The sequence below is a fragment of the Dermacentor variabilis genome, chromosome 3, assembly GCF_050947875.1.
Source record: "Dermacentor variabilis isolate Ectoservices chromosome 3, ASM5094787v1, whole genome shotgun sequence".
NCBI classification, from domain to species: Eukaryota; Metazoa; Arthropoda; class Arachnida; order Ixodida; family Ixodidae; genus Dermacentor; species Dermacentor variabilis.
In genome coordinates, this window is record NC_134570.1 from 55,456,798 (window position 1) to 55,695,786 (window position 238,989).

At 45.1% G+C, this 238,989-nt stretch overlaps 9 protein-coding genes and 1 non-coding gene across 16 annotated transcripts in view; 6 read left to right on the forward strand and 4 right to left on the reverse strand.

Moving 5' to 3' along the window:
• The window catches only part of LOC142575651 (tetratricopeptide repeat protein 28-like), a 106,808-nt gene extending 79,851 nt beyond the window's left edge, over nucleotides 1-26,957 (forward strand). The window contains 26 exon segments of the mRNA XM_075685180.1: nucleotides 789-936; nucleotides 1,343-1,615; nucleotides 2,462-2,727; nucleotides 3,934-4,275; nucleotides 5,096-5,320; nucleotides 5,867-5,967; nucleotides 6,686-6,902; nucleotides 7,847-8,026; nucleotides 9,239-9,442; nucleotides 11,027-11,287; nucleotides 11,818-12,033; nucleotides 12,645-12,860; nucleotides 13,464-13,689; nucleotides 14,404-14,693; nucleotides 15,275-15,512; nucleotides 16,349-16,548; nucleotides 17,545-18,042; nucleotides 18,911-19,096; nucleotides 19,629-19,955; nucleotides 21,530-21,739; nucleotides 22,577-22,808; nucleotides 23,541-23,617; nucleotides 23,906-24,017; nucleotides 24,909-25,016; nucleotides 25,680-26,738; nucleotides 26,741-26,957. Of these exon segments, the coding sequence (XP_075541295.1) occupies nucleotides 789-936; nucleotides 1,343-1,615; nucleotides 2,462-2,727; nucleotides 3,934-4,275; nucleotides 5,096-5,320; nucleotides 5,867-5,967; nucleotides 6,686-6,902; nucleotides 7,847-8,026; nucleotides 9,239-9,442; nucleotides 11,027-11,287; nucleotides 11,818-12,033; nucleotides 12,645-12,860; nucleotides 13,464-13,689; nucleotides 14,404-14,693; nucleotides 15,275-15,512; nucleotides 16,349-16,548; nucleotides 17,545-18,042; nucleotides 18,911-19,096; nucleotides 19,629-19,955; nucleotides 21,530-21,739; nucleotides 22,577-22,808; nucleotides 23,541-23,617; nucleotides 23,906-24,017; nucleotides 24,909-25,016; nucleotides 25,680-26,738; nucleotides 26,741-26,817 (6,489 nt within the window). The 3' untranslated portion in view covers nucleotides 26,818-26,957.
• Nucleotides 26,958-29,498: 2,541 nt separating this feature from the next.
• On the reverse strand, nucleotides 29,499-45,808 carry LOC142575648 (lysophospholipase D GDPD1-like). Of its 3 annotated transcripts, none has more exons than XM_075685177.1 (11): nucleotides 45,675-45,808; nucleotides 44,423-44,548; nucleotides 43,809-43,851; nucleotides 43,600-43,735; nucleotides 41,914-41,959; nucleotides 37,691-37,812; nucleotides 37,479-37,568; nucleotides 35,347-35,480; nucleotides 32,622-32,687; nucleotides 30,987-31,038; nucleotides 29,499-30,096 (listed from the first exon to the last, which is right to left on the reverse strand). In XM_075685177.1, the coding sequence occupies exons 2-11, from the start codon at nucleotides 44,544-44,546 to the stop codon at nucleotides 29,965-29,967; spliced, it is 945 nt and encodes a 314-aa protein (XP_075541292.1). In that variant the 5' UTR covers nucleotides 44,547-44,548; nucleotides 45,675-45,808; the 3' UTR covers nucleotides 29,499-29,964. The 3 variants fall into 3 exon arrangements, with proteins under 3 accessions (XP_075541292.1, XP_075541290.1, XP_075541291.1); XM_075685175.1 differs by lacking the exon at nucleotides 45,675-45,808 and adding an exon at nucleotides 44,786-45,193; XM_075685176.1 differs by lacking the exon at nucleotides 45,675-45,808 and adding an exon at nucleotides 44,885-45,189.
• On the forward strand, nucleotides 45,380-51,345 carry Plekhm1 (Pleckstrin homology and RUN domain containing M1). The gene is made up of 2 exons (XM_075685171.1): nucleotides 45,380-46,951; nucleotides 47,933-51,345. The coding sequence occupies exons 1-2, from the start codon at nucleotides 45,563-45,565 to the stop codon at nucleotides 48,848-48,850; spliced, it is 2,307 nt and encodes a 768-aa protein (XP_075541286.1). The 5' UTR covers nucleotides 45,380-45,562; the 3' UTR covers nucleotides 48,851-51,345.
• On the reverse strand, nucleotides 50,151-60,666 carry LOC142575649 (uncharacterized). Its single transcript, XM_075685178.1, has 7 exons — nucleotides 60,555-60,666; nucleotides 58,515-58,616; nucleotides 54,743-54,857; nucleotides 53,666-53,738; nucleotides 52,078-52,137; nucleotides 51,913-51,988; nucleotides 50,151-50,288 (listed from the first exon to the last, which is right to left on the reverse strand). The coding sequence occupies exons 1-7, from the start codon at nucleotides 60,648-60,650 to the stop codon at nucleotides 50,160-50,162; spliced, it is 651 nt and encodes a 216-aa protein (XP_075541293.1). The 5' UTR covers nucleotides 60,651-60,666; the 3' UTR covers nucleotides 50,151-50,159.
• LOC142575646 (vacuolar protein sorting-associated protein 33B-like) lies at nucleotides 53,594-116,455 on the forward strand. 2 transcript variants are annotated; one of them, XM_075685173.1, is made up of 19 exons: nucleotides 53,594-53,724; nucleotides 93,207-93,287; nucleotides 93,904-93,968; nucleotides 95,445-95,562; nucleotides 95,907-96,047; nucleotides 96,456-96,560; nucleotides 98,414-98,510; nucleotides 98,616-98,693; nucleotides 98,934-99,007; nucleotides 100,116-100,202; nucleotides 101,120-101,210; nucleotides 104,252-104,320; nucleotides 104,780-104,844; nucleotides 106,730-106,831; nucleotides 110,256-110,450; nucleotides 111,211-111,315; nucleotides 112,240-112,330; nucleotides 112,924-113,016; nucleotides 113,845-116,455. In XM_075685173.1, the coding sequence occupies exons 4-19, from the start codon at nucleotides 95,479-95,481 to the stop codon at nucleotides 113,922-113,924; spliced, it is 1,557 nt and encodes a 518-aa protein (XP_075541288.1). In that variant the 5' UTR covers nucleotides 53,594-53,724; nucleotides 93,207-93,287; nucleotides 93,904-93,968; nucleotides 95,445-95,478; the 3' UTR covers nucleotides 113,925-116,455. The 2 variants fall into 2 exon arrangements, with proteins under 2 accessions (XP_075541288.1, XP_075541287.1); XM_075685172.1 differs by lacking the exon at nucleotides 53,594-53,724 and adding an exon at nucleotides 92,641-92,893.
• TRNAD-GUC (transfer RNA aspartic acid (anticodon GUC)) lies at nucleotides 54,951-55,022 on the forward strand. Its single transcript has one exon. It is a non-coding gene; the product is annotated as a tRNA-Asp (tRNA).
• LOC142574523 (uncharacterized) lies at nucleotides 61,608-83,806 on the reverse strand. Its single transcript, XM_075683585.1, has 12 exons — nucleotides 83,656-83,806; nucleotides 82,765-82,863; nucleotides 81,831-81,945; nucleotides 79,449-79,521; nucleotides 78,662-78,724; nucleotides 76,082-76,157; nucleotides 74,661-74,872; nucleotides 73,767-74,105; nucleotides 72,660-72,720; nucleotides 68,752-68,885; nucleotides 63,195-63,311; nucleotides 61,608-61,650 (listed from the first exon to the last, which is right to left on the reverse strand). Exons 1-12 carry the CDS (start codon nucleotides 83,803-83,805, stop codon nucleotides 61,608-61,610), a joined length of 1,482 nt encoding a protein of 493 aa, XP_075539700.1. The 5' UTR covers nucleotide 83,806.
• A 4,546-nt stretch (nucleotides 116,456-121,001) lies between the features above and the next one.
• LOC142575647 (cyclin-L1) lies at nucleotides 121,002-150,179 on the forward strand. Its single transcript, XM_075685174.1, has 12 exons — nucleotides 121,002-121,263; nucleotides 121,885-121,959; nucleotides 122,074-122,183; nucleotides 123,053-123,173; nucleotides 128,390-128,454; nucleotides 133,026-133,125; nucleotides 133,226-133,327; nucleotides 135,408-135,549; nucleotides 137,380-137,461; nucleotides 146,121-146,348; nucleotides 148,766-149,048; nucleotides 149,795-150,179. The coding sequence occupies exons 1-11, from the start codon at nucleotides 121,033-121,035 to the stop codon at nucleotides 149,043-149,045; spliced, it is 1,536 nt and encodes a 511-aa protein (XP_075541289.1). The 5' UTR covers nucleotides 121,002-121,032; the 3' UTR covers nucleotides 149,046-149,048; nucleotides 149,795-150,179.
• LOC142575644 (uncharacterized) lies at nucleotides 143,561-166,816 on the reverse strand. Of its 3 annotated transcripts, XM_075685167.1 has the most exons (11): nucleotides 166,280-166,815; nucleotides 163,757-163,963; nucleotides 162,916-162,996; nucleotides 161,334-161,688; nucleotides 159,296-159,375; nucleotides 158,837-158,894; nucleotides 158,062-158,178; nucleotides 154,466-154,586; nucleotides 152,253-154,232; nucleotides 149,739-150,371; nucleotides 143,561-144,064 (listed from the first exon to the last, which is right to left on the reverse strand). In XM_075685167.1, exons 1-10 carry the CDS (start codon nucleotides 166,759-166,761, stop codon nucleotides 150,268-150,270), a joined length of 3,585 nt encoding a protein of 1,194 aa, XP_075541282.1. In that variant the 5' UTR covers nucleotides 166,762-166,815; the 3' UTR covers nucleotides 143,561-144,064; nucleotides 149,739-150,267. The 3 variants fall into 3 exon arrangements, with proteins under 3 accessions (XP_075541282.1, XP_075541283.1, XP_075541284.1); XM_075685168.1 differs by lacking the exon at nucleotides 143,561-144,064 and having other exon boundaries at nucleotides 150,184-150,371; nucleotides 161,337-161,688; nucleotides 166,280-166,816; XM_075685169.1 differs by lacking the exon at nucleotides 143,561-144,064 and having other exon boundaries at nucleotides 150,184-150,371; nucleotides 152,253-154,229; nucleotides 166,280-166,816.
• Nucleotides 166,781-223,721, forward strand: Cap-D2 (CAP-D2 condensin subunit). Of its 2 annotated transcripts, none has more exons than XM_075685165.1 (33): nucleotides 166,781-167,069; nucleotides 167,290-167,422; nucleotides 167,520-167,595; nucleotides 167,681-167,739; nucleotides 167,821-168,008; nucleotides 171,224-171,369; nucleotides 172,675-172,796; nucleotides 173,761-173,884; nucleotides 175,838-175,985; nucleotides 181,661-181,783; nucleotides 185,023-185,232; nucleotides 187,025-187,103; nucleotides 191,002-191,140; nucleotides 192,074-192,205; nucleotides 192,390-192,472; nucleotides 192,815-192,951; nucleotides 194,301-194,554; nucleotides 195,878-195,962; nucleotides 196,218-196,354; nucleotides 199,992-200,124; nucleotides 201,494-201,569; nucleotides 204,387-204,560; nucleotides 206,981-207,261; nucleotides 207,721-207,826; nucleotides 208,493-208,616; nucleotides 209,468-209,623; nucleotides 210,257-210,434; nucleotides 211,657-211,751; nucleotides 212,787-212,867; nucleotides 213,574-213,725; nucleotides 213,815-213,852; nucleotides 215,547-215,685; nucleotides 220,367-223,721. In XM_075685165.1, exons 2-33 carry the CDS (start codon nucleotides 167,302-167,304, stop codon nucleotides 220,567-220,569), a joined length of 4,299 nt encoding a protein of 1,432 aa, XP_075541280.1. In that variant the 5' UTR covers nucleotides 166,781-167,069; nucleotides 167,290-167,301; the 3' UTR covers nucleotides 220,570-223,721. The 2 variants fall into 2 exon arrangements, with proteins under 2 accessions (XP_075541280.1, XP_075541281.1); XM_075685166.1 differs by having other exon boundaries at nucleotides 191,005-191,140.
• Nucleotides 223,722-238,989: the final 15,268 nt, after the last annotated feature.

Below are 238,989 nucleotides of genomic sequence, written 5' to 3' on the forward strand. Positions count from 1 at the left end.
GCACCGGTGGCGCGCCGGTGCATGTTAACGTCGTTAATGGAGAGCTTTAGGTTAGAGGATGCAAGCGGCTTGCGTATGGAAGTACTAGGGGCAATGGTACTACGCATGCACAGATCCAGACGTAGGGGTCTGTGCATGCGCAGTACCGTGGCTCCTAGTTCTTGTGTATGCAAGTCGCTTGTGACCCCTAACCTAAAGCTCTCTAATAATTAATATAAGTGATCCATAACTAAACCACTGGTCATTGGCCTGCGTGACCACATGACCGAACAGGTGAAGACCAGTTTGGTCATAGACTGGCTACAACCCAACTGCATTGATGATGTTGAACATCTCCAGTGCCCAATTCAAAGGGACGCAGAGCAGGCGTAGACAAAAGTACAAACGCATGTTGTGGCACACTACACGAGCACTGCACTCTCAGCAGACTTGTGCTTCTTTGTTGATTTGTTGACCGGTGTGTGTTTTCTATTTTTCTGCTCTCTAATGGTGCTTTTGTTTGGGCGAGTAGGTGAACACTTTGAATTGCTCTAGGAGGGCTTCTGCTTGCACCTTGGCCCACATCAGCCTAGGTAGGTCCAGCTAAGACCAGTGCTGGTTTGCGCCAGAGCACTTCCAAAGCAGCAGTAAATGCTCCGGTTTGCTTACCAGAAAGCAGCATAAGGTGGCAGTTTGGGCGAGCTGGTTGACATTCTTTCCCTCGAAGAAGAATGAAAAGATGTAATGAGGAATTTGTTCTTTATGCACAGCTTTGAAATTGTAAATTCCTATTCTTTGTCCCTGCACAGGCCTACTATCGACAAGGAGTTGCACTCCAGTGTTTGGGCAGGCATGCTGATGCCCTGGCTGCATTTGCCTCGGGGCTCAATCAAGATTCAAAATCAGTCCAGCTACTAGCTGGATTGGTTGAAGCAGCGATGAAGTCACCCCTTAGAGGTGAGCAACGACTCCATGTCATATTTACTGGCTGAAAGTATGTGTGTTGCCTCTACAGCTTATTGTAGTTTGCCATATTTAATCTTTTAAACATGACAAATAGTGAAACTGTGCACAATGGTCACTGGTGTCTGATGTGGCTGAATATACCTTGACAAGAGAGGACACCTCTGCCAAAAATGTTATATTGAAGTTAAGTTCGTTATAAACCACATATTAAGTAGTTAAATGTTGTTGGCTGTGCAGCTACTGCGATGATGCATTTGCTTTACTTTGTAATTTCTTGTAATTTGCTTTACTTTGTGAATTCTGATCAAAGACTTGCATTGTTGTTCAGAATTGTCTGGTTGTTTGCCTGGACTGTGAAAAGCATTGGCATCAATCTTCGATTCGATGCCCGGTGCAGCCACCCTGGAGCCCACGTATCGGCAGCTGCAGTCGATGCGCCTGGACAAGTCGCCCTTTGTGATGACGTCGGTGATCGGGCAGGAACTGTTGGCCACGGGGCAGCACGCTGCTGCTGTGGTGCTGCTGGAGACGGCCCTTCACATAGGCACATGCAGTCTCAAGCTGCGAGGTTCCGTTTTCTCTGCCCTTAGCTCGGCCTACTGGGCACTGAACAGCATTGACCGTGCCATCGCCTACATGCAGCAGGACCTGGCAGTTGCCAAGTCTCTCAGTAAGTCAGCCAGTGTGCACTTTGACATGATATGGCTCCTGATATGTCTAAAAATGTAATTCTGCCTAGGATGTTGCAACATTATAGAGATGGGTTGTGTGTGTCCTTCAACCTATCTTCGCCGAGCCTCTTTTATTAGTGAGAAAAAGCATATTATAGGTTCATTTAGGCCCTTTATTTGTTTCCTTTTGTGGCAGTATGCCTCACACTGAGTCACATTTTACTACATTAAGTGTTTTATGCGCTCGATACCAAGTTGCCATACCCTTCAGTGCACATTTAAATATACAGACTGCCTGTTTCACTCTTGAGACTGGGAGGAATGTTAATGCAAGCATTTGGACAATAAAGCTAAGTTTTTTGTTATGCAAAAAAAAAATAAAGTGAATGCTACACTCATCAACGTGAACATATTATTCATCATCTCACCTTCACCAGGCATAATTGAATTTGCTCTCTCATCCACTGCACTTAGACTGCCATTGATTGCTGTTCTTTATTTGTTGAATAGTGAAATACCACATTGCACCAAGAACATTGCACCAAGAAGACCGAGTCCTTATTTGATTGTTGGCAAACAGCCTTGAAAGATGTCCTTGCAATCGTTGTTGCAACGGTGCCACACTCCGCATTGCGTAACAGTACCAGGCATGCTCGTACTAACTGCAGTCACTTCTTCCTTCTCAAATATACTACTACCCATTCTTGCCATTATTTATTTCTCCAAAAGTAAACTTCTATGTACATGTCTCTCAACAATAAAGGCAGCCGTCTTACTGAACAGTCACAAGCTCCAAGTGTGAGAACGTTGTTGAGAATATCAACGCAAATGTGCCTGTTCTGCAGATGACCAGGCAGGGGAGTGCCGCGCCCATGGCAACTTGGGGTCGGCGCACTTCTCCAAGGGCAACCTGAAGGAGGCCCTGTCCAGCCACCGCTACCAGCTAGTCTTGGCCATGAAGTGCAAAGACAGTCAGGCGGCCGCACTGGCCCTCACCAGCCTGGGCCATGTGTACACGGCCATAGGCGACTACCCGAATGCACTGGCCAGCCACAAGCAGTGTGTCCAGCTGGTGCGCCAGATGGGTGACCGGCTTCAGGAGGCACGTGAGGTACGTGTGCAACAGTTGTCGTCTTGCGTTTTCCTGTTTCCTCCGTGCGCCCATTCTCTGCAGCTTGGCCGGGCACTTTTCGAGGTGTATTGCGGTTGGAAACCACCACACAGTTAGCCAGATCCTTCCTAGCCACAACAGTTTGTAGCTTCTGTGGTCATTCTTTCATTGCAATGCTCAATGAGTAATTTGCTGGTGTGAAAAAGTGTGGTTAAAAGTTCTTTTGAAAGGAACTGTAGGCAGGAAGTCCTATGTTTCATTATCAGTGTAGCGCAGCAGTGATTGGTGAAGTTGTGTACGCAGGATGCGAAGCTTTCTGGCTTTTTTTTTTCTTTTCCATTCCTCTACTTGCTTAGGTGATGCCTTCAGTGCTTCATGCTTGATTCTTCTTTGAATAATAATGTGACTGGTAAAAAGTCAACAAGCTATGCGGAATGCTTGAAGACAAGGATCATGTTATTCAGCCAAGGATGGCTGAATAGTTAGTCGAGTATAAATGGTAGAGACAAAAGAGGAAAAGAGGTGGCTTCATCGTCTGGTTTTGAGTTGGTTTTTTTATATTGGTGATGGCATCCTTTATTTCTGACCCCATAGCTACCTCTTTTTCTATGGAAACATAGCCAGACAGATGGTATTTGCCTACGAGGTGCTGAAAAGCATTGTTCTGCTTGCAAATCTGTGCTAGCTAGGCAACATGTGTGTGTGCGATTTGTCACACTACAGTGGTCACTTAACACTGCAATCAGTGTGCTGTAAGTTGTTGGTAGCACTCATATTGTCAGTGCGACTGACAGTGAGACAGAGATTCAGTAGACAGTAGAGAGATTTAGCATGTCTGAGTTCACATTGCATGTTACAAAATATTGAAGTACTGGAGAAACGAATGGGCAGCAACAGAGCTGGCAGGGACACCTTATGGCAGTCTTTTCAACCAAAAAGCATTGGAAACGTTTGTTTTCTTTCATGCTATTGTCGTTCACGAAAAATTTTAAAAAGGCTGCTCATACTCAGCTGCTTATATGCTTTTACACCAGTAGCACATAGCCCATCATTGGAATAACAATTTTGTACACTCTGGTTGAATTCAACATCACGAGATGGCGCAGTAGTAGTATGTGCAGAAACAAGCTAAAGCTCTATAATGAGTACCTAAATAGGTAAATAGCTGGGGCACGTTCTGATTTTTTGTGTTGTGAAACATTCCAGGTGGGCAACGTGGGAGCGGTGTACCTGGCCATGGGCGACTTTGAGAGTGCCGTGGAGTGCCACACCGAGCACCTGCGGCTCGCCAAGCAGCTGGGGAACAAGGTGGAAGAGGCTCGAGCTTACTCGAACCTGGGTTCCTCCCACCACTACCGACGCTGCTTCGACCAAGCTCGCTCCTACCACGAGCAAGTGCTGAGGATCGCGCGTGAGCTCGGTGATCGGGTCATCGAAGCACGGGCCTACGCCGGGCTGGGCCACGCCGCCCGCTGCATGGGCGACGGGCAGCAGGCTCGTCGTTGGCACGAGAAGCAGCTGGACATGGCACTTGCTGCCAGGGACAAGGTACGCGAAGCTTGCGCCACTTTAATCCGGCCCATCATAGTGCCTAAACAAGACGGGAGCAGAGCAAGGAATTCGAATGAATAAAAGGAGGCAACAGGAGAGGGTGCTAACTCTTTTACTCTTGCCACATTTTTGCGCTGCTTTCGTCAGGTCAGTTCACGAAATCACCCGGCAGAGAATTCTGATAGCACTTAGCTAAGCAAATCAGTGGTAGTCGGCAAGTGACTACTCCCTCACCCCATTGCCTCCCGACCCCTGAGCACTCTCATTGCTGCGAGTCCAGGTTAATGGTTTATTCATTTGTCTATACTAGTGCAATATCAATTAAATGATCTAAAGCTCGTTTGACTATATCTGTCCACCTACCCATCCTATCTGTCATGCTGTAATTATCGTGCTGTCAGCATCAATACATTTTCATATCATTTCATCGTAAAACCACCTCATCAATATTGAGGGTCCAACTCACGCCCCTGTGGCAGTCTGCATTGAAAGACAGGTGCACTGGCTAGGTGATTTGTGTGGCGTGCTGTGCATCACCAGACATTGAGAGTGGTGGCATCTGTGTGTGCATCTTGGAGGCCACAGCAGACAATATTGTAGCTGACGAGGATGACATTGTGTGCATCGCAAAAATACTCAGTTGTTCTTGTAAAGATGGCAGTGTCTGTTGCAAAAGCCTGCTGCTGTCACAGTGAAAGATCTCGGCGCAGGAGGAATCGGCGAAATCTGCAGGCATTTCTATTATTATTTTGCAGCCACCTTGGGAATTCGGTAGTGAGGTACCTCATGCCGGACTATCTTGACTTTCGGAATGCAGGTGGCTGAAGGGCGGGCCTGCTCCAACCTGGGCATTGTGTACCAGCTGGCAGGCCACTACGAGGCGGCCCTGAAGCTCCACCAAGCACACCTCAACATAGCGCGGTCCTTGGGAGACCGGGCAGGCATGGGCCGGGCCTATGGTAACATGGGCAATGCTCAGAGCGCCATGGGCAACTACGAGCAGGCCGTTCAGCTCCACAAGCAGGAACTCACCATCTCCAAGGTACAGAGGAGAGAAAGAGAGAGAGATGGTTATGAGGGGCTGTTTGAACCACATCTGCAGAACGTAATGGCATGCTAAAGTTGCTAGCAACTGGCGACAAGTCCTGAAGCGAATGGTTACCCAGTGTCCTTTTGGTGTCGACAAAACCTGGCGGGACATTGGAAGTTGAACCGGCTATCTAAAGTTATCATTTTAAGTCAGCTGCTACTGCTAAAAGATAGGAGATGTGATGCTTCATTGGGACACTTGATAAACAGTGCACTATGTGACCTGAAAACATTTTAGATGCTTCAGCACTTGTTAAATTAATTGCACCCTTGTTCATGAAAAATATAATCAAGACCGCAATAAAGCTTTAAACAAAATCTGGCTGTGATTTGGCTCTATCGAGCTTGTTGTACGAGTGATCCGTGCTTTTAAGCAAGCATGTAGCTCAGTATAACATGTTGCTTTTTATACTGCATAAAGTGGAAATTGTTACTTGTTTATTATTATTATTTTTTTTTGTTGGCAACTCACTTTTCGTTTCACAAATGCAATTTGCAGGAGGTCAACGACCGCAGTGCGGAGGCTTCAACGCATGGCAATTTGGCAGTGGCATACCAAGCCTTGGGGCGCCACGAAATGGCTCTCCTCCACTACCACAGGTTAGCTAAGTTTTTCTTTTCTTTCACATCAATGTTAGTAGTCCGTCGATGGTCATTTTACGCTGCTCATTCGCTTTGCCTAGTGTGTGTGGTTTACAAGGTAAAAATTGTTTGGCCCATAGGCATCTCAAAGGCATGCAGACCCCTTAATGAAATAGAGCGACGTCATACATTCGATGTCCTATTTGATTTACTTCATTTTCTATGATTTAGCCATTTGGCACTTTCCACTGGGTACGTAGGTCCATTATTGTCTAGTACTCCGAAATGGGTATGCGGCACCTAAGAATGGGTCCTATAGTGAGACACCAAATGGTAGCTGAATATATCCTCAATGCAGCATATCATACAAGAGCATAATTGTTTTGTTAAACCAAAGCCTTTCTGCACAGAGCAACATGGGCCAGTGCTGGAGATAGTGCAGTATTAAATTGGGCTGATCCCAGGGATGGAATGATGAAAAATGGGCCGATACCGGAGAAAGCGTATTCCATGGTTGCGTTGATCCCGTGAATCACATGGTGGGAGTTTCCGCATCTCGCCGATTTGCCGGGCAGGCATGTATAATTGCTATACTGCAAACCGTTTTGTGCAGAAGATTAACAGCTTTATATTATAGAAAGCTTCATGGAGATAGTATGAACTTGTGCATTGGATCTGTGTGATATTATTTGTCCATTTATTTAATAAATGTTTTCGTCTCCCTGTCCCTTCCCAGCCACTTGAACATAGCACGGGAGCTAAAGGATGCGGCAGGCGAGGCGTGTGCACTATGCAACTTGGGCAACTGCTACAGTTCTCGTGGGGAGTTTGGTCAGGCTGTGCCGTACTACGAGAACTATCTGCGCCTCTCTGAGGAGATGGGCGACACTGAGGCCCAGGCGCGGGCCTGCCACTTCCTGGGTTACGCCCACTATTGTCTGGGGAACTACAAGGTATGCGTTCATTTGCGGCAAGGGTGTTCACAACCCACGGTTTTAATGTGTGTGTGTGTATTATCCATGGACAAATGAAACACGAACAAATTAATTAGGGCTAAACAAATACATTCTTTTGCTTCCACTTTCGCCGCTTCGTGTGATGTCTACGTGATTTGTTTTTGAGCCTACATATTATAGTCACCTAAGAGTCTTTGGCGACTGGATACGTAACAGTTCTGAATCATGCACCTGAGTTATAAATAGATGAAGCCAAGAAAAGAATAGGGGAAATTACCTACTTGATGTTGTAATCGAAATCTAGAAATGCTAAGATAAAGGGAAATGAAAGTGGCAAAAACCTATCGCTGGCGGAAGCCAAACTTCCATCTTCCGCATTACAACTTCAATGCTCTACCAATTGAGCTGCGGTGACGACTGTTCTTCCATCCACATTAATGAGTATATGCGTGTTTACAAAATCTGACCCTGAAAGTTGTAGCCAGCGCTGCTCATGACCATGGAGGAAGATGTAGAACATTTTTCTGAACTGCAGGCGTCACATAGTATGTACTCTATTAAGAGCGGGCAAACTGGTCTGCAGTCACCAGTGTGAAGTTGTTTTTTTCGTCCTCTTCATTTTCATTTCCCTTTACTGTTTCTATGTTTAGAATAAAAATAATAAATGATTTTTTTTCTATGCTTTGCTTGGCTTCATCATCACTGACCTTCAAGTGGTTCATGTGCTTTGAAGAACTGGGCCCTTTGCTTCCCCATGTTCCCGTTCCCTCCCAAGTTATTTCAAATAAAAGGTGTAGCTTCACAGTGCTCAGAAATTGTTTTGTATAAGGGATAATTCATTTTAACCACATTCTATATAATCGAATTTGATCGTATAACTAGAGGGACAGCTGCAGCAAGCGGGATACACACATTGCAAATGTTGCTACTACTCTTTTTAGGACGCCATCGATTACTACGAGAAAGACCTCACCCTGGCCAAGAACCTGCATGATCGCATCAACATGGGACGAGCATACTGCAACTTGGGCCTCTCGCACCTCGCTCTGGGGAACCTGGACGCAGCGTACGAGTGCCAGAAGTACTTCCTCGCACTCTCCCAAGTCTCGCGGAACTTGCAGGTATGTACAGCTCCTCCACTGTGACAGTTGCCCAGCTGCGTAAGGGCGTCTCGCCTAATATGTGAGGACCATACTGGCTCTCAAATCTTGTAAGTTTGTGCACGGATGCGAGGTGAGACGGCCTTCGAGCACTGCACCATAGACGCAAGCGTAGAAAGTCACCAGCTATGCCCTCTATTGTCGCTAATAATCACTCGGAGCCTTCGGGTTTTGCATGTCACCTGTGTGCACACTCTCAGGCAATGCTGAATGTGAGGACCTTGATGAGGAAGTGCAACTTCATTGCCTTCACCTGTTGTGTCGCAGCTTGCCACTAGTTGCCAACATTTGCGTGCGCTGTTACAGTCTGCAACATATTCATACCTAGCTGCATGTGAACTCAAGTGAGTGTGGCAGAATTATCAGTGCAGATTGTGGCACACAGTTGCCAGCCAAGGCCTTGTTTAGCGTGACAGTTTTCATTATGGTTTCTTCAAGTTCTTGCTACTAGTCGTAAGATTTTATCTAAATATGAAGACGTAAACTGAGCTGATCAGCAATTTTTCAGCGTAATGCTTTTTTGTCTACCAAGGTGTTTGAGCATAGTAGACATTCCTTTCCTCGGCCACTTGACCTCGAAAGAGACGACATAATCAGTGTTTTGCGTAGGCACACCAGACAGCATTTGATTACTGGCTTCGTTAGTTCATTACCCTGCGGGACGGATGTGTTATTACAGGGACCTAAAATCTCATGGTCCCTGTAAGAATTCTGTACCTGGAGAATGCAGTGGCAAGTTCACCCCTGTTCAATTAAAAAAAATTGTACAGATGGGATTTATTCTGATGAATTGGAAATGTTAATATGCATAAATGGCATACCAGTTCTTCGGGGAGCCTGCCAGGTGGAGGAAGAGGAACCTGGCTCCATGCGACACTCTGGTGGATGGAAAATTTCCCTTTCATGATTTGAATAGATGCGCTAGCTCATTGTGTTCACTCATTTCCATATGATTTCATGATGGAAGTGAACTTCTTTCAATATCAGTATCTCCTGGGAACTAAGTTTTTTGAGCGGTGAGGTCTACAGACGGCTGGTGCAGTGTGGTTTTGTGGGCAGCGCTCGAACCAAATTCTTAGGTTGTTGTGGAGTAGCGTTACTATGTGGTAGCGCACCTCAACGTCTGTATCGTATTGTTCCACTTGTGTATATATCCTCCTTCCTTGCACACAGGGCAAGTTTCGTGCGCTGGGCAATATGGGTGACGTCCTGATGAAGATGGGAAAAAGCGAGGAAGCCGTGCAGATGTACCAGAAGCAGCTGATGTTGGTGCGACAGTCCAAGGAGCGTCACCTCGAGGCCGCAGCCTACGGTGCCCTGGGCCTCTGTCACCGACAGTTGAAGTGCTACGAAAAGGCCCTTGGCTATCACACGCAGGTATGCGCTTCTTGAAAGACATCCCGTCAAATCGTGGTAGCGGTTCCCAGATCGGAATGGGTAGAAGCAGTATGTTTGTTGGGTTAAGTGTACCTGGAAAGTAAAGTTTTGCTTAAGCAGCAAGAATGTGGTGATCGTAGTTGGCAGTTGTGGAATACGCAAACACTGCTCAAGCCCATGCGCTATTTATGGACATGTGTCATCATACATTTGGCAGCATACTCCAGCATTCGAAGACAGTGCTCATGTGATCTGATCATGGTGGGCCAGCCTTCTCATCAAAGAAGAGAGAACAGCATGAATGCTTGGATACAACATAGAGCATGGGGTTATGAAGCACGATAACAGTCTGACAAGGGGGAGTAGCTCACGCGAACAAAAGTTAAGAATGTGTGGTAATAGCATACAACCAGGAAACTGAAACAAGTTGCAGTGAGCCTAAGTTGTAGAAAGTGGCTGTTTGTGATCTAGAGTGTAAGGCCTGCACACACGAAGCCTAGTGTATAGCTTCGTGGAGGAAAAGTGCAAGGAAAAGCATTCATCATAAATGTTTTCCACTTTGTTTTGCCAGCTATGAGTGAAATGTGCATGTGGGCAGAAGATTTACTTCGAGGAAAAGTTCGTTGTTGAGGTCTTCTCTCATTTTCTATGTAAGCTGCATCATGTGAAAAACAGCACGAAAACACAAGGATGAGAAAGAAGGCAACGAAAACAGTGTTGACTCGCAACTGAAGGTTTGCTTCAGAATCAAACAAATTAAATAAGGAAAGCAGGAAAAAAAACAAACATATATAACTGTGCTGTTTCATAGTGCCGTTTTTCACGATATGGAACAACACTGACCAGTCCAGCTTGCCGTATGTACACTGCATTTTGAAACACTTGATGAGCGGAGCTCACTACCAGTTGTGTCGAAACTGCCGTGACAAGTGTTCTGGCTCATCTATGCGCAGCGACCTGCGTTTTTATTCTAACAACCTTGGAGGATTTAGCACACGCTGCTGCCTTGTTTTTACATGAGTTTTCCGAGTAAATTGCATGTCGGAATCTGCATTGTTCAATATAACAAATGGCATTGATGATTGCATAGCTTGTCTGGGCCTTTCCTTGCCGACAAGCAGCCTAAGCCACTGCACATACCTACAGCAGCTCACACCTTTGACAGCAAAGCGCACACACAACTGTGGTGTTTTTGATCTCTCGTGGACTAGCAGGCGTGCAAGAAAGCCAAGTGTTTTACTGAACGATGCAGACCAAAAAAAGTGTGATCTCATATTGCAATATTCGAGAAATAGCAAAACATTAACAAGTGCAAAATATTCTTACAAAGCTGTTAGAGTAGAAATGCAGGGTCACTGTACGGCACGAAAAAAATGTTAACGAGGCAATCTCAACAACTAAGTTGACCGTCCTAATTCATAATGAACCTTAGTGCAAACAGGACAATACAAGAAGGAGACAAGACAAGGTGTGTGTCGTCCTCTTTGCACTAAGGTACGTTATGAATATGCACCAATTAGCCCACGAATGCATTTTTGCCGACCACCCTAACGCTGCCTCTCTGCAATGCGGCCTCCTCCTCAGGAGCTGGCTCTGCAGCAGGAGCTGGGTGACGTGCGTGGCGAGTGCCTGGCCCAAGGTCGGCTGGGGGCGGTGCACCTCTCCCTGGGTCAGCTGGGCCTGGCCCTGCGCTGCTACCAGGCCCAGCTGGAGCGGGCGCGCCAGCTGCGCGACTGCCCGCTCGAGACGCAGGCCCTGGGCAACCTGGGCCTGGCCCGCCTCGGTCTGGCCCACTACGAGGACGCCATCGGGTACTTCGAGCAGCAGCTGGCACTCCTTGAACAGGTGAGTGCTCGCTGCTTGGCTGCGCCGCGTGGTGCAACAAGGCCACAGATATGTGGCGTTTCCGTCGTGTGAACATAAATTCGTCGGGTAACCGTTTTTTGTTAACCATTCCCCAGCTCGTGCAGGCAGTTTTACTGTTCGGGTCTTGTCAGCTGCTGACATACATACACAAAAATATGACTGGTTCTGGCTTATTAGTTGATTCCTTAGTGAGAATACTTGTTTCCACCTAAAATCTTAGGTGCTAAGCAGTGGCAGGTGGATGTTGACTAACAGTTCAGTTAATTAGCTGATTCTGCTGAGGAATACAGTCACTGTGGCTACAGTTGTTGTGACTTCCCATTTCCTTAAGGTGACAGCCCCTGTCTTGCCTTACTAAATATTATAGGTGGAAGTTGGTGTTTAAAATAGAGGTTCCTTTATTTAATGGTCTGCTTGTAGCAGTGCTGTTGTCCTTTTAGGACTGTGTGTTAATGTGCACATTGTACAGTGAACTGACCCCTCACCGCTACTCTTTTTTTCATTCTCAGCTTGGAAGCAGCAGCACCACTCTGCTGGACAAAGGCCGCGCATATGGTAGCCTTGGCGAGTGCTATGATGCCCTCGGTGACCCCGAGGAAGCGGTCAAGTGCCATGACCAGTACCTGAGCATCGCCATCAAGGCACAGTCTCCTCGCGACCAGGAGCGAGCCTACAGGGGCCTCGGAAGCTCCTACCGGAGCCTTGGGAACTTGCAACAGGCCCTGGTGAGCAGGTTCTGTTTGCTGGCAGCATGCATTATTTCTTGAGCATCCTTGTTGCACGACCATGGGACGTCTAAGTTGTGGGCCTTTTCCTTTTAATGGCCAAGAGTGAGCTTTCTAAGCCATGCACAGGGAGACTGTCATGTTTACAGAGCCCCGCCAAGAGCTAGTGAAAACTTCCAAGCAGCGCTTGTTGCCAGAGGTCAGGTTTCATAAGTCCCTGCACATTTAAGAGGCAAGTAACGCGAAGCGGGGTGAACATATCATGATGATGTCATCCATTGCCGTCTACGGCAATAGAAAAATGCTTGCTGTAGTAGTGGTGTGACTGGAACGTGTTGGTGCTGGCTGTGTGATGATAAGCTTGATTGCAAGCCTCAGTGTCGTCATTTTGGTGCTGTAATGCAAGTTTTAGTGCAAAATAAATATAATAGCAGCTGGTTACTACTGATTCAAGGTAGCCTTCCATTGCGTTGCCTGTTATAGCGTAGCCACAAACTTTGTGACATTGATAACAAAACCAGTCGATTGGCCTGATAGATGGTTTCTTCAACCATGGTGTACTCATGTATGTCCGCAAAAGTGCTAAGAGGCTGTTCTTACCTTTGATGCAGGTTTGCCTGGAGAAGCGGTTGGTCGTGGCTCACGAGCAGACGGCGGAAAGTGCGGTGCCGGGGAAGGCAGCAGCTTATGGTGAACTTGGGGCTCTACATCGACAGCTGGGCAACTACGAACAAGCCCTGGCCTGCCTTGAGCGACAGATGGCGCTCGCAGAAGATGACCCATCCCTTCGAGGAGATGCAGCCTGTGGCATGGGTGCTGTTTACCAGGTGAAACTCCTTGGCACTGCCTTATATCCATGCCACGAGGGCGACATCGGTGCCATTAAATATTTAGGACCTTAAGTTTCTTCTGTTATAGCCAAAGGGTCTTCACACACCTTTTTAATGACGTGAAATGCCATAATAGTGATAACTACACTGAATGTGACAAGTTCATTTGCAATCCTAATGTTATCAAAATTATTACTTTTTAGGTAAAAGTGCCAGAAATGCCACTAGAAACACAGACACATTTTATGTAGAAAAATTTTAGTATAGTACCTCAAAAATATGTTTTTGTGTAACTACTCACCACAAAGGCAACTATACTAACATTGTGAGTGAGAGTACATATAGTGTGCACATTCAGTGGCAAGATGAGTTGTGAGAGTGCACAATTTCATGCTGCCATCAATTTTTAATGCCATTAAGTATAGTACATTTGTGTGGAACTGTATGAATGGCAATAACCTTTGAGGCATTAAGCATTTGATGTTGTTCTTTGTGCCTTTGTTTGGCATGCACATAATTGTGCTCTACTGTAATTTTTCTAACAGAATTGAGGGTCATGTGGACTCTGATTTGATATTTGCGATCTCATAATTCTTGCAGGCCATGGGTGCTTATGACCGGGCTCTGCACTGGCACCAAGTTGACTTGGAGATTTCCGAAGAGACGAACAACATGGCTGCCCAGGGGCGAGCTTATGGAAACCTGGGCATGACGCACGAAGCACTGGGCAACTACGACAAGGCAGTCTCGTTACAAGAACAGCATCTGAGCATTGCTGCCCAACTGGGTGACAAAGCTGCGAAAGCAGAAGCCTACAGCAGCCTCGGTGAGTGAGCGCATCATAGCTGGCTAGCTCAGAGGGTTGCTCAAAAGTTAACTAGAACCTATGTCTCCTAGTTTGTATTGTATGCTTTTGCTTATATTTCTTGCCTGTCTGCTCTCAGCTCTGGTAGGTGGATCATGGTTTTCATATTACACTTGTCCTGTACAATTTTTTACTTGCAGTTCATCACTGTTCTGCCTTTGTATAAGGTACAACGAGTTGTGTATTATGCTAAGAGGACTAGGATCGAACGGGAGATTAAGTCGTGGCGCCCATCCAATGTATGTACATTCTTAAGTACATATAAATATTAAATTAGAAACACTTTTTTGCTCACAAAGAAACATACCTAAGTAGCACTGTATTTTAGTAGGCCAGTTCGCTGAAAACAAGTTGGAAAGTTCTATTGGCAAAGGCAAGCACTATGGCCTGCTAGGGGAGATATGGGTACGGAGGTGACTGTTGCCTCAAGTAAGGTGAGATACAGTGTGATGGAAGCCTGCATGTGTCACCAGCAGAAGATGCAACACTGTTTGTTGGAGTGAAGGCAGAATGCGTGACAGTGGTCATTAGCGTTCTTTCCAGCTTCTGTGCTACACTCTGAAAGTTTAGGCTTTATGAGGTTGTATTCACATAATCGGTTCACAATTACTGCTTGACAGTACTCTTGCCCACGTGCTCCGTAAACATGCTCTTCGCATATCTGCACATCTGCAGGTCGCGTCCACCATGCCCTGGGTCACGTGAGCCAGGCATGTAGCTACCTGCAGCAGGCCCTGCAGGCATGCGAGCAGCTTGGAGGCGGCAAGCGGGAGGAAGAGGCTCGTGTCCGGCACCGGCTCGGCTTGGTGCTGTGGCTCCAGGGTGACTTGGACGGCGCGCAGCAGCAGCTGGCTCGTGCTCACGACCTCCTGGAGGCGCTGATGGCTGCCGTCACCCTGGGAGAGCATCGCGGCACCGACCCGGTCGTCGCAGAATTCCTGGGCGACACGGCGCAGGCTCTGCAGGCGAGTTGACACCACTCTTGCATTTCATACTGGCCTTTGGTTTTCAGAGCAGGAGGAGCTGGCAGCATGTACTACTGTGAAAAGGAGCAAATGATAAGCAATGTGGATGCCTGACCTTTTGGTCTCAGGGGGACAGCTCTGCCAGCTTTCAAAGAGTGCTGACTAAGCGGACTGATTATGGATATTAGGAACATTTATAAATTTGTGTAATGATCACCTAAATATATCTTCAGTTGCTTACCACTGACGTGTGCTCTTAGTGGTAAAACTAGGACTTTATTTGCACGAGTGTTTTCTCTTGCTCACATTTTTAAAAGTTTCAGTAGCTTTTCCAATGGATCAAATGGTTCTATGCAAACATGCGGACTATTAACAGCAAGACACATCAGCGGTCAAAGCAGGTGCCTTTGGCATGGCATATTTGCCACGCAAGCTATGCAAGCCAGCAGACCATGCAAAGGGCACAACATCGTATCCGAAACGTGGCAGGCATGTCGTAATCTGCTGAGCTTCCCCTTATGTTCTGCGCCTGCATAATTTATAAGTAAAACTGTCAATTTTTTCGTCGTCTCCACATGCAGCGTGTGCTGGTGTCCCTGGGCAGGCAGGACGAGGCCCTGTTGGTGGCGGAGCGCAGCCGTACGCGCTCCTTTGCGGAGCACGCCCTCGAGACTCGCAGGAGTGCGCTGGCAGCCAGCGCCTGCGTGCCCAACAGCCTGGCCCTATTGCTGGAAGTGGTCAACCGGCAAAAGGCCACCATCCTCTACTTCAGCCTTGCCGCAGGGCACCTACTCGTCTGGCTCATGGTCCCGCACAAAGGTACACCCGTCGCGCACTGGCAGCCACTGTCCCAACTTGATTCGCTCGCTTGCTGTTTACGCTGTGCAGTTAATCGAGCGCCAATTGCGTGTCTGACGAAAGTGGAATGAAAATGCACCCTCTTATAAGGCTTAAAACTTGGGCAATTTCCAAGTGCTGAGGCTGGAACACCCCCATAAAAAACACTGCAATTTGAATGCACTATTAAGGACCGCCAGTGGTTCTCATAGTTCCCATGTGTGGCTTTTGGGCCATTAACTTAAGTAAAGCTGACAGGTTCCTTCTTTATCTGTGAACAGAGGAAGCCACTTCCTTGACAATGAACAGCTGTCTTTGCTGCACTTGGAGCCTTTCCTTCGTGTCCTTTCCTTGAAAATGCTGGCCTGTCATTGCTTCTCACCTCTCATGCAAGGCATCCTCAAGTGCCAGTGGGCAAAAACTTCTCTTCGTTTACTGACATTGACATAGTGAAAATAGAGGAGCAGCTGTTACCTTCTAAGTCTGGTGGCTTGTGTGCTCATGATGGTGTCCGATTTTCATGTGTAGAGGCTCTAAACCTTGTTAGCCTGACAGGACACGCTGCTAGACTTCCAGCCGTCGTGCCGTTTTTCACTAGAACGATGTTTGGTCTCGCACAGAAGCAACTAGCCTAGGCTTTTCACTCTTCCCACTGCTGGTTGTAATTGACTGTTTGTTCCTACTTTTCTTTTTATTGCATTCTGATGGCAGTCATGCTAAACGTAAGTAAAAGCTCACACCGTAGACGATACATGTTTGAGCATGACGGTGATGCCCTCCTACATTAATGCCTTACTTATTACGCATCTCCCTGACAGGTATTGTCAAGTTCACCGAGACACCCTTGAGTGAAAACCAGTCCGAACCCCTTTTGCCAGACAAAGATGGCAAGCTTCCGAAGAAAGCTTCTCTCTTAGAGCGCCACCTATCGGCACTCCGAGAATCACTCGGGGTTGATCCCGACACTGAGGACGCATGTCAGAGCCACTGGGACGAAGCTAGTGACCGCTTTGGCCAGGTGAGCAACCCTGTCTTTGCCTTTATGAAAAAAATTCTGGTGCATTGCTGTCATGAGATTCACGTTTGAATAGCAGCAGATCCACACCTGTGTAAATCAAGCTACATAGTTACTGCTTCTATAGCAATCACGGTTACTATCACGTAATGGCAGTTATGCAGAGACTAATTCAAATGTTAAAAATTCAGAAGCAGAGTTTTGCACTGATTTTGCACTGTGCATGTGACGTGGGTATGTTCGTGACATTCCAGCATACACTGAAAATTAATACTCCTGTGTGATCACTACATGACGCTGCACTCCTCTTTCCATTTGTTCTTTTTTCTCATCTAGTTTAGTAGTCTGCCCCATGGCAGAAGTTAGTGTTGCACAGCATACCTGCACATTCAGCTGCTTCTCATTAGTGAAGTCCAGCAGAGTTCTGTAGTGAAGTGCATCGCCATTTTCCTGTAGTCTTGTGTAAGTTGCACCTCGGAAAAATACAGCACACGTCAACATGCAGTGACTGACAAAGTAATGTAGCGCATGCTTTATGTATCCACAGCACTCTTTCTTGTCAGAAGGTTTATATGGTACTGGTACTATCTGTTAGCGTAGTAGCTGTCTGCAACGACTGGGTAAGTAGGGTGTGTTGTAGTAGCTTCTCAGATAGTATATAGCTCTCTGCAACTGCTGACATTCAGTTAGCCTGTCTTTAGATACGTGGCCACTATTGTATCAGAGAAACTGCCAGTGTTGTAACATATGAAAACGCAACATGATGCAAGAAACATGCTCTATATAACTTTTTTGAAAAAAAATAAAATAGTTTGTTTGAATCAGGTAAATGCAGTATGCAAGCTCACTTGTTTATGGTAACCGGTCATATTTAATATTTGCGTTGGTCATATTTTTAGCACCTGTCTTCCAACGACGATAACTGTCGCAATGAATTTTCATGGGCATTTGTCCCAACAAGAATCATTCACGGCTATCAACTTGCGAAAACGTGTGCAGGATCCGGAACGGCGGAGCAGTGCAGGCTTCAGCCGCCTGGGCAATCGCAACCACCTCCTCAACAGCTCCAACTACAGCCTGAGCAGCCTGTTTAGCGTCGGCAGCGTCAGTGTCACCTCCGGTCCCGCAAGCCGTGCAGGCAGCATGCGCGCTCCGCGACCCCACTGGCCTGGACCCCCATCCCTCCATGCGCTCTACGAGTTGCTCATTGGCCATGCGGAAGAGGAGCTGAGCCGGTTCGCGGGCCGAGACCTTCTCATCGTTCCCGATGGTGACCTCTACCTAGTGCCGTTTGCGATGTTGCGTGGAAACGGCTCGACCGAATACCTATGCGAGAGGTTCAGCCTGACAGTGCTGCCTTCGCTGTCGGTACTGCGGGCGGGCCAGCGGGCCAAGGCGGCAAGGCAGCAGCAGCAGCATGGACAGCAGCGAGCAGCGGCATTTTCGTCGACTGCGGCCGGGGAGCAGCTCATCTCCTTGATTGTCGGCAATCCCAAGGTAGGTACAGCAGCAGTTCTTTCGCATTCCTTCTTATTTTCGAAAAGAAACACAACTAGTCCCATTGCACTGGTTCCGTCCTACACCTAAGGAATTTAAAAGCAGTTGAACTTCGGTTCTACAAACAATACGCCTTACTAATATAACAAATGTGCAAATAATAAAGTATAGATCTAAGATGTTTCTCTCCATTATCGGCATGTAACCAATATATGCTTATAATGAATAGTTATTTTTGTGCCACATGTGACTTCATTTTAGTATAGGTTTTTCTGTAGCTAAGGACTGCATTGTGCTCATGCTTATCTCTAGATATCTGGCGTAATGAAACTCAAAAAGCACAGTGAGAATACCGTTTTGAGCTTGACAAAAGGTAATAAATTTTTCTTGCAGAAGCATTTCTTTTTGACATGCTATTTTCTATGCTTTGAGGCACTATCAGTGAGCACTCATGGCTGTCGTGCCACTGGGAAAAGCAGTTCCATAATGTGGCGAGGTGCAGCTACACACACCGCAGTTATATGCAAGAAACTTTTATGTTTTACTTGGTTTTCCTAGTAGCAGGTCTTGCATTTACAGCACCCGTTCATCTTGGCTGGCCGTGGCTGGCCGTGGCTGGCCATGACTGCTGGCAGTGGTGACACGGTGTCGCTTAATCAAATCTGTAGCTTTGAAATTACCTCTGAGATTGCGCTTTAAAGCCTGAGAACTCTAAGAGAGCTTAAAAATGGGCCTCTGTGTCGGTAATAGGTAATTGATGCTCTGTGGACACAATAGGGAAACAATTAAACCAGTGGGGTTTTGTCTTTTCCTCTGTTAATCGTTCGTTGTGTTCTAAGTTGCTAAACCACTCGATGAACAATCCCAGGTATCGCCCTGCACACTAGAATGGCTTGGCTGTGCGGAGATTCCACATGCTGAACAGGAAGCCGAGATGGTTGCTGAAATTTTGGGTGGCGAACCTCTGCTGGGTGCTGATGCGACGAAGGAGATGGTGCTTGGCAGGATAGGACAAGCAGAGTGCATTCACATCGCCAGCCACGTATCTTGGAAGGTGAGAACGTCTATTTACAGCAGTGGAATTGTTACCTGTGAACAGCTGGCTTACGCATGTCTGTGGTCATTGTAATGTGTTTAACTCAGAAATAGACTTTCTATCAATTTAGCCAATGCACAATGTGAACTCATCCATGTTCTTGTTAGTTTTCATTTCCTTCGTACTGTCCTAAATTTTTGGAAGCAAGTCGCAAACAAGCCGCTCTAAAATCGGTATAGCAGGAACGGGAGTGAACTACCGTGATGAAAGAACTACAGTGAAAGAGACGCATTGTCAGAGTTTTTCTGCTGTTTTCCACAATTGCCAAAAAATTGGCACCATCACATAACTAGTGTTTCAAATCGCCACTAGTGTCTGTGGTCATGAGCTTTGACAAACCACAATGCAATTGCATTTTTTTTTTTGTCATCCTCCTTCACTGCACACTGTAACCATTGCAAATAAATAAACTGAGTGACTGATTGATTAGCTTAAATAAAGCCATTACAAGGCACCCCAAGCGCAACTGTCTTTTCGTTATGCCCTCTAGGTTCCTGGAATAGTACTGGCATCGGGAGCAGAGTTTGCGGAGGACGAAGAAGCAAGTGGCGAAGAAGAAGGCGATGGGGCACGGCCGACGGCAGATGTCCTGCTGACGGCCTCTGACGTGTCCCAGATGCGGCTGGTAGCCCGCCTGGTGGTCCTCAGCATGTGCCACACGCGGTCGTCCCACGGACGAGTGGATGCCCAATCCCTGGAGACGCTAGCCGGCGCTTTCCTCGCAGCTGGCGCGCACTGCGTCCTCGTGTCACTGTGGCCCGTTCCAGACACCGCCCTCAAGATCTTGCTCAGGACCTTCTACTCATCACTCATGCAGGTAACGCTGCTGAATCACTGCGGTTATGGTGGTCGTAAATTTTGACTGCATTCCTCTTGTGTCCGTATTGAGGACGCGGACTTCAGTACCAGCTGAAGTAGCGTATATGAGTAAATGGTTGTTTACTTATTGTGAGAAACTAAAAGGCAGTGCATTGCTCCACATGAATGCGAATTATATTAGCGTTTAAGCCTGTCCATACATGTGGCGTGTTAAAATTGATGGAATACCGGAACACCAGATACACGGCACTACCTTGTGACGCTGAGCTCATCTGGACTGTGCAGAACTATTATTGCAACTAAAGAGTACGTTCTGCTTGACTGCTGACCTAAAGGTGCTGGTAGCAACATGATCAATCATGTGCTGTCCTTCCTTTCTACCCATTTGAACACCTACGAAAAAAAAAAAAAGTGTTGTAGCGCAATGTAGTTGAAAAAAGCACCACGAGGTATCCAGCATTGGGATGGCGCTGCTACTGCCATCCCAATTTCTGGTGTTCCAGTATTTTGTTAACCAGTGATACATATGGACAGCCTAAAAAACTCTTTTACGTTTCATTTAGAATGTGTATTATTCAAGACAGCTGCCTCTGAACTCCTCCTCAAGTTCCTAATAAGCGACGAGCAATGTATACTGGTCCCTGTGGCAAGGAGGGCAGCTCAAGATAAACCAAACAGCACACATGCTGCCTATCCCTCCTATCCCTTATCATTAATTGTTTTGTCCCCATTTTCTTTTCCTCGGTGCAAGGTAATCAGCCACACTCAGTCCTAGTTAACCACCTCCCCATCTTTTGCTTGTCCCTCCTCTTTCCTTCTCTCTGCTTTAAGCAGACCAGGGGTGCGATTGGAGATCATTGTCGGGAATGCGCATTCAGTTTTCGCCTCACACGATCGGCCTAGGCCATGCCAACATCGTCCGCTGTGGCGCACAATCACGTTTTTAGCAAAATCAAAATGACGACAAGCTCCTGTCAATCATTTTCAAACCGAACATGTTGTCTGCTAGGAGCAGAACACGATGAGAGGTGTTCCGTTGGATTGATCACACGCTCACTGCACTCACTACGAGACCGGCTTGCCGTGGCATGTCTGATGGATCGCATTGGATCCAAAAAGTGGCTGCGGCTACAGAATGGCACGTTCAGATTCACCTAGTGACCATGCAGAGAAACTAATTGTAATAAATTGTAGTAGTCGTACGTATCACTATTTGACAATGCGTTTAAGCTTGAGAAGAAAAAATACATTTTCTTCATATAAAAATTTATTCATTAGAAGGTGAGAAATATTTCGTTTTGTAGTATATTGTTCCCAAGCAGACAACAAATGAGGCACCTTAACTTCCGGGGAGTTTGCCACTTGCCACTTGGCTGCTCCCTCCCTCCCGTTCTCATAAATTTTGTGGACCCCCCACTTTGTGACGTTGCAGCGACCGAACGCGTTCTGTTCCGAATAAAGATCTCTGATACCCCCCCAGAGCTGTCATTCACTGCTTCTCGAGCATTCATATTTGCTGATTCAATCGAGCCTCTAATGTGTCTTTTTCTGTTCTGTACCTTTACGGAGCAGGGCTCAAGAGCCAGTGCTGCTCTGAGTGAAGCCCTGTGCACGATCCAGACAACCAAGCAATTTGGTCACCCGGCCAACTGGGCCAGTTTTGCACTGGTTGGTGGGGACGTGCACCTCTCCAACCAGGTGGTGCTCATGGGCCAGGCCCTGGTGGAACTGCTCAAAACACCCGACAAGTGCCGAGACGCCCTGCGTGTTGTCCTACACCTGGTGAGTGAGGAAATATACAGAAAGATTTACAAAGCAGATGGTGCTCACAGAAAGGTTCTCACTCTTTGTCACCCTCTTCACTGCCTTGATGCGTTAGACGAGTGCCGTCAGAAGGTCTGTAACATTGAGTGTTTGGGATGCTGGCTAGTCCAACAGTAACCACGTGTTAGCAGATGGAAGGGGTTGTGATTGTGACAGCAATGCTTCGCATGGCAGCCTGTGTGCATAGGTTAACATGCTTGGGCATAGCCACACCCTTTTTTTATGAATGTGCACATCTATACCCACAGAGAGATACAATTTTTCTACCAGTGCAGATTGAGACGCTTGTGAATACCTAAGATTCTCTCCCTGTCATAAGATTGATTGAAGTACTTGTGAGAACGTCTGTAATTTTTCAATCTGTGCACTCGTACAACCAGAGGGAGTGAGGGTGTGTGTGAATGCCCCCTTTACCATCAAGGAGTGACCATTGCCACAGGACAGGGTTTGAGGAGAGATAGTTACAAGAATTACAACACGACCATTTTTACAAACTGAACCACTAGAAAAACCACAAAGAATGGAGCAACAGACAGGCTGCAGCTTTCGTTCTTGGCAGCTTTCTGCACTGCAGGTCGAGACTCATGGCGTACCATTCTGTCATGTACGGCCATTGCATCGACATATCCGAGAAGTGCACATAGTTGATCAGTTCCAGTTCTTGTTCATGTACGTCGCGTACGTTTTTTGCGCTCTTTCTGCTTCTGACGTGCTAACCTGATTCCAACCTCACGAATGAAAGACAGACAATTGAAAAGCAACTGATGCCATTACTCTTGACATCAAATGTTCCAGGTGGAGAAATCCCTCCAGCGCATACAGAGAGGCCAGAAGAACGCCATGTATACGAGCCAGAAGTCCATTGAGAGCAAAGTGGGGCCCGTCTCGGGCTGGAAGGAGCTGCTCGTTGCGGTGGGCTTCCGCTTCGAGCCGGCTGCCAATGGACTGCCAGCCTCCGTCTTCTTCCCGCAAGCAGATCCCGGAGAGAGGCTGGTCCAGTGTAGCACTAGTCTGCAGGCACTTCTCGGTAAGCACTGTGTTTACATGTCTTCTTAGCTTCACAAAAAACATCTCTCTCTCTCTCTTTTCACTGCAAGGCAGAAGCTTTTGTTTTGGTTAAACAGGTGTAAACTGAATATTTCAAATTACCAAATGACTGCTATGGTTCTGTTGTAACAACTAGCGAGCTCAGCTAGTTCTTGGGATGTAGCTGTAATTCTTTTGTTCATCATTTGGGGGCAGAAAGATCTTGTTCGAGTTTCTTGAGGCAATATTTTTTTAGGCATGTGCACGTTTCCCGCAGCGAGTGTTTTAAGAACTCCTGACCAGATTGCATTGAGTTGAAAGTTCTAGTAAAATTTTGCTGGTATAGTACTCTACTTGAGTGGACATCATCACAGAGGTGCTCAGTAGGTGCTGTTTTTTATAAAGTGGTTGCGTTGCGTCTGTTGTTCTTTGTCTGTCATGTACGCCATAGATGCCATAAGAGTTCAGCTTCAGTTGTACAGTTTGACGTGATGGCTCCTAATTGCTTTTTCAGTGTTCATCTATCACTTTTGTTTGTCCCATTCTTTGTTTGGTGCTGCTGACTTAGGTGGACTTCTTCCATTTTGCCTCATCATTTCAGTTCTGTCTTTCTGGCAATGAATGTATGATTAGTCTAACTTGGTGACCGAACTTTGTAATATGTGGCCAACAAGCATGAGTCAGAATGGCAATCTTTTCTTTTTCTTTCTTTCTTTTTTTTTATTGCTTCAAGGCCTGTCCGTGATCTCCCTGAGTGCCATATCCAAGCTGCTGTCAAGCCCAGAGTATGCGGATGACATCATTGAACTGGTGGGTATTCATGGCTGTTGGTGAGCTGTCATGGTCGAGCTTGTGACCAAGAAGCTTTGTATCATGGGTCATTTTGTGAAGCACGCTTGAAAAGTGAAGCCCGGACTCACAAGGTTAGAGCAAAGACAGGATGGAATGGTACCGAGGGCTATAGGCTCCGTAGAACACTCACTCCATAAAGAATGCTCACTTAATAAAGAATAAACATGTGTTGCATCTGTGAAGGTGAAGCATCTTGAAATGAGCTTAGCTGGGCTTGTGCTCATGTGTCATTCATTCTTCTCCCAGATGCACCAGGTCGTTGGACAGTTGGGAAAGACTGAGCAGGACAGCGTCGAGTGCCATGTCAGCGTCAAGCTGTGGAGCGTGCCAGGATGCCACGAACTGCTTGCCTCTTTAGGTAAGCAGTTTTCGTCACAGCTGCAAGACCATCACATTGTGTTTACCAAACACGAAGCACTAGCCTTCATTTCTCAGATTAGATATTTAAAATCATGCCAGACCAATGGCCCAGCCAACATTTCCGTCTGTGTGTAGGTTGCCTTATGTCTCACTGTTTGGCAAATTGCCCAGGACAGATTTTGGACAGACATTGATTACTGTGTGTTCTCATTTTGAGTTGAAATTATGTGCCTTCTTCTAGAATTCGCTGTAGTCCAGAGAACAATGTATATTGCAACCTCACTCACATTGGTGGCAAAACGCCCATGTCGGATGACGTGGAATGACAATCTCGTATTGAAACGAGTTCATCTTTTATTGCCTCTTTGCCAGTGGCAGGCATAAGTATGATTGCCGCACTTGAAATTAATTATTTAGGGCTGCAAACATGCGAGTCAGCCCATGTTCAGGCCACCCTATCTGCGAGATGTTTGGCTAAACATACCGCATTATAAACACTACTGAGATTTACTGCTTTGAATGGAGACAGCTTCCTCCTCAGGTTGATTTCAGTGCTAAATGTTTATCTGCCATTTCTGTACAATTTTGCCACAACTTTCTTGTGATCGCCTGAAACATTCACATTAAAGAATCCATCATGGCACTGTAGTGTCGCTTCTTTTTTCGTAATTGGCATATGTTGCCAATTGAATGAACGTACTTCAACCGATTCAGACTTCTGTACCTGTCTCTAGAAGTGCTTCTTTTAGCATTGCCTGGACTGTGTGAACAGATGGAAACTGCCTAATGTGTGGCTCTGCCTTGATTGAATTTTGGTGGTTTTGTACCGAAAGGGCTGCGCTACTTCAAGCGGCATGAATAACGAAATGTTGTCTAACTTCCTTCGCAGGTTTCGACCTCATGGAAGTTGGCAAGGATGAAGTCACACTAAGAATGGGAAAGCAAGCAAATCGCAGGTCGATTCAGTTTGCTCTCCAAGCTCTCCTTGCCGTATTTGGTGAGTGAAACTGTTTTCCATGTCTAAATTATGCTTTGTGCCTGTGTGATGGCGAAAAATAGTATCAGCCACCAGATGACCTAAGTTATGCCTGAGCAGTTTGAGGTCATGTGTTCTGCCTTAAGGCAGAAGGCACATGGTATAACGCGACATCCTGTTTGACATGCAACATGTTGAAAAGATGGCTGCATCAACTGTTGAGAGCTGTGTCAGAACATGCCAGACCTGTTGGATCGGACTGTTGTATATGACAAATCATGCATCAGGTCAGTCACTGAACCACGCTGGCCATATGTCTCCTGCCTAATCCTTGGCTCTATAACTTTTCCTTGTTTCATCTGCATTGAGAAGCAACAACAAGTGCAGTCTGTTTTGAGACGTGCAACACGGGAAGCAAATTGTAGACTTGTACAGTGACTGTGCCATCGAAGTGCCATTGCTCAGACATAAGGACTCCCTTTAAGACAAATAAAAAGACCTTGCTTTCTCTGGAATTTAGCTTAACCCCAGTATTGAATTTGTTGAAAGCTAGACAAAAGTGATTGTATTTCAAGCTAGTGCATGCATGAATAGTAGCCAGCCCCAAGACAAATTGCGGCTCACAGAAATTTGTGTAGATATATAGTACTAAGCAGCAACACTTTTTCGCGTCTCTTCCACCAGATACTCAAGAAGCACCAAAGAACCTCAACTTTGACGACTCAAGTGACTTGGACAGCTTGGACAGTGACGCCCGCACAGACTCCTCGCCACCCCCAACATCGGCACTCGGGTTTTCCTCTGGACCCTTGACTAGGCCTCGCCTCGGCCAAGGCACGGGAGCCTTCTCCAATTACGTCAGGGCAAGGGGAGAACCTGATGGTCGCACTGCACCGGCATCGGACCAGAAGAACCGTGACAGTGACACCTTCACACCAAGCCCAGTCAACCCAGTGAGCGCTGCCTACACGAATCTTGTGGGACTCGTGGGATTTAAGCCAACCAATGCAGCATTAGTGCAGCAAGGAAAGATGCGAACTCTGTACAATAACGACAGTTCACCACTCGATGACTCTGGAAAACGGCCAGACAGTTCATCATCTGCCAGCTCCGACTGGGACGCTGGTCAGATGACAGTACGTCGTCAGAATGGCAACACTAGTAGCAGCAGCAGCAGCAGTGCTCGCGCAGCTGCCTCAAGCGAAAACGCGGAAGCGACGCCATCTGCTGTGTCGAGGAAAGCTCCATCATGTTTTGAATCCCAGAGCAGCGATTCCGACAGAAATGACTTCTCTCTTGACCGACCACGTTTCGGAGCGGGAATCTCCCGGCCGCCACCACCACCGCTCGCTACGCCGAGGACAAGCCTGGGCAGCCAGTCCAAGCAGAGCAGCAGACGGCTGAAGCAGACGATGAATGCCGAACAGCAAGAACCATGCATTGAGATGAACACGCTACTGAGTCCTACCTGTGGCAATGGTGAGGGACCAGCGCAGAGGGACAGAAGCATGCGGGACCACATTCTCTCCCACCAGATGCGGCACTTCTCGAGAGCACCGCCAATTTCGGACGTGTACCATGACCGAAACCTGGGGCTCGGTTTGGCGCCGTCCCTCTCCAAGATTCTGGCAGACGATGGCGGGAAGCTGCTCTCGGAGCGGGCTGAAGAAAATGGCACCGTCGAAGCGATCAGGTCAAGCTCTCCTCCGCCATTGGTGTCAAGGAGGTGCAAGCCACCACCACCGCCTCCAAAAATAGCGGCGAAGCCGCACAGGTTGCAGAAAGGCCGGATAGGAGACATCATTCGCGGTGCCGTTGGTGAAAGCAACGGCTTTGCCTTGACGCACGACGCTGAAAAGACAAACGTTGCCGAAGAACGAAAGCCTAGCAGTGAAAGCAGTGACGATGGTTCATCGCAAAACAGAGACGCTGTTTCGACAGTGCGGAGAAAACCGAAATCCATAGGTACTGATGACGGTTCACAGACTGCAGTGTCGGAATGCTGAGTGAGATATTGTTTATGTTTTGGACGGGCGAGCTCTGTGACGATGCACGAACAGATGAGAGCAATGCCCCATGTTTGCAAAAGACCGAGTACTTTGTGTGCGTGTGAGTGCTGTGTGGAGTAGCGAAGATGCACCACTGGTGGTGCCAACATTTGCCATACCCTGTGTACAGGTGATGAGAGTTACTATGTTATTATTTATGAGTCTGTTCAAACGTATGTGTGCAAGGCATGCTACCACGAGATGTGATGAATGTAGACTTATGCAGATGAGCTTGCGCCTTACTTTAAAGGAACACTAAACAGAAAGGCTACAGGTGTATTGGTATTTTACGCTTCTGGAGTACCAATTCATTGGCAAACAAGAAAAGTGTACAAAAGAAAAACATAGGTGGCGACACCACCTCAAAGTTTCTAGTTTCTATACTAGTTCCGCACGACGTCAGGAATTCTGACAGCATCTGTGCAGGGCTAGTAAAGTTTATAGAATAACGAAGTGTCATTGCAATTTAAAGGGACGAAAGACTTAACATAGCATTTTTAAAGAACATCTACACAAAAACAGCTCAAATATGTGAAAATATATATACTGAAATCAAGGACGTCATGCTGAAGTACTGGAGGTGTCATTTAGGCGCAACAGTGAATGAAGAGAACTTTGGTTTTTGTTTTCTGTTAGTCATCCACTTTTACATCAAATAGATGCTTCTAGAGCATCTAAACGCTATCACATCTTATGTGGTTTGTTGTTGCTTTTTAGTGTCTGTTTAACTGAGCTCCAACAACATGCCTTTCGAGACTCTTTGCCATGTGTGTTATAAGCTCTTCTCAATTTTTTCACCAAAGGTACTTTATGCTTTTTAACATAATGCATCATTTGCATTACTATCGGCAGTTGCTACATGGGCAAGAAAAATAAGTTGCCCCAGTAGCATGAGCTGGTGATAATTTAAGTGTGTATTTTGCCTTGCAATGCGAATGTGCAACGTATTGCCTTGAATAGCTTTGTCGCAGCATGGCGACGCTTAATGACTCATTGTAATGATTATTCCTGGAGCCTTGTTTTAAGCCGATAATTATGGGCGGTTGTTTTTGTGTGAAGCCATGAGTGTTATATGCGATTAATGTGTGCTTACTGTGGTGTTCATCCTCCCCACCCCTAGTTCTCAGTAGTAGTATTTGGGAGTGCAGGTTATGTGTAGGAGTGAGATAAACACATGAAAATACAGTACCCGCAGCAAGTCCCAATCACGTGAACACAGATAGGATCACAAACTCAATTAGTAAAAGGACAGTTAAAGCAAAGTGTTGTATCAATCTAGCATAGCAGCAGGTTAGTTCTTCAAAACTGTCTCAGCTTTCCTTTGATGGAAAAAGAGATTCCTTCTCAATGGTGAAACTGATGGCCACACTTCCATTTTTTTATCATGCTCAATAACGCCACAAACAGCATTGGTGAGGACACCGATTTTGGGCATTTTCACCTGTATGTGGGTGCTTCTTGTGTATGAATAGATAGAAGTTGCTATTTTTTTAATTTTTGCTAATGATTTTTAAACACGGTTTACCACTTATTAATAAAGATCTAGCCTAGACTTGGCCAAACAAAATTAGAATCGGGGAAATTGTAGAGGAGCTATTGCAGAAACCTCAACATGGTGCTTCTGCATTTCATTCTTACTTTCATTTTCCCTTCACATCAAGTGTACGATAAAACTCCCACTTGCAACTTTCATACTGTAATCTAACAATGCAACCCACTTTAATCTCTCTAGTGTCCCCGTAGCCAAAGTTAAAGGCACACATCATTCATCGTGTCTCGTGGTTACATGTCTCGCACATTGTTAGGAAAGAAATACAAGAGGTCATTAAGCAACCTTTTCTTTTATTTCAGAATCTCTTCATACTCTCTTTATGTTCTTGCACACACACAAACACACACACACACACGTATATATATATATATATACACACACACACACACAACAAACAGGAGGCACAGCCATTTCCATATGGAACAACAACAATAAAAAAAAAAGGACTTGTTCGAATACTCTTTGGTATGCGCATTCCGAGGTTAATCTCCCGAGTTTGTAAATATGTGTTACGTGTACATTTTCCCCTTTGGCTGTGTGGACTGTATTTTGTAAATGTGTCTCTTTTTTTCTTTCCCTGATGCAAAATGTGGGCGTGTAAATGTGATACAAAGCGTAGTGTATTAAAACGTCTGCCATGGTCCTAACGTGTGTGCATGCACATTGCTTCTGAGGGCCAACGTGCACACCGATTTGACGATTGGGAAGCCCGTGAGAAAGACGAGGTCGAGAAATTAATGGGAACTTCACGTTGGCATGGTTAACGAGAACAGCCACTAGACACCGGAACTTCCACACAAACATGTTACATAAGTAGCGCCTTGCTTTGCAACTGCAAATATATATATATATATATATATATATATATATATATATATATATATATATATATATATATATATATATATATATATATATATATATATATATATATATATATATATATATATATATATATATCACGTTTGTTCGATTGACTACACAATGACTTGATGAACATTACTGACTAATGAAAGCTGCACTAAGCTTCCCTAAAACTTCAGCTAAAATAAAGGTGATGGAAATGTTTCGGGTGCCCGAAGATGTTAAAAAACAAACGTGGTTTCACCGGGTAAAATGCAGCGAGAAGAGTTTAGCTAAAACCCTGCCTCTAAGACAGCGAAGCACCTGGGTTTCGTGTACTTTCGAATGTGAAAAAGTAGATGTGGCCGAGACTGGCTAGGTATCTCTGATATCTTTTTTTCTTGTTGTTGTGCATAAATACTTTCACTCTCATTTTCCCACCCTCGTGCGAAAACTTTTAAAAAATTGGCAGCGAAGTGTTCTCTTTGTCACAGTGAGAATCTTGCATGAGATTTTTTTCTGTCCCTCAACTCCCAACACGGGGGTTCTCTTCAAGGAACTCTCTGAGTAACGTGGGGCGATCTGTCATCACACCAGCAGCACCCATCGCGAATGCTCTCTCAAAGTCTTCTTTTTCGTTGAGCACCCACAAGTAAGTCTGCAAAAGGAAGGTAAAGACTTTGTTTACCCAATACGTTGACCGACGACAAGGCTTTCAAAGCAACTCGGAATTAAGAACATTGAAGCAGCAAACACTCAAGCCACAACTTCAAGCCGCATCATTTTATTTGACTAAACAGTCGAATTTGTATGATCATACTAGGTATCGTAACGATAGCTCACTACCGCGGTGTCTATAACGATGTACGCAAACCATCGACAAACTAATTTTAATTTCAGCTGTTGTATGGATGAGTTATTGTGCTTCATACTCGGAACATACAAAGCATTAGCAGCATTGAGTCTGTTTGTTGCAGTGCGATTCTGTGACTATTGTAAACATATAGAACCAAAGACATTTGCGATTTTATTCAATTGGCACTTTTCTTTTTCTCTTTAAGTGCAAGCAAACGCACGGCATCTGTCAGTGAAGGTTTACAGGGGCTCACTTTGTGACATAAGTACAGCGGCATCACATTTGACAGCCAATTCTGCACATTGTTTCATTTACAGCAGAGAAGTTACCTGAAATGTTTTAAGGAAGAAAAATAAAATAGCTAGCACCTAAACCTTTAAAGTTTATACTTTTAATTTCATTTTTTCCGTGGCTACAAGACACCACAGCACTGGAAAGTTAACAAAGATATGCAAATAATAATGGCTTTGCAAACAGTGCGTGGAAAAAGTAGCACCATTGGAAATAACAGAACACTCTAGTAAACAGTTTAGAAACACTGCGATTCACTGAAACATTATTAGGTGTTGCAGAAAAAGTTATGGGGTAGTACATCCCAGCCTTGTATCATTATCATAAAGGATTAGTATATTATTACGCAAACGTAATGCAGGAAGCCACACTGTACTCAAGAGACTATAGCATCAACTCACCGGAATGCCTCGTTTTCGAAGATGATCTATCACAAACTTTCTCACTACCAACCTGCCAGGAAAAAGAAACATGTATTTGCTTTATGACCCAAAAGGAACAACAGAAGGAGCTATGAAGACACGCGAGCATGAGACAAATGGAACCACGACCCTATCAACATGCATCCCATTCACAGACGTGCCAATCTAAAAATGAGGAATGCTGCACCAGAAGCAAAAAAATACTAAGATTGGTGAAATGTACTGAAAATTGTTTCATAGCTCAACATGTCGACTGTTTATTAAAGCTTCACAGATTTTGTCTATATGCAACGCTTCTAACACGCACTCTGCCCTATAGTCAAAGCAAGAATGATCTGTGCAACAGACAAAGCTAAATGTCTGTGACATTTATAAATGAAATATACAGGTAATGCCTGCTGAAATTCTGGTTCCCGTTATGTATTGGTTCTATAAGCCGCTGCTGCAGGGAGGTTTCGATAAGCAAAGGGTACCGAAAATGGGGTTCTGAAAAACTGGTTAGCGGGTGTGCTGGTACCATTCCAAAATTATTTATGCACTAAACTTGATGCAAATGAAGTCATTGACCTATTGGTGCCAATACGACAATTGTACGCAAGCTCTAAATATCTGGCACTTTATGATAAAAATAATAAAACTTGGCAGGTATGCATTTAGTTTAGATTACAACAACTATTTTTATGTCTTGGGGCAATGGACCTAAATGTAAGCTGATGATAATGATGACAATAACTGGTGCCATTTTGACAGCTACGCATACGCTTCTGATAGGTGAAACTGAAAATCGAGCTTGGCTTGTTACATAAACCAAATTACAAACAACTTTTTGTGACTTCACTCACAATGTTCTGGCTTCAAGAACATAGCCCTTCATCTACATAGGAGTAGAAGATCACGCTTTTACCGTAGAAAAACCTCAACAATGTCTTCATTGTGGATATCTGCTTTACAGCTTCAACAAATAACCTCGTAGTAAACATTTTCTAGCTATTTTGTCCACTCGCAACACAAACAGGACAGGCTTCGGTGAATTCCAGCATGGCATTTTTCTTTTTCATTAAGAAAAACAAACTAATAATAATAATAATTATATTTGGGGTTTTACGTGCCAAAACCACTTTCTGATTATGAGGCATGCCGTAGTGGAGGACTCCGGAAATTTCGACCACCTGGGGTTCTTTAACGTGCGCCTAAATCTAAGCACACGGGTGTTTTCGCATTTCGCCCCCATCGAAATGCGGCCGCCGTGGCCGGGATTCGATCCCGCGACCTCGTGCTCAGCAGCCCAACACCATAGCCACTGAGCAACCACGGTGGGTAAAAACAAACTACACACTGCACTCCACACTTACAGCAATGTCTAGTTTAGTTTAGCATTAGCTTTGCATTAGTTTAGTAGCATTAGTTTAGCATTTACTTGAGCAATAGGTACGGAAAAGATGCAGTAATACAATGATTGTTGGCAAGACGCCACCCAGCCGACCGCCTGAACTGCACGGTCTCGGAGGTAGCAACATTGCTGTTAAGTGTCTCGAAGCCTTAAAAACTATAACAGACTTCATGTGCCTACCACTGTACTTGAACTGCCAGCTATGACTGAAAGGTAATACCCACCAGTCAAGTAACCCGAAGATGAACCGTGACTTTGGTTGCTTCAGCTGTTCCATCATTGTGGGATTCCTGCAGGATGTGGATGGTTGCACTAACATCAGTTTTTCTCTCTCTTGTCCTCGGATGCCATGTACAAACACATCCACCAATCAGCTAAAATTACTTTCTGGCAATTAAAAAGAAGTGAAGAGATTATCCTCGCAGGACTACTCTTAGAAGAGCCCTAATGATCATGCATCATTTGCCACCACCCCCCCTCCCCCAAGGTAGCTTCCCTGCTCCACAAAAACACCTTCACAATGGTGGTGTGCGGGGCATCCGTGGAGTAAAAAAATTGTTGCAGAAACCACTTAAGAAGACGCTTTGCTCGGCCCCAACTCCGACGCGGCCTATTCGAATACATGTAAAATGCAAAAACGCTTTTCTGAGATAACCCCTGGACCGCTTTTAATGAAATTAGAGAGAGAAAGTAAAATTCTAGTGACTTTTGGAAGCGGAATTTCGATTTAGGGCCTGAATTTTGTGAAAATAATTTTCAAAAATTTGAAAGATTGAAAAACACAGATGCCTGAAGTTTATAAGTTAATAACTCTGCATCAAGAAAAGATATCATGGTTCTGTAAACGGCATCCATTAGATCATTCAAAGTGGGCAAATTTGATATGTCAATTTATATCTTATGTGCATTTTTACATTGTGTACAAGGGTTCTGCAAGAGCTGTATTTTGATATTACTGAATTTTTAAAAATTCATGTGTAACATATCAATTTTGTCCGCTTTAGATATGCTATCAGATGCAATTCACAGAATTGTGATATCATTTTTCCTTGCTGAGTGAACAGAGTTGTAAAGTTGATAGTTTCATTTCCTGAAAATTTTCAATTTTTGCTAATATTTAATAAAATATTGACAACCTAAATAAAAAACTTGAAACCAACATTTACCAGATTTTAAGTTTGTCATTTATATGCAACAAACTTCGTCAAATTTAGTGCAGTGCCTCCTTTTACATGTACTTAGATAAGGCCACCCGAGCTAAAGCTTCCTCTTAAGATGATTGTCAAAGGAAGTGAATACCTTAGGTGGACCGCAAAAATCAAATGGACACAATAGCAATACTTCTGATGTTTTGGTAGACGGTATGACACTGTGATGACAACAACGGGGGCAATACAATGATAATGGAGATGATGATAGCAGAAAGACCACGATTGCATGACGACAATGGAATCCCAACATGGAGACAACAGCAGCATGAGAACATCTGTGTGCTTTCTTCTCTGCTTGTAGTTAGTCCACGGAAGCCAGATGCTCCTCCAACGATTTGCTTTAAAGATCATGCAGATCCCATGCACTGTGGGAATTGCTCTAAGCAAAGCTGCAGCGAGCTGGCAAGATGAAATGGCACATCTTTGCAAGAGAGGTTTAGCGAATTTCGACCCCCGAACACACTTCGCAGCCCTCGACCCAGGTTGCAGACAAATACGACACAATGCCACCACCGACCGCAGTACCTAAACCTTCGGATGTCACGAAGCTCACACACAAAAGCTCTGTGCATCTCAAAAGAGCTAGTTGGCCTTGGGCGACAAATGCGTTAGACAGCTCTCGCACGAGGGTACGTGCCCTTCCACTTACTCGGGCAAGATGCCCAGGCAGCACCCAACACTGCACAGCAACCAAAGAAAGCTATTCACTTTAAAATGATGTGCAGCACTGCATCATCTAACATCTGGTCCCTGCTTGCAAACATCTTTGCCTCTCTGGATGAAGCGAGTGACATTGCCAGTACTCTTGAGGGGGAAGATTGGTGCGCACTGGCAAGTCACTGTGCTGCAGCAGGTATACATGCGGTGAACTTGCATGAACCTTAGTTACCCCAGTAACTTCCAGCGCTGCATTGAATTTCAGCCTCGAGTGCTTCCCTAAAGGTGGAAACAGACAGAACTTCTGGTACATATGCTGCAGGGAAGCTGAATTGAAAGTTTTGTAAAGGATTTATATACAAATTCAACTTTTTGTGGCGTCGACATTATTTGTAGTGAAATGCTGCTAAACAAGATGCCACGCCTTTCCGCTCAGAATAAAAATATTTGACAAAAATATTTCTCCTCGCCCCACCTATAGGAAAGTTCAAAGCTCATCCATATGGAAAGAAAAGGAACAAAAAAATCATAAGTGAATGTCTATGACAAGGCAGTAAGCAAGAGGGAGAAAAAAAAGTGGGGTACCTGTTAGAAAATAAACAAATGCTCTCAGTTCTGTGGTGTAGGCAGAGGTTGGGTTCCAGAGAGTCAGTTGCAGTCAAGGAAAATCAACAAAGTAACAGGACACACAAGTGTGTCGTGTTACTACTTTGCTTGTGCTCCACTGCAACAGACTTTGTGCATTCACTGCTTGTATGGATCACAAGTCCAAGTAGCTAAGTCAGTGAAATAAGATTTGTGGTCCTTGCTTCTTCACTCTGAGATTCCCAGGTCGCCACATGTATATTTGTGCAGTGGACTTAGCAAGCTGTAACACCTCTTCTGACATAAAATCCTGGCTATGCCACTGTCTTAGACCATCATTTCCGTCACACTGTCACTGCTAACTCTAACTTCTTATGCTAACTAAGCACTGCTAACTACTTATGTGATAGCATGACAACCTATGCAGTGAAAAATCAAGCAAATATGAATAGGAATGCAGTTTTAACCAGGCGATCTCAAAGGAAGAAGGGCTTGCCTTTTCGCCACTGCAGGCAGGAGAATCTCCAGACATGACTGTCTAAGTGGCACGAAGGGCAGTAGCCCACTGTAGGTCAGCAGGAGCAGGTAGACCACACATCGTGCCGAAAAGTAGAGCGGCACCCGTGGATTCTGCGAGCCACAGACGGACATGCAGTGCTGAATACACTCACATTTTTACCAAATAAAGCGGAGGATCAAAATTTTGTCACTTTTATGCAGGAGCAATTGGACATCCTTTGGTTCATATTGCACAAAAGCATCATTTGATAAGATCTATAAAGCTTATTAAAGTAATAAGTAACAAGTGCTCACAGAATAACAAGGTATGTGCTAACAGTATTGAAATTTTACAGCGAAGCTCTATACAGCTACGGTTCTGTGCATTTTTTTTCACCATCAACGAAAACTATTTATCAATGGCTCATACCCCCGTAAGCATTCGTGCTCCCGTAAGCAAGCAAAAAATGCAATGACTCGTAGACCCGTAAGGTTCATGGCTACTCACTTTGCGTAGGTCAGTTGCGATGATGCTAGCTTTGCGGTCATTGTCGGTGTTTACAATGTGTATGTGTCGGGACCGAAAAGGGAGTGGTTTACACGTTTCACGTGTGTACCATAGCGACCACAAGGCCATCATCAACCACCACCACGACCAAAAAATAAGGACCCACCAATAAACACAAAAAAAAAGACCACCGATCAAGACGATAAATGTGTGTGCGTACCTTTCTTCACCATGACCACCCATCAAGACATCAAATGAGGTCATACCTTTGTTCAAAATTCTGTGTTGTGCGCTAAACAGCTTTGCAGGCCATCCACCTTCGCAGAGTGGGTTGGCTCATGAATTTTTCTCATAAATTAATAATTTGGGCACTTGTTTTCTAATTCTCATGACCAGTGCTCAGTGAAAAAGTTAGATTCATAAGAGCTTTGAGTGCATCGATGCCAACCTCTCGCTAATGAATGAGAGACACGAAAAAAGATGAAAGACAAAAATTAAAGGCCGTGCCTGGTTGGGTTGAATTACACTCGGGGAAGGGGAAATGCCAGATAAGATAAAGGTAAGATAAGAAAATTAGTTATTAAAGAGGCAGTTGCTGTGAACCTAGTCGTAGAGAAAAGCTGACAAAAGCATGAGTAGTAAAGTTAAAAGCAGACAGAATGTGATGTGAATGTTCCTCAGGTCAAATATTGCACAGTGATGTTTGCCTCAGTTGCTGAGAGGGCTTGCACAACAGCTGCAAACATGTTCATAATACAGAAGTATGTGCTGATGCAATAGTTCTCGAACTCTTAGATGTCGGGGGCCCTTTCACTTTCTCATAGGTCTTGCAGGGGCTCTCTTGAATACGGGAGAGTATTATATGCCATGCACAGGAAACCAGACATCATGAGTTAATAAAAATAAAACATGTCGTATTTCAATCTTGTAAAGTTACACCTTAAGCAACTTTTGTTGCTCTCAGACAGCGGTCAAAGAGAAAGACGATTACGTGTGCTGAAATTGGGGGCACTGACATCACCTTCTTTTAAAGACAGTCTAAGCTTGCAGTGGGATTTTATGTGCACCCTGCACCTTGTGCTTTATTTTTGATCAAGAAGTCGACAACATGGCTTCATGAATACAGGCCACTGAATACAGGCCACATGAATACAGGCCACTGAATACAGGCCACTGAATACAGGCCACACAGGCCGTCGGATGTTTTGGTACCTGCTCTTTTGACAAACTGCACCCACCAATAGCATGTCACTAGGGCAGTATTTATGTACGCTCCTTGAGATGTCTTGACAGCCTTTGGAGGTTCCCAGACTGTGATATATATATATATATATATATATATAAAAAACACTACCACGGGCATTTTGACACCCTCTGCTGGAAATCTCCAAACCCTTGGGTTTTCATGGACTCTAGGTATCTTAAGAATGCACATATTCATGCTCATTTTTCTGAAGCTATAGCATGACTTCCTGGGCAATGCTTACATAAGTTTTAATGCAAGTGCATCAAAGAATTTAGCCCTTCGGGCACTGCCTAGAGCTGGCTGTAGCTCTTCCAGCAACAATGTGCCGATGAGTTTGTTCTTGACTTGCGTTAAGCTTTAGTAAACGTTTTCTCACCAGCTTGTAACACTTGGTGGCAACACTATGGTGGAAGCTTCCCCACACTGTGATGTCCTCTCTGTTGAACTCTTTGATGAGCTCATGCACCTGAAAGAAGCAGACCTGGTGTTAAAGATGGCTGCAGGCGCATCGCCTTACTAAGTCACAAAACTTCTTGTACGGATGACACCAGTTGTGCAAATTGTCCACAAGACCCCTTAGAGACTCACCTTGTGCACAAGCTTGTCATTGTTGGTCTTGATGTCGATGTTGACAGGCACACTTGGAAAAAGGGTAAAAATGTCGCTGAGCAGAGGTATCTTTCGATCCTCGCACACTGGACTTGGCGCACCTGCAACAAATGAGTTACAATGCCCGATGTTTAACACAGAGCATGTCCACAGAGATTATCCAAGAATTGAAGTTCAATGAACCCCAATGACTGGTTGTGTGAACATAGCAATAAGGCAGTGAGGCAGGGGTTCAATGAGCATTTGGTCGGGTGTTGCAAGGAGTGTGAACTCAAGTTTGGATGTTGCTCTATTGGTGGCAAGAATGGAAGCTGGCTTACAGAAGACATTATAGAAGTCACTGAAATCACACACTGCAACACATATGAACCCTCAGTCTCATTACAAACTATTAAGAATTTGAAATTATTTAGCATTACACGTGTAGGTCACATCACTTGACAAACGGTATCATGTTCCTCTCTTCATTCTTGTGTTTTGCTTGATTTCTTGTGTTTCTTGTAAGATCTTACCCTGTATATATTGTTGCCTGTACTGCATTTTTTTTGTGTCTGTTATATATCGTGTTCATCAGACAGAAATTAGGTAGTAGCTGGAAGTTAAGCATTGTTCCTGTTGCATCCTGCATATTCATCTTTCATTAGCCCCAATAATTTGTTACTGTGAGTTACCAATTATCCCAAACCCACACTCTCCTTCGCTAAAGCTCCCGCCACTCAACCACATGAGCAATAAAGCTGTGTAGTATATGCATGACCTTCCTGAGCACATTCACCATTAACTTTACATCTGTATTCGGTACGTGACCTAGAAGAAGCTTTTCCTTTATGGAATACAAAGCCCTAGCATAATCCGATGAAACAGACAAACAAGCAAACATGTTGGAGGACGCTTAAGCTTTGCCTTTAAACGGGCACTAAATGCAACGACTAAGTTGACTTAGACTGTTTAAATACCATTCCAGAGACCTCACAATTCTTGTTTCATACCAAGACCTAGTTTATGAGAAAATTGCGTCTGAAGGGGTTGAGTACCTTTTTTGGAATTCAAATCTCCCGCCACCCAACAGGGGGAGTGGTGACGTGGTGCAAAGGGTGGTGATGTTGTGTATGCCATCACCACCCTTTGCTGCTGTCGATGAGTAAAACGGCTCCTGACAGATGGCGGTACCGAGTCAAAACAGAGCGGTGGATTCGCCGCTGCAGCTGCTTTTTGGCCAAGTGGCATAGACCGTTCGGGCATCCCGCGACATCACACGAAAGTTGAATTCCCTGCTACTTGCGGCGTGTGCGAGTTTCACTAGCCAGCAAAACCAGCTCAGCACTATGCGATATCGAAACTACTGAAACGCGAAAGCTTGGGTGACATGGAGTCAAGCGAAAACAAAACCTTTCGACCACCTGCATCATTGTCAAGGGTAATTTTAATAAGTTCTTTTTTCTAAAGATGAAATAGAACTGGACAAGTAGCATTTAATTTGGTCTTATAATACAATACAAGGATGTTTTTTGCAGCGAGCGGTTCAGTACTGTAGTCGGATACAACTTAAGTCTGCAGTGAAGCCCTGCCCATTCCCTCATTACCGCCAGCCACTGTTCCTTCGTAAGGCTGCAAATAGTTAGTACTTTGAACTTTCCCTGTCACCTAAATAAGGCGACAACCACAAAAATATAATTATAAGCATGTAATTTTATACGTTTTCCCTCGTCTATTATAGTGGAATGGTGAAAGCCTAATTTTTTATTGAAGTGAAATAAAATGCTTGCTTCATTGCAACTATTTATTGTCAAGTTTCACTACAGTTGGTAGTGAAGTTTCGTGAGTAAAATGGGGTCAGCAGTGAAACGCTCAGACTCTAACACTTTGTCCATGTCTGTTGCACACCTCATCACTTCCGCTGATGAAAAGACTCTTCAAGAAGAGCAGATGCTCAGGAGGTATATCAAGTACAATGCCATTTTGAAATGGTCGCACGACGACGATTTTGTTTGCTTCTGTGATTGGATGGCAGAGTAACAAATCTGTGTGGTCCGTGTGCTTTGGTTGCCAATCACTGTTTTTTTAAGCTGTATCTGCTAGAGTGATAGAATTTAACTGAGGAATGCTTTTGTCATCGGGCAAGTACTTGAATGTCCCGGGGGAGTCTCTAATCATGTCCTGCATTTATACTGCATTTACCTTAATTTCTCGATTACTAAGGCTCTGTTCGCAATAATAGTGACACCTTAGAGATTCTCGAGCCCTAATCTATCACTTTAGCTTGACTTAATATTTGCCTTTAGTGTCCCTTTAAGAGTGGAACGCGATAGCATTCAAAGATCCCTGACTGCATCTCACCCTTCCGGGAAACTGCAGCTTATGTAACGGTAATGTTTACGGGGAAACACTGGCGGCGAAATCTATGCACAAAGGCGAGCTTTCCGGTAGAAATGCAGCTTCTTGCGTGCGCCGATCCTCTGTTATTCTTTCACACTTTTGATATTTCAGTCTGAGAAGATCTAACATAAAAGGCATGTGCTGTCGGTGTTTTGTTTTATGACATTTGTTTGTGGGCTGCCACTCTCAAAATTCCAAAGAATAACTTTGTAAAGAATGTAAGACGAGGTGTGAGCAACTTTAGTGATAGAAGAACAACTTTAGTGCCGTGCAGAATGTGCGTGGTTCAAGATGATTTCCTCGGCCATCGACGCCAGCGCCTACGCCGACACAGGATTTTCCGCAACGCAGAGCCATTCATGCTGTCTCATTAAAAAAAGAAAAGGTAACGGCAGATGGCAATAAGTAAGAATGATGCAGCACTGAGTAAACAAATCAGTTTCTGCAGAAATTCCTAAGGTTTTGAAGTTTGTTTTACCATACTGGTACATGCCAAAGTCATACCTGAATGGCAAGGATGGTGGGAGCATTGAAGGTAGAGCTAGTCAGTATGAATTCACTGTGCCTAAACAGTACAAGCATGTATACATGGAGGAAGGGACAAGACAAGGTGCCGACTTTCAGATAAAGTTTGTTGACACTAAGGGATAGTGGGGGAAAACCTGCATTACGGCAGCTTTACTGGCCCCACTGGCCCTTCAAAACACAAAGGCAGCAACAAGCAAAGAGAAACAACTAAAAAGTCTACAGATTCACATTACAAACAAGCATTTCTCGACGCTATACAGGAAAGTTATTAAACAGTACACTTAACGCAGCATTCTTAATGCTATAGCATTCTTTCATAGAGCATGTGAAGCTTTGTCCGTGAATTGAAACCTGTTTAGCATGCTTGGTGGGAAATATTGCAGTAGTTGCAAACTGTAATTTTTACAATGGGAAAAGTTTTGTGAAATGGAAAATTGTCATCCATCCTACAGTAACACGAAGCTACAAAGAAAACCAGTGTGCAACAAGAAACGGGGTTAAGGTATTTAGCTACTGAGTGCTTGTAAGCAGAATCAGGTGGACCTCTTCCAAGCTAGTGAAAGCTTTTAACGCTCCTGCAGTGCCTCATCATCCTCGGCAATCTCAAGATATCCATTATACAGAAGTTGCAGAGCCTTGCTGAACACCTTTGGTCATTGATCATAACATAACCAGGCAAAGGAACAAAGCCTGGGAATTGTACCCTCGACCTTGTACTCCGTAGTAAAACGTCAAGGCTACCGAGCCACTGTGGCAGGTGCTATGCACTTACACTGATTAAATGTACAAGCAATATTAAAATTAAGCTGAAACACTACTGCCCTTATTTGGCAGATTGCACAAGAACAGTCAATGGACTTCACAAAACAGACATTGTGCTGCAAGCTTAGAAGATCATTTTGAGCGAGTTAGTAGCTGATGTTCGCTGATACCTCGACGTGGCTGATGTATAAGTGCTTGTAGTACTGTCTATCTCTCAACCGAGGCATGCTGCTTGCACATGGAACGTAAAAAAATGAGAGTAAGTATAAAAAAAAGGTAAGGACATTGACATAAATACTCGAAAACATAACAGGATGCCCCGCGACACATCCTGCTCTGCCCGGGTGTCTCGTCCTTGCTTCAATGTACCTCACAATCTGCGAAGCACCTGTAGAATACCTCCCTTCCCCCCCCCAGCCCCCGTTTTTTGCTTCTAGCTGGCTGCTAACATTTACAACCACTAACATACTAGAATGTCACATTTTTGTGACTACAGCGCTGCTGGCATTTGCACAGAATAACTGTGGATATCTTACCATTGCAGAAATCAACCTGTAAGCTTGGCTTCAATGGTGGCAGTTCCTGGTAAAAAGAAGAAAATAAAAAGCAGATAGAAACATTATTTCTGTCAAACATTAAAAATATAACATTTAACATTTCAAGGCCAGATTGCAAAACAATGCTTGTGAAAGCCACTTTGCTACACGTGTGAGGCTTATGTAGAAACAAAAGATGTTTCAACATTGAACACATGAAGTTCTATGTGCTCATAGTTTTCAAGTGCGGTCAAATCTGTACTGCACCTGTGCGCTACATGCTCAGAAGTTGTGCTTTAAGTAACTAGCTTCAATAAATCATTTGGGGTAGAGCAGAAGGCAACAAAATAAAGTGTGCTGCATAAAAAGATAATTAGCAATAATTTACAAACAAGGGCTCTGTATAGCCTTCTTTAAGACTGCAGGTGCAGAGATGACCAAAGCTGATACCATAGTGTGCCACCGTTACAACTACACCTGCATGAAGTGAACACCAACAAATGCCCCATTGTGCCTATGGTTGGTCGAGAGCCTTACTGAAACGACTCCACATCGAACTTTAAAAGTGCAATCAAAAGGCAAACCATGATGCGAGTACTTTTGTATTGAGGCAAAGCATGCTTGAAAATGACTGTGCAACAGTGCTCTACCTGCACCAAACTTGCTGCACAAATGCATGCTCTAGAGTGTCCCTATGACAAATGCAGGGAAAACATGGGGAAGGCGGGAGATGCGAGTTCAAGATGATGAGCAAAATGAGAACAAGGTGAAAGCAGGAGCCAACGTTTCGACAAGTAGACTTGTCTTCTACAAGGCAACACATGCTTTACTCGATACAGTATATATATGTGGGGTTCTTCTGAAGGGGAGAGGGTGTAAGGCGGGTGGGTGCGGCAACGAGCGAAGGTGTGTTAGCGTGTCGAATTGAGAATAAAGGAATGCTGTGCACAAGGCCAGGGGCCCGGCCGTCTGTCAACCATGTGTCAACGCATGCGAGTTAGCCAGTGTGTCAACGGTGTCTGACAAGCTTACAGGTTGATTTCTGTAATGGTAAGATATCCACAGTTACTCTGTGCAAATGACAGCAGTGCTATAGTCACAAAAATGTAGCATTCTAGTATGTTAGTGGTTATACATGTTAGGAGCCAGCTAGAAGCATATGTTGCCTTGAAGAAGACAAGTCCACTTGTCAAAACGTTGGCTCCTGCTTTCACCTTGTTCTCGTTTTGCTCATCCCCTATGACAAATGTGATACCTCCCTTCTTGCATAATCATCATCACGCAAATTGACTCAAGCTGCTAGCCGACATTAATAATGAGTTTGTTAACCAAATCCTAAACTACCTGCTTCTGCTTAGGGGAGCTACGTCCTTGTGCAATTGCTCACCGAATTTTTCAGACCCTAAACACCATGACGAAGCTAAATATCCTCGCAGCTCTAAGCAGGAAGCAAAGAATCCAGACATTTACTTTGCGTGTGCAACCTAGGCTGTGCACATGTCAGCTGCAGGCTGTGCCCAGGCAATGAGAAAATTCGATTCTGTCATGAATTTTGTAGAAAATAACTTTAAGCAGCTGTGCTTACTCAAAAGGCTTCCAGAAATAGATGCAATGCTTGAGGTGGAGCACAGTGACAAAGACCAAATATGCCACAGAAACAGAACAAAAAATTAATGGGTTGCTTACATCATAGTTGAGTTCCGATATGCTCTTGTTTACACCTGCACACCGCAGCAGGATGGAGTCGTGACAGACGACCACTTTTTCATCTTTTGTCAGCTGGACGTCCAGTTCTATGAGCTCTGTGCCAACCTTCAACGCGCTGCACAGAGTGACTAAGTTAGAGTTATGTAGATTAAAGAAAAACTAGCACGTGATTTGTGTACTTTACTCACTGTCTGAAAGCTGAGATTGTGTTCTCCAAGTTCTCCGCCGATCCTGGACAATCGAGATATATATTTTGTTAGGGTGTGGTCAACAGAAGAGTGGTAATGTGCATGGCTATGACCAGGAGAGGTGTTGGCTGCTTTAGGAACGCACAGCACCAGCTACAACAAATCCTTTTTTTTCTCTCTTCTTACTGGGAACAAAGCTATTACAAATCGCCTGGTACACATAGCACACACAACTCCGTCGCATATCAGCTATAGCTGGATTACCTGAAGAGACAAGACATTACTTGCACGTCAAATCACAGACTGACGTTAGCTAATCAACAATGTTTCATCAATTAACCCTTAATTGTTCAGTTTAGAGCACACATCTCAATTGTGGACCTGCAGCCGAGGAATCATGAAATCGTATAACATTTAGCTGAAATTTTCCTAAGCTTAATTAGCAACCAAACACGAGAAAGACTTCTCAAAAACTGCGACAAACTTAATTGTTGTCGTAGTACTTCCTTTTTTTTTATTTAATAATTCCACTTAAATAAGTTCGTTCCCACTAAAACAACAAATAACGTGCTACATCGCGCGTCATACGATACAGTTTTGACGCCCCAACTCACCACCGCGATGGCTGATATGTCGACAGGGGAACTTCAACTGCTTTCTTCGATGCAAAAGGTGCGGGTATTTGAAGAGTATCAGCGACGTTACGATGTAGCCGCCCAAGAGCGTTACAGCAAACATCTCTGTGAAAGGAGAAGACGCGCACCACATATATTACACACGCACGACTGCCCACGTACAAAATGTGCGCGACGCTTGAGCGACTGTTCTGCCTCTCAGCGGTTGCAACACACGCGGTCCTTTCGGGTATATTGCATACGCGCACACGCAGCGATTATCTCGGATATGCCGATCGTACGGTTTCAGATAAGTGCGCACGGCGCATAAATAACAATGCGATTAATTAAGCTGCGATTTACCAGGCGTGCTTCCAGAGTATTGGTATTTGCTCAGAGGTAGCAGTCCGGCAGCGGCGTCGAAAAGGTTGGGCAGGAAGGATGGCATTGCGATGTGTTTACCTCGGCGAGTTGAATCAGCTGTGTTTGCCACTCAAGTCACCGGCGTCCGTTAAAGCGCGCGGTGACTCTTCGGTGCCCTCGGGCGAAATGCGACGTTTTCACCGCGACTTCCGCGGCGCAGCGCGATCGCATCACCGCCGCATGTGTTGGCGGTGGGGGCAAAACGACGGAGCACTCGGGAATTTTGATAAAACCGATGGGAATGTTCGGCGATAATTGCGCGGAACATCCAATGGATGATGCGGCTCGCTGACTTCACTACATGACACCACGGAGCCGACGAAGCGCTGTTGTCGTTGGTGCTAATGCGACCGTGCTGCAACTGTTGCAATTTCTGCACATTTTAACACAGTAATAGTTATTGCTTGCCTCAAATTGCTAAATAAGTGTCAACACTTTTGTTTAAAGAACTCAGGTAGATGTCTTGTGCGTTTACTTTTTTTTTAGGTATGCACTGAAAGAAAACGAAACATCAATGTTTTTAGAGGGCGCTGCATGCGCGAAAAAGTTTGGAAGATGGTTGGCCGATAATCAGAGATGGGCGCAGTGTAAATAGAACACGCTCGCGTCGTCGGCATGCGGGTTTTGATATCGTTAGGGGACGTTTAAGTGAAGCGCCGAACAGCCCTTGCACTTGGCTTCGCGTTCAACAAGTCGGACGTGGGCTTCGGTGTCAAAATGGTCCCGCTCTGGAAAAAGGCGACGTCCCCGACCATCGAGGAAGCGGCGCGGGACATTGTCATCAAGCGCTCGCTGACCAAACAACTCGCTGGCTGCGTGCGCGACTTACAGCAGGAACTCGTCACCGCTGATCCCGTCGTCACGGGTGGCGAGGCAGTCTCCAGGGTTTGCTTCTGCCTCGAGGCCATCTTCATCCACGGCCTCAAGGACAACATCGTCAAGAAGATGTCCAGCGTGTTCAGCAACAGCTCCACCGAGAAGCTGCCGACGCCCGACTTCTGGCCCGTGGCAATGGTCTACTCGCACAAGGACGTTTTAGCTCAAATCGCCGGTCTCAACCAGATCAGCACAGACATTGGGCGCTGCCGAGCATGGCTTCGCCTCGCGCTGAACGAGTCCCTGCTTGTCAGCTACGTCGAGGCCATGATACAGGACCCGAAGACACTGCGCTGCTACTATCGCCAAACTGCGTACATGGCCGACCGGGAGCAGCCGGACATCGTGAAACACTTCCTCGAGGGTCTCTCGGGTTACTCGTTCGGGCTACCCGTGAACTGCGCCGCTCTCAACTGCTGGAACACCATGCCGCTGCAGCTGGCCGGCCTGCTAAAGTCGGCCGAACGAATGGAGCCCGTGATGCCCGCGTACGACGTCGCCGACTTCTTCCAGCACGAAGCGGGCCAGTCGAGGCGTATGCGCAGCAAGCTGTCCGTGAGCTCGAGCCGCGCAATGACGTCCTCCATCGCGATCCAGGCGAGCGAGCCGCCACCCTCGGAGTCCCAGAAGCAGGCGCACGGCGTCGGCTGCGACAGCGGCGTCGACGTCGCGATGGCGGGCGCCTCGCTACCCGCTGCTGCGGAGACACCGTGCGCCGGCGCGTCTTCCTCGAGCGAGGCGAACCCCGATGCGCCGCCGGAGCAGACGAAAGTGATCGAAATCAAACCCCCGTCGTCGCCCAAACACGAGGGCGCCGTGGCGGCTTCGGCCGGAAGCAGCATCAGCGCGGCACAAGTGCGCGAACTCTTGCGAACCCTGAACCTCGACGCGAACGAAGGCAGCGCGGTGACGGCGGCCGACGTCTCCGGGTCGCCGGCGTCGGTGCCGGACTTCGACGTGCTCGACAAGTTCCCGCACGAGTCGCGGAGGTCCTTCGGGAACGTGCTGGACCCGACTCAGGGCTGGTCTTCTCCGTTCGAGGACGAGTACGAGGACGTGGGCTCGCCAGCTGCGACTGCCGACAAGTCGGACGGCTCGGATGACCTGGAACAGCAGAGCTACGACTCTCTGGTGCTGAGCTACACGCAGAACATCAACCAGCAGGTGTGCGGAACGCCAGAGATGAGGGACCTCATCACGTCGGCCATCAGACCGTGCACAGAAAGCCAGGCAAGGTCTACCATTGTCTATAGTTTATTTTTGGAAGGCGCTATGTTTTGAGTGTACCCACTGTGGGGTCCCACCTCTCGTGAACCCTACACACCATTCACGTGTGCGCAGGGCCTATCACTGGCATGGAGCAATGGGCCAGAAATAAATGTCTTGTCTAAAGTCTTCATTGACTTTCATGATCTTGAAAAAATGGTTTCCACGTTCCATTGAGCCTTCATAAATGTTTTTCACTTTAATGTGCAGTGCTCACGGATTGAAACGCAACACTGAGGGCGTTTTGAGCGTACGCTTACTGCTTCCGGCTGCCAGTGACTGTGGTTCCTGGTGCGCCGCTGACACCAGTCGCTCAGCGGTGCACGCCGCCACTTTTTTTGCGACATTCTCTGCTCAGGCACTCTTGTTACGCGTGCCCTTTCGATGCGGCAGATATTGTGTGCAAGGCACTGTTACGTTCATCTGAATAAAATGAACGTCTGCACGAAGGAATAGCAAACATTCTTTTTTTCTAGAAGTTTACGTTCTGGAATAAAGTGTGCTATTCTGTCGTGCAGACGTTCGTTTCATTCAGATGAACATAATGATGCCATACTTGCACAGCATATGCACCGCATCGGAAGGCCACGCCTAACAACAGCACGCGAGCAGACAATGTCGCGAAACTGTCAGCATGCAAGCGTGCCAGGCTTGCAGCGCCCTGCTGGCACTGCGGAGAACCACAGTCCCACTCACTGGCAGCCGGAAGCAGTAGCCGTACGCCCAAAATGCTCTCACTGTCGCGGTATACCACAATGCAACACCTTGCTTCCATGAGCGGCGCTGCATGTACCGGCGGCCACATGCTCACAGTGTCGCATTTCAATCCGTGAGCACTGTATACTTGACATGTAACATCACAGTAAAAGATTGCCATCAGTTGGCAATCATTTTACTGTGACAGTATGTGTTGATGGTACATACCTTTTTGTATTTACATTTTAGGCTGTACCAGGCAATGCAAATGTAAAGGCTGAAGACCAGCGTTCCAGTGCAGACTCCCTTGATGACCTGGCAGACTTCGAGGTGGTTCCAACAGAGAGGGCCCCTGACGTTCGGACAAATGAGCTACTCTCGTTGATGGGCCACATTCAGCAAGAAAAAGGCCTCGACCAGCAGGGATATGCCTGTCGAGGCTGTAACTGCCCTATTGGCATGATCTATGGCGCAAGCTCAGTGTGCTCTTACGATGGCTACTCGTACTGTCCGGAGTGTAGCGGCAATGAGGCGAATGTGATTCCAGCCCGCATAATTCACAACTGGGACTTCCGCAAGCACCCTGTCAGCCGTGAGGCTAAAGAGCTGCTGAAGAAGTACGAAGCCGAGCCTCTGTTAGACCTTAGGATACTGAACCCTTCGCTGTACGATGCTGTTCCCGAGCTGGCTGCAACGCAGGTTCTTCGCTCGCAGCTGGGTTTCCTGCGGCCTTACCTTCAGACTTGTTCTGAGGCGGCGTCCAGTGCACTTCGAAAGCTCATCTGGCCTAGGGAACACCTGTATGAGCACATTCACCTGTACTCCACCTTCGACCTCCTACAGGTGCCGTCAGGTACTCTGCAGCGGACTCTAGAGAAGGCGATCAAATTTGCCCGTGGCCACGTTCTAGACTGCAACTTGTGTGCAGCAAAGGGCTTCATTTGTGAAATCTGCCGGGACCCTGCTGTCATTTACGCCTTCGATACGGATGCGACCTATCACTGCAGTGCGTGCTTTGCAGTGCACCACCGCACCTGCATCGAAGACAGCGGTCGAGTCTGCCCGAAGTGCGAGCGAAGGCGTCAGCGGAAGGAGCAGGAGCAGGGAATGGTGCTTTGCTCCGGGGCAGACGTGACAGCCGACAGTGCCTCTGTCTTTGCCTCTTGAGCCATGGCACAACAGATCTTCGGACAGTAGTGGCAAGGCCATTTTTACTTGTGCCGAACAAGGGCTTAAATGAGCTGCAGACAAAGAGCTTTTAAACTTTAATGGTTTTGATCAATTTCTGACAAAGAGGGAGAAAGCCGTCGATATAGGCAGCAGCTTTACTGAACTGCTGAGCTATCTTTGCGCTTCTCAATGCAAATGACAAAAAATTTTTAACATGGCTTTTTATTTCGCACTGGTGCCTACATGAATAAATGCATGCATCTGACAAATGTATAGAGTGTAAAAATCTCGTAACATATTTTTATCTAATCGGTGCCGTCATTCTCAGTGCACCATGTCGACTTGCAAGATGCTTAACATGTGCAATGTGTAAAATATGAGAACAAAGGAAATATGCTTTAGTAGATTGGATTTTTGTACTGTGCACTTCATTGTGCTATCTCTTATTGCTTCTGTATTGCAAAGTGACAATGCTCCACACAGCTGGATATTTACATGCTTTCTCAAGATCTTATTTGGAGGCAGCTTTCTTTTTGTTTGTATGGTACCTGCGTAATCCTAAACCTTTCCGCTGATGCCAATCAGCAGTATTTGTGTGTGTGTGTATCCTTTTTGTTTAGAGTGTGTTTTTATTTCGACACGCTGTGTAGATCTACAGATATGTATCCTGTACAGTGTTGGTCCACTCTTGATAAGGCTCTGCACTCACCTAAGCAGTAGTAGCTTATCTGGTGCGATAGCGTTCCCCAAGTGGTGTGCTTGTTTATAGGACATGACTGCCCTGGGTTGATAAGGCAGATACCCTGTTAACTGCCAAATGCGCACATGCCCACTCTGGCCTTTGGAACATACGTCATATGCAAGACAACATTGTTTTTTGTTTATTGAGGCCTTGAAATCGTTATGAAATCATAGCTTAGCATTCTAGGACTTCAATTGAATAACAGGAGTCGTTAGTAGAGTGGTGCTGTGGTATACATGACGGAATAACAGAGTTTGCATAACAAACCAATGTTTTAAGTAGAGCTTTCAGCAAGAATGTGCGTGGAAAACATAGCTTGTTACACATGTTCTTGTTACGCCTATACATTGTCCACTCCTCCCCCACCCCCACCCCCAACTCCACAACGCGAAGCCTGTTGTGCATGTAAAATTTTTTTTAATCACTTTTATACACTTGACACTACAAGAAATCTTTTTAATCTCTGCTTCCTGGAAGTTTGGTGTCTCCAATGCACCCTCTGCCGGTCTCTTTGTGCGAGTGTATGTGCCCTCCCATTGCACTCGTCTGTATGTCGACTTCCATTCACTTGGTTGACAACAAGTGCTGCACAACTCTTTGGTGAAACTTGACGATGGCCGACGAGATGGCCAGTATGGAAAGCCCGAGCCACATGCCAATGTGGCCTTCAACATAGGTGATGAGGCCTGGTATCTAGTCAGATGGAAAATACGCGTCATAAGGTTCACCAATTCCACTTTTGAAATAGTTCACTTTGTTGCATCCAGCATCGACATTCATGTATGCAGAGTTTCTAAAGTGTCATCCAGAGGGGAACATGCTAGTATCTGTGAGGTTTGTAGCAATGGTGCTTCATGTGACGTGGGGTTGATGCGAAGTTTGAGGAAGTATTTGGCTTAATCACTCCATCAGATTAGCCCTAGAGGTGGCTATAGCTGCAAATAGGCCTCTTTGCCAACTAAGCTATTGAAACACAGAGCAAAAATGCCTTTTAAGCTGTGCTTTATATGCGAAAATTTATTAAAGATTCTGCACACAATGTAACACTTTGCATTGTTTAGAAGGTAGCGTTTAATTGTGAGATCTGTCTGATAGCACAATGGTGGTTAACAGCTATTGCCGTGCGACTGTGAGATAGTAGTGTGGGAGGGTTGAAGTTTTGGCAACAGAAGTTGGGGTAACGAAAACATGGGATGCCTTGCAGAACAGAACCAGTAAGCTCTTGGAGCTGTAGTGATTAAACCCTTAACAGGTCATGCAAGCCGCCAAGGTATCGGTTTGAACCTTCCACTCCCCAGTTCTCTCGTGGTGGTTGAGCAGTCACAGTGCCTAATAAGATTGTTTGGATCTAGCATCTTGCAAACTACCTGACATTTTTATATCTGGTATAGCCAGTATGGAAACCTAAGATCACTTTCAGTTGCCCTTAAGCTTTCATTATGTTCAACTTATAATATATATATATATATATATATATATATATATATATATATATATATATTAGAGAGAGAGAGGTATGATGCAGCAGCAGGATTTTTTTTTTTCTTATAAGGAGGCTTTTTACTTATATGTGAGCCACAGACCTATTTGATATAGTAGTATTCTTGTTGTATGAATGCTTTGTGATAGTGCATATACGAAGCAGTTGCCCAGGATGCTACTTTACTACGATGTACTTCCAATGGGAAAGCCAAGCAGGCTTTCAAATTGTGTGACAGAGTGAGTTCTATTAAATGTTTCTACCTAAAGATGTGCATTTTCTATGTTGCTTGAATGTAAATTAGCAATAGCTTGTTTCTATTTTGCACTCTTATCATGGTTTTAACTTCGTAATGTACAGACCCATTCACTGCTATGTAGAGCACACGAACAGCCAGCGTCGGTGTTTGCTTTCAACGGCTGGGTGACAGGTACTCTGTTCGATATAAGCATGTACCCAGAAGCATCCACACACACACACGTGTTATAAGACTGTGCTCGTTGCCTTTTATGAGTGTTACTTGATCAACACCTTCACTTTCCCTTAGAGGGCCAGGCCACTCACTCGTGTGTTCTGCACAACAATGACGGGGTCTGTACAGGAATTTCGGAACAACTCACTGCAGATATATCAAACATGTCCTTGCCTTCTTCTCTCTGCGCAATGTTTGCACTTACAATTGCATCTTGTGCCATTCACGTGCAAGTTCATTTGCACGTGAATTTTCAGTTCATTTGCCGACAAGCCTTTGCCAATTTCTTGCCATTTGGAGGTTGCACAAATAGTGAACGCATCCAAACTGGAGACCAACTTAAGGGTGCGGGGCAGAGACCTCACCTCCATTCTAGGATAGCCACGGACTGTTTTTCGTCTGTCTGAGCCCATCTGAATGACTAATTCAACAGCGTTCAGCCTGTGAAGAAGAAACATATTGTTACTGATGTGAAGGAAACTTGGCACTTTCATTGACTCAAAAGACCTCATGCCATCATATACTCTTACCTGCTAGCATTTTTCTTTATCTTGCCAACCACATTAGAGTAGGTCTTGTACCTTATCTCCCTGTAAAATGCAGGTTAGTGTGCAGGTTAGCGTGTGACTCCGAAATGCATCATTAGAAATTATTTTACCTGTCAAGATATATACTCAAACAGGTAGTCACATGCCATGCCATCTTCTGTCATAACGTTTAAAGAACAGCCCGCTACAACATTCTGTTTTGTTAATCTTAATTGGGGGAGATGGTGGTGGGGGTCTCTGTGAATGGGAAGGCCATGCAATGCAAAGGCATTGATCTTAGCTTTGGGTACTTGCGGTAGTATTTCAAGAGATGCCTGTCCCTACATGGATACGCATTTCTTCTGGTGCTTGTGCGTTTCCTTTTAACGTCCCCTGCTTGCTTTTAAATGGACTTAGAACAGAAACACTGAACAGGCCTAGACTGACGAAGTATTCCTTCAACAGACTGTTTTTAAATATTTGGCAGAAGGTTGATTAGTGGAGGAAACGAAGATAAAATGTTTTCTATTTTAAACTTTGTGCTCTGACTACAATGCCAGCGTCTTTGAGAAATTGCGAAGTTCAAAGTAGTTTCGTGCATCTGGGCAGAAAAAAAAAAAAATCTGAGCTCTCTAAGCTGAGTATGTTTGAAACGCATGTAATCGTTGTTTATCAACCAGCTCTTAACTACTCCTAAGCGGATGTTGTCAGATTTGTGATGTCACAGCTGGGTAACTAGTATGGTAGCTTTAAGGTAGCGTCGCCACCGGTCTCTCGTTCTTCACATTTTTCTGCTTTACCAAGCTTCCACTTACGATAAGACATGGCATCTTTTGCATTCCACAAGTCTTAACTAGCGAATCTAGCTTGACATAAGTGCACCATTAGTGCCCTTAAATTCTCTTCTGTCATTTAGCCAACCTGGGACTCCCATGAATATGTATGAAGGCAGTGCAGCACAGGGATATCCTCTTCAGGCACCAATTCGCTCTGTCCACGGAAAGTTTAGTTTCTTTGTGCTTGCATGTTCAGAATCACGAAGCTTGCGCAGTTGCAGAACAGATTCAGAATTTTCAATTAGTAAATTGAGATTGTCAAGCTTTTGGAATGTGGGCTCCATGCTATAGCCACGCATACGTGCCGAGCACTCTCTGCAGGTGTGTCGGGTACGAGAACATAGACTGTTTCATGTCTAGCATACTTGCAGAGACCTAACAAAAAATATGCCTAACGTAAAACAATACAAAGTGAACATGCCACATGACGACACGGTGGCACCAAGAGCAAATGCCCTGTAGTCTCATGCACACACATTATTCGAAGTTGTGCCACAGGCCCAGTCTGAAGTTATTCACTGCATACGCAGCACGTTAACAACTTTTATCTGGTCCTGCTTTTCTCTATGCTGGGCATAGCTTTAAGTCTGGGTATTCGTGCATTGTTTCAAGAAGCAGATGGCCACGTTGACGGTGCAGCCGTTACTACAACGCCGTGCACCTATGCGTCATAACACTTTGAACAAGGCGCATTCGCAACGAACAGAAGACACGTCGCTCGCGTTAAAGGGTGAATGCAGCTGTGCTTGTCTTACTGGCAAGGCTGGGTACAGCTTGCAAGGCACTTTGGTCTCCACTGGCCTACCTTCATCAGGTGGGTGCATTGCACTGCAAAAAAAGCGTGACGTGTGTCAGTCTCCGAGATTCAGCTCAGCGCGCAGCATCAAGAGAGAGAGAGGGAGAAAAGACGCATTATTCAACAACTATCTTTTTCATAAATTGAAAGTAGGAACGACGCGGGAGGAAGGCGTGCATAATCGCAGTTGTTCAATAATGTAGTTAACGCTTGGTCCAGTGTGCTGTAGACTTTGTTACGGGTGCCGTCACGGCAAACAAGAGCGTATCCGGGAAATTCTACTGCACAGACTTTCGCTGAGAAATACTAGGTGACCGCCGGCATCCACGCAACGAACGCGCGCTCGCTAGCAGACGACGCACTTGACAACCACAGCAAAATCGAAGGCGTCATGTTGTATAACCCATGCGTAAAATATGTATACGTAGCAAAGAGGTGTCAATATAAATTTGTCGTTGAAATAAAGAACCATTATAAGAGCGTACGCGCGCATTCGGTCTCAGCGCCCGCAACGAAATTACGTTGATTTTGCTGTGAAGTGCGCCTCCACCAAAATCTAGTTCGCTCGCAGCGCCCTCGCCAAATGTTTCCACACGCGGCGCCTCAGCGAGACTGCGCCGTTTGAGCCACTCGACCTTAAATTAACTCGCAAGTACACTCTAGCCACAGCCTCATAACAGATGCAACACCACGTTTCTTCAGCGCAGGACACTGTAGGTCGTTCGCATTGCATGCAAGCTGCAGTAGCAAACAGAAATCGAGATTAGCTGCCGTCTGGAAAAAATAACTTGTTAACTGAGTGCATGAAAAAAAAAAAAAAAACCCACAATCGCAACATATCCGCGTTGCTATGCTTTTTATACGTCAGTGGTAACGGATAGCAATTCATATTCAGCGAAACGCGTTCATGCGACGCGAGCGTAGGCACCGCGTAATGCTTACACAGTTGGTATATCTACCAGCAGCAAAATGCAGCTCGTGTGCTAAGTACGCAAAAGGTAAACTTGGAAAGACCGCGCCACGGCGCGATGTTTACCGTGATCAAAGATGTCGCACAGGTCCCTGTGCCTTTCGTGTCGCAGGCCGTACAGCTTCGAGCTGCAACGGCAGTTTTGCAGCCAGTGTTCCATGAGACAGTTTTCCGAACATTCCTAAAAAAAAAAAACCAACAATGCATAATGTCACATTTTACGTTTACGGCATAATCGGAATATAATTAGAATATAAACCAACAGCAGACGTCCTCCTCGTTAGTATAGTGGTCAGTATCCCCGCCTGTCACGCGGGAGACCGGGGTTCGATTCCCCGACGGGGAGCTTTTTTTTTTTTTTCAAATTATTATAGTTTTAAATATATATGCATTGACGTTGTTAAGTTTATGCTACGGGGATGAAATTCCTGTATAAGTTATCGCCAATGATCATTAGTCAGAAATAGCTACATGGAATGCTGCTGCATTACCGCACCGCTTTAATTTTTAACCGCGCTTACAAAAATCCTATCGCTGAATTTGGTGATAATCGGAAATAACTACTACAGGAACTTTCTTCACTCATTGCCGCACGACGATCGCGATAACTTTCACGTATACGGCGTCGAAGACGTTGCTTCTCTTGTTCGCAAGGGCAATCGCACATTTAGCGTACCCTTCAACCTTTCTTTAGCAGCGTATTAATGCGGAACAACAGGCTTCTTTTACAGCGAAACTGTTAAGGGCTAGTTCTCCCAGGACGGTGTGTTAACAAAAAACTGTCCTCATCCGGATTGGCTCAAGCGTCGTCGTCTTGTTCCACTGCTCTGACGTTCATCTTCGTCATTAATTACGTAATGTAGAAACACAAGCACGGAACAAACTTTACAGCGAATTACAGCGAAGCTGTTAAAGGCTTGTTCCCCCAGGATCGTGCCCGTGTGTAAACACAAAACTCCCTATACGTGGGCCGATCCCGAAGATAATGCAATGCCGGGCCAACCCGCGGCGGAGGTGCAGTTCGCCAGGCCCAAATACGCAGCTTCGCTGGTCATCCTTCTTCACAGAATGGAAGGGCACTGAACTTTTTCACGAAGTCTCTCTCTCTCTCTCTCTCTCTCTCTCTCTCTCTCTCTCTCTCTCTCTCTCTCTCTCTCTCGTTTAGGAAGCATTTTTATTGCCAGGAAGCGATCACCTGCTGCGAGCATATAGTGGATTAGAGCGATGAGCGGTCCGCATGCAGGGCACCGTGGCGCAGCCTTTGACTCTCCCCTGGCTTTCGAGATACCTCTCCATTTCGAGATTCCGTTCCGGACAGCGACTTCTACTTGATTAGAGCCCATAGAGGAAACGACGAAGAATTTAAATAGCTGCAAGCTGGAGTTGCAGACTGGAGATCCAAACCTTCATAAATCGTGACTGCGAACGCATTAATCGATAATTGTTACGAATAGGACATGCGCTTTGCCAACATGGCAGTGTGGCCTGCACTCTTGGTCAGGTTAGCTCAGGTTAGTTTACACGTACCCTTTCGGGCGTACGTATCTTGACCGCAAACAATGATCGTCATCTGCGTTTGCTTCCGTTTCCTTTCTTGAAAACTCTGCGCTCGCTACTTTCTTGTCAATAACATTATGACGCGTGTGATTCTTGGCCAGCACCGGCCGCGCAGCGTTGAAGAAAAAAATTCGCGCAAGATAGCTGATAATTATTAGGCTGTTTTTAAGATAGGGGGCCCTTAACGACTAGCGTCTAGTCACCGCGCATGCGCGGAACACAGACGGTATACCTTTGGGTTTTGGTTTTCGCCCCAGATCTGCTTTACGCGTGGTCTCAACGTCGCCGCGAGAATCTCAAAAACGCGTCAACGCCTCCTCATTGAAGATAATGAACTCTCGGGTATACCTTTCACCCTGTAAAATATTACGGACTGCATTATTTCATGCTTTCCTTTTTTTCTCTCTCTATCTGGCATAATGTTTTCATTTTCCTTCCGCGTGCAGGAAGGGCGCTATAGACGCGTTGCGCTAACGCAAGCCGGGAACCCTATTCTGAAGCACCTTCCCGGGGGGCCAGACCACCAACGCAAAACAGTCGCTTAAGTTAGGGCGACCTAAGCTCTATACACCTGATATAAACTTCCCTATTGTTAATTGTGGACGAGATAAGCCCCAACGGGGGCAAACTGGTAACAGACAGACAGACAGACAGACAGACAGACAGACAGACAGACAGACAGACAGACAGACAGACAGACAGGCAGGCGGGACGGACGAACGAACGGACAGATAGTCAGAAAGGCGGGGAGGTTAACCGATCGATGTAGTTATGTTAGGGTGGCAAGAACCCTAGTTACGGTTAAGATACCTGCACGGGGGGGACGAGGCGGGAATATATATATATATATATATATATATATATATATATATATATATATATATATATATATATATATATATATATATATATATATATATATAGAGAGAGAGAGAGAGAGAGAGAGAGAGAGAGAGAAGGGGAGTACGAAGATATGAACGGCCTCCATGCTTGTTTGGCATGCGACAAATTTATTCCACGCCACATAGCAGTCACGTCGAACGAACGCGCGTGTCCCAACCACGCCAAATACGGATCCTCGGCCTTCGTATTGAAAAGGACGGCGGAGGAGCAGCCACCAGGCCTTCTGAAACGAGGTGAACAAGTGATTCACTTGATGAAGCGCTCATCCAACATATATAAGAGACTCCATTAAGAGGGCGTGCTACAAACTAAGGAACGCGTTACTGGTGTCCAGGCTCAGACATCACGTTCCGTACATCAACCTTAACAAAAAGGAGATACATCAGCTGGACCCGGTCATATACGTGAGGCCACGAAATTAGCCCTGGGGGCGCCCATCAACGCAGCGCACGCAACTGCACTGACAAACACAGGAAGCTGCAACACATTAGAGGGGCCCATATCAGCGTGCACAGAAGACAGCAAGAGATCGGGCTCTTGGGAACGCATCCGTACAGAGAAAACCCGTCACTCCCGGGCTTCGTATCCACGACAACGCAGTCACCAGAACTGCGCACCATACCGCCGAAAACAGCAGCACTTCTAAACATCGCGTTCATTCCCAAGCACACGGACCCCAAAGAAACACGCCACGCGTCGCAGGTAAAGAGTGCGTACGATAAGAAGCACACTTATAATACCCATGCCAGCGCCAATGATATGGCCTCAGCAATAGCTGTTGTAGACAGTAACAACCCCAACCTCCATACAGAGTGCATATATGTCACAGGGCCGGACTCACAGCAATCATTACAGAGCCGTATTGAACGCACGCCTACACGTGCCACCGACGCAGTTATATTTACGGACTCCAAATGCGCATGCACGATTCTGCAGATGTAGAGGGCGAATTCCCAAGAAATCTGCGGGAAATTCAAAAAAAGAATGATGCTTTCTCCTATAGTCCAAATTACAATCCTACACTATCATTTCTAAAGGTTGCGTGTAAGTCGTACTTTACGATTTTTTGTCACGTATTTTAGCTCGTGAAATTGAATCAGTTCAGTAACCTTCTTGCTCCACATGTTGGGCCTGGGTATGACTGGTTCGAAAAATCGTTTTGCAGAAACGACGTCCGACGCCGGACGCGGAACGCCGACGCCGGATTTTCTGAGGTATACGGGGACTGTAACGCTGTCGCGTTAAAACTACCGCCGCGTATTTCGCCATTTCAAGGCCCGGGTGCGTATGCTGGCCTGCCGAGGTACACTTCTCGGGGGAATGAACGAAGAGCTCACAAAACGGATTAAATCCACACGCAAATGTGCGACGCCCTCACCTCGGACTGCATGATGTAGTGCTTGTAGCCAAGCTTTTTGGAGAGCATCACGTAGTCGCTGCACATCGTCTCGTACGGGTACGGCAGGGAATGGCTGTTGGTCTGAAAGGAATATCTAATCATCTGTACGATCGATCTACACGCTCCGCTCCCGCCAATAGCGTGCAGGGAGCACGGCGATAAGACACTGTTGAATGCAAAGCACTCATTTTGTAACACTGCTCAACTGCAGCAAGCGAACAAAGTTTTGTTACTTTTTCGCTAAGGTGACCGACTTTGTGCGTAGTGTTATCAAAAAATGACGTAAAGTCATGGTGCAATTTTGACCGGTCTCAGGAAAGCAACAAAGCAAGGTAGAAATGTGAAATTTTCACCAAATGAAAGGAAAACTCTCCTAGTTTCTGTAGTATGATGTGCAGCGGTGTGCGCACACAGGCGATGACGCAGCACCGCGAACTTGTGGGGTCATGTGAAGCAACATGTGTACAGTGAACGTATCAACGGCATTAATCATTTAAAACAGAAAATCATAGCCGTTATTCGCTCTGTTACACCATGCAGACGTCCTTAACCGTGTGTGGGAAGAAATTGAATATCGTTTGGATGTGTGTATATAGGCAACAAAAGGAGGCCACATCGAACTGCACTGAACAGGTATGAGACTTGGAGAGCTTTCCTTTTATTTGGCGAGGATATCGCATTTCTGTTTAGTTTTTTTTCTTTATTTCATGTGACTGGTCAAAAGTGCACCATGACTTTACGGACGCACTGTATACATAGCACATTTAAAGTATACACGACGTATATCTTTTAGTGCCCTTACTTGGCCTTTTGCATTCATATTACCCTCTGACTTGTAACGTTGTTACTATCTACTACTTGTGCTAGATACGTTGCAGCTGCTGCTGTACCAGAATACTTTTAGCACATTGTACCCATATATAGTATGAGCGAATAAGTGAGCAAAGTGATGCCAGTAATTGTTGCCGAAACCTTTTTAGCCATTCCGCCAAGCTGCCGCCACAAAAATATTTTTTGTGCTCTGTTTGACAGCACGCGGTGTGGCAATGGATGTAAAAGCGTGTACAAATGAATGATGTGCGCGAAATTGAGCCGACGACACTGACCCTGAGTAACGAACCTGCGGCTAAGCACGCGTGCTTAGCCGCAGGTTCGTTACTGAGCTCCTGGTTGGTCGACGCCTGCTGTGGTTTATTCCACTAGGCACACTATTATTGTTTGCATATTAGGCGCTTAACTATTAAGTTCATACTAAATAACCAGCGAAACTAGTAGACACGCTTACATCGCCCGTTCCTTCTGCATTGACTATTTTCGCGCTAAATCATTAAACTCCCTTATTGCGAAACTCCTTATAGCGAAACAGAGTATATGCACACATAACTATTTTAACACTTTGGTGGGTGTATAATAGGCGCTTAGTTTTCCCCATGGACAGCTAACACCCTTACACCTAAAGGGTAAGATCGAATCAAATCTTCTTGTTTGGCGACTATTAGAGGGATGAAGCTGCGAGCGACGACACTAAAATTGCATGAAATAAACAGCCATTGCATTGTCATTCTCGCCGTACCATGCTGGTCAGAAGTAATACGCAGTTTTCAACTACGCCTTCTCTGAACGCGGGTTTCAGTTTGGGCTCGTTGTTCTGTTCAGTAAACTTTTTATAGCCTTAAAGGTACAATGGCATGGGCCAACCCTTGAAGGCGCAACTATTCTTGGAATGTACCCTTACGTCCCTATTCCATACAGCGTCAGTCATTGTGTCAAGCAATATCATCGCACTCCACGCTCAGGAATATATTAGCGGCCAGAGGCAGTGTGACGTCAAGCACTGTAAAATAATTTGGACCCTGAAAAGTGAATGAGGGTGTAAATCCGCATATAACTCGCACCCTTACACCCTTTTCACACGCTTACACCGGCGTGTGAGTTGTGTGTAAGGGTGCGGGTTGTCAATCGATTTACGTCCCCATGCATTCACTATGAAGGGTGTAAATTCTTTTGCGGTGTGGGCACCTGGTAGGTGGCGATCTTGTATTTGTAGCCAGCTCGGAACTTCATGGTGCTTCGCTCGCCGTTCCCGATCACGTGCTGCTGGTGGAAGTGTCCCATGAGGAAGACCGTCTCGTTGTGGGCACGTTCGCTGCGCGCACTCACCGACGCCAGCATCTCTGTGGTCGCAAATCAATAGATCGATCAGAAAGACTTGCGGTGCACCTACTGCGGTAAGGTAATATACAAAAAAAAAACCGCCGACGATTTCGATACTCCTTAATCCGAAATTTGAGCGCAGCTCTACACGCGTTTTCGTTTCGCGATATATACTGGCTGGCGCGGACGATCTGTCTCGCGCGACACGTTGGAAACGGACCGAAGCGTGTCGCGACTGCCTCGCTAATCTGGAGATCGCGAGAGGCAGTGCGTGGGTGGCGTGTGGGCGCGATTCATAGCAGTCGCTGCACACAGATCTCCGCTCATGCAGCGCTTTGTTTCCGTGCATGGTGTGGGTGGCGTCATCGGTGAACAGACGACGCGCGCTACTCTGGCGCCATCTACTCTGATGCCGGGATCTGTCTGTCTGTCTGTCTGTCTGCTGTCTGTCTGTCTGTCCGACTTTCTGTCTGTCTGTCTGTCTGTCTGTCTGTCTGTCTGTCTGTCTGTCTGTCTGTCTGTCTGTCTGTCTGTCTGTCTGTCTGTCTGTCTGTCTGTCTATCTGTCTATCTATCTATCTATCTATCTATCTATCTATCTATCTATCTATCTATCTATCTATCTATCTATCTTTATAGGATGCGGGACCGGGTAAGTACCGCTGATAGAAAAAACTGTCTGACGCAGACTTGAAGCGTTGGGTATGTGCCACGCGGTCTGCAGTGGTCTTCAACGAACCCCTTTGATGCAAACTTGGGTCACTGGGTATGTTGTGCCAGTATGTAAGAGCCGCTCTTCAATGAATGCGTTGATGCCTTCTTGGGTAGATAGGTATATGTGCCACTGGGAATGTGCCACCTCTACAATGGCGAAAAAGACTGCCCGAAATTTATCCGACGCTGAGCAAAGTCGAACCCGTCACATGGGTTCCTCAACGATCACAATCAGACGCATTAACAGGCTGCGTCACAAATGAACGTCACATTTTCAAAGAACGCCTTTGATGCCAGCCTTTTAGCGAGCTGCGCGCCGTGAACGCATTGAGTATGTGCCGCAATTTAATGACCCTCTCGACAACCTCAGTCACTTAGTGTGGGCCACTGCTTGTGCGGCAAGCGAGGAAACAATTCTAAGAAAACAGTTCTTTCTGTGGTATTGCGTCTTTTTTTTCCCCGTGCCGTGTCAGTTTGGCGCTACCCCAAATACCGTGTATTTTAAGCGTTCGAAGTTCCTCGTGCGCCACGTTTCTCGGTTCGGAGGCCACGCACGGGCTTCTCGGCGACGCCACTAGATGGCACAGCGTGTCGAGAAAGAAGCGCGAGAAAGGAGCCTGGTTGCCGCATGAGGCGTTTCTCAACGTTCGCACGAAAAAACACGCCATGCATTTCAGATGCCAGCTGAGGCTCTCGTAATACTAATAAAAATTACAGAACAAACGGTTTTTGAGGCGGCTGCAGTCTACACCTCGCACCGCATTTCACGTCGATTCGAGCAAATGTTATGTCGGCTGTGAAAAGGTCACTGCAGTGTTGCAGCCAATGAGAGACGAGTCGCAATCTGCATGTCTATTCCGAAAAAAAAAGTAAAAGCTTTATAAATTGTTTTCTTTTGCCTCCAAAGACGTCCGCGCGCCGATTTCGGGCCCTGAGCGTCACATGGTCCAAGACACGTTCTCTGGCTCTCACATAATGGCGTACACACGCCTGTTGCCCTCATATACTTTCTGATGTCGTTCTGCAGATCACTCCGTGAGGGTGAGAAACAATTACAAAAAGGATGCCTACTTAAAGGTAGGCCCTCAGGAGGGTGCCATATATCTACCGATATAAGAAAATGTACCGGGAATGATTCATTTATTTGTACGGCATACACCGGAATCGTGACCGACAATATACAAAATGCTGGCTACGCGATGGGAGCTTTATGTTTCAGAATTCTCCTTGCACACGTATGAGGATCCTCTCGGTCAGACAAAGTGTCTCGATGTCGTGCATCAACAACCATGCATTTAGGTCGATCACTGAAATCTACACCGGTGGGAATGCTGCACAGGGAGGCCGCAAGAATGTCCCAACGTCGCAACAAACGTCCCAGCATAACTGTTTGATATGCGCCCCGTTTCCATATTTCCACGGGTGAGTGAGTGAGCACACATTTACAATGACTGACGCAACGTTTTGCCACCGTCGAAACGAGTTATCTATGAGGCGTGAACTGCGAAATTATAATCCGGAGTCCCTATACTACGGCGTGCCTCATAATACCCTCCTCCTCCGCTTTCCGCCTTATGTTCCCGCTGCCCCCTCCTCCTTCGCTTTCCTGCTCGCGCTCCCTTCGCTATAGCCGTCTTTCGTCTCCCGCTGCGCTCCACGTTTGCTTCATCCTTCGCTGTGTTCGTTCACTCGGTTACAAGAGACAACGCCTACGCTAGCCACAGGAACGGGCGCCTATAAGAGCTGCGCTCAAAAAAGAAAAAAGAATAGACGTAGAGTCGTCGAGGGATACTTGCTGTACTTCCAAGGCGTTGGGCAGTTCCAGTAAGGGTGCTGTCCGGTGCGGTTCCTGGCCAGGTCGAAAGTGTGGCACACGGTCTCGAAGGCTAGCGTGTACGACGGTTGCCACCTGTCGGGTCGAGAGAAGGGACCGAGACGTGTCGGTTACTGCTCGCAAAGAACAAAAAAAGCTTCTTTTCTTTTTTTCCAGCTCGATCGCATAATGAAACGACCAGGTCACAGTTTCACAACCTCTATGCTTAAAAAAAAAACCTGCGCGATATTCATACGCACCTCGACGGAACGTAGTTTAAACACAATGAAAACTCAATATAAACACAACATCATATATATAACAACTTTTGTTTGGGCATATTCCGTTCATTATTTCTTTTCACCCACAGACACTTTATTTTCTCGTCAATGAAAGCTTCGCCAACTTAAAGAGAAATAAAAAAGGGAAGAAGGAAAACGTGCGGTCAAGTTGCGACAGTGCTTGTCCACACACATGAGAGCTAGTGTTCGGTGCGGCTAATTCAATGAAATTATTCCCTTTAATGGTCATATATATAACAACTTTTGTTAGGGCATATTCCGTTCATTATTTCTTTTCACCCACAGACACTTTATTTTCTCGTCAATGAAAGCTTCGCCAACTTAAAGAGAAAAAAAAAGGGAAGAAAGAAAACGCGCGGTCAAGTTGCGACAGTGCTTGTCCACACACATGAGAGCTAGTGTTCGGTGCGGCTAATTCAATGAAATTATTCCCTTTAATGGGTCACTTCGCGTGTTTGTCTGGCTATACAAGTCACATCAATGAACACTACAGGGAAAAGGAGCGCACCAAATGATCCAAGCCTCTTCGCGCAAAAAGCTTCGTGGAAAAGATTGTTGTTATCACAGGAATTGGGGCTTCAGCGTAGCTCACGAGGGTTGCAATGTGGGCTCGTTGGTAATGCATCTTCAAGGGGTGTACGGTAGCGCGATTAAAAGACGGGACAAAAGAAGACACACGCAGCGCTATGTGTGCCCCTGTGTTTTTTGTCCCGTCTTTTAATCGCGCTACCGTACACCCCTTTCAGTGTAGAGACTCAGAAGCTCCGCGAAACGTTGTTAATCCTTTCCGCGTCACTGACGTTCCGGTACGTTTCTGCGTTTCTGTCCGTCATATTCCATTTGACATTCCTTTTGTCAGATAGGAATGCCAGGAAAGCATTTGTCATTATACCTGTGTCATTTTTTTTCATGTCTGTACAACCATGTAACAAACCGTCGTGTTCATTTTATAACGCCTGAAGGGAAAAAAAAAACGACGCTGAACGAGTTAAGCAACGAGATACAATACATTCGTGCAGTAATGCTTGTAAGACCTGTCATGTTTATCCAGAACACCGTTTATTCTTATAGGCATCACTTTACGCGTAAACTATACGAATAACAAGTTGTTAGGCCTTGCTGGCTAATTCCGCATCTTAAAGGAATCAAACAAGCCTTGCAAGACCGCGATGAGACTCGTGACATACATCCCGAGAGAGAGAGAGAGAAAGAAAGGTTTAACGATACGAAATGCAGAGAGCTACTCATACATTCTGAGAAAAATGTAAAAAGTCTCAGTTTTGGTCGAAAGGCGAAGTATTGATAGTGATAGAAAAGTATGAGAAAACTACATTAGCTAACTATTATAGACCGTCTAAATTTCACTAGACATGCGCTTACTAATTCAATTATAACAAGAATTTTGGGCCACATCCGCGCAAGCAAACATGACCAGATCTCACTCGATGACCACGAGCCCTTGCTGTCACATCGATGGCGTGGTGAAGAGCACAGGCATAGAGGAGGCGAACGCCTTCGTGCTGCCTCTCGCTTCAACACGTCTCCGAAACTTGAGATTGCGTGACCTCCAACACTATAGGCGGGCAGGAAAACAGCGCACGCGAAATCACCAGCCACCTCGGCTCGCTCACAGCTTTGCACCTACCGTATAGGCCACCTCCACGATAGGGGGAGCGGAGAGCGTATGCGCTCAGGTTCGCGGACAGCCAGCAGGCCAGGGCCGGGCTACAGAGGAGGAGAGGCGTGCTCACTTGCCCCTCCTCTACAGCGCGCGCTCGATCACGTGACCTCCAACACGGGCCGCACGACAAGACGGCGCGTATCAAGCCACCATCGTTCTCGGCCCACGCTCGCACGCTTTTCCTAGTACTCACCGGAGTAAATTGCGGAGTGGCAACTCCCGAATTGGAACGATTACGGAAGCGCTCCACACTTTCAAACATCTGAAATGGATGGGAATGGAATGACGACACCATGCAGTCTGGCAATGGAATGGGGAGGCGAGGTTCTGGAATGGAGTTGGAATAGAATGGGCACATAGTCGCGAAGCGCTAGATGCTTATTTTAAGCGAGACTACAAAATCGGTAAATTTACCAATTAGACTAACTAGACTTGTCCAATTTATTACATTTCTCAATTTTACTCAATATGGTTCTTTCAATACCGACCTACAGTTGACTACTTCTGCGCGGCAATTATGAACAACACGGTATTCTGCACATTTTAAACATCTCATGATCCTCAAACCTTTCTTCGTTGCAACGTCCAAGTGCATTTAAAGACAAACATTTAGTTAAGAGTTGACTGCTTAGCTTTAGTTAAGGACTTAAGTCTCTAGTTCTAGTGCACCGCTGAACATTAAGAAGTTCAGTTGACAAGAATTATTCGATTTAGAAAGAGCGCGCTTGACCAAAGACAAATTGATGCTGGGCAAAAGCGACCACGCCACAAACGTTTGCACCCCGCACCAGTCCGCGGTGATTCGGAAAGCACGCCGTGTATATTTTTTTATTGCGATAGCAAATACACGGACACTCCAGGCGCACTTTTGCCGTCGTCGTTGCCATCGCCGTGATGTTCCACACAAAGCCCCAAGGGCCGTAACACCGTCGCCGCGTGCTGTATGTGCCAGTGAAAGCATGCGAGAGCGAGCCGTCGATGGCCGCTCAATCTTGCGCGCGCAAGGGAGGAAAGCGGGGAGGAAGCGCGCCATCCTCCGTCGCGCGCACGGCACCTGGGCAAAGAAAGGGAGCGGGGAGGGGGCGTTGTACCTCGGCAGCAACTGTGCGTGGCGCGGCCGCGTGCTGTCGCGCGCGCTTTAGTTTGAAAGCAATATGCTTTGAGGGCACAAGTCTAGGTGGGCCGACGGCTCGTAGCTTCGCTTGTGCTGTGTTTTCGCAGCTCAGTTTGCGTTGAAGTGATAGACAGCACGAAGGTCGCTTCGCTCGCTGCTGCTGCCGCGCTTCTTCACGCCAGCGTTTTGACTGCGAGTGTCCTGCGGTCACCGAGGGGGATGTGTTCATGTTTGCCTGTGCGCGCTGACACAGTGCTTGTAAATTTAGTTAGTATGCGAATGTTTACAAGATTATAACGGCCGATGAAACTGCTGTCCTTACTTCGTAGTTTTATACTAATTTACTATCTCAATCGATGCTTCCCCTTTCGGGCGAAACTGCGACTTTATATTTTCCACACTGTTGAGTTGCCCGAGGGTGTGATTACAGGCGGTCAGAAGGTGTGCTGGGAAAGAGTGCCCCTGATCGTGCCAGTAAATGTGAAACAAGAAAAGCAGCAGACTTCGGCGATTCCGTGAGCTTTGAACTCATTCACTACGACAACAGCGTTTACCTTGAAGACCGCCATCTTAATTTTGCTTGCCTGCTGATTAATAATTATGATATTACAGGCAATAAAAAAACGCCCTGAAGAACTAACATGCGACATAGCGTGTTTGTTCTTGTGCGAAAAAAGATAGCACGTAACATTATTTGTTAAGCTGTTCAAAAATATGTTGTTTTTTGTCGCTAGGCGCGCAAGCCCGAGTAGTCAGCAATTATAGAGAAATCGTTTCATTTACTAGAGTCGCAAGAATGAAATGGTTCAACTCAGCCACTCCAGGAGTGGGAATGGTCCAACTCCACATTCCGAGGAGTTGAAAGGAGTGGAATTAACTGGGATCTCCACTCTCCGGAATGGAGTGGGAATCGAATGGAGGGCACCACTCCGCAACTGTGGCACCCACAGCGCTTGGCCTATACAGGGTGTTTCACGCAACATGAACCAAGGATTTAAAAAAAAAAGTGGTTAACCGCAAGTGAATGAAACCAGCGACATATGGTTTGCGTCATGTGGCGCTCCTTAGGATATATTTTATATCGCGCTTAATTATTTAATTAACTAAGATCAATTTTGCAAAAAAAAATAATATTCACTGTAGGGTCAAGTGCGTTTCCTTGCGTTGTAGAGGGCATTCCAAAACGACCGATCGAACTTTTTGTGGCAACATATATGCTGCGTGGTCGTTTTTTCCGGTGTTTAAAAAAAGACCGCTAAATATGAAACAAAACCACGTGACTGCGTTCATGAGCTGCCGTATTCGCTCTCAACGGCGCTTCGTGCGAAATAACCGTGGGCACGGACCGTGGCCAAGTGAGCGTCCGCGGCTCTAGGCATCGGCTTCACAGTGAGTCAGCATCTTTGGCGGAGGCACAGGGAGAGGAAGCGCGGCGTCCCTGATAAGCGATAGGCTCGACGCACGGTTGAGGGCGCTGCAACACGATAACGCACGAGCGACGTCACGTGATTTTATTTCATATTTGGCGGGCTTTATTTAAACGTAAAAGAAAAATCACCACACAGCGTGAACATACGTTGCCACAAAAAATTTAATCGGTCGTTTCGGAATGCCCTCTAGAACGTCACGAATCGCACTTGACTCTATAGTGAATATTAAAAGTTTTGCATAACTGATCGTAGTTAATGAACTAAATAAGCGCAATATAAGAAATACCCTAAGGAGCACCACATGACTGGAAACAATATGTCATTGACTTCATTCGGCTAACGACCTTTTTTTTTAAATCATTGGTTCATGTTGCGTGAAATACCCTGTATACATAAAACATATCGCGATGGCAACGGTGAAAATTCTTCCGGTGTGTTCCTGACTGCCATAGCAATAAAAATCGGGAATCCAGGAGAACGTCCAGGTCTTCCTGTAAGTGGGATATGGGAGGAATAAGGAGGAGGTGGAGGAGGGAAGGGATGGACTTAGGAGCCCGGGAAATCATTTCGCGAGGCTGAGTCAATCAACGAGTCGAAGCATCCCGGGAGCTTTTTGAGGAGCGGGTTGGACAACGGTAAGCTTTTACGGCCCCTCAGTCGTCTGGTGTCATGGCGTGCAGGGAACTCAGTCGTCTGGTGTCATGGCGTGCAGGGAACTCAGTCGTCTGGTGTCATGGCGTGCAGGGAACTCAGTTGTCTGGTGTCATGGCGTGCAGGGAATTCAGTCGTCTGGTGTCATGGCGTGCAGGGAACTCAGTCGTCTGGTGTCATGGCGTGCAGGGAACTCAGTCGTCTGGCGTCATTGCGTGCAGGGAACTCAGTCGTCTGGCGTCATGGCGTGCAGGGAACTCAGTCGTCTGGTGTCATGGCGTGCAGGGAACTCAGTCGTCTGATGTCATGGCGTGCAGGGAACTCAGTCGTCTGGTGTCATGGCGTGCAGGGAACTCACAGTTCGGTGCAGTCGAAATCTTCGCAGGCGGCGTCCCCCGAGACGAACTTGCAGTCGAAGACGACGTCCTTGCGAGGGTACGAGTACTCGATCAGCTTCACCGTCACCGTGAGATACGCGCCCACGATGCGTTGCTGCGACAGGACAGAGAGAGAGAGCAGGCAATGATGCGTACAGTCGTCATCAATGTGAAAGGGAACAGCGAATTTTTCTAAAACGATGACAAATCGGTGTGCACGGGTTAAAATCCAGGAACTCAAGCAGAACTTTCCGTTCGGCTATAGTTGGTGCATGTTACTGAAGTACAAAGGCGCCAAACAGACGACACAAGAAGAAACGCGGACGAGCGCATTTTTTTTTTCGCTCGTCCGTGTCTCTCCTTGTGTCGTCTGTTTGGGTTTACTTAAGTAAAATCTAGGAACTTGATACGTAGCAATAAATCTTGCTTTTATAGCATGTGCGTTTTGTCCCTGCGGGTGTTTGAAAAATTTTCGGCGTTCCCTTCCATATTGATGACGACCGTACATTAAATATGGAGAAGAGAGAAAAGAAAGCGAATGAAAGCCAGGGAGGTCAACCGGACCCACGTGTGGTCTGCTACCGCATGAAAATAGGTGTTAGGGAACGAAAAAGAAAGAAAGGACAGATAACACTGCCTGGTGTCGCTTGCGTCCGGAGCTGCGCGTCGAAACTATACAGTCGCTCACTGAGGTCTTTCGACATCAACGACGAACTGAAGTACGTGCACGCCACATCGCTTACTAGACCTGTGAGGCACGTGACCGTCGTCCGAGTATACTTAGGTCACCGTGAATGACCTTGAATCCAGGTAACCTAACGCTGTGCACCGGAGAAGGCGCGGGTCGCCGTGGGCGGAACAAATGCAGAGCAGAAGAAAAAAAAAACACATAGGAGTTAATACACAGGGTGTGCCGGTAACATGGCCCAATATACACATATAAAAAAAAAACTTAAAGGAAAAGGAAAAACAGGCTACGAGACACGAGGACGGGACTAACCGTGCTGTGTCTCAGAAATATTATTCTGGAAACCAAAGTTTTTGTTTTATTTAAATACGTAACTAGTGAAACTGTTTATATAATTTATAATTGCCGTCCTAATGGTGTAATGTCAAATTGCGCTTGGAAGCATCATATCCGACTGTTTCCCAGCCCGCGAATCCTTCAAAAGAGGCGACGCGTGGGTGCCCCCGCAGCGATCTCCAATGGGTTTTCAAACAACTAATGCTACTGTAGATGGCTGACTTCTCGACCGCGTGAAAGTGACAACAAGATGTCAGTGCAACTGTTGGCTGCTACTGCTGCTGCTGCTAATCGGTTGCTGTCGTCGGCCCCCAGCTGAACGCTTCAAACAGAAAGTTGTACGAATACACAGCTTCACATCATAACAAAACGAAGCGGGGGAAATGAAACGTGTAGGTATAGAGTCATTGGGTGTAGCCGAGCACTGCCGGCTGCACAGCATGTTACACCGTTCAAAGTCAGCCGCTATACGTGAAACATACACGGTCGAGGCTTCGGACGAGCGGTCGCATTGAGTCTACGATTTTGCGGGCCATCAATTTAAAGGATCGGCGCACTTCAACCTGCGCTACAAATATGCATTGTCGGTTATCTCTATGACTCCACTCCGTTCAGCGGAGTGAAAGCTAAACTTCGGTCAGCCTATCACTGACGAGAGCCGGCTGCTTGTTTCACGCAAGGGAAGAGAGTTCGCCCATTGTTTGCCACCATAGTCCTTCCGGGACACCTCCGACGTGATGCCTCTAGTAAGCTAGGAACATGCTAGTTTTCTCGACTAAGCAATCAGGATAAGTAAGAGACGTTTAGAACATTGGTATGAAAAATAAGCAGGAAACAGATTGGTAGTACCGGAGTCAGTGCAAGTGTAGGTAACGCGGTACGATAGTGGTAGAGCTTTTAAATAGGAGTTAAGATCGAGACCAGATAGGCAAAATGCTAGACGGCGACAGATGAATTAAAACCTGATTAAATCAAGCGAGTTACGTGACTAATTGTTCCCGCCCTGTTCTGAAGAGGATGCCAATAAACATCAACATTATCACTCAGTAAGCGATGCGGTTAAAAACGGCGTTCTGAAAATTTTGCATCAGAACGTCAAGTCGGGCCAGTTGGTTGGGATTCACGGTAAGGTTTGTAACAGCGCACCCAAGACAAGGACAACAGAAGGAATAATACGACGACACAGCGCCGTGTCGTCGTTTTATTCCTTCTGTCGTCCTTGTCTTGGGTGCGCTGTTACAAACCTTACTATGAAAATTTCGCGTTGCATATATCACTGCGTGGCGTCTAGCGATCAGGTGTTATTTATTATTATTGATATGGACGCTCCAAGCGCATTTCCACCGTCGCCGTCGCCGTGAGGCCCCGTGTAAAGTCCAAGGGCGATAACACCGCCGCCGCGCGCCCTACGCTATATGTGCGCGTGAAGGCTTGCGAGGGGAACCGACGATATCGCGGCTCAATCTCGCCCGCGCGAGAGAGAAGAAAGCGGGCAGGGAAGCGCGCCATGTCCGGTCGTGCGCGAGGCACCCAACGTTGAGTCACCTGGGAGGAGGGGAGACTGGGAGGCCAGCGTTATAGTCCGGCTGCAACAGCGCATGTGGCAGCTGCGCGCTGTCGCCCGGCCGTATCTAGAAAGCGATCTGCGTCGAGGACAGAGTCTAGGTGCGTCGGCGCGGCTCGTAGCTTTGTGCGTGCTGTGTGTTCTCGGCGCTCACTTTTCGTTGAACCGAGAGACAGCGCGAATGTCACTTCGCTCGCTGCTGCTGCCGCGTTTCCTCCCGCCAGCGTTTTGACAGCGAGTGTCCGCAGTCATCGAGTGTGTTGTGTCCACGTTTGCTTGTGCGCTCGTGACACCATGCTTAATAATTTAGTTAGTGAGCGAATGTTTACAAGAATATACGGTCGATAAACCTACAATACTTATTTCGAATAGCTGTCCTCTAATTTGCTATGGCAATCGATGCTTCGCCTTTAGGGCGGAACTGCGACTTTTTCTGTTAAGTTTTATCGGCCCTTTCTAGCATTGCAGTCGCGGAATTCAGCACTAATCTATTCCCTCCCTTTCTTTTTTTTATATTCTTAAGGACTTCTTCCTTTTCGGCTGCACGTTTCTTTGACTGATAAAACTTTTGTGTCAAAAAGAAACCGTACGGCCGAACTTCCTTGCCTGTAAAGCGTACTTCCGTCTGCGTAATTAAATGGTGCGGTGAAGTCTGTGCCAGGAAGAAAGAATTTCTGTTGGAAGCAGGGAACGGTAAAGAGTAACAGGACGACCTTTATGAATTTTGTTTCTTTCCAAGCACTTCATAGTTTAGGAAAGTTTGCCCCACGTGCTATGTGTATCCGTTAACCGTTCGCGAAAAAAAAAATAAAGAAAATGAGCACATTTAGACAGTTGCTAGAATTGCCGTTTCGCAAAGCAGTAACAGCTTGCAAGGCTGGCGCGAAGAGTCATGCGCATTCTATTGTGGAAATTATCAGAAAAGCTTCGGTCCGCGTCTGCGAAGGATCGATACCATGGAAGACCTACGCTCGCTGCTTGCAGACCACATGGCTGGGTCGCGCGAGACCTGCTATTTGCCTGTGCTCTGAAACCCTGTTCTAAAAGTCTGCTAAGCTCATACCCACCGGAGCACATTAACGCATCTCTGCAACGATTGGCTCGTCGTTTCAAGCATTCGGTTTACGCGGATCGCACGTCTTGGCGACTACGTGCATATATCATGCGATAGCGTCGTGATGAGTCCGATAGCAAAATTAATCGCGGTGTATGCTCGTTTTCTGCAGTCGTGCGTAAACTATCCATATAGGAGATACACGGGCTATGGTGCAATAACTTAGCGATAAGAAAGTGCACCTCACCGAGTCGTTGTCGCTGCAGTCCATGAAGCTGTGCTCACCGCAGAGTCGCGTCATGTTGTAACTGAAAAAAAAAGGGGGGGGGGCAATGGAAACAGAAACGCGAGAACGTGGTTTCAGTTAGAGGGTCCGGCTAAGAAATGCCGTTTCTTTTCTCTTCTTTTTTTGTTTTCGCAGCATTAAAAAAACATCATAACTTTTCCTTTCTTTCCTTTTTCGTGCGAGATATCACGTCAAGCGACGTTTGGCCAAGTGCGCGAAGTGTTACTTTTCGGGTGCCCTTCCATGTAAACGTTCTCGCAAAATTCATCAAGCACTAGTTTTTATGCAGAAACGCCGGTGTACTGGTGTGTTTGGCATCGCGTTATAAGAGAACATGCGGCGCAGAACGTCTACTGAATGTAGCGTCGCGTCGAGTTGGAGTTACAACCCGCGACCACGTTGCCACGCGATTTCGCGTTGTAGCCCCTACTGAGCACGACGGTACGCTCATAATGGCCCAGATGTGCTTGGCAGGTCGGACGATGGAACATCCGCGCGTAGGGACCGTCGGGACCACGACCTTGTGATCTTGGGACCTGAGCCTCTGTACGCACGCATGTTGGCTCGCTGTTTTCTTCTGCTCGTGTTTATTGTCCCCTATTTTTTTTAATTAGCTGCAAGAAGTCCTGGCTAAAATACATACATACATACATACATACATACATACATACATACATACATACATACATACATACATACATACATACATACATACATACATACATACATACATGCATGCACACATACATACATACATACATACATACATACATACATACATACATACATACATACATACATACATACATACATACATACATACATGCACGCATACATACATACATACATACATACATACATACATACATACATGCACACATACATACATGCACACATACATACATACATACATACATACATACATACATACATACATACATACATACATACATACATACATACATACATACATACATACATACATACATACATACATACATACATACATACACACACATACACACACACATACACACACGCACGCACGCGCGCGTACCGAGCACGCACCCTTTCTCCATGCACAGCGTGACGGCCGGGAAGTGGATGCCGGCCATGCGGTCGTAGCCGTACATCACGGCGGTCGGGTACGACTCGTACTGCAGGATGTCGGTGCGCGCCTGCATCACGCAGAAGGCGGCGCACACCGCCTGGCACACCAGCCGCAGGGTCCGGAACAGGCACGCCAGGCTGCGCAGGGCGGAGGGAGACCTCGCGTCAGCATGCGTGCACGCGAGGCTCCGCGGATTCACGTTTAACGTGTTGCGCCTGCCGACGCATCCGTGGCCACGTGACGACGCGGATAGCGCCCGACATTCTAAGCGACTCGAGTTCCCGCAGTGTGTACGCCTGTACAGCAACTCCAGAGGCGATAGGTGAAACTAAGGACCTATATGCGGCAAAAAAAGCGTCTTTCCCGCAACGGGTTCTTCGTATTCGCGTGACATCAGCACTTAATATTTGAAAGCAAAATCATGCCTGGCAACTGTTGTCTTCCTATTCTTCGCTAGTTCCTTTATTGATCGAATATTGTATTGCCCAGCCAGCTTACATCACGCGCTCTTCATGCATATCCGAAGTTGTTTTCCCTTGTCCTCATGTATTTATGCCATACAATTAATTACCTTTCCTTGCGTAATTAGGACGCTCTAAAAAGTCTTAAACGTAATAGAAAGTGAACGCGAAAACAGCCAGTACATGACTGCTGCTAGCACTGTTGCGATTACAGGCACACATAAATGCCAAGTCACTCTCGCAAAAGTATTTTGTCGGGATGGATCTGTTTCCATTTCCGAGGTCGTGCGTAAGTTGACGTCTGCGCTCTATGCTCTTTCCGAAGTGAATGGCGTTTATTAGACGCTTTTCCTACAAAGGCAGAAAGCCTTACAATCGGAAGAGCGATACCGGCGAGAAACAGAAACGTTTGTTGCCAGCCGCCAAGTGATGCAGAGCAGGCCGCGGGGCAGGGACACAGACCTGGCCCTGGTGAGGCGGTCCTGCATCCGTTTCGCGATGACGGCCTGGACGTGGAGGAGTATCTTGGTGACGCCGCTGTACATGGACAAGCCCAGCCAGAACCCCAGGTAGCCGCCGATCACCGCCAACACGGTTGACGACTGCGTGTTCGAATCAACCAGTCATGAAGTTAGTACTCGGGGTGATCATTTCTTTAAAGTTTTCCGAAACTCTTTTTTTTTTTTCAGAGAATTACCTGAGGCAGATAGCATAATTCTTGTGCTTGAGCTGCATTACTAGAAGAACAGGGCATAACTAGCACAAGAAATCGAAACGCACCTTCAACTAATTAGCAAAAAGATTCTCAGTTAACTTAGAAATTTACTCGATGAGCTTTCAAGAAGGATCCATTCGAAATGAATCTCCGGGGTGACGCCAGTTTCGAGATATTATTTCCCAATGTGCGGGAAGCAATACGTGGGCGTCCAAGTTACTTTCCTGCTTCAATGCGTAAAAGAGCGTTTTGTTAAAAAAAATGTAAGTGAAACAACAGTGCTTTTCTTTAAGGCGAGTTTGACGGCGCATGTCTCCAAACTGGTGCCATTCTGGAAATTAATTCCAAGCGGATACGCCTAGCAAACCCACCGGCTACAATTAATAAATTACCATGCGTGCCGTAAGGTAACTAATCAGAAAGGTAATTAGTGTTAGTTCTAATTACTTGAATATGTGTTTCGATTTCTCGTTCAAGTAAGGTCCGCCACTCTGAATAATCCAGCTCGAGGACTAAAATTGTGTTATCTGGCACAGACGATTTACAAAAAAAAAGAAGATAATGAAATAAATTCCGGAAAACTTGATAACGAACACACCTGTGTATGCATCTTCGCAAGCAATGCCCCGAGAGCAGACGACAAATTTCGTTTCAGGCAAAGAGTGTTCGCGACGTCTGGATTGGAAGCTTACACGCGCATGCGCGTTTTTTTTTTTTCGTTGAATATTTTGTCTCGCACAACACTTCCCCTACACAGTGAGGTAATGACGTCCTTCATGCAAATTTGGCCATTTCACGTTACATTGTTCACAGTGGTATATATGTATGCGAGGTTAGCCATAATGCCGCGTCTCTCAACTTTCTCCCAGTAATCAAATTACTCGTAATGGGATTATTTATTTGCAACATTACGAACGAGCGCTTCGGTGAGCGCGACGTGGTGTAGGTACACGCGTGAGCGAGCCGACCCTGCATGCATCGAAAGCCAAATGTCGATTACTTACCGCTGCATAATGAGCGTAATTATTGGGCGTGTTAAGTTTTTCTTCACTTTGTGGGGTTAGGGTGACGCAGCTGATTTTAAGAGAAGGCTTACCGTGTGCATTGGGATGGTCTTCAATATGGCCACGTAGCGGACTGGGATGGTGAGCTTCATGTTCAAGTAGTAGTACCTGCGGGTGTTTTATTTATTTATTTATTTATTTATTTATTTATTTATTTATTTATTGTGGTCATTAGCTGTGCTTCATTTCCCTCTAGGAATTAAATTTGCCCTTGCTTGATAGCACGAGCACTTTCTTGGTGAACTTGCCTAAAATAAGAACACGAAAGGAATCGAATCGAAAGACAATAGGTAACTGTATAAGAAATTAGCCAAATGAATCATTAAGGACAGAGAGCTTGTTCTCTCGGACTCAGCGAACCGATTGTCTTGGCGCAGCACAGTAACACTCGCTGCGTTCTGTTGGGACGTTTCTGTGAATTAAAATTTATTCAAGCAGAAACCGTAAATGGCGATTTTCAATGTTAGCGGTAGCTTTCCAATTACCAGGCTGAGTTACTCACTTTTTTGCCTGCGGACAACCAAGTGCCAATGATGACGCAATACACTCATCTGAAGCAGTTGCAGACGCACCCTCAATGTTGCCTGATGACAATGCCTGTCGCAGTGATCATGAATTCTTGAACGATCTCTTCGTTCTCGCTCATAACGACCATTAAGTGGGAGCGCGTACGTTAAGGTATAGATAACGTACCTACCGTATACTCCAAGTTGCATGCAACCGCGGCCCTGCAAGCACGCGGCTTTCTTTGTTTTCTTTTCCAGCATCCACGGCTTCGGCATAGGGGAGTCTATGTTGCAGCAACTGTCCCTTTTCTTTTTTTCACTCGGCAACTATGGGCGGCTTCGCGTTGTATGCGGACCTCTCTCATTTGTTCTAGTCGCCGTTCCCGTGCTTCGCCGTTTTATGGCAGCATAGTGGAGACGCGTCACACTTCGGCACGTGCAACGTCTTTCTTTTAGAGCGCTGCTCGTCCGTTCTTGCGGCGAGCACAGCGAAGGATGAAAGAGCGAACGCGGAGCGCAGCGAGGGGGGGGGATGAAAGACGGCGATAACGAAGTGAGCGCAAGGAGGAAAGCGGAGGAGGAGGGTATGGCGAAAGCGTGAGAAAGAAAGCGTAGTGCCGCGGGCTTTGCGGCGACGACGGCTACGAGATGGCGCCAGAGTTGCGCGCGTCGTCTGTCCGGAAACAAAGCGCTGCGTGAGCGGAGGTCTCTGTCTGCGGCGGCTGCTGTGAATCGCGCTCACGCGTCACCCACGCGCTGCCTCTCGTGATCTCCAGATTAGCGAGGTGGTCGCGCCACTCTTCGCTCCGTTTGCAACGTGCCGCACGAGACATATTGTCCGCGACAGGTAAAGAGCTGCACTCAAATTTCGCCTCAGGGAGTATCGTATCGTCGGTGAACTTTTCTTTCTTTTTTTCTCATCTATGTCACAGGGTGTACAAATGCGCTTGGGAGGCATTTCAATGCGTTTGATAAACATGTCAGAGGCGATGAAACGTGCATCAGGTGAGCGCAGGGGCTGTAATATTTGTCATAACGCCCGCGCGGAAGCTGTCGTGATCCCCATGATAGAGTGTACAAGCGCGACTGAACGAAGACGTGGAAAGAAACAGATACAGAGATACGCTTTCTACGGCGTCGTTCAGTCCGCGCTCATGCACTCTATCATGGATTCTAACCAACTAGCCCGCCGACGTGTTTTAACCGTGATCCCCATACGCCGCGCGCGTGAACGTGAACGGGCCTGAATTCGTGCGACATTGCCGCGTCCCTCAATCCGAACTGCGCGAAGTGGCCAAAGAAAGCGATCGAAGCTTTAATCGCGTGTTGCTGTGACTAATCCCGCATTCTAGAACGTTCTTTTAGTCGATTCCACCATGATGATGACGATTGCGATCATGATTGATTGATTAATTGATCGATCGATCGATTGATTGATTGATTGATTGATTGATTGATTGATTGATTGATTGATTGATTGATTGATTGATTGATTGATTGTGGTTATGCTTTTTCAAACGCCCGCCCTCTGCGAACCACATAATAAAGTTCCAGGTTCTAGCGACTTTACCACAGAACGGGCAACAGTGCCCCTCCTTCGACTGAAGGGGTACAGCGCGCTTTGCCTCCCCTCGGAAGTTCCACAGACAACGTCTTGTAACCAGAGCGGCACTCGGCGCCTACTGAGACGCAACGACATGGCGGGCTGTTTCTGAAGCGACTTCCTGTTTTGGAATCTACCCGAGAAGGCTTACAATAAAGAGAAATCTCTTCTTTAGTCGATCTACACTCCTTGGTATAACGTGCCTAGTATAGCCACTTGTCCCGCCTTGTACTTCGCGACAGAGTTGCCAGTAACTTTGCTCTGCGGAGTCGAGGAAGATCTCCGAGCTGATTCCCGTGTCTGGATACGGGAGTTGGTTACCGTTTGCAGTGGACGCAGTTTGTTGGGCACTGTACTTCGACGGTGCGCAAAGCTTTGCCTGCGTCTGTGACCCGCTAGCGCTGGAAAGTGAATGACCACACGGGCAAGATAAGCCTGACTGCAACGCCTCGCCACTGGTTTTCAGCGCCAACTATGTTGAGCGTTAAACCCGCTGTTCTCACCCGTTGAATGGAACTCCGCTCTCCCTGCCCTGGTAGCCCAAAGTGATGTCGTAGGTCGTTTCCCTGCAAAGAGGTTTGAAGAACTCAATAAGCGATCTGGCGCATCGAATGTCTAGACACTTCCCTGCATGCCCTCGGAGTGACAGTCTACATCGGCTCGTGACGCGTTCTGGTAACGGCACGGAATGTGGATGCTCACCGCCTATTCCGAACCTGATGTCCGTGCACAAGTCATCCTTCCGGAAGGCATCGCTGCTTTTGAAAGTTTATGGATATATTTAAAATATTGTGATTAATGTATTGAACACCTAAGTCAGTTCAGGCGTTCAACCGTCGGCTTTAAGAACACCGCGTATAGAGACGTTTCAACAGTTCATGGCGATGGTCATTATGGAGGAATGAAAAAGAAAGTAAAGTTTAACCAGGTTTGCTACCCCAGACTGGGTGAAGATGAAAAGTAAAAGAAAGAAAAAGTAATGTAAAGGTTGTGCACGGGGACAGCGTTCCTATACAGTGAATGTCGTACACCCAGACCTGTCTTCTTCAAAGAGCGAAGAAGGGCTTGGCGTTCTCGTTGTGGGAGACCATCGTAAACGTGACCGCACCACGTGGCTTCGCACAACCATGTTCCTCTCTACCAAAGCCTCTTCACGCAGAATCAGTAAAGTGGATCGCTTGGCAAGTTATTGGAACGACATTATACGCTTGAAAAGCGGCGTGGTTGTGGAGATGAAATTTTGTGGGTATAAACGTACGTTGCTTCTTCCTCTTCCGTTGCTCAACTTACTCGCAAGGATTCCTGCACGCCTCTCTGCAGACCCGGTCGTAGATGGCTTTGCTTCTCTTGAGGACGCAATCAGCTGCGTTAAGAGTGAAAAAGAAAATGTGGAAAAAAGAAAGAAAGATTAAGGAGTTTCCCCCCCCCCCCTCTTCGTCCTGTTGACCAGTCGCTGTAGACATGGCCATGCCTTATCTCTTTGGCTATTTCCCCATCCTTGGCCATAGATTACAATCAATTCGTACGAGCACATTACGACACAACTAAATTCTCGCGTTCCGATCGGCTGCGTTGCGGATGTTGTATTCACGTGGCGCACGCAGACGAGGACATAAGAAGGCACATGAACAAACAGACATGGCGCTATATTCCTTTACGTTAACCTAACATTGTCTGGCGTCACACTGAAATCGCTTTTGCATTAAAAAAAAAGCAAACCTGTGGTTTAGTATGTGGCGAGAAGTGTTAAGGAATTAGATGCAACGTTTGATAACGTTTTCACGTTAATCAGCCAGGTCGACAAGGCGAGCTGCGTTATAGATACAGCAACCATACGTTGTGTGAAGAAAGCTAAGAACGCCTTCCTTCGTGCTCTAAAACATGCAGTCAGGTGACAATTAATGTTCGAGGTTCGTCGCGAATATTGACCTAATCTTGTTTTATTGTCTCACTGTTCGCTCGCATGTAACGTTGGAGATTCTACGATATTGCATGGCGGCCTGTGACACGACAACCTTATCGTACGGTAACGACCCAACCACTCAAAGATCGTTACTGCACAGTACGGTGTGGTGCACTACATGGCATCCGAGATCGGAAGACGCGCGCCGTCTCGGAGGCCATGTGTAGTAGAATGTAGTACAGTATTCCGAGGTACCCAGGCGCTTTTTGGTCTGGCTGTGACTTCATGTGGGCATATCACGTTACGCTGCTGTACAGTGCGGCTCGGTGATAGCGTTAAATCTGCGTTTACACGACGGACCGCGGACGAGCATGACGTAGCCAAGCCGCTACGAATTGCGCCGCCAGCAGCTTATCTGCTTCGTCTTTGTGTGCGGCGGGATTGGACCGTACTAAGCCAAATAATGTTGGTCCGCGGAATGAAGTCCGTGTTGTGAATTTTGCTAAAGGTCAACTGCAACGAAATTTCACTCTGGCTAAATTTGCTCTAAACGAGTAGTACCTACCACGAAAGCATTCTCGGAAAAGCCACAGGGCTGTTGAATGCATAGTTTTCTCGTTAGCAGCCTTTGAACAGCACTCTAAGCAGACGGCACGTGCAGCTGGTGGTTATCGCTGCGACGCAAGTCCCAGCACGCCCCTCCGATAATCAAGCGAAGCTTGTATTGGCTCACAGGTGTTGATGACATTGTCTTGGTCACGCAAAAAAAAAAACTGTTGCTCCCAGAGCACAGCAGCTGCGGGAAAGGGCGGTTTGATGCGTTTACAGCTGCGCCGGCGCCGGAGCGTGAGTCATTAGCAAGTATTCCAGCTGCACAGGCGCGCGCTCACGCAACGTGCGCAACCATTCAGAGCCGTTTCCGTTCAGTTCAGTCTCGGAAAACGGATGGGATGGCCACGCGTTGTGTGTTCCCCCGAGGAACAGGCATGCTTCGACGAGCGGCGGCGAAAACTCGCCCGCGAATGGGCTCGTCATCGGCGCCCCGATCCAGCCGTTAAAGCCGCCCGAGTTTCGGCAATCCGACAGCAACTAGAAGACGATACCGAGCTGAGGGAGCGGGCGGCTGAAGCAGCCCGGCACCGTTACCTGTGGGTTACTTAACAGTAACGAAGGTCAGGTGCATGCACGACAAGCTTCGTTTTTCCGGCAGTGGAAGTCATTTTTCGGTTGGTCATTTTTTGTAAGCGGGCCATGGGCAGCGTTGGGCGCCGCCTTATTACGGAGGTCATGCCTAGAAGCCACGCGTTCTAGGTTATGTATCGCTTCCGCCGAAAAATAAAGGCGGCGTTTTTTCTTTTTACAGTTTTGGTATCAAAAACGGCTTTTTGCCGAGTTTTTGTGACGCTTCCGCTCGTATTTCAAACGTCAAATTTTGCGTAGGGGCTGCTCGATAGTTACAATACCGTAAACACGTTCTTTTTTTTTATGCGGTCTAAAATTGTGTTGCAGTTGGCCTTTAAACCTCTTCCCGAAGCGATGTACACCCTCCTGCAAAGCATGCTTCACCACACATATAGTTAACTTGAGGAGAAGCTAAGTGTACAAAATTTGCATGTTCACTTTGCCGCATCAGAGATTATACTTAGGTGAAGACAAACTCAGTCAAACATTTATTATAGAACAGAAAAAAAAAATGCTGAGGTGTTGTGGTGACGGGACATGACCAACGACACGTCGTCGGCCGTGTCCCGGTGATAATTGCCACGTACCCGTCTGCGCGTCGTCGCACATGACTTCGTCGAGCTTGTTACGGAAAGGGTACGTCTTCATGATGCAGCCGCAGTTTCGGAACGTGATGTTCATGCGGCACTCTTCCATGCAGAGCTGCGAGAACAGTTGATCGAGTCCTCACAAACAGAGCTTCCGTATAAACACGTGACCGAATTGAGCTGAAGTCACGCTAAATTAGTGGTGTCAGTCTGACGCAACCGGTCACCGAAAGCGGTGGTGTGCCATATTCCAAAAACAGAAAGTTTCGTCCTTCTATTCTCAGCTAATGACCAACCTTTTCCACCAAAGAAACGCGGTTAAATGTAGCCTTTAACGAACACTCTACTATTATCAAAAGCTGATTAATTATTGTATTTTCATTTCGAGTATACTGGGCTGTATGCAGATAACTTAAGCCCGCGGCTTTTCTATTTCTCTCTCGGTCGACACCGTGCGAACGATCGACATCCCGAACTTCTGGTTTTTACGAAACCAGCCTCGAAATGAGTATTTGGTTTGCTTAGGAAGCAGAATCATATGTCGTGTTTGATGTCATCATTGAAGTCACACTCTGTGAAGTGGCGCTCGCAAAATGACCCGCGATAGTGTTGTGTGTAATAGCCCTTGAATTCTGACGTAACATGCGCACACGAGCCGTGACATACGTCCGTCGCTAAAAGCCTAAAGGTATGACTTCGAGGAACCAGGAGGAAGAACCTGCAGTTGGAAGCATATGCTTCGTTATCGCTGTATAAGATCCAGTCTACGATTAAACTTCCAGCACGTTCTGGAACAGCAGGTAAAAATGTAGAGTAACGAAACATGTTAAAGAGCAAACGTCTTTGACGTTGGTCTGACCCGTGAACAACTGGCTTTTAATGCTGCCACGAAAAGGCTGCTGGCGGACATGCAACGCAACCGAGTATCGCTTACCGTTTGAGTCATGTAGGCCGGGTAAAAGGGATGCTTGCCGAACAACTTGTAGTCCACGCAGTTCGTGTCGTACGGAGCCGGTAGAGCAATGCTGCCTTTCTGCACGTAACAAGATGTAAGAGAGATTCGACAAAGCGCGTGCCCCGTTGTGACAGCTGCAAGTGCGAGTTTAAACAGACTCTAGTATTTTATAAGAAGTGTACGCAAAACGCACGCTGCCCAGCTACAAAGACAAAGTTACAAAGACAAAGACCGGATACGTACTGTCATAGGGCCATTTTTGATATACTATTGATCAAATTTTCAAATTAAGTCCAATGTTCCGAGAGATAGGGTTATCACACCGATATTTCTAGCACGGAACGTGGTTAATTTACTTATATTTGGGTGCATGCTAAGGAATCCCCATATTTGGTCAAAATTAATCTGTCGTCTTCCACTGAAATGACTGTCATTGTGTATACTCTATCTCATCACCTCACGGCAGCCAGCCAACAAGAATAGAGACGAACTCTTCTGATGTCCTTCTCTGATCACGCTCCCCGCGACGATGACTAAACGAGAGCTTCACGGATGGATTAGTAGCAGACAATGGGCGAGCATTTCTTACTTCTCGCAACACGCTGCTGCTCTCGTTGATGAGTGGCTGACATTAGACCTTGCTGCACTGCAAGGAGTCGGTGGGATGGAGCATCCTGTATATAGGTCCTGCTTCGGAGCATCAAACTCACTCACTCACTCACTCACTCACTCACTCACTCACTCACTCACTCACTCACTCACTCACTCACTCACTCACTCACTCACTCACTCACTCACTCACTCACTCACTCACTCACTCACTCACTCTGTCTTATTTCGCTTTCGTTCAGCGACGGCACTTGCACGTACCTGCTCAATGCTGTACTCGTAGTTTCCGTTCGGTTCGAGAATGACGGTGTGCTTAGCGCCGGCGTCCAGGCTGTCCACGTGGTGGAATCCCACGTCGGCCACGTACCGGTCCAGCGACACCAGCCGGCTGATTTTCCACGTGATAAACATGCTGAAGTCTGCGTCGGCGGTTGTGCAGATTAGATAGATAGATAGATAGATAGATAGATAGATAGATAGATAGATAGATAGATAGATAGATAGATAGATAGATAGATAGATAGATAGATAGATAGATAGATAGATAGATAGATAGATAGATAGATAGATAGATAGATAGATAGATAGATAGATAGATAGATCATCTTTTCTGGGAACTTCTCAGGTTCTCTCCTGCAAAGAGGAACTTTGCACAACCTCCAGTACGAGGTATGACGAGAGGATCACTGTGGAATACTGACATGAAATGAATCAAGCGCCGTTTATCGTCTCGCGACCCTTAGACACGTCATACCGACCGAACAGCGGCGGGTACTCGTGGTAGGCGGACATCTCCTGGTTTCCTTTCCAGTTGAGCGTGTAGCACATGTACTTGGGTAGCCGCGAGAAGGACTGCACGATCTGCCTGCAAAAAAGGTCCATAAACGTTCAGAAAGTTGTGCGCGTACGTCACAACATACTCCCACTTGGCCAAAAAAGCCGCAGGCGTCACTTAAAATATTATTGCGATAGCAATTGTGTGGACATTCCAAGCGCATTCCTGTTGTCGCCGGTGCCGTGATATTCCGTATAAAGTCCAAACACGATAACGTCATCGCCGCTCGCCGAACACTGTAAGTGCGAGTGAACGCTTGCGAGAGTCAGCCGACGATTGCGGCTCAATCTGGCGCGCGCAAGGGTGGAAAGTGGGGAGGAAGCGAGCCGTCTCCTTTAAAACCCCTTAAACTTCCTAAAGTAGCGACACTCTCCTCCTCCGCCTTCACTCCTCGTTTTTCCTCTCTTTCACGCTCCCTCCTCGACCGTGGCGCCGCCTACACTGCTCGAGCGTAGCAACGGCGGCAACATGAGCTCCTCGCCACTCCGTAGACACTTCTCGAGCAAAAATGGCGCTGATGTACGGCGCGAGGGCCCACGTGATGTTATTAGGCCAATGGCGGTGTCGCTATGTTATTGGCCAATAGGCCAATAGCGGTGTGGAAGGAAAATGGTTAAAGAAAGAAATCAAGGAGAGATGGAGTCACTGTCCGCGCACCTGGGTAAAATGTTCACTCACGTGTGTAGTCGCAAGCGCTAGCTCGTACGGCCCAGTTGCCTTCAAGGAGCACAATGGAGTTTTAGTGGCCTTACACTTACCAAAAGCCCGCGGCAAAGGTCCGAGACCTTTTGCCTTCGAGGACGGTCTGTCGTTTATCCGACTCAATCATAAGTTATAAGAGTAGTACTTGGACTGAAAATACTTGTTCAAGCAACAGAGGTCTCAGTTCATTTGAAAAGACGCCGTCGTGTGCACTTTCTACGCTGCGCGATATCTGAAAATTCCGAAGGATTGCGACCGGTCGTTTTGCTTGCCTCATCCTCAATTCCACCCCTAATTTTTTATAAGCCCGCCGAATACACTTGTACCGAGAGATCCGCCATCTTGTTTCGGCCAAGCGAGACGTGTGCAAAAGCGCGTATACCGAGAGATCCGCCATCTTGTTTCGGCCAAGCGAGACGTGTGCAAAAGCGCGTATACCGAGAGATCCGCCATCTTGTTTCGGCCAAACGAGACGTGTGCAAAAGCGCGTATACCGAGAGATCCGCCATCTTGTTTCGGCCAAGCGAGACGTGTGCAAAAGCGCGTATACCGAGAGATCCGCCATCTTGTTTCGGCCAAACGAGACGTGTGCAAAAGCGCGTATACCGAGAGATCCGCCATCTTGTTTCGGCCAAACGAGATGTGTGCAAGAGCGCGTAATCTCGCGAGGCGTGAAGCAGGGGCGTCACCGCTCACTTGTCCTCCAGGATGAACTTGTAATAGTAGAGCGTGGGATCCTCGATGGTGGTCTGGATGACGTCGGTGGCGTCGAGCGCAATCTCGCCTAGGTTCCCGTCCTGGTCAAGCACTCGGCGAAGCTCCGGGACCTGCGCGGACGCAGGATGCCTCAGCAAGCAGTGCGAACGCCTGCGGTCCTAACCACGCGTCAGCTCGTCGCCTTTGCCTAAAGAGTGCAAAGATCTGCCCTCAAGCAAAACTGGGTTCGTCCTGGGCGGTCGTAAATTTGTTTTCGGGTTCGAAGCTCTCATCATGCTTATACGTTTTTGATAACCGCTCCGATGGGAATTGACCCGTTTATTGTGGGTCATTTCAATGGCGGGAGAATTCTGTGGCCGTACCTTGCTTTGCGATTTTATCTGCAACTAAGTCATCTCTTTGTTCGAAACAAACGTTCCGAGGTTTCTATAGTTGAAGTTGAAATTTATTTGCATCATCACAATGAGGGAATGCTCGAGCAAAAAGTGAAAATCAATTCACTTGAGAAGCGCTCGAGCCCCCAATATACAAGGCATACAAAAAGGGCGACAATATGCGTTAACAAGGCATTTTAACTGTTTACCATTGCAGGTCAACCTCTAGTGTTATAGAACGTAATATAATACGAACAGCTTGACAGCAATTATAAATACATAAATATACTAACAGCAGTGGAAAAAGAGTACTGACATCATGGAATGAGGAACTCTCGTATGTTACGTATGCTGCACATTTCCACATGAATGTCTTGGAAAATTAGTCTGTTCAACAGAACTGCAAGTGCATGACGTAACATTTGCCGCCCGTGCTCAGTACGAGTAATAGTACGAGTTAGATTAATCTAGCAATAAATTTCGGTGACCGTTGTAATTTTGTCGCAGAAATAAAATATGACCTATAGCAACCTATCGAGCGACTAATTGACAGATTGAACGAGAATACGGAAAACAGATGGGCTCGATTTTTATCGATCACGAACGTATAAAGCCAACAGAGAATGAAGCCCATGAAATCATAGGGGTAATTACTTGTCGTTGAAATCGAAATGTAGAAAATAACGGTGAAAAGAAAAACTGAAAGCGGACGCAAATATAACTTGTCGCCGTAGGGAGACGAACCCACAGCCTCCGCCCCCCATTACGCGTGCGTTTCACTATCAATTTTTCTACAGCGACGACCATCGATCCATCTACTATTTTCAATGTTTAAGTGCACAACAGATCCAGCCCTGGGAGTGTTAATCAGCGCCACTCAAGGCCATGATGGTTAGATGTCCACGGTTTGTTGATGGACGTGACTGTGCAACGCACGCGCAATGCGGAGGTTGTGGGTTCGTCTCCCACCTGCGGCAAGTTATCTTTTCGTTCAATTTCTCTTTTCCCCCTCATCATTTTCTACATTTCAATTTCAACCACAGCTAATTACCCTTGTGTTTTCCTTGGCTTCATTGCCTGTTGTCTTTATGTGGTCGTAATCAATCAATCAATCGATCGTCGATTGACTGAGCGTAACGTCCGAAAGCAATTGCAGCACGGAGGCTTTGAGAAATGGCATTGACTGATTCAGTGTTTGCCTATACAGTATTTTTCACCTTGTCCTCCGTGAGGTTGCAGAAGACCGGGTACCGCTCGCACAGCTTATCCTTCTTGATCCTGAACAACGGGGAAAGAAACAGTCAACACTTAATGCGTCATCGTTGAGATAGGCCATGACTTCGGAAAGGGAGGTGGACAATACTGAGAATAACACCGGAAAAGTTATTTATTTTCTGTTTTGTTCAAAAGGCGTCAAACTGCGGCATACAATTTACAACTGCGGAAAAAATCAACGCGGGATGCAACTGCGAGATTTCAATGTTTTAGTTTACACATTTCGCAACATGTCGCGCCAAGGCTGGACACCTTTAATTCTATGTACCTACAGTACCAAATGAGTTCTGCGAAAACTTGCTATGGTGGAGGAAGATTTATGAAATGAAAATAAAATTGTCATCCATCCAGAGGCTATATATAGCACGTATAGATACAAGGAAGATCCATACAGGTTTCCCTGGAAGTTCCGCAGTTAACGAAAAAAAAAAGAAACTATGCTGGTCGATAGGTATCGAACCCAGGGCCAACGCCTTTACAGGGCAGTCGCTATTCTATGGTCGCTCTACCACTTGAGCTAACCAGGATCGAGACCAGAAGATAGCAGTGAGGAGGCCGATTCCAAGAGACAATTCGAGTGGCAATTCACGCCGCGTTTCGTTCGTGCGTTTCGTCCGGCGCATATATATGTTACCAGTTGGTGACGCAGACGGAGATTCCGGGAAAGCGCAGCGTCTGCGTGCTCTCTATCAGCACGTCCACCACGGTCGGGTGCCGGAGGAACGAGACCAGCGTGCCGGTCGCCTGGTACAACAGGCCGGACAGCATCAGCGTCCCGCTCAGGATGCGCAGCACCCGAAACACAAGCCGCAACCTGCGTGGTTAGCAAGAGGACACGGCGAGATACGTAGCACCTATGTGTGGCGGCCGCATACACGACAACCGGATACAACAAGTTTCTATCGGCGTTCGACAGGTTCGGACAGGCTCCGACTGCACCTCTCTCGAAGGCATGCCTTGGCTGTTGAAACTTGCTAGGAACTTTTTTACAACGAAGCTGTACACACCTACCGTCCAAGGAAATTTTCGTGTCGTTGTAAGCGAAAATACGTGGGCCGATCCCGAAGATAGGGAAATATCGGCTCGACCCGTACGTGGGCCCAACCCGCCGTGGTTGCTCAGTGGCTATGGTGTTGGGCTGCTGAGCACGAGGTCGCGGGATCGAATCCCGGGGACGGCGGCCGCATTTCGATGGGGGCGAAATGCGAAAACACCCGTGTGCTTAGATTTAGGTGCACGTTAAAGAACCACAGGTGGTCAAAATTTCCGGAGTCCTCCACTACGGCGTGCCTCATAATCAGAAAGTGGTTTTGGCACGTAAAACCCCAAATATTATTATATTATTATATTAGTACGTGGGCCGATGCCAATGATAGCGCATGCCTGCCCGACCCGCGGTGGAGGCGAAGCAGGCGTTAGGCACTCCCCATACGTGGGCCGATCCCGAAGATAGTAAAATCTACCGGCCCGTGGCCAAGGTGCAGTTCGCCATTAAGGGGCCCACATACACAGCTTTGCTGGTCAGCCTTCTTCACACAGTGTAAGGGCGCTGAGATGTTTTTTTTTTATGCATCGCTTACGCAGCAGGAGACACACGGTCGGAACCGACGTTTGATACAACGATGCGACGCGTCCGAAGGACGGCTATCTCCACTGTTGGACGCTATAACTGTTAGGATCCGTTCAAAGCCTGTCGTTACGCTGGAAATTTGTTGCGCGTGGTTGCTGGTCCGACTAGTCCGCGTTGTTGTTGACACGACAGATCGCAATGCAGAACATTCACGCTGTACGTGTCTTCTGCTTTGAATACATCATACAATTTCTCTTCCGCCCATAGTATCGGCCAGCTGGCCCTCTGCACCCTAAAGGTTCCCACGTTAATGATGGAAGGTTCTACGGCAAGACACGTACAGACGTGAGGAACATAAATAAAGGATTTCATCTCTCTTAGATTTCCCCCGCTTCTGTTATAATTTATAGGTGAGATTCGACCTGCAAGACATTCTGATGCAATTGAACGAAACCAATCCAATAGAAGAATTCCAAGGGAGGACATTTCTTCCTGTCTAATTCCAAGCACTTCCGACACTCCCGTTCACTTGCAAGCTTTTTTTTTTTTTTTCAAGATCGTCCACGTGCGACTCACGGCTTGGCGCGGCTGGAACTTTCAGTTCAGTTCACGAACGACCGAGTGTCCTGACAATCCTCCTCCGGATCGCCGCCCGTCTTCTGTTTCAAAACCAGACGAGGCGCTAGCAGTTCTAATTAATCAGTTATGGACTACCGTGTAGGCGCGCGATAGGCTATATAGCAAGCTGTTTCGGTCCTAAAGGAAGCTAAAAAGAAAAGAAAAAAGAAAACGCGAGGAAAGCTGCGCGCATTTAAGGAACGTTGCGTTGATCTCACTTTCTCTCAGCTGTCTTCATCTTGGCCGCCTAACGTTACGGCCGCTCGCTCCGGTCTGTTGGCGATTCCTCGCTTCGCACAGTGATGCGACCGTGTTTCAACGAACTTTTCCTTTTTTTTTTTCTGTAGTTCCATATTCTTTATTACTCTATCGTGAGTGGAGTAGATACACAGAAAACAACCAAAGAAATAAAACGGCGACGGTGTGAGGGGATCAGGCTGCACCGTTTCGTGACGCTTGAAATTGGATATCGACCCCGCGTCGCCAGCACGCGCGTGTCCGTGTTCTTATACAGGCACAAGTTGTGGGAACGCGACAGGTGTTGGGTCGCGCAACGGGCATATCTGCATAATGTGCGCGATGTTGGTATTAAATGTATCGAATATATATATGTGTCACGCGGCGGTCCTCGTCAACCTGTACACTCGCACATGTGGTGCGTTACCTTTTGCTCATTACTACGGCCAGTTTTAAGCCGACGTCGTTGGAGGTATAGGGATGGCCGTGACCGACTGAGCGTTATGGCGTTGCCGCTCGCGAATCGGGATACCTGTCGCAAAGCCTCCGAGATCGGGTGGTGCGTACTGCTTACATCGCCCCCCCCCCCCCCCCCGGAATATGAAAACTCTCCGCCTATTTCCACGCCGACAGCAGCGACAGAATCACACAGCATGGCGAGCGAGGGAATCGTGTAGGAAACGCTGCGCATTCACGATGCCCTCCATACAGCGTTTATCCGAATGCAAGTGTTACCACTTTCTACGTATATACGAGGGGTTATTTTTAAGTTTTACGGAATTTTCACGGCGAAACTGTACATACGGAGCTGATTCGTCCGTCCGTCCGTCCGTCCGTCTGTCGGTCGCTTGTACGCCTAAAACTCCCCCGGCGCAACACAATGCGAATGCGCGAAAAATAAAGTAGAGAGAGCTAGAGAAATAGAGGCGGGCGATTAGCCAACACCATAGGCCAGCATCACCTAGATGGCGTTGGATTAGCTGAGCCGGTAGTGACGTCCGTCGCAGCCGAGCGCGCGCGCAGCAGTTCCTCTCCGGCTCCGGAATGGGTAGGCCACGCGTCATACGCACTCCTGAGGAGCAGGCAGCTTTTGATAAGCAATGCCGCCAGTATATATAGAAGCGAAAACGAGCTCGTCTACGCCGTGCCGATGCTGCAGCCCGGGCACAAGAACAGTCTCGTGCAGCCGAGCGCAAGCAGCAACTGCGTACCGAGGATGCGGCAGTCTACCAACTTCAAGCCGTCGTTTAACGAACTTCCGGGATTAATCCAGTGATAAACACCGGGGCCGTACATTTCAGCTTCGCTCGTTAACCATCTGTACGCGGATTGCTTGGGCGGTGATCTTTTATGTTGTAGACAGCATAATTATAGTGCTTGAGTTAGATTATTCAGAGAGGCGGAGATTACTCGCACGAGAAAACGAAACACATGTTCGACTAACTAACAAAATATATATATAGTTACTTCCCCATTCTTTAGTGATAAACCAGCTCAAGGACAAGAATTATGCTATCTGCCGCAGGTTATGTTTTTTATTCCCTGAAACTTAAACATGATATTGAAACAATCTTAAACTTTAAAAAAATTATGCGTGCTCTGCTATCGCAAACACCAGAGACCAGTGAAGCTGGGGGAAGGGCAGTAAAGTAGCGCCAAACCGCGGTTTCGGTCTTGTGTGCGCACAAGACCCACGAGCGCCGGCAACACGTCCCCACGGCGTCCGTCAAAGGCGTCTGCTATGGCGTCCGCGATTCACATGGCCAACGCCGCAGTGATGATGATAGTGATCGAAAGAAAGGAAGGACGCTTGATTCTGCATCCGTGAGGGAGCACGGCGAAGCGTCGTCAGGAGAGAGGGAGTGGGAAGTGAAAGATGATAGAGAAAGAGGGAGGAGGTGGCCTAATAGACTCCACTATGCGCGACAGGTGGCAGTCCTCAGTGAAGTTTCCAGCGTTGTAGCGGGCGCTTATAGGGTGCCTATTCCCGTGGAACTTATAAACTCCAGCAGGCTTCGCAGCTCAGGGAGCTGGGGACACACTGGGGAACAACGCCGCAGGAAACGCCGCGGTTGTCTCCACTCTGTACGGAGCGGCGGGTGAGGAGGACATCAAGGTACCCTAGCAGCCGCCGGAGAAGGACGCCGCTCCTCCCTCGCCTGACCCCCCTGCCTCGCGCGCCACAGGAGAGGGCACGCATCCCGGCCGCGTTCCTCACTCGCATGCGCGGCGCTCCTTCTTCCCTCCAGGCTCCATCCACCCTCGCCGCGTCGCTATGCTGCGCGATGCTATCTTTATACTCTCCTTTCACTCTCTCTCAGATCTCTCTCCCCCAGTTCGGTGAAGCTGCGGACGCAATGAGAAATTCAGCGAGGTTCTAACAGCTCCACTGTAAAATGAAAGTATAGAAATACCCCGGTGCATCTATTCATGCTGTATCGTGGCCACTATGGAACGCGTGTCAAGCGTCGTAAGTTAACCTCATTGGTTGAATCTAGTCGAATCCCTTCTCCAATATTCTAACTCAAGTGCCATGGTCGAGACAAGAGAACATATACAACCAACTGACCGGAATTCGCGGACCGCGCAGGCCCGCATTTCTCAGACTAAGTGATGGTTGTAGAAGATGAAGTTATCTCTGGGATAGTGATGTGTGTGCTACTCAGAAACATTGTTTGTCGTGATTGAAAGGTGAACCATATGGGCTAACTTACTGCGTGTCCACTGTTCAGCATTTCAAAACTCCCGCGCAACGACAGCCGTATCATGTACAGTCGCAATATTGTTGCCAAACGCTTTTATGACTCACAACAGTTGTAAATGTCAATTATATAGTTTATTGCACTCTATTACATAAGTTTATTTTGAAGTATTTAAACGAGTGCCTAGGGACAAACGTTTGCCAATCCAATCCAGGCCAAGCGCAGACAGCATTGTTGCGTTCTGCTATCCGGGCAGTCGCTTTTCAATGTTGTTATTACCATTCGAAGTGTTTTAACCGACTGTTATATGCAACATGCGAGGCTTTGTTACTTCCTGATGTGTTAACGTGCATCGACATAGATAAGACTTAATAAAATGGCGCGTTATGGATCTCCCGACCCATGCGCCTTGCTTCAGGAACTCCTGAAGGCTGCCACAGGGGAACTGTTGACGCGTACGCTCATGTCGGTAAGCGCATTGGGCCATCCGTTAATCGCTTTATTGATTCTACGAACATGATTGGGCGATTTTAGATCTTCTTACCCGTATCCCTCTGCGATCATCTGGCGTCCTATCTTTCTGATAGCCGGTGCCAGTAAAAGCAGATGGAGGCGGTACCTAACGTTATATCTAACCTAATCTAACGTGCTTTCGTATGATATCACTGGAACGACGTGCCTGATAAAGCGGCACTGTGGTTATCCTATGGTGAAAAGCTGTTTTTTTGGTCCCGTCTGTCAGCTTGCTGGCATGATGTCTCGATTTTCACTTTGTCACGCAGATTGACGGTGCGAAGGACTTGGTCATTGAACAGGACCTCATATTTCCACTGGACCACATTGCCAGTGCTGGAGTGTTAAAGGTGCAGTGCGATCGTTTTGCCTCTGAAAAGTCTCTTTCTTGATCGCCCCCGCGACGCCTCGCGCTCTGCTAGTCGTACAACTGTTGCTACGCGCTCCATGCATGTATTGGTTTCTTTTTCCTAGGTTGGTTGCTTAAATACTTAGCTGACATTGAAAACCTGAAGAAAAGAAAGAAAGCGTCGTTAGTAATCATAAATGATGCGACACACACTTTCTTGCGGATCATGAGGTTGTTAATTTTAGAGCTTAATTAATGTGTTCTGTTATCTCACTTTTGTGAAAGTTTAGCGACTCCATTGCTCGTATCGGACAAACATGTCGCATGCAAATTTAGTCATGATGTCATGATGTAAATGTGCTAAATTAACATGTTAAGACATTAGGTGATAGCAGCTTTAGCTAGAGAGTTTGTTAGATTTCGTTTACTCCTGGCATTGATAAATATTTCACCAATGTTTTAGTGTTGCTGAACTTTAACTACTTATACTCGTAATGTTTGCCTTTTGCCATGTGCTTTCTTGTGCTGTGACGACAAATATTTTTGTGTTATTGCGCCTCTAACAGTTCCATTGGGTTATTGTGGCCCTAACGAACTGACACTTCTTATCTGTGCAGAGAACTTGCAGTGTGGAAAAAATCTACAAGTTAGAAACAACTGCACCACCTACGGGCAACAAACAGTAAGGGGATATTCTGTTAAGAGCAATGTTTCAGTTGTTTTGCTGCTTTGTTTCAAAGGCTTCCAGGAAACTATAGTTGGTGGCAACCTAAGAATGCACTAACACGGTATTTTGCTTGGCTTGTTGGTGTATATTAACTAGTTCAGCCAGTGTAGTGAGACACAGGGATGACAGAAAAAAAAAAAAGACACTAATCAATGGTGTTCTTGTCTTCCTTCCTCAAACCACTGAGAATATGCAGTGGCAAATACACTGCTCTCGAACTAAAGGAAAAGCAATTGTATAGATGTGCCAGCCAATTAAGGTCACCAAATCCTCTGACGACACAGTGTAATCTAACTTTCTTTCAGTATCGACATTTCTCTGGAACTTTGTTTTGAAACGTGGAGGCACGAAATGGACATGCAGTGTGGTTCTCTCAGCAGAGCTAGCATTGCATCCTTGTATTGTTGCCGAGTGTAAAAAGAAACCTTCAGGAATGAATGGTCTGACGAATTGCTCTTCCACAATAAGCGGCATTGGCACATACCTTGGCTGCATTTCTCCTGTGTTGCTTTAACATAAGTTGAAACCTTTCCTGGTAAATCATGGTAAAAGGCAAAAATTGTCTAATGGGTCTAACAATAATATGAGGTTCTTTAAGGGACGGTGAAGGGGAAGGGGAGTCTAGTTGCAGGGTAGCTGTAGTACTAATGCAAAATGTGCATTTTGGCCTCACACTGTTTTTATTTTTTCAATCTGCAGTTTAACAAGAGCTAATTAAATCAAGTTACATATCCCCTTAATGTATGACAAAACACTGCTTATATGCACATGGGTAAAATTATGTGACTGTCTGGACGGCGCCATATACTTTTGTGGGTCAATCACAAGCAGGATTGTTGTGTAAGAGTGCATGTGAAGCAGTAACTTGGTGATACAAATATGACAAAAGAATGAACTGCCAAAAGGGTGCAGCATTTCGCAAGATAGTTTATCTTAGAAGGCATGGTAAACAGTCCAGGAAATGTGGACAAAGACTAGAAAGACATGCCACTAGCTCTGTGTCACAGCACAACGCTGCCACTGTGTCATGACACATGACGTGACACTAGCACTGTGTCACAGCGTTAGCATTTTGCCATGACATGACAATAACACTCTGTCCTGACATGACATTACACTCATGCCATGCCTTCGTAGTCTCTGTACACGTCCTTGTGCTGTTTACCATGGTTTCCGAGACAAAAGGTTCAAAGGGAGATGGAAACTTGAAGCGATCAACTGTGGGTGAACAAACAAAGCCTGTTGCTGGCACCATTTTGACAAGGAGGCCAGGGTTGTTGCCAAGTCACTACCCTGATGGAGACGAGTCCCCTTGTCAAAACATTTGGCACCAGCCTGACGCTTTCCTTGCTCATCCACTGTTGTTGTTCAGTAATCAATGATGTGCTCCTTCAATGCATCACCTCACAAGGAATGTGGGATCCGTTTCAGATGTGCGTATCTTGTGAGGTCAACGATTGCAAACATGAAAGTGATAGCCAACCACATCACATACCACAAGCAGAACAAGAAGGAATGCAAGTATTACATCATCTGTATCCCCAGAAAGGCAGGTAACTTGCATTCTATTCATACAAATGAATGTCCGGAGTAGATGACAAGCGGAATGAAGGATTATTTAGTAAGGAGAAGCTGTTTTGTTCATGATGGCTGTGGGTATGTTGGTGTGGAAGGAGTGATCTTGTTGTCAAGTGTGTCAGTCTTAAAATTAATAAGATGATGGACTTGTGATTTTCACACAACAGAATGAGTAGGTAATACTTATCTCATGTATGCAGCCATATTTCCCTCTGTCTGTGCTTTTACTGTGTCAAACGCTTTGTTGTATCCTCTACGTTAGAAATGGAAGTGCAGGAAAGTGATGCCTTTTTATTTTCTTGCTTGCAACTGCAGACCCATGTCTGCGAGCAGACACTAGAAAGCGAAGGGGTTTTCGGCTATGTGAAGCTTCTCGAGTATCCGCTGGGCCTCATTCCGTTGGACACTGATCTCTTCTCACTGGAACTTCCTGGTTTCTTCAGCACTTTTTTCATTGTGAGTAGAAGCTGCCCTTGTGCTGAACATTTCAAGTGAGGACACATGACGAAACCTTCATTGTTTCATTTGTTTCACACTATGTTATGGTTGTGCTATCTGCTGCGTAAGAGCGTGTGATAGCAGCTAATTTGATGTCATGGCAGTCTAGCGATTTGTACCATAAATTTACTCCTTATTAAGATCACAGTAGAGCCAATGCAATTTCTATATCACGAGGTATTGCATTCCAGAGCTTAATTAACGCAAAGATTACAGTTTGAAGGTCACAGTTAATGCAAAGCTTTGGCAGAAAGAGGTATGGACTTTGGGAGTAGAGATGCAAAATTTGGGAGCAAAAGATTTGAAGAGGGGGACTTTGGAAGCCTTATAAGTCGTAATGTTTGCCTTTTTTTGTTGTATGTTTAGGATGGTGACTGTGCATGGACAAGCTGTATAGCACAATCCATTCTTCAGCTGGAAAGCTTATGTGGTCCTGTCGACCACATTTATGCCCAGGGAAACTGTGCTGAGGTAATGTATTTGCGTATGCTTCGACGTGTGCTTTTCACAAAATAATTTTCAGCCATAGCAAGAAGTTACAGATTTTCCCGGGGGATATTTTATCCTTGTCTTCATGCATTCTTTACCTGGGGTAATGAGAGCGTAGTTTACATGCATGCCTTTCAGATATCGGCATGTGTTTGGCTGGAGGGCTGGTTGCAGCAAACATTTAGGACTGCAATTTTTTAGCCTTCAGCCCAGAGTAAACCGAACATTATAGTGTTGTGTATATCACTCAGAAACCTTACTTCCGCAAAAAGATATACTATGTGTGACTTATTTCCAGAAAAATATTGGTCACAAATATTGGTCATAAACCATGATTATGCTGCAAGTTGCAACAACCAGCTTCACTATTTACTTTTCTCTTTTTTCATTTTTGAGATGATTGCATCATCCTTATACATATTACAGTAGGCTTAACTGTGCATCAGATGCAGCCGGGTCCAGGTTTTCATCTTAACTAAAACCCACTGGAAACTGTAGGCTAAGTTTGTCTATAATCTCAATGCCCACTACTCGGTATAAGATCCAGGCCCTTAAAGCTTGGAGCAAAGAAAACAAAAGGACCACAACTGGCAAACATTTGGCTTCCAAAGCCAGATGTTCCAAAGCCAGATCTGGCATTGAAAGCCAAATGTGAGCTTGCCATCATGCTATCTTAGCCAAATCATCTTCCACAGCTGTAGCTTGTGCTGTTCGCACTTCGTACATCTGTTCTGCCTCTTCTCTACATCGTCATCGGCTGCGCAAACCTAACCATACATGGTACGTGAGTGCCGAGCCAAATTATACCAATTGCTAGCGGGCTTTTTCAGTTCATTCAATGTGTTAGCATGCAAAGTACAAAACTGACTGAGAATGCAAGCTGTAGAATGCACTATATATATATGTTCATTGACTCCAATATGTCAGGGTCAGCTGGTGAATTTCCTACAAATACTTCCTTTTGTTTTTCCAACAGCTGAAAGCATAGGTGCACCTGTAAGCACTGACCACATGTATGTGTCTCATTATCTGTGTGTGTGTGTGTGCGCATGCGCACTTTGTCTCGTTAAAAAAAATGAGCAGCAAACCGTGCCAACTTGTCCAGTGACAGGTTCCTTACAAGTACATACGCACACAGAAGGATGCAAACACTTTTACATAACACACGCTACTCAATGTACATCTTATGAACTGAAGTCTATATTTGTGATCGTTGGTGGAACGTTAGCAGTCATATTGACTAGCCAAGAAGCGCGGTTTATATTGCAGTAAAATTGCGCACGTACATAGCTTTGGTTATAACCACTGACTAGCATTGGGGATTTAGTGCATCTCTGTGTAATTGTTACTTTTGGTAGCAGCGCAAAAGCAACGCGGACAAAAAGGAAGAAGAACACGACCACATTGTGTTTTTCTTCCTTCTTGTCCTTTGTGCTTTTGCGCTGTTGCCAAAATCACGATGAATCCTAACCAACTCACCGACCTTGCTATGTTGCTGTATGCACTTGTACTTGTGATTTTCCCAAAATGGGGGTCACTGCTTTACAGAATGCCGGCTTTACAAAGTGCATTCTTCACATTTGTGTTGCAGCCAATTCATTTGGGAAAGAGATTTTTTTCCCCTCTTTCATACCTGACACCAAGCTAAGTTTTATCGGAGAAAGCATGTGTTTATGTCATGTGACGCTATGGGGAACTTCCATTGCGAACCTGCGCCAGTGTGAGAAGCCAGGTGCATCTGTTTAAAGGGGACCATTCTACCTTATGCTGCCTTGTCTCTCTTTCATGGTCATGGCAATTTCCTCACCACAGCAACTTTTTTTTCCACATTACAGGGTGTGCTAAAAGTTATGAAGCTGTTCCCCACTGACTTTTCCAAACCCAAGGAACCTTCATTGCCACGAATCAGTCATTTGTTTCTGTTTGACAGAGGTGAGCATACCTCTTTTATTCACCATTGCTGCTTGCAAGCCAGTCTGTTTACGAAATCATGCCAAGCAGTAATTGGTTTTCACTTCTCTCACGTTTACGTTTCAGACATAGACTATGCTAGTGTTCTTCTCACTCAACTCACTTACTCTGGTCTTCTGGATGAGTACTTTGGAATTAAGAGTGGTAAGTTTCGTCCTTTTTATTTACAATTATCTTTTTTTAACACAGACATGTCATTTTTTTTTTTCTCTCTTTTGTCTGGCATTTATGTCGCAACCAGCACACAGTTGTATTGCAGAGGAATGTTTGCATAAATGAACTTTATCAAAGCACATTTCTCAGCTGTGTAGCAACTTCTCTGCCTCATACTTCACAGATTGTTGAGGGAGTGTGACAGGTATCTTTTGATTGGCATTGTTACAGGTAAAGTGACTTTTGACAAGAAAGTGACGGGAAAGGACCAGGAAATGCGGCTTACCGTCAACAGCACAGACCTGGTTAGTGTCCATAAGCCAGACTTAATCATTCTTTAACCATACTAAGCACTGGAATGTTGTTGTATTCTCATTCTTATTGTTATACATATACCACACGCTTAAACTGTAACTATATCTGCAACAGTGCCATAGCCAGGATTTTTCTTAGGTGATGTTCTTACTACAGTATGTTTACGACTGGGTTCTCCTTTTAAAAGAGTATCCCCGAAGTAACAGTAAAAATTTTAAGCCTGCTCTGTACTCAAAACTCTGCCTCCCTTTTGGGCTTTGCTCCTAAGTTGTGGCTTGAAAAGAAAGGGAAAATTGTCACTCACCTAACAACTCTGCAAACCTACGCAGGAAAATGGGTTTCTCGGAAAGCTTCTCAGTTGAAGAGAAACTTAACATAGTCCAGGGATTGAATGTGGAACCCAGGCCTCATCGGGGCGATCACTCTACCATCTATGCTAATTGGGAGGCCGGCAGATTGCAGGGCACGACTGAACTAATCGGCAGCCGGAAATGCAGGGGCGCTAAGTATGACAAATTAGTTCAGCGCAAATTCACAGAACTGATTGTGGCTTTGTAGCCTCGTAGCCTCTGTAGCTTCGTTGTGGATTTTTGCCATGCTTACACGTGACATATATTGGTGCGCTTATTAAAAACATTACAGTGAGGGCAAAGATATGTAATGATAGCAATCATTGTGTTTTTACATCACAAAGCGATGGCTTGGCTATGAGGAGCATCGTACTGAGGACATTGCCGATTAAGTTTGATCACTTCAGATTCTTCTATATGCCGCTAAATCACAAGAATTAGTATTAGTATTTTTGCATTTTACCTCATCAGAATGGGGCTGCCATGAGTGGGAATGAATCTGCAACCTTGCACTTAATTGCAGAACACCATGGCATCCTGACCACTGTGGCAAAGGTCGAAAAGGTTGGCACTTGTATGGTTACTGTAACAGATTGTGCATTTGCTGAGAACAATTCAAAATAGTGGATATTGAACTTTAGTGTGCTGTTCACCCTTCTGTACGACAACATTACTGAACCAACATTATTGTAAAGCCTGTAAAATATGATATGTCTAATCAGAAATAGGAAATTTCACCATGCCACAGGTCTACAAGGAGATCAGAGATGCACACTTTGGAAGTGTCTTCGTGCTGCTTAAGGAAAAAGCTCAACAGCTACAATCAAAGTACAATGTAAGCCTCATTTTTCTGGATTTATTTCTTCTAAGCTTAAGGGGCCTGTCATTTCTCTCTCATGTGCTTATTTTCATGGTTGTTTTTGCATACTGAAGAAAAATATGATGCTCTTCAGGTAGCTTGATTGGGTCAAGGCATATCATGCCACAAGAACTCGTGTATAATACGAGCCTGAATATTAGCCAGGGGGAATTTCAGTGCCACAAAAAAACGGGGAAAACAATATTCGTGTGTAGTACAACTGTAGTACTCATCAGCAATCTGAAAATAAATGACAAAGACAGCAAGGGGAGTGACACGCTCATGACATTAAATTAGTAAACATAAAAGTTCTGTTCTCTCCATGAGTGATGGTGGTTTTGCTGTGTTTCCTGGTGTAACCCAGAAGCAGTCACTTTTGGTCATATAAGACCAGAACACACTTGTACACCTAAAAAAATTAGTGCCTAAATGTAATAATATAAGGAGCAAGCTTCATTTGCAGAGGTAGGGTAATAAAAAAGAAAGAAAAAAATTATTATGGGCAGGATTTTATGCTAATTGAGCAGGATGCAGTGAATGTATGGCAAATTGTAATACTGCAGGAATATAGTTCGTCTTTATTGAGAAGTTGTACTAATCACACATGTTTCCTGTGTTGCTCTTATAGGTGCATTTTGCTCTATGTATATTTGTCACCTGTTCTGTCTCTATTTTCAAAAGGCAGTGCTTGTGTTGTTCCTTCTTGTTGTGTCCTTTTCCTGTCCTTGTTCTTTGAATTGTTACAAATGTAGATCAGCCTGAGTTATTTAACTTTGCATATTTCGTTGCAGTCTCTGTGGGGCAAAGCATCATCAGAGGTTTCCTCTATGGATTTCATTTACTAATGGGCAGGTAGCCCTCATAAATTATCTCTTCCTTTTCCTCTTTTGCAGGAGAGGCATGGAATGAGCATCGGAGACATGAAGAACTTTGTCGCCAATGAACTCAAGTCCTTGCAACAACAGCACAGCTCATTGGCAGTGTGTGAGTCATGCCCTTGTGACACATGATTCATGACTGCGACACAAAGAAACTCAGAGATGTGGTGCATGCATGAAATACTGTATGAGTTGCATTCACTACTGGCACATACCCGGGATTTCTTCTTTTTTTTGGGGGGGGGGGGGGCAACCCAAGGTAAATTTTCTGCACAAATGAGGGGTGGGGGGGTACCTTTACTAGCAGTAAATATGAGTATTGTCCACGTTCACCTAAAAACGCGTAAACCCGCATAGGAGAAATGAAATAAGGTGTATCTCACAGGTGTACACCTGTGAGATAGACCTCTTCTTTGCTTGACAAACAAGGAACCACATCAAATGTGCAGGAAAGAACCACAGAAATAACAGTGCCAAGAACAAGTAAACAAGCGAAAGTGTAAAATAAAGATTTGTAGTAGCGTTTTTTTTAAATCAGCTCTGGAAGAAATACAGATAAATATATATTTGCGGACCCTCGTTTACTGCTCTACCAAGTTAAGTGCCAAAACTTACTCTTATTGCTATTTGGGAAGTTGCGTAACGATGTGTGGCTGCCAGTCCCGTACAACCGCATAGAGTGCAGGGCGCTGCGGTTCTAGAGGTACTGCGCCCACCGCGGTAGGAAGGAAATACACCCACATAAGCATAGCTGAGAAGTGGCTATGTCAGGCGGTTAGACTGATAACGGTAGAAGCGTCACTCAAAACACACGGAATCATTCTCTGCTTCTGGTGGCATTTTTTCTACTTCTTATTAAATAAAAAGATGTTGATCCATAAATAGTTCCACAAGCAACAATTAAATTTGTTGATTTTCGTTTTTTCTTCCTGTTTGGCTGTTGCCTCGGCTCTCTCCCTTAGTAGATTGCTTAATTTCTCAACTCCTTGTGACTCTTGTTTCCAGTTGCCAGTTTTGCATGCAAAGTGCGGTACAATTACGGAAAAACCAAACGAGCTAACAGGTGACATTCATTTTCCTTGTGGGTTTAACGATTATTGGAGGGTTTGATCATGGACGCTGTTTCGCATTATGTTATTTTCCATCTTATCTAACCTATATCACGGGTATGTGGTTATGAGGATATGTCAGCGTCACAGTGAGCTGTCACTCGAGGAAATAATGAAACAAAAAGAAAAGTTAAACGCAGATGGCGTTGTCTCTGGCCATAACTCGCTCCATGAGCATACAGGCCAGCTGACTACCGAATCCCTTTCCCGGTCCCTGGATTAGTCGAAACAAAGGTTGAACTAATGAAGCAACAGCGATGTGCGTGACCGTTGAATGAGTGATGACAACTGAACGCATCTCGAGTTAATCGTGCGGGCACAGAATCGATGTGAAAACTGGCCTTCACACCCCGGAAGATGCCAGCAACTACCACCATCCAAAAGGATAGAAAAAGGCAGCAAAATTTGGACCGCCGAATAGCTGTCAAGTCTCAAAATTGATTTGGCGGTGCTTTAGCAATGTGTGTGAGGAGTGACGGCACAGGTGGGGTGGGGGGAGGGGGTCTAAGCCACTTAGTTTTGGGGGGGAGGGGGCCAGCCCCTTCCCTTGGTATGTGCCTGATTCACTATGCTTATGACGATTCAACATCTGGCAGTTTAGACTAAGTTCTTCTGTTGTGATGATGATAATGATACAGTGAAGGCTAATGCATTTTTGCCTGTGTTGTTGATGGTTGCTTTTCAAATCCCATAAGTTACTGTTAGTGCCTCAAGAACCAATGGATGTTAAAAGATAGTTGAACAACGCAATCATGACTGTGACCACTTTGTACTTTGCCTTAGAAATGGTCTTTGGTCTTATTGACTGATCTGATTTTATGGAGAACTGTTGTTTGCAGTGAGGTGAGGAACATTTAAAAGGACACTAAAGAGGAAAACTACTTTAGCTGTGTTGATAGATCACCGTTTCACAATGAAAAAAAAAAAAAAAGACATTCTCACCACAAGAAGATTCTTGGTAGGGCGGAAAAGACGCAAGAACAATAGAGGGCTGGTGACGCCTTCTTGAAGTTCCCGCATCAGCTCCCTGTGTCATATAACATGTCCATTGTGTTATAATAGAGCCACAGATTGAACTGAGGAAGTTTCAATAACTTTTACTGAACCACAATGGCCAAAATGCAAAAAAAATGCTTTGCAATCCATGACGTCACACTGATGTACCTGTCCTGGGGTTCCGGCATGAAATTTAAAAAATTTAACTTGACCATCCTTTTCTCTTGTAATAACCCATATTACCGCAAAATCACTGAAAGTAGAATTCTTTAAGAAGTCTAAGCTCATTCAATGTTTCTCTTTAGCGTCCCTCTAAGGGGGCCCTGAAACACTTTTCTAACTAATCATAGAATGGCCTCTCTTTTAAACTGTGTTGTTCCACGAATATCATGCTGCAAAAGGGTGTTTTGAATTCTTCACCGATAAGTGGAGTTATTGCACCGATACACGGCTTTATCTCTTGTTTCGCCTCCACCAGTGCACTCAAAGCTACACAGCGGAGAATCCAAGAGGTCAAAGCTCCTGCCAAAAGTTTGGCGTTGCAGCGGCGAAAGGGCTCGACACGGCACGCTGCTGCCATCTTGGAGGTCACGCGCAGAAGATACAGCTACGCACAGTGCAAAAAGAAAATGATTTTTTTGTCTTTTTTGAGATCACAGACATAAACTTTTCATTTATGCAACTCAAAATTAGCAATATTTTATTACCAAAAGTGTTCTTGCGATCACAAAATCAGCCATTAGTGGCGGTCGGCCAACTGCTTTCGATCAGCTTTCGATGGCGAAGTTGCGGATGCAAGAGCGAGCGTCTGTTCACCACTTTTGACACGAGATTGTAAATTCCCTGCTGCATGCAGGGCCATAATATTTGGCTCACACTTTTGCAGGAGCCTCGTTAACAGATCGGCAACATTGTTTACTATGTTCAAAAAGTGTTTCAGGGCTCCTTTAAGAAACAAACTTTTCATCCACATGAAGTCTTGCTTATGCTAGTTTCCTATATCACTTTCTTGCTTCCTTTCCCCTCTTGTTTTTTATTTCAGACATTGGGTCATGTGAAGTTATCAAAAACTCCCGCACCAATTTTGAAGGGCAGCTGAGAACAGAACACAGTAAGTTTGGATATCTGTAATCGGTCTCTTCTTAATATTGACATGGTATGCTACATCCATTTCATAGTGCGAGCTGTATCAATTGAATGGGTCTACAAGAAAAGAAAAACCCACCTGTATGAGTGAACACCAGCGTACACTAGCTGTAGATCTTTAGCCCATTTCATAACTGCCAGCTGAACTGTGTCAAGTGGCAGATGTCATTGTATCAGTGCTCCCTCTGGCAATTATTGTAGGAAACTCAAAGATTGCATGTATATTTGTTAAAAATTGGGCACTCCTATTGTACGGGCACTGTTAAGCATGGCTTGCTCTCATATAGTGTGTTTTGTCTTATGCGCTCTGTAATTGTCTTGTCCGGCGAATAGTTCTCGAAATGCAAAGAATTCATGAACTTTGTTGCACGTTCTCCCAGAACATAACTCAGCAAAAGTTGCTGCATTTCTGTTTCTATGACAGGTTTGCTGGAAGGCTTAGAAGTGAGGGAAGGAATGAACTTCATAGAGGAGTGCATCAACCGGCAGGTGAGGCCAGCAGACACGTACTCGCACTTGCTTTACCATTGCCCGGGCTCTGATATGTAATGGGGAGTTTTAGCCGCAGCATACGCATATTATCGTTGCCACATTATTGAAATACCGGTATGAAGCCACATACAGTGTCATTGGCATCCGAGTCTTGTGACACTGTTTCCATTTCAACTGTGCAGGTGTCCGATAGCCTTGGAGTGCAGTGTTAGCTTTCCCACTGTTGTAAGCATTTTAGCAGTGACTCAAACCTCCCAATGCCACTCTTATCTCAGATAAAGAATTTAGGTCAATAAAAGCTCACTTCAGCATCTTCCAGTTGAACTAAATATTGCGACGAATCACCAACTACCATCACTACTCTGCGCATTTCCACCATGGCACTCTGTTAAAACTCAAGAGGTGAGCCATGTGCTCATGCACCTAAGCAACAAAGTGTGCAGATGGCTGGCAAATGAAAACAATGTAACCAAACTGTGAGGTGTTTGTTCTCTTGTGGGTTTGCTGCATTGCGCAGTAACATGTCTAATTGCATTATAGTTCTTTTTGTTGAAGTAGAGCATCACTCGATATCAATGTTTGTTCATGTGTGTTGCTTTTGTTCCATCTCTTTTTGGCATTGTGTTGCGCTTTGCAATCCAAACAGCAACCAGGCTTAGACATCTGCGGCACATAGAAATGCTGTTTGTGAGAAACATAAAAATTTGCGTTGATAGCTCAGCGCCTGTGCTGCGTGCATGTGTCATCCTCTCTTTGTCAGAATTTCTTTGCGCTCCTAGGCTTGAGCATGTTGCTCAAACTGAAGTTTTCTCGGCCATCAGTAAAATTGTAGCATGAGTTTTCTGGTAATGGGTCAATTAATTTATGGTCATTATGTGAGGAAAGCCAAACTGCAAGTTGAGAAACATTATTGCTCAAGCAAATGAGAGACTAAGAGCAACATTTAGCTCGGAGCCTACCCAGTTATCCGTATTGAAATGCTTGTGGCACGCAGACATATACTCTCATTAGACAACCAGTTGGCGAATTTCAGTCGAAACTTTTGTTCAGTTTGAAAGGAAGAGTCAAATTCTAGCAGCACTTGGCAGAAGGCAGTTCTTTAAGTCATCAGTATCAGCCATCAGTACCTTACAAAAATTGTAAAATATCATCAAATTAAGAAAAAAAGGAAGAAGAAGAAGAAGAAAAGTCTTGCACCAAGGTTACAGCTTTGTGAAAGGCTATTGGTTCATCTCACATAAGTGGCAAGCAGCGCAGCATGACAGCAGTTGCCAGTCAGTGCTCTTGTTCTGTCCTTGTTTGTCCTGTTCATGTTGTTCTGCACTGTTTGTCCCTTTTGTAACAATTTGTAATGCTGTTTCAAAAAAGAAATGTCAAAGTTATGTTAACTGCAGCCATTGGAGAAACAGAGCAAAGAAATGTAATGTATTAGTTTGTCAATTTTGGCAAAACATTTTATTCATTTGCATGGGTTTTGAGAGAGCCCCACTAAAGAAAGTTATAAGCATATTTTATATTGGTGTACTGTATACCGATTTGGTCAGATTTATAAGTTCTATGGGATGCAGTTTAGAGAATTGTAGTGCCTGTATTAAGGACAGCTACTATTGAGTTCTAAACTTAAACTTGGTGTCCTCATTTTTCTCCCCCGAACATTTTCAATATTCAGTCAATTTTGGGAAAAGAACCTGCTTCTTATGGTCACTAGCATCTAATTTTAAATGTAGCAAATTTTACTCAAGTCAATGCAGGAGCTGTTGAATGAGAGCATTTCTATGTTTCTCGATTGTTTATTTATAGGGAGTTGGGGAGGGGTTATGTAGAGTTCCCAAGTAAACATTTGTTTATTCATCTTTCTGTCTCTGTACCATAATCACTGCAGCAATCTGCAATAGGCACCTTGCGCCTTCTTTGCCTGCTGTCACTCACTCAAGATGGCATTCCATCCCAGGAGTACAAGACCCTCACGCAGCAGTTTCTGCAAGTGAGTCATGTCATGTCCACGCTACTGCTATTTCTCTTTACACTTTGCATTGCATTTAAACCTATAGATTTCACAGAAGATGGGACAGAATGTTAGAGACACATGACACACTCAACATGTGTTGCAGGTTGGAGGCGGGTCCTACGCGGTCAAGCTCCTTCATAGGTGTTACGGGCACCAACCAGCTTTCTGGCATGCACATGAACCTCTAGGGTGCTTACCCCAGAGGCACACCGGGGCGCAGGTGCAAGCATGACACACGCAGTGATGACAAAAACCGAATGCTATATTGGGTCTTTCAAACAGGACAGGTTGGCTTCTGAGATGCTTGATGAGTAGGCAGGAGGCAAGCAAAGAAGACTCTTGGGTATCCAGCCGTGCTTTGTTCCGCGGTCTCCTGCTGCCAGCGCCAGTTGCTTGTTGTTCTGTCATGGTCACTTTGAAAGATTTTGATTCCAGCCCCCTCCACTCTGATCAGTCTCTCGCCGTTGTCCCCACGAAATTCTTTTTGGGCACAGGCTGTCCCATTCGGGACCTCATCACTCCAGTGTCACTCGTGAGGGTGACAAGCGGGTCGAGCAAGGGTACATCGGGCATCACGCAGCCGCAAAGCCACCAAATTCTGCTGTTTCCCACAAGGTGATCAGTGCTGCCAGAAAACCATCGCTGTAACTCTCATAAGAAGTGGTAATGTTACTCGAAATGTTTCTTGTGTAGTGAGCAAATGGGGTCTTTTTGCAGCTGGTTTGGTTTTGTTTTCTCCTTGTTACATTCTCAGTTGCATGCACATTGTCGCATGTAGTCATCATCTCACGCACGTTTTATGCACACACGCAACTTTTGCTAACCTTATGATAAATGCCATTTGGAAGTCAGCTCTCGTTGTTTATGTTGCGTGCTTTAAGTTCGTGATCTATTTATTGTGTGCTCAGAGTATCTGTGCTTTTATGTGCACATGTGCCGCAATGTTGAAATAACTTGCTCTTGTACTAGTTGGCATTTATTAAAGGGCATATTTGATGCGAGAAGGAGTAATGCATGATAAGGAACATAAGAGATGACAAAGATAGATGCAGGTATGATTTTGTTGTGTTCCACTGATCTGGAGGCACATTTTATGGCCGTTGTTCTCACTAGGCTACAAGTTTGACTGTAGCTGCGTGCAGATGGAATGGCCTTAGAGGTTTTGATGTCTGGCGGCTCCACTCTAGCGGTTTGTTCTTTTTCCATGCTTACATGGAGAGCACTTTAGGCATAACACAAGAACAACTACAAACAACGGAGCGTGCAGCTGGCTGATATGTTCCTCGAGTAAAATACCTGGCAGCCAGAGTTCATTACACCTGCACACACAGTTACATGAAAAAAGTACAGTCAAACCTCGATGTAACAAACTTGATTATAACAAAATCCTCGATATAATGGAGTATTTCAATTTTCATAGCCTCTTGTCCATAGAACACCAGGTAAAGTGTGTTTGTATACGATTTCAATATAACATAGTTTTGCTTTCACCACAAAGGAATACCGAGACAATAAATGGAGACTTCCAGGGGCGCAGATGGTCAAATGACATAATAACAAGCGGCTGCTTGCAAACGCATCTCTCAAATCGTGCGCGGCACAACAAAAGCGACCTTGAAGTGGAGCTGCATCATATCTAGCATAAAGTCCAAGTGTGATAAGACCCTATCGCACCCCGTGCACTTTGTACTTTAGACGCGAGTGAAAGTGTGCGAAGGTGAGGTAACAAAGATGGTGGCTTCACGGGTGCCGCCTTCCCATGCGAACATAGGGAAAGAGGGGAGGAAGGGGAACCGAGCTCGGGGTAACGCGACCAGGTGGCATGCGAGGGAGCGCGGTGTAAGTTGGCCCGCGTCTCGGCTGTGGCTGCGCATAGATGTAAACGCTGCTGGGCGCGTACGCCGCTGCACACCATGCTTTACAGGTAAAGTACCGCGTGTGCAAAGGCTGGGCATGCCGAGACAGCGTGGCATCATGTTAGCTGTTTTTCCTGCACGTTTAGTATTGGAGGTTGCGTAATCTCGAGTTTCAGCGACTGGGAGCTAGAGACAAACGAAGCATTCGCTCCCCGCCGCCGGCACTTTTCCAAATAATGTTGTCCCAATGCAGGTAATGCTATTAGCCACAGGGGCGGAGTGCATGCGAAAGTGTGGCTGGCTTCGCTTAGTTCGTTTGCCAATGTGAAAATAGCCTCGACGTTGCATGAAATCATATGATTCGTCGCCAACTCCCAAATTCATCAAAATGAATTGTTTTCTCCTTCAAATTTGCTTTTTTCGATTGCCTGATAATTAGGAAAATTCTGTGGCCCCTTTCCGTGTATGAAAAATCTATCTATGACTGTACTTATTCGCATAAAAGGTCGAATTTCAATAGAACGAAGTTTCCATATAACGAAGCAAATTGCCAATTTTAGCTACTTTGTTATATCAAGGTTTAATATCAAGGTTATATCAAAGTAACAGATTGCGATTACAATTATTTCATTAAAAATGCAATTGATTACAGTTACAAATTGGTACTCCACGAAAGTAATTGAGAAATTAGTCTAAAGTAATCAATTACTTCAATGTTACTTCCCTTCAATCTTTTATTAACCTTGCACAGATGCAGTAAACAGACCGACCTGACCTGGAAGTTTCAGTGCGTCCTCTGCAGCCCTTCACTCATTGCTTATCTTCATTATCGATTGCTTTTCAAAAATCTTGTTGGTCACCGTCCCTCATTTTTGTTGCGAAGACATCAGCATGAGATTGTCGTTACTCGGCACTTGGACCCTCCGTGAAGTGCAGCGCTTCATTGCTGCTGGGACGTGGGGAAAGGCACTCCCAGTTGGGCCAGTGAAAAGCTGAAAAAATGGTCCGTATGTCATTACCTGGCACTAATGTGCTAAGCGACCATCACTGTTGAGACGTAGTAGCACCAGTTGACTTTGTTGACCAACATCTTGTGGAGCGTTAGGATGAGGAAATAAATACTGAGCTTCCTAGTCTGCCTGTCTGAACATGTGTATCCAAGAGGCTACTGCTTGGCACAACCCCGTGCATTCTGCATTAGTTCCCATGAAATTCAAGTGTGCAAAGCTGTGCTGTCTATTGCAGCTTGTCCTGTCAATTATTCATGTAAATGGTTACATGTGAGTGGTTACTCAAAAAAGGTAATTGAATTATAGCGAGCATAATTAAATTACATTACCGAAAAACTTAATAGATTACAGGTAATTAATTACATGTAATTTGTTAGGTACAAGCCTGCCACTGTAGCATGTTGAATGGTCCTAGAGGGTTGCAGCGTTAGATGGAATGGCCTTTGGTCATTTTGATGTTATGAGCTCTTTGATTCTTCTGCGAAAGCAAAAGCTTTTGCTATTTGTGAACAGCTGCATGCGTTACGATTTCAGAGCCACGGCCATCACCATATGTGGACATTCCATCTTCTAAAGAAGCTTGGCCTGTGCCAGGACCAGGGAGCAAGCCGAATAGGCGGGGCCGCCGCTTCGGCTATGGCTCCAACCCTTGCCAGCAAGGTGGCTGCAGCCATGGCGTCTCTTCCAAGGGCAACACGTTTCAGTGCCGTCACCAAAAGGCTGAGTCTGGTAAGGCTGCAGGAACCACAACCACAACAATGCTGCTTCAACCACAATGCTGCTTATGTTGGGAATATGGTCAGCCTGATGTTAGAATAGGTCATCTTTAAACAACACCTGGATATGGTTTTAACCATTGAGCTTAACCTTTGAGTGGGCGGGCAGGTGGACAAATACACATGCATGCGCGTACATTAAAGAGCTTATGGATGCACTTGCGAAAAAAACCTGTAAGCATCGTAGAAGTGTGTGTCAGTCTTTTTCGTACTTGCTGCGCACATGTGTAGGTAGGTAAAATGTCATTAACTTTTAATAAATCTTATCATTTGCAAGTTCCAGCACTTTGTGTTGCATTCGAGGTATTCCGTGTGCTTGTTTTTAGCTCTGCATTTATTCAAAATAGAAAACAAAGGTAATGTTGCTAGTATATCAAAGCCTCTGTGCCCACAAGTAAACTGAGCACAAGCACCCATTTGCAACGAGAGTTCTCAATGCCTTGGTCAAACACAGCGTCCTTGGTCAAACGCAGCATTACATGGTGTCGTCACTAGCACTCCCTTTCTTGTCTATTCCTCTAGTCTCATGGTAATGTGGTAATGTGCATGCAGAAGACTAGAATTCTCTATTAGGTACTTAGCTGCTGTTGACTACTTCCTTAATACGGCCTTCCTGCCAGCTGAGCTGCCATCAGATGCACATAAGTGTTTGCCTTGTGCCATGCAGCGCGACACGTTCTATTCACATTCCTGTTCACATTCCTGTTTTCCAGATTCCACCCAATGCTGGCGATAGCTATGACCTCAAGAATCCTCGAGACATGGGCTATGTGTTCAGTGGTGCCTACATCCCAGTGGCATGTAGACTGGTGGAGCAGGTGTGATGGCTTTCCTTATGTGAATCACATTCTGACCACTTTAGTGAAGTGTACTGTGATGTTTGTTTTTGGGCCTTAGCGCTTCACTGACTAAATTAAAAGAAACAGTCTTGAAAGTGTTCCAGGAAGCTTATAGTGTGCAACAATCACATATATTAGGAAGTGAATGAGAATACATCAATTTTTTTACATTGAAGCAATCAAAGGTTTACCAGCAGAACAAGTCAAAGGTTTGGTTTTGCTTCACAGTTTTCAGACACTTATGCATTGATAGTAATAACTATTTTAATAACTAACAAAAGTATTAAGCATTCAATACAGGTGCGCACCCAACAACTGAATTGCCATGCAAGCTGGTTAAAAAGCATTACTTTAACAAGTGGCATCAAGCAAGACAGTCTCACAGAATTGACAATGTAATCATGTTCATTGCTAATGTGTAGGTGTATTATCATCAAGGGAATCCTGAGATTTGAAGCTAAGATAAAATTGGTATGCACTGCTTGCATTCTCTGAAAGAGGTTTGCTTCACCATTGTTTGAGCATAATGAAGCATCAGAATACTTTTTTTTGCCCCACTCTTGTAGTTTTGTTTGCCTGCATGAATGGCAGTTGGAAGAAGAATGTGGCATTTTGAGGCTGTAGTGGTCATTTTATTCTTATGCCCGAACTTGGCATTACCCCTGTAGTTTGGTTCTTTAGCTTAATCTTCTAATGTAACCTAGTAATCTTCTAATGTAACCGTGCAACAATGCTTCAGAGCAACACATCGAATGATGATGACAAAAAGCACTTTCTGCAGTTGTCTCCTGCATGTGTTTGTCTACGTTATGTGAAAGATTTCGTGGTGTGTGCCATACACTAACCCCTTGTACTACTTACCGAAGATAAGGTCACATAATGCACATGCTTGACGTATTGCAGATTCTTTTGAAAGATGGAATTCATGGCTATGAAGATGCCCTGAAGCTTCTACCTGGCTCGACCACAACATACACCAATCCACATTCTAAAGGTGTTAATGCAAACATACACTTCTTTATGTATTATAGTACAGTAAAACCTCGTTCATATGTACTCGCTCAATAAGTAACTCCAGTTTAAATATATGGATGATGGCCCTTCCGTATCCAATGCAGCTAGTGCGTTGACCATCATGAGGGCGTTAGCAGAGAAGTAGGGCTTCATGGAGAAACTGGCTTGCAGCTTTGCTAAGTTTGGTGATGCGATCGTCGCTACAAGGCTGCCACAGTGGCAAGTGAAAATCGCAGATTTTTTTGCGACCTGCTTGCAAATAAAACTTGTCTTCGTGTGTTTGAGTAAGAATTACAACGTTTTCTCGCTGGTAAGTCTGTAGCCACTCTTCTGCCATTGTTGGTTAATTAGTACATCGCTTAGTGCGTACCTGATCCACGTTCCCTGCCAATTACGTATTAACAAGGTTTTACTGTATTCTGGTTGCCAGTGAATCTTGAATGTGTTCTGTAAAATAGTATAGATGAACCTTAGTGTGCCTGAATATTTTCACTGGCCACATGTGCTTGTCCTTTTAATTACAGAGCCCCACTCTTTCTGTACACTTATTTACCATGTGTTGTTCCCACGTAGATCCTTCGCAGGCTAAGATTGTCATGGTGTATTTCCTGGGAGGTGTGACATTTGCAGAAATTGCTGCACTCCGGCTTTTAGCAAAACTGAAAGGTGAGGAGCCATTGCTCACAGGCTGATTAGAGTGCTTTTTTATTGAAGCAGCCATGATAGTCACTAGAGATGTGATTTCGCGAATGTGTTCATATTGATAATGTTGCAGAGAATGTTGCAGGTACAAAACTGTTAGATGCATATCTGAGTTTTAACTGCATGCATATTCATTCGGTTTGAAGACTTATCGCAGGAGAATGCTAAGAATGCAAGGATCCTCCACCTTGCACACTTCTGCAAAACTGGTTTGCTTGTCCGATGTTGCTGCACTTTGAGTCGCCTATTAATTAGGTCTCGTACTGCCATATGCTAGCCTCTTTCTTGGTTAGCTCATATGGTAGAACGAATGCCCTGCAAACACATTGGTCCCAGGTTCGATCTTTAGATCAGGATTAAATTTTCTTTGACTTTGAAGCTGTCTTCCCAAAAGACCCGCATTGGATTTCTTTGTAGCTTTGTGCTGCTCTTGAATGGATGAAAATTTTTTTCGTGCATTACACAAAGCATTGCATTCTGATGTTCTGGACTGCTTTATACAGCACCCAGTTTCCAGTATCCGTGCACAGCAGTATTTATAGCTACCTAAGATGAACAAGCCCTTGCTTTGATAAAGATTTAGAGAGAATCCTTCACACCTAGTTTTAGATAACTCTTTGATCAATTGTGCTTGTCATGCCAGCATCGAATTAGTGGATGTTCAGTATAATGGCAGATCAAAACACCAACTTATTCATTCGGTGACAGTTGTGCTTTGGCTTGACACCCACCATCTCTTATACTGGATCGTACACTAAATTTAACTTTCCTTCTCTTTAACATTCTTTCCAGGTTACCACATACTGGTCGCGACAACTGCCACCATCAACGGCAACAGCCTACTCGAAAATGTCATCATGAAGGGGCGATAATGATGGATGCAAAAGGAGGAGCCGACATCATTGTGGTCCAAATACAGCTGTGCGCACCAGTACCACTGCGCTGTTCCCTAGCTTTTTGAACTGAGGTGGCTGGCCATCTTGCCATATGTAAGGCACCCAATGTGTGGTTAGATCAGCTCTGCAGCACCTCTTGTGGGTTTAGCCATTTCCTTGCTGTCTTCTGCTGTTCTACTTCTCTCGTTACTGTGAATGTTCTCGTTCATACCTGCCGCATCATGTGCAGCACCATCAGTACATTGCCCATTGTGAAGGGTTTGGGATTCGTTGGTTTCAAAACGGTCGAAACTTGCGAATTCATTTAGCATTATTGCAGAAAAGATGTGCCAGACAACATGGACGCAAGGAAGAATAATGAACGACTAGTGTTATCACCCGCTAAAGAATAGCACGAATGGAAATACTGCCTCGATAAGAAAGTTCTGCAGTCCTTCAATAGATCAGTTGTAAGTAGCGCATCTTGTGTGCTGTACTCTTTGTCGTGTTCGTGTTGTTTGTTGCTTGATTTCTGCAATCAGTTTTATTTCCCGTTTGGCCAATCAGCTCGGGGAATGTGCTCCACTTCTCTGTTCTGACAAAATCGTCTGCTGTGGCTTTCACGTGTGGTGATGACAGCGTATTGCGTGTTGCGGCGCCTTGTGCAGAATGAGACATTGTGAAAGACTGAGACATGGAAAAGAGCAAATGGGGGCGTTGTGGAACCTGCCTGACAAGAATTTGAGCACTTGCCAGTGTGTATCAGTCTCGATGAAAACCCTTGGCATTGTGGAGCAGAACATATACAGCGTACTGTTATTGTGCACAAGGGAAATGAAAACAAAAGTTGTGGCTCTCTGGAGTGCATTTTTTCGTTGCCATTTCAACATTTAGTATGATGCTGGTGGGATTTTAACTCATATGCCCAGTCCGGGGCTTATGCCATGTTTGGCAACGAGACGTGTAGCGATGCGCTGTTGCACTCATGAGTTGTTACCTGTGAGCGGTGTTCTACATTATATTTTGACGTTCACATTTTTCAACGATAGTACTTGACTGTTTGTTTGTTTTCACGCTATAACTCCCATTCACCCTACCTACTTATTGTATCTAGCATGTTTGACCAAATCTCGTGCAGTTGGCAAAACATTTTCACAAATGAACACAACCAGCCACTTACAATTGTCATGCCATCACAATGGTGTTTGCATCACAAGCTGCTGTGACTACAGTGCAAGACACAGCTGTTCATGTGCCGGTGTCACATTGTAAGCTCACCTGGCTTGCCGGTGTGTGGGAGATCATTTGTGCATCACAGCTCACTGGGAGGCTGGGTATGTCAAAGATGCAAAGCGATCAGCCAGGACACCAATCATGCCCATGATATAGACATGGTTTGTTCTCCCATAAAAAACAACCATGCAAACAAGCAAGCTTGCATCAGCCCATTTTGAAGTTGTCCGAATGTACGTCCGATTCTATAAACACCATGATTTGATGTCTTGAAGCTGATTGTTTGCACGCTATTCAATTCGGCATTGCAATGTAATCATAGGAAGTAAGAGACTTCAACACTTAAGGTTCGTGTACCATTAGTGAATTTGTAAACCTTTTGGGACCCATATACCAAAACCTTTAAAGGATAATTCTAGTAACACATGATGTGCAAATTACCAGACGATGCTGTGATCACACTTCCTTTTTGACTGACTGTGCACACATTTTCTCCTGTTTGCACAACATTTGTCTTTTGTCAGTCTATAGAGCCACTCCTGGAGTGCTGGGACACCAGTGTAAGCCTGATTCTCTTGGCTTTTTTTATGCACAGATGCTTCACGATTAGAGGTTATCTAGAAATGAGTTGACGTCACAGCAATGCACAGCGATCCAAGTGACACAAATGGTTCACAGCAACATGAATACACTTAAACCAATCAACAGTGGCCAAAAAAATTAATTAAATTAAGCTTTAGCCTGGAGCCAATCTTTCGACGAGAGCGCTTGTCTTCGTCAAGATGCGAAAAATACAAGTGCACTTTAGAAACTTGGCTCCAGCCAGAGACATCCCTTGTTCACCCACTGTTGATCAAAGCACAGGGAGAAACTTGAGGTTGATTTTTGGGACATAGAGTTGCAAAAGCAGGCAACTTGATATTGGAGTGAAGTGATGTCTCTGTTTTCTCAAAACTGCATTTAATCACCTTTCTACAAAGCAGATTCCTCTTGCCAATGCCACACACACCATCTCCAATCGCTATAATTATTGTACCCCAAACATCACATGCCTTTTTCTGATGACTTTGCTTAAGGAATTCATTTGGTGTGAAGCTTTTTCCTACCATTGGATTAATAGGAAGATTTAGCTTGTCCGTATTATTACTGCAATACCGGAACCATGGATGGTAGTAGTAAGGCTGGTAGCGACATCTAGTGGTGCTTTGTCCAAATACAGTGTGTTTGGAATTAATTTGTGTTGCATGAGTGTTCTTATTGAAGAAACATAATAAAAAGGACAGTGTGTTAACGGTTATGTCGCTACCAATGCTTTTCACCAGCAGTTAATTGGAATAGGGTGGGTCATTGCAGTACATTAGCTTTGTGTGCTGTCTAGGTCACAAGATGTCTCTACTGGCATTGATGTCATAAACCTCTCTGATAACCTGGCATTCCACAAATGCTAATATGTTTACAGACCAACTAAATCTATTTAATATCTTGCCATATTGTCTGCCACTCCAACAAGACTGGCACGCACCTTTAGTCAATGACCAGTTTGTTTAGAAGTGGCAACTTTTAGCTCTTAGTAAACTGGGCAAATTTTTTTTGTGCTGAGTGTTTTTTCTCTTCTGGTTTGGCATTGTTGGGAGTCCACAGCAAGCAAGGCTGTAGTAAACGAGGAAGAAGTGTGCATTGTGAAGAAATTGATCTTGAGAATATGGCTGTGTCCAGTATGGTGGCCTGCAGCTGTTGCAGTAGAAGAGTTCCGAGTTGGAGGAATCGCTGAAGTCATGCTAACGTTTTTTTCCTTGTGTGTGTGTGTGTGTGTGCATGAACATGTGCCTTGAGTTTCTTCACGAAAAATATTTAAGGCCTGCTTGTGTTGGAGATGCTGAAGGGTGACTAAAGAGACACACTAAAGCAGCTTAGATAAAGTGTTCATTAAAAACACTGTGCTGTTTAATTTTTAGCCGATCGCTTGATTATTGCTGAAGGCAAGGAAGGTTATTAAATTTTGCACCAGAACTCCGGTGTGGGTGCATTAGTGTGATGTCGTGGATTGTAAAGTATTTTCTCGTAGTTGGGCCATTATGGCTCAATAGAACTGCTTGAAACTTGCCGAGTTCAATCCTTGGCTATATTAAAATACATCGTAGACAATTTTTACCGGTAAAGTATTAACTGGGCCCAAGCAGATGCCAACAAAACGCATGTCACAGCGAGTTGGTGCAAGAACTTAAAGGCCACTCGTCTTTCATTTTTGTGTCTTTTCTGGTTTATCAAGCCTCTTCTTACACTGAGTGTTTTTTGTTTTTTCGAAGGGTGGGGGAGGAGGAGGTATTGTAGAAGGATAAGTTACTTGTACGCCTCAAATTATTTTTATCTTTAGTGTCCCTGTTCTGAAACCATGTTAGCACAGCTGCGTATTCCAGTCAATGAATTTGTGTTAAGTTCAGCTTCTAGGGACCACAATTTTTTTTTATTGTTGTAAATATGAATTATCTGAAGTTGAATAAAGTATGGTTAAAAAACAAAATAAATTATTTGTTGCATGGATGGATGTACGCACCCAGTTGTGTTTGAACAGGTGTGAAAACAGGTGAACGCATAATGCCTGGTCGCATTCGCAGCGGCTGGTCAATGGCACCATGTTTTAGCGATGCCCAACACCAGTTGAATTATTTAACGTATGCATATTTTGCAACTGTTTGTGAGTGATGAATGTTCTCCAAGCTGCTGTCCTTGGTAAGACTTGTCTGTCCCAGGAAGCACCAAAGATTTAATTAAACGAAAGTAATTGTTCAGCGTTGCTGAATTAAACCAGTTCAGAACTGTGCTGGAAAAGTAGCTGGCCAACTAAAATTTTGAGATTTGTTTGAATTAACCGGAATTTTGAATAGTTGGAGTTTGAAGTATCGTGCTTTTACTCACTGCATTATACCAGGCACAGTGGCTATGGTATTTGGCAGCTGAGGGTGAGGTCGTGGGCTTGATTCCTGTCTCCTGTGGCTGTATTCTTACGGGAACAGAATGCAAAAACGCTAGTGTGTTGTGCTTTGGGTGAACGTTAAATAGGTGCTCAAAATTATTCTGGAGTCTTCCATTACGGCATCCTTCATAGCCCACTTTGAGTTTTGGGGCATTAAATTTCCCAATTGAATTTTAATTTTTTCTGTAGTATACCCTGTAACCTCAATGAATTGTTCAGCTTTTCACAAATCGACATCAATCAATTTGACCAGCCATTAATTTTGACCATGTTTAAGAGTTTTGATCCAGAAAGGTGCGTGGTGCGTTTTGCACGTTATTGTTTTCTTCTAATTTGGGCATTGGATTATTCATTTCAATTTTGCATGTTATGTTTGAATTAACACAGGTCTATTGTGATTGAGGTTGCACATGTGATACTTTGCTTTTTTACATGCTATACTCGCATGTTTTTTTTATTTCAGGAAAGAGTGCAACGCATGCCTGTAAACAGCTTGGCAAGGCCGTTATTTTCTTTTCATCATATGAACAAATTTCTTAAATTAGACGTGAAAACTTGTATTTAACTGCATGACGGCTTTAGGATCCTCTGTCGTAGATGTTCTGTGACCGTTGTGGCATGTCTTGGATAATCCTAATTTCTTATATATTGTGCATTTCCCAACATTTTATATTCACATTTCAAGCCCTCATTTTAGCATTGGCAATATAGGAACACTGTCATTGTCAGGTTAAGTGTGGTACTGTTTTGTAGTGGACCATGAGCTAAAAATACAAATTTTCATGCATGAATGTATGAGCTAGGTTTGGCCATTTTTTTTCGTAGTAAAGATTAGAAAGATACTGGTTGCCTGAGGAGGATACAAGAAAGGGATACACAGATGACAAAACATGCTAAAAAGTGTCCATTTTGTCACGGTCGTGTAGACGAATACACTGCCTTGTAAAGAAACAAGAGGACAAATCAATCTGGCATTGCGCAGGTGGACAGCATGTTGTACATGTATTTTTTGTCGATTGACTGCTTATTCTTGCCTTTTGTGCCTTTACGCTATAGCGCAAATCCAACATCACTGAGTCACAAAGTGCTTGGTTTGCTTTCAAAATTTTTTTGAGTTTCTGTGCTTGTTTTGTGTGCTGTAAGCAGTAGGTATCTGAAGAATTCAATAGAAATGCATAGGAGTTTTTGTTGAAAGGCAAATTCATGGCAGAACACGACCAAGGGAAACCCCTTTTGAACAACATATAATTGTGAAATTGTGAGCAACATCATCATCAGCCTATTTTTATGTCCACTGCGGGACAAAGGCCCCTCCCAGCGATCTGCAATTGCCCTGGTCTTGCGCTAGCCGATTCCAAGTTGTGCCTGCAATTTCACCAGTTCTCTGCTGTCCTTGACTGCACTTCCATTCCCTTGGCACCCATTCTGTGACTCTAATGGTCCACCGGTTATTGGCCCCTATGCATTACATGTCCTGTCCAGCTTCATACAGTTTCTCCTAATATTATTTAGAGTATCGGCTATTCCCATTAATTCTGTAATCCACTCTGCTGGCTTCCTGTCTCCCAATGTTACACCCATAATTTTCCATTTGATTGCTCATGACATGGTCCTTCTCAAGCTTATTCATGGTTAATTTCCAAGTTTATGCCCCATATGCTAGTGCTAGTAGAACGCAATGACTCTATACACTTTCTTTAAGGATAGCAGCAAGCTCCCAGTTATGATTAGATGTACTCTTGCATAGGTTCTGAAGGTTGGCTACCAATCTTGAACTCTTGTTCTCTTAGTAGGCCATAGAGTTACTATACTTGTGCTAGGCAATCTAAAGTTATCTTTGTCTTCTGCAAACAAATCTTCAACCCTACTCTTACACTTTCACGGCTAATGCCCTCGATGTTGCTATTCATGCCTATGAACATAGCTGATGACGAGAGAATTTAGAAAGTTTGTCTAGGTGTGGTTTTCAGGTTACCAGTGCAAGGAAAACAGACTGAAAGTATGACAGTGCCGTCTGGCAAGTAGGCTTATTTAGGAAAAAACGTAGCCCAGCATAATTGATTATTGTGTTGTGCCTACTCCAATCTCCACGGAGGAGACTGGGCAATGGCTTAGCTGTGACTAGCAGCGACACCCAACGTATGCGGCACTCGTGAGGCGTGTTGGATAGAGGTCATTAAAAACGAAAAAAAAAATTCCTTGCACGCGGTTATGTGACTCCATCAAGTCCGAGATTACTGGAACCAGAGATACGGGTGCTGGCAAATTTGCCGAGAACTTTCTCGACACTAGCGCTTCTGCTCACGTTATTTCTGTTCATTACTGTCCGAACGTTTTGCATTTTCCGGCACAGAACATTTCGCGACGCATTGCTGCATCGTACTTTGCTTCTCGGCATTTTCGCTCTTCTAACGTGCACTTTCTTTTTGTGTGTGTAAAGGATTTTTGCGCCTTTTCTACGTTCCTCGGAAAACTTTGTCTAGGTTCTACCAGACTTCTCCATAAAAAGAAGTGAAGTCCGGTGTACATAGCGCTGGTACCCTTGCTGTACGTCTTGCTCAATCCCACAAGTTCACGTCACCCTAGCACGACGCAGGGCAGTCGGGAAAAATGAAACGTATGCGAAACGTTTGTGGAAACGCAACGCGAGCGCCGAAGGACGTAGAACAAATGCGTTGGTATGACTCATGCGCTCTCAAAAAATAGTTCCCCATTCCGATGTAGGACTCTTTTTCTGTTTTTATAGAACCAATGTTAATGACTGCAAAAATGAGTAATAAAAGCTTGTTTCTATTTCTGAAATGAAAAACTGGCCTTAAATATTGATACAAATAAAAGTACAGCGGGGTTACCCGAAGGCGTAGTGATATCTTTTGGTACCTGGCGGCCGTCGTCGGGATGATCAGCGGTGTGAAGATGGCGGTTGTGAGTGCGCAAAATAACTCGGATGGTGCTAAACCCAAGCACGGGAAAGTTATTTTGTTATTAGAGAACTGCATATTGCCGCCTGAGAGATTGCTGTCAACTCCATCAAACGCCGACGGACTGGATATCAACGCCGAAACCGACCTGAGGATACTCGGATGTGAACTCATTCAAACGTCCGGGAAGCTTCTGCGGCTACCTCAGGTAACTTTGACCTCAATCTTGAACGTACCTGTTGTTTTATAAGCTGTGACCTCAGCAGTTGTCACTGCCGAACATGTTTCAAGCCTTGTAAGCTCGTAATCGTAGTTATTTGTTGCACTCATTGCTAAGCCTAACAAGTTGGTCTGCGACCTCGCGTCGCAGGCGGCTCGCAGACTTCTTTTTGTTAACCATGGTGGGTAGGTCTTGCGCGATGTTGGTTGCGGTGACTGTGTGATGCGTGGAAGTTTTTTTTTTTTAGTGTGGTTCGTTGGCGCAGCCCGTGTTGTAATTCGCCAAATGTGTCATGTTGCCGCGATCGCAGTCCGCATAGGGCTTCTAGGAGCGACGTACCATTGCCGCCCTGCTAAGTACTTCCGCCAGGACGTTGGCCCTGTGTTTTCCAAACCGCGTAGCACCCCGCTGTACGTGATGATAAAGTAACGCTGATCTCTAAGCTGGACGTGATAAGTTGGAGCCTAGGCGAGCATTTTTACTCGCGATTTGCCTTTTTAGAGCGTGCCGTGTTTACCGAAACGCTTAAAAAAAGAAAAATTATCCCGTGAAATTATTCAATAGCTACGTCAGCGTCCCATGTAATGAGTATTTCGTTTTTCTTTATAGGTTGCAATGGCGACTGGTCAAGTGCTATTTCATAGATTCTATTTTTCAAAGTCTTTCGTCCGTCACAGCATGGAGGTAAGGCCCTATGTGGAATGTACTTGAGTGTGGGATTTCTTTTTTTTTTTTTTTGCATGAACCTAGCACCACTGTTAAAACATGACGATGCTGACGATGAGTTTCTATTGTCAGATTGTGGCCATGGCATGCATAACACTTGCGTCCAAAATCGAAGAAGCCCCCAGAAGAATTAGGGATGTGGTCAACATCTTCCATCACATCAAGCAAGTTAAAGGAGCAAAGTGAGTAGACTATATTTTTTTTTTCTCATAGACTGAGTAGTCTTGCACACATGTTTTACAACACTGAAGATCTCAGCTTGGTTTCACAGTGTTAGGAAGGGATGTCACTAGATGCTGCAATGACGATCTCTGGTTGGAGCTGGTTGCTGTTAAAGCTCTCCTGTAGTAATAGTGGCACTTCAGCTTTGAGAAACCAGAAATTTGTGAGTAGACGTCAGAAAAGGGTAAGCGTGTCATGCATTGCAAAGCGCTACACCTAATTTCGTAGGTTCACCAAAATAGTAATCACCTGGCTACCAGTTGCCACTTCTGGGCAAATCGTAAATGGAACGATGTCAGTGCGTGGAAAAGTTGTGCAGCGGCCCAACTCCATGAGATTGGGATGCTGTCCTGTCAAGATGTATTCAAATGCAAACAATTACGGCACTACCTTAGTGTGTTGTTTCCAGCTTCACCCGCATTTTGTAACAGTAGCTTAATTTAGGCTTTAAAGCACACACTTCGAACTACTCCATGTCAGAAACCGTTTGCAAGTCTATTGCATGTCGAATTTGCATATAATTTAAGTGCAACAGGCATTGTGATTTGTTATTTCCTGATCACGGTTCAATTTATGATCTCGTATTGCGAGATGTTAGTGGGAATAAAACTAGTATGCAGAATGGTTTAACTGGTTTCATTATTGTTATTTAAGGGGATTGTGGAAGCAAGTAATCATAGAAGATGAGCTCTGTAACGCCTACCGCAAAGTATTTTGAGAATGTGCCTAAGGGCGGGTTGTTGGTGTGGTCTTCCTTTTCATTTGTGAGAGGGAACTTTTCCTCGGCTTTCTCTGTTTAACTACAGTGCCGTGCTTTCGTTTTGGACAGAAACATACAACCGCTGATTCTAGACCAGAATTACATTAACCTCAAGAACCAAGTCATAAAGGCTGAGAGAAGGGTGCTGAAGGAGCTTGGCTTCTGTGTCCATGTCAAGCACCCACACAAGGTGAGGTCTCTTTGGTACTTTTATTTGAGCAGCTAGCATTGCTTGGGCCATTTCATAACCCATGTATTGGAGGCCTAAATGCAAGCTAAGGTGGGTGTGGGTTTTAAAAAAGCCACGCATGAAGAGCCATGCTCTAGACTAACGCAAGCCCTCTTAACTTTTCGTGAGTCTCAAACAAAGCCTGTATACCCTTAAGATTGTAGCGATAACCTTGATATATGCCTACTGCTTGTTCATTATGATTATGCCTGCCTGGTTCTTCTGTGTTAGGTGCGAGGCTTACTCTGGTAGTTTGATACATTGATCACAGGTGGCAGCTGGACACCTTGCGGCGCTAAGAGCATCTCTAAGGGGAATTTTAGTGAGGTGTGGCTGGGCGTTACGTTGCTGCACTGCCTGCAGACATGGCACTGCAGGATCTAGGTGTGTGCTGTTGAAGCTATAGCAGTCTAGAGGTGGAGTTCCAGTGGTAATCACTACTGTAGCAAGCACACGGGTGTTTTATGGAGGCGAAATGCGAAAACACCCGTGTGCTTAGATTTAGGTGCACGTTAAAGAACCCCAGGCGGTCAAAATTTCCGGAGTCCTCCACTACGGCGTGCCTCATAATCAGAAAGTGGTTTTGGCACGTAAAACCCCAAATATTATTATTAAGCAATGCAGCGCAAGCTATTCTTGTTGGCCAAGTGTAGACAGCGCATGCACACTACATGGATATAAGGGGCTGTAGGAGTAAAATTTCTTTTGTGAAGTGTGTTTCTCCGTATTTTTAACCTCTTTAACGATTCCAGGTTTCCAAATCTGAAAGCTTTAGCTGCTTAGTTTGACACCTCATCGGGGTACTTAACGGGATCCAGGCTTGTTAGCTTCTCTGTCCAGTTTTGGTCTCCTCTGTGGTAGCTGCTTTCCAGTGGCATGCACTTTTAGGCTCGAGGTCGCAGTTTTTTTTGTTTCACCACATCAAAATGCCAATCTGTTGGTGCAAGTAGGGCAGTGTCTCTCTTGTAGCCCTGCTGCTCATTCCATAGCTTTCAAGCTAAGGCCAAGTGCTATACTGTTCTTAACATGTCTGAATGCAGCTTCACAACATAAAGCCATGTCAGGTGCATAGCTTAGTGGATGAGGTTTTTGAAATTTGTTGCACACAACTGTTAGTGAAACTCAGCTGGCTTTTGCTGAATATACTTCTGCACATTTGTGGGCCTTCAGCTAAGTGATAGTCTTATCTCAGGGATAAGCAGCAGAGCTGGGGTCGCTGCAGTTTTATTTGTAACTGAGTCGACATACCTGGCTCTGCGGTTTAGTGGAACACAGTGCATTGCTGGGCAGCCCCTGTAGTGATAGAAACTGGTAGTGATAACATCACTGTGATATCGCAGATTGCAGAGAATTTCTTTTTTTCCGCATTTCGACCATTGTGGTACAGTAAATGTCTTTGAAACTAGTTCAGTCTTTGGCTTCTTTAGAATACAGTGGAGTCTTATTTTTTACCGATAAATATTTAACTAGGTCCCAGTAGACAGCGTCAAAATCCATGGCGTCAAGGCGAGCTGGTGCGGAAATTTCAAACCGGAGTCGCCGCCTGTTGTTGCTCTGGCATCTTTTCTGGTGCACCAGACTCCTTCTTGCATTAAGAGTGGCTTTTTTAATATTGTGGGAAGGTAATTCATTAACAGAGCTAAAATTATTTGTCTCTTTTAAAGTATTACCACTTACGTCTGCACTATATGAAAACTCCTGCGTTTAGCTCGCTTGCTGAATGGCAGTGAGGCCACATGACCAGTGGAAGCTCAGCAAGGTCACCGTTGCAGGGCTTGTTTTCTACCCTTACTTTAGGAATTTGCTGTCCTGCGGGTTCAAACATGAAGGCACCTGCAAGTTGTGTGGGGACACCGAAGTGCCACGTCAGCTTTGCTTATGTGTGTGAGGCCGACTTGCTCTTCGCATTCTTGCTTTTCATGTAACTCTTGTTTCTCTAGCCTCTGTGTACACTGCCCAGCGGTCCCAAACAAGCGTTTAGCCGCACTAGTAGCAGGCACATTCCTGTGGGTCTCACTGCACTGCAATCAGAGGCGATGAACGCTGTAAAGTGCCCCACAGGCTTTATTATACAAAGATTAAGGAGTTACTTCGGTGGTTGTGGTCGCATGTAGCTTACAGGACGCTTATTTGGAACCTGTGGGCTAGTAGCTTTGTTTTTCTACATTGTAGCAAGCACAAAATACCATGTTTAGCTACATTTAAGCTTACCTGCTGATCTAGGGGGCCGAGGTTTGTTGGTGGCAAGTGGTTTACCTGTTTAGGCAAAGGTGCAAGGGGTGCTACACATTTACATTTAAAAGAGTGATGTGCTGTAGAAGTATTCTTGCGGTACTTCATGGAGCCTTCATATCTTGTTTGGCGTGCATAATGGGGGGGGGGGGAATTCCTATCACAGGTATAGATGTGGGCAGGACAACTTGCTTGTTCTGTTTTATGTTTGTGTTTGCACCCTCCCTGCCATTTAAAACTTCGTAGTGCATACAGATGGATGCGTGTTATGCAGTAGTGTTGTGAGCAGCATGAAAGGGAATAATCTGTGGCTGATAGGCTCGAACAACAGGGGCCTTTGCCTAGTATAGCTGGTAAGGAAAGCACAGCTGGGATTACTATAATTTTCAACTGTTGGTTCTCCCTCCACGTAACTGTTTGTTAGGTTTTATTTTTCTTGGCAAATCATTCCTTAGACATGACGCAAGTAGGCCCTGTTACCACTTCACCTTTGGAACAGCAGTTGCCATACCTTCTTGCCGTCGCAAGTAGTGCATCTTCACCACTCTGGAAGATGCAGAAGTAATTTCAGGTGTTTGCGGACCAATGCTTGAGGTGCATACTTAAGCTCATCAGGGTGTCTACCAACCGGGAAAACCGGGAATTCTCAGGGATCTTGAGTAGTCTGGAAAAATTCGGGGAAAACTCAGGGAATTTGGGCCTCTATCAGGGAAAATTAGCGGCAATTTTATTGGAAGGGTCGAAAGTCGCGGTAATGCTGGCTCGAGCAACAGACAGGAATCGCAATGAATCGTCTTTGATGCCCTGTCGTCGGCTGGATGAGTTGCCAGTGTGCAGTCAACGACCGACTTTCCAGATTCCTGATAATTTGGACGGCTTCGCGGCACCGCCACGTACTCCATAGAGTCAACGTATCAGAACGTGTGAAATTTCGGACGCAAGAACCCTTTGCCGTCTGATTTTCCGGACGTTTTGCCGTGACCGCAGGTCCGAAACGGCAATAATCAAAGGCACCACCGCTGCCGTTTTGATTACTTCGCCACCTTGAACCGGCACTCTCGCACGCAGATCCGCTGGCAGCCGTTGCCACCACTGCGGCAACGCTAGGCCTAGCTGCTTCGACGTTTGCTATGAAGCTTCTTGCCGTTGGGTGCCGAGTTTTTCATTGAAAGAATTAGCTGCTGTCAGCAACGGCACGGACTCCGCTTTTGTGGTCCTCGCGATTGGCTTAGAAACATAGAAAACACGGTGCGTTGCATAATGACGGGTCCCGAAAGTCAGTTTCGCCTCTTTACAGAAATGTAACATGGTGAAGCATACGCAAAAGTATTGCAGTGAAGTATAACAAGCGTGGGAAGGGTATTGCCACGGAAAACAGTATGTATTCCTTAATTATACACACGTGCACCCGGTATTTCCTGTCACAGTACGAGCGCCGACATGCCTAATATGTGTACCGACAGTCCTTCAGAGCGTTTTTGAACGTGCCTGTGGCGGTTTGAGCCCCTAAGGGCAGTAAATGACACGCTTTTATTATTTTCCAACTGGCCGATTTTTCGAAAGTTTTCGCGACCCCTAGGGAGTTCTAAAAATCGGCCGTGTACTGTGCAACTGACCAAGATGCTTCAAATGGTCATTGGGGCGAACGAGTGGCAGAAGGAGGACAAGAACAGAAATGATGTACGCATTGAGGAATAAACGGGGAAGGAAGCTTGCTGCCGCCGTTTTGAAGGAGCTTGAGCTCAAAAAACAAAGTTTTGGCTGATGCCGACATGCAGGTGTCCCGCATCCAAACCAAAATAAACTCTTTAAAGCAGTGAAACACAACACTCAGGCGTCGTGCGCGGGCTGAGAGTATGTCAGGACAGTTGAGGTTGACTTACGAGCGGTTGAGAGAGAATCTCAATTGTGACAGAGTTCGGGCCTTATACCACTGAGCTTGCTATCAGTTGGTAGAAATAGCTCATATTCGAATATATTTGCTTCTATGTGTGTCTCCTTTTTATTCGTATTTGTGAATGTCTGACTTATTCGCAATTTTTTTCGAGGACACTTTATTTGCTGTGCATTTTACTAACCCCTGCCTTCTATTCTCTTTTTGAATAACATAAACACTACTCCTTAGTATTCAAATTGGATTAAGTCGCTTTTTAAATTTTTTCATGTGCTTACTCGAGAGTGACAGCATCAGGCGATATGGATTCAGCCCGTCTTGACATAAAACATAGTTCTGCATCACTCAGGAAATGGGCAAAGGCACTCAGGGAAAACCTGGAAAACTCAGGGAATTTGGAAATGTCAACTTGGTAGACACCCTGCTCATTGTGCTCGTGTAGTATGACAAACAAGTGGCACGACTAGCTTACATTGGGGTAACAATGTTATGACATTGTACTGTATGCTACATTCCCAACAGCCTACTTGCAAAGAAAACGGATGTGGAAGGGTTGCCAGCAGTCAATAGGACAGCGGAGCTTTTTCCTCTCACATTTATTTACAACTGCAGCGTGTTACATTGGGTATGAAGTGCGAGTACTTGGCCCATGCAACGTATTCCTTCCACACTGCTCATGACAGTGCTTGAGGTACAGTAGATGTAGTGACGTTGCAAGCTTTAGTTGCTGGTCAAGTAGCAGTATAATGGGCTAGTGTTTGCATAAGCAGGGTTCGAAGTCTATGCAATTTGGGAACATACCTGGCAGGCTGGCAGATTAATGAAAAGTAGCTTCTCATTTTTGCCATGCCGTTTGTGGGAGAGCTGCTTGGATATGCCATGTTTGGTAGCAGGCATGAGATTGTCAGGGAAGGCTTAAGTGTAGGTAAGCATGGTAGGTGTTCTGACAGGTGCCGAGAGAAGCCCAATTACCCTGGTGAAAACATGTGGTCGAAGCCCTCGCCAACAGCTCCGCAGCTGTCTATAACTCTGTGTGTTTGGGATGTTTCAGATTATTGTCACGTTATTACAAGTGTTGGACTGTGAGAAGAATATGAAGTTGATGCAGGCAGCATGGTAAGCATCGCACATTTTCATCCTCTCTTTATTGTTAACGATAAAGCTCTCTTCTATTGTTTCCACTCTATGCATGTGTGACAGAAGGCCGTGAAATGTTGCATCCTGGGGAAGGGGAGGGGAAAAAAAAAAGGAGAGGTGGCTGGGTGGTGGGGGACACATTGGAACAGCGTGTTTCAGACATGTAGTCCAGCTGTGCTACTTAGGGGTCGCACGGTGCCCAAACTTGAGAGTTTGTGTTCGCATTTCACGGCTTTTGAAGCATACTGAGAAGGCGTTCTGCAAGCGTTCGAGGTCTCACTTTGTGTGCGTGCGCTCCCCTCATTGAGCTGGCGTCCCTCACTAAGCTCGGTAAGCAAAGCCATGGTAGTGAGTGTCAGCTGCCTTTCTTGTGCATTTGTTTCTACAAAGGCTCCGTTTTATGGGTTGCTGTTAATCATTGATGAGCGTAGCCAAATGATAATGCAAAGTAGCTGCTTGCCCGAGAAGCCTTTGATGGCCTACCGCGGCAACATACTGCATTGCTTTGTTTTGCTGCTACCCATCATTTTGCGTTCATCACAGTTGCCGAGTGACTGATGTAAGCTGCTTGTTGTACGAGGACTCTTTGTGTTCGATTATGCTGAATTTTTTGTCATGGACTTCTTCGAACAGAACCTGTTAGAAACTTGCCCTTGCTTCTTTCTGTGAAAAAAAAAAGAAAAGATCAATAAACTGGTATAACCGCCAGGAACATGTACTTTGTGTCTGCTGATAAAGATTGCATGCTACCCTGCACTTTTTCTTTGAGGAAAACAGCCCTCTTTGCAGCTATTTTTTCACCATCCTTCACGCGAGTGACATTGTTTCTGTATTGTGAAGCCTTTACGCGTGGAGAAAAGAAATAGGAAATGCGCCTTGTGGTTTTTCTGCGTGTTGTCGTTTTCTGTTTTTTTTTTTTTGCATTTCTGTGCCTTCTGTGTTGTTGTGTTTGTGCGCCCTTGTGGTGGTGACTGGCATTAATGGGGTGACTTCTGGGTTTTCACCTAACAGAGCTTAGGTGAGCTGACTGAGGTGGTAAGTAGGTGCGATACACCTGAGAGAGAGCCACCCTGCCAGCGGCGTGCCCAACCCACCTGGGAAGAGAGAGAATGCCTGGCACACAACGCGGGTGCTTCCTCCTCTCCCCCCGTCCGGGCGGGACGCACTCGGCCGGTGGACTGGGTCCCTCCCCGCCCCTTGCATTCGGGCCCGCTCCCTGTGCCTGGTGTGCGTTTGTTTGGTGGCCCTTGTGCTCTGATGCCTCCTCCCCTTTGTCTGCTCTTTGGTGCCACTCCTGACCCACTTGGTGCCTTCCTCAGCTTCCTTTTCTTTTCCTTATCGTCTAATGACAGGGCCCTCGTTTTTTTGGGGGAAATGTTTAGGTCCATAGCTCAGAATTTAGCTAAGCATAGCCACGGTTGGCGAACATTATCAAACCATCAGCAAAAAAAAAAGAAGACCATCGCCACCCCTGCCTTGGTGTAGCGTAAATCTTTGGGATTGTAGCTGCCAAAGCTTACTGAGCTAGCAGAAAGGAAGGTTGTCCTGATAAGCCCTGTCTTATCGGAGGACAAAGGCCAACATTCTTACTTGAGATTTTAGCTGAGATCAATCACAGTTGGCGAACATTATAGAGCTGGCATCAAAGGAGCCTCCATTGCCACCCCTGTCTTGATGCTGTGTAAATTCTGAAGTGCTCGCTGAGGTTGTAGTCGAGGGGCCGCAAAGCTTATTTAGCTAGCAGAGGGAGGAATGATTGTCTTGACAACCACTATCTAATCAAAGACTAGAGGCCTTGCGTGACATTGTAGTTGAGCATTCGCAGAAGCTGAGCTAGCAGCAACTCTTGGAAGGTGCAGAGATACTTGCGTTAAGATTGTAACTCTGAACATTTGCTTTAGCTGAGCTAGCACTGAGGGAATCTGTCTCCACGCTTGTATTGGTTCAGGGTAAATTCCCAGAGGTTTGTAATGAGATTGTAGTCTGGCAGTCACTGGAGATGAGCTAGCAGCAAGTCTTGGAAACGAGATAAATGCTAAGATGCTTGGCTTGAAATCGTAGCTCGGAACATTTGCTCACTGAGCTAGCAGCAACGACAGCAGTCTTCATCCTTGTCTTGGTCAAGGCTGAATGCTAAGAGGCCCTCTATTGAGATCGATGGTTCAGCACTTGTTGCTATAACTGACTTAAGCTAGTAACGGAGCTGCTAGCCTTCACTCTATTTTGGGCATGATGTTGACGTCGCGCTTGTAAAGAATTGATAACAGAACATACATGTTGCATATGCACTTCAGCTGATAGAATTAACATCAAACAATGCTGCCTTCTAAAATATGGTACCTTTCTTGCCCCCTCAAATGTGACCGCGCAGCTTAAGAAACTATCTGCAAAGTATGCAGTCCTGTAAACGGTCAGCTTCTATTTGTTCCATTGCCTACAAATGTTAACATTCTAATGACCTTCTTGAAAAGCGTAGAACAAAACGGAGGTTCAAAAGATGGAGGCTTGAAGTGATCAAGGGGGTCTAACAAGGGCTGACTCGGGCTTGAGTCGGCCCTTTGCCAACGACTTGACAAGATTTGTCTTCATCAGGGCAACAACTGCTTACCCTGACAAAGGCAAGTCCGTTTGTCAAAACATTGGCTCCAGCCCGAGACATCCTTCATTAAACCACCGCTGATTACTGACCTTAAATTGTTTGCGGTACTGTGTTAACATTGTGCCATGTGTTGCAGGGCTAAAGCTTATCTATAGCTAAAGCTTATCAAACTGGGAACAAATCAAGCTGTCTTTCTAAATGGGGCTGACTTGCTTTTTCCGTCTTTGCCTCTTTGAAGTGTGTAAAACGCTGAAGTCAGTGCTTAAAGTTGTTGAAAAGATGTGCAGCTTACTTAGCAGCAAGGAAAGCGATCTTAAAATGAACCTTCAGAAGTCCCTTTATATCATTGCATTTAAGTGTTTATCTGCAAGCATTGATGAGTGTTTGTCTAGAAAGGTTAGCCTGCTGTTTTATTGATAGCTCTGGTTTGCCTATAAACCGTAAATACTCGGCAAGGAAGCTTGTGTGATTTTTCTGCCCCTTAGTTGGTGGTGTTAACGTAATGCAAACCTTGAATGTCTCACACGTTTTGCTTGGCTTTTATGTGAGATCATTGCAGTCTTGTAGACTCTGGACGTTGCGACGCAACATGGTTGATACTTTGTGGTGGTCACATCAGAGTTGGTACGTATTCCGAAGTGGATCTTGCTTAATGTAGGCCTCAAGAATATTGCTTTTTTTTTTTTTTGTGTGTGTGGATGTTGATGCGAGGCCTCTGCGGAAAATGGGGCGCTCACGAAGAGAGTGGCCCGCGCACCGGAGACGCATTCATTACCGTCGCGGATTTGGAACTTTTTGCCCTCTGGGGAGCTTCCCTTGCTCCCAGGGAAGCGTTCCGGAGGTGCCTCACTCCGATGTGCTGCCCTGTGCGCTTTCGCGAACGCCCCATCTTAGCCGTCCCCCGTGCACATTTGCTTTTGTGTGTGTGCCTGGACGCACGGCATCGGCCGCGCGCGCCGGGACAGTGACTGCACGTGAGAAGGCTCCTCGGTCGTGGCACTCTCCCTTTGCTGCCCATTGACGGCGCAAAGGGGCGGGCCACGCGTTTTTTTGTGATGCCACCTGCCTGCTCTTTATTCCTGGTCTTCAATGAGAAGAACGCGTGGTGCTTGGACAGTTCATGGTCAGCGTGGGACCCTGCAATGGTTGCCAATGGCACTGGACTCATAAGACGGACACTGCGGAGGGGCGATGAGCTGCCATTGTGTTACATTTTTTTGGGAACAGCGAGATCGCTTCTTGCAGACTGCCACCCTGGGAGGAAATGCCTGACTGTGCTGACAGGGAGAGTCCCCTTCAGGCTCTCCAGGTATGCACACGCTCTCCTTTTGTTTTTTTTGGAAAGCATGGCTGGTTTCGGAGGGGGTAGGTGTGATGTTTGAAGCACAGGAGGAGCTTGCTGGGTGGTGTGTGATCAGTGGAAGGAACAAACTCTTTTCAGTGTGCCTCCCTACTGTGGACATTGGGGGGGGGGTTGGTGGATTCAGTGACTCCGTTGATGGAAGTCTTCCTTTGGCTTAGCCCAATGGACTGACCGACTGGACTTGGTACTTGGACACTCGTGCATCTCGACCGAAGCCTCGTCCGCCTCTTTCATCCAGCATTTGGAAATTTGTGTGTGATGTCTTGCCGAATGTAAAGGTGGGTGACCATCCCTGTGGACTCTTATCTTATACCCGCAATTTGTTGTCAGTGTTATCTCTTTAATGTCTCTGGAAAAAGATGCAGAAGGTGACACGCTGGCTTGACTCTGGAAGAGGAACATATTGATCGTTGCTCTAATTTTGTGCTTGTTTAACAAAAGTGAGGTGCCGAAACACTTGCAGGAACCCCTTCTCGGTATGCAGTCCTTTGCAGATGTCTGATAATGTTGCTTGCTGTACGCGACACGTGTGATGCTGCCCTTCAGCACGGTTTTTGCTGATGGTCCTTTCTTTCTTGCCATGCGCAGGAACTACATGAACGACAGCCTGCGCACGGACATTTTCGTTCGGTACAGTCCCGAGACAATAGCCTGTGCCTGCATTTACCTCAGTGCAAGATTGCTACAGGTGAGGTCTGCGTCTGTGGCATGTACTGTCTTCCAAGGGAGTGTGCAGGCTTGACATTGTAGTGAAGTCTGAAGTTGTCATGTTTTTGCCCATGTTGCAGATTCCACTACCCAACCAGCCTCCGTGGTATGCAGTCTTTAACGTTCAGGAGGAGGACATCCAGGACACCTGCAGACGAGTTCTGGCAATCTATTGTAGAAAGGTGCGTGTTGTGTTCGCTTAAAACTGGTTGGGAGAGACTGCTTTTCACCTTAAGGTCCTCTCTATTGGCTTCACTTTCTGCACTAGCTCACGACAGTGCGGAAAGAAAGAACATTGCCTCAGTCATTTATTTTCTGATGTGCATTACTTGTTTACTTTGGCCATGCTGCTGCTTTACACAAGGAGCAGTATCTTTGTGTTAGATTACTTTTGTGTTCGCATGTGCCTGTTGTAGCTTTTCCAGTGAGGTGGGCCATTCGGATGACACAAGGTTGTACAGTATGCAGGATACCGTTAATCTCCTGTGTTTTCGATCATAACTTGAAGGTCCGAGCATTCTTTGTATCGCACTATGACACAGTTACCTTAACACAGTCTTGATATAAATTTGGCTAAATGTATGTACTTTGTGTAAGTGTTCCTTATTTGATGTAACAACTGTAAAGCAGACATCTTTTTTACCATAGTGTCGGTACACTACGGAACTGGATTTGCATGTTAAGATTTCTGTCAGCCAAAGGATAAAGATACTTCACTGTGTAAATAGAAGGGGAGGGAGATGAAGTCGTTAGAGGAAGATCAAATACCGTATTTACTCGCATAATGATCGCACTCGCGTAATGATCGCACCCTTAAATTTTGTCTTCAAAATTCGATTTTTTAAAATTTCCCGTGTAATGATCGCACCCCGAACTTGCCGCAGCGATATGTCGTGTGCCAAGTCTACCTAATAATGATCGCGCTTACCATCTGTCGAATGCTACGCGAACGACTCTTCCAAGACAAGCCAAGCGGCCTGCACGCACCAAACATTCTTAAGTAGATGCCTCATTTCATTACTTTCATCACTCTCCGCACTTCCATGACAAAAAGAGGTACAACCAAACTTGTCTTTATTATGGGTAGGCTTTATAATGGTTGATCAAAAACAACAAAAACAAAAAAGGCGCACTTCGATTCTTTTCATCTGCAATCGTGAGCACGCAACAAATCGCGCGCGGCAATGATAGTAGCCACGTTTACTCTGATACGTTAAAAGTGTACCCTATTAATACGCCGACGTTTGTAACACAGCTAAGATATTCGCCCACCCTTAGCGGAAAGTATTAGGATAGTAGTGAAGACAGATGCCGCAGTTTCCGCAGCACGCCGGCCATGAATTTCTATGTCACTGGCAGCTAAGCGCGCCCATCTGTTTCTGTCCCCTCAAAGTGGACATGGCTACATTATTGCCGCAAACTTGCCGATATTAACGATATTATTCATCACTGATACGGAAGAAACTGTTTCAATGCACGTCATGTACTCACGAGAAGAAAGAAAAATCGCGTATGGCACGTTCGGCTTGCTTCGCCGGCCGCCACTTTTGCTTTGGTGTCCCGCACCTGCAATCCCGCAGCAAACTCGGGACGAAAAAAAATTTTTTTTTTCGCGGGAAATTTACCCCGCGTAGTGATCGCACCCCTGAATTTGCGTCAATTTTTCTGACAAAAAAGTGCAATCATTATGCGAGTAAATACGGTATATAGCAGATGTAGCGAAGTAGGTTTTCGTCCTAGTGTTTGACGTGCCTGTTACAACTAAATTTAGTAAAAGTTATTTAGAAAAGGGCATTAAGGGATGACTCCAATTTGATGGAACCCAAAAAGCGAATCTTCCTGGCCATTTTGTAAAGACTTGGTGAACAATGAGGGCACATTAGCTATACCACTGCTATGAGAAAAAAAAATTACAAAGGTTTTCTGGACGCTAACCTCCATGCTGCTCAGTGTCACAATTAACATCAAAAGTCGCTTTCTCACCTGCTTTGAGATCTGTGACAATTACCTTTGTCACGGTAACCCTATGCATAAGCTATGGTGAGCAAATTGTTGTGAAAGGCAGATATATGGTGGGACAGCCACTGGGCGGCTGTTAACATTGACACTGAGGTTATGCTTTGCCGTCCCTGTGCGGTCTTGCTCGCGTTGTTCAAGGAGTTGGTAGATAGGAGACAGAGGCTTGTGTGACAGTGTGTGTTGAAAGGAGAGTTGCGCAAATGCGCTTTGCAGCATGAGTGATGTCGCCTACTGTGCTAACAGCCCGATTCGGAGGCCCTGGAGAAGAAGGTCGAGGAGCTGAAGAAGGCCCACCTGGAAGCCAAGCTGCGGGCCAAACTGGCCTCGGGGACCTCAACACCTACTCTTGGCAACGGCTCCAGCTTTTCACCTAGCTCTAGGAACAGTAAGTGCTGCGGCTTTGATCATTGCTTGCCATTGTTCACTCGGCTTTCGTTGGTCCTTCGGACAAAAGTTTCTTTTGGGCGCTGGGGTTTGTGTAGTTTACAGGGAAAGTTGTATAGCATATCTGCAGTTCCCTCTAAAACTTTATAATAAAAAGGCGTAACAATGCAAGGGGCAGGAGGAATAGAAGGAAAAGGACGAAGTGCTTGACTTTCTGTACATGTACAAAACACAGGCCCAGTTTAGCATTCTGTTGCAGTTTCATTCCTGTGTAACCTGCTTCCCTGCTTCTGGTATGGTTTCTGCTCGTGTCTCTAACGCAGTACTCAGAACACATCCACAGAACGACACAGATGCCATGTCAATGTTTGGTTTCTCCCATGTATGTCTGTGTGATGATGTGTATGTGCCACCTAGTCGTGGCAGCTTTATATGCTAGGTGCTGCTATAGAAGCTATCCCTGCTGAGGGAGTTATTCGTCAAATTGATGGAAGCTAGGTCTGTCAAGGCAGTTCTTGGTTGCATTGGTTAACAGTTGCCATCTGATGTAATTCATACTGCTTCGGGGCACTGCCACCATAGATCTAAGGTATAAGGATGACCAAAGTTTCAGAAGCCTTGCAGCTTAGTTTGATCAGCACCACCATGGGCTAATTTAGTCACCGTGACAAGCCGGAAAAGAGGTGATTTTGTTTTGATACACAAGTTGCCAACTGCACCGAAATCATGAGACAAGTGAACTCAAGCCACTAGTGGTGAGCTTGTAGTGGCTGCATTTTTGCTTTGTCATGAGTGTTTTGCACATCTGGCGTTTTTTTTTTTTTTTTCACATATTAAATAGCAATATAGTCTCTGAAGACTTCATTGGCTGCTTTTCGAATTTTTGCCATTCAGAATCAAGCAGCTTGAAGTGGTGCCATTTCCTTTCCACGCTTCATGTCACATGCTGCTATGCGTTGACAAGTATTTTTGGCCAGTTGAGTAATAAAGTCGCTTTATTAATACAAAATAATTACAGTCGACTCACGTTACAGCGGACCCTGACAGTCCGACACAAAACTGTTTTATCCGAAATCCGTCATGTCCAAAATGCCTAACTTCCCTAACTCTCATCACATCGTAATGTCTAACAACTTTATTGCAAAGAGTGAGTGATGAATCTTAAATTAAAAAAGCAAACAAATAAAGGCACAGTTTTGGCCGAAAGGCGAAGCATCGATTGCGACTGAAAAAGCGAGCAAATTAACCTTCATGCTGTCTGCTTAGAAAGCACAGCGTATACGAAGCTACACCGGCACTGAGTGCCCGCATCGCTGATTGCTTTCGAGATAGGCACCTGCGCCATAAGCAGCAGCCGTCGGAGTAGACCCTCCCCCCCCCCATCCCTCTCTCTAGCCTATCCCCAGTGCTTTGCTTGACCTTCCTCCCTGGCGCGCGCAGTATTGTGCCGCGATCGTTGGCTGACCCTCACAAGTCAGTTGTCGGCTTGTGTCGACACAGCAAAAGTATGTTTTGTACGCCCGATATTGAAAAGAGAAACGCCACTAATTTCGTCTGCTGTAGCACGGTCCGTTAAAAGTGAACTTCGTTGCATTAATAAAATAAGTAGAACAAACTAAGTCTAAAATATGGTCTGTTATATCCGAAAGGTTGTTATATGCGGGTCCGTTGTAACGAGCGTAGAGCTGGCCCTTGCCGAGTCCAAGCTATCGGCCAGCGACTTGACAGGAAGGTTGATTGATCATTTGCGCAGATTCGACTTTCGCATGTTTCTTGCTTGTTGTTTGATACAATGATGTGATCTGTTCTTGTGTTGTTTCTTCTTAACCAGACTCGCCAAGGCAGTCACCCACGCTAGACTCATCGACCAAAAAGAAGGAGGAAACAAAACCCGTAGTTGAGCGAAGCCCCAGGTATGTTGGGAATTGTTTGGTGCGAACTATTATGTGGGTGGAGCAGAAGCTGCTGAAATGGGTGTGATGTCAATTGGGAGCTATCCACACATGCAACTAAAGAAGCAAACATTTATATGGCAATAATGTTGCCACATATTCCTGTAATGCCCAGCACATCATATATGCTACGCTGAGCTTGATACCTGAAAATTCTGATTTAAGCAGAAGAAACCTAACCCATAGTGTATCATAGTTTTTTTTTTTTTAATTTATTTTGCTGGAGCAAGTTTTATCCACCTATACAGAAATGCACCTTAACCCTCTATGGTGCCATATATTGAAGAATTAACTGAAAATATTTATTGCTGGCTCATTGCAGCTAGTAAACCAGTTGTAAACCATTGTGCAAGAATGAATTCGTTTATGTAAGAAATACAATAAACGACAGATTTTTTGGACATGTACGATAATTCGGAGATGCCTTCGCGTCAACGTACCCCATAGAGTCTATGTACAGTCGAACCTCGATGTATCGAACAGCGCAGTAATCGCGAAATAGTTCGATATAGCCAGAATTCGATATATAAGATCACATAAAAAAATGCATCAAAAGCTTCTGCAAATCAATCAATGAATCGACGGCGCAGTCAGGAATCGTTCGGTTGTGCCGCGTGCAATTAGCTTAGGCTGCGCATATTTCGTCAGGCACACGAAGTCAGCGTGGTCTAGGCCAATCGCGCGCGGCACGACCGAATATGCACTGGAGGCTCGTGCCGGCACGACCGGTACGAGCCTCCAGAAGTTGGCTTTCCCTCGCGGCATGTCTCCATCCAACCACTCCCTACTGTGACTGCGCTGCATCGAGCGAGCCATTGACACCCCCCCCCCCCCCCCCTGAAGAAATGATCCTGGCCTGCCCGCAGCGCTTGCTCACACAGCCACACAGAGGCTCTTTTGCCCTCGTCGTGCAAGATGGCACAAGTGTCAGTTGTCTCACCGCTTTTCTGGTTAATTGTGGTTGCGCCTTGTGGGCCTTCTCTCACAGTGTTGCCGTGATGAAGCGGCAGAATTTGCCTTTTGCCATGAAGCTCAAAATCGTGAATCGGGTCGAACGTGGTGAGAAGTCAGATGACCCCGCAGCGTGCAAGATTCCGAGTACAGTCGAACCCGACTATATCGAACCCGTTTACATCGAATTATGCCATATATCGAACAATTTCTGGACACGGTATAGTTACAATGAGTATATATAGCAAAAATTACGCATACAGCGAACAAAACTAGTAGCGACTCCCGATATATCGAACGTCAAGCGGCGGAAAGTGCCCCCGGAAGTTGGCTTTCCCTCACGGTGACGGGAAAACACGGCAATGCGGCTCCATCCAACGGCTCTCCCTACGTGACCGCGCTACCTCGGAGCCGCCGACACCCCCCTACAAAAAATGATCCTGGCCCGCCCGCCCGCAGCGCTTGCTCAGACAGCCAATCAGAAGCTCTTGTGCCCTCGTCGTGCAAGATGGCGTTAGTGCGAGTTGTCTCACTGCTTATCTGATTCAGTGTGTGCGCCTTCTCCCGCAGTGTTGCCGTGATGAAGCGGCAGAATTCGCCTTTCGTCGTGAAGCTCGAAATCATAAACCGGGTCGAACGCGGTGACAAGTAGGATGTCCCCGCAACGTACAAGATTCCGAGGTGCACTCTCGGCACGATCTTGAAGGGGGAAATTAGGGCTAAAGCGGCCTAACTCGCGACCTGGTGCCCGTAGTGCCCGTGGCGCCCGACGCGTACGCACGGCCGTGTGCGAGTGGTTCATCCAAAATAGCTTCAGCCGTACCGACTTCCGCGTGCTCGGTGATGACTGTAAATTCTGATTAATGCGACGAAGCCGTTGTCGTTGTTGCCGAAGTTTGGAGCGAGCTGTCAGAATTTCCGGAAGCTGTTGACGAATCAACGGTGGACGAGTTTGTGAGCGCAAATGACGGTGTCGCGACCACGGGAGAGCCCGGAAACGAAGACTACATTGCAGACATCGTCCCGAGCACAAGTGAAAATGGGCACTACGAGGAAAGCAACGACCGTCTTTGGCCCACATCTTCCGAAGTGATTGGTGCGCTCGCACTAGTCCGGTGCTTCTGCGCGAATGCGGAAGTTTGCGGCCTCAACTGCTCCGACTCCTTAGACAACGCGGGGAAGTGCGTGCCTCGCACGCAGCGAAATTGCCCAAGCAGAAGGAAATGCAGGACTATTTCGTGCGAAACTAAGCTAGTTTCATCAATAAAGTGATTTTATAAATAGTATGTGCTTTTATGACATCCAATTATTTAGCAGGCTTATATCGAATTATGCTCTATATCGAACTGATAGGCATTTTTTTGCGAGTTCGATATAGCCGGGTTCGACTGTAGCACTCTCAGCACGATCTCGAATAAGGGGGAGATCAGGGCTAAAGCAGACAAACTCATGACCTGGTGCCCGTGTCGCACGACGCATACGCACGGCCGTGTACAAGTGCTTCATCCGAAATTGCTTCAGACGTGCCGGCTTCCGCGTGCCGGTGGTGACTGAAAATTCTGATGAGTGTGACGAAGCCGTTCCCGGTGTTTCCGAAGTTTGGAGCGAGCTATCAGAATATCCGGAAGTCATTAAGGGGTCAATGGTTGACGAGTTTGAGTGCAGATGATGGTGTTGCGACCACGGGAGAGCCCAAAGACAAAGACTACCTTGCCGACATCATACCGAGCACAAGGGAAAGTGGGCACTATGAGGAAAGCAATGATGGTCCTTTGCCCACATCCTTCGAGGTGACTGGTGCACGCGCACTAGTCTGGTCCTTCTGCGCGAATGTGGAAGGTTGCGGCCTCGGCTGCTCCGACTCTTTAAACAATGTAGCGAAGTGTGTGCGTCGCAGGCAGCGAGATTGCCCAAGCAGAAGAAAATACAGGGCTATTTTGTGCAAAGCTAAGCTAGTTTCATCAGTAAAGTGATTTTATAAATGTTGTCTGCTTTTATGACATCCAATTCTTTAGCAGGCTTATATCGAATTATGTCCTATATCGAACTGATAGGCATATTTTTGCAAGTTCGATATAGCAGGGTTTGACCGTATCCATTTTACGTCCGACCCCGTTCGAAATAAAAAGTACATGTGATGTTCCAGATGATATAGAAAGTGTTCGATATATGCAATAATGCGATATATCGGTGTTCGATATATTGAGGTTTGACTGTATAAGAATCTCCAAAATTTCGAACGCAAGAAAGATTCGCTGTCCAATCTTCCGGACTTTTTACCATCACCGCCGCCATCTTGATCATACTACTACCTCGAACCGGCGCACTCGCATGCAGATCCACTGGCAGCTGTAGCTACCATGGCGGCAATGCGGGGCCTAGCTACTTTGACATCTGCCACCTCTCTTTTTTCTGTTCGGTGCCGCCTCAATACAGCATGTTACGCAGTGAAGCATATGCAAAGTATTGCGGTGAAGCATACCAAGAGTGGGAATGGGCAATTGTCATGGGACGCGGTATGTATTCCGTGTGCTCCGGTCATTTCGTATCACAATATGAGCACTGATATGCCTAATAAGTCTACTGGCAGGACTTCAGAGCTATTTTGGACGTGCCTGTGGCAATTTGAGCCCGGGCAGTAAAAGGCATCTGCACCCAAGTTCAAAGAAATTTTCACGGCCCCTAGGGAGTCCGAAAAACAAGACTTTCATGGTAAACGAAAAATTGGTATGTCACTGTTTGGTACCATTGTGCAAATCTATACTCATCACTGGCACTAGATATGCACTGAACGCGTGCCCATGGCCATTTGTAGCAAACTCCAGCATTGCAACTATAAAAATTTATGAAGGACCAATTTTGGTTGCCATAGAAGAATACGTTTAGCATGCTTTCAGTTATGTTTACTTGTGCCACTCTGTTGCACTAAGGGTGATGTTGAGGGTTTTATTAGGTGGAGTATAATGGGCGGATTGTTTATTCATTTAGTGTGTAGACGCTGTACTGGGTTTCAAATTGGTGCCTGAGAAAGTGGTGTTTAAAGTAGTACTGGATGTCTCCTGTGCACTGGTGTGGTTAGACAGTGTTATACTGTGTTATTTCTGGGGTTGGCCCACGAAAAGGGTTAAACAGTCATGCGAAATTGGGGTAAACCCCCAAAGAATGGTAAATGCATTAAATAAACTGGGCTGCATTGATTCAGAAAAGAGTGAGCCAAATTGGAATATTTGAGAAAAAGTCCTCTAATTTTAGAACCACTAATGGTGCCCTGTTACCAAGCACTCACACACACACAAACGTGTGCCGTGTTCTAATGTGAGAAGCTGTGCTTTTAAAATAGATGGTTCTTGTATTTCTGGTTGCTGCCATCTTGCACAAAATTACAGAATGCCTGTAGCTAAGAGAGCCAGAAATGCAAGGAAAACATGAAACTTACCTCTGGCAAAAGAACGCCGAACGTTACGCACTATCACACCATGTTACTTTACAGGCATGAACGAGAATTCGAATGATTCACGTGCATAAGGAATGCCAAGACATTCAATTTATGATTATGTGTGTTTTTTATTGCTTCTTTTGTACGTAATTTTAGTTTTCATGCGGGTAGGCCAGACATAAAAATAGTTAGCAAAAGAAAACTTGAAAAGAATAAAACGGGCACGCCTTGATGGAAAATTTGCAGGCACTTCTCCCTCGAGGAGAAAGCCTGAACTAGCAACATTGAAAAATAAGTATGTTGCCAAACAGCACGGCAGAGATATTCTACAAGCAATTGACCCTCAATATAACGAAGTCTGTAAAACTGGCACTGTGTTTTGTCAAAATTTTGTTGCATGATAGATTCTCATTTTTGTGTTACAGTTGAACCCGACTATATCGAACCCGTTTACATCGAATTATTCTATATATCGAACAATTTCTGCACACGATATAGTTACAATGAGTATATATCGCAAAAATTACGCTTACATCGAACAAAAATAGCAGCGACACCCGATATATCGAACGTCAAGCGGCGGAAAGTGCCCCCGGAAGTTGACTTTCCCTCACGGTGGCGGAGAAAGCCCGGCTGCGCGGCTCCATCCAACCGCTCTCCCTACCGTGACCGCGCCCAACCGCGCTGCCTCGGACGAGCCGTCGCCACCCCCCCCTGCAAAAAATGATCCTGGCCCGCCCACAGCGCTTGCTCAGACAGCCAATCAGATGCTCTTGTGCCCTCGTCATGCAAGATGGGGAAAGTGCGACTTGTCTCGCTGTTTTTGTGTGCGCCTTGTAGGCCTTCTCCCGCAGTGTTGCCGTGATGAAGCGGCAGAATTTGCCTTTCGTCGTCAAGCTCGCAATCATAAATCGTGTCGAATGCGGTGAGAAGTCGGATGTCCCCGCAGAGCACAAGATTCCGAGGAGCACTCTCGGCACGATCTTGAAGAATAAGGGGGAGATTAGGGCTAAAGCGTCCAAACACGCGACCCGGTGCCCGTGGCGCCCGACCTGTACGCACGGCCGTGTACGAGTGGTTAATCTGAAATTGCTTCAGCCGTGCCGACTTCCGCGTGCTCGGTGATGACCGTACATTCTGATGAATGCGACAAAGCCGTTGCCAGTGTTGCCGAAGTTTGGAACGAATTGTCAGAATTTCCGGAAGCTGTTGACGAATCAACGGTGGATGAGTTCGTGAGCGCAAACGATGTGTCGCGACCACGGGAGAGCCCGAAAACGAAGACTACATTGCGAACATCGTACCGAGCACAAGTGAAAGTGGGCACAATGAGGAAAGCAACGACGGTCCTTGGCCCACATCCTCCGAAGTGATTGGTGCGCTCGCACTAGTCCGGTCCTTCTGCGCGAATGCGGAAAGTTGCGGCCTCAGCTGCTCCAACTCCTTAATGTGGGAAAGTGCGTGCGTCGCAGGCAGCGAAATTGCCAAAGCAGAAGAAAATGCAGGACTATTTCATGCGAAACTAAGCTAGTTTAATCAATAAAGTGATTTTATAAATGGTATGTGCTTTTATGACATCCAATTATTTAGCAGGTTTATATCGAATTATGCTCTGTATCGAACTGATAGGCGTTTTTTTGCGAGTTCGATATAGCCGGGTTCGACTGTATTGAAAAAGAAATATATGATGAATAAACGTGATCAAAGCCACTGAAAATTTCGCAGACTCAACTTTTGTTGATATCTACGTATTGCGAAGCATTGTGTCAATCCATGATGCGCGTGGTGCTGATGGGGGCTAATCGAGCTGAACTCCACAGAGTACAGTCGACTTTCGTAAGTTCGACCTTGGCAGGACTGACGAAGTTGATTGAATTATTCCGTGGGTCAAATGAAACAAAATGCAGAAAAAGAACACCAAGAGACACTGTTGATTAATTTGACAGCATTTGTCTGACTTCAACACACCCCGAAATCAAACGTGCACCCGCTTTCTATGTGTCCAAAGTAGAAAACTAATGGTCAGTCCGTTGGGCATTGCATAATGGCGGCCAGTCTCCTAAAGTCAGCTTTGCTGCAATACATTCATAGATTTCGGTAAAGTGTACGAACACTTCGAAGGCAGTTTTGGTTTCGTATCTAATTGCATCGCGCAGGCAATTGAGTGCCATACTTTCCTGGAAAAAAGAAAAGATGCGCATTAGAATCTGTTAAATATTGTAATCGGACATTCATTAAAAACTTTTTTACTTACTTTTACTTATACTTTTTACTTATACAGGGTGTCTACCAACCGGGAAAACTGGGAATTCTCAGGGATTTTGAGTAGTCTGGAAAAACTCTGGAAAACTCAGGGAATTTGTGCTTCTATCAGGGAAAATTAGCTGTAATTTTTTTAGAGGGTCAAAAGTCGCGGTAATGCTGGCTCGAGAAACAGACAGGAATCGTAACGAATTGTCGTCGGCTGGAGGAGTTGCCAGTGTACAGTCAACGACCGACTTTCCGGATTCCCAATGACTCGGACGGCTTCGCGGCACCACCACGTACCCGAAAGAGTCAATGTTTCATAACGTCTGATATTTCAGACGCCAGAACTCTTCGCCGTCCGATTTTCTGAACGTTTTGCGGGATCGTAGGTCCGAGACGGCATTAATGAAAACCACCACCGCTGCCATTTTGATTACCTCGCCGCCTTGAACCGGTGCTCTCGCACGCAGATCCGCTGGCAGCCATAGCCACCACTGCGGAAACGCTAGGCCTAGCTGCTTTGACGTTCGCTATTAAGCTTCTTGTTGTTCGGTGCCGTGTTTCTTCATTTCTCCGCTGACAGTAATAATTTTGTCTTCGAAGCTCGGAAAGCATGCCGCATTGCATAATGCTCTTTCCCGAAAGTCTGTTTCGCCTCAGTACAGTCGTGTAACGCGGTGAAGCGTAACAAGCGTAGGAAGGGGCAATTGTCGCGGGACACTGTATGTACAGTATTCCTAAATTTTACACGTGTGCACCCGCCCTCACCTGTCACAGTAGGAGCACCGATATGCCTAATAAGTGCACTGACAGGCATTCAGAGCTTTTTCAGACGTACATGTGTCGATTTTAGCCCTTAAGGGCAGTAAAAGACTTGAATTTATTTTTTCAGACTTCCTGATTTTTGCGGAAGTTTTCGCGGCCCCTAGGGGGTCCGAAAAATTGGACGTTGACTGTAAATTGACCAAGAGTATTCTTCAAATGGTCCGTGGGGCGAACGCGTGGCGAAAGGACGACGAGACCAGAAAGGATCGACGCACTGAGGAATGAACGGGGAATTAAGTATGCGACCGCTTCTTTGAAGGAGCCTGAGCTCAAAAAACAAATTGTTGGCTGATGCTGAGATGCAGGTGTCCCTCATCCAAACCAAAATAAACTCTTTAAAGCAGTGAAACACAACACTGAAGCATCTTGCGCGAGCTGAGAGTACGTCAGGACAGTTGCATGACACTGAGCATGCTATCAGTGTATAGAAATAGCTCATATTCGAAAATATTTGCTTCTGTATGCATCTCCATTTTATTTGTACTAGAGAATGTCCAACTCGATTTGAAAATTTTTTCGAAGACATTTTATTTGCTGTGCATTTTAATAACCCCCCCTCCCTTATATTCTTTTTTTGAATAACATAAACACTACTCCTTAGTATTCAAATTGGATTAAGTCGATTTTTAATTTTTTTCATGTGCTTACTAGAGTGACAGCATCAGGCGATATGGTTTCAGCGCGTCTTGACATAAAACATAGTTCTGCATCACTCAGGGAATTTTGCAAAAGCACTCAGGGAAAACCTGGAAAACTCGGGGAATTTGGAAATTTCAACTTGGTAGACACCCTGTTATAGTTATTGCTTGAAAATCTTCCCAGGACAGGCCGAAAATGGGTGCTTTCGACAGATGATTTGATATTTGTACAGTGTTTTCGCTGTTCCCCCAGGGTACACTGAGGCAGACACTGCCACTAGGGTCTTTATTGGGGTCACCATAGGGGTGAGGCACGTGCGTGCTGATTAGTCAAGTTAAATTATTCGGCGAACGCCAATGTTAGGTGCTGGAAGTTAAAAAGGCCATATAAAAGCATAGGTGCCGGCCAGTATCGAATTAATCAAGGCAATGGAAGTAATGGAGTATTCGCAAGGTCCGCTAATCTGTTATGGCATTAATTGTGGTAACCCATTGCTCGTGTGTTGCTTTGTTCTGGCCCCAGGGTGGACCGCACTGCCTCCAACCACATTCCCGGAACAGGGACCAAGCGGAAAGCCAGCCCATCATCGCCGTCTCCTGTGCGTAGCCGCAAGGAGACTTCCCGCCAGGGACACTCGAGCTCGTCGAGCAGTGGCAGCAGCCCTCCTACCTTGGGAGCCCCTCTTGTTCGAGGGCGCACCCCACCCCGGAGCTACAAGGATTCTGGCTCTGGACTGAGCTCTCCTGTTAGGTAGGCTGCATTTTACTTGCCTGAAACTAGAAAAAGTGGGTCATCACAGTGGTATCTGCAGCTGCTGTTGCGACCCTCCCTTAACCCTTTGAGGCTCTTTGCCACAGTGCCGATCTTATGTTTTGATATTTTGCACGTATTCAACGCCGCTGGTTGTTGAAAGATGCTGCCATCTTTATGGAGTGACCCATAGTTTGAAATTGTATTTCTGTGCAGCAGTGGGCACTAGTCTTTACCTCTGGGCGCTTGGTCACGTGGTTTTCCGCATGTCGTCTACTACCTCCAGCATGTGCGTGGAGGCCGTGCTAAGCGTTTTTTACAACTGCTGCTGTCATATTTACGGTAGCCCGGTGCAGCCAAAGTTCAGAATCTAATCTGTCCTCCTGGGTGCTGTTCTGCTCTCAGATGTGGTTTGCATAGTCCCGCACACTTGAGAGCACAATCTTGATTTCACTATGATGAAATACGTTTTTGGGACAACAAATTGATAACCATAAGTTTTGCTAGACATTTTTCTTTATCTCTTACTGTATAGTGCATTTGTGTGTATACTGTTGGTAGTGATCAGTGTATTTTGAGACAAAATATCTGTTGCAATCCATTTTTTTTTGCTATATTCATGATTTTTCAATAATTTCCAACCGCTGGAAACTGCAATAAAAAAAAATTGACCACAAGGGTGTAGTCTTTGTGAAAAAATGCAATCCTGAGAGTCAAAGGCCACCTGTCCCTGTAAAAGTCATCCAGTATCCGATAGTGTTGTATACAAAAAGAGCAAATAACTTTTATAAGTTTTTATTTTCAAGTTATAACTAAACTTAATTCGACTGTGTGGCCTTTCTGTGCAGTAAAATATACAAAATTGCCAGATAAGCTTATTCAGTTTCAGACCAGCACTTTCTTCAATGGTACTTCGCTGTTGTTCCTCCGGCATTTTCGACTCCGTCAGTTTTTGCAGTGAAGGAAGCTCCTGAACATTTTCAACTCTAGGAAAACTGCCAATGCTCAGTGTTTATATATACAGTAGAACCTCGTTCATATGTTGTTGAAAAAAAATCAAAGAAGAAACATGCTAACCGGGTAAATGTACGATCTCGAGTAACAAAAAACAAATGTGACAGACTCCACTATTGTTGACAACCAAATTGCGCGAATTGTTGCGGCATGAGATGCCGATGCATGTCGAACTGGTGGTGTTGAGGGGCTGTTCAAGCCTGCTGTAGAGGAGGCTGCCAACAACATCTCTGTGAGCGCTGTAGCTGCTGTGAAGTAGGTGTATAACGAGATGGAGGTTGTCTTCACTAAAATGAAACTACACCTTGAAAGCGATCTGCCATGTGAACAAAGTGTGCCCAGTGGCGGTAGCTTCATATGTGCTGCGCTTTCGACATTTCGTTCGCGTTGAAGCGAGAGACAGCACGAAGGTCAATTTGCTTGCTGCTGCTGCGGTGCTTATCCTGCTTAATTTGCTATCGCAGTTGATGTTTCGCCTTTCGAGCAAAACTGCGACTTTGGGCGTTCGTTACTCACTTTTTACAATAAAGTTGTTAGACATCGTGACGAAAGTTTCGGTAGTGAGATGTCTTGGATATTACGGAGGTCGGATAAAATGGATGTTTTGTGTCGGATTATCAGGGTCCGTTGTAACGAGAGTCGACTGTATAACAAATAAACCTATATACTAACTGCATTGAACCTCCATTATTACACACCCGCGTACAGTGTACAAGATCACTTGGCGTCTACCTTTTTCCACACCTTATATCGTAAACCGCCCTTATCATACAAGGTGTCTCATTATCCCAACATGCTGAAAATAAAGTTTCTGAAGCAGGCAAAGTCTGCAACAGCAAACAGCAACGTTTTCTCGGATAGCTCAAACTGTGACAACTCTTGAACTGATGGGTTAATGGGCAGAGTGGTTAATTTTGGAGCTTTCACTATAACTACCTTTCACAACAATGAACGATTTTCGGCAGTCCCATGTGATTCATTATATAGAGATTCGACTGTAATATGCATGGATGCCTGTGGTAAATGTGGAGATTTGTGCATACAAGGGCCATGTCTCAGATAAAGCAAGTGCAGGTTGAGTACGCAAGCAGCTAACACTATACACTTGAGCCAATTTACGAGGTTCAGACATTGCTGAACTTATTGCTCAAGTCAGAAAAATAGTGCTTTGAAAATTTCTCGTGTAGCAGCATTGGCATGCAGGCACCTTTGACATATCGGGCTGTGTGTGGTGTTGTCCCTTTGCAATGTGGCGAGTATCTCCTGTCCAGTAGGCATCTTGAATGTGCACGTTTCTTCTTGTAGAACTGTGCTTTTGCATTTTCTTTTTTAGCACTTGTGATGTATGTGTAACCAGGTGTCGCTAAATTTAATTAACCAGGGCACGCATACTCGCTCTGCAGATCCAAGCTTGAAGATGGACGGTCCAAAGACAGCTCCAACTCAAAGCGACACAGTTCTCACAAGCGCAAGAGGAGCATCTCCTCGCGTTCCCGTAGCAGGTCGCCATCACACAGGCATGGCAGCAAGAAGAGCTCAACCAGTAGCCACCGGTCATCACGCCACAAATCGCCTTCTGGCCACAGCGAACACAACCACCGCCACCACCGCTCCTCGTCATCTAAAAAAGAGCGATCAAGAGAAGGCCGGAACCATCGCACAGCCATAACAGCCCGGAGGTGAAAGGTAAGGTGTCCTTTGGCCTAGTCTGCACGGTTATTTTCTTTTTTTTAAATTTGCAGCCAGAGATGGTGAAAGTACACAACTGCAGTTCCTACTGCTTTCTTGGAAACAGCTGGACTCTAAAGTTAAAACAGCTGATCACAACGTCACAACTTTTTCTCTTACCATCCAGCCTTCCCATCAGTCTGCACTGGGTTTAAACATTTTGGTCATTGTGATTGTCGGGCTGGTTAGTCTTGCATTGCTGGCGAGTAAAATTTCCACAGCAAAAAAAGAAGGCAATGCACACAGACTGGAAGGGCATACGAAGGCAAACTCTTGTCCTTGCCTTCCTTTCCTGTGTGCATCGTCTTTTTGTTGCATTTTTACTCTGCTGCCCCCAAAGCCTGTTCCAACTCCTCAATGTTCTGTGCCCAGAAGCTATTGTTGCACTTTGAGGTATTTCAAACTGTGTTTTACAGTGCTGCATGTCTTTCATAAGGTAAACGATAAAACCGTTACTTGTACTTCTGAAATGTCCCTATCCCCAAGTATTGAAAATGTTTTTTCTCCAAGCCAGTCAACAAGTGCATCCAGCGTTAGATTACTGAAAGGAAAACTGGCACTGCAATGGTTCAGCTATGGGAATAGCACAACTACATGTTTGTCTAATCTTTATCACAATTATTGTACAAAAGCAGTGAAACAGTGTACCAGGTGACAGCTTGCCGTGTGTTGCTGATCATGGCCCTTTGTTTCCTTTTGTCTAGGAGGCCCCAGCGAGAGATCAACACTTCATCTGTAAATAACATCGCAGTGGGAAAAAGCATCAGCCTGGATGAGAGAGTGAATGTGTATGCGAATGCTATGTGTATATAAAATGTATAGAAAGAGATGTGTACAAAGAAAAAAATGAAGAGCATTTTCGTACAACAAATGTCTTCTCTCTTTATTTCCTTGTGTGAGGGGGAAAAAAAATCTCGTTTTATTTTAAAACCTTGCTACTACTACTACTTATGTACAGATCTCTGGCAGCTTCATAAACTCTCCAAAAAGGCAAGAAACAGCACTGGGACCACAAACTCTGGCCCCAGACAACGATACGCAATGCTTCAACCTCGCAGTGATCATCACGCCTATAATTAATTACACAATCTGCGCACATTTAAAAACCGTTCAATGGGAACCGATGAAATTTTGTACAGATGATATTTTGTTTCCCCTCCCAGATGCTCATAAAGCGTCACTTCTTCGTAATGCGCTTGCTTCGTGGCCTTGATAGCGGTCGCTCGCTGTGTGACGAAGCCGTTCCTATAGAAAACAGGTTGCTCGTAGCTGCAGGAGCACCTAAGGGGAGAGAGGGAAGGTGTGGGTTTCAGCACGGCATACACGACCAATGATCTCAATTGTCAATAAAGGCACTCCACGACACAGCTTTTGAGCCTTCGAATAATTCAAATGCAACACGACAGCTGCCACAGGAGCACTTCCCGAAGAGGGGCTTCAGCACTGTTTGGAGAAGTCTCAAGAGCGCGAGACGTGGTGTACGGAAGCAGGAGGGAACTATTCTAATGAAGATTAGGACGATCGAAACACCAGGTGACGCTTCTACTTTTCCAGAAGCATGATCAGACACTTTAAATTTAGGCAAGCCTCCTATTACGAGAAAGTAACAAGGCATAATGAAGCTGAATTTAAGGTCACACATATGGTGGTAATGGCTTATCATGTAATGCTAGAAACGAGCACACAATGCACTGTGGCAGTTGTGCTGGTGAAGTGTACAGATGGCAAATTCAGCATATACATGTAGTCGAACCTCGATGCAACCGACACAGATTTCTAGAATTTGGTTGGTCATGTTTTTTTTTTCTGAGTATTATCCTGCTATTATAACGAAACTGAATATGCAGGATACAGCATAATGTCAAGAAAATTTTGTTTTGCACCTTGCTCAAAATATATGCACAGGTAGCATTGTCAAATATTTTTCCCAACTTCCCACATCAGCCAAAATCTCAAATGCTGCATGGTGTAAGATTCGAATTTTCAGACGTGGTCTGCAAGTACGATGCTACAAACACAGTGGCCATGAACAAAGTTGACCAACTTGACCCTGCAGTGAACCCCAACTAGATGAAGCAGCGCTTGGTATGCCTAGCGGCTCGGGCATTACGGCTGTGACAAAAACTAGTCTAGGGCTAGCAGAGTGGCTGGCAACAAGCCGTTTTGGGAAGCTCACCTTTAACATGTTTTTAACAATAGACCTCGCCAGCCATTGTGAGTGAAATCGTACACGCAGGCCATAGCTGAGTTCAGGTCCACGAGTGACCCCACTTTATGATCGAAAAATCAGTTGGCGACTAGAGCACTTGGCAAGAACTAATTGATATGGCACATTATGGACATGTGCGTGTTTCAGTCAGCAACTCGGCTTGGCTTGGCCAGAAAGCCGACATGTCAACTTCATGTGATCAGATAGATCGCACGATTAGTGATGGTAGGTACGTTGGATTCGCCCGCACCACATGAACCAGTTCATGACGTGCTGCATCCTGCCATTCGTTTCAGCAGTGCAGCAATGGCGCCCGCTAAACCGCGCCTTTCGTGCACGGCTGGTTCATGATTCTGCTGCACCCACTCCACTGTCGGTGACGGCTTGGTGCGAAACAGGTGCGAAGCAGTGACGCAGCACACGGGCATGAGCGCAGTTAAAATTCCGCTGACATGTCTGGTGTGTCTACACAAGTGTGGCGTGTACTTACGCCCCAGTAGCCAATCATACCAGCAGTGCAGGACTTCTCGAATACTATGCGCATTCCATGCGCGTTAGTCGGACGTAACGCCTGCACCGCAGAAATTGAGCTGCACAATTTTTGAACTTCTCGTGAACCGCCGTGAAGTGGTTAACAGTGGTGCAGGCAAATGGAACGGACCTGGTGCAAATCAATTTTTTTCCCCCCCACATGTCCGCACAAGAGGCTAAAATCCATAGTAGACTCGATGCTTTTCGTCACCCTTGCATTTCTTTCCCACAGAGCTCATAATTTTTTTCGATATCGGTGTGCATGCTTGCATGCTTATAATCAATATAGGACATAGCAAAGGCATTCTCATTTTTGGTGCAACTTTGTTAATTAACAAGGTCCAGCTATAATTGTTATGTTTGTGCAAACTCGATACAAAATCAACAGGCAGGAATTCAGATGAGTGAGTATGAAGGCTTACCAAAATTGAAAGCTGGCTTTGGAGTGGCGTTGGTTCCACACTGCGAAGCAGCAAAGTTGAATGCTGGCACCGATGAGTTGTTGGCCGCACCAAATTTGAACAGTCCTGACGACGCAGCACTGGGCTGGGCCGCAGCACCAGCGGCACTGCTTGAGATGCCGTTGGTCAAGCCGTTGGTGGCTGTGCCAAACGCACTCTGAACCTGTGGTGCACCGAACTGGAATCCACCAGGCTGAGCCACCGAAGAAGGCTGGCCTATGGGCGTGGCGCTGGGGAAGAGCGGTGAAGTAGTGCTCGACTGTGGAAAAGCGGGCGTGCTGGTCGTGCCAGCCCCAAAGGAGAACGGTGCCGCACTCGGAGCAGTTGTAGTGGCAGCTGCGCCAAATGCAAAGGGACTGGCAGCCGCTGTGCCAGAACCGCTCGCTCCAAATGCAAAAGGTGTGCTGTTTGCTGCTGCTGGTGTAGTGGTTGCCGCACCAAAGGTAAACGACTGTGGTACTGTGGGAGCGATGTCCTGCTTCGGGACGGGCGTTCCAAACGTAAACGGCGTTCCCGAAAACAACGAGGCAGCTGTCGTCGCAGTTGAAAGGGGAGCTGAAGCAGTCGCCTGCTGCTGCTGCTGCCCCTGCGCGCCAAACTTGAAGACTGGGCCACTTCCAGAGGAGGCAGCAGTGGCACTAGTGGCACCGAAAGAAAATCCACCTTGAGTGGTCGCGGTGGTGCTATGGGATGAAGCTGCACTACCTCCAAAGGTGAAGCCACCACTGGCAGGCTGAGTGCCGATGCCTGCCGATGCTGTGGCCGGGGACTGTACACTCGCCGGACCGAGGGCTGGCACTGATGGGGTGGCTGCTGGTTTTGGCACAGCACCAGCCCCAAAGGAGAATATGCTTGTGCCTGATCCGCTCAATGATGAAGTGGGCGACTGCAGTGACGTCGAAACTTGAGGGCCCATAGGTGTCGCAGTGCCAAACTTGAACACCCCCAACGATGGGCCGGTGGTCGTCTGCGTGGTGTTTGCCGCAGGAACGGATGCGGCAGGTCCTCCGCTCGAGCCGAATTTGAATGGCTGTGCTGACGACGCTGCAGTGACCAAGAAACCCTGTGACACGGTTGGTTTTGCCGCCTGTGTGTTGGAGCCAAACTGGAAAGGCGCCGGAGTTGGTGATGTGGCACTTGCAACAATAGCATTCGAGTCGTTCGCTTTAAACATGGGCAATGCTGGCGACACAGCAGTCGTGGCTGCTGCCGTTCCAAAACATGATGCTGGAGCGACTGAAGATGTAGTTGAAATTGGCTTGTTGCCTCCGAGTGATGGCCCCGAGAAGACAAAGCCGCCAGCTGGTTTTGCTGCATTGGGAGCAGGTGCAGCGACAGCGGAAGATGCCGTGGTAGTTGGCACAGACAGCGCAGATGTCTGCAGCAACGAAAGTGACGGAGCCACCAAACTGGTTGAGGTTGCCGATGCCTGAGACACAGCAGGTGAGGCAGCTGTGGTGGCTTCTGTGGCTTTTGGAGAGGTGAATTTTGCCAAGGCAGCTAATAATGGGTTTGCCGCAGTGGAAGCTGCAGCTGCGGGCAGTGACACTGGCGCACTTTGTGCAACCGCTTCCGGCGCAGTTGTGCTAGCAGTACCAGTGGTGCTTGAGCTGAAAAAGCCAGCGCCAAACTGAGGTTTCGGCGCCGCTGTGGCAGTGCTTGCCGCCGAGGCAGCAGATGCAACGGCTGTGTCTGCAGTGGTGACTGGTGCAGAAAGGACAGCAGTTGGATTCTCGGCTGACTTGGGTGGCGAGGCCATGGCGGATGATGCACTCATGACGGGGCTGCTGATCACCGACACCGTGTTGGTCGTCAACCCTTGCACCGAAGTTGCACTAGACGTGGCTGCAAGTGGAATGCCAAAAGTGGGGAGGCCAGCTGTCTTCGCCAAGGTGGAGGGTGTTGCCGTCTCGGCCTGAGTAGTCACTGGTGTTTTCTCTGCTGTGAGAAAGAAATTGCGGACAACAGTCACAAATGCCATCACGGGGGAAAAAAAAAAAAAAAGAAAAATGAAGGGACAGAAAACTAACATCAGAGCTAACCATTCAGAACATGCATCCATCCCGAAGACATAAGAAAGTGTTCTAAATTGGCACTTCTAAGGCACTGTTATAGTACAGTATTGTAATTTGCTTTTGTCAATGGAAATCGAGGAACTCCGCAGCAGCACTAACCATTTGTTTGTTCTCCAACGTCCTGAAGCCCACCCAGCAGTCTGTTGAGCCGTTGCTTATCTCGGGCCTGGTCATTCTCGTGCTCCTTCAGGGTTGCGATGTGTTCCGGGTACACCAACTTCTGCAAGGCCACCACCACAGGTATTCCCTTACAACATCCAATCACAAAAGTTCAGCAAAATTTCTCTGCCCCATGCCAACTTTAATCAGGGCACCTAAGGAGACAGTCAAATCTCGCCAGACATAAATGACGCAACAACTGACCATACAGCTTCTCATAAGTAATCTTACTGGCTCAGCTGCAGACAACATAGTCATGTAATGACAATGCGTCTTACAGTCAATGTTGTAGTAATGCCATTTTCACTACCCTCACACACAACCACGTAGGACTTCGCGGTACAAGTATGTTAGAATTAACGATTCCACATTGTTTTTGACATGGTAAAAGCGTCTGCAATGAAGATGAAGAAATTTATGTTTTATTTTCTTATGCTTTCAAATGAAATAATGCCGATCTCAAATATACTGAACTCGAAGGGGATAGCAAAGTAGTTCAACATATCGATAAATCGAAACATGATATATGCCCGTACGAGAACTTCGCATGTCTCGGACAGTTTCCAGAAATTCAGAGAAGCAGGAATTTACCAATTCTTTTTTTTTTTTTCAGGGCCATGCCAAACGCACAAAAGTTTACTGGTATGCTCTGCACGCAAATGCTGCAAATGGCTTGCGCTGCATGGTTGGTCTTCAATACAATGATCACAATGCCACTCCTACAATCACATGTCGCCCTGGCCACAAGACTGCGGTGCACCTCGCAAGCGCCAAAGGGCCTGTTGCACATTATATTTTTTCGGGATGAGGTAGAGGAATGGACGCAGAGCGGAAGCAAACCAGTCTATGCGGATATGCGCCTTGCTGCCACTAGCACACTTGTACTATGAATTGCGCAGGAACACGCCCCACATGTCCTTTACAGTGCAATCTCCGGTTCAGCCATCTCGTGCTTGGAGCCACTCAGTGAAAAGATGGTGTGTCATTCGCACTTTTCTTGTATAACACATTGAAACTGGAAGCTTTTTGCATTCTTGAAGCAGCACAGTCATCAGCTCTTGCCGATAAATTAACAAATAGCATCTGCCAAAATAGTGCCAGTGATGCTACTGGCCCATGCCATTTCGGAGCAGCTTTTGGAGCAGGTTTATGAAATCAACTGCAAACTATGTATATGGAGCAAGCCATATGAAAACAAAATGTGGTCACCGGTTCATAACCTCAATTCAAATAGTACGCATAATCGGGCAGTACAAGAACATGAACTTTTAGCAGTAAATTTAATCTTGCTTTTTCCAACACCAGAGATGTCAAAAATTTACCTCGTTATGCCCTGTGCTTCATAGACATACATATTCCATCTACTTAAAATACCACTATGTTCAACACTGCGGGGGTTCACTTAAGTTAATTAAATTCTGGGCTCTTCAATGTCAAAACCACGATACTGATTATGAGACCGGCCGCAGTGGGGTTCTGCAGATTAATTTTGACCGCCTGGGGTTCTTTAACATGAACCCAAACACGCACGGTACACGGCTGTTTCCGCATTTCGCCCCCATCGAGATGTGGGTGCTGGGGTCGGGATTTGATCCCGCGGCCACCAGCTTAGCAGGGTAGCGCTGTAACCGCCAAGCAATGGCAAATGAGTGGGCGTTTCACTTGTGCATCGCACCCGTCACGAAGTGCAGCTGTGCACTCACGGCTTTGGACTGTGCTGTCTTGTCACCATTTAATGGCTCTGATGGCGCGAGAAGTCATCTTGGCCCTGTTGTGAGAAGCAAGCCTGTAGGTGTTCAATACAATGTTCAATATACTGTGTTGAATATACAGCCAAATCTCAATAATTCGAACTCGAGGGGGCCTGAAAATTTGTTCGAATTAAAAGAAAGACTTGTTCGTGAAGTATTCGTGCACCATAGCACAATGCACGAACAGCGCGAGTCATGAAATGTCGCGGCACGCAAGCACCACAGCGAGCGAGGACCACGAAACTGCCCAAACCGGCCAACACTCGCTTCCTGATAATGGCAGAAAACGAAACTTCAAGGAGCAAGCTGGCGCTGGCGCGGTGGGACGCGCGCACGGAGACAGTCAAAGGTGAGGGAGTTGAGAGGGAGGGCGACGGGAGCGTAGTTGCGAGGAAAGGTGGGAGGGAAACAGATTTGCTTTCCCACCAGCTTGCTGGTGGCGCTATAATTACTTCTGCCACCATTGCCACTGAAGCTACGGAGTTGCAGAATCCAGGACTGGACCTCCACTGCTACTTCACTCTGCGTGCTTGCGTGTTATTTCCTTCATCTGCTGATAAATCGGTGTTGGTGTTTACCTTCTTGTCCTGCGTTCTTAACACGAGTCATGTCTTATCAAGACAATGAAGTCGTTTCCACTGATCATAATCATGTTGATGCACTCTCTTCTGTTGTGGCGTCATCGCATTCAAAAGACAAGGAGAATGAGGTGCTGGGTGTCGCCTTCGGGCCCATGTATTCAGGGTCTGCCTTGTCGTACAAAATCGGATATGGCACACTGTCTCCAAACAGCCTTTCCATCGGAATGCCTCAGTTTAAATGCATCATTGTGAAAAAAAAAGAAGAGAGAGAGAGAGAGAGAGGGAAAACCGTGAACGAGACCAACCATGCCAATCAAAAAAGTGCGAGCAAGAGCTACCACGTGCAGACAATAGTGTGAAACAAGCGGTCCGGCTGAACCAGATGCGAGTACGAATACAGCAGTCGAGCAGGTCCGCATGACACCAGTTTCCCGCACATACGTCACTGCAGAGGCCCCACTTATTGGTCTCTTCCGCTGGCGACTTGCTTCCCTGCAGACCGTGAACAGCAAAAATGCGCCGTAATGCCCTGCCACGGGGCATTACGGCGCAACACAGAAACAGCGACCTTGCCATTCGAGAGAGAGTAAAATTTTGGCAACAATTTTTTTTTCTTTGCGCCCAGCTTTGGGTGGTCTCTTCTAAGCTTTTCCTCTATGGCGCGGTAAGAGCAATGCTGGTTGGAGGCACTGCCGCGTGACTTGCCTCACTGCTGAGAACACTGTTGGAGCATGGTATGCTTGCGTGTTCGAATCACTGGGCATTTTTCCCCATTGGAATGCACATAACTTTGACGGGACCACAGCGTCAGTTCGAATAAACCATGTTCGAATTAACGAGATTTGACTGTATCGAATGTGACAGTGAATGGGTGTTCGATAAATGCATAGTACCGCGCTCCACTTAAGCATGGGATTTTCAAGGGGACATTACAATTGTTCGAAATAGGCAATAATTCTATGTATCCAGGGTCGACTGTAAGTGTACTTAAAGCAGAATTATAAATGTGTGTAGGCACCAATTATACAGCAGATACAACTTGAATAATCGTGATAACATAGAGCAAACTAAGCACAACCTAAAAGGCAAGAATTCTAAAGGTTCACAAGGCATGAGCCCAGTGGCAAAGCAAGCTACCGAGTTTGGGGAAAAAAACAAAAACAAAAAAAGTAAGCTGCCACAAAATAAGTTATGGCTTTTGTACCTTCTTTTCAATGGTGCCCCAGTCGAGGGGCTTGACCCGGCTCCTCAGCTTTGACGCATCAATGTTCTCGCTTTCCGACGACTCTTTCGACACTTCTGCTTCTGAGGGGACATCATTCTGTGGAAGGAAATAGACAAAAAGAAAGGTGTTATTCACAGACTGATATAGAAAATCTCTGAATTTCAGTATCAATGAAACTGAATGAATAACTGGTGTATGCTGCAGGCACTTCTACATTTAACAGCGACGGTTACTCCAATGACTTGGAGAAAGGGGCTGATCTAGCAATGGTTACATTGAAGTTAAACTTGGGATAGTGTTTCTCTGGAGCTTAAAACTTTAAAGACTCAGAACTATTGTTCGATGCTGGGCAGAGATATAACATTCGTCTTATTTCATCCTGTGAATCATGCAGATGCCATTGATACCCGGTTTAGTTAAATCTGAGGGACTGATATCTTGCTAATCTTGGCAGAAAATTAAGTAAAAGAAAAGCAAAGAAACAAGCGAGATAAAAATGGGTCTCATATTCAAAATAAGCACATAAGATCACATATATGTACAAGTTTCTAGCGCCATAACTTGAAGACCAAAGATTCTCGAAAATGTTTCTGTCTATGGCTGCACTTCCACTTCTATTATTGCGCTTAATCCAAACCAACACACATGCTATGAGGAGGGCTGCATGGTGTATGTGTGTGTGTGTGTGTGTGTGTGTGTGTGAGAGAGAGAGAGAGAGAGAGAGAGTGTGTGTGCCGAGCGTAGAAGCACATACTTCTTTACTGCTGTCCACGACCTTCTCCATGGAGTCTTCATCATCCGACTGAAGTCTCCTGCAAGAAGAAAGAAAAAAAAAGGGGGGGAGGGCATGATGTGGGCAACGCTGAAGCAGCAAGGACAAATATTGACAAAAGAAATTGTGCAGAAACAGTCAGCAATGATCGCCCATGTAAGCAAAGAGCCAAACATCCAACATTTCAAGAAGGCTATACAATTTATTAAAAGAATTGTGTGCTTGAAGGTGATGTGAGGCTATTTATTAAGTAGTGCTTTTTTTTTGCTTCATTGCATTATTCCGTAGAGAACAGAGCTGTTAACCTGCAAATCTGCAACGGTAGTGCTGGTGGACGTCAGGCGACTCTCAAAACAGCCCAAAGAGCCAAGAAAAAGCTACTTAAAAAAAAAAAAAAAAAAGAAGCTAGGAGATAGAAAAAGGCCAATTCACTACGCTCACCTGTCTTCCTTTCTTGTTTGCTTTGACAATGGAGAAGAGTCGGGTGGTACAGCTTTCCGCTTCTGGGACTGGCTGTTCCTCTGCAATGCGATGATGAAAGGCAAAAATTTTTTTTTTACTCGCACAAACAGCACGACAGTTTGCTGTCCCTTGGAAGGCATGCCTTCGAGGAAACCAAGCTCTAAGTCAACTCTTATTTTCCTGTTCAAGCAAAGCACCATGTCCGTTTCAAAAAAATGTTTGCCGCATTTTAATATTACCTCTGGCAAATAGCATGACTGTGTTCCTTGAGCTGGAATAAAGAGGTGGACATTACTTCCATGAGAAGTTGAAATGCATAACTGATTAGTTAACAAGAATTTACTATTTAGCTTTTTAAAGGGACACTAAAGGCAAACACTGAGTTGATGTGGACTGCTTAAATACCATTCCAGAGACCTTGCAATACTTGTTTTGCACCAAGAAAAGACTTAGTTTGAGAAAATTGCATCTGAAGGGTCTGAATGCCTTTTTGGAAATTCAAATCTCCGATCACCCAACTGGGGGAATGGTGACGTTGCATACACCATCACCACCCTTTCCTGCCGTCGGTGAGTAAAGCCCTGCCCGACAGACAGTGCTACCGGGCCAAGACAGAGTGGTGGATTCGCCACTGCAGCTGTTTTTTGGTCAAGTGCCGTAAGCTTCAAGTGATGTCACGGGAATCCCGTGACATCACATGGAAGTTGAATTCCCTGCTACTTGCAGTTTGTGCAAGTGAGGCAAGCCAGCAAAACCAGCGCAGTGCTACGCGATAGGGAAACCAGTGAAACAGAAAGCGTGAGCGGCACGGAATCGAGCGAAAATGAAACCTCTCGACCGCCCACGTCGTTGTCAAGGGTAAATTCAATGAGTTAATTTTTCTAAAAAAATGAAATAGAACTGTACAATTAGCATTTCATCTTATAATAAAATGCAAGGATGTTTTTTGCAACGAGTGGTTGAGTACTAGTGACAGAATCTAACTGAAGAGTCCTTTTGTTATCAGGCAAGTGCTTGAATGTCCCGGGGGAGTCTCTAACTATGTCTTGCATTTACCTCTCTATCATTTATTAAGGCTCTGTTTGCCTGAGAGATTCTCGAGCACAAATCTATCACTTTAGCTTGACTTAATATTTGCCTTTAGTGTCCCTTTAACCAATCAGTGTAAGGCACTCATTGCAACTTATTACAACATGGCGCCGGTGAGTGTGCAAAGGCATGTCCACTCAAGAGGAATTCTCAATGAATGAACTGGAGGAAAAAAGCAGTAGCTGTTTGGCACTGGGGTAAATAAACACTGTGCCAACTTGTAGAGAGACAGTCTACAGGTTGTCCCATGTAACTTGAGCCAAGACTTAAAAAAAGATAAAGGGAACGGCAATTTGGACGTGAATCTAACTGAACATATAGTGTTGGCAAATGCCCATAGTAAATTGGGCTATTTTTCATTTTTGCCATAACTAATTATTTAATTACATTTAATTACCCAACCTTTTAATTATTCACCCTTTAATGATGACACATATAAATGCCCAGAAAAATATTTCAATTTTTATCTAAATATTTAAAACACAACAAGAAAAATATTTTACAGAATTTTTTTTCAGCAATAGGGTGAAAACCACAGGCAGGAAATTGGGAGTGGGCTTCACCCAAAGCTACCTAAGGCTTCGTTTTCAATTTGTATAGACAGCTCTCATATTTGGTTCACATACTGTGAACCACAAGGGCACCTTTCATTTGCTCTGCGCCACATGTGCGACACTGCGGCAGCTGGATATGTTGCATCGGGCCTGTCTCCTCTGACCTTGCTTTCACAAGACAGTAGGTCCCGTGCTAAACTTCTTCCTTGTCCAGTGTTCTTGCTCTAAACCAACAAATGACGCTTGCTACCTGTCATTCAGTGCTGGCCAAATGCATTTAGCCAGAAACTTCGTGCTCAGTACTGAAACTGACGGAACAGTCGGTTCCAATCATCGACAAAATAACAGTGCCAATGGAAAGAGCAGAACCGTACCACCTGCTGTAGGATGCTCTTGCTAGAGCAGTAGGAGATGGCAATGGCATTGTTGCGATGCCGCTTGGCCGAGCCAGGGGGACTCGACGTAGAGCACAGGCGGCCTCGCTTGAAGGTCACTTCGGGCGTCGACACCAGGGCAGAAGGCACAGGGCCCCGCACCACTGCATTCTTGCTCGGCGAACCCAGAAAGGGAGGCCCGAACCCACCCACCGACGTAACAACTGGTGTGAAGGGCGGCAGCTGCGGCAGGCAGAGGTTTTCACGTCGCGGTCGCTTGCTGCTCTGTGCCTGGGTGGGGCTACTGCCCGCAGAGTCCAGGCCATCTTGATATGCTGCGGCAGCAGCCCGCTTCCTGCACGCAAACGCAAGCACAATGGAAAGCAAACAAGTCCAGTGGAAATCCATGAGACAGGGTAAGCCTCATGCAGAGAAAAGATTGCCATCCATCCGAAAGTAGCGCAAAGATATGAAGATCTCTGTACAGGTTTTTCAAAAAGAAAGCCTTCGCAGCTGAAGGCATATTTGGCCTGGTCTGAGGATCACGCCACTGCTTTACTAGGCCATTGTATCTGCCAAGCTAAGCAGGACGGTGGCTGATGGCAAGTCGCAACGGATGAGTGCACTACAAAAGAGTGCAGGAGTATTGAATAGGCAAAATTAAATATTACCTAAACTCTGGGGTTTCATGTGCCAAAACCAGGATCTGATTACGAGACCTCATCAGATTATGAGGCCTGATTATGAGATTAATTTTGACCACCTAGGTTTCTTTAATGAGCACCTAAATCTATGTACACAAGCATTTTTTCCCTTCTGCCCCCATCAGAATCTGGCCACTGGGGATGGAATCAAATCTGCAATCTCAAGCTCATACTGAACAAGCAGATCTGTTCTGTAGAAAGTCTCACGATTTTCGCAATGTGGCAATGGCACACTTTCTTCAATTTTCCTATACTACACCGTCTGTACAAAATCTTTCCAACATCACTGATGCCATGAGACAGCATTCAAGCCAGGCATACAAACGATGACCTCTCAGAACCCGGATCTGTTAACTGTCCCTAATAAGAAAAACAACTGTGAGGTGTGGGCTCCTATAATGTGTTTCTTTTTGCTCAACATTATTATGACATGCTGCACTGAAGCACCAGTCCTGGTGTTTGTCATTCCTACAAGCAATAAATGAGTTGAATGAGCAGAATGACAATACGTTTATAGATTTATAGCATGACTATGATATTTTATTGTTGCAAAGTGCAGTTGTTATAGTATCATTTTTTGTTGTTTTGCCATCCCTGCTTGGACCTAAAGCACGCCTGCAATATAATAGAAATTAAACAAATAAATAAGTAAGATACATAAATAAAGAAAGAAGGAAGGCCCGGCAACCCATACACCAATAACAAAAATTAGCTGAGTCTAAACAGAACTAGAATAATCTTATTTACAGGCCAAGGTCACTACTGCGACAATTTGCGAGCCAGAATTATATGTTAAGTTGCCAATTTTTAGAATGCCCAGCGGGAATGAAACAAGGGTAATGCTAAATGGCATACAAAATTTAAAGTTGTCAACTAACCTCCTCTCCTTGAGGGCTTGGATGACACTCTCTGTAGAGCATGGATCCTGCTTATCAGTTTCGGCAGTGGCTGCTGGGTGGCTGCATAGGCAAAACAGTGGTGGCATGTGAAAATGGCATGCACTTGAGGAAACAGTATTTGAACAGGCTGCAGGACCAACCCAAAGCAAAAGCTACTGTGACAGCACTATACTTGTACATGAACTCCTGTGCCCGCAGCACAGATACACTGGAACAAGCCTTCATGAGGAACACAAACCAGGCAGCATGAACGCGTGAATCTATTCAACGCTGCTCAGCCTTGCTTAAAAGCACAAGCTCCTCTTTTCATCTGTTTTTCCATCGCTTTCCTTTTGCGCAAAGTCAGCATGCACATTCGGCTCTCTTCTCTCCCTCAAAAACACATCACATTCAATACGCTCAGTACATGGTCTTCGTTCCTTTTTGTAAGAACCTATCAACAATATCCACCATACTGGTATGTACTTCTCATGCCTTATGCTCTACAGTACTTACATTGATATTATTCACATGCCCACAGCATAATAAACTGGAGGACGCAAGGCAAAAAGTTGTATAATGATGATCGAAACTTATCTTCTGCGTACTGGTAAGCCCGAAAAATGTAGATGCATACACGAGCTTGACAAATTCCACATGTATTCATGCCCCCCCCGCCCATTTTTTTTTAAAGCACAATGACAGAGATGGGAGAGGAGAACAGGTAACAATGGGACAACTTGTTCTACTTTGTCTCAGTCATCTCGCTTCGAAAAATATGAAGCACAAACATCGATTAGCTGTCCTGAATTGCCACGCTGTGGCAAATGTATCAACATACCCGAACGTCTGGTTCTGTATGTGGGATGTTGTCAGCGGCAGGATCTTGACCTTCACTGGCGGTATCAGTTCTGGCGACGAAAATGGTTTGGCCAGTGGCAGTGGTGACTTGTTGAGACACACCACTGGATAACTCCCCACGGAGTATTTCTCCTGCTGGATCGGGTGCCTCCGAGCGGTGACTGGGAGCCAGTCAAGATGGAACTTCCTGGAACGAGCAAACATCGATCTTATTACATTTTACATCAATCTTGTTACACATTTACATGCACACACTACTCTGGTTCAACCCAATGTGCGTAGAACACAGGGTGCAGTATAAACTGTACAACACTTTTTCAGGCGAGTAACTTCATAAATGATTTAGGGTGCCCTTCCCAGCAGTCGTTCCGAAGGAAATTATGCTGGTGTATTGCCGGCAGAGAGCTGCAAGGCACGGGTGATGCCCTTGAACAAAAAGCAAGGAATAATATTTCTTTATCATGCAAATGGTACCTCCACTTGAACAAGCTCACATATGTTAACAGGAATGCACAAGCACGGGGCAGTTGACACCTGCAGCCTCGCCTCATGACTATCGACGAGGGTACAGTCGCATGCAGGCATCGACGGCCACACACTCATGCGTTCCAGTCAAAGTATCTGAGCTCTATACACATCTGGCAAGAACACTTATTATTTATTTACATACAGTGCAGTCCGCTTAAAATCGCAACAAAAACATTGAAAAACGTGCCTTCCATAACCATGCTTTGTTAAATCTGGGCTTATCATACAGACATTTAATGTACAATGTGTCATATCTAACTGCTACGACCACTCCTTGTTGGAGCCAGCTAGTGGCAATGCCGATTTTAGTCCTCGGAGCAGCAGTTACACGAGCTCCGAGGACTTGTATTCATTAAAGTTGTAGCATTTGGTCATGCCGCCCCAGTTATGACCAGAAATCACAATAAATGGTGTCATTATAAATGAACTGTCATGTATGGCACGATGCCTTTAATCCTTCAGATGAACCTGACTTTTTTTCCTTTCTTACCCAGGATATTTACTGCAGACCAAATAATAAGGCTAATTTCATGCGTCATGGTCAAGGCGTGGGAATGTAGGGCCTGTAACAAGATGTTTGAATAGAGTATCTACCAGAGTGCAAACCCTAAGTGTACTCTCTAGGTAGTAAACTATGAAACCATCAACCTTTTGTTAATAGCAGGTAACTTGTTAGAGAAAATGACAGAGTTATTCTTGAAAGTTTCCTGAACAAGCTGGTTTGTCTTAGACTGGTCTGAATAAACCTTAGCAAGCTTCACCTCAGGCACATTTCACATTCCGTGTAAAAGTGTAAAAGGATAAGTTTCATTGTATCAAAATAGTGAAACTTGAAAAAGGAAATCCAAGGACGACTACTGTGTCCTATTTTACCATACGGTGCCATGCTGTGTCACGCCACCACCTTATAAACTTTTTGGTCATGTTGGTGGGGTTTGCTAAACATGGTTTTTGGGTGCTAGATGGGACCTGCAAAAGGAAAGACACATACACTGTGTCTTTCCTTTTCCTTGTACCACCTAGTGCCCAAATACCATGGTTTGTACACATAGGGAGTTATATGTGTTTCTGAAACTACTAAGTTATCTTTGAAAGGCTGCTTTCTGTAGCTACTTCAACAGCTCAAGTGTGACTGGAAGGGCAATTGTCATTACTACCGAACTGTTACTGTGATTACTGCCTAGCTATTAGGTGCGATAAATAAGAAGGACGAGTAGCTCACACGCAGTCATCGTTTCTATCCCACTCAGCATTCACATTTAGAATAATACGCCAATGTCTTGTGAAATGATAAGAGTTCAAGTGTGACGATTGAACGGTTCCGCTTATTTTTAACATCGTCTCAAGGCAGTTGTAAGGAGGTCAAATATTTTAAATAAAACAGCATTTGAGCAATGTGAGTATAACAAGATGGGCATAGCAAGGGGGTCTGAACGAGGGCTGTCTGAAACTGTCCCCTTCCTGAGAGGTGTGCTTAAGCAAGCTGAGACAACAAGTAGCAATTACGAATAAATAATCATCCAGTTTGGCAAAAATGCTCCGAAACTTATTCTGACAAATTTAACGCTGCTGAATTCAAAACTGTTGTTTTGCAGCTGCTGGAATGTGCGTTCAATAAGCGCATACGAAAACGCCAGTTTCTGATAGCAGTTGTTACGAATGTATGTACGAACGCAGCGCGTGCAATCAGACGCCTGCGAGCACGCGAAGAAATTGCGCGTAAGCCACACACACAAAAGAGCACGCGCATCGAGCAATTCATACATTGGAAAAAAAAAAAATACGCGCCAGCTTCAAATCAGCACGAGACATTACACAGGACGATATCCGAAGGACCGAATCGGTCAGATTTCAGAAACCAGCCACACGCACTTCCTCTAGCGGAAGCGCAACTTTTATGGCGGGCACGTCCTTCATTCAAATTTGAAACAGACCCGGCCCAACGGCGTGTGCGTGAACGGATGCAGTTACTCACCTCCCATGCCCCGGCGTGGAAGTACTTTGGCACGATCGGTTGAGAATAGTGGTTTTACTCATCAACACGGGACTAGCGAGGCCGTATGCACCGCCGTCGACCTCGCCGCTCCGGTGTACCCGCGAAGGAGTGTCAAATTTATTCCCGGGTGTCACGCGCAGATAATCAAACGAAACACTGCCGAACCTCGACGGTGTGGCCGACGTCGGTGTCGCACTGTTCGCGTAAACCGCGCGCTGCGAAGAGTTGCGCCCGCTTCGTCTTCTCTGCTCACGTTTGTCATGCTTTATTAAGCCTAGTATCGAGAGACGGTGGCGCAAGTTTTCCTCCCGCTTGTGCAGGTAATAATTCACTCCACTCCACAGAATGACGAACGCCGTCGCAGAGAAGACTGTCAGGAAACCCACGAGGTACACTGCACACAGTAAGCACGCACAAATAATATTCCAACGTTGAATTTCGGCACTGAGTATATTAAACATGTCTACAATGCATCTTGCGCGCTGAGGGGGGTAACAATCCGGGCGCGCGGACAGCAGCGACCATATTCAAAAGCGGTGATTGGATAGAAATGCGTTACGCAAAGACTCCTTACTTTGCCATCTGTAAATCTATTTCACTGGTAAAATAGGTGCGAATATTTTAAATTTATTAAATAATCACTTTAAGTTTTGAATTAGTCGGCGAATTATTTTTTTTGAGCCTTGTACGATTTACGGATTTACGACATTTGGCGGTATTTTGTCGGTGCACAACCTGGCTCTTTTCCCGGGTATTTCGGAGCAGAGCGGTGAGTATTCAAATTGCGACGTGCTTAAAATAATGAGCTTTTTGTGCCTTTGAATGCCCAAAATGAGCACGAACAAGTTCATATCCAACGCTGTCTTTTCTCGCGAGCTGTTAACGACATAAGCAATCAGCTGAGACAGTTGTGCGCTACATTGGATGTGTCGCTTTCCCGCAATGGCGCAAATTTAAAATGACTGCTGTGATTGTGATTGGTTCTGCAGGCCACGTAAAGCATGGCGAACTTCGAGTTCGTCTTGCCTTTGACCAAGGACCAACTCTTGAGATCCGAGAGTGTCGGGCAGTATTATGTCAAGGACGTGGTGCCGGCTCGTGAGATCGGAGCGCAGGTTCGAGGTACGTAGTGGGCTGTCTTAATTTGTCCCTTCAGCGCGGTGTAATCCGCGCACTGTTCCTTGAGTCATCTTGCCTGTACTGTTGTCTTTGTGCGTAGGATTTCTCTCCAAGAAAAGACTCCTCGATACCAAATGTGTTGTTGATTCCTTCGATCTGCTCTACAGCGTTATCACGTAAGTCAGACATTACTCTTCTCTTGTTTTTAAGCGCTTCGGAAACTAGCTCTCGTGACGCTGCATTGGTCGTGTCAATTTGCAGAAACTTTCGCTCCGTTGACGATGCGGTGATCCAAGATGCATTTGACCTGGCACTCTTGGGTAAGTACTCGCGTCGGTAGCTTGCCGCTTCGTTCATTGGCAATTTCATATCTGTACTGCAAAGTTCACATGTTTTCGCAGGTGTTTCAAAGGTGGAGTCAGACTTGACAATACTGCTGCAAGATTCTGACGCAGCCTTAGATTTCGACACCAAAAAGCAGGCGCAGAATCACCTCAAGATGTCTTGCTATGTGCTTTGTCACCTCATCGATCTCATTGAAGCTGAAGCCAGCAAGCCGTCGTCAGATGTGGCCGTGAGCGCGTCAAAGGTATTTACAAGTTGTCCACATTTTGTTATCCTAAACAGGCACGTCGTTAACTGATTTCGCGCTGTGATGTTGACTTTTTAATGGTACATGTGTTTGTTACTCATGGTAAACACAGCTTTAAGTTTCCGCCTTCTACAAACCCACGAGGTATCTTCTCTGCACAACAAAACCTCCTTCATTAAGGTGGTCTGCATGCTTCTATGCTACTACACACAAGATGCAAGGTACTTCCGGCACCCTACAAGTCGAGGATAATTAGGTGCGATGATGGCAAGCCACTGTGTGACAGATGCCTGCAATGAGCACGCGTGCACTTGCATCGTTATAGGGTCGGCAAAGTGTTGCATTAAATTTGAGCTCTGTTCCTTCACCATGGTGGCAAGGAAATAGAAGGAATTTCTGTTTGGCAGGGAAGTTGACTTGGAGGTTTTGCAAATGGACTTGGAGTTTTATCATTAGCGAACGAAAGTTATTGATGACTTTTTAAAGCCATTCTGTTGTTTTTATAATATTCTTGTATGTGGATGCTTGTATGGTTGCTGGATTGGAGCATCTAGACCTGTCTTGTGAAGGAAATTGTTTTGTGCAAACTTAATGTTATTTATGCAACTTCTTTCATTATTTGCATTAGAGGATATAATAAACAGTTCATTTGAGTAAGGCGGCATGTCTTTATCATGCAGAGAAAGCTGACAATGTTGAAATGGCATCATTTCATGATGACATGGTGAATAAGAGACTTTGTAGAGTACTTGTACTATATTCTATAATCTTTCCTCTTTCTTTTTTTATTCCCAGACAGTAAGCTTGAGGATATTGCCTAGGCAGAGCTCTAGCCTACGGGTGTATGTCATTCTGCTTTATTTCAGTTAAATCTTTGAGAATGAAGACTTGTGTAGAAATTCCTAAACTACCTGAAGTGTAGCCTAAGCTGTACAGTACAGTCAACCACGAAAGTTCATCGACCAGGTGATCTAAAAAAATTTTGAATTTCTGAGCAGCCAATAAAACTGTACATCACAATGTTGTTCCCATATACTAGCAGAGGTTGTAAATGCGAATACCAGGCTGTGTTGTCAGGCAGCGGACATGTTCAGCCTTTTGCCATATTCCATGGTTCGTAAACTATTGTGGTCGACTGTCAATGTATCATAGGGAGTATAATAATCAATCAGTTGTTTATTTAACATGCCTACAAACAACCCTAAGGTATGAGTGCTGACACACTGGCAAAAAAAGAAAAAAGAACAAATACAGGGAAAGAAACATAAAATAGAAAATGACCGTTGTGAAAAGAAACAGTTTACAATCTACAAAAGCCACGGCGAGTTTGATGCAGAAAGACCAAGAAAAACGCAAACAATGCATGATAGTCAATAAAAATTAATCAATCCACCTTTAGATTATGTGCCCAGAAAAAGAAAAGATAATGTAGCGCTTAAAAAAGGATGTGAGGTTAAAAAAAGAAAGAAAATCATGCATGCACAGAAAAGTCACTTTGGCATAATATTGTCACAGAAAAAAGAGAACAAGTAAGGTTGATAAAAGCTCTTATCCATCGACGAAGGAAACATAAACTGATCATCAACAGAAGATTAGTAAGCAAGTACAATGAGAGAAAGAACTGTACAGCTAAAGTTACAAATATAAGGGAAAGTGGATAAAGAAAGGGGAAACGATTCATGTAATATATGTGTAAATGCAATGTACCAGAACATTAATTGTTGTACGGGAAAAAAAAAGAGAAAAAGAAAGCCGCTGGAACACTAGACATTTCACCAGGAAAGGCGAAAATGTACTTAATTGCATGGTGAAAGAGCGCACGTATATGACGAAAGCTAGCGCACGACAATACGAAGCTGTGAACAGGACGACGAAAGAGACTGGTGAAAAATATCAACATCCGTGAAATAGGTATTATACAGATTTTGAATGCTATACACAGAAGAATGTTTGCTGTGACAAGCAGGAACGTAGAATAATCAGTGCACCCCCGTGGCCTTCTGCAGAAACCAAAGTGTGACATAATTAAGTAGCTCAGCTCAGTTCAGGTAATAATAATAATACCTAGCTCCACTGCCCAGGGTTGATGAAATGAAAGGTCTTGGTGTGTTCTTGGACAAAATTCCAAGCTTCTCTTCACTCGCTAAATATGCAAAAGAACATGCCTTCGTGCTCTTGGAAATGTTTGTTGTATGTCCCATGGTTTCCACTTCCCTGTTGCCTTTCCGAAATTGTATTCTACTGTGTTCCTTCTGCTACTAGAGTGTGCCGCTGTAGTTTGGGATAGGATGTGCAAATCTAATGGCGGCCTCCATAATGGTGGCTTCCACAAAAAAATTGATATATATTTTCAAGCACCACTTTTGCCGTTCTGGCTACCATAGCCCAGCCCTCGCAATTATACAACTCGCACCAATAAAACCAAGCGTATTAAATCAGACCTTTTGTTGCTCTATAAGGTGTTCCATGACATTATGCATTGCCCAAAGCTTTTTGATCATGTGCAATGTACTTGTATGTGTACTCCATGTCTTAATTGTGTTATTGCTGATTTTTTGCTCATTAGGCAACTGTTTATGCAGTTCTTTTTTTTTATTCTAAATTTGTAAAAAAATTTGTCATAGCTTTTGGTTGTAGTTGTTTTGCATTTCTACCTTTATTGTTTTTGTTTCCATGTGCATCAGAACTGGGTGCATTAAATAATGATGGTGATAATAAATTATTATTATTATTAACCATAATATAATGATAAACCATTAACCAAAAGATCAGGCACCAGGAACTGCAGTGGTTAGAACACCTGAGTCACACGACTCAACCAGCTTTACTCAAAGCCCTAAGGCTTTAAATTTATAACAGCAAAATTTGGAGCATTCAAATAAATGTTTATTGTAAGCTAAAAGGTGGCACATCGCATTAGCATGGTGTCTTTTTTTATATATACATTTAATCACCAACATGCTTATGCTGACCTCATTTGTACTTGTGTGGAGCTGGTGCCTTCATGAGATCATAAATTTTTTCATTATTTGCTGATTCTGGGTCGCATAAAATGTGATGGCTATTGTCTATGAATGATGGCTAGCAGCAGTGCAAGCTTTGCTCAACATTCCTTCTATGCCAGTGACCAGCAAACAGCAGAATTCTTTTTACAGATTCTGTCAAACTTGTTGATGGTATTTGTTCTGAAATGTTCTGTTTTCCCATTGCAGGGTCGCAAGAAAGTTATTGCAAATAACATGAAATTTCTTGAGTGGGGGTCACAAAAGCTGAAGGCTGTCCAGTGCCTCAAGAATATACACGAGCTTTCCCTCCAGTGCCTGTGGTCACCGCAGCCTGTTGAAGATGAGTACATCAAGTGAGTCTGACGTCAGTGTTCCTTATCCGCCACTGGTGGCTCAGTGGTTGCGACATTCTACTCCCAAGTGCAAAGTTACGGGTTCAATTCCCAGCCACAGCAACTGCGTTCTGATGGGGCGGAGTGCAAAAGATGCTCAACTACTTCAGTTTAGGTACACGTTAAAGAAATGCACGTTATCCAAATCAATCCAGATCCTACAGTGTCTCTTGCAGCCAATGCATTGCTTTGGTACGTTGAGGAAGCACTGACGTTACATTTTTGACTGTTCATTTCTTGCTTTAAATGAAGGTCCTCGACATTGAAAACCTGAAATCGCAAAAAAAAAAGAAATGTTTTTCAATGGAACTAAGATTGAAAAATGAAAATGGTTCGTTACTTTGCGAATTTCGTTAAGTCGAGATTCGTTATATCGAGGTTTGACTGTATACCATAAATCACGAAAAAAAAAATATATATATATATATATATATGTCGGCTCCACTTGTTTGCAAAACTTGTGTCTGCCAAAAGCACATAAATTGCCCAGTAAGCAACTATTTGCATAGATAGCATTAGTTTAATCAAAATTAGTGATACTTTATGTTTAGAGGACTTGTATAATGTGGAGATAACAGTGTCCCGACAATGTGAAAATAAAAAGTAAGAATTTCCAATTCCATTTAACAAGGTTGTAGAGGGGGGTTGTCTTAACTGACTTCGCGCTTGTACTGCTTAGGGTTGACGGCCAACTCTCGCCTTATATGGCCGGACTTCGTCACAGTTCCCTCAAGGTAAAGGAGGAAAGTGCTTTACGCTCTGCTGTATTATCGAAAAACCTTTCTTTTTTTTTCTTTCTTCTTCTCCACCTCCCGTACACACACACGTACAGACACACTCACACACATAGAGTGTGCTTTGATTTAAAGCATAGATTTAGAGCACGGAGACCACTCTGCAGGTTATCAAAATGCCTCCAAAGGCTGTACATAACTAGTCTAAGTGCTTCTGTGCTTTTCTAAGCCACTTAAATGTTTTTTAAGCACATCTTAGGATGCCACTTCTTTGTCGCAGTCCATAGTGAGAACTGCTATGAGGGGGTATCAATTTTAGTGTTTAAATTGAGGTATAATATAGCTTGTGATTTCTTTCGTAAGCCAGCTCCGAAAGTGCGCTTTACTGCTCCAAAAGCTGCTCCGAAATAGCATGTGTCAGTAGCGTCACTGCATTATAGTGAAACAACAACAGGTCTATTGGTAAAATGTTAAGCTTTACTAAAGTAATTCAGCCTCTTGGTTTGATGTCCTCCAAAAACTTTTTTTACAGTCTTGTAGCTGATTGCTTCTTCAAGTTGATAGAAGATGCTGGCAACATAAAGTCGAGCACCATCAAGGATGCATTCACCACAGTGATTGCCTTAAACATCAAAAGGCACAGCTATGCTATTGGTGAGTTTATGTTATGGTACTGTTTTGTGTTTGATATCATGGAGCATGTGTTGCAGGTTGGACATTGATGATGGTGATGGTGTCAGCACCTAATTGTAAAGGCATTGCAACAGTGCAACAACTGTGTATACTGTTACTGTCTTCTCACATATTGTCTCATGGACTTGACAGGGGGAGGCAGGCATAGGTGTGATGATGTTCCAAAGAAAGCTGTGCTCGCTATTGAGTGGACTTGTACTTATTGAAGAAACAGTGCAACTCGCAGTGGTCATAGTGACACCGCACTTGGCAGTCATCGGATTGGATGACACGTCCAACAATCAGTCCCTGTTCATGCGTTGTCATCGAGCATTCAGGCTCGACCAGTAGTCATTGTTATAATTCTGAAAACTACCGCATATCTCACATGTCTTTCTGCTTGTGTGGTTTGTGGCTACCGCATGTGGCTTGTCTTTCTGGAAGGGGCCACAGCATTTGTGATGTGACAATGATGTGATGCAGCAAGCTTATATTGCACAAGAAACAGAGACAACTTTTATAATGAAAAATTTATGTATAGATTTTTTTTATTTGCTCTGCTGTGACCGTATGAAGCACAAAATTGTATACTGTGGGAACATGTCACAGGCTTTATGAATGACTGTCAGGTAAGGGAGAGCGACGCAGAGAATTGTTGTGCGGGACATTCGCAGCACTATTAGGTAGTATATGAAACTGGCACCTTAAGTTATCAAGCTTGAAGCACATCCGGAAATTCCAAGCATGTTCTTGCTCTTGGCTTCAGCATTGACCATCATTTCATTTTGCTGTGCTGTGCCTTCTTTTTTTTCATTTATAAAACTGCAAAGGTATAGAGAAAAAGCTTGTGGCTCAACTACGGAAACAGTTGCTACAGTACTTGCTCAAGTATGCTACAGTATGCGCTCGTAACATTGTGCTCAAGCTAGGTGCCTTGTGCTTGCAGGATGCGTCATGAAAATAATGCAGGTGCTGCAAGCTCACGAGCATGTAGCATCCTTTCTTGCCGAAGCCCTGTTGGTCTTTTCGGAGAAGTTTGGCGTGAAAAGCATTGTTGGTGACTGCATCAGGTAAGAGAGAGTTCTGCTTCATATTTTTTCCTGGTGGATATTGTGTGGGAAATTCTGCTGTAAGTTGTAGGGTTGGTTAGCTTTTGGTAAGAAAGAATGCAGCAACTCAGTAGCACAGACATACAAACAAGGCCCTTGTAGCTTTGCCCAGAAGTGTGGCTTCACGGCAGAGTGCTGCATTCAAGCATTAATATGGTAACTGTGACACCGACACCCACCATCGCGATTGTGTCATGCAGGAATGCTGAAAATCAGGAAACACAAAAGAGTAGTAACCGCTCTACATTTGTTTGTTGGTGGTTACATTTGTTTGCCACTCATTAGCCATGCTGAAAGCTAACACCAGCTTAAAGCGTACTTCTTATTACTTTTAGTACCATTGTTCGTAAGGCACGATGTTGCTGACGCACGTGAAAGCTATCAACGAAATTTGCTCTGTGTCATGCGTGGCAGTGGCAATTTTTTTCGCTTACATCGCCGCTTGTGAAACAGCCTTGATGCCAGAACCTGCAGTGGTTGGTACTCCTGTGAGATAACAGACACCGCATACAAAAATGCCTCTGCATAAGACGAACTGCCTGCAATTTCACCGATCCTTGCATAGGACTTCAGTAAATCATTAAACGCAGAATGCGCAATACTGGTACTAAAAGGGCGCTGTGCAACATAAAAGAAAGTGAAAAAAAATAATTCACCAACTATTATGATACTCCTTAATGCGAAATTCAGAGCGATATATTGGCTGGCACAGACAATCTGTCTCGTGCGGCATGTTGCAGACGGAGTGAAGTGTGACGCGACTGCCTCGCTAATAGGGAGATTGCGAGAGGCAGCGCGTGGGTGCCTTGTGGTCGTGGTTCAGAGCAGCCACCGCAGACAGACCTTTGCTAATGCAGCGCTTTGCTTCCATACAGACGACGATCGCTAATCTGGCGCCATCTCATAGCCATTCTTACCGCACAGCCCATCTTGCGCGGCACTGCGCTTTTCTTCTCATACTTTTGCCACACCCTCCTCCTCCGCTTTTTGCCTCATGGTTCCACTATCCTCCTCTGCTTTCCTCCTCGCACTCTCTTCGCTATCGCTGTATTTCATCTCCCGCTGTGCTCCACGTTCGCTTTCATCCTTTGCTATGCTCATTTACTCTGTTACGAGGTACAACGCTGACGCTTGCCGCAGGGACAGGTGCCTAAGAGCTGTGCTCTAAAAGAGAGGAGGCGGGTCTAGCGACATAAACATGACGTGCTTTCTTGGCTCCAGTATCGGAGAAGGTAGAAGGCGAACGTCACTTGTGGACCCTAGTCGGGGCAAAGAGAGAGCATGTCTATGTTGGCACTGAAGTTCACCTTCTGGCAGCATGGCAACTTGACATACTTTCATACTTGACAGCATGAATCAACTTGACATACTCTAGCATTAAAATGGCCCCTAGACGGGGCCCTGCAACTTCCTGTGTATAACCAAAATTTGTTATGGGGCATAATCAGGGGCCCTTTAATATTGTTACATAGTAGTTTGTGATGCTACAGAAAGACATTGTGAGGAGAAGAGGAAGATGAGGTGATGCTGACATTGTTCAGTGGTATTGCTCTACCCTGTGGTTTCTAGCTATGCATTGTCCCTGTATATATATCTCCTGTAAATATTCTTCCCCGTAATATTTAGCGGAGGTGCGGAGTGTGGCATCATTAGCCACGGCAGCAGAACAGAGGTGTTGTCTGCTGCGGAGATCCAGATTCAGGTTGTTGTGAGTTTACAGCGCATGTAGCCCAGGCATTGAGCCAAATAGTAATTGTGTTAAGGGTCATAATGTCCCAGACACAGAATGCTCATTACGTTGCCTGTGTGCCGCAGGTATCAGATGGGAGTTTACAGAGCTGAAAACAAGAAGCTGGGTGCACTGCATGGACTCTTTCTGGCATTTCTATTCACACGTCTATTTCTTGCATGCAGAGAGCTGTGCCGCCTGGATTCCTTGGAGAATGCGCAAGACGTCGGCGGCATCCGGAATCTTGCCACATTTCTTGTGGAGCTCACAGACAGAATGCCTGAATTAGTCACGAAGTCAGCTGGCTTGCTTGTTGACCTGCTGAATGTCAAGGTTTCTATCTGCTTTTTGTGTGTTTTATAGATGAACACAACCAATAGTGCAAGCTTCCGAACCAAAGCTGAGTTTTTTAGTATTATCATAATTTTTCTTTTTTGAAAATTGCGCCTGCTGTGGCGCATGTCTCCTTTTCTTCCGTGGTCGTGGCCGTGCATGGCTGTCAGCACAGCTGAGTGCATATTCAGCCCGCACGTCCTGCTTTATATGTTACCTGCTGTGTGTTCAAAGAGTGGCCATGTCGAACTGCCATGGCATCATACGCGCTGTCCTCCCACTTGTTCAATACTGGAGGTAGCGAAACCTCGAGTTTCGGAGACGTGTTGAAGTAAGACGCAGATGAAGCTTTCGTTCCCCACTGCCCGCACTTTTCATGACAGCGTCTTCCACTGCAGGCGACGCTATCAGCCACGGGCGGTGGAGTGAACGCGAAAGCATTGCTGGCTCGCTTCGTATCACCGATATGAAGATATCGTCGACATGGCATAAAAGCGTAGCTTTTGTTGCCAACTCACAAATTCAACAAAATTATTTTTTTCTCATCCAAATTTGCTCTCTCCAACTGCCAGACAATTAGAAAAACCTTGCTGCCCCTTCCCTGTAAGAAAAATCCATCAGCGACTGTACTTATTTGCGTACAAGGTCGTATTTCAATATAACTATATATTTCTGTATAACGGAACAGATTGAAAATTTTACTGAGTTTACTATATCAAAGTTTAGCTGTAATTGGAAACCCCCGGAATAATCGTTGCGGGTTATATGTGAATTTCGCCTTATGGCTGCGCGAATTTTGCCTTGTGGTGTGGTTTCATGGAAGGGCTGCAGGCGCTGCCATAAAGTCACACCATAACGCGAAATTCTTTCTACCATAAGGTCGCACCTCAAGGTGAAATTCACGTATAACCTGCATCCCGGCTTTACTGTTCAATTTCTTTAATTCGTGATGTGGGTTATATGCTAAAAGATAGAGTGCTGCCTCACCTGCCACGGTTTATTAGTTGCTGCAATTTACGCTGTTGCTGCGATATATCACTTGAGGCAAATTGCAAAATAGCACGTACGACAACATAAGGAAACGAACACACACAGCTACTAACAACTCTGAGTCTCTGCTAATGACTCAACGTTTTCACAGAGAGAAGGCATGTGCATTGGTTCCTGCCCTGCGCCTCTCTTAAGCGACCTAGTTCTCATTCATTACAATAGGATTCTGTGCACTAGCTTGAAAGGATCAGAGGTTGCAAAATTTTTTAGGTGTGTTGATGATTATCTAGTGTTTCTACAACATGACAATGAATTCTTAGCTTCTGCCACATTTGCCGTGTACCTTCAACCTTTCGTCATGTGAAGAGCCTGCTAACGGTTCTATTAGGTTTTTAGATCTTGCACTTGTTTTCTCAGACAGTCATGTGTCTTGGTGCTGTGAGCCCCAAGGGAAAAAAGCCATTCTAACATTTTCTTCAGCGCATTCCAAGCTAGTTAAGTGGGGCATCATTAACCTTTGTTTTAAAAATGCTCTTCTAAAATCCTGCCATCACCTGGCACACAGAAACTTCTAAAACCAAGTTTCGTGTCTAAGCGCAGCTGGCTACCCCTTACAAATGCTGACAGCAGTGGCTGGCAGCGTGTTAAGAAAACACGATGCTCACCCAGATTCCACTGCCCAACAGAGCAAAGGCAGAAAAGTGGTGTACATGCTGTACTTGCACCAAGCTAGCTGTAATCTAAAGAAAATTGGGAATCGTGTTGGCGTTGAGATCGCCTTTTCAGCCCCTTTTAAATTGTCTGGTTTGTGCGCGAAAGTTAACAATGCTACAAAGAAGCACAATGACTGTAATAAAAAACGCTGAGAAGAATTTGCTTCGTGCATGGAAGCAATGGTGTATCGTATTACTTTAGACTGTGGGAAGGTGCCTCGATCGTTTATGGGAACATTCGAACTATGTTAATAATCTGGTAAAGACTGCTCATCTAGCCGCACACTGCTTGCGTTGTGGCTGTAAACCCTTCTTTGACACATCACAAGTGATATCTAGAAACCAAGATCAAGTGACTAGGGAGATCATCGAGACATTCGGAATGATTCTAAATGATAACTGTAAGTTGCCCATCTGTTTCGCTTTCACAAAAGGAAATCATGTTCCTATAGCAGTAGCGGCCTATGGTGGATGATTTTGCCGAAAAGGAACCTGCATTGCGACGGTGGCCTTCTTTTTTTCTCTCTCTTTTTTTTTTCTTCCTGTTGTACTATGGTATATATGAGGTAACCATGTGCAACGAATTTCAGTTATTAGTAACGCTGTGTCTTCATTCCCTTCTGTTGTCCTACGTGCTATTTTGCACTTTGCCTTAAGTTATGCAGTGCCGACTAGCCCACCAGTCCGTTCTCTTGATTATCACCCTTGCATATACAAGGGGTGACTTCTAGGCTAAGCATTCTGCGAAAAGAAGTCTCTCCTTATATTCGAATAAATACAGTAATATTGTCACTTTGTGTTTAATTCTGCAAGAAAGTTTCATAGACACTGAGGTAAGGCTTCCCTCTTGGGAGTGTCAACGTCCCATTTTTCGGATTCCGTAGGGGCCGCGAAAATGTCTGAAAAATCTGGCAGCCCGAAAAAATGAATGCGCGCCTTTTGCTGCACCCAAGGGCTGAAATCGCCACAGGCACTTTCCGAAATAGCTCTGAAGACCTGCCAGTACACTAATAACAGTATCGTTGCTCGTACTGTGACAGGAGACGACAGACGCACGCGTGTATGATTAAATTAAGGAATACATATTGTGTCCCGTGACAGTTGCCCCTTTTCGCTCTTAATATGCTTCACCGCAGTACATTGCGTATGCTTCAACGCATAACATTACCATATTCTGGCGAAGCTCTCTTTTGGGGACCAACGTTATGTAACACGTCAAGCATTCCGCGCTTCGAAGCCGGCCGCGAGGATTACAAAGGTGGAGTCGGCACTACTGCCGACAGCGGCGAATTCTTTCAATGAAAAATGCGGCACTGAGAAGAAATCTGGGTAACGAGCATCAAAGCTGCTAGGCCTAGGATTGCTGAGGTGGTGTGGTTATGGCTGCAAGATAATGAAAATGGCGGACGTGGTGGCTGCGATTAATGTGTATCGAACCTGCAGACACTGCAGAAAATCCGGAAAATTGAATGGCGAAGGGTTTTTGCCTCCAGAATTTTATATGTTCTTATGCATTGGTTCTATGGGGTACGTGGCTTTCCTGCGAAGGTATCCGTACTAGTCCTTGAATGTATTGTAGGAAATTGCTCAGTATGTTCTGATCAATGAAAAGTCAAATGATGGAAGTCAGCTGTAGCATTTCCTTCAGAAGAAATGTTGCTAGCTAGAGGACCACACAAACAAAGTCAAACGGGTGCTTTGTGTGGTTCTGTAGTTCGCACTGTATTTTTCTCTTTTTTTCCTCAAGATGTTGTTGTGCAATTCAACATCATCATCATCGGCCTGGTTACGCCCACTGCAGGGCAAAGGCCTCTCCCATACTTCTCCAACAACCCCGGTCATGTACTAATTGTGGCCATGCCGTCCTTGCAAACTTCTTAATCTCATCCGCCCACCTAACTTTCTGCCGCCCCCTGCTACGCTTCCCTTCCCTTGGGATCCAGTCCGTAACCCTTAATGACCATCGGTTATCTTCCCTCCTCATTACTTGTCCTGCCCATGCCCATTTCTTTTTCTTGATTTCAACTAAGATGTCATTAACTCGCGTTTGTTCCCTCACCCAATCTGCTCTTCTCTTATCCCTTAACGTTACACCTATCATTCTTCTTTCCATAGCTCGTTGCGTCGTCCTCAATTTGAGTAGAACCCTTTCCGTAAGCCTCCAGGTTTCTGCCCCGTATGTGAGTACTGGTAAGACACAGCTATTACATACTTTTCTCCTGAGGGATAATGGCAACCTGCTGTTCATGATCTGAGAATGCCTGCCAAACGCACCCCAGCCCATTCTTATTCTTCTCATTATTTCCGTCTCATGATCCGGATCCGCCGTCACTACCTGCCCTAAGTAGATGTATTCCTTTACGACTTCCAGTGCCTCGCTGCCTATTGTAAATTGCTGTTCTCTCCCGAGACTGTTAAGCATTACTTTAGTTTTCTGCAAATTAATTTTTAGACCCACTCTTCTGCTTTTCCTCTCCAGGTCAGTGAGTATGCATTGCAATTGGTCCCCTGAGTTACTAAGCAAGGCAATATCATCAGCGAATCGCAAGTTACTAAGGTATTCTCCATTAACATTTATCCCCAATTCTTCCCAATCCAGGTCTCTGAATACCTCCTGTAAACACGCTGTGAATAGCATTGGAGATATCATATCTCCCTGCCTGACGCCTTTCTTTATTGGGATTTTGTTGCTTTCTTTATGGAGGACTATGGTGGCTGTGGAGCCGCTATAGATATCTTTCAGTATTTTTACATATGGCTCGTCTACACCCTGATTCCGTAATGCCTCCATGACTGCAGAGGTTTCGACAGAATCAAACGCTTTCTCGTAATCAATGAAAGCTATATATAAGGGTTGGTTATATTCCGCACATTTCTCTATCACGTGATTGATAGTGTGAATATGATCTATTGTTGAGTAGCCTTTACGGAATCCTGCCTGGTCCTTTGCTTGGCAGAAGTCTAAGGTGTTCCTGTTTCTATTTGCGATTACCTTAGTAAATAGTTTGTAGGCAACGGACAGTAAGCTGATCAATCTATAATTTTTCAAGTCTTTGGCGTCCCCTTTCTTATGGATTAGGATTATGTTAGCGTTCTTCCAAGATTCCGGCATGCTTGAGGTCATGAGGCATTGCGTATACAGAGTGGCAAGTTTCTCTAGAACAATCTGTCCACCATCCTTCAACAAATCTGCTGTTACCTGATCCTCCCCAGCTGCCTTCCCCCTTTGCATTGCTCCCAAGGCTTTCTTTACTTCTTCCGGCGTTACCTTCGGGATTTCGAATTCCTCTAGACTGTTTTCTCTTCCATTATCGTCGTGGGTGCCACTGGTACTGTATAAATCTCTATAGAAGTCCTCAGCCACCTGAACTATCTCATCCATATTAGTAATTACATTGCCGGCTTTGTCTCTTAACGCATACATCTGATTCTTGCCAATTCCTAATTTCTTCTTCACTGTTTTTAGACTTGAGAGCGCTTCACTTTTTAGACCTGAGAGCGCGTTCAATTCTATCCATATTATACTTCCTTATGTCAGCTGTCTTACGCTTGTTGATTAACTTCGAAAGTTCTGCCAGTTCTATTCTAGCTGTAGGATTAGATGCTTTCATACATTGGCGTTTCTTGATCAGATCTTTCGTCTCCTGCGATAATTTGCTGGTATCCTGCCTAACGAAGTTACCACCGATTTCCATTGCACACTCCTTAATGATGCCCACAAGATTGTCGTTCATTGCTTGAACACTAAGGTCCTCTTCCTGAGTCAAAGCCGAATACCTGTTCTGTAGCTTGATCTGGAATTCCTCTATTTTCTCTCTTGCCGCTAACTCATTAATCGGCTTCTTATGTACCAGTTCCTTTCGTTCCCTCCTCAGGTCTAGGCTAATTCGAGTTCTTACCATCCTGTGGTCACTGCGGCGCACCTTGCCAAATTAACTATCCCAAATTCATACCCTCATATTCCTTTTTCAGAGCTACACCATGCGGATTGGAGTCTTGACAGTTTTCTTCAAGATTGTGCTCGATGTCCTAAGCAAAGAGGGATTGGACAACAAGGAGAAGGAACTGAGAGACACACTCCTTGACCACCTGGAGGTTTGTTTTCCAGCATATCACTAGCATTCACTTTGAGAGCATCGAGGCAGGGAGTACAGTTAAATAAGGACCAACAAAAATGTCAGGCCAGAGTCCAAGCTAAGCTTGTAGTGGTAACTAAATTTCTGCATTCTGCTTCTACCATAGCAACACAAGTTGCATGCAACTACATATAATTTGCCGATCTTGCTATGAATTACTAAAGTCTTTCGAGGTTATCACTGATGTATTCCCAAGACCAGTGAGAGATTATCATTTAAGTTCAATTAATGGCATCATCAGTTTTGAAAATGTCGATGGAAGTTTTAGTGTGAGGCAGCTTCACATGTTGATTTAGTGTAGATATATGTTTCTTACTGTGGATTGGACAGTGATGCGCTGTAAATCACAAACGTTAATGTTACGATCGCTAGTCGGTGGTTGGTTCACTAACCCTTTCGTTTGTAACAGCAGCATATTCAGTAAAAAAAATAAAATGTATTTGTGCCTGTCAGCTATATGTTGTACACTACACTCTAACAAATGTTTGCACTTTTTGGAGCTTATCTTGTCCTAAAACAGTAATGGTCATCTATCTTGTGCGCTCAGTACTTCCAGGACGTAAGTAACATGGATGTTATCAGCTTGACATGGTATTCTCGACAGGAAAGTATCAAGTGTTGAGTTTTCAAGGAAGGATATGCAAGCAAGACAGATGGTGATTATTGTTTGAAAAAAAGTTAGACACACCCCAGAGCGTGTAAGCTGTTTTTAAAGTGTACATCTAAGAGCAGAAACTGTATGACTCTTTGTAAGCAAGGCAGATATAAGTGACATCAACTAGTGCCAAGACTTATCTTCCACACTTATTGCACCCATTTTGAATTTTTATATGCACCATATACTTTTCGTAACTATATGCATGACTTTGCCTGTTTCAAAGAAAAGGCTATATCATCTTTACTGTGTCAAGTGGCGACGGCACTATTCTGTGCTAACGAGGACAATTCCAAGAGGCTGCCCATGCTCGCTGTTGGAAAGTTTGCAAAGCCACATTGCTTTAAGAACTTGAAGATGCTGCCGTGCAGCTACAACTTCAGCAAAAAGGCGTAGATGACGTCTTTGCTCTTCAGCAATTTTTTGCAGCAGCTGGATAACAAAACGGGTGGTAAGGCGAGGAAAATATTGCTTTTCATGGACATCGCACCGTGCCGCCCACCCGATATGCCCAGCCTGAGGAACATAAAGGTTGTTTTTTTTTCTGCCTGACTGCACAAGCCGGCTGCAGCCGCTGGATGCTGGCATCATTAAGTGCGTCAAGCAAGGGTACTGGAAGTGGTTAGTGCAGCGTCGGCTGGCGCCTATGGAGTGCAGCGAATCGGAAAAAAAGATCGCTGTGCTCGACGCCATGCATTTTATTGCGAGTTCGCGGAATGCGGTGTCGCGAAGCACAATTGCTAACTCGTTCAAGCACTGTGGCTTTAAGCGAGAGACTGCCTCCTCTGCTGGGGATGCAGCAACCTCGATGCCGCTCGAGGCCAATGCAGGCTTCGCTGACGATGATTTTGAGGGTTTAAACCTCACCACGACCTTCGCCGAGTACGTGGAGGCCGACTACAATGTTGCGATCTGCAGTGAGGTGTCGCTAGATGACGCCATCGCGGAGGCTTCGCCTAGTGCTCGCACCGCTGCGACATCGGATGAGGACAACAACGATGCCACAGATGCCATGCCTGTGCCTACCACGTTCACCGAGGTGCTACGGCACATAGACGGCATCCGAAACTTTATCTGTTCACGCGACGCTGCAGAGGACCTCCTTTTGGACGTTGCCCAACTCGAGCGAAAGCTCTTGGTTCATGGATCAAACAAGGTTCAAAAGAAACTTACCGACTTTCTTTAAAGTTCGCGCCGGCTGGTGGGAATCGCGGCAGTGGGCAATGGAGTGCCGTAAATGTTCGTTTGAATAAAGCATGATTGGTACCTGTGCTGCAGCATTAATTCTTACTGCATTTACTTTTTGGGTAATTTCGGTTTCCAAGCCCTGCAGAGTATGTTAGTAGTTTACATCGAAGTTTCTCGTAAATCGGTCATGTCAAATAAGTAGTATTTTTATAGGCATAATTTATGTTCAGATTTTACGACGCCCACATTTTACGATGCTTTTTCGCGGTCCCGAGAAAGTTGTATAATCGGGCTTCCACTGTATATATACCAGTGCCCGCTTGTAATCAGGCGGGTGCTGTAATAGATATAATCGCATGCCTGTGGGCAACAGATCTGTGAGCACCTAGCGATGACCCTTTGAGAGGTTAGAAACCAGATAGACGTCAGTTTTTAGATGTGCAACGAACAGAAACTGCTCCCGAGAGGTAATCAAAACTAATCAGTGCGCGCCTTTGCACGCGCGATTGCGCTAGCGGTTGCTGAAATGCCAGCGTAAAGAACCCACGGAACGAAAACCAAGAGACTAAGGAGCAAATGAAAAATCACTTGTATCCACACAGGGTGGCAGCACTTGCTTGGCAACAAAGAGTTGAAAAATTGGCGTGTGTTTCAAAGATACAGATGTCGCCATAAATATACGGCATCAACCATTTGGTACTTCTTCGCGGCACTGTATATTTATGGCATTGACTGTCAAAGGGTTAAACATGTACAGTCAGATCTGGTAAAGAGGTCGAGAATACCTTACAATAGGATGGATAGGTGGACTAGTTGGTATTGCATTACGGTATCGAAACTTAGGACGTACCAAAAGGCGATAGGCGAGGAAGGGACATGCTACATAAACGCTTCCAGATTCCAGCGCTCGTGTTGCATCCACCTTCCTTATCTGTTGTCTTTTGCTACACTACAAGTTTCGATATCGAAAATATGTTTCTTATATTTGTCTTTATTGTGGTAGAAACTTGGGCCAGTTGGCGTTGCACAGTTCGGATTTCGTAGGACCACCACTTAGACGAAACAAGCAAAAGAAGGATGCATACATGTGTCTTTTTTTTTTCCTTGTGTTTCGTCTAAGCGCTGGTCCTACAAAATGTTAGAGGACGTTCGTTATAAGCATACATTTCATAACATTAATAACCTGAGGAAAAATGTCAGACTCCTATAATTAGTTTCATTGCTGTTCATTATGTAAAGGTTCAGCTATAATTTCGCTTCCTGCACTCCACAAGGCACAAGTATCCTTTACCTTGCTCTCAAACATCTTGTGAACCCTGCCTTCTCACGCATGTTGTAATCTCATTCTCGTCTAGGAGCATATTTTGGATGAGAATGCCTTTGTGCGTGGCAAGGTCTTGCAGCTGTGGCAAGACATGTGCAACCAGAAGTGCATTCCGCTGGACAGGCAACAGGCAGTGCTCGAACTCGTCACCAACAGGCTGTGCGACAAGTCTAGCGTCGTCCGGAAGCATGCAGTCGGCTTCGTCTCTGCCTACCTCGCCAGCAATCCTTTCCTTGCCAAGGTGCGGTGATGCCAGCGGATTGTATATTCATGAACTTCAGCGCCTTGTGCTGCCAAGAGAAAATACCATATTTGTTTTATTCTAACGTGTCCACGAATGTAATGCACAGTTTTTCGTGGCTAGAAACGAAAGATGCAACTCCCTCGACTGTAACACTCACTCCGATCTTCATAATACCCGTGTCACACGGGCGTTTGGAAGGCCTTCCAACCGATAGTCAGTTGACTCAAAGGTCAAGTTCGAGCTGCTACACGTACGGTTTCGAAGGCCGCCGAGTCAACAGTCTATCGAGTCAACGGAGCACCTTACAACTCTATCAAAATCTCGATGGCATTTGAGCAACGGAAACGGAAACAGTGCGAACATGCCTTCTCGTTCACAGTGTGCTCGTACTATCAATTAGAAAGAACAAATCAAACCAAAATGCTCTAGAAATACTATATATGAGTGTTATTAATTATTCAATAAAGTATTTTTGCCACATGATATGTGCGAACTGCACATACTCTCGACAACAGCGACATGCAGCGACGCAAACGCTGCCAAAGTTTCGCTACTCAACAACTTAAAAACTAAACATATATGTATGGCAATGTATAAACATTTTTTTAAAATGTATAAACAAACAAAAGAAATTATAGTGCTTTTAAGTGGTTTTAATGTTGCTTAACTTTTCATGACATGAAAACGAAAGTAAAGATCCGCAGCGCCACACAAATTTACGAGAAACACCTGAACCACTCAACAGCCTTTCGAAAGTGCCGTGTAGCAGCGCGACAACTCCTTTGAGTCGATAGAGTTGTGGCGTTTCGAAGGCCGTCGACTGGAAGGCCTTCCAAATGCGCCCTTGTGATACAGGTATAATTAAAAAAAATTATAAGGGCAATGCCTTAGATATCCCACTCACCCTTTTTGGGGGTAAGAAAGAAAGCACTAATGGCAATTCACACGAACTCTAAAAAAGTAAAGTTATTGCATCTGAGCTATTGTGAATGGGGCACCATTCATCATCGCTCTCGGACACGTCCTTTGATGTGATAAGGACGTGTCCGAGAGCCTTGGAGCACCTCGACTTTGGATCTGTCTGTGGCTTTTCGGATACCGCAGCGTAACAAATTTGCACTGTGGGCACAAAGGCAGTACTATTCCGGACCCTGTCAAGTTCTGCTATGTTGTTGAATTCTTCCATGTTGACGTTCTGAGCCGATCTGAGAGGACATAACTGTCCTTTCACTTAATCAGATAAAGCATAACTGCCTTTTGAGCCAATAATAAATGGTGAGGTTGACAACATGGTGGAATTTGGATTGACAGTGTTCAGTATAGCATCACCCAGGTGACGTGTGGGTTGGAATACAGAAATTTTTTGTCAACAATGATAGCTCATCACTATTGCAGTGTTGGTTTCATACTCGAATCTAATGCACATTTGTTTACTGTCATTTTCTGGGAAATTTTTCGAGAAAGAAGCCTGTCATGCGTCTTCTTCTTTCTTCAAGGTTCCGTGTTCACGCTTTCACAAAACTGATTTGCCAGATATATTGCTTTCTGACTTGTGTATTGCTTTCTCCACTTGAGTGAAACAAAATACATGAAAGCGATGACGTAGCTAACACAACCTTTCTTGCACTTTGATGCGCTGTCTCGGACTTCCTTCCTTATTTAGGTGGGCATATTGCGCTCTCAAATTTGTCATAGTCATGCATATTATCAAGTCGTTCAAACACAGAACTGGTTCAAGCCTGCAGAAACATCGTGTGACAATGCCTTCTTTACTTTCATCACTGTCTAGTTGTCACCTGATGAACTGAGGAGGAACCTTGCTGAGGAAGAGGAGAAACTGCAAGCTCTACGGGTATTGCACAAAGATGGTGAGCAGTTTCACTATTGTGGCGCTCTGCAACAATGCACACGAGGTTCAACCGCATGGCTGCTTTGTGATTGGAGTGGAATGCGAAAATGCTTATCTACCTAATCTAAGTTGCACGTTAGAGGGTTTCCCTTGTCTGTTCATGCATTATCCTCGTGGAATGACAGGTTGCCGGAGAATTGGACAGCAGTAGCAGCGCTGGTAGTGACATCTTGCTATGCACTGAATTAATAAATGTGGTGCTTGACGTCCCAAAACTGCACGTTAGTTTATGGGAGGCTCCAGATCAATTTTGACCACGAGGGGTTCTTTAAAGTGTGCCTGAAGCGCAGTACATGAGCGTTTTTGCATTCAGCCCCCACGGGGATGCGGCAGTCGTGGTCAGGAACCGAACCTGAGACCTTGTGCTCAGTAGTGCAACACCATAGCCACTAAGCCACCATGGTGGGTGCGTTCTGCATTGTTGAACCACAACACGATTCAAATGTTTTCGTACATGGGTGTTCCCTCTGAGAAAAAGAGGAAAGGACTGCACGTTAGTGATTATGTGGCTGCCGACGCTTCACACCAGCAGCTAAGACGAACGTGACTGGTCACTGCAACAACAGCACTGTGTCCTCGTCTATAGTTGAACTCTGGGCCACAAGATAACGCTACATAGATAATGTTGTGGGCTTTTCATCTGCGTACTCTTGGGACAAAGGAACACCAACACAGTTGTGCAAACAATCACAAGGGCATTTATTGCACCTTTCATAGCTCAATGCCTGCTAGCCGAGTTGCTATCCACAAAACATGCCGATGTGCGCGCGACAAATCTAGAAGTCCGACTCACCGCGACCGGATAACGAGCGAATATGTTCGCCCCATGCTGGATCCCAACGCCTGGTCGTTCGCGCGTACGGTCATGCGAATGGTGGCACGTTCGTACGAGGCCTTACGAGACGGTCTCGCAGAAGCATGGATCGGCGCACGCGCGGGACGTCCGTGCTGCTTGCCATCCCAAACCAAAGAGGAAGCGCCTCTCCCTTTTCGCGCCCAAGTAACCCCACCCGTAGGCAGCGCAACACTCGCGCCATCTCTCGTACTGTGCCTCAACCAGACCGACTGCCGTGGGCATCACGAAGGCCACGCGGCGAAACCGGACCGCAGGAGACGGGAGCCACGCGGGAAAACAACACACTAGGGGACGCGTGAGAGTCTCGCATCTCCACAACATCTATGTCTCTGGTAACCAAACATATTCCAGAGAAAATATGTATATTGGCAGACTAAAGTTTTCCACTCAGGAACCCCATGGAGTCAAAATTAAGCAGCACCCTGTCGCAACATCATCTCTTGTAGCCTGCACTGCCATTCTGGGACATTAATTCCACGAAAATCATTTTCATGGGGACAAGACTGCAATATAAGTGCCTCCCTTGAGGTTATTCTGTGTGGGTGCGTCTTTTATTGGTCATCTTTCATGTGCAATTGCGCTTCACTAATCCAGTTAGCAAGAACAAATTAATTTAGGCTCTGGGTAAAAGCTTACTGAGTAGCACAGTTCTTTCATCCTTTTTTATTCTGTCAGTCATTGTTACTGTAGTACCGATACGTTCCCTGCCTCTCGGTGTGGTTTCACACTTTCATTAGCACGTGGCACACAGAGATAAGTAATCTGTCAAAAATAGAATATGTCACCCAACACAGAAGTTGCCAAAAACCACGCCTCATAGTACTTCATAAATGGCCTACTATGTCTACCGATAACGGGAAACAAACTTCGACTTCTTGTTTCTTAGTTTGTTTGTTTCATTAGCAAGACTTGCCAGTTGGTGCTGATCACATAAAAAAATAATAGCATAATACTCCAAACAAACAACAAAAAGAGTAATAAGATTCATACCAGCTATCAGCTATTGTATCGTTCAACCAGATGGCTGTTGAATTGTGCATGCGCATAGTTCGCTCTATGAACTTTTGTAAAGGAGTTGAAGAAATGGTATGGGGATGCTATTCAGCAATGACTCAAGTGTTTCACTCATAAAGGCATACCTTTTTTACATTTTCGTGGTTGGATACTGGTTATTTCTTGAGTAGCTTATGTTCCTAAGAGAAACTGCAATGAAATGCGTAACAAGGTAGGAGGAAATGCAAACCAGTGGAATCTTTCACTGAATTTGTCCCTTGGAAATCCCTAGTCGATAAAATGCAGTTCAGTTAAAAGCCAATTCTTTTGCTCTTTCGTCACTGGTGCAAAGGTCACCCATCTCAGTTGTCACAAAGTTCAGTCCCTTGAAGCAGCAGATAAGAATTGAACGAAATAGAGCAGTTAAAAGGCGTTATGTACAGTTGAATCTCACAGTAACGAAATCGGCGGGGAATGCGAAAAAATTCTCTTTTGCAACAATTTCGTTGTTGTGAAATGAGACAGCACAGGCAACTAATGTGTCGCAGAACGAAACTTTACTGTCAAAATTCCGTTAGCCTACTTTGGCAAGCTTTGCTCGAGGATATGTAGAACTGCATTGCCGACAGTGCAAAGTGCGCCGCATGCATCGATCAGCAGTGGCAGCACGGCCGTGGAGCAGTATTCCCGGTCAATTGCTTTCGGAGATACGATCACTCTTGCGAGATTTTGCGCAACTCGGCACCCGACGCAGAGCAACAGCGCTCGACGCATGCAGCAGCATTTCTCCATCCCACGCTGTTGCCCGTAGGCGCTGACACGTCCGGAGCGGAGCGCCAAAGTGGTCGCTTCTCGTATACCTGAAGGTAGTCGATCGAGATTACAGCTTCCCTGCACAAATCTACGTCCGGCAGCAAATCCGCGCATGATGCCCATCGAGTGGCACCAAAACCAATGTTCTTGAAGCAAAGGATGTGTATTCCCGGACGATCGCTCGATTACGACCCGATGCATGGCACTCCATGCTGAAACTGCCATCGCAAGCGGCATAAACAATTCCTCGTTAGTAGGACACGCATTTCCTCGTTTTTGCTGCATTTTTCTCGCTGAGGCACACATTATGCACTGCACTTGGATGCAAAAACCATCGTCACATGTCGGTAGCAACATGCCGCTTCAAACTGGCAACCAACAAACAAGATGGTGGCCGCGACATGTTTCTGGCAAGATTGCCTGCGGCGCTTGGTTGTTTTTGTAAACAAAAATGGCGGCACCCACGCGAGTGTAATGTGGTGGTATTTTATGCAATTTTACTGCAAAGCAATCGCATTTGAGCACATTTTATAGCCTGCTAGGCTTGCGTGAGTAGGTAATATGCAAGGTTACATTCCAGCAAATTTCGTTGATGCGGGATTGTAGTACAGCGACATTTTGGTGTCGCAAGAATTTCGTTATTGCGAGTTTCGACTGTATATTACTGCAAACCTTTTTTGTACATTTTGTACAAAAGTTTTGTACGTATAAATGTTGACTTCTTACATCAAATAAATCAGTTGTAAGTTCAGCGCCGTGTTTGTCTCCTCTTCATTCTGGTCCTGTCGTTTAGCGCTGTTTGAATTTTATTGTTACCATGCAACACCAACTCGCCCAATCCGCTGCCCTTCTGATATCTGCTTTTCGCATGTGCTCAAGCATCCCGGTTAGCCGTTAAGAGTTACACAAGAAACCTAACCGCAGTCATTCTGTTAAGTGGGGACACAGGTCTTAGAGACGAAAAAATCATGAAAAAATAGGTTTCTTGAAAGTGGTATTTTCATAATATACAAACACTGCCGCATGTTCTCACCAAGTTTCCCGCGTCAGCATATAAAAATGCTGTCAGGTTTGCCTCATAACTGGGCATAACTGCAGTGAGCTATAACAGAGGTTTGACTTAACCAGGGTTTGCGTGCTCGAGTAACTAGGGTATTAGTAGCATGTGTAGCTGAGTAATTTTTGCCATCTGCAGCAGAAGACGAAGCAGAAGAGAACGAGGCAGATTCTTCGTGGATGGGAATCCTTCCAGGACTGCAAGATGTGCTCCAGGAGGGTGATGAAAAGGACAAGGACATGTCCTTGACCGAGGAAGAAAGCGTGGTGCTTGATGAGTAAGCCAAGTTGTTTCCATGATGGTTCCATCTTACTCCTTTACGGGATAGGCAACACTTTGCACTTTAGCTAACTGCAACGTTTGCCATGTTGTACTTTGCACACTGTAAGCAACGTAAAACATAAGTACAGTAGGTAAGCGGTAGCTTCCAACTGTTTTTTGATGATGGTTCTGGGCACGCATAGACAAAGGCTAAACTAAGACTTACTTTGATTTTGTCTTGACAGCTGTCTTCCAAAAAAGCTAATTTCTAAAGAATACAGTGGTATAGATGTACCACAGACACAATGCGCGGAAGACTTCCTTGCTATGCATTTGGAACTGTCATTATAGAGTTTTAAAAATACCACCCTTGAGCAGCCTTGCATAACACAAAAGCCCAAAGGTTTTTGCATGCCCTGTTTGCATTATTTTGCATGTCTGGCTGACAGCCTTCCGTAACATTGGGTCCCCTGCATGTAAAATTCTCTATTACACATTTGTCTGTGGTTGCCTGCCTTGACTCTCTTGGTCACGGTGCTTACGTTGTGCCAACCAGAATATGTATCAAAAGTTTAAATGCTAACATGCTCAAGAACAAGTTCTTTGTGCAAATGCGATTTGTTAGGTATTGCTGTTTAATGTCATAAAAGGCAGTTGTAGCGTGTTTCAATGGCTTCATTTTTCACTTATTATGGTTTTATTGTCCAACCGGACTTGTCAAATATTAACATACAGCAGCCAACCGACTTTCCAGATGCCCCGAACTAATCATACTGTACTGACGGTACCGTCACATGCTAGTTAGGTGTAGCGCGTCTGTCACAGTACGCATGTTGCTTTGGGGTGTGAAACCTGGCCAGTTGTAAATCTCTACATGGAACAAAGCAAGGCTTCTCGAATAAGTTTTTTTGCTTTGCATTGTCAATGTGTCTTACAAATTCCCTTTCAGGATCCTGAATAAGATAAGAGCGCTACTCAAAGACGGCAGCTGCGCGGAGGCGGTCACAGTGCTCAAGAAGGCGATTGCCACATATCCGGATGTGAACCTCTTCTGCAATCCGACTGCTGACGAGGAGGGCTCGTGAGTGTTGGCATTCATTTTGTGACACAGAAACAAAAAGTGGTCAAGTGCAGCCAACCACTTTTTGCTTTGGCATGCATTGACTGCATGCCGGAGCAGTTGTCGACATGCTGTTGCATCTTTGACTCATTCGTCTTTTTTTTTTTTCCTTTTTTTTTCTTTTCTACTTTTTCCTCCCCCTCAGAGATGAGAACAAGAGTGAGGAAAATGGTGTCAAGGACAACACGGATCCAGTCCTCTTGAATGTCCTGAAAAAAATTTATCAGGGTATGTAGGATGTGCACATTTCTCACCCTTTCCTATGGCCAAAAGATTTTGCCCTCATTTTACGGAATTCAACTGCACAGACAAAACCTGCAGTGAAATTCCCTGGTCAATTCGGATCAGCCACCCACATCCTCAAAGTTGTTGAACCCCAACCAAGCACTTAGCAAGAGTAGGCAGTATGAATGTGCAAGTCCCAGTCTTACAGTTGAATGCAAGCTGCTCAGCAATCGATTCTTTGGCGGTGGTGCCCACACTGTCTGGCTACTTCATGCGCCTTTATCCACTGTCTGTTATCCTAAGGTTTCCATGACCGTTAGTACACTTCCCAGTATGTTATTTCAGGAACCAAGGTTGCTGTGCCTGACACACCAGCATCTGAGAAAGAAACGGCTCCTCCGGATCCCCCGCCCAATGATGCTGGGTCTGGCGAGGGCGCAGTGGAGCTCTACAAGCAGAAGATGCTTGTTTTGTATCTCAGAGTAAGTGCACTTGATACACAATTACATTGTTTATCTCTGCTGCAGAACTCCATCTCTTGTCTAGGCATCAACATGCATGGAGTGTTTTGCATGTCTCACAGTGAATTGCTGCTAAGGGCTCTTTCCAGACTTTTCTCATGTGCTTTGTGGGTACGTAACCAATATGGTTGCTTCTTCAATCTATGGAGGTGATGCTGTGCTATGGGCTGTTTGTTGCAAGCCTGCACACAGGAGTAGTACCAGTTAGTCCCTCTGTAGAAACAACATCCAATATGAGTGGCTAAATTCCATTTTCTTTCATGTTGAAATGTAAAGCCAGTATTGAATAATGACTACAACGGTTATCAATTGCAGGCTGGTACAGCTTATGCCACCGAATGCTGGTATAATTGTATTTTCACAGTGGCAGCATCGGTCCTTTCGGACATTCTTAACTGCATTTTTTTTTTCACTTTACGAAAGCTTTGTTCTTAGTAAAAATGGTCCTCTAGACATTTTCTAACACTGATCTGTTAATTCAGTTTCACTGAAAATGTGTATAACAATGTATCAAATTTTAATTCTTATAAGATTATTTCCTTTTTCATTGTTGTTATTCATGAATGAAGAGTACATATATATACCAATGCAAAATATGTTTTTCTCACTTTATGGTCACCCTAGAAAAATTACAGTAAATTTTTTTCGAAATAAGTCCCTAAGAAGAAGTCGAATCTGCAATAAAAAAAAATCGACCTTGGGCAGTCACAGATGGCGCAAAAAATCTACCCTCAAAGGGTTAAAGGAAGTTCACCTCCTCTGTGATGTCACAGGAGTGAGCCAACATAATTGACTATCAGATGTATATACAAGTTGTCTCCAAGTTGGACAGCGCTGTGTTTGCCACTGTATTCTTAGGTTGTCACTGACTAAACAAGATTACTCCCACATTGAATTATGGAGAAGAAAAAGAAAGTTAATTTATATGACGACTCTAGCCTGAGTTGTCCTCGCCAGTGAAGGTGATGCTCAGTGGCAGAGAGTTGTTGACAGTTGCCATTGTCCCCTGAATCTGGCTGATGTGCCGCACCTGGAGCAGCCGCAAAGTTTAAGGGCAATGAGGTCGAAAATAGTGTGTACTCATGCAAAAGAAGGAAAACTACCCCGGCGCAAGGAGGAAAATGGTTGTCGTCTTTTGCTAGCCACCATGCTGCTATAAAGAGTTCATTATTATTAACTAAACAAAGCAAACAAGACCTCATATGACGTGGAACGAGCACACGAATGTGTCGCTATCTTTTCGTACTCTGCAGTTTCCTATGTCCCCCACTCCTTCAACAGCCTCCACTGTGCTTCCTTCCCCTTCGCAGGATTGCACCGACTTTGCCGAGAAGATTCAAGCCATGATACCAACGCTCTGCGAGATGCTCTATTCGCGCACCCAGTCCGACATACAGGAGGCCATCGCCTTCTTTGTGTCGGCCCACCGGCTGGGCATCAGGGGAGCAACCGTCGGCATCCGCAAAATGTTGCCCCTGGTTTGGTCCAGAGAGCCGTCAATTCGGGAGGCTGTCGCCAACTCGTACCGAGACGTCTACTTCAACCAGCCCTCCACCAACGCCAAGTGTGTAGCACTCACCTGTTTAAACCTCTAGACTCTCTAGCCGCGGTTCTGTGGTGTTTCGTACAAACTTACTAAGAGGGGGAAATGTGGCACTGCAGTTGTTGAACCACTATGGAATTGACTGGGAGGACTGGCTTCAGATTGGCATATGTTGACTTGTGAACTATCATACAGGTTTCGTTTTCATTTAATTTCACTTTAATAACTAAGCTCTGCAGCTCTGCAGGCCTTATTTTCTTTCCTCACCTTTCTCATTGCATTCAAATTTTCTCATAGCTTGCGAGTTTCACATGATGGCGGTGGTGTCACTCATAATTTTATGTGTGTGCCATGTGTCTATGTTTATAAAACAATCTATACAACTGTGGTGACACTTCCATCGGTAGTGAGCTTTATTGAGGGAATTTACCGTTGGAGTGTGCTAGGAAATGCCTCTAACCATGCAACAGCAGCAGTTTAGAGCCCGTGCACTGTATGTATGGAAAGTAAAATTTACTCATTATTTTGCTAATATATTGTGCTGGCTTTGTTGCCCAAAACGAACAGTTATGCACCAATGCTTACATTGTTTGCTACAGTGTTTGCTCAGCTGTCAGCCAAACTGCTTGTATTTATCGCTGCTCCCATGCTGGGTTCCCATTCTGGACATATTCAAATTTTGCCAATTTTGTCATCTCTGGCTAAGTTCAAATAGTCATCACAGATTGTTAAATAGACAGATAAGCATACAGTGGCCATCTTAAGTCTCGTTCCAATTCTGATGAAGCCAGAAAAAAAGACAGCTTTATAAAGACAGCATCGGACTAAAAAACGATGCAGGCTTCTTTGCTCTCCATACAAGATTGTGGCCAAGCAGAATCTTTAGAAATTCGGTGGGAGGTCACCTCTGTGCAAGGAAACACGGTCATGTTTTGTTATGCGGTTATTGTTAGGTATGTTGTGTTTTTTGTAGCTTGTTCCTGCCGACCCGAAGGGGCATCAAGTTGCAGAGAACTCTCCCAGATGCATTCTATTACTTGGACTTGAAGCTGTCTTAGCTGTCAATGTAGATGGTCTCCGATGCTGGCTAGAATTGGAACACACTGTCTGATTGGCTCTAAATGTCAACATGGTTGAATTTGACGACATGGCCGAATTTGGCAGCAACCAGAATCGCGCGTCTGGTTGAAGTGCCACTGAATAAATCCACATAGACACTAGTGCCACTTTTTCTTTCTGGGCAAGTTTTAGAGACTCTATGATACACACTCTCTTTTGGTTTTGACTTAATTTTAGGCTCCTGTGTAACTTTACACTGCTGTTTTCTTTTTCTATTTTTTACAGGACAAGAGCACGAAATATTGCAGACGGCTTGTCTGAGCTTGTCAACGTTGTGACGACTAGCGAGCTAATATGCCTCGAACAGCTGGTAAGATAGCGGTGTTCATTTAGTACAGCACATTTGTTTCCAGATTCAACAACAATGTGAAAAAGTTGTTGTAAAGTGTTATTGCAAATTCAAACAAGTAAAATGCAGTAACAACGGTCTCACTGAAACAGTCGCGATGCATTACTCAAAAATTACTTTGCAGCAGAGGCGAGCATGCAGCAACTCATCATAGAATTTTCTTTATTTTTAAACTGTCATGGCGCTGTCTGCATAATTGCTGACCCCTTGGTTCAGGTGACGGAATTGGTGAAGACCGGCGACATATCCTCCATGGTTCTGCGGTTCCTGTGGGAGAGATACACTATGGAACAGGCAGACACCTCCAGGGAGGACTGCCTCGCAGCCACCCAGCTGCTTTCCATGGTTGCCAGGTGCGTGCCCCAAGAGCTTCGTTTGGCTGGAATGTTTCATTTTGCTAGTTGGTTTACCTTTGCTGTATCAATTACCTGCTCTGATTACCACTACAAACAAACCTCCATATATATAGTGAACACAGTTAAAATAACACATTGGAAGTAACGATGTAAATGTAAAATTTCGTTGACCAAGCTTTACTCCAAAGAGTGAACTTTAATGCCACACTCTAGGGATCTGCGAATACTCGAATGTTGCCGAATGAGACATCTACTATTTTATTTTTCGAATATTCAATATATTGGTTGTAGTGACGAGTGCAGTGCCACATGTCACGTGCGCTGCAGAGCCCCTCAAAGAAGTGTCGCCACTCGTGACACATGCACGAGGTTGGGGCAAGGGGAGCCGGTCGGCTTGTGCGTCTCCTTTTCTAGCACGGCTGTGGCTCTGCACGGCTGTCAGCGCAGCTGAGCACATAAGCAGCCTGCGCTCCACCCTGTCTTAGAGGTAATCTGCCAGACATGGAAAGACTGGGCAAGCTGAGATGGCGTCTCCTTGGTCCTTTAGTGCTGTAGTTTGGGCTGTCTCGAGTTTCGGAGAGGTGTTGACTCGAGAGGCACATGAAGCATTTGCGCCTCACTGCCAGTGCTATTTCATGATAGCGTCGTCCCACTGGGGTCGACGCGAAAGCGTAGCTGGCTTCCCTTTGTATAGCCAATGTGAGGATATCATCAACACTGCATGAAATCAGCTCATTCAAATTTACTTTTTCCGATTGCCTGACAATGCGAGAAATTTTATGGCTCCTTCCAAAAATCCATTCGCCTGTGTACTTACTTGCATTAAAGATGGAATTTCAGTATAATATAACGAAGCAAATTGCCAATTTTACGGACTTCACTATTATCAAAGTTTAACTGTATAACAAACAGTTCTTAATGTTCCGAACCATTACAACGAACACTTCAAACACGGTCGCGGTAAAAATACGGTGTACGCAAAGAAAAATAAATATCTGAACAGGCCTTGTAAAGCACGAGAAGGACACTTGGCACGCACGCCCCGATCCAGTTCAGCTGGTATGACTGGATACAACGTCCTAGATGAGGGAGTTTCGCGCATAGATTTATGAAGCCGCAACCATTCCTATCGTTGCTGTCAATCAAGCGGTGGAAGTAGGTGTAAACCTGGCACTATGCGCTGCTCTGCAAAAGTGCAAAGGGTTGGCAGTTACTATCGTTTATCTTAAGATCATGATTCGTCGGCACTTTGTTTACGTTGTTGCTGATAACTGAGCGTAAAGACGCTCAATCGTTCGAACTTCGTACTGTTGCAGCCTGAGTCACACAAAAAACATAACTTGACAGCTTTTGGCGAGCTCAGCCTTGTGTGGCTGAGCTCACCTGAGCTTGTTATTTCTGTTATTGCTGCCATTTTGAATGTTCATACTTTGCCAGCTCTGTGAAAATGTGTTTTACTGCCTCTGGGTGTGAAGTTTAGTAAATATCAGCTTGACCTTAGTGCTGCATTCAAAAACCATGTTGTAGTATTAGCAAACAGGAGGCAGTGGCTGCACTCCATTTGCAAAAAGTTAAACGATGCTTTGTTTCACAACTGCTATATGCTGTTTGTACTGAACTTCAAAATGCCGTGGGGAATTACTTCACGGGCATTGTGCATGAGTTTTACCGATAACAGCTCATTCGACTCATTAGTAAGGTAGTTCAATTCACTCGTAAGCACGCAGCAGATGTAGTTTCACAAAGCGAAAAGGCTTGACTTTACAGCGGAGGGAATAACGCATTGAATAAGACTGCTGCAGAAAAACGAATGTGTCGCTAACTTTTTGCACATTTTGAAGGGCAAGTCCACATATAACGAACTACTGATATAACGACCACTTATTGCGAAACTACAGTAGAAATTCACGATAACAAAATCCTGCATTAACGAAATATTATCGCATCCCCAGTGAACGCTCATAGGATTCAGTGCATTTTGTACCTCTCGACAATAAAACGTCGCTGTACTACAATCACGCATTTACGAAATTTGCCGGAATGTAACCCCACATATCATCTACTAACGCATGGCTAGTAGGTTCCAAAATGTGTAAAAAATTGTGTAAAATACCACCACATTACACTTGCATGGTCACTGCCATTTTTGTTTACAAAAACAACCAAGCGCCGGAAGTGATCGCGCCAGAAACATGTCATGGCTGCCATCTTGCTTGTTGATCGCCAATTTGAAACGACAGCATGTTGCTACTGACAAGTGGCAACGATTTTTGAAACAAAACAGTAAAACAAAATGCAGCAAAAGTAAGGAAATCCACATCCCACCGACATGGAATTGCTTACGGTGCTTGAGATGGGGATCGCAGCATGAAGTGGCATGCATCGGGATGTGATTGAGCGATCGTCCAGGATTACATACATCTCGCTTCAGAAACGCCGCCTTTGGTGCCACCCAACTGGCGTCACATGCGGATTGGGTGCAGGACGTAGATTTGCGCGAAGGGGCCATAACCTTGGATAGATTGTCTTCAGGTACACGAGATATGATCACTCTCACGCTCGGCACCGGTTTCGTCGGCATCCTAGAAAAGGAGACGCACAAGCCGACCAGCTCCCCTTGCCCCAACCTCGTGCATGTGTCACGAGTGGCGACACTTCTTTGAGGGGCTCTGCAGCGCACGTGTCATGTGGCACTGCACTCGTCACTACAACCAATATATTGAATATTCGAAAAATAAAATAGTAGATGTCTGATTCGGCAACATTCGAGTATTCGCAGATCCCTAGAGTGTGGCATTAAAGTTCACTCTTTGGAGTAAAGCTTGGTCAACGAAATTTTACATTTACATCGTTACTTCCAATGTGTTATTTTAACTGTGTTCTACGGGCAACAGCGTGTGCTGGAGAAATGCTGTTGCTTGCGTGGAGCACTGTTGCTGTGTGTTCGGTCCCAGTTTAAGCAAAATCATGCAAAAATGATCATATCTCCGAAAGCGATCAACCGAGAATACTGCTCCGTGGCAGTGCTGCCACTCCTGATCGACGGATGCAATGCACTTTGTACTGTCAGCAGTGTGGTTCTATATCCTCGAGCAAAGCTTGCCAAAGTGGGCTAACGAAATTTTGACAGTAAAGTTTCATTCTGTGACACGTTACGGATGTGTGCTGTGTCTTTTCGCAACAACGAAATTCTTGCGAAAGCGAATCTTCTCGCGTTCCCCGCCGATTTCGTTATTACGAGGTTCAACTGCATTGAGTTCATTATGAAAGGGTTCACTCTATAATGAATATCAAATATAACACAGGTAATTTTGTGTCTAGTTCAACTTTGTTATAATGTGATTCGTTTGTGCACACTAATGAAAACTCCTTATTTGTCTGTGCATGTCTTAGCTTGCACAGTAAAAATGATTTCACAAAACTTTGCTTGTCTGAGCCATTCCCACACAGGTGAAAGAGTTGCACTTTCTGGGTGATGTCACCACATGCACTCAGGCATCATGTGACCCCCCCCCCCCCCTCCTTGTGGGCTTTGTCTTGCTGTCCCAACACTTCTGTCTTCGCCTGCTTTTGTGAATGCCATTAAACGTAAAGGGTTTTTTGCCACCAGATTCCATTTTCTTTGACCATGCAGTGCCGATAGCAACATGGTGACCAAGAACCTGGAGCTCCTCATCTCCATCGGACTGGGCGAGCGTGGAAAAGCTGACCTCGACTTCTGCAGGCACACGTGCAGCATTATTCAGAAGATGGGCGGCACTCACTTGGTAATTTTGAATACACATCGGCATCTTATCTTCAGCATGCATCGATTTGCCTGAAGTACCGCTAACTTATCATCGAACCTCTGTATTCACCGGTAGCTAGACAAAACGGAATAGATTTTAGTACAAAGTAAATGTGACTGTTACTTTGCAGACGTATGCTAGATACAGTAAAGCCTCATTGATACGTTTTGGAAGAAAAATGCACTAACTGGGAAAACATTTGATCCAAAGCTACTAAAAAATTAAGCAGGCTCAACTGTAGTTGAGATCTACGTAATTCAAAGCATTATGTGAATCACTGCAGCACGAGATGCCGAAGCGCATTGATTTGGTGAGTCCCAAGTGGCCCGAGATGCGCATTGTCATTCTTGCAGCTTCAGCAACCTTACGTTCGCGCTCCTGGATTCCGGCTTGGGTCAGCAGCTTTCTTGGGTGGAGTATTTTGGTGGGAAGTTTTTGGCGTGCCCACTCGGGGGGTGGGGCAAGAATCTTAGCAGCACGAGATGCATCGAACTCGAAGGACCCGAGTGACCCGAGACGCGCGGTATCATTTCAAGACTGCTATGGGAAACTGAAATGAAATAGAGCTGGTGGGCAGTGCCGTAATACGGTACCATGATACCGCCAGAGCAAAACATGACGGTCACTTCACGCCACCTGCAGCAGGGAACTGCTGCGTGTTTGGGTTATCGCCTATCAAAAGCGTGCAGCATGCTTCCAACTGCGCTACGCCAGATGTGCTTGGAAACATATTTAGCAAAGGTGCTCATTGCAGCGTGTTGGCGGCAATAGCTGTGAATGGCGGCATGCGACGGACCTGGGTACCTGAAACAAATGCGCAACTGCCACTGCAGACGCCTACTACTGTAAATTGCATGTGCCTCATCCCTTTCCTCATTTACATAGGATGTAGCAGCCGGAAAACATATCATACTATTGCAATTTGGCGATATACTAAACGCTCATGCCAAAATATTGCGTTTTCCGGGAAAGTATTAACCAGTGTAAAAAAAGCTTAACTGTATAGTCCATTTCTCTCTCACGTTCTCGATCGCGAACGCTGGCACGGGGAAATCGTATGAAATGGGATCGTATCAACGAGGTTCTATTGTACATAGCATTTCTAAGGTTTACATATTTAAGAGAACTTCGAGAAAGAACCTTATATAACACAATTCAGTGCGCCTTACGATTAGCAAAGGCTCTTGTCACGGCCAGCCAGACAGGAGCTTCTTGCTGTAGTTGCAGTAAATAGGCAGCAACACAAATGAACCATGCTTGTGCTTACAAGGAGTAATTTGGACAAATATTAGCATGTGCTTATTATGATATTAACCCTCTTCCTCTGCATGTTGTGTTTTTGTTTTAGGCTGAGAAGGCCCCACTGCAACGCTTTGAAAATTCTCACAACATGTTCGTTCAGCTCCAAGACATTCTCCTGGAAAGTAAGTGTTCATTACAGTCTTCAGAATTTCCCCTAGGTACGCAAATCCGTCTGAAGCAAATATGCTTTGTGCTTTCATAATCACCTGTTGCAGTAGCCTGCACAAACCAACTGTTCTTGCTTAAAACAGTATGATGACCTCCTCTAACGGCAACTAGTTCTCGCTGCTTAAGCTTCTGCCTGCACAAAACTACTTTAGTGCAAAGCTAAAGCAGTTGTGGTTTGTGACTGTGCTTTCGTCATTCTATGAATTCATTTTGGAGCACAATTGCGGAGGTTTTGTCGAGCTCCTAGGTGGAGCCTTTAATTCAATTTCAGGGATCACACTACGAGTCGAAATACATGGTGCTTTGCTGAGCTATATTCAGTTACTTTGACATCATACACTATGGTCATGGCTGACCAATGTGTCCACATGAAAATGATCGATTGAATGTGAAATTTTTCCAAACAGTGGCATGTGTCAAATGTTTTCAGAAGAAAAAAAAGTAAGAGAAAAATAAAAATACTGGTCACCTGATTGGTTACACTAAAGTCTAGGGGTGTGCGATATGAATATGAAATTTTTAATTTCCACACAAATTCAAATAATGAAAACCAAGTGAGAATCGAATAGAATATTTTTCAAATATGAATATACTGTTGGTTTTACAAAAACGCGATGCACCAACCAGAGTTATGAAAAAAAAATCCCAAGTTTATTGCATAGCAAACAATGTACAGGAAAATTATGCTTTGTGATCAACAAAATTCTCTAGTACGAGACTTTTGCTGGACAGTATCATAACTGCAGTTAATTAATTTTGTCATGAAGGATAGCAGCTCAACTTGTTCGGGGAGCAGCAACATCATCCTACATGTCACAATTCTTCAAGACATTGAAAAGAGTTTCTCACTGGACATACTAGTGTCTGGTGTCAGCAGGTATCTCTGTACAAGCAAAGCCAACAGCTGGCACTACGCTTATACCACCACTCACATGACTCTTCTTCTTGTCCCAAAACTTGATCATGCACATATTTTCAAACGATGCTTGCGGTATTGGATATTGCTGCCACTAGCAAGTGGAAATTGCTGCTGGTTGATGAGCTTGTCGAAGTCTTTCCACAGTGCTAATGTGAAAGGAACCTCTTCTGAAGCTTTCGCTGTTGAGGACATATCTGAGTTCCTTGGTGTTGAAATTTTGTTTGCTTCTTCTAAAGCCAGCTTTAAAAACCAGGTTGCCATTGAAACATCGTGGTGGTACTCATCAACTACTTTAGAATGAGAGTCTAAATGCATTGCCAAGCTTGCTTGCTGCTTGGTCAAATTTGTAGTTTAGAAACCATGCTTTTAGGCGCTTAGCCAGATTAGTAGTAGACAGACATTACCACCTTACGGCTGGTGTTGTCCAGATGCGTGAAGAGGCAACAGTGTGGGTACTTCAGCTGATAGTGTCGGGTAGCCATAAGCACCAGCAGGGGCCCTGTGACACTGCCTCCTTCTTATGTTTGATATGCTTCACTGCACGGCATGTATGCTTCTCCGCAGTACAGCTGGGATGCTTCGTCGATTGGGCAGCTATAGCGTGGTGAAGCTGACTTAAAGAACAGAACAGTCATTTTCGGGTTTCGTATATTTCAAATAGTAAAAGCGTCTTTCAAGTCGAATCAAATACTAACTGATTCAAATCGATTATTCAACGTTTCTAATGCTTACACACCACTACTAGAATGTTGTTCTTGCGATTCTTTTAACATATTTTCATGTGTAACATGTCCTTACATATAAACCGTGGCTCCTTTTATGCTTACCTCGGAAAAGGAAATGCATGTATTTTGTGTATACACTCGTACAAAGGCTTATTCACACAATATAAATGTCTCCTTCCCTGCCGCATAGGGACAGCAATGTTACCTCACCAGATGGCTCAAGAACTTGAAACATCCTGCAAAAAAGGGCAACTGCTTGTTTGAAAGCCACTAGAGGTCCCCTACAGCCGAGTAGGGGCTGGTTGCTGCAAAACCTTTCATGGGGTAAACTTTTTAGTGGTAGTTCAGCGTCACTAAGCATGTATAACAAAAAAGGGCATGACAGTGGCTTACTGGAAAAGGCACAAAACGCTCTACTGGTATTCGGTAAAGCTTTGCTCTGAAGCTTCAGCTGCAAAGTCGTCTTTGCAAGGAACGCAGACAGAGTTTTCTTTGAACTTTACACTTATGCAATATATTTCCCTTTCAGTGTTTCCACAGTCTCTGAAGCATTTTTCATTATGTTCATTAATCAATGAGCTCACATTTGTATGTTTCTACATCTTTGATGCTTGTGAGAGACGGTGGGGAATGGAGTGAAAGTTTGCAAACATCATTACAAATAATTCCTTCTGATCCCCTTGATAAGACTCTCATGTAAACACCTTATGATTTCATAAAACAGCACTGGGATCTTTGTACAAGCACATCTGCACAGTTATTCTGACAAGGCAAAGCTCTGGGAACAGTTTCTTCTTGCATCTTCAGTCAACACCACTTTCAGTGCTGCCTTCCATTAGAGAATTATTCTGGTTTATACTTGTTGTGAGTGGGCTAATGCAAGATAGGGCTCATGGGAGATCTCTGAGGAAAGCCACCACAGCTACTATGACTGCCATGAAGCAAGTATAAATTCACGTATAGCTTGCAACCGAAGTTTGTTCTTACCAACTTCTAAATGTGTGATGTAGGTGCAACTATTCGGACAAGACGTATGCAAGGAAAAGCAACCAAGTCCTTCAGGCATTTTTTAATTGCTTCACCTGTTCTTGTGACTGCGGTGCATAACTCGAGCATAACTCTTGCAGCATTTACCGACACCAGCCTGACTGTTTGGATCCCCACCATGGAGAGGGCACTTGACGTGATCTACAAGTATGCCGTGCAGCCAGCCGAAATTGCCGACACTATTCTGCACGGTTTGGCTGAGAGGTTGCTGCCCCGGTGCCAGCAGCGTGCGGCAGTCAATGGTGTGGCAGAAGGCAAGTGCACAACCTGCTAGAGTTTTTGTCAACTTCGGACAGTCGCTGTGATCCTCCAAATCCAAGGGAACTGGTTGCAGAGACACTCTGGGTCCACGCAGGAGATGATTTATGCCAGTCAAACAGCCGGCTGCCTTTTCAAGCAGAGAGAGAAGAGGAAGCAAAAGCGAAGGGAACTTCCTGTAATGCAGCCAGTGCCGTCACCGCTGGCCGCGTTTAGATGTGAAACGCGGCAGCAATAGCAGTGTACGTGAATGAAAATCATCGTTTGGGTGAACGAAGCAAGTACCCTCCTTGCCAACGCAAACACAAAAACTAGCCGGGTCCTGTGACCAGAAACAAATTAGTTTTCTCAGCGGCTCCGATGGCAATACTGGGAGTGCCTCCCAGCACCCTGATCTGAAGTCGCGTGATCAGTAAGGACCATTTGAATTTAGCCGGAATATCTTTCTTAGCTGTCCGAACAAGGTCAGCCTTCTGGGAGCTCTTTAGAACACTCAAAGACAACCGTCTAAAGATATTGTGTGACTGCCACCACTAAGGATGCAGATAATACAAATGCAGTGTACCGTGTTTAATTGGTTTATAGTAACAGCCACATTCAGACAGTAGTCACAAGTTCGATGCCTGGATCACGATGATGTTTTCTTCGCTTGTGAGGAACGTGGATCAGATTTTATTTGTGGCATCATGCGAGATTCAGTTGAATCCAAACTTTTACTGCATTGATACATTTGCAACTGCTTCTTCATCATCCCTGAGAACCTCAATAGGTTGCCATAAAAATTTCTTTCTTCATACCAACCGCAGGCTTTGTGCCAAGCTTCATTAAAATCATTGTATGCACTCTTTCGCACTTCGTGCGAATGCGAATAGTATATTGAACTCAAAGGGTATCATGAAATAGATATATTGATAATTCAGAACATAAAGCTTAATTGAAACCTCCGCATGTCTCGCAGTTTTCCGAGATCATGAAAAATGAGAATTTACTGAACGCACAGAAGTCTTATCTAATTTTTTCATAAGAATGCCTCAAGTCGCTCGCACAACGGAGTGGTCTTTGAGGTAATAACCACTGTGCTAACATTAAAAATCCTAAAGGTCACTCAAATGTGAGACTACGGTATGCCTCATGCGTGTTGGAGTGCTTGTGCGTTTTTATTCAGGATTAAGTTGAAATGGATGCAATGTGGAAGCAGACCAGTCAGTATGGATATGCGCCTTGTTGTCATCGGCGCACTTGTAGTGTGGATTTTGCGTGAATGCGCCAGGCTGCGCGTCCATACAATACACCGTTTAAATGCTAATCTGGCCGATCATCGTACATCGGCCACTATTCAATCAGGCATTTGTGTTCGGTATTGATTTAGGAAACGGCTTCCTTTTGGAACCGGTCATCCTCACTTCTTGTGCAGTCCGACGCCTCGCGGTCCCTTCGTTCTCAACCCTTCCCCTTCGGCTGCGCTGTGTCGGCACCTGCCTACACTTGCAGACACTGTTGGATTGAAAAGTGGCTTTCAGCTTGCAGAACACTCGAGTCCATTCCCACTCAGGTTAACCCTGCAAGCATGAATGAAATATGTTCGTTTGGTTCATTCATCCCACAGCGATGAGTCCTGCACGCTGCTTCCACGACGCTATTTCCGTGAAGTGCGGATATGGTGTGTAGTGGTTTTGTTAAATCCAAACTGCAATTTTAAAGTTCATCCAAGTGAGGATTGAGATTGAATTTGTTTTAGCCCTTCATGGAAAGCTAAAATGTTGTTTGCGAAATGCCATTGTCCACAAGGCGAAACCCAGCAGAGCCGACATCCCCAGTTTGGGATGCCATGCCTGGAGCCACTCAGTCAAAAGATCGGATGTCATTCGAACTTTTTCGTGGAATGCGTATCGGACTGGGAAGCTTTTCACATTCTTGAAGCAGCTCGGGGATCTGCTTTTGCCGATAACAAATGGCCGCAGTTTGCACACTGCTCATTTTGTCTCCATGGTACGTGCTGCTCTTCAGGGCCAATGTCTCGGTTGACAGCACAGTATGCCAAACAGTGCCGTTTCGCATTCGTCGGCATAAAATATTTTCGAGGGCGCGAAAAGCGATTACGATCCCTTTAGGAGAAGCACACTTGCGTGGGCGCAGCACAGCCTTTAATATGTGGAATGTAGCAGCGAACAGGAGTTCCTTACTAGCGTACAGCTTTCTGTACTACTACACAGGATTTCCAAGTGGAGAATTCGTGTGTTTGATATATACACTGTCATTCGATGTAATCCGGGTTCGGCTGTAACCACGCCGACAGTTCGAACAAAGAGCTGGTTGTGAATAATGTTGATGTCTCTTTGTCCCTGTCTCTCCTTTACTAACCTTGCCACATCGTTCTTGCCTCACCAAGCATCATGCCCGTCTTTCTGTAACACAGCCAAGCCACAAGATTCTCAAAACTCGCAAGAAGAGAACGGAGAAAAGGCAGTGGAGGAATCACCCCAGACACCTTTGTTTGAGTGTTCAAGCCTGCTGCTGTCGCGCACCCTGGCTTGCGTCGGTCAGGTGGCACTTCGGCAACTCATCTACCTCGACGTGGATGTATTTGCTCAGCTGAAGCGGAAGCGGGAGGCCGTCAAGGACCGGAAGGAACAAGTTGCGAAGCGAAAGAAGCGGCAGTCGTTCTCTGCTACCGGACATGTCCTTACCCAGAGCCAGGTGAGACACATTAGCCGCTGTGTCAAGCTTTACCAAGTTGCGTATCATGGCTAGGCCATGCCCTATTTATTGCATGCGCTGTAGGGTCATGTTTACTCGCTTGAGCAATACCCTGTCACCGTGTTTTATAACAAAACCAGTTCAGTGAAAATGGTCTTTCTCGGTAAAATATAATGGACTCTGTCATTTCATGCACCACAAGGTGTTACAGCATTTTCTTTTTTTTTTCTGATGCTTCATTGCAAAAATAGTCAAAAGTTGACATGAGTTAACTGTGCTTTGTTTGGTGGCTAAGTGCACTGTGTGGCTTGCTGCTTGACACTGTGACCTCGTTTCCCAGAACCGCTTTTTTGTAACATCATGTTTACAAGGTGTGTGATTCGCCAGGCTGTGTCTTTGTTTCAGAAGAATGTTGCATAAACCTCTCTCATTCATTGTTGGGCTGCATTCTTTCTGTAGGAAGCGGCTGACAGCCAGAATGCTGACGACGAGATGTTGGGTCCAGTGACAGATGACACGGACGCAGAGTACATTGTTCACCTTTTGGACGACGTGTTGCTGAGCGGTGAGCACAATCTCCCTCTGTGTGCAGAGTGGCCCGACTCTGTCATTTTACATGCTAGCCATGTAGTGTAAGCTCATTACACCAGACCGTGATAACTATCTGAATTCCAGTTAGCTGTAATAGAGGTACAGTGGAATCTCAAACAGAAATCGCGTAGATGGAGCTGCCTCTTGAACGGAACACCATCCTCATGGTTGGTTAGTTTTGTATTCATGCAGTTCTCTGCAGCTTTCTCTCTCAGTAAATGGAACTCCTGATAAACAGAACCAATTTTACGGGCCCCTTGAGGTTCCGTTTAAAGAGAGTCCACTGTATACCGAATCAAAGTGCCTGCCGTGAGAACAGATTTTGGGTTGTCCACAGGGGTTCACTATAAAAACAGCATGATTTACAATTTGGTATACAACTGTACTAATGAATGTAATCAGTAACGTAGTTGTCGCTGTTATTACTGTCACTTCTAATATCTCTTGTGACCTGCTGAATTGTAATGATGTTACACTATAATTTCATTTTCTGGTGCCACACTGAAAAAGAAAAAAGAAATTGAACTCACCCCCTTCCTAATGCATCTGCACAATTTCTGTTAGTGCCATGTGGGCAGCTCTCACTGTTTGCTGTGCTTAGGAGCGAAATGATTTTGATGGTTTCTTTCCTCATTTGTAGAGGAAAATTCTCTCGGCGCTTGGAGCAAGCTTGTGGTGCACGTCGTCACTGAACAGAGCACGTACATGGACGAGGGTGTGCATACCGTCGCCTCCCTTGCACTGGCCAAACTGATGTCGATCAAGTTAGTATTGATGCCCCTTTTTTGGGCGACTACAAACAGGTGTGGTCGTCATCTTCAGCAAATGCCTGTGGCAGCGACTGCTGCTGGGTGTCGGAGCTGTGAGCAAGAGCTCTTGATCATCCGGTCGAAATTGTCAGAACAGCTGGGGTGTGTTTTTTTCCTTACCTGTATCTTTGTGAAGGGCTCAGCAGTAGTACTCGGTCGAAGTCGTGACTGTTTTCAGTGACAAGCCATGTATTCAACACAAGCTCGTGCCACAGATATCTTAATGCACCTACTCTGTGTGTGTTCATGCTCCAAAACGTAGTTCCCGAAAGATGCCGATATTGATATTGAAAAGTTTGCCTCCATTGTGGTGTTACAGAAATGAGTGAACATAATTGACTGGTGCTTCTGTACAAATTATATTTTAGTTAGACATGTGAATCTGCAATCTTAGGTTGACGCCAACTATAGGTGCATCGTTCCAAAGGGCGAGTGAATTCCAACAAACGAGGCAGGACACTCTTTGTATCAAATCATCAGTTGTTGTTGTGGCATTGGGCGAAATGCGAAAACACCTGTGTACTTCGATTTAGGTGTACGTTAAAGAACTGCAGGTGGTCGAAATTTCTGGAGTCCTTCACTTCACTTCACTTCACTACGGCGTGCCTCATAATCAGGAAATGGTTTTGGCATGTAACCCCCCCACGGCATTAGTGAGCACTGAGTGTACTCTATCCTTGACACACACAAGACACACCCAACACAGCACCGCACCGCACACAGGTTTACGTTTATTCTGGCTTGATAACTGCATGCAGCTCTACATGCAGTATATGCCGCCCTCAGTTGCCGCCTTTACTGTGCAGCGCGCAGTTCTGTGAGCAGCACTTGGCCCTGCTGTTTGACATCATGGAGAACTCGCCAGATCCCGTGATCCGCACAAACCTGGTTGTGGCGGTGGGTGACCTCATGGTCCGCTTTCCTAATCTGCTGCATACCTGGACAGAGAAGATCTACGCCCGGTATGTTGATTGCCAACCAGCTGTACAACTTTTTTCACATTTATTCATCCCCACTGTGCTCTTGCTATTAGAGAGAGACTTGGGGCTCTCTCTCTCTCTCTACACATCTTAATAAAAAGCGAGTTGGGGTGGAAGGTTCAAATGCTCATGCACTATGCTTTGACTGGCAAATTAAAGAACCCGAGGGAGTTAAAATTATTAACCAAGCATTTTTCACTGCTGCATTCCTCACAGTCCATTGCCGAGACGTTAAACCCCATGAACAGTATTCGTTGGAAAGCATTTCTGAGCTGCTGCTGCTGCTGCTGCAAGCTAGGATCATCTGCCACAGAGGCCCGGTGGCTATGGCATTCTGCTGCTGAACGCTTGGTCCTGGCTTCAAAACTCAGCCGCATTCAGATGGGGCAGAGCGCAAAAACTCTCCTGTACGTGCTTTCGCTGCCCATTAAAGAGCCCCAAATGGTCAGAATTAATCCTGAGCACTTCCACTACAGCGTCCCTTGTAACCAACTGTGCCATTTCGAATTGTTAAAGCTCGCAATTTGACCTCTTTAGTAAGCAAGAATCGCATTTCTGTGTAAGCTCGTGCTCAAGCAGAGTGTCAGTGTGTGTTGTCTTTTTGAACAAAAACAGGTTGCAGGACCCGTCGCGAGACGTCAAGATGGGCACGTTGAAAACAGTCAGCTTCCTCATTCTCAACGACATGATCAAGGTCAAAGGTCAGATCAGCGACATTGCTGCCATGGTTATGGATAAGGACGCTGAACTTGCGGACATGTGTCGGAACTTCTTCTTTGAACTTGGGAGCAAGGTTTGTTGTATTTGTGACATGTTTTACTAGTCTCATGAAGAAACTAACCCCTTGTTCTGCTATTTAACTTTTTAAGCTGATTTCCTTAAAAGAAATTGCATAATGGCTAAATTCTTTCACGTAATATTCTTCAGTAACATGGTTAAAACACGGAACTATGACTACTGATTGTGCGGAAAATCTAATTCAGTAAGAAATGTAATGACGAGAGACTGTGTATTGCCACCTTTGTTGTGAAATAAGAAATATGTTTGATATTTTGCGCATGCAAGAAGCTATTTGAAAAGTGGCGATGGTAAAATACCCATGACAAGGAGGGTTTGTCATAAACCAGAAAGCGAAGGGGAAACATTGTCATCCGTGTGAGTGTAGCACGAAACTACAAATGTATTTCTGCGGGATTTGCTGAACTGGTTTGCCAAACCGAAAAGTGAGGATCGCTCATGACGAGCTGAGGTCCTCAAGATCCCTTGTAAGGGGTCAATGACCCCTCACTGGCACCATAACTGAGGTGTGCGTCGTTTTGTAACACTCGAGCCCCTCCGCCTGTCTAATGCATTGTGTAGCATGTACAGTCTTTGTCAGAAGTATGCAGGCTACTTTGCCTGCGATGGCCAGACTTATCATTAGCTGTTTGAGGGAGTTTCTTTCGTATGTCATAAGTTCTAACACTCTGAAGCATGAAAAAAGTTCTCGTACTCACTATCCAGAGGTCTGGATCATCAGGAGTGCCACTGGAACCGCACCACCTAGCCAAACAACATATGCGTTGAAAGCAGGGAGTAGCCCATATATTTTTGCTGAAGGATGTACATCATTGGTCCACTTGGTGTGACAAACTTGCCAACAGAACTACAGGAATTGACTAAGTCAATATGTGCACATCAGACAGTGGATGTGTTTATCGCACATTGTTAATGTGCGTTGTGGCTTCCAAACGTGGAATTTCAGATGTGCATACAGTAAAACCTCAATTAAATGTTCATAAAGCCAATGAATACAGACAAATTCAGAGGCAATGCAAGGAAAGTAGACTTGTTATCCTTACATTGTGAAGAGCAGCTTAAAAAAAGGATACAAAACAAAATGTAGTGAAACAGTGCACTCCTGCTTTTTATTGTTCACGTCATCAACTCGAGTGTCGACCCTGTTTACTGTCAATTTAAAGCTGCCCTGCTCTTGCAGCTGAAAACATGTCCCATGTGTTTTTTAAATACTGCAGGGAAATGCCTTGTACAACCTGCTGCCCGACATCATCAGCCATTTATCGGATGAAGAACATGGCATAGACGAAAACAATTTCCATGTTGTCATGAAGTAAGCATATTTTTATAATTGTACGAATTCTTGAGAATCATCTAGTACAGCACTTTGTCTTATAGACCAGTCCCACTGCTTATCCGTAAAACAAATCCTTGCAAACTTTTGAGAATGGCTTGCATTTTGAGACAGCACGAGGATTTTTTTGTTGGTAGGGCAGAGCAAGACTCTTGATGTTTGTTGAGTTTGCAGGAAGACACTCTATCACTTAGAACTATATGGGGGGGGGGGGGGGGGCGAGGTCAGGAGGAAATATTGGGAGGTCGACCCCCCCCCCCACCCTGCTTGTATCCGTCATTTAAGGCACCTGATGTATTGTTGTTTCGTCACGACCAGAGCTTGGAAGCTCTTGTTGTGTTCAGTTGGTTTACTGCAACACATTACTGTGCAGCAAAAGATACCGAAGTGGCACCCTCTTCCTAAATATGGAACGATCTCCAAATGGTAACAGCAAAATGTGCAGTGTTTTGCCGTAATAATGACAGGCGTCGCCACCATTTTGTGTCTGTAAAATTGATCCGCCCTCCCTGTTTTTTCTTTTTCTTTGAGATGGCATTGCTCCAGGTGATGTGTACTTAAGGTTATTCTGGACGAAGCAAACCAAGTAATGCAGCAATACACTGCAATAAATTTTGTAATCCTGAAATGTGGCCTTTACGTGAAGTTTCAGCACATGCGAGCCAACGTTTCACACATGCCTTACCCACTTATGCAGCATTCAGCTTGTAGGGATCAAAGCACAAGGTTCAGCTTTGAGACCAATGGTTGCTATAGGGAATACAGTTATGAAATGTTTAAAAGCATTGTTAGGTCTCACCATATTGTGGGTCATTTGCTTATGTTTTCACCACAGCACAGGAATTCAAATGGGACTGCTACTTTTGTTAATTACAAGCATATTTTTTACTGTTTATTGAGTTACTGTAGTAGAGTTGTGCTGTGTTTGTAATGCAATATCATATACAACTCCCCTACCGACCCAAGAATGTGGGTCACTACACTAAACCTTTTTTTTCCCTCTCTCTCTTCCAGGCTGCTCTTCTCATGCATCAGCAAAGACAAACAACTTGAAAACTTTGTGGAGAAGCTGTGCTTCAGATTCATGCTTATGACGTAAATATATTTTTTATTGATATTGTTGCTGCTACTGATAGTACTACTACTACTACTGCTATTGCTGATACTACTACCACTATACTACTACTTCTACTACTTCTAGAACTTACGTTTGAGGTATCTGGGTGCTGCTTTTCAATGCAAAGCACAATCTTGCAAAGTGAAATCTTAAACTGAGGGGCTGTTTTCTTTTTTTACATTTTTACCAGTGGAAGGTAATTTAAAAATATATGGTAGTATTAAAATATAATTAAGAAAAATGTCTATATACAATTTAAACATTAAAAGCAAAATTCCAAGCAACTCAACATCATCATTGTTGTCACTTAGTAGTATTTTGCTAAAAAGTGTTTTGAGCCACAATCCAGTGATTTTGCCCCGAAAAATGTTGCCATCACTGTCTGGCATGTACGCAAGTTGTCCTATGTGGATGCACATCTCTTGATCATGTCACATACCACAGTAAGCGTAAACATTATGTCTCATGCTCGTGGCTATGTTTGTGTGGTGCTTTGCTATGATGCTTGTGGCTATGTTTTCATTACCCGTCATTAGTTCGTGTTTATAATGTTGACATTAGATGTTAACTTTCTGTGTCATGAAGAGCATGTTTGTTTTATAGACGTGCCAACATAGTATAGGCGTTTTGAAGACCCTTGTGCAGCAATCTGATATGTGCAATTGCCTGTGCGTGTTGTTGCAGGACGGAGCGCCACTGGCGTGACCTCGCATACTGCTTGTCGCTCATTCCATTTGGAGAACGGGGCATCAAGAAGCTGCACGAAAACATGGTCTGCTTTGCGGACAAGATGCACGTGGACGCCGTGTATGAAAGCATCACAGGCATCATATCAAGTGAGATGTCTTTTTTTTTTTTTTTTTATCATTCTGCAGTTGTAGCTTTAACCCAAAGCTCCTTACACAATATATGTTCTTAATTTCAGATGCGAAAAAAGCGCAGGTAATGAAAGCCGACGTTAAGGTGAGTGTTTCTAAAAAAATAAACCGTTAGTATATCTTCATAATCATAGCAGCCATCTTGTGACATGCATGTACATAGTTTTCTCCCTTGCATGAGCAGTGTTCCGAATTGGGCATTCATAGCCAACACAGGGACATCTCTTATGAAAGGCTGGTCCCCTTACGGTGTCTCTCATATTAATTTTACAGTTCAAGGATATCTATCGCCTTTTACTGCTCCTTTTAAGCCAGGCGTATTACTTAATGAAAATCTATTAGTCCACTCATGGCAAAGTTTTCAGTTTTCTAGAGTTTGTAGGTTTGCCCAAACAACACTTGGAAGAAACCATAAACAAAGAGAGGGAGAGGGAAATGAAAGGAGAAAGAGAAGTTGATCAGAACACACACACACAAAAAAAAAGAACCTGTTTGCCCCATCGTGACAGCTTAGTGGCTATGTCATTGTGTTACTGAGCTCGAGGTTGCAGGTTCAGTCGCGGCTGCAGCGGCCACATTTCGAAGGGGGTGGAATGCACAGAATGCTTGTGTACCAAGATTTTGGTACACATTCAAGAACCCCCAAGCGGTCAAGGCTAACACGAAGTCCCCCAATACGGCATGCCTCACAATCACATTGTGGTTTTGGCACATAATGCCCCTGAATTTAGCTTAATTTTTAAAATCAAGTTTGCTACCCTACGCTTGGGGAATGGGGTAGGTAGAAAGATAAGAAGAGAGAGTGAGAGACGAGGAACAGATACAAGTGACCACAGCCAGTAGACACAGAAGATTGAAAAGTACCTGCAATGCTATTTTGAACATTGTCAAATTCTGCCGCATTGTGTAACTCCACCACAGTGGTGTTTTCACCCAATCAGAGTAGGCATAACCATCGTGTGAGCCAATCAGAGCTGAAAGGATGGTGAATTTGGAAATGCATATGACCGAATTTGAAATTCTGTCAGCTCTGATTGGCTCTTAGGGCAGCTATGCCCTTGATTAGTTCAATATGCTAACATGCCAGTATTTGATATTATGCATATACATCTAGTGCAGTGTTTTGCTTTTTGCTGGTAATTGTTTTTACCTTGTTATAACTGTTCACAAGTTATTGTTTGGCAGAAGACGAACTTACTGTATCCCAAATTTCTTGGGCATTGTTGCCGGTTTTATAGCAAATGAGTATTGTCTAAAGAGATTGCACGTGCAACACGAACCCTGTTGCGTGTTCTCCAACATACAGCAAATGCACCCGCAATTAGTCTGGAATGTGCAGTGATACATATACCCTAAAAAGAGGATAGACTGGAATTGAAAGTTCTGATTCAATGTCGGGTGCCTTTGTTCACTGCCGTCATCACGATTTGAGTTTTGCTTGTTTTTCTGGGCACTAGTTAACTGAATAAAGAATTGGATTCTTGATTTACAGTATTAGTAATGTTTGATTCTTTACCATCACTACGACGTGGCAGCATGGCAGAATTTGACAGTGTAGGACTTGCCTTACTATAGCCTTGGGCTGTGCACTCAAGCATACTGCTCGGCTGCAACTTTCATGTCATATCAAGTAATTGTAAAGACGGGGGTGCAGCTCTGATTTGTTTTGTGCACAAACGAGCACGTTAGGCTAACTTAGAGGGTTTCCATTTCTTGTTGCCTTCTATCCGTGCAGAATGACGAAAGTGGGGCGAACAACGTTCCTGTTTTCCTTTGCAGGTGATTCTCGAGGAGTTGGAAGACCTTGTGGAAGAGCTTCGGAACAAGGGCCTCACCGAGAGCGAGCTGGTGCAGAGGACGAAGAAACGCTCCACGCAAGCATCGGCCACCAAACGGGGGAGCAAGCAGTCTTGCGCAAGTAAGCGGCTGCGACCTCCAATTTGCAGCAACTAATTTCCACTCGGATTCGCAAAAAAAGCAACTAAATTCAGAGCTTGCAGGATATAGCAAAAGACAGTGACCCAGCCACTCGTTCCCAGCAGGCGATTCTTTTGGAAAGCACGAACTGGTTACATGGAAACCGATCCAGCGAAATACAGTGCAAATAAAGCTATAAAAAAAGCTTGTTTGCATAAAATTGCAATTAAGAGAACTTTCGGCAGCGAGTTAGGCAAGTGCAGATTCACTGTAACATCAGAAACTAGTATATCTGGCTTGTAGAGCATGCTGTCGCAGAGCATTTCTAGGTACAGGCAGGGTCAAAAGGTAACGAGATGCGGAGGTACAGAAAAAGCCGAATATTTTCTGATACTTTGCATGGAGCCAGAATTTTAATTGTGCCGCATGTACTAGTGGACATGACCAACACAGTGTTGTGCTACTGTTTTAATGTGGCCGCAAGCTAAAAGTGGGCTGATGGTTGACTTTTTTCGCAGAATGCGCATCCCGTAATCTTTTGTGCCTACGTGTAGCTCTCAAACTACTTCTTTGAAGCGGTGCCACTGACGTGCCTGTTCTTGTTCATCAATCACCACTTCAGCTGCACATGGACAATTCCTCGGAGAAAAAAATGCATTTGCGGACCTAACAACCTTAGATTTCGGAAAAAATGCTGCAATCAAAGCGAAAGAGTACTAAAATTTGGTGGCAGATACTAAATGTTGTTCAATTTCTCAGCATGTTGACTATTAAAGATTCACAAACTTTTCTCTCTAGGCATGCTGTGAAAAATCACCCTGCTCTGTGGTGGCAGCACCAACGACCTGTGCCATAGACAAACAGAAATGTCTGAAATTTATTCATGAAATATTTGCATAGTGGTGGCCAAAATTTCTATCGTTTTATTTGTAGTGTTGTATAACTTGGTACCCACCGTGGTGGCTTAGCGCTTAAGGCATTGCGGAGCTAAAGCGTTGCGCTGCTCGTGGGGGGATCACGGGATCGAATCCCCGCCACAGGAGCCTCATCTTGATGGGGGCAAAATTGAATAATTTTAGATTAAATTATGGGGTTTTGCGTGCCAAAACCACTTTCGGATTATGAGGCACGCTGTAGTGGGGGACTCCGGAAATTTCGACCACCTGGGGTTCTTTAATGTGCACCTAAATCTAAGTACAAGGGTGTTTTCGCATTTCGCCCCCATCGAAATGCGGCTGCCGTGGCCTGGATTTGATCCCACGACCTCGTGCTCAGCAGCCCAACACCATAGCCACTGAGCAACCACGGTAGGTGGGGGCAAAATGCAAAAACAACCGTGTACAATGCATTGGGTGCGCGTTAAAGAACCTCAGATGGTCAAAATTAATACGGAACCCCCACTACGGCGTGCTTCATAATCAGATCATGGTTTTGGCACGTAAAGCCCCAGGTGTCGTTGCTGAGCTGCGAGGACCTTATAATCGACTGATAAAAAATAAAATAAAAAGGGGCCATGAAAAATTGACCAGTTAGTGTATTCGCTTTCTTTTGAAATCCTGTTTCCTTTTTTTCCTAGCTAGACACAAATGAAAAATCATACAATTACTGGGTTTCAGACGACAGTTCATAATCTCTAAAATGAAGCAGTTCACATGGTGGAATTGTAAAGGAAATGGCAGGTATGCACGTTTACCTTCTGCGTGGTCAAACATTTCTTGATGATCATTATTTTCTGCCATAGCACCTTGACGTTCAGGTGCACATAAGGAGATGGGCTGTCATCAGGATAGTATATCTATAATAGACAGGTTTAAAAATAGTGCACTTTGATAGCAAAGGACCAAGACTGTAACTGGCTAAAATGAAAAAAAAATAGTATAAATTTGAATTCCAGCGTAATGAAATATAAGATTTAACAAAGTAAGTACAATAGACTTCCATCAAGTTTATTTGGTTTGTCGAATAAGTTGATCCGGACCAAAGGTGCCGGCTAGCGCCCATGTATATATTTAAGGGCCCAAACTTTCGTCATTTCAATCCTAAAATTGGCGTTTGCCAGATAATTCGAACTTGACCTCATGCACGCCCCTGACCCCTATGGTGACCCCAATTATGAACCCTTTAGGGCAACGTCTTTCTCGGCAGAGTTTAAGCCACAGTGCGATGCATAAAACGTACGTCATCTCCCATCGAAAACACATACTTAACACCTGTCCTAGGAATATTTTCCGCCAGTAATGGTAGCTCGCAATGTCTGATTGCAGTATGTAGCCGATTCTAACACACGCCTTTTCTTTTTCTTCTCCCCCCCCCCCCCCCCCGATAATCAAGTTGAAAGCCTCAGTCATATGCTTTGTCGCATTACGCAACTGTGTTGCGGAGAAGCCAACTTAAAAAAACCGTGCGGCGAAACTGACTTTAGGAAACCAGCCACTATTACGCAACACATATTGGACTCTCCCCCATTTTTGTTCCTAGAAAATGGGGTGTGCTTTAGAGTTCTCCTTTATATAGAAATCTTAATTTAATTTGCATGTTAACTTTCTACTTTAGACTCTTAGAAAGTGGGCACATGTTAAAATCGGGCAAACACTGCCAAATAAAACAGTTGCGTGTTTTGATGTTCTTGCTGCATCTCGTTTAATTTGACCCGCCGGGTAATTCGATCAATTTCGTCCCATCAGGGTGGAATTATGGAAGACTGTATAATATTTGGTTGGCCATGCTTTATTTTCATGTGTATTCTGCTGATATCCAAAACAATATTGCTTACAGCAAAGCGAAGCAGCTCAAAATATGTTATTCTGGTAAGAAAAAAAATGGCAAATATGCGACAAAAGCAAGTTAATTTGGACGTGCATGAGCATTTTCGCCAAAGGTTTGCTTAACTGGTCTGCGGCTGTTCAACACGTGTGATCATACTGATCACATGGTTGCATAATAATGATGCTACAAAACATGTCTGTAATGTAGCATTGTTCATGTATTGTCATCAAGCCATAAATGAGCCTCCAAAATTTACACAAGGGTTCTTGATGGCTAATCAAAGCCTTCCATTTCCACTTCCATTTCTTTCACATATGCACCAAATCATCAAATTCTTTTTTTTTTTTTTTCAATTTTATTGGCACGTGAATAATAGATATGACGGAAGTACAGCAGAACCTCGTTGATGAATTCACATTAAAGGGGCACTAAAGGCAAATACTAAGTCAACATAGACTGTTTAAATACCATTCCAGAAACCTTGCAACGCTTCTTTCTTGCCAAGAAAAGACTTAGTTTACGATAAAATTGCATCTGAAGGGTCCGAGTGTCTTTAAAATTCAAATCTCCCGCCACCCTGTCGGAGGAGTGGTGACGTTGCCTTCGTTGAGTAAAATGGCACCCGACAGATGGCAGTACCGAGCCAAGACAGAGCGGGGGATTCGTCGCTGCAGCTGCTTTTTGGTCAAGTGGCGTAGACCATTCAGGCATCCCGTGACATCACATGGAAGTTGAATTCTCTGCTACCTGCAGTTTGTGCGAGTTTCGCAAGCCAGCAAATTAAGCGCAGCACCACACAATAACGAAACTACTGATACGCGAAATTGTTTCAGTAGTTTCGGGGTTGCCCACAAGCTCGATTTCGTTTCAGTTTCCCATCATAATCTTAAAACACCGCCCAATAGGAAAACAACAAAACACGTCTCGTGCCGCCGGAGCACCTCCAGTTCAACATGTGTCGGGCCGTCTCATGCTACAACAATCCGCGCAATGCTTCGCACTACATAGATGTCAACAATAGTTGAGTCTTTCAAATCTTTTTAGCAACTTCGAATCCTATGTTTGCCTAGTTAGTACGTTTTCTCTCTCATTTTTTTTTTTCTAAAACGTATGAACGAGGTTTTACTGTATTTTTGTGTTGTATGTGGCTTCTTTACAAGGCTTGACTGTAGAACAGTGGTTAGCTGCTCTAACTATTGTACTTTGGAGAGTTAGACACTTGAGAAAAAAATGCTAATTTCTGCTGTATCAGTAAATTGCCGTTCTGTACTACCTTGAAGGTGCACTCCCACCATGTGAAGAGGCTTTTGTAAGCCAGCTTTTCGTGATATCACAGATATTGACTGCGTCTTCTCGGGCCTTGCTGACTTTTTATCAGTGAAAAGGGACTGCAGTGTATTCCAAATGAGCCAACACTGAACTTAGCAAGTTTAAAGAATTTCTGCTGAGCCACAGTGACTGAAATATGAAGATATTTCTTGAAATCCATAATGTCAGACTGACATGCCTGCGCTGGGGTTTCAACACCAAATTCAAAAGTAGATCTCTGACCTTTCATTTCTCTTCAAATCATCAAACTTTTACCACAAAATTAAAAGAAAAGCGTTTTTGGAAGAATATTAGTAGAGGTGTGTAAATGCCGCAGTATGATGTTGTGAAATGGTGCACTTAAGCATATACTGCTGTCTAGTGTTATCATATTCTTAACCCAGAGGTGATTGTAGAAACGATGGAAACTGGAAGTTATAATTAATTAATTAATTAATTAATTAACAGATTTATGCAGCTATCTTACAACAACACAGGCGGGACGGCGCCTTGTTCACGCCGGCTGCCTGCAAATAACAGTTTGTCAATGTGTGAAACATATTTTTTTGTCCTCTCTCATTCCCTTAATTTTGTCCTTTTGCACACAGCACCAAGAAATCAGAAGACACCAGCTCAAGGCAAGAGAAAATGCCGGAAGAAAATGTCGCGCCTCTCTGAGAGCAGCGACGAGGACGAAGAGAAGCAGGCGTCGCCGCCGCCGTCCACGCGAAAGGCGCTGCCACGACGGCAGTGCAAGGTTCAAATACAGTTCAGCGACAGCAGCGAAGCCGAGATGGGTGATGATGAGTGAGTTCCTCGGGCTTGAGCAGGCATAGCCTGAGCAGCTGTGCTCAAGATCGAAAAAAAGATGTAGATGATGCCACTCGCATGACAGCGTTGCTCACCAGCGGGTGCACTATTACATTAACGCATGGTCGTCTTCCTCGGAAGTTGAGTGGATGTAAAGAAAAAACACTGCCGCAGTATTTTCCTACTTTTGCTTTGGTATACTCTATGGTTTGACTGTAAGCTATGCAAGTGTTGGTTCTTGTCGTTCTTTCTTTTCTTTTTTTCTTTTAAATCTTCTTAAATGCAACAACGGATGGCTGCATTTAGCAGGCAGCATGCCTTGAAGTTGAGATAGCCACATTCCTGACAAAAAGAAAAAAAAAAGGAAAAATGCTGTCTTGGTCACTGGAAAATGATGTAGTTTATTTTTTTTATCATTCTCTCCAATGCTACTTTGCAAAGCCTGTTTCCATTCCCTAACATGCATGCAGGCAACCAAAAGTAAGACCCTTTACAAGTTGAAACTATATTCTTAGTTTCGGAAATATCTTATTTTACAACTGTTTTTTGTTAGCATCAGTACTGACTGTTTGTACAGGCATAAAACACTGTACTTTGTCTGCACATTGACTGTGTTTTTAATTTTATTATTCGTTTTATTGTTATTTGGACCATTTATCCTACACTACTGTTTCAGTACATTTAGGGTGGAGTGATTTCTGTCGTCTTACTGGAGTTGTAGTTTTTATTTCTTTAATTCTGAAATTGTATAATATGTTTGAGAAGACCCGATTCCACATTTCCTATCGGTTGTTTTATCCGCATTTTCCCCCCAAAAGAACTTAAACCTTGCTTTTACTAACTTTATAACTTTGTTCTCACCTATAAAATTGGTTGTCTTAGAGCTAGGCTTCATTAACGTGAAATGAGGTCACATGCCACCATTGAATTCCCAGAGGACACAGCTGTCACCTTAGCCAAGGAAGGGGCATGGTTTTGTGCTTTAGTTTATGTTCATAGCAAAAAGAAACAAATGTGAACAAAAACCACACCAAGGGGCGGGCCCCTGCCTGTGGTTTGAGAAATAAGACAAATTTTATCCGTTATCTTGCAATGCGCTGAATACAACCAATATACAATATACAACCACAATAGGGAACACCAAACAAAAATGAGAGTGTGTTGTCTGTTGTCACCTGTTATTAGTTATGCTACCCAGTCGTACTCAGCGCATTACGGGATGAGACAAGCAGACTAGCCAAAAATTTCTCACTATGATCTGTGTTTGCTACCATGGTCAAGGAAAGAAAGCAGACTGGGATGGAGGCTACGACATCCAACGTGCAAAGGTTGCGGGTCCAAATCCCCACAGATTACCTCAGTTCCCTTTGCCCATTTATCTAATTTGTCAAGAATGTGAACAGAACTATACTGCCACATAGTCAGACAAACAGAAAAGTGCTTTTACCAGGCAATTATAGTCTTGAAACCAGAATGCAGGTCCTCTACGTCCGTCTCATCTGCTATGCTATGCAATTTATTTTTCCTTTTGTTGTGGCTCCAGTAACTGTCGACCACATTGGTAGTCACTTCAGTCCACAGGCCCCTCATTTTTTAAATCTAGTTCTTCTCGTGTGAAGAACCGCCATTAAAACATTGTTACTGAAACATTAGTGATAGTGCATTGAAGTATTATGGATGTATCATCAGTTCATTAACGCTCTTACGAGCTTACTTCTTCATCTTCGATTGTATATACCTTACTTGCTTATAGATAGGAGGCTAAAATTCTAGTGTTGCGATATGGATCAGTAGTGAAAAATAGTTAGGTGCACCTTTGTTAGCGTTTATCGCAGAACTTGGGCAAAATGTACAGAAGTACAGAGACACACACAGGCACTTGTACTAGAAATGAACATTGCAGCGATTGAGAAAAGATTTTTTATCAACAAGGCTGAAACTGAACACTTGTAAAGTTAATTCCTTGCAATGTACAAGCCACATCGTGATGCTGCCAAACAGAATGAGTAGGGTGTGTGAGAGAGCAGTGGAAAGAGCCATGACACGGGAGGAAAGATTCAAGATACTCGCAGGTCATTGCATTTTGCCTGCATTGTATGCACTCCTTTTTCCTTCTCTTTTATTTTCCAGAATAGAGAACACAATAAGCAGGGTATATCAGCAAAGGCCATATGCAATAAGCAGATTAGATATAGACTACAGTCTTGCACTGTCTGACAAGCTATGCTGCATATAAATTGCTGTGAACATCTGCTGCGCACATTATTTATTGATGCATACATTACATAGGCATACTGCTTTGTTGTACAATAAGTGGCAGTGTAGTGTTCAGAAAACTGTAAAAAAATATTACTGTGTAATATTACGGCACATTACTCATTTTCACCCCAAGCCTTGGTGCCAATATTTGTTCATTGGCCGAGAAGAATGTAATTGTCTAAGCCTCGATTTATGTCAGTCAAGTTCCACAGCTCAACTGAAGATGGCTGAAAGGCAGGGTACCGCAGAACAGATGTGACTTGACCTTGATCTGGGCACTGCACGTCTGAGAAACACAAGTGCGTGTTTTTGCATTTGTTTACATTCCTCTTTCACAGCCGCGATTTTCTTTGCTCTTCCACTATCATGTTTTTTTGTGTTTTTTTTTTTTTTCGTAGAAACCTAGTGAGCAATGACTCGGGAAAGATTTTCTGTGTAATGGGAGTGGCACTTCAAAGCATTTTTGCTGCCTACTTTTCAAAATCACAAAGGTCAGCCAACTACACCATCTATGTTTTTCATGCTCCCAGTTACTTCACCTATAGAACTAAAGCATGTGCTACCATTATTTCAATATCCAGAATTTATTTCATTTGGCTTTTCAGGATGGGATGGACCCTGCTAATTTCATGCATTGTCGTTGAACCTGTGGTCACAAATTCAGCCTCTTGTTTTTTTTTTTTTTTTTTTTGGCTTTCTTTCATGACTGTTGCATGCTGTCATCATTGTACATGTTTCCTCATCTCTCATTATCACAGTAACATTGAGCTATTCCATAGCTGCCATATATGTATTGCATTTGCTGTGCTGTTTATATGTTAAAAACACTGTCATTTGGCTGATTGCCTAGCAATATGTATATGCTGAAGAATAAAATACTGTGCTGTAAAAGTTTCTCTGTACTTTATATCTGGCATGAACACAATGTGAGCAGAACCCTTCATGAACCACAGGATATATGTATACAACTAAAGCATTCTTAAGGGGGCCCTGAACCACTTTTTATCAAAGTGAAAAAAAGCATTTGAAGCGAAAATAGGGTATTTCAGAAATACTTTGCTGCAAAAAGTACTTCAATTCGTTCAGCAGAAGCGGAGTTATTGGCAATCAAACACGGCCTCCGCTGTGCTCCCGTTCCTTCTTCAATGCCTTGCACTGTGAAGGCTACGGCGCAATGGGCCGTGCTGTTAAGAACGGTCCGCTGAGGTGCAAGTTTTGCCAGCCAGTTGCGACAGCGGCGTCAACTTTTCCTGGAACGCCACCGCAACCTTCTAGCCACACGGCATCACTAAGTCTACTATGTCCCAGAGACAATGCGCCACGTCCGCTACTCTGCGTCGTGGGATTGCCGAGATGAGTTCGACGAACCAGGCTTTGTGACTACACACGCCACCGCCGACCTGGTCTGCCATGAGCAAGGGAGGTCCCGAGGGAACGTCTTCGAAGGCCCCTTCCCACGCGCCTTTCAAGACGCAAGACAATGGACAACCGGCAGCCACGCTGCGGGGGTCAGCTCGGGGAATAAGATGAGCCTTTCCTGACGTAAGCCCAGAGTTCTGCGAAGACCGTCTGGCATCGGTGCGGTCCGTGAGCCTGTGCGGAAGTGTGTGTGTGTCCCTCCCGCAGAGAGGCGGCTCGTCTACGATGCCTGTTCGAACGTTTCCTTCACCTTGCGATCGAGGGAGGACAGAGTGTTTATAAACCGCTGTTGTGCGGTTGCTCAGTGTACTCCCTCTCGCAGTCATGCTAGACTGATGAACTGCAACGTCCTTATGTAGATACTGTAAATAAACCCATATTCCTCGTTCTCGATGAGAAGCAGTCCTTCCCTTCAATAACGTCCCCAGCGTGGATAAGTTGGACGACGGCATGGGCCAGCTACCATCTAATTCATGCCCGACTCCAATCTTGACAACTGGTTACGAACGGTGGGGTTGACCTCCCAATCCTCACAACTGGATGCCAGCGCTGGGATCGTCCTCAAACTCTTACAGTGCCCACAACGCTCCGCCTTCTTAATGTCACAGTGGCACGCAGTTCAAATTTCATTTCGGACGTTGACGTAGACACCACAACTTCCGCCTTTGGTGCCTACGATGTGCTAAACTTAAGCCAAACGCGGTCATCCTCAGCAAGCCGCAGTGCACTTAGCCAGTGGACTCGTAGTGGGACCCCGCATCAGCCGCGGTATCTACGCCATGTAGCCAACTACAGCTTGATGTCTGCTATCGGCCAATAGCAGCCGTCTAAGAGAATGACAAAATGAGGCGCCCAGAAGAGAGTGAGGACAGGACCTTCTGTTGAATATAGAGCGCTTTAGAGAAAGGTGACTTCGCGATCCGCACACAAGCTCCACGCACTGCGTACGACAATAAAACTTGGCTGAGATGTCCATAGCAGCGTATGCTACCCACGGATTATGTTATTTCACCATGCCCGAGGGGTGATCAAGGGCCCCTTTAAGTATATGACTATGATTTGCATCATGCATTTTATGTATTTGTCTAGTAGCTATGACGTGAACTATATAGTGCTATATTATGCGATGTGAGTCATAGTCGTAGTTCTGGCATGAGAGGATGCACCGGTTATTTCGTGTAGATTGTATCGTTTAAGCATTCAGACTGTGTTCCATTTCAAAGAAACTATTTTTAATGGCCATACTTGCAGAATGCCCCCAAAATCCTCACGTAATCCCCCATTAATAACTTTTTTTATGGATATACGTACAACGTGAATATCCATCTGGATGTCTAGAAGTCCCTGTGTAAGCGCTAGTAACTACTACGTCCCCCTCATTCCTGCTCACAAGAAACAATGAAGACTGCAGCAAAGGCCTAACGTGGTACAGCAGTATCAAAACCTTGTCTTTGTTCACATGTAAAAAAATGGGCATCCTTGAGAGCGATTTCATTCAGCCAACTTAATCATTGCAAAAGCACTTTCAAAAGGTGCATTTGCAGGCCAAGGAGCAGGGCTTATGTCTGGGCATCTCTAGATACCTCTATGTTTATTAGCTAATTGAGCTACTATAACAAGGCAGGATAATACACGAAAAGTAGAAGTGTCACTTTGTTGCAATCACTGCATTGCTGAGTATGAGCAAACATGTGGTTACCATGGGACACGGAGATACGGAGCTGCGTAAAGGCAAATGTCATCCATCTTGAGCTCTAGATCTGGGAGATGCATGCAGATGTGTGCAGCAAAACTCATCAACCACATGCTTTGTTGGCACTTTGCAGGGTGAATGCCATAAACCCAGGTACTGAAGGAAGCGCAGGTGCTGCCACCCCACCAGACAGCGGGAAGACACCATTTCTTAGCCCTACGCATGATTTTATAAGGGGCCGCCAGCATTGCATATCTACGAAAGCAAGTGCTCTAGTGATGGATCTTCAAGCCATCCACGAAGCTGTGCAACAAGAGGCTGCCCACACTTGGACACCCGAACGTTTCCGCCGACTCCTTAGCATCCGTTCAAGAGCTCGGGAAAGTACACTAGGCGATGGAAATCGCTGAGACGATACACATTCTGAATCACAATACAGGTACCTGTGTCAAAGTACACCGGATTCAAGGCTATGCTGCAAACCCTCACGACATTGCTGCCATCTAGCTGCCACACAGCCCTACTTAAAGGGATGGAGACGTGAAAATTTTCGTTTATGTGTTCTTCGATTCAAGCATTGCGTACTGCTTCAGGAAGCACGATACACACGGCGGGATTCATATATATTTGATAAATAATTTAATAATAGCATTATTAAACCGAGCAATTTTGGTTTCGGGGCTCCGGGTGATGCTATGGCGTCATAGGAGAGGAAACGCAAGACGGCTTGATCACGTGGGTCACAAAAATAGTGACGTAAAACTATGCTGCGTCGTCTGCTCGCGCATACGCGTGCTCTGCCAGCAGAGGTAAACAACTGGCGATTCGAAGTGCATGTCACGATTATTATAATTATTGCGAAGAGCGACAACAACGGTAAGAAAATATTGCGGTTTGTGAGAGTCGGTGATTCATTCCGAAGCGCCGTAAGCTTTAGCTGTGAAGTGAACCGGAAAAGGCCTAGCGACGATATCGGCGGCGGCGAACGATCAGAGGCGGTGAGGCTGCCGTCGGTGCCAGAGTGACCACTCCTCAGTCGCTTATTGGCCACTTCGACGTGCGGCTGCCGCACAAATGGGTCCCGGGCCCGTCCTCTCTACGGCAAGGAAATCTCGCCATTCGCGAACAAAACCGCCGTCGCACGGAGGCCCGCGAACGCCAAACGGGGTGCGGTGAGTTTCCGTGCCGGTAACGTGGACGGGCCTTCACATTGAGAAAGGCCAAGCGAACGAGAGGTCAGGTCAGGTCAATTTATTTCCTTAAAGGCCCCTTTATCAGGGGTGTTACACAAGGGGTGGGGTACATCTTGCAACAACAATTCAATGTGATAACAAACAAAACATTTGAAAAGTGGTAGATACCCTGTATAAACAGGTAGATACTCGTGACAAATTGTCGCTTAGAAGAAAAAAGCTACAGTTATTGTGGCCGAAGAGAAGAAACAGTGGCAATGGACAATTTACTTCAGTAACTAGTGGAACATTTGAAAAAAAGGTAGATACATTGCATACAATCGAAAACGTATGGTAGATGATGAATTTGTACAAAAAGGCAATTAATTTGACAAAATTGAAGCAACCTCAGCAATGAACACATGGTCATTATTTGTATATAGAACATGGTGGGGAAGGGCATTCCAATCAGTTGCTGTTTGAGAAAAAAAAGGGGAGAAGGAAGTTGTGTGTGAGCATGGTTTTAAAACTTGGAGCGGATGATGAGCGCGTTGTGATATTCTTGCGGGTGGAGTGATGTATGGCACACGATTAAGTGAACTGTAGGAAAACTTATGAAAAAGACCAACGCTGGCTATCTTACGGCGGTGCGAGAGTGACTCTAACTCAGATTTCTCTTTTAAGGATGATATGCTTACGTAATAAGAGTAGGATGAATGAATGTATCTTACTGCACGATTTTGGAAGCGCTCAAGTGCGTTAACGAGATATTTTTGATATGGGTTCCAGATTGGTGACGCACATTCGACTTTAGGCCTGATAAGTGATTTGTACGCCACAAGTCTGACATTCTGAGACATTTTTTTGGATTAAAAGTCATTAGCCAATGGGCACACCAAGACTGTACATGGTTGAGATTTTGTTGCAAATTATCTCCATCAGTGTCATTGTTAATGGTATGATAAATAATGCAGTCATCAGCGAACATCCGAATTTTGCAAGTTACATGAAGTGGTAAGTCATTGATGTATATTAAAAAGAGAAATGGTTCAAGAACAGACCCCTAAGGGACACCTGAAGATACCGGAAGGTTGACGGAGGACTGGTCATTGATAGTAACGAATTTCTCTTGGTTATTGAGGAACGTTTCTAGCCATTTTCATGTATCCATCTCTAATTTCAAGAAAGAAAGTTTATGTAATAAGTGAGGGTGAGGGACTTTGTCAAAAGCTTTTTCATAGTCGAGGAAGATAGCATCAGTTTGTTGATTACAGTCAAGATTCGCATGAAGGTCGTGAAGGAAAAGAGCTAGTTGGGTCTCGCAAGAAAAGCCCTTACGAAATCCATGCTGTGCAGGATGAAAAAAATGGTTGGCGTCTAAATGGTCCACGATGAGTGAGTAAATGACGTGCTCCATTATCTTACATGGAAGACTCGTTAAGGAGATGGGGCAATAATTTAGTGGGTTATTCCTATTGCCTCCCTTGTAGATAGGTATGACCTTTCCTACTTTCCAGTCATAAGGGATGCAACCCGTTTAAAGTGACTGAGAATATAAGAGACACAAACATGCAGCTGAGATGTACTTAGTATTTTTTAACAGTTTCGAGTTAATACCATCGATACCGGTGGATGAAGAGAGATTGAGATTATCAATTGCTTTGGAGATACCATCTACGGAGAATGTGATGGCCGGCATTACAGATACTATGTTGCTAGACATTAATGGTAGGGGAGAACTGGTATAATGGTAGGGGAGAACTGGTATCTTTAGTAAAAACTGAAGCGAAAGCATTGTTGAACAAAATGGCGCAGTCGGTATCAGTCATGATATCTCTAGAATCGTCAGCAAGAGTTATGGCGCGAGCTTGAGGGGGGTTTATTACTTCCCAGAATTTGTTGGGGTTCTCTCCGAGTATTTTCGGTAAGTCGATGTTAAAAAAGGAGACCGCTCCAAGCTGCCGAACTATGCGACTGGCAGATGCTATGTCAACTGCTCTCCGCGACAGTGCTGTGCATCTATCGGTTAACCAGGGGCCAGGGTTAGCTCGGTTACAGTGTTCTAGAAGCCTGTAGCATGGAGAAACGATATTTAGAATGACAGGAAGCTGAGCTAGTTGGTTAGGATTCATAATGCAAATTAAGGGGCGATTGCGTTCAGACACAGACACAAGAGGAGAGAAGCGGACAACACGAACGCCGCATATCCTGGTCCCTTTCGGAGTCGGCCGGCTAGTGTTACACTCAACATGTAAAGGCCTGTCCACATTACCGGCACGGCAACTCGCCGCACGCAGTTTGCCATTCGCGGGCCGCCGTGCGGCGTTTGTGTTGGCCACTCCTGTGTCCGTGTCTGCACGCCTTACCCCTTCTTTGCATTAAGAATGGATTTCTATATGCCTGTAGCTCGGTCATAGTGGAGGCTATGCTCGCTTGGCTCGGCAGGCTACGTAATCGGCATTTCAAAGCTACTCATCATATGTCACGTTTTTGTGCTAGTGTGCTATGACGTCAATATTTTCGTTCCTCCGCTTGGACGTCATAACTGCTGCGCTAGCGATGGGTCTCGACCACGAGAAGGAGCTTTTGATGACTTTTTGGAGTTGAAATAAAATTATTTTGAAATGTTTGCAGTGTTCAATACCTCGTTGTGGGTGTCCTTGCATACTGAAGCAGCCTACAATATACTTTTTCTAGCCTCAAAATTTGGTGTCCCAACCCCATAAGGTCTTTCATCATTTCCCCTCCCACCTCGAGCCTCCACCTCACTCTGTGCCTGCAAAGATTCCCTCCAGTAGGACATGCCCCGTCAGCTAACTAGAGTGGACGAAGTCGTGCTTAGGAGGCTTTGAGCTGGGGTTGCCTTCACACTGGCTGTCACATCTGTAAGGAACTCGTCACAGTTTGCATTGTATGCAAGATGTCCGTACTGTCTTCTTCCAGTGACAGAAGTAGATGCCTACCACCTAGTATGGACTTGTCCCGGCTTGCAAATGACACACTCCCATCTCCTGCAGCAATATGGCTGACTCTAGTGCCACAACCAGCTATGATCACTGGGTACATAACAAGTAACACAGAACACTGCTTGATTTCATACACAACACTGGTCTATATACCATGGCTTTTAAGCAATCTTTAATAATTGCCCGTGGAATTGACATGCACAAAAGATATTAATACATAATTGACTAATTCACAAAAACATACTACTGAAGTTTTTATCTAATAATTTTGTGGACAACACCATTTTCGATACGTGCAATCAAACTTGCAGTAAAAATGCACTGTCATTCCATTTACTTTTTGACAAAATGCCATTTTATGCACTGAAGCACAAAAGTAACTGGACCACCAATGTATTTCCTCACAATGTTTGGGAATCAATATCTCGAAACTGGCGTCATCCTGGGAATTTGTTATAAGTGGATCCGTCTGGTGAATAAGGTAATTAGTTAAACACTTTATAAGTAAAATATTGTTATTTAGTCAATTATGCGTTTCGACTTTACACGGAAATAATGTCCGCACCTCTGAGCAATCCAGCCCAAGGATTAGAACTGTGCCATCTATGACAGGTAATTCTTTAAAGTTGGTTGATGTTTTTACAAAAACACCTTGGCAGACACAACGGCACCTGCATATGATTGCTTCCTTCTCTTGCTAGAGCCTGAAATTCAGGATTTAGTAATGGTTGCCAGCATGTATATTCGACAAAAGGCTTAAAAGGAAGCTTTAGCTCGGACCCAACTCCGACGCGGCCTATTCAAATACATGTAAAATGTAAAAACGTTTTTCTAAAATAACTCCTTGACCGATTTTAATTAAATTTGGTGCATCTGAGAGAGAAAGTTAAACTCAAGTGAATGTTGGGAGTGGATTTTCGATTTAGGACCTGAATTTTGCTAAAAAGATTTTCAAAAATTTGCAAGTTTGAAAAAAAAAATGGAAGCACGAAGTTTACAAATTAATAGCACCGCATCAAGAACAGATATTGCGGTTCTGTAAACGGCACCCATTATATCATTGAAAGTAGATAAATTCAATATGTCATTTTATATCTTATGTGAATTGTTACATTGTGTACAAGGGTTCTGCAAAGGCTGTATTTCCATATTACTAAGTTCTTTAGGATTTATGTGTGACATAAATTTTGTCCGCTTTATACGTTCTATTAGGTGCAATTCATAGAATTGTGATAACAGAGTTCTAAACATGATAGTTTCTGAAATTTCTTTGATTTTCTGAAAATTTTCCATTTCTGCCAATTTTTAATAAAATATTGACGACCTAAATAAAAAATTCGAAACCAACAGTCACTAGATTTTAAGTTTTTCTTTTAAATGCAACAAGCCTAGCTAAATTTGGTGCGGTACATTGCCAAGAAAAACGAATTCTCCTTTTACATGTATTTAGATAGCAGCACCCGAGCTAAAGCTTCCTCTTAGCCTTCTGGCATGGGGCAACAGCTTACAGAAGTCTCACTGGTGCATTCCCTTTATCCTACCTCGCTGAATGCACCCCGAAAACTGTTTCCCCATTTGAAACACTAAATTTAGTAAGCACTTTTTATCTTCATGAGTGCCTTGATGATGTAGGTGATGAGCAAAATGAAGCTGGACCTGCTAACGGTGGTCCTGAGAAAAGTTTGTGTTGTGGTTGCAAGGAGCAATGAATGAACTAGTGCACTAATATTTAAACTATTAGGTACTCCCAATTAAGATGGCAAAAGTTATGTGCCATAATGATCTGCATTTGATTTGATTTAATGATTTCTTTCTCTTGATTTCAACTAAGATGTCGTTTACCCGCGTTTGTTGCCTCACTCAATCTGCTCTTTTCTTATCCCTTAACGTTACACCCATCATTCTTCTTTCCATAGCTCGTTGCGTCGTCCTCAATTTCAGCAGAACCCTTTTCGTAAGCCTCCAGGTTTCTGCCCCATATGTGAGTACTGGTAACACACAGCTGTTATACACTTTCCTTTTGAGGGATAGTGGCAACCTGCTGTTCATGATTTGAGAATGCCTGCCAAACGCACTTCAGCCCATTCTTATTCTTCTGGTTATTTCAGTCTCATGATCCGGATCCGTGGTCACTACCTGCCCTAAGTAGATGTATTCCCTTACCACTTCCAGTGCTTCGCTACCTATCGTAAACTGCTGTTCTCTTCCGAGACTGTTAAACAATACTTTAGTTTTCTGCAGATTAATTTTCAGACCCACCCTTCTGCTTTGCCTCTCCAGGTCAGTGAGCATGCATTGCAATTGGTCTCCTGAGTTACTAAGCAAGGCAATATCATCAGCGAATCGCAAGTTGCTAAGGTATTCTCCATCAACTTTTATCCCCAATTTTTCCCACTCCAGGCCTCTGAATACCTGCTGTAAACATGCTGTGAATAGCATTGGAGATATCGTATCTCCCTGTCTGACGCCTTTCTTTATAGGGATTTTGTTGCTTTATTTGTGGAGGACTACGGTGGCTGTGGAGCCGCTATAGATATCTTCCAGTATATTTACATATGGCTCATCTACACCCTGATTCCGTAATGCCTCCATGACTGCTGAGGTTTCGACTGAATCAAACGCTTTCTCGTAATCAATGAAAGCTATATATAAGGGTTGGTATATATATTCTGCACACTTCTCTATCACTTGATTGATAGTGTGAATATGGTCTATTGTTGAGTAGCCTTTACGGAATCCTGCCTGGTCCTTTGGTTGACAGAAGTCTAAGGTGTTCCTGATTCTATTTGCGATTACCTTAGTAAATACTTTGTAGGCAACGAACAGTAAGCTGATCGGTCTATAATTTTTCAAGTCTTTGGCGTCCCCTTTCTTATGGATTAGGATTATGTTAGCGTTCTTCCAAGATTCCGGTGCGCTCGAGGTTATGAGGCATTCCGTATACAGGGTGGCCAGTTTCTCTAGAACAATCTGACCACCATCCTTCAACAAATCTGCTGTAACGTGATCCTCCCCAGCTGCCTTCCCCCTTTGCATAGCTCCTAAGGCTTTCTTTACTTCTTCTGGCGTTACCTGTGGGATTTCGAATTCCTCTAGGCTATTCTCTCTTCCACTATCGTCGTGGGTGCCACTGGTACTGTATAAATCTCTATAGAACTCCTCAGCCACTTGAACTATCTCATCCATATTAGTAACGGTATTGCCGGCTTTGTCTCTTAACGCATACACCTGATTCTTGCCTATTCCTAGTTTCTTCTTCACTGTTTTTAGGCTTCCTCCGTTCCTGAGAGCCTGTTCAATTCTATCCATATTATAGTTCCTGATGTCCGCTGTCTTACGCTTGTTGATTAACTTAGAAAGTTCTGCCAGTTCTATTCTAGCTGTAGGGTTAGAGGCTTTCATACATTGGCGTTTCTTGATCAGATCTTTCGTCTCCTGCGATAGCTTACTGGTTTCCTGTCCAACGGCGTTACCACGTCCGACTTCTATTGCGCACTCCTTAACGATGCCCATGAGATTGTCGTTCATTGCTTCAACACTGAGGTCCTCTTCCTGAGTTAAAGCGGAATACCTGTTCTGTAGCTTGATCCGGAATTCCTCTAGTTTCCCTCTTACCGCTAACTCATTGATTGGCTTCTTGTGTACCAGTTTCTTCCGTTCCCTCCTCAAGTCTAGGCTAATTCGAGTTCTCACCATCCTATGGTCACTGCAGCGTACCTTGCCGAGCACGTCTACATCTTGTATGATGCCAGGGTTCGCGCAGAGTATGAAGTCGATTTCATTTCTAGTCTCTCCATTCGGGCTCCTCCACGTCCACTTTCGACTAACCCGCTTGCGGAAAAAGGTGTTCATTATCCGCATATTATTCTGTTCTGCAAACTCTACTAATAATTCTCCTCTGCTATTCCTAGAGCCTATGCCATATTCCCCCACTGACTTGTCTCCAGCCTGCTTCTTGCCTACCCTGGCATTGAAGTCGCCCATCAGTATAGTGTATTTTGTTTTGACTTTACCCATCGCCGATTCCACGTCTTCATAAAAGCTTTCGACTTCCTGGTCATCATGACTGCATGTAGGGGCATAGACTTGTACCACCTTTAATTTGTACCTCTTATTAAGTTTCACAACAAGACCTGCCACCCTCTCGTTAATGCTATAGAATTCCTGTATGTTACCAGCTATTTCCTTATTAATCAGGAATCCGACTCCTAGTTCTCGTCTCTCCGCTAAGCCCCGGTAACACAGTACATGCCCGCTTTTTAGCACTGTATATGCTTCTTTTGTTCTCCTAACCTCACTGAGCCCTATTATATCCCATTTACTACCCTCTAATTACTCCAATAACACTGCTAGACTCGCCTCGCTAGATAGCGTTCTAACGTTAAACGTTGCCAGATTCAGATTCCAATGGCGGCCTGTCCGGAGCCAGGTATTCTTAGCACCCTCTGCAGCGTCACAGATCTGACCGCCGCCGTGGTCAGTTGCTTCGCGGCTGCTGGGGACTGAGGGCCGGTGTTTTGTATTCGTATAGGAGGTTGTGGCCAAGTACTGCACCAGGGTGGCCAATCCTGCTCTGGTGAGAGAGTGCGTTACCGGTTCTGGTCACCGGGATCAGGCCGTACTCCAGGCCTGTTTGTGCAATTTTCTCCACACCCGGTTTTTTTTTTGTATTTTCCGGTGGAGAATTGCGCAGCACCGGGATTTGAATCACGGTCCTCTTGCACTGGAAACGGATACTCTACCGTCCCCGCAGGAGTTAAATTAAAAATTGAATTATGGGGTTTTGCGTGACAAAACCACTTTCTGATTATGCACGCCGTAGTGGAGGACTCCGAAAATTTCAACCACCTGGGGTTCTTTAACGTGCACCTAATTCTAAGTACACGGGTGTTTTCGCATTTCGCCCCCATCGAAATGCGGCCGCCGTGGCTGGGGTCCGATCCCGCGACCTCGTGCTCAGCAGTCTAACACCATAACCACTGAGCAACCACGGCGGGTCCCGCATGAGTTGTACGCCTCATTTACCCTACAGTGGTGCCCTATTTGATCAGTTAAGGTGGACCAATCTGAGCTCGGTTATACCGCATGGATGGCACTCGGCTAGAGAACCTGGTATTTATGACCTGCACATGTGTGGCCACACATAATTGAGGATATATAATTTTTTTTTAGGAGGGTTTCCGTACTGTGATAAAATGAAGGAAAAGACATTAAAAAGAAAGAAAAAAAATGGGGGAAAAAAAGGGAACATAACGTGATTTGAACTCGTGATCCTTCAATGTTGCCCGGAAAGGTAGCTCAGTCGGTTGGTTCGTCAAGCCAACGGTTACTTTCAAGCTCCATAGCTCCTGCTCCGAGCCTCATACTTATGTGGAAAGGGACTGATGATGTCCGCGACAGTCGACAGTGGTTGGAAGGCATAATTTCTTGGAAAAATGGCCGCCAGAGGAGCAGCGTGAACTCAAGCGGCTTTAGAGACTAGGAAAACTGCCTTAAAATATTTAGACTTGAGGGAAAGCTTCGTTAACAAACTATAACACGGCAATCAGCACCCGAATACGACGAGAGAAATTATTGATACGTGGAAAATTCCCTTGAAATAAATCTGGTTTGCGAGACAAATGCTTGTATGTATTGAATCTCTTAAAATATGAGGGGGGAAATATGCGCTCACCGAGAGGGCATCGTCAGCACGAGACCACCACCAGGCACCTTACTGAGATGTGGAGAGCTTCGCGGCCGGAACGAAGCCTCCCCTCTCCGCCGGCCAAGAGTGGAAAACGCGCTTTCCGATCGCTCAAGGTTGCGCGGGCATAGTATAGCTCTAGCGTGTAGGAAAAGCTTAAACAGGTGCGAGGGCGGCACGCATAGCGTGGGAAGCTAGCCGCCGGAATAGCTATCTCAAGTACTGCTGCCGGCGAGGGCGAAATACCTTCGTGTAATTATAATAACCCTAATAGGACTTCTTTCAGAGAAAAAAAAAAGAAAAAAAAGGAAACTGCTCAGAAGGCTATACTACGAGAGCTATGACTGATACTTTTCTATATATATGTATTCATCTCATCTATGGGATCGCATGCGCGCGCTGTTGCTTTGTCTCTGCGTGTGGTAGTTAAGAGAGCCAGTTTAAGGGCGGAGAAGAAAGAAGGAGAGGAGAGCAATATTGCAGCGCCGTGGTTTTAAAGCGCAACCGTGGTAGGGAAACGGGGGGCGATATAAGCATGCGTGTCCATGATACGTACACGACAAACTGCCTTACAATATTTAGACTTGAGGGGAAGCTTCGTTAACAAACTATAACACGGCAATCAGCACTTGAATATAATTATAACCCTAATAATAATTGTAAATATTCATCTCATCTATAGGATCTAAAGCGCGCGCTGTTGCTTTGTCTCTGCGTGTAGTAGTTAAGAGAGCCAGTTTAAGGGCGGAGAAGAGGGAAGGAAAGTCTCTGAAGCAAACTTGCAGCGCCGTGGTTTTAAAGCGCAACCGTGGTAGAGAAACGGAAAGGCGATATAAGCATGGGTGGCCATGATACGCACACGACAAACTGCCTTACAATATTTAGACTTGAGGGGAAGTTTCGTTAAACTATAACACGGCAATCAGCACTCGAATATAATTATAACCCTAATAATAATTGTAAATATTCATCTCATCTGTAGGATCTAAAGCGCCCGCTGTTGCTTTGTCTCTGCGTGTAGTAGTTATGCCCTTTCGTTAATTCTCACTACTGTGTTGTCTGTCGTTCCTTTGTCCCAAGAGCACCTTTGAGGCCCCACAACTTGCAAGTATATTTTTAATGGTGGTGACAAATTTGGTGCAAAAATAAATGGCTACTTTCCATTTCAGCTCTTGCTCCTTTCCTTGAGTCATCATCATCATCGTCAGCCTGTTTTATGTCCACTGCAGGACGAAGGCCTATCCCTGCGATCTCCAATTACCCCTGTCCTGCGCCAACCGATTCCAACTAGCACCCGCGAATTTCCTAATTTAATCGCTCTACCTGGTCTTTTGTCGTCCTTGATTGCATTTTCCTTCTCTTGGTACCCATTCCGTAACCCTAATGGTCCAACGGTTATCTAACCGGCGCATTACATGACATGCCCAGCTCTATTTTTTCCTCTTAGTGTCAGTTAGAATATCGCTATACCCGTTTGCTCTCTGATCGAAACCGCTCTCTTTCTGCCTCTTAAGGTTATGCCTAGCAATCTTCGTTCCATCACTCTTTGCATGGTCCTTAACTTGTTCTCAAGCTTCTTTGTCAGTCTCTAGGTCTCTGCCCCATATATCAGCACTGGTAAAATGCACTGATTGTACACCTTCCTTTTCAATGATAATGGTAAGCTTCCAGTCAGGAGCTGGCAATGTCTGCCGTATGTGATCCAACCTATTTTTATTCTGTAAGTTTGCTTCTCATGATCAGGTTGTCCTGTGACCAGAGTGCCCTTCAATGACTCTAGAGGCTTACTGGCAATCCTGAATTCTTGTTCCCTGGCCCGGCTATTGATAATTGTCTTTGGCTTCTGCATATTAACCTTCAAGCCCACTTTTACACTCCTTCTGTTAGGGCCCTCAATCGTTTGTTATAACTTGTCTGCATTGTTGCTGAATAGAACAATGTCATCAGCAAACCGAAGGTTGCCGAGATATTCGCCGTCGACCCTTACTCCTAAGCCTTCCCAATTTAGTAGCTTGAATACTTCTTCCAAGCACGCAGTGAATAGCATCGGAGAGATTGTGTATCTAACGGCAACAGTCCACTTGTAACACGTTAATTTGATCAACAATACTTGGGAAAGTGCCTGGAAAATAAATGTGTGAAACAAGCTTGTCTAACATGCTGAATGACGACCTGCTGTTCAGTGAAAATGAAATAGAGGTTTCCACACCATTGAAGTAGTTTAGTTCGAAAAATTTTTCCTCACAACAAAATTTACTCTAATTATCCTGGATAAGTTTTAAAGAAAATTTTCTATAAAAGGCTACACCTGAAGCTGCAATAAGAGTCAAAATGCTATTGTTTCCAACTTTTATCACTATTTTCACAGAATGTTAGGGTTTTATCAATTCTCAGTGTTCACACAAACCTAAAAAGCCCGCAATATGGCATTCTGTATGAAAACGATATTCTTAACAAGTTTTTATTAGCTGCATTTTTTTTCTAGTGGCTGAGAATGAAGATTGCCATAAAGATTATGGGTACAGTCATAAAAGATAAGCAGCATCACATTACAGTGCATAAGTTTGACGGCATTGGGTAAGAACAGTAATTTCATACGAACTGTTGTGCACAATGTAGTTTCGCTTCTCAAAGCGTCCCCATGGCTTCAGAAAGAAAATCTCCAGGTAGTACTACCTGCATTGAGGTGAAGTACCGCATTTTTTTTTTTCAATAAAATTGGAGATGGTCAACAAAACACCTGGTACACTTGAGCTGAAATGGAATTACATATATATGTATGTATGGTGTACACAGCTTTTAAAGAAAAGATGTGTGCTTTAGTGGAAACGTATATCCCCCAAATCAGAATAACAGGCGATAGACAAAACCCTTGGTTCACGAAGTACCTTCGACGGCTAAGAAACAAGAAGAAAAGGCTATACGCAACTGCAAAGTGTACAAACTCACCCGTGGTATGGCATAAATATAGCTCATTTTTAAAAGTTTACTGCTCGTCTTTAAGAGAGGCTAAAGAAATACACTACTCTCAAGATCTACCTTCACTACTTAAAAACAACCCCCAAAAACTCTGGCAGGCGATTTCGCCTAATAGTGGCTCGCATCACATTTCACTAAGTGATGGAATTCAAGCTCCAATCAGTGACAAGGAATGCCCAGTCGTCTTTAATGCATTTTTTTCATCCATATTCACAATAGAAGTCCATTCAAATCTGCCAGAAGTCAC

Coding starts and splice junctions, on each gene's coding strand:
- LOC142575647 (XM_075685174.1), top strand. CDS start 121,033: ATGATCAGCGGTGTGAAGATGGCGGTTGTGAGTGCGCAAAATAACTCG. Junction 121,960..122,073: donor TCGTCCGTCACAGCATGGAG/GTAAGGCCCTAT, acceptor TTCTATTGTCAG/ATTGTGGCCATGGCATGCAT. Junction 128,455..133,025: donor AAGTTGATGCAGGCAGCATG/GTAAGCATCGCA, acceptor TGCCATGCGCAG/GAACTACATGAACGACAGCC.
- LOC142575646 (XM_075685172.1), top strand. CDS start 92,801: ATGGCGCGTTATGGATCTCCCGACCCATGCGCCTTGCTTCAGGAACTC. Junction 95,563..95,906: donor TCATCTGTATCCCCAGAAAG/GCAGGTAACTTG, acceptor TTGCAACTGCAG/ACCCATGTCTGCGAGCAGAC. Junction 99,008..100,115: donor CCGTCAACAGCACAGACCTG/GTTAGTGTCCAT, acceptor ACCATGCCACAG/GTCTACAAGGAGATCAGAGA.
- Cap-D2 (XM_075685165.1), top strand. CDS start 167,302: ATGGCGAACTTCGAGTTCGTCTTGCCTTTGACCAAGGACCAACTCTTG. Junction 194,555..195,877: donor CAGCCCTCCACCAACGCCAA/GTGTGTAGCACT, acceptor TATTTTTTACAG/GACAAGAGCACGAAATATTG. Junction 207,827..208,492: donor GGACGACGTGTTGCTGAGCG/GTGAGCACAATC, acceptor CCTCATTTGTAG/AGGAAAATTCTCTCGGCGCT.
- LOC142574523 (XM_075683585.1), bottom strand. CDS start 83,805: ATGTTTATCACGTGGAAAATCAGCCGGCTGGTGTCGCTGGACCGGTAC. Junction 79,522..81,830: donor GTGCGACGACGCGCAGACGG/GTACGTGGCAAT, acceptor CTCTTAACGCAG/CTGATTGCGTCCTCAAGAGA. Junction 74,873..76,081: donor AGACCATCCCAATGCACACG/GTAAGCCTTCTC, acceptor TCGAACACGCAG/TCGTCAACCGTGTTGGCGGT.
- LOC142575648 (XM_075685175.1), bottom strand. CDS start 44,870: ATGCCATCCTTCCTGCCCAACCTTTTCGACGCCGCTGCCGGACTGCTA. Junction 43,852..44,422: donor ACATATCAGCCATCGCGGTG/GTGAGTTGGGGC, acceptor TCGATTGTCCAG/GATCGGCGGAGAACTTGGAG. Junction 30,097..30,986: donor TTCGAAAACGAGGCATTCCG/GTGAGTTGATGC, acceptor TTCCTTTTGCAG/ACTTACTTGTGGGTGCTCAA.
- Plekhm1 (XM_075685171.1), top strand. CDS start 45,563: ATGGTCCCGCTCTGGAAAAAGGCGACGTCCCCGACCATCGAGGAAGCG. Junction 46,952..47,932: donor GACCGTGCACAGAAAGCCAG/GCAAGGTCTACC, acceptor TTTACATTTTAG/GCTGTACCAGGCAATGCAAA.
- LOC142575644 (XM_075685167.1), bottom strand. CDS start 166,761: ATGTTTAATATACTCAGTGCCGAAATTCAACGTTGGAATATTATTTGT. Junction 163,964..166,279: donor TCCACGCCGGGGCATGGGAG/GTGAGTAACTGC, acceptor TGCTCGTTCCAG/GAAGTTCCATCTTGACTGGC. Junction 159,376..161,333: donor AGAGCATCCTACAGCAGGTG/GTACGGTTCTGC, acceptor ATCGCATTGCAG/AGGAACAGCCAGTCCCAGAA.
- LOC142575649 (XM_075685178.1), bottom strand. CDS start 60,650: ATGGGACACTTCCACCAGCAGCACGTGATCGGGAACGGCGAGCGAAGC. Junction 54,858..58,514: donor ACTACATCATGCAGTCCGAG/GTGAGGGCGTCG, acceptor TTTTTTTTTTAG/GAATGTTCGGAAAACTGTCT. Junction 53,739..54,742: donor GTGCGACATCTTTGATCACG/GTAAACATCGCG, acceptor CTTTTTTTGCAG/TGCAATGCACCCACCTGATG.